Source organism: Oncorhynchus mykiss, chromosome 6 (assembly GCF_057628025.1).
Source record: "Oncorhynchus mykiss isolate SJ-2025 chromosome 6, ASM5762802v1, whole genome shotgun sequence".
NCBI lineage: Eukaryota > Metazoa > Chordata > Actinopteri > Salmoniformes > Salmonidae > Oncorhynchus > Oncorhynchus mykiss.
The window spans coordinates 56,568,217-56,856,574 of NC_143027.1; the positions used below are offsets into that span (position 1 = coordinate 56,568,217).

The window sequence follows — 288,358 nt, forward strand, 5'->3', positions numbered from 1 at the left end:
CATGCCGTTTAATCATCTTCTTTATATGCCACACCAGTCAGGTGGTTGGATTATCTTGGCAAAGGAGAAATGGTCACTAACAGGGATGCAAACAAATTTGAGAAATAGCTTTTTGTGTGTATGGAAAATGCCTGGGCTCTTTTACTTCAGCTCATGAAACATGGGACCAACACTTTACATGTTGCGTTTATATTTTTGTTCAGTATACTTTACATATAGTGTTTGTAGACCCCCTCAGGTTGCGTCTATTATAGTGCGCATATTGATCTATTTGTGTGTCATTGAAGCAAGAATTACATGCCTACATTATAATACAGCTCTGACTCAGTCTTGTTTTATTTAGTTGTGTTTATATGGCTACAAACACGACAAATTGGCGACGAGATTGAACCTGCGTTTTACCGTTGTGCCACCCCAGTCTGAGATTACAGCAAAATTTGGAGGAGAGGACAGAAAAATCGAGAGGAGTGAAAGGATGCGTGCAGAATGCGCCATCTATGTTAGTTAGAGGGATGCGTGAGTGAATTGAAAAGGCACAGAATGACTTTGCATGAAAGTTAGCTAAGGAATGTGAAAACACTTACATTAATACAAATGTTGGGATATATTGGAACTATTGGGTAACCTACATTGAAAGAGTGGAACTTAATGTGACGTTAACGATGTGGATGATGGGAAGAAAGTTTCCGTTGTGCTTTAACGTTAATTTTGCAAAGACATACTGCCTGCTACGCAGCTTGTTAACACCAGAAAAGCCAGCCGAAAGACATTGTTGACACATTACAAAACCAGTTAAGCCCAAAACCTTTTGTAATACAGTAGCAGAGAGATTCTTCTTCCATAAATGGAGCCAGTCAAAAAATGAGACCATATCAGAATGCATTGCAGAGCTGAGGAAATTATCAGAATATTGCCAATTTGGCGCAGGCCTGTCAGATGCATCGAGAGACACGCTTGTATGTGGCATGCAGCGGCTACCCGTCATTCAGGGCAGGTGGGGCAGATCCCCCTGTTTTGAGCCTCACAATATTAGCAAAAAAACCAACGGTTTTTGTGGGTGGGGGGGCTTGTCTGATTTGCATGTTGTTTTGGCATTAATACGTGTCACATATCAGTTTGCGAACAATGTAAAAAAAAATATATATATATATCTTTGAGTTAATAAAGCCACATACAAAAATGGTCTCTTTTTTGTTTTCTTGAGTAAAGCAGCTCCAAAATGCAGGTATTTCAGCCTAGCTCAGTGCTTTCTGTGGTGGTGGGGCAAGCCAGCAGAAAATAACTCTGAACTTTGAAAACTTGACTTCAGTATGTTCAAGACAACTGGGAAGTCGGGAATAAACGTGCTCCGACTGGGAAAATGTGCTTTGAGCGGTTATCCAACTCAGAATTGGATAACGACCTGAAGTTCAATGACGTCATGATTCAACCTTGTTTTTTTCTGAGATCCAAGTTGTTTTGAAGGCACCATAAATCCAGAGAATGCCAGACTTTGATGACAAAATTAGCCCAGGAAATACTGACACTTGAACCTTCCTGTTCAAGTGAGCACAGCACAACAAGGTGAGTCCAAAAATGTATTGTATGCTGCTGCATAAATTATGTAATATACCAGGGAGATATGTATACTGTAGCTAAGAAAGTAATACTAAGTGTATGTTGTGTAGTAAGATGTTAGTAGCCCATGTGCATCAACCTAATAATGTGGTCTATTTACCCCTCTTAATTTCGCCTACTGTTCTGACTTGGTGGTGCACATGTAGCCTATAACCTGTTTTAGAGAAATGTAATCATCAAATATTGTAAGCGCTTTCATTGTCTGCTTATATGCCCCCTTTATTTATCGTACGGTTCTGACTTGGTGTACAGGGAGAACACTGTAAGAACGGCCCATGTTCTGAATTCTGTCGCTGTACATTTCAAAAGTGCTAAACAAATAGTTATATTGACTACGTCCGTACTAGCTCGCTCATTAATATCTTAATCGAAATTACGGATGGCCTCTTATCCGCTTGTTGTCCTCTTATGTCATAGTTTGTACATCTCAATTGTCATTAAAAAACACATTTGTTTAAGCAAGTCAGTCATAACAGTTATGTTTTTTTTAAAGGCAGTAAATGAGGCTGAATGAACTGTTTCGCTGCCAAACAAGGCTCTGCTGATAGCCAGGTGTAGCAGTGGTAAGATTTTGGGACTACTGTTGGGACAGCTTTATGTAGGCCCTAACAGTTTGTGGGTACTGTTTGTCACCATTATAGAGCAATTAATGTATTGTTTAGTGTTGTGTAGTGGCTTTGCTGGCATGCATCCCAGTTTCATTATTTTTTACCCCACCAAGATTTACATGCTAAAATCGCCACTGGTGGCATGCATAGAGAAAGCACACAAAAGAGGTTGCTAACAGAAAAGGACATAGAACGTGCACTGATCATTACAATTTCAATGGCGAGTGCAGCAAACGATGCATCTGAATTGCAAAGAAAGTGATTGAATGTGCAAAAAATAAAATGTAATTTAAAATGTAAAGAGAGAAACATGTTTTCGCTGTGCCAATGTTTTCGCTGTTGGCTTAAAGCAGTGGTCAACAACCGGTAGATCGCACTCGACTGGTTGAACTCCAAGGCTTTCCTAGTTGATCGCCAAACATTCCTGTAAAAAGCGTTTTTTTGGAGCTGTTAGCAGTAGATGCACTCGATTTAGCTGCCCTGTGCCCTGGGTAGTCGAAGTTCCCCCATTTTTAACCATTTCATGTGTCTGAATGTACAAACTCCGCCTACCTGGTGGGCCCGGAGAGCAAATCAAGTGCATCTATTGGCCTACCGCTGACCAATCAGATAGCTTATTGCACCATGTCTGCAGCTTCCACGAGCCCACAGCAAAGTTAATAGTGGACTACTGTGTGACTAAAAATATGAATAGAGACGAATAGACTACAGCAAGGAGCTGCTGTTTTTATTAATTAGTTCATGTTTAAGATTTTATTCAGCACTGACAACACTTTATTCAACACTTATAAGCCATCATTTTAAACTGGTCTGAGAAGAACAACTGTGGCAGGGCAATTCAAGAATAACCAATATGCAGTGATAATGTATGTATTGAACTATAGCCTACCGCACAAACCTCATTGTTACAAAACTGGTTTAATAGGTTAATGTTGCATAGGCTTACATTTTTTTTAAAGTCACGTTTAATACAAAATCTGAGTTCTCTGCCTGCCTTTTGACTAAAAGTGATCTTGGTTGGTGACCACTGGTTTAAAGAAAAAGACTGTATCAAATGCCACAAGCAAGAGAGATTGCGTGAAGCAGACAAACAGCACACACATAGCAAACAGAAATCGCATAGAGAGAAACGCAAAACTACAAATGTACACAAAGTGACTGAGAGTCAGACATAACTGGAAACATCACAAACTCATAGAAATATGCTCGGTCATGCCTTGAACTGCATAGCATAGCATTACAGAAACAGACCGCGGAATAATATGGATTAGTCCAGAGAGCTGACATGAATCAACTTGAAAATGGAGTTAGACACCGGGTCAGCATTATCAGTAATGTCAGCAACAGATTACAACAGACTCTTTGCATAAATACCATTACGGAAGAGAACAGTGATGCTCAAAACACACACTGTGGAAAAGGTTTTTCATTTGGGCAAAATACATTTTAATTTTACAAAGGCAAAACACAGCAGCTAGACATGTATGTACTACAAAATGGAGGACCAGAACAGCTTGGATGTGAATGGCCATGAATGAAAAATTCAACAGGACTGGAACACTATCAAAGCACTGCACTGAATGTGTCATCACTAGGCAGCAGCAGCAGGGCCGCTGCTAAGAGACTATCCAACTGCTCACAAATTCCCGGGAAGTTTTAGAAAAGGGAATTAGAAAACAGAAAGGAATGAAGGCCAGGATTGAGATAGATTAAAAGGCTACTCCAAAATTTCACAAGGCCCGTCCTGTGCCATATACAATCCGACCTAAAGTGATTCTGGGATTCTGTCCAAGGTGGACTGGAGTGAGTGGGCGACGTCCATTGTTACTGTTTTAAAGAAAGGGAAAGCTGGAAACGTACGCATCTATGGGGACTTTAAAGTGACAGTCAACCCTGTACTCCACACTGTTCAGTATCCACTGTCTCGCTTTGAGGACATATTTGCTTCCCTATCAGGAGCGGGACGCTTCACGAAGATAGACCTAGTGCAAGCTTACTTACAAATGGAAATAGAGGAATCGTCAAAGTAGTTTTTGACAATCAACACACAAAGGCTTATTCTAGTACAACCATCTTGTTTTCGGGATAGCCTCGGTTCCAGCCATCTGACAAAGAGCAATGGGCCAAGTGCTTCGGGGGATACCAGGTACCCAGTACTACCTCGAAAACACAATAGTTACAGGAACAGATGACGAAGATCACCTAAACAACCTACAGAGGATGCTATGTGAGTATGGACCAAGGTTATTATAGTTTTGTGATTTTATTTGATATTCAGTTTAGATTCAGTTAGTTTTCAGATTTGATTTACTCGTTTTTATGTTCTTTCAGTTTCATAAAATTAATCCATAGAATTTTTATATGATATAGTTTCAGTTTTAATGTTAGGAACAGAACAGTGGAGGCTGCTGAGGGAATGACAGCTCATAATAATTGCTGGAACAGAGCGAATGAAATGGCATCTCCATATGTTTGATACTATTCCGCTCCAGCCATTACTGCAAGCTTGTCCTCCCCAATTAAGGTGCCACCAACCTCCTGTGGGACAGAAGGTAGTGTATGCGTGGGAGAATAGGAGCCGTTTATGTGTTGTAGGCTTATAGTTTGTGTTTTTTTGGGATGTCACTTCATGCCACTGGGGAAAAGTAATAAGGTGATCAAATCCAATCAAATTTTATTTGTCACATACACATGGTTAGCAGATGTTAATGTGAGTGTAGCGAAATGCTTGTGCTTCTAGTTCCGACAAAGCAGTAATAACCAACAAGTAATCTAGCTAACAATTCCAAAACTACTACCTTATAGACACAAGTGTAAGGGGATAAAGAATATGTACATAAAGATATATGAATGAGTGATGGTACAGAGCGGCATAGGCAAGATACAGTAGATGGTATTGAGTGCAGTATATACATATGAGATGAGTATGTAAACAAAGTGGCATAGTTAAAGTGGCTAGTGATACATGTATTACATAAAGATGCAGTAGATGATATAGAGTACAGTATATACGTATACATATGAGATGAATAATGTAGGGTATGTAAACATTATATTAGGTAGCATTGTTTAAAGTGGCTAGTGATATATTTTACATCATTTCACATCAATTCTCATTATTAAAGTGGCTGGAGTTGAGTCAGTGTGTTGGCAGCAGCCACTCAATGTTAGTGGTGGCTGTTTAACAGTCTGATGGCCTTGAGATAGAAGCTGTTTTTCAGTCTCTCGGTCCCAGCTTTGATGCACCTGTACTGACCTCGCCTTCTGGATGATAGTGGGGTGAACAGGCAGTGGCTCAGGTGGTTGTTGTCCTTGATGATCTTTATGGCCTTCCTGTGACATTGGGTGGTGTAGGTGTCCTGGAGGGCAGGTAGTTTGTCCCCGGTGATGCGTTGTGCAGACCTCACTACCCTCTGGAGAGCCTTACGGTTGTGGGCGGAGCAGTTGCCGTACCAGGCGGTGATACAGCCCGACAGGATGCTCTCGATTGTGCATCTGTAGAAGTTTGTGAGTGCTTTTGGTGACAAGCCACATTTCTTCAGCCTCTTGAGGTAGAAGAGGCGCTGCTGGGCCTTCTTCACGATGCTGTCTGTATTGGTGGACCAATTCAGTTTGTCTGTGATGTGTACGCCGAGGAACTTAAAACTTACTACCCTCTCCACTACTGTTCCATCGATGTGGATAGGGGGGTGTTCCCTCTGCTGTTTCCTGAAGTCCACAATCATCTCCTTAGTTTTGTTGACGTTGAGTGTGAGGTTATTTTCCTGACACCACACTCCGAGGGCTCTCACCTCCTTCCTGTAGGCCGTCTCGTCGTTGTTGGTAATCAAGCCTACCACTGTTGTGTCGTCCGCAAACTTGATGATTGAGTTGGAGGCGTGGTCATAGGTTTGGTTAGGTTTAAATTATAAATCAATCTCAGGCCGTGTTCCAGAGCTTGGGTGTTGCTGACGCCTTACAGATCTTACAATGCCTGGATAAGTAGTTTCAGTATCAGCTAACCACATATGTTATAACATTTTGTCAGTCTATGACACAGACGATGACGAGGCACGCAACCATTGGTTGTTGCGTGGCCTTACCTTATCTGTGGAACGCACCCATGTGACTTGGGGAGCATTCCTCTGCTCAGACTTTGTTGGCGCCTGACAGATCTTACAACGCCTAGATAAGTATTTTAAGTATCAGCTAACCACATCATATGTTTTAGCAATCTGTCAGTTGATGACACGGTCGATGACATGGCACGCAACCATTGGTTGATGCATGTAACGTCTGAGCAGGGGACCAGTGTTTGCTTATGGCTCCTGTCCCGCAGAGGGTGTGCCCCAGAGCGAAACATGCCAGTGAGATGTTTCGCTCTGGGGCACCCCCTCCGCGGCCAGTAAGCAGACCAGAGTGGCCCCACCCTGACCAGAAAGAAATTAAGGGGTGTCTCGGTTTCTCTACTGTCTCTAGATCGGATTTCTTCCCTGTTGTTTGCTAGCGATAGCAAAGATTATCTATTATATTGACAAGATATATTGACAATACATGTCCTCAGAGATTGAAGCCCAGGAAGGAGGAGACGAGATCAGGTGGGACTATTCTAACCAACGAGAGGGCAGATATGCGTGTGAACCACAGGCACAACTAAGTCGTTTTTCTCAAAGTTACCGAATGCCACGTGCATCCACATATATCAGTACATTTGTAACAACCTAGACATTACTTTATTTGGTCAAATAAACCTCATGTAATTTGACACACTCTCATAGACCTCCATGCAAAATGATCTGCTTATCTCGTGGGGACCGATTTTGGGTGGAGATAATCCTCTTGCTTGCCTCTTTGTCTCTGGTGGTAGCCAGTCATAGCGATGCACAAGCTAGGTCTATTTTAAACATTGCCATCTATAAAATGATGCCAGCTGATTTATGATTTAGACTGGCTGAGAAACGCTGTCTGTCTCGCCCCGACTCCCGACACGTTCATTGCTATGGCACAGCTGGAGATCGAATTTGAAACAACGTTGCAAATGTTAGAGAAACAGACCGCAAGGTTTATACAAAAAACTAAATGTCAGTCTAAAAGAAATGTGAGATAATGTCTAGATGCTTTTTATAGCGGAGATCAAGTTTATAAATGCCTGGCTTGGCTGATAAGACAGTGGATTGCGCAGTCAGATGGAGCAGAGTAAATAGGCATTTTAATGTCATAGATTTAGCCGATGGTAACTGTGGAATATACACTAGCTGGAATGCGGTTTTAACCAATCAGCATTCAGGATTAGACTTACCCATTGTATAAAAGGGTACAAACACAACGCCGCCATTTAAATCCCTGCGAGGATACTGACGAGTTCATTTTCATTTAGTTTTTGTTGCTGTTTAAATGTAATAAAAACGTGCGAATGGGTGAACTGTAGTCTTTGTAAACCTGTCAAATGTTTTGGACTAAACTACAGTATGATTCTCAAAGTACAATAACTATTCCTCTCTAGCAAAACACATGGAGAGAAAAAAATACAAATGGACAAATTGAAGGGAAAAGTTCTACATGCTTCAGTACCTTTCACAGCCTTTGTTTTGCCATGCCTAGGGCAATGGACAACACCAATCCACACACATACAATTTGAACTGCTGTTAATGTGAACAAGTGGGAGTTGATAGTGATTGTATGGTACACCCACCTAACTATCCCCCAATTGAATCACTTGCCCTCTCAGTGCATTAAGCTTAGCTTAAAAAAACGTGGATAAATAGTGGATGAAGTGGGCAATCTCAACACACTCTCCTGCACACTCTGTTTAAAGATTTTGCAATTGCTTATGCATGCCTAGTTTGAGTATCACTGTCAGCTGAAGTACAAAAAAAAGAAGCTGGGGGAAGCTGTGTAATTAATGTGAGTGTTTAATTAGGTTGTGTGTCTAGTGTACCAAATGCTATTCACATGGATAATGCCTCTGGCCTTCAATATCTAATGCGGGCATCCCTTCAATTTTATATTGTGTAAGGCTCTTGAAAACTTCGCAATTGGTCGATAGATTCTTTAACAGTGTTTGTCATTTTTACAGTTGGCTGTCTGTCAGCTAGAAGTGCCCTCAATACTGCCACACATTGTGGGGACTCTTATCTTGAAGTGGCACCGTAAAGCCTCCTTAATACAAATGTATTTAATTACAAAAGTAGTTATGGTGTAATTAGCACATAGCGCACACAACAGTCATACCTGTTTGCAGTTTGTTTAATTACACTTTGTATGAACATTTGCATTGCATTTCATTTATTATATCCTATGCATGAAAAGCGTTTTATTTGTTTTACAATTGTGTCTAAGCAACCTTCTAAAATGCAAAGCCTTGTTTATATGTCCTTTGTCCTGATCTTGCCCTCATTCTGATTGTACCCACAGTTTAAGAAATATGTCGACACGTGGCTCATATCCGTCCACTGGGTCTGTATTGTGACCACATTTCCTGTTCCCTCCCTGTATGCAAATTATTTGACATCTGTTCTTTCAAAATAATATTATTTATTAATTTGAAGACACATATTGATGCCATAAGGCAATGGTGCCACCTGTCAAAGATTTAAGCAGGTGGGATAAAGATGATTTTAAAAGGTTTCACTGTCCAGATCCGTCTACACTTGTAAAAGACACAATGCGTGCCTGACTTCCTCCGGGGGGTGGTCAAGACCTGATCACAATCAGACCACAAAGGGTCTTTTAATTGTCTACACCTGTCTGAAAATGTGGTCACAATCAGAATGTGGACAAAATCAGGACAAAATATGTTAGAACCAGAACGGGGCATTTTAGATCACTCAATGTTCAATCTCAATGGTGAGCTTTTTTGAAAATCACTCTTATTGTGGATGCTGGAAACAGGAACAACATGTACTATGGTACAGTATGTAACAATCTTATGTAACTACCACGTTAGTGCATAGGTATTGGACGACCCAAAAGTAAAATCTGAATGTGCTACTTTTGTTTAGCATCTCATTGCATGACGTATGGGTTGCAACTATTGTTTCCTTAGAAGCTACATAGTTACACCGGCACTGCCTTTGCCCTAAGCACTCATGGAATCCATCATTGTCCAATCAAATCATTGGGAAAGGACCTTGTTGCTTTGTTGGAAAGCTCTCCACTAGACTAGTAGGATATGCTATAACTTGCCACAAAGAAGGATTAGAGGGCCAAAAAGACACATGACACCTGTCATCCCATATTTTCCTCCTCGGACACCCTCAGATCCTGCTGACTGTACCAAATGTCACAGGGAAGGGATTAAAAAAACAAATATAAAAAAAGATATCCATGTCATACAGTAGGCCTACTGTGTCCAGTACCACAATTACTTACAACTAACTAACTATATACTTACTTACATACATACTATTACGAACTAACCAATAAGTTACTGATAACCAAAATGAAACAGGGGGTTCCGAAACAAATGGGTTCCGAAAGGTATTCGTGGGGGGGGGGGGGGGGGGGGTCTACTGAGTGCTGGCAAAGCAACTCCAGTTGGGTCTTAAAAGATCCACAGGTTAGGGCAGGGGGCCCTCCCTGGGTGTCTTGGGGCCCTCCCTGGGTGCACGTTTAGTTTTTCTGCACTAGCACTACACAGCTGATTCAAATAACTCATCATCAAGCTTTGATTATTTGAATCAGCTGTGTAGTGCTAGGGCAATACCGAGTTTGGGAAACCCTGGGTTAGGGAGTAAAAATAAACGTGAAACAAACCCAAGCAGGAGAAAACACAGAAGCAAAGGCTTTGTTCAATAACCTAAAGTGGAAGATCCAACGTGAAGTGATTGCTCTCCCAACATCTTTTGCCAATATATGCACTGGCCCAGCAGGTCTTAAATATCAGCTGGGCCAGCACATATGAAACACCTGACTAACGAGATGACAGGTGAACCATATCCTGACCAAAGAGGATAATTCTAATTAGTGCGCGCGCCACACCCAAACAGAACCAACCTCAAAATCAAGAAAAAAAAGCAAAGCCTGTAACACATACATACAGTGCCTTGCGAAAGTATTCGGCCCCCTTGAACTTTGCGACCTTTTGCCACATTTCAGGCATCAAACATAAAGATATAAAAGTGTATTTTTTTGTGAAGAATCAACAACAAGTGGGACACAATCATGAAGTGGAACGACATTTATTGGATATTTCAAACTTTTTTAACAAATCAAAAACTGAAAAATTGGGCGTGCAAAATTATTCAGCCCCTATACTTTCAGTGCAGCAAACTCTCTCCAGAAGTTCAGTGAGGATCTCTGAATGATCCAATGTTGACCTAAATGACTAATGATGATAAATACAATCCACCTGTGTGTAATCAAGTCTCCGTATAAATGCACCTGCACTGTGATAGACTCAGAGGTCCGTAAAAAGCGCAGAGAGCATCATGAAGAACAAGGAACACACCAGGCAGGTCCGAGATACTGTTGTGAAGAAGTTTAAAGCCGGATTTGGATACAAAAAGATTTCCCAAGCTTTAAACATCCCAAGGAGCACTGTGCAAGCGATAATATTGAAATGGAAGGAGTATCAGACCACTGCAAATCTACCAAGAGCTGGCCGTCCCTCTAAACTTTCAGCTCATACAAGGAGAAGACTGATCAGAGATGCAGCCAAGAGGCCCATGATCACTCTGGATGAACTGCAGAGATCTACAGCTGAGGTGGGAGACTCTGTCCATAGGACAACAATCAGTCGTATATTGCACAAATCTGGCCTTTATGGAAGAGTGGCAAGAAGAAAGCCATTTCTTAAAGATATCCATAAAAAGTGTTGTTTAAAGTTTGCCACAAGCCACCTGGGAGACACACCAAACATGTGGAAGAAGGTGCTCTGGTCAGATGAAACCAAAATTGAACTTTTTGGCAAAAATGCAAAACGTTATGTTTGGCGTAAAAGCAACACAGCTCATCACCCAGAACACACCATCCCCACTGTCAAACATGGTGGTGGCAGCATCATGGTTTGGGCCTGCTTTAATTCAGCAGGGACAGGGAAGATGGTTAAAATTGATGGGAAGATGGATGGGGCCAAATACAGGACCATTCTGGAAGAAAACCTGATGGAGACTGCAAAAGACCTGAGACTGGGACGGAGATTTGTCTTCCAACAAGACAATGATCCAAAACATAAAGCAAAATCTACAATGGAATGGTTCAAAAATAAACATATCCAGGTGTTAGAATGGCCAAGTCAAAGTCCAGACCTGAATCCAATCGAGAATCTGTGGAAAGAACTGAAAACTGCTGTTCACAAATGCTCTCCATCCAACCTCACTGAGCTCGAGCTGTTTTGCAAGGAGGAATGGGAAAACATTTCAGTCTCTCGATGTGCAAAACTGATAGAGACATACCCCAAGCGACTTACAGCTGTAATCGCAGCAAAAGGTGGCGCTACAAAGTATTAACTTAAGGGGGCTGAATAATTTTGCACGCCCAATTCTTCAGTTTTTGATTTGTTAAAAAAGTTTGAAATATCCAATAAATGTCGTTCCACTTCATGATTGTGTCCCACTTGTTGTTGATTCTTCACAAAAAAATACAGTTTTATATCTTTATGTTAGATGCCTGAAATGTGGCAAAAGGTCGCAAAGTTCAAGGGGGCCGAATACTTTCGCAAGGCACTGTACTTATGTATCATAATTGTTAATGTCATTGCCATTTGAATGATTCATATATTTTCTTTATTACCTTTGACAGTCCTCATCATCGTCAATTGACAGTCCTCATCAGCAGTAAGCCGATTTAAAATGTCTTCGGGACCCACCCCTAAATTACACAGTGGTTCATGACACCGATATTGAAATATATAGTTTGCTTTATAAAGGTGTGTAATATGAAAAAAGCTAAGCTTTGCTATCATTTAAAATTACACACCTTTTGACATTCGTAACACATCTGTTGTGTATCATTCTCCTTCTTTTAAAGTGACACACATACATTCATAACAGACTGTGACTGCTGTTGTATCATGTCAACAAGAGACTCCCCACAATTTGTTCACTTTGTTTTAAAATTAGCCCCCCAAAAGTATATGTAAATGGGTCCCTAATGATTAACAGCTCTAGATTCCTTGCTGTCTTGTTTGTATTAATTTGAGAAAGTAAAATAGGGTATCTGGCGCATGTTGTTGCTAATGCCATTGGTCATGGATATGCTAAAAAAGGCGATGATGGTAGCCCTATAATGGTAGCGGTATTAGCATATTATAAGCAATAATTTTATGAATCATTACGTTCCGGTTATATTAACCAGCCAAACATAGCCTTGCTAAAAAAATTAAAAAAAATCACCCCAAGACTGATTAAATACTTGACTTTTCTTTTTAACTCTGCTCGTTTATAAAGTCTGGAAGAATTATTTTCTATCCTCCTTTGAGATTTCTTCCATATTGAATTAGTATGCAATTGTCAATGTTGGAATGAACAAAACTTGAATAAATGGCATTTATTTGATGTTCAGCAACAAAAGAGTAAGTATTTGCTTTAATGGCTAAGGTTTTTTGTTTGTATGAACCTCACACAAAACACAAAAAAAATATCAGTTGCAGTATTTTCTTCAGGTCCTATTTTACATTTCATTGACCTTATGCCATAACATTATAAATACCATTGGCCTAAAAAACATGATATAGTAACTACTGTGATGGCTAGTTGAATTTTATGTAATTAACACATGTAATTTGTACACAATAGATTGGCTAGCAAACTGAAATATATTGCTTGATTCTCCCCTTACACTTCAGGCTACCTGCGCTGCAATTACATTGTACTCACAAGGGTGTGATACATTTTTACTTACGGTCTACATACGGTCTACATTTTGTAAATAGTTCTTCTTCCTTCTATAGGTTAAAAATAGACCAGTCGATTCATTTTCTCCACAAATATCCATTTAATCTTCACACATTTACTGAAAATCACAGTTTATTGAAAGAACACAGAAAGGTCAAATAACACAAGTAAATGTAGCTAGGAGTAACTACTCAGTGCATGGCACATTCTCAGGGAGACGACTCATTGTGAGTCTTTGGCTCTTCACCTCTAGCATGTTAAAGGCAGAAAGAGCTCTGAAATATTACATGTTGAAAGAAGTTGGCCAGCCAACTTGAGAGCCGATATAGTTCAAAATATGGAGGAGAGAGTAAATTAACCTTGCTACAATGACTGACAAACCATATTTGTAAGTTTGGTGTTACAGCAGTTTTTGATAATGGGAGTACTTATATACCAGAATATCATGACCTTACCAGTGCAAAGGGATTTATTTAGAAATAACACACATTTACTGTAGAAAGTAGTGTCCTCGCTCTGAAAAAAAAAACTATGAACAATCTTAAAACAAGTTACCAGTGCCATTGCTACCTTTAAAAGAAGTCTAGAATGCATGCCATTTTATTATGCAGGTTTTCAATCGAGAAAGTTCAAAATTTCACGGTTGAGAAGTTTGTTTTCATCCAACAATTCCTGTGTCTCGTCTGCAAACTGTGTGTGTGTGTGTGTGTGTGTGTGTGTGTGTGTGTGTGTGTATATATATATATATATATATATATATATATATATATATATATATGTGTGTGTGTGTGTGTGTGTGTGTGTGTATATATATGTGTGTGTGTGTGTGTGTGTGTGTGTGTGTGTGTGTGTGTGTGCGTGTGTGCGCGCGCACAAGTATGTGCTCTGAAAAAGATCTCCAGATTTTATGCATCTCCATTGATATCCCATCCATTCAGTTGTTTTTGTGTAGTTTTGTGTTTTTGCTGCCTCCCTCTACATCCTCCCTGTCATCGGAAGGCTTTGCATTAGATTTTCCAATCTGCGCTGCGGTCCTTTGCTGTTGACAATACAAAAGACAAGAATGTATAGCTTATTAACAACAGTGGCAGAGTAACAGTGAAACAACGGGCTACTGTGCAGAAACAATACAGGTTTAATGACAGCAGTACTAACAATACAGCAGTATTACTTAACAAATGCTGCAATCAATTTATTTATTTTTTTAACTTGAAGATGAAAAGCTGCTGTAAGTAAATTATTGTGTGATTTATAACTACGTTTCCATCCACAGTTTTTATGCAAGTAAAGTCAAACCATATAAAAAAAATCATGACAGCTGTGATAGAAACAGGATACAATTTTATAAATGCCGACCAATAATTTGTTAGTTTGACATGGTGGGATCTTTTTGCGTCGGTTCAATTAATTATGTGAGAAATGGTGTTGGAAACTCTTTAATTCGCAAATATTGATATAATGACTAGAGCTGAGCATTAACCAAAACGTATTTAAAAAAAAAAAACTAATTGACCAACATCAGTTCAATTATTTGAATTCCATTTCATTATGTTTTATTTCTGAGCTGAATGCGCAGTTTCTCTAGAGATTAATTAGATCAAGCCCAAAGTGTGCAATGTAGTAGGGGGTTGTAGTTTCCAACAGGCCTATATTCAACATAGTTTTAGCGTAGAAAATGTGGTAATTAACTACAATGACCATAATCTATTGCGCTCCTACTTGCCCGGTCTCTGTGGGCACGGAGACAGAGAGAAGAATGCATGATCTAGAGGGATAGAGAGCAGTTCCTTTGCGAGGTATCTGTACCTGAAAATACATTATCTAAGTATTCCTTATTTACTTTGGGAACTAATAACATTTTGATTTTGTCAGACCGCATAGGCAGAAGCTCTATAAAGATGATATGATGAATTGGAATGAAATAAAGTCAGCTAGCACCTGTTTAGTGTTAACCAATGTCACATTCCTGGATGCCTTGAGGCTTGCCGAGTTCTGCATGGCATTGGGCCAGTAACCGAAAGGTTGCTATATCGAATGCCCGAGCTGACAAGGTAAAAATCTGTCGTTCTGCCCCTGAACAAGGCAGTTAACCAACTGTTCCTAGGCCCTCATTGTAAAAATTATTTATTCTTAATTGACTTGCCTAGTTAAAGAAAGGTTAAAAGGTTAAATATCACACTGTCAGCGGCCTAGCCTTTCATTGCCTGAAGTAAAGCCAATACAAACAAACAACAGATACTAGTTAAAGGTTAAAATAAAAAATCACACTCTCTGTCATTGGCCAAGCCTTTCATTGCCTGAAGTAAAGCTGATTAAAAACAATCAACAGATACCTGTACAGATGTAGGATCTTAATTTGATCACCCTGTTGCAGTGTATTTGAGGTTTAAAAAGGGTTCTGAAGTTTGTAATTTACTATTTGAAATTTCAGGCTTGATTTTCCCTTACGAAACATGCATCAACCACTACAAAAATGTCCATTCCTTTTAATCCACACAATAATTCACGTTTCCTGTTGCTGCAGGATTATTTTCCTGCTGTAGCAAACTGGCTAAAATTAAATCAAATAAAATGCTATTTGTCACATGCTTTGTAAACAACAGGTGTAGACTAACAGTGAAATGTTTACTTAAGGGCCCTTCCCAACAATGCGAGAGAAAAATCTATAAAAATAGTAACACAAAGAATAAATAAGGAGTAAAGATAATTTAGCTATATACACAGGGTACCAGAACCGAGTCGATGTACATATGTATGTACATATAGGTAGGTGTAAAATGACTAGGCAACAGGATAGATAATAAACAGTAGCAGCAGCGTACTGTATGTGATGAGTCTAAAGAGTTAGTGCAAAGAGGGTCAATGTAGATATGGGTAGTCTGTGTAGCTATTTGGTTGACTATTTAGTAGTCTCATGGCTTGGGGGTAGAAACTGTTCAGGGTCCTGATGGTTCCATACTTGGCGATTCGGTACCGCTTGCTGTGCGGTAGCAGAGAGAACAGTCTGACTTGGGTGGCTGGAGTCTTTGACAATTTTTAGGGCTTTCCTCTGACTGCCTGGTATAGAGGTCCTGGATGGCAGGAAGCTCGGCCCCAGTGATGTACTGGGCCGTACGCGCTACCTTCTATAACACCTTGCGGTCGGATGCCAAGCAGCTGCCATACCAATCCGTGATACAGCCAGTCAAGATTCTCTTAATGGTGCACTGTAGAACCTTTTGAGGATCTGAAGGCCGATGACAAATCTTTTCAGCCTCCTGTGGGGGAAGAGGCATTTACATGCCTTCTTTACGACTGTGTTGGTGTGTGTGGACCATGTTAATTCCTTAGTGATGTGGACACCGAGGAACTTGAAGCTCTAAACCCACTCCACTACATCCTTGCTGATGTAGATGGGGGGGCGGGGGGGGGGGGGGGGGCGTGCTTGGACCTCCATTTCCTGTACTCCACGATCAGTTACTTTGTCTTGCTGACCACACTGCCAGGCCTCTGACCTCCTCTCTATAGGCGGTCTCATCGTTGTTGATGATCAGGCCTACCAACGTCATGCCATCAGCACCCCTGATGGGCCCCCATGTTAAGGATCAGCGTGGCGGATGTGTTGTTGCCTACACTACACCTGAGGTGTGGCCCGTCAGTATTCAGTCCCAGGGTCCTGAGCTTAGTGATGAGCTTAGAGGGCACTATGGTGTTGAACGCTGTGCTGTAGTCAATGAACAGCATTCTCACATAAATGTTCCTCTTGTTAAGGTTGGAGAGGGCAGTGTGGAGTGCAATAAAGATTGCGTCATCTGCGGATCTGTTGGGGCGGTATGCGAATTGGAGTGGGATGATGGTGTTGACGTGAGCTATGACCAGCCTTTCAAAGCATTTCATGACTACATATGTGAGTGCTACGGGTTACCTTGGCATTCTTGGGCACCTGGACTATGGTGTTCTGCTTGAAACATGTACTGTAGGTATTACAGAACTGGTCAGGGAGATGTTGAAAATGTCAGTGAAGACACCTGCCAGCTGGTCAGTGTATGCTCAGAGTACGTGTCCTGGTAATCTGTCTGGTCCCGCAGCCTTGGTGATTGTTAACCTGTTTAACACACATTGGCTACGGTGAGCGAGATCAGAGAGTCATCTGGAACTGCTGTTGCTCTCATGCATGGTTCAGTGTTGCTTACCTCAAAGCGAGCATAGAAGGCATTTTGCTCATCTGGTATGCTCAAGTCACTGGGCAGCTCATGGCTGGGTTTCTTTTTGTAATCTGTGGTAGTTTGCAAGCCCTGCCACATCCGATGAGCATCAGATCCGGCGTAGTGGAATTAGATCTTAGTCTTTTATTGACAATTTGCCTGTTTGATGGCTCGTCAGTGATTGTAGCAGGATTTCTTATAAGCGTCCTGATTAGTGTCCCGCTCCTTGAAAGTGGCAGCTCTAGCCTTTAGCTCAGTGAGGATGTTGCCTGTAATCCATGGCTTTTGGTTGGGATATGTACGTATGGTCACTGTGGGGACGAATTCGTCGATGCACTTATTAATGAAGCCGGTGACTGATGTGGTAAATTCCTCAATGTTATCGGATGAATCCCGGAACTGTCACGGCTGGCTGAAGGACTGGACCAAGGTGCAGCATGGTAAGCGTATATTTTTTCTTTATTCAAAAAATGACGCCGAAAAAACGAAGAACAAAAACCAAACCGTGAAGCTTTGGGCTATGTGCCCTGAACAAAGACAAAGTTAACTTCCCACAAAACAGGTGGGGGAAAAGGGTACCTAAGTATGGTTCTCAATCAGAGACAACAATAGACAGCTGTCCCTGACTGAGAACCATACCAGGCCAAGACAGAAATATAACATAGAACAAAAGAACATAGACTACCCACCCCAACTCACCAACCTAACACAAAGACATAAAAATAAACTAAGGTCAGAACGTGACAGTACCCCCCCCCCCCCCCCCCCCTCCCCCCAAAACCTAAACCTATGGGGGAGGGTCTGGGTGGGCGTCTGTCCGCGGTGGCGGCTCTGGTGCAGGACGAGGACCCCACTCCACCATAGTCTTGGCACACTTAAGTGGCGCCCTCGGCGCGGCGACCCTCACTGCCGACCTCGGACTGGGGACCCCTGCAGCGGGCCCCAAATGGACGGGAGATTCCGGCAGCACTGGACAGGCGGGAGACTCCGGCAGTGCCGGAGCGAAGGACAATTCCGGCAGCGCCGGAGTGAAGGGCGGCTCCTGACAGACAGGCGGCTCTGGCAGCTCCTGACTGACAGGCGGCTCTGGCAGCTCCTGACTGACGGGCGGCTCTGGCAGCGCCTGACTGACGGGCGGCTCTGGTAGCTCTTGACTGACGGCTCTTACAGCTCCTGACAGACGGGCGGCTCTGTCAGCTCAGGACAGACGGGCGGCTCTGGCAGCTCCGGACAGACGGGCGGCTCTGGCAGCTCAGGACAGACGGGCGGCTCTGGCAGCTCAGGACAGACGGGCGGCTCTGGCAGCTCAGACAGACGGGCGGCTCTGGCAGCTCAGGACAGACGGGTGGCTCTGGCCTGCCGAGGCGCACTGTAGGCCTGGTGCGTGGTGCCGGCACTGGTGGCACCGGGCTGGGGACACGCACCTCAGGGCGAGTGCGGGGAGGAGGCACAGGATACAATGGGCCATGGAGGTGCAGTGGCAGTCTCGAGCGCAGAGCAGGCCCCACCCGTTCTGGCTGGATGCCAGCTTCTCCCCGGCAAATGCGGGACGCTGGCACCGAGCATACCGTCCTGTGAATACTCAGCCTCGGTAACGTGCGCATCATCCCATAGCATGGGGCCTGACCAGTCCCATGCTCGTCATGGTAAGCACAGGGAGTTGGCTCAAGTCTGCTTCCTGACTCTGCCACACTCCCCGTGTGCCTCCCCAAAAATGTTTTTGGGGCTGCCTCTCGGGCTTCCTTGCCAGCCGTGTTCCCACATACCGCTGGTTCCTTTCTCCGGCTGCCTCTGCTGTCCTAGCTGCCTCCACCTGTTCCCATGGAAGGTGATCCTTCCCGCCAGGATCTCCTCCCATGTGTAGACTCCCTTGCCGTCCAAAACGTCCTCCCATGTTCAGGAGTCCACCTTACCATGCTGCTTGGTCCGTTGGTGGTGGGAAGTTCTGTCACGGCTGGGTGAAGGACTGGACCAAGGTGCAGCATGGTAAGCGTAAATTTTTTCTTTATTCAAAAATGAAGCCGACAAAACGAAGAACAAAAACCAAACCGTGAAGCTTTGGGCTATGTGCCCTGAACAAAGACAAAGTTAACTTCCTACAAAACAGGTGGGGGAAAAGGGTACCTAAGTATGGTTCTCAATCAGAGGCAACGATTGACAGTTGTCCCTGATTGAGAACCATACCAGGCCAAGACATATATAACATAGAAACATAGAAAAAAGAACATAGACTACCCACCCCAACTCACGCCCTGACCAGCCTAACACAAAGACATAAAAATAAACTCATGTCAGAACGTGACAGGAACATATTAAAGTTTGTGTGTGCGAAACAGTCCTGTAGCTTAGCATCCTCTTCATCGGACAACTTCCGTATTGAGCGTGCCACTGGTACTTCCGGTTACAGTTTTTGCTGGTAAGCAGGAATCAGGAGGATAGCTTTATCGTCAGATTTGCCAAAGGGAGGGCCTTTAGTGCGTTTCTGTGTGTGTAGTAAAGGTGATTTCGAGTTTTGTTGCCTCTAGTTGCACAGGTGACATGCTGGTAAAAAACTAGGTAAGACGGATTTCAGTTTCCCTGCATTAAAATCACTGGCCATGAGAAGCGCCGCCTCTGGATGTGTCCTTGTTCAGACACAACTCTGAGAAACATAGCATAGGATAGTCTTGAATGGAGCTCTTCCAGTTTGGTCTCTAGTGATTGTACATTGGCCAACAAAACAGGGGGCATGGCAGTCTAGATGCTCGCCGAGGTAGTTTAATTATGATGCCACCTCGCTTACCTCTCTTTCGCCTCCGCTTCCTCTTTTCAAGACCTGGATGATCAGGGCCTGGTCTGGGGTAAACATAACATCCAGAGCTGCTGACTTATTGAATTCGAGCAGGTTAGTAACTGCTGTTCTGTTTCCAGAAGCTGTTTTCAGTCATAGGAAATTATGGCAAAGAAATTTAAGATCAGCATTAAAAAACACATAAAATAGCAGAATTAGTCAGGAGCTCATAAGACGGCAGCTATCCACTGCAGCGCCATCTCAGCCATCTCAGCCAAATTAAGATCTTTAGGCTACATTTATCCTGTCAGCTTTAGTGACGAACAAACTAAAATCAGTCTATCAAGCAAAACACACCCTGAAAGAAATATACATTTAAGAAAAAAATACTAAATTGTTGTTATTCTCAGTCTTTTTGAATGGTGACTACCCATCATGGCAGTGGAATTTAGGGTGACTTAAGTCTCCTTTGTCTCCCTCAGTCAGGCTGTTTAGTATCACATGTTCTGGGTGGCTGGCTAACACATGGCCCTATCAGTGAGGGATCAGCCCCTTTGTGAGCACCTCTCCATTTGTATTAGTCAATCTGACAATGACCACAGGAGGGAGAAAGCACTGGGCCTTCGCTTTTCCAAAGCTTGCCTGTGACCTAATAATATTGTCACGTTCATTCTATTTAACCTTTTCCCGTCCCAGGTTAGTCTCTATTGTAACATAATCTCTTTTATCAGGGACCTTGGAAAGACGCATAAGGTTAAGAATGAGGTTAAGAATAAACACTAGTTTGAATGTGGGTGGTTTAACAGAGATCATACTGTAGGTAAGGTATAGGTATAGCCATTTCCTCTGAAAACGGTTACAGAATCGATGGTAGCAGATCCTATTTAAGCATGACAGGGATGGAGAAATCTTACTTAAAATGCATGGCAGCAGCTCAGTTACACAGTGTTACACTACATTGCAATGGGATCTGTGTCGCTATACCATCTGCCACATCCAAACAGGGTTGACACTGCTTCCTTATGATTGAGCGAGCCATGCTACGGATTAGTTTGGCAGAGTGCAATGCAATCAATATCAAGGTTCAGTAGATTGTGGTGGCATTTGCTGTAACCATATGTATGTACATGCAATGTATTAATTTCACCATAATATCCCACACAGTGCTATTGTCACAAGAGAAATTAGAAAATTCACATGGGGAGAAATGCAAGAGGCACCTTGTAGAATGGGTATTATGTTATGTACATAAACATTTAAACGCTAACCTGCTGTTCAAGCAGCTTTTTACTGTCGGGAGAGGATTCTGTCTCCGTCTGGTTTTGGAAGCAATCCCCGCCAATCTGTTGTGAGACAAAGAAACACAAACTTCAATGTATTTATTTATGTGACTGGGACAGTGCACATGAATTAAAATGTCAGTGTACATCTATGTAAATGTGCCAGTTAGCTAAACAGATCATTTTCATCCTAACTTCATAAGGCCTGAACAAACAAGCTGGTCTAATTGAAAATGCATGAGATGAAAATAACTATTTTGCTATAGATTAAAACAATTTTCACTGTGCGTGTCCATGCATTCATGCATCAAAGTCATACAAGGACAGCATTAGAGCCAGCGTGATCATTTCAAAGACAAATATCCAATATACAGAGGTGGGATCCAGGTCTCTCACAACTTGTATCCTTTCATTGTTGGATGAAAGTAGAATCCAACATTTCCCTTTGAACAGATCTACTTTACTTGTTACACCTACAGTGCTGTACTTTGGCTCAACTACCACAGATAATATAAAGACATACACCTCAATCTCTGTTTCTACCCTCCAGTGTGGGTCCTGGCAAATAGTATTTCATTTTGTTGTGACTGCCCCATTGTCTTTGCTTTCGTGGACAGGTATCACAGAGTTCATATAGCTCAGTGGCAGTTACAGTTGAAGACGGAAGTTTACATACACTTAGGTTGGAGTCATTAAAACTTGTTTTTCAACCACTCCACAAATTTCTTGTTAACAAACTATATTTTTGGCAAGCAGTTTAGGACATCTACTTTGTGCATGACACAAGAACATTTTCCAATAATTGTTTACAGACATATTATTTCACTTATAATTCAATGTATCCCAATTCCAGAAGTGTACATACACTAAGTTGACTGTGCCTTTAAACAGCTTGGAAAATTCCAGAAAATTATGTCATGGCTTTAGAAGCTTCTGATAGGCTAATTGACATCATTTGAGTCAATTGGAGGTGTGCCTGGGGATGTATTTCAAGGCCTACCTTCAAACTCAGTGCCTCTTTGCTTGACATAATGAGAAAATCTAAAGAAATCAGCCCTCAGACCTCAGAAATAAAATTGTAGACCTCCACAAGTCTAGTTCATCCTTGGGAGCAATTTCGAAATGCCTGAAGGTACCACGTACATCAGTACAAAAAATAGTACGCAAGTATAAACACCATTTGACCATGCGGCCGTCATACCGCTCAGGAAGGAGACGTGTTCTGTCTCCTAGAGATGAACGTACTTTGGTGCGAAAAGTGCAAATCAATCCCAGAACAACTGCAAAGAACCGTGTGAAGATACCGGATGAAAGAGGTACAAAAGTATCTGTATCCACAGTAAAATGAGTCCTATATCGACATAACCTGAAACAAGGAAGAAGCCACTGCTCCAAAACCGCCATAAAAAAGCCAGACTATCCCGATGTGCAGTTGCAAACCGTAAAGATCGTACTTTTTGGAGAAATGTCCTCTGGTCTGATGAAACAAAAATAGAACTGTTTGGCCATAATGACCATCATTATGTTTGGAGGAAAAAGGGGGAGGCTTGCCGAAGAACACCATCCCAACCGTGAATCACAGGGGTGGCAGCATCATGTTGTGGGGGTCCTTTGCTGCAGAAGGGACTGGTGCACTTATATGGCATCATGAGGGAGGAAAATTACGTGGATATATTGAAGCAACATCTCAAGACATCAGACAGGAAGTTAAAGCTTGGTCGCAAATGGTTTTCCAAATGGACAAAACGACTTAAGAACAACAAAGTCAAGGTATTGTAGTGGCCATAACAAAGCCCTGATCTCAATCCTATAGAACATTTGTGGAACTGAAAAAGCGTGGGCGAACAACGAGGCCTACAAACCTGACTCAGTTACACTAGTTCTGTCAGGACGAATGGGCCAAAATTCACCCAACTTATTGTGGGAAGCTTGTGGAAGGCTACCTGAAATGTTTGACCCAAGTTAAATCATTTAAACATTCTTAAAATAAAGTGGTGATCCTAACTGACCTAAGACAGGGAATTTTTACAAGGATTAAATGTCAAGAATTGTCAGGAGGAATTGTCAGGAGTTTAAATGTATTTGGCCAAGGTGTATGTAAACTTACGACTTCAACTGTACATTTCCTAAGAGTCACTCAGTTTACAAGCACAAATGTTTCAGCAACATTTAGCCAGGCCTCTATCATTTTGGGGGCCATAAGCGAGATTTGGTTGGGGGCCTCCTGACCTTGCAGGAGAAACATGTTAATGGCCTACCTCTTGGTGGTGGAGAGAAAAAAATTCAGTTTTAATGTTTATGTCCTGCAATTATTCACATTTTACCATGGGGCGTAGAGATAATGTTGCATTGTTACATGGGCCAGAGAGAATATTTAGTTGTTTTAAAATACATTTTTACATCCCTTTTGCAAAGGGGTGGAGAGAAAACATTGCAGTTTTAAGCAAATTTAATGCAGTTTTACACATTTGCCATGGGATGAAGATAGAATGTTACAGTTTTAAAGCAAATTTACTGCAATTCTACCCATTTTGCCATGACTTATGCCATGTTAATATGCTACACGTATCTGAGTATGCATGCCTTGCATGCCCAGTCAGTAATTTGGCCATGATTACTACAAGGTTTAGATACCTAGCTAGATTAATTTACCTAGCAATCTATAAAATGTTAGTTGACATGGGCTAATTGTTATGTCAGTCACTGACAGTGACAAACATAACAAGAGGAAAACTGTTGATGCACTACCAAATGTCAAAATTGCACCTTCTAGAACTTGGGACCAATGTTCCCTCAAATGTTTTCTGTCACTGAGCAAATTTCAGGTCTGCAGAGTGCAAAGTTGAACCTTGTGAAAGTTCCGTGCAACTTCCGGCGCGACTTTACTGTGAACACTGACGCTGTACCTGCTTTAATTTACTGTTTTAACAGCAGCCAAGTAGGCTACTCTGGCAAATTGATCATAAGGTAGGCCTACCAGAGTGGCCTACCATAAATAACTATGGAGAAAATGCATCACATAACATTTTATGTTATGAAAGATCAGCCTACAGCCAATGTGTGGTGTTCCATGAGACTTTTGAAACAAACATGCAGGGCTTGACATTAACCTGTTAATCCACAAGGAGGTGACTGAACATTTTGTTGTGTTGATAGATGCACTTTACAAAATCAAATTAATTATTATTCTCATATCATTATTCTAGAGAATTAGACAAATTATGCTACCCTCTGCCGATTGGCTACTTAGCTTATTCAAGCCTGTCTCAAAATACAACACTGCACCCTTTTATTTTTTTACTCTTCCCAATTTCAATCTTGTCTCATCGCTGCAACACCCCAACGGGCTCGGGAGAGGCAAAGGTCGAGTCATGCATCCTCCGAAACATGACCCACCAAACCGTGCTTCATAACACCCGCCCGCTTTACCCGGAAGCCAGCTTCACCAACGTGTCGGAGGAAACAATTGACGAACGTAGTCAGCCTGCAAGCGCCCGGCCCGCCACAAGGTGTCACTAGAGCGCAATGAGACAAGTAAAGCCCCCCCCCCCCCATGGCCAAACCCTCCCCTAACCCAGACGACGCCGGTGTCAATTGTGCGCCGCCCTATGTGACTCCTGGTCACATCCGGTTGTGACACAAATGTGCGCACGTGGCTACATGCAGCTCTCGCTTTAGGGGGGTGCATTTGCAGATACAGTACAACTTTATGACTCTGAAATGTCAATCTGGGTTCAGAATGTACAGATTATTTCAATTTCAATAGAAAAGTACAGACATTTATTATTACATAAAGATAATACTCTTCCTTCTTTCTAATCACATCATCAAATATGTTAATTAATGCTCATTACACATTTGTTAACGAGATAGTTCCCTAAAATGACAAATGCTCTATCTATATCCTATGGATGGATAACTGGCAACATTCCTAAAGCTTGTGTCCGTAAAATGTATATCGGTTCAGAACTTTTGTGATGCAGCGCAGTTCAAAATATATGGCAAATAAAAATCTAACTGGATCATCTTTAGAGATACCGTAGAGGGAGGGGTTGAGGGTAGCTGAAGGATGGGATTAAAAACAAAGAAAGGGGAGGGGTGGTAAGGTTAAGATAAAATAATAAAGGAAAACATATATTTTTTAAAATATACAGTGCCAGCCAAATGTTTGGACAGACCTACTCATTCCAGGGTTTGTGGAATTTATTTCTTAATGCATTTGAGCCAATCAGGTGTGTTGTGACAAGCTAGGGGTGGTATACAGAAGATATCCCTATTTTTTAACAGACAAGTCCATATTATGGCAAGAACAGCTCAAATAAGCAAAGGGAAACGAGCCAATCATTACTTTTAAGACATGAAGGTTAGTCAATCCGGATCATTTCAATAACTTTAAATGTTTCTTCAAGTGCAGTCGGAAAAACCATCAAGCGCTATAATGAAACTGGCTCTCATGAGGGCCGCCACAGGAAAGGAATACCTCTGCTGCATAAGATAAGTTCAGGAGAGTTACCAGCCTCAGAAATTGCAGCCCAAATAAATGCTTCAGAGTTCAAGTAACAGACCCATCTCAAAATCAACTGTGGCCTCCATCATTCTTAAATGGATGAAGTTTGGAACCACCAAGACTCTTTCTAGAGCTGGCCACCAGGACAAACTGAGCAATTGGTGGAGAAGGGCCTTGGTCAGGGAGGTGACCAAGAACCCGATGGTCACTCTGAAGGAGAGTTCCTTTATGGAGATGGGAGAATCTTCCAGAAGGACAACCATCTCTGCAGCACTCCACCAATCAGGTCTTTATACTAGAGTGGCCAGACGGAAGCCACTCCTCAGTAAAAGGCACATGACAGCCCGCTTGGAGTTTGCCAAAAGGCACCTAAAGACTCTCTGGTCTGATGAAACCAAGATTGAACTCTTTGGCCTGAATGCAAGCGTCACGTCTGGAGGAAACCTGGCACCATCCCTACGGTGAAGCATGGTGGTGGCAGCATCATGCTGTGAGGATGTTTATCAGTGGCAGGGACTGGCAGACCAGTCAAAATCGAGAGAAAGATGAACGGGAGAAAGTACAGAGAGATCCTTGATGAGAGCGCTCAGGACCTCAGACTGGGGCGAAGGTTGACATTCCAACAGGACAGTGACCCTTAGCTTACAGCCAAGACAACACAAGAGTGGCTTTGGGACAAGACTCTGAATGTCCTTGAGTGGCCCAGCCAGAGCCCAGACTTGAACCCAATCTAACATCTCTGGAGAGACCTGAAAATAGCTGTGCAGCATTGCTCCCCATCCAACCTGACAGAGCTTGAGAGGATCTGCAGAGAAGAATGGCAGAAACTCCCCAAATACAGTTGTGCCAAGCTTGTAGCGTCCTACCCAAGAAGACTGTAATCACTGCCAAAGGTGCTTCAACAAAGTACTGAGTAAATGGTATGAATATTTATGTAAATGTGATATTTCAGATTATTACTTTTAATAACATGTTTTTGTTTTGTCATGATGGGTTATTGTGTGCAGATTGATGAGAGATTTGTTTTTAATCCATTTTAGAATAAGGCTGTCACATAACAAAATTAATACTTTCCGAATGCACTTTAGGACCAAATCCAGGTGGTCGGTCACAAATGAGATCCCCAGAAAAGACACAAGGGGATAGAAGGTTATGTGACATTGAATTTCACATATACATATATATATATATATATATATATATATATATATATATATATATATATATATATATATATATATATATATATATATATATATATACAGTGCCGGCCCCCTTGAACTTTGCGACCTTTTGCCACATTTCAGGCTTCAAACATAAAGATATAAAACTGTATTTTTTTGTGAAGAATCAACAACAAGTGGGACACAATCATGAAGTGGAACGACATTTATTGGATATTTCAAACTTTTTTAACAAATCAAAAACTGAAAAATTGGGCGTGCAAAATTATTCAGCCCCTTTACTTTCAGTGCAGCAAACTCTCTCCAGAAGTTCAGTGTGGATCTCTGAATGATCTAATGTTGACCTAAATGACTAATGATGATAAATACAATCCACCTGTGTGTAATCAAGTCTCCGTATAAATGCAACTGCACTGTGATAGTCTCAGAGGTCCGTTAAAAGTGCAGAGAGCATCATGAAGAACAAGGAACACACCAGGCAGGTCCGAGATACTGTTGTGAAGAAGTTTAAAGCCGGATTTGGATACAAAAAGATTTCCCAAGCTTTAAACATCCCAAGGAGCACTGTGCAAGCGATAATATTGAAATGGAAGGAGTATCAGACCACTGCAAATCTACCAAGACTTGGCCATCCCTCTAAACTTTCAGCTCATACAAGGAGAAGACTGATCAGAGATGCAGCCAAGAGGCCCATGATCACTCTGGATGAACTGCAGAGATCTACATCTGAGGTGGGAGACTCTGTCCATAGGACAACAATCAGTCGTATATTGCACAAATCTGGCCTTTATGGAAGAGTGGCAAGAAGAAAGCCATTTCTTAAAGATATCCATAAAAAGTGTTGTTTAAAGTTTGCCACAAGCCACCTGGGAGACACACCAAACATGTGGAAGAAGGTGCTCTGGTCAGATGAAACCAAAATTGAACTTTTTGGCAACAATGCAAAACGTTATGTTTGGCGTAAAAGCAACACAGCTCATCACCCTGAACACACCATCCCCACTGTCAAACATGGTGGTGGCAGCATCATGGTTTGGGCCTGCTTTTCATCAGCAGGGACAGGGAAGATGGTTAAAATTGATGGGTAGATGGATGGAGCCAAATACAGGACCATTCTGGAAGAAAACCTGATGAAGTCTGCAAAAGACCTGAGACTGGGACGGAGATTTGTCTTCCAACAAGACAATGATCCAAAACATAAAGCAAAATCTACAATGGAATGGTTCAAAAATAAACATATCCAGGTGTTAGAATGGCCAAGTCAAAGTCCAGACCTGAATCCAGTCGAGAATTTGTGGAAAGAACTGAAAACTGCTGTTCACAAATGCTCTCCATCCAACCTCACTGAGCTCGAGCTGTTTTGCAAGGAGGAATGGGAAAAAATTTCAGTCTCTCGATGTGCAAAACTGATAGAGACATACCCCAAGCGACTTACAGCTGTAATCGCAGCAAAAGGTGGCACTACAAAGTATTAACTTAAGGGGGCTGAATAATTTTGCACGCCCACTTTTTCAGTTTTTGATTTGTTAAAAAAGTTTGAAATATCCAATAAATGTCGTTCCACTTCATGATTGTGTCCCACTTGTTGTTGATTCTTCACAAAAAAATACAGTTTTATATCTTTATGTTTGAAGCCTGAAATGTGGCAAAAGGTCGCAAAGTTCAAGGGGGCCGAATACTTTCGCAAGGCACTTTATAAATATATATATATATATATATATATATATATATATATACACACACCTCTAGGAACTAGTCTTCTGGTCTTTTTTTCAATTCTCAAATATCTGATATGTCTCTAACACTAGCCTGACCGACTATACCAGCCAACACAACTGTCCACTGAAGCTGATTAGGTTAGTACAAATACATCTTATGACATTACCTGTGTGCAGAGCTTTGAGCACTCTGGAAAGCAATTATCGCTTCACTGAAATCATCACATCATTTGGTGAATTAATTGTCTGTTTGGATAAACATGATGTGCAAAAATGTTTATTGCTCTAGGCATCTTTTGCTGTTAAACTATGTTGGAATGCATGTTCTTAAACTCAAACTTTGACTGGCTAGAAGGATCCTAAAAAGAGATCATAGTTGTTTCACAACATCATTTTGCAATCCCCAAGCTCATTAATTGTGTATGATACAGGACTATTAAAAGTGCTACGGGTGGTTGGTGAAGCTGCCTATAAAGAGGAGATTTAAGGATTGCAGTAAAACCATTTCTAAATGTGCACATTGTAAGAGAACACATGGTAACACTTTCTATGAGGCGCGCGCGCCCACACACGCACACGATGCCTTACGAATGCATTTATCATGCCTTGATGTGTACTTATAGCGCATTATAACAGTTGTTGTCAACTGTCATAACTCATTTCTAATCTCTCGCCATCTCATCTAATCATGCAGTGGAAGACACGTAGAACTTGACGGTGTCCTTGGGGGACACGTCTCTTTGCAGCAGGATTTCCCCTCTTACGGCGCTGCCAAAATGATATCATCAATAACACGACAGGAGCGAACATTGTTTTTGGCACGGATTCATTACGGGACTATCTTTTTGACACGTTTCTCCATAGAGGGTAATTTTCTGTCTGGAAAGGATCCCTCTGGACAGTGCACTGTCTCTCCCCTGCGTCCCCCCCGCCTCATTTCTGTCATGGTTATTGATAACCACAAGTCAAGAAGAACCTTCCTCCCTGGAACTGTCCCTTCCCCGCCGCCCAATTCAATGGAGTTGGGCAGTCATATTCGGCTTCCTTGTCCAGGCATCATAACCATACATACAATGCAGAGCGTGAGATCCCATTCGTCTAATAAAAGTGGCTTGAGTTTGTTTGTTTGTATCCTCAGCGAAACGTGCAAGTGGCCGGCAGTGTATTTCTGACTTCTTGAATATACAAAATGTTACAACATATGATTAGTCACAGGCTAGTCTTTGATTGATCCAGATCCTGTGATCTGAAATTAGCCGCAGTGGCGGTGTAACGCTGTGAAACGGAAAGACGTTTTGGCGTAAAAGACTGAAGGATTAAAATGAATTTAATGAACAGATGAAGCTGCTGGATTGGGGCCTGAGGGTCACAAATAGGCTATTACAATTTAATTAGTCCAAAGGCTCACCTTTTCCATCTGGCAGTCCTTGACTCCGGGATTACTTTCTCTCCTCATTACCCCAATGTTCGCAGGCGATTTACTGGCCATGATGATTCTCTGAACCTTCGGGATATCCTGCGAGAAAGAAGTGCGGGAGAGAAAAAGGAGTTGTTTAGGAATTCTAAATATGGAAGGTGGAACATGACAGGTATGGGTAAGGTTTGTGTAAGCCATGACACATAGTGCAGCTCTGTAGAAATAGACCATGACAAGAGATTTGGTCCTGAGGTGCAATTTATAGCGGTTTGTTTTTCATTGAACTGGACAGCCCGGTGTATTTTCATTTTGCTTATACCACAGCCACTGTCCATAGAGAAAATTACAGATTTTTCCAAATTAGATATGCGTTCACTTCATAAAAAGCTATGGGGGCCTGATGAAATGGCTTTCTGCACCCAACGGTCCTGCTACTCTAGGAACACAAGAGATGCTATGTCTTTCGAAATTCATGCACGGATGGTTCTGTTCTCTGAACAGGTCTCACAGCACAGAGATCTGACCTGAAATATGAACCAAAACAACGATAACATTTCAAATAGACAGAAATATGCAAATTGCAGAGATCCTACCCAAATCAACCAAAACTTTTGACATAGTTTTCTTGAATACTTCACTCTGTGCACACTTCCCTTTCAATCTGCATGAATTATTCCTGTCCATCTCATGGACTTCGTTAAAAGAGAGATTTAAACTCATTCAAATGAATGTTGCATATTTTTAGAGATCCAATGTGTTCTGGCCATAGCAATACTTCTCTACACTGTAAAAAAAAAAAATACCAAAAATAAACTCTGTTTACCCCTGCAACTGATTTCATCTGGAGAAGCCATCAACAAGTCAAAAGGGATGTTCAGAGAGGAAGCCAGCAAATAAAGATCCCGAATTTTCCTCCGGCAGTAAATTACTGCCCCAAGCATTCCACAGAATCCACATTCCACACATCATCTCCAATTACTTTGATGAAAATTGCATGCTATCACCACCACAAGACTTGGCTTCCTCCCTAGGCCTGTTAAATAGGAAGAGACTTCCACCCTGATCTTGCTGATCCCGGCAACCTCTCACTAATGAATCTTTCACCGGCAGGGGATTGTGTCTGCAGCCAAAGACTGGAGTCTTATCTAGTAATGGTTGTTTAGTGGAGCTTAAGGCCCATTATGTTTAGGAACTCAAATACCAAACATAATGCTGAGAGGGTAGCTGGTACACACAAATATCCCAGATCTTAACCACTTTGGAATCCAAAGACAGCAAGAGGGCGTTAGCATCAGAGTGCTTGCATAAGCGTTATATTTTGTGAAGCTGTAGAGGAAATAATGGTAGGCTTTTAAACCTTTCTCATTTCAATGATGTAACATTATATTGTTTTCTGTGCAAAATAATTGCCCTTTGATCACAGACAATAATGGCCCTCGTTGGGCTAGTCGGGCATACTAACAAACATCAGCATGTCCAACAGAATGTGTTTAGTAGCTATTCATTTATATTAAATACCTAATAGATAACCAAATATGCAACGGAGACTGGGCCATGAAAGGGCTGATGGAATACATTTGGTTACATTTGTAAGAGGCCCGGCTTGCCTTAGCATATCGAGTCCATTCGAGTTGTCCTCACAAGAAAAGGAGGAAACACCGCATGGCAAATCGACAAGCGAAATGTGGGGTGGTGTTACGGTTGTCAGTGGTCCCCATTTTTTGGCCATCTTTGACAGTGATTTATATTAGACGTGGGCCCCTTCACATTGAACAGACAGCGACAACAGATGGGGAGGACTAGTCATCTTTACAGGGAGGAGAACCATCTTTGATTCACGCCGCAGACAGTATCCGTGGATGTAGCAGTGGATGGCCAAAGGGGATGCACAGGATGGAGTGGAGCTACGTGGAAGCTAATCAAGTGAGAGGTAAAATCTTGATTTGCATAAGCAGGTCCCTGGCACCTCTACTTATGTTTTCACTCTGTCGTCTTTCCTTTTGTCAGACCCGCCACCCTCCTTCACACCCCACCCTCAACCCCTGCTTGGAATATGAGGCCCAGCACAATTCACTCACATCGGCTGTAATGGAGTCATCTTCTGCCGTTGTGAACATTGACTATAGTTTATATCTTTGGAAATAAAGTGGCCATTACATTTCTTGTTTTATGTGGTGCTTCCGTGTGGAGGGGTATTGGAGCGTTCTCTGAAAGAGCTGTAGAGTCCTCTGGGTGGCACATAGCTAATGTCAAGGCTCTTAGCTTGACACCCAACACACCGAGAGGCAGAATGACTTCTGACTGCATCAGGGAGAAAAGCCTCTTAGAAACAGGATCGCTCACTAGGATCAGGGCCGATAAGAAACTACAACACAGCTATGATTGACTTCGATATTCTGATTTTGATATGACTGCAGTGGTTGACTGATATAACCTGTGATTAGGTCCAACATGACTTTGCACAGCGTATAAATAAAGTGAATGAGGTGTAGTTCCGAACAGATTAATGTGATGGAAGAATTGAGCTCAATTTCGGGTTTCATGTGAAAAAGACACACATCTTTTTTTTATTTTTTTCTTCTCTTTAAAAAATAAATCAGTGCCCTCAAAGGGTTCATCCTCTTTGCAACGCTGCTGACAATCTTTGCTACATATGATTGGGCAGAGTATTTATTTATTTATATTCTTTATAAAGGTAAATCACTTTTCTATTTACTGTGGAAAGCTACTAATGATAAGCTACCAATGATCTAGAAACCTACTCCATTACAATTCATACTGTATTTATTTTTCGTATCATCCATTTTTGCGTGGGTGGAGGATGTTAGGCCTATCTCTTGTGACAATACTTACCCAACTAATCTTAGTGACAGCCAGGTGTCAGTATAACAAATCAGCTGTCAATCCTGTACGCTAGTTACTAATAGCGCCCCTCAAAGTAAATGCTTACCGCTCTCATCTATACAATCCCTCACAACATATCCAACCTTGAGTTATTGTGGCTAGTTGGTGTTTCACTGTGCACTCTATCATAGTGACCGTTTTTGTTAATGAAAACTTGCATATAGAGGTTCCCCAGGTTAGTCCTCCATAGTTCTAATCCTGTTTTCACTAGATAACTTTTCCCTTACCGCTGTCACCCTTGGTGTGCTCTCAGGGGATTAAGTCCTTGGCCTTTTGTTAACTGCTGTATGAAGAGGACTTTGAAAGACATTCAACAAAAGAAAGTGTCACATTTAATTATATTTTTTTTTATTGAAAACAAGAGCCCGATCGCACACCCTTACAGTGAAAAATAATTGGGTCTTATTTTCCTGGCAATAGAGTGTGAAGAGTAACATAAGTTACACAAATGCCTGTTGTATTTGGACATGTTATTATTTTGAGCAATTTCTGCAATCCTATTTGCCCGACTATTGTCTTTAGTTGTAATTATGTTCGGAACGTCTCCTCTCCAGGGAGTGTCACTAGGGGCATTTGGTTGAGAAATCGGTACTTGGCTCTGTGATTGTCACCCCGAAAATCTAAATTGATCATCTGCTGCAAAGTTTATGCCCATTGCTGTTCCTCTTAACTGGCGGGGAGTTGCATGGGGTCAGAGTGTGCATTACCTTGGCGTGTGGCTGCTGAAAGGTGACTCTGGAGCTGTTGACGAGTGAGGAGTATCTGAACAAGTGGGTGGGGGTGGCGGGGAACCTGTGGCTGCTGGTGTGCTGGTTGTGCAGAACAGCAGAGAAGCAGATGTGCACTGTGTCCTTCAGTGCCTTCAACTGAGACTCCTGTTCCAAGCAACAGAGGCAAACAGATATGAGTCTTTGACCATCCATCCATGGTAACAGTAAATAAAAATCACTGGGGCTTCCCTTTCTACATTCATTTGACAATTCCCTCAATTACACACCAATTATTGTATATCCACCCACTAATAAAATGTAACCGTTATCAAATCAAATTTTATTAGTAACATGCGCCGAATACAGCAGGTAAAGACTTCACCGTGAAATGTTTACTTACTTATTTACTTATTCCCAAAAATGTGGTTAAAGCAAGACAAATATTTGCTAAATAAAAAAGGAAATAGTAACACAATAAAATAACAATAACGAGGCTATATACAAGGAGTATGAGCACTGAGTCAATGTGCAGGGGTGCGGGGTAGTTGAGGTAATTGAGGTTATACAGTGTGTATATGTAGGTAGGGGTAAAAGTGACTAGACAAACAGGATAGAGCCTAAACAGAGTAGCAGCGGCGTATGTGAAGAGTGGGTAAGTGTGTCTATGTGTGAGTGTCTGGCTTCAATACGCATGTGTGTGTTAGCGTATGTAGTGTGCGTTTGGAGTGTCAGTGTAGTATGTGTGAGTAGAGTCTAGTGAGTGTGCATAGAGCCAGTGCAAGAGAGTCAGTGCAATAATAAAGGGGATCAATAGAAACATTGTCCAGGTAGCCATTTGATTAACTGTTCAGCAGTCTTAAGACTTGGGAGTAGAAGCTGTTCAGGAGCCTTTTGGTCACCAGCCATTCCACAATTATGCATCCATCCCTACACCTACGGTAGAATAGCACAATGAAGCTCCTTCTCCGAAGCATCCATAAATATAAATAAAGCCGAGAAAACTGTAGGGCATAAGTGTACTCTCCCTGGTCTAAGGCACAGCATCGAAGTGCTAGCTGTGCCACTAGAGATTCTGGGTTCAAGTCCAGGCTCTGTCGCAGCCGGCCGCGACCGGGAGACACACGAGGCGGCGTACAATTGGTTCTGCGTCGTCCAGGTTATGGGGAGGGTTTGGCTGGCAGGGATGCCCTTGTCCCATCGACTCCTGTGGCGGGCCGGCGCAGTGCACGCTGACTCGGTCGCCAGAAGTGTACCGTGTATCCTCAGACACATAGGTGCGGCTGGCTTCCGGGTTAAGCGGGCATTGTGTCAAGAAGCAGTGCGGCTCGGCTGGGTTGTGTTTCGGAGGACGCACGGCTCTTGACCTTCGCCTCTCCCGAGTCCGTGCGGGAGTTGCAGCAATGAGACAAGACTAACTACCAATTGGATATCACAAAATTGGGGAGAAAAGTGGGGTAAATAAATAAATAAAATGCAATAAATACATAAAAGCACCTCTCAAAATTGTTTGCCATCGCAAAGCACTTCAACAGGTCAGACCGAGAACATTACCCCCGAGAAGAAATGAAGAGGAGAAACACAATACAAAGCACTTCAACAGGTCAGACCGAGAACATTACCCCCGAGAAGAAATAAAGAGGAGAAACACAATACAAAGCACTTCAACAGGTCAGACCGAGAACATTACCCCCGAGAAGAAATGAAGAGGAGAAACACAATACAAAGCACTTCAACAGGTCAGACCGAGAACATTACCCCCGAGAAGAAATGAAGAGGAGAAACACAATACAAAGAAGAAACGGCAACATATCACAGTGAAAGACTAAAAAGTGATGGATTACGATGAAGTAAAAGTTTAATGACATCCACCTTGTCCAGTGCGGCCTTTTCCAACTCTTCTTTGGCAATGGTCAACTTGTGCTCCAGATCCATTAGCTGCTGTCCCTGTGGAAAGACAAGATACTTGAGCTGAAACAATTGAACTGTTGTACTCTTGCAAACACAGCAATTTCCTAACCTACCGTGTCTTGACTACTGAATATAGATTAGGCGGTCACTTCAGTCAGAGGCGCTTACTAAGGCTAAGTGTAAGACTTGCTCTGCGTGGGTCTTCACTTTTGGCTGAAATCGAAGTGATTGTGTTCTTCTCAAAGGTATTAACCCAAAAGCCTACATGAAAAACTGTTTGAGCAATAAGGTGAATTGGGATAATGAATGGTACTTTAATCGACTGATATATCACAAAACGACCTTTTTTACAATCCATGAAAAATATAGAATATTTGTGCAATTTCAAGTTCCAGTATTCCAGCAGTTTGAGTCCAACAGACTGAAGATGTAGCCTACAGTCTGGCTTTTAGGAATACCAATACCCTTCTGCGTTTAACTAAATATAAAACATATCCACCACTTAAATGTATGATGTGTGATGATGTATGATGTGGTAACTGTAAGCCAAGCTATAGACTGCTAGACACTTTATCCTCAAAAGCAGGTCAATGTGTAGACCAGTATGATGTGGTAACTGTAAGCCAAGCTATAGACTGCTAGACACTTTATCCTCAAAAGCAGGTCAATGTGTAGACCAGTATGATGTGGTAACTGTAAGCCAAGCTATAGACTGCTAGACACTTTATCCTCAAAAGCAGGTCAATGTGTAGACCAGTATGATGTGGTAACTGTAAGCCAAGCTATAGACTGCTAGACACTTTATCCTCAAAAGCAGGTCAATGTGTAGACCAGTATGATGTGGTAACTGTAAGCCAAGCTATAGACTGCTAGACACTTTATCCTCAAAAGCAGGTCAATGTGTAGACCAGTACATTTCACGGTGCAAACTTTAGGGTTACATGCTATAGGAGGATAAGGTGGAGTAAAGGGATCAGACCTGGATGTATTCAGGACCGTCTCGACTAAAACAAGATGGCTCCTCACCAACGGTTTGATCTTGTCAATGAAAGAAATGGCACCAGTAAAACCATCAAGCGTGGTTGAGAGCAGGATGAGGTCAACTCTATCTCAACTCAATTAAAATTCCATCCTTAAATTGGACATTTCAAAAAGGCTTGTTTTTATTCGCCCTGTGAACAAATGTAAGCTGATTCATTATGTGAATTGACTGAGTTCAAATGAATTGACTCGCGATTCTAGAAGGACTCATTACAATACTGAGGAACTCATCAGGGTGGGAGGACACGCTTAATAGGAGGGGATTTACAGAGAGGGTGTGTAAAACGGCCCGGGTGATGGACTTCACATTGTGAAAGTTTATGGTGCGCTTTTTATAGGGCTCTCCGAATGATATACTGTACAGGCATACGTTCGCAAATTACAAGGTCAACGTCTTCTGGCACGAACAGTGTCAAGACCCATGGAAAAAGCTCAGGTCTAAATGTTTGTTCATGAATATGTGTAGGAGACTATATGTGGGGGTGTCTGTTCACGTTAGACCTATGGCTATTATGGCGATGTGGAGTGTATTCTGGCTTATTGCTTGGTGTACATAATATACATGCTACATCAGACTACAATCGAAAATGTACTAAAATATGTCCAGGGGCGGCGTCAAGATTTTTTCATAGGGGTGCAGGATTTTAAAAAAGTCTACATAGATATGTTTCTTCTGATCATTTCAGAGATTTGGGAGGCTACTTATTACTCAATGTTTAGGGACCAGGGAGAAAATCATAGAACAGGGGAATTAATATTCCCATGCTAAAGGACATGATTTACTGATTTTAAGGAAATGAAGGCTGTGAAAACGATCCAACGTGTTTCTGATAAGATTGCAGTTTGTCTTGGATGCATAATGTTATGTGATGTATCTTCCCCTCCCCCTTCCCCTCAGGAGACTGAAAGATTTGGCATGGGTCCCCAGATCCTCAAAAAGTTCTACAGCTGCACCATCGAGAACATCCTGACCGGTCGCATCACCGCCTGGTATGTCAACTGCTCAGCATTGGACCGTAAGGCTCTACAGAGGGTAGTGCGTATGGCCCAGTACATCACTGGGGCCAAGCTTCCTGCCATCCAGGTCCTCTATACTAGGCGGTGTCAGAGGAAGGCCACAAACATTGTCAAAGACTCCAGTCACACAAGTCATAAACTGTTCTCTCTGCTACCGCACAGCAAGCGGTACCGGAGCGCCAAGTCTAGGTCCAAAAGGCTCCGATTCTACCCCCAATCCATAAGACTGCTGATTAATTGATCAAATGGCCACCCGGACTATTTGCATTGACTCCCCCCCCCCCCCTTTGTTTTTACACTGCTGCTACTTACTGTTTATAATCTTTACCCCTACCTACATGTAAAACTTACGTCAATTACCTCGACTAACCTGTACCCCCGCACATTTTCTCAGTAACGGTACCCCTTGTATATAGACTCGTTATTGTTATTTTATTGTTTTACTTTTTTTTTTTTTACACTTCAGTTTATTTCGTAAAATATATTCTTAACTCTATTTTCTTAAAACTGTATTGTTGGTTAAGGGCTTGTAAGCATTTCTACCTACACCTGTTGTATTCGATTTTATTAAATATGTCTCCACTCCTGTTCCCGAGACAAATTTAACATTTGCAAGAAATACTTAATTTTGCACAAGTTCATTTTATATTTGGCTACATGTGAGAGGTTGGCCTACAGTCATTGTACAGTTGAGTTACTATTCCATTTAAGCCATATTCCAGATATAACTCTTTTGGATTCCAACTCTATGTGGAAAAGGTTCTACATGGAAACGAAAAGAGTTCTACCTGGGACCAAAAATGTTATTTAAAGGGTTCTCCTATGGGGACAGCCAAAGAACTCTTTAAGGTTCCATATAGCACCTTTTTCTTCTAATAGTGTGTAACCTTTCTGAGTTGTCTAGTGTCTGAATGTATCCTGGAGTTTCCTGCTCTTGCCTAGATCATACAAGGATGCTTACACCTGATTTCATGTTTCAACTGTCATTGGCATTGTAAAGGCGCTTTGAACTGTCATAGTGGCTGGTTTTCATTTGAATAGGAATGCACCTGTGTTGTGCTGATTATGTAACAAGGTTGGTTTACACCCTCCTTTGTAGTACATTTACGTTGGGTGTTGCATTAGCAACATTGTGTAAATGTGAAATACTCAAATGCAGAGTGCTGCCGAGAACACTCAATTGATCCGATCAAATAGAAGAAATAGTCCTATTTTTTATTTGTCTTCACATGGTAAAAAAAAAAAACCAGAGGAAGTACACTCACAGAGACGTATAAAAAACACATACGCATTCCTCATTGTCCGATTCTGTTAGTCAAAATCTCAACTCAACTCAATTTTTTTTTAGTGCAAGTTGCAAACGTACAAAGGCAGACATCTTGGCCGTTTTTTTTGACAGGCAATCATCTCTGTTGTCCAGCATCCGTCAACAGAAAAACTATTGGCTAAATACATTTTGGTATAAAAGATAATCTCTATGTGGCTGTACTATTGTCAAATTGTTTCCAGGTGTCAGTGAGCGAGCAAGGTCATTAACTGCTGTTCCATCGAAGGCATCACTGAGATGTAGCAAGTCAGTCTTTTGAACGAGGCATTGCAGTAGTTTTGTTTTGTTATTGCAGTGGGCTGCTTTGCAGAGCACAGTCATGGACGGAACTGTAACTCAGAACGAACCGTTTGCACGGAAACCAAGGAATCAATTTACTCCGCTGAGGTATTTCTATATTATGGGGAAGTGAGACTATCCCACAAAGCCATTTGTAGCTGTCCGACTGTGTTTGAGAGGGAAACCAAAGTAATAAAACCTTCCGAAGCAGTTCTTTAATCACAGGTATAAAGGCTAGTATATCATTTCCCCATATCAAATGACGATTGAAAAGGCAGAGGTATTCATTGCTCCCTACACTAAATTGCTCTGAAGAAGATAGAGGAGAAAGTGGATACTGAAGTGCTTACAAATGGTTCAAAGCGGTCCTTTTCAAGGTAATTGGACAGAACATATGGAGGAATTCTAAAAGCTCTCATTTCAAATGGACAGTCTTATTATTATTAAACATCGCTGGTCAATATTCAGCCAGGGAAGAAATGGGGTTCTAAACACATCACCACAAACATACATGAGATGCTGGTAATGGTTCTTTCAGCAATGGTATGTAGCCTACAGTTAAATTACATGTGGGGTTATTGTACTGCTGTAAACATATCAGCTGTAGATGCAATGAAGGCTGTTTTCTTTTTACGTGGGCTATACAGACGCAATTTGAAAATGTCAATATACATTACCAGTCTAAAGTTTTAGAACACCTACTCATTCATGGGTTTTTCTTTATTTGACACATTGTAGAATAATAGTGAAGACATCGAAACTATGAATTAACTTTTTATGGCTGCAGGGGCAGTATTGAGTAGCTTGGATGAAAAGGTGCCCATTGTAAACGGCCAGCTCCCCAGTCTCAGTTGCTAATATATGCATGTTATTATTAGTATTGGATAGAAAACACTCTAAAGTTTTGAAAACTGTCAAAATATTGTCTGAGTATAACAGAACTGATATTGCAGGCGAAACCCTGAGGAAAATCAAAACAAGAAGTGGCTTCTATTTTGAAGACTCCATGTTCCATAGCCTCCCTTTGCTGGATTTAAAGGGATATGAACCAGATTCCTTTTCCTATCGCTTCCTCAAGGTGTCAACAGTCTTCAGACATAGTTTCAGGCTTTTATTTTGAAAAATGATACAGAACGATAACTTCGCATCAAGTGGTCACATGAGTTTTGCTCGCGCAACAGAATTTGGACAGCCATTGTTTTCCCCTCTCCTACTGTGAAAGACATTTGCGGTTGATATATTATCGATTATATATTTTTAAAACAACCTGAGGATTGATTATAAAAAATGTTTGACATGTTTCTGTGGACATTATGGAAACTATTTGGAATTTTCGTCTGCGTTGTCGTGACCGCTCTTTCCTGTGGATTTCTGAACATAACGCGACAATCAAATGGAGGTATTTTGGATCTAAAAATAATCTTTATGGAACAAAAGCAACATTTGTTGTGTAACTGGGAGTCTCGTGAGTGAAAACATCCGAAGATCATCAAAGGTAAACGATTAATTTGATTGCTTTTCTGATTTTCGTGACCGAGCTACCTGATGCTAAGTGTACTTAATGTTTTATCGTGCAATCGATAAACTTACACAAACGCTTGGATTGCTTTCGCTGTAAAGCATAATTTCAAAATCTGACACGACAGGTGGATTAACAAAAGGCTAAACTGTGTTTTCCTATATTGCACTTGTGATTTTATGAATATAAATATTTATAGTAATATTTATTGTATGTAGCGCTATGCTATTCAGCGGTTGTTGATGACACCTATCTCGATATCGGGATTGCAACACATATGGAATAATGTACTGTAGTAACCAAAAAAGTGTTAATTTTTTTAAAAATATATTTTATATTTGAGATTCTTCAAATAGCCACGCTTTGCCTTGATGACAGCTTTGCACACTCTTGGCATTCTCTCAACCAGCATCATGGAATGCATTTCAATTAACAGGTGTGCCTACATAAAAGTTCATTTGTGGCATTTTTTTCTCTCTTTATGCGTTTGAGCCAAACAGTTGTGTTGGGACAAGGTAGAGGGGTACACAGAAGATTGCCCTATTTGGTAAAAGACTAAGTCCATGTTATGGCAAGAACAGATCAAATAAGCAAAGAGAAACAACAGTCCAACATTACTTTAAGACATGAAGTTCAGTTAATTCGGAAATATTCTAAAACTTTGAAAGTTACTTCAAGTGCAGTCACAAAAACCATCAAGAGCTGATGATGAAACTGGCTCTCATGAGGACCACCACAGAAATGGAAGACCCAGTTCATTATAGTTACCAGAAATTGCAGCCCAAAATAAATGCTTCACAAAGTTCAAGTAACAGACACATCTCACCATCAACTGTTCAGAGGAGACTGTGAATCAGACCTTCATGGTCAATTTGCTGCAAAGACATCACTACTAAAGGACACCAATAAGAAGAAGAGACTTGCTTGGGCCAAGAAACACGACCTAAAGTATGTTCTGGGAACTTTCACAGAACCAATTTTGGTTTGCTGGGAAGGCTCTCCCATTGAAACCTGTCACGCCCTGATCTGTTTCACCTGTCCTTGTGATTGTCTCCATCCTCTCCAGGTGTCGCTTAATTTCCCCAGTGCATTTATCCCTGTGTTTCCTGTCTCTCTGTGCCAGTTCGTCTTATATGTTCCAGTCAACCAGTGTGTTTTCCGCCATGCGCCTGCTTTTCGTTTATCTTTTACTAGTGCTCCCGGTTTTGACCTTTGCCTGTTTTTCTGGACTCCATTCCTGCCTGCCATAACCTTGAGCCTGCCTGCCATTCTGTACCTCTGGAACTCTGAACTGGTTTTGACCTTTTGCCTGTCCATGACCATTCTCTTGCCTACCCCTTTTGGATTGTTAATAAACATCTTGGACTCTAACCATCTGCCTCCTGTGTCTGCATCTGGGTCTCGCCGTGTGCCCTTACAGAAACCCTGCAGGTATCATCAAATTAAAATTGTGTGTTCTGAAGATGCCAGGTTTTTTTATGCCTGGACATACTGTAACTTTTATTTTAATGCCTAGATAAATATGCACACTCTTCTAATCCTGGCAGGGAAGCCATGACCTTATAGCTCTCTATAATACACTCAGTTGTGGCATGTAGAAGATTCTCCCTTTTGTGACATCTTTAATATACACAACTCAACATGTATACAGTTGAAGTCGGAATTTTACATACACCTTAGCCAAATACATTTAAACTCAGTTTTTCACATTTCCTGACATTTAATCCGAGTAAAAATTCCCCGTCTTAGGTCAGTTAGGATCACCACTTTATTTTAAGAATGTGAAATGTCAGAATAATAGCAGAGAATATTTTATTTCTTTCATCACATTCCCAGTGGGTCAGAAGTTTACATACACTCAATTAGTATTTGGTAGCATTGCCTTTTAAATTGTTTATCTTGGGTCAAATGTTTAGGGTAGCCTTCCACAAGCTTCCCACAATAAATTGGGTGAATTTTGGCCCATTGCTCCTGACAGAGCTGGTGTAACTGAGTCAGGTTTGTAGGCCTCCTTGCTCGCACATGCTTTTTCAGTTCTGACCGCAAATGTTCTATAGGATTGAAGTCAGGGCTTTGTGATGCCACTCCAATACCTTGACTTTGTTGTCCTTAAGCCATTTTGCCACAACTTTGGAAGTATGTTGGGGTCATTGTCCATTTGGAATACCCATTTGCAACCAAGCTTTAACTTCCTGACTGATGTCTTGAGATGTTGCTTCAATATATCTACATATTTTCCTCCCTCATGACGCCATACATTTTGTGAATCGCACCCGTCCCTCCTGCAGGAAAGCACCCCCACAACATGATGCTGCCACCCCCGTGCTTCATGGTTGGGATGGTGTTCTTCGGCTTGCAAGCCTCCCCCTTTTTTCCTCCAAACATAACGATGGTCATTATGGCCAAACAGTTCTATTTTTGTTTCCTCAGACTAGAGGACATTTCTCCAAAAAGTACCATCTTAGTCCCCATGTGCAAACCGTAGTCTGGCTTTTTTGTGGTGGTTTTGGGGTAGTGGCTTCTTCCTTGCTGAGCGGCCTTTCAGGTTATGTCGATATAGGACTCATTTTACGATGGATATAGATACTTTTGTATCTCTTTCCTCCAGCATCTTAACAAGGTCCTTTGCTGTTGCTCTTGGATTATTTTTCACTTTTCGCACCAAAGTACGTTCATCTCTAGGATACAGAACGCGTCTCCTTCCTGAGAGGTATGACGGCGTGATCCCATGGTGTTTATGCTTGCGTATTATTGTTTGTACAGATGAACGTGGTACCTTCAGGCGTTTGGAAATTGCTCCCAAGGATCAACCAGACTTGTGGGTGTCTACAAAAAAAAATTCTGAGGTCTTGGCTGATTTCTTTAGATTTTCCCATGATGTCAAGCAAAGAGGCACTGAGTTTGAAGGTAGGCCTTGAAATACATCCACGGGTATACCTCCAATTGACTCAAATGATGTCAATTAGCCCATCTGAAGCTTCTAAAGCCATGATGACGTTTTCTGGAATTTTCCAAGCTGTTTAAAGGCACAGTCAACTTAGTGTATGTTAACTTCTGACCCACTGGAATTGTGATACAGTGAATGATAAGGGAAATAATATGCCTGTAAACAATTGTTGGACAAATTACTTGTCATGCACAAAGTAGATGTCCTAACTGACTTGCCAAAACTATAGTTTGTTAACAAGACATTTGTGGAGTGGTTGAAAAACAAGTTTTAATGACTCCAACCTAAGTGTATGTAAACTTCCGACTTCAACTGTATGATTTTATTTGTCAGTTAATAAAATGCTATCACTCAATCAATCCATACTGTACAGCGGCCCAAAAAGTTTCATGACATTCGGAGATTATCAAGTCAAGTCTTCAATACTGGGTAAGCCTAAAAGGTAGGGAAGGATGTATTTTTTAACAAGAAATTTGTGGAGTGGTTGAAAAACAAGTTTTAATGACTAAGTGTATGTAAACTTCCGACTTCAACTGTAGGTCACTTTGCCCGAATAGTCATCCGAGTGCTCTTGAATGTATGATCTCCATGTGTGGTTCTCACCGTGAAGCATGGAGGAGGAGTTGTGATGGCGTGGGGGTGCTTTACTGGTGATACTGTCTGTGATTTATTTAGAATTCAAGGCACAAGACTATCATTTGTTTTTCAACAGGACAATGACACAACACACCTCCAGGATGTGTAAGAGCTATTTGACCATGAAGGAGAGTGATGGAGTGCTGCATCAGATGACCTGGTCTCCACAATCACTTGACCTCAACCAAATTGAGATGGTTTGGCATGAGTTGGACCACAGAGTGAAAGAAAAGCAGCCAACAAGTGCTCAGCATATGTGGGAACTCCTTCAAGACTGTTGGAAAAGCATCCCAGGTGAAGCTGGTTGAGAGAATGCCAAGAGTGTGCAAAGCTGTCATCAAGGCAAATGGTGGCTATTTGAAGAATGTCACATATAAAATATATTTTGATTTGTTTACCACATTTTTGGTTACTACATGATTCCATATGTGTAATTTCATAGTTTTGATATCTTCACTATTACAACACTACTACAATGTAGAAAATCAAAAAAATAAAGAAAAAGCCTTTAATGAGTAGGTGTGTCCAAATTTTGTAATGGTACTGTATTTCAGAAGCACAGAATATGAGTTGGCCTACTGTATGTTATCTGGGTATGTGCCATGCCACACATTGGAGGCTTGACAAGATAATCTTATAAATCCCATCCCATTATTTTATATTATATGATATTTTAGTAAGAAGAATATAATTGAACTTAAGTGCATTAAATAGAAAGGATATTTTTCCCATCCTGGAGCGAGTGTGCATATCAAGTGGTTATGTTGGGTGTAACAGTAATCATTTGAAACAGGTCCTATATGCTAGATTTTGAATTATTTGGCCATTTTAATTGTGAATGATACAAACTTTAGAATGTCGTAGATATCAAAACATATATGGGCTGCATGATGCAACTAAAGGCTTTGATGATTTGAGAAAGTCACAAACAAAGCTTGCGCTCTGTTCCTTGCCTCAGACTGCACACGCTGTTCTCTCATCAAGTGATCATATTTTCACCCATCAGACTGTTCTCAATTTAATCTTGTCTTTAATATGTCAAATTCGTTTAGATTTCAAAATAGACCATTATCAAATCGGCAGAGGAAAAGACATGTCATCCATATGCACTCGAATAGCGAATGGAGACCATTTTCCGTGCCAGTATGTTTTTCATGGCATACTCAGATTATTTCACTCCACACATCAACCACTTTGAGGAGCATGCAGCCACTCATATGCCTTGGGTTCTCAAACCCTGTTCCTGCAGCTACCCAGGGCTTAATTTGGGTAGCCAAGTTAAATCTGTTTGGGAACATCAATAGTAACAGATTTTCACAACAAAACATATTTCATTAAACTGTTGACAGCCCCACTCTCTGGAAAGGAATTTAGGAGAAAGGGGAAGAGATGGAAATGCACGGTGGTGAGATATTCTGTAGCTAAAGGTAATGTGTCAGCCTATTAATTATGAAAATATAAAAAATTACCTATTACTAGGTTATTCAAAATCAAATACAAATTCACTATAATTGTAGGCAAACTCTGTAAGCCACCCTAAACAATCAATGAACCAACAGCATCGCCTAGGCTATACCTTCTCTTCCAGACTCATGGATAGAACCCAGACTCATAGAACGCTTGGAGCATAGCATAAGGTAACCAGTCCATAAGTATGCCTAATAATACAGTCAGCATTCAAAGTTGATTCCTAGAATATGTTTAATTTTGGAATATAGTCTAGACCAATTATGTAACAAAGACATCCTCAATCAGTTAAAACAAATAATAATTCTGCCATGCGTAATATAAGTAGGCTATGTATTGTATAAAGGCACCATCATCGGGCTTGGGCTCATATATAGGCCTATGTATGCACGAGGGTTTTTAATTAATCATCACCTTATAAAGCGCTGTCCATTTCAATAGGCTTTGAAACAACATCCACAACAATGTTTTCCACTGTTATTGAACTTCTTTCTTCAAAATCATCAAAGTGAAGTGAGTTTTAAAAGCACATACTGTTTTGATGATAAGTATTTGATGTGATTTTCGACTGCATTTTCATTGATGTCAGAGTGGTTAGAGGGACAATAGATCCCAGAGTATCAAGCCATTAGCGACCTGATGATCGTTAGTGAGTTGGGTACTACCAAAGCATGTCCAGAGTGCATAAGAGGAGATTACCGTTGTCAACGGTCATGTGGAATTTTACTGCAGTCATGACTCATGACTGCTGGTGTGGCGGTAATACAGTGACCCCAACAGCCCTAGCCACCACCATGCTTCACAGTAGGGATGGTGTTAGATGGGTGATGAGCTGTGCCTAGTTTTCTCCAGACATAGCGCTTTGCATTCAGGCCAAAGTGCTCATATTTTGTCTCATCAGACCACAGAATCTTTTGCCTTATGCTCTCAGAGTCTTTCACGTGCCTTTTTGCAAACTCCAGACGTGCTGTCATTTGCCTTTTTCTCAGTAGGGACTTCCGTCTGGCCACTCTCCCATAAAGCCCAGATTGGTGAAGTGCTGTAGAGACTGTTGTCCTTCTGGCAGGTTGTCCCATCTCAGCCAATGAACTCTGTCAGAGTGGTCATTGGGTTCTTGGTCACCTCACTGACCAAGGTCCTTCTTGCCTGGTTGCTCAGTTTGGTCGGATGGCCAGCCAGAGTCTGGGTACTTCCATATTTCTTTACCATTTCCCAATGACGGAGACCACTATGCTCTTGGAAACTTTCAACACTCTAGAAATGGTTTGATACCCATCCCCAGATATATATCTCAGAGATCTACGGATAGCTCCTTGAACTTCATGGTATAGTTTCTGCTCTAATGTGCACTGTCAACTGTGGGACCTTATATATATATACAGGTGTTTCTTTCTAAATCATGTAGACAGGTGGACTCCAATCAAGTTGTGGTAACATCTCAAGGATGATCAAAGGAAATTGGATGCATCCGAGCTCAATTCGGAGTGTCACAGCAAAGGGGAGTGAATACTTCTGTAAATTAGATAGTTCTGTATTTCATTTTCAATAAAATGTCCTAAAACATGTGTTCACTTTGTCATTATGGGGTATTGTGTGTAGATGGGTGAATTTTTTAAATATATTTAATCCATTTTTGAATTCAGGCTGGAATACAACAAAATGTGGAATAAGTCAAGGGGTATGAATGCTTTCAGAAGGCACTGTATGTGTCGGAACACGGGTAACAGCTTCTTTCTATAATGACAAAATAAAATATATACCCTGAACACCAAGACGCAGGGTCAGCAAGACGCAGGGTCAAATGATAAAAACATCAGTAGTGAAAATCATCACAAAAGCAATAATGGCATTATAATTCATATAAGTGTCAAAATGTCAATTATTGTCAACTCATAAAATAGTCAGTTATTGTCAGATCGTGTTTACATTGTATGCGTCTTCACACAATGGCATCAGTTGGATTTAATTTAGTTGTTATCCCTTTGTCCTAACAGTTGACAAATCTTCGTACCTTTCACTTGCTTAACACACTTTGACATACAGTACCTTTGTTTGGTTGTAGTGCGTAATAGTATCCGGTTCACTCTTTATTTTTTCCTGTCATATTGTCAATTTTCAGCACCGTTGCACAACGGCGGTGCAGGTGTCTTATATTGTGCAGAGTGAGGGAGCTCCCTAATCACTTTGTTCATGGTGCCGGCCAATGACAGTGAAGTGAAGAAATTGTCCATGGTGACATTTCGCCACTTGCTTATGTAAGGATCCACAAGCTTCATCACCACATTCTCCAAAAGTCGCTCACCTGCTGCCCGATGAGGATCTTTTCCCATATGTTGAAAGCCGTTCAGCATGTACAATTATGCACGCCCTTATTCCAAGTAGGCTAGAGTAGAGTGATAAGACTGTTTGGATTCGGTGGACTGATATAGGGTACATACCCCCCACCCCCCAAGTTGGCTGGATGTCCTTTGGGTGGTGGAGCATTCTTGATACACACAGGAAACTGTGGAAAAATCCAGCAGCGTTACGGTTCTTGACAAACCAGTTCGCCTGGCACCGACTACCATACCCCGTTCAAAGGCACTTAAATCTTTTGTCTTGCCCATTCACCCTCTTGCACAAATACACAATTCATGTCTCAATGTCTCAAGGCTTAAAAATCCTTCTTTAACCTGTCTCCTCTCCTTCATCTACACTGATTGAAGTGGATTTCACAAGTGACATCAATAAGCGATCACAGCTTTCACCTGGTCAGTCCGTCATTAAAAGAGCAGGTGTTCTTAATGTTTTGTATACTCAGTGTGCAGTGTGTGTAAAATTGGTTTTGTTTTAGGTTCAGTTTCGAGGCAAGTATCAGGGTGATTATCAGCTGGGCACTGCACTTTCAACTGTCGGGAGGAGAATTGGCAACGGGGGAAAACCATTCAAAAAAGAACATGCCCTCCTGAAGGTTATAACTCCAGTTCTGTTTGTGATAGTAAGATTTTTACACCTACAGTGTGTTAAATATACTTATTTAGGAAATGTCAAGAAAGGAGAGGGCATATAATGGAAGATTAATACATTTTTTGCATTAATGAGCAGTCACAATGACTGCCTTAGCAGTTCTTGTGTTAAAGAACAGATTAACTGTGTTCTGGAAATGCTATTGTAACAACAGGTGAACGTTTTTGCACCCTAAAAAAACACTGTAGAATCATCCGCACAACTGGAAAGTTTTTACGTTTTTGGAACATATCTTTTGTGATGTTCCCACAACCTAATGAAACATTCTAGGAACCTAATATAATAATAGAGAGAATGATTTATTTCAGCTTTTATTTCCTTCATCAGATTCCCAGTGGGTCAGAAGTTTACATACACTCAATTAGTATTTGGTAGCATTGTCTTTCAATTATTTAACTTGGGTCAAACGTTTCGGGTAGCCTTCCACAAGCTTCCCACAATAAGTTGGGTGAATTTTGGCCCATTCCTCCTGACATAGTTGGTGTAACTGAGTCAAGTTTGTAGGCCTCCTTGCTCGCACACGCTTTTTCTGTTCTGCCCACATGTTCTATAGGATTGAGGTCAGGGCTTTGTGATGGCCACTCCAATACCTTGACTTTGTTGTTCCTAAGCAATTTTGCCACAACTTTGGAAGTATGCTCGAGGTTATTGTCCAGTTGCAACCAAGCTTTAACTTCCTGACTGATGTCTTGAGATGTTGCTTCAATATGTCCACATCATTTTACTCCCTCATTTTGCCATCTATTTTGTGAAGTGCACCAGTCCCTCCTGCAGCAAAGCACCCCCACAACATGATGCTGCCACCCCCGTGCTTCATGGATGGGATGGTGTTCGTCGGCTTGCAAGCCTCCCCCTTTTTCCTCCAAACATAACGATGGTCATTGTGGCCAAACAGTTCAATTTTTATTTCATCAGACCAGAGGACATTTCTCCAAAAAGTACGATCTTTGTCCCCATGTGCAGTTGCAAACCGTAGTCTGGCTTTTTTATGGCGGTTTTGGAGCAGTGGCTTCTTCCTTGGTGAGCGGCCTTTCAGGTTATGTTGAAATAGGACTCGTTTTACTGTGGATATAGATACTTTTGTACCTGTTTCCTCCAGCATCTTCACAGGGTCGTTTGCTGTTGTTCTGGGATTGATTTGCACTTTTCGCACCAAAGTACGTTTATCTCTAGGAGACAGAACACGTCTCCTTCCTGAGCAGTATAATGGCTGTGTGGTCCCATGGTGTTTATGCTTGCATGCTATTGTTTTTACAGATGAATGTGGTACCTTCAGGCGTTTCGAAATTGCTCCCAAAGATCAACCAGACTTGTGGAGGTCTACAATACAAAAGGTCTTGGCTGATTTCTTTAGATTTTTCCATGATGTCAAGCAAAAAGGCACTGAGTTGGAAGGTAGGCATTTAAATACATCCACAGGTACACCTCCAATTGACTCAAATGATGTCAATTAGCCTATCAGAAGCTTCTAAAGCCATGACGGAATTTTCTGGAATTTTCCAAGCTGTTTAAAGGCACAGTCAACTTAGTGTATGTTAACTTCTGACCCACTGGAATTGTAATACAGTGAATTATAAGTGAAATAATCTGTCTGTAAACAATTGTTGGAAAAATTACTTGTGTCATGCACAAAGTAGATGTCCGAACCTACTTTCCAAAACTATAGTTTGTTAACAAGAAATTTGTGGAGTGGTGGAAAAATGAGTTTTAATGACTCCAATCTAAGTGTATGTAAACTTCCGACTTCAACTGTAGTTTGTTGATAGTATGACCATCTGCAGATGGAAAATCTGGACTATCCAAATAAAGTGTGTCCCGTTCTTGTAACATCAGGTGAATGTTTTTTGCACCCATATGAAACATTGTAGGATCATCCGCACAACTAGACAGTTTTGTATTTTGGGAACATATCTTTTGTGATGTCCCCACAATGTTCCCACCAGACTGTTCCCACAACCTAATGAAACGTCCTGGGAACCTTTAAAGAACAGGTTAAATGTCTTATAGGAATGTTCTTGCAACATCAGGCAAATGTTTTACACAAACATTCTATAAACATCACCACGAATGGACAATTTTTGTGTTATGAGAACATTTGCCACGACCCAACGAATGTTCTGGGAACTTTCACCGAACCAATTTTGGTACATTGTGTTATTACATTACTTGGAAACCTAATAAATGTTACTCTCTGAATGTTTTGAATTTATTTTTAGATGTTATCATCCTAATGTTAGATAAAACCCTAACTAGAACTTATGGGAATCTTAGCTAATGTTCAGGGAATGTTCCCGGTTTGTTGGGTTACTCTTGGAAGCAAACCCTGAAAATGAGCCACACAATCGGAATGGTGTCTTCTCATCAGTTAGAATAAAATGCTATCATATATGAATCAAGTGAAGTATTAGCAATAAAAGTATTTTTTAGATTTGTACATAAAAATGCCCAACACCTGTATCTTTGATTTTACGAGGTGGAAAATAATGGTTGGTCATGTTTGTTGAGAAGAAATAGAGGTTTATATGTTATGTTTACTGCAAAAATCGCTGCAGTTATATAACAGTCACATCCAGTAGCTTATTGGTAAAGTCATCCATACCTACATTGAATGATTATGACCAATAGCTGACCTCAGCATCACCACTGCAAAGCTGAAAAAATATAAAGTCCGTGTCTACCTCTTACTTTCCGTTGAAGTGAATACATTTGGTCAGGTCTTACACATTACTGCCAGTTCCGATTGCTCACTGTGCCTCATTTGACTAAACAGGAACTGAAAACGGGAATTAAATCAAATTAGCCTCTTTTGCCAACTATATCACCTGCATTTAATCTTCTAAAACCCATTTTTTAGGATGTAGAGTTGAAAAATTCAGGGAGCTTGAAAAATAAGGTTGTTCTGGATGAACAACCCTGAGAGATTTGGTGACAACAATTTACAACCTGTGACACGATCCGCAAAAAAAAGTCCATGCATCCTTGAGATTGAAATGTTGAGAGGCACAACTGGACAACATATTCAGACAATTTGCTATAGGAAGCATTAAACCCAGTGGGGAGGATTGAGCCCTTTTCTAGCCACTGTCATTATTCCATCTGACAGAGCTTAAAAAAATGACAGATCTGAGGGATCATATCTTGCATTTATTAAATGGTATTAGGAGGCACTGTGGCAGCACTGAGACACTGTGGCAGAAACTGACATTTCTCGACCCAGCCCTCTTAACAAGAACCGAAAGGTCAGTCTATGTCCCTGTATATATGCCAATGATTATTACATGAATTCTTAGATACAAAAAAAACAACACTTATTAAAAAGGTCAATTCTTCCAATTAGAATGGGATTATAATGTGTAGTTGTGTGTAACCATATAGTTTACTTTATGTGATAGACTTATGGATGTTCTTCACTGCTGGGGGTTACATTTTATTGTAGTTGGTTTATCGTCTTCATGGATTGCTTAAGGATTCAATTATATATTTAACACCATATATTGATTTATGCATAATACTTTCAAGGAATTTGTGGTAATTCAGCATAGATCTGACTTCACTTTCAACAATATCTCAGAAAAGGTTTGGCATTGGGTAATGTACTTATCGGTAATGGTTGTTGCAGCTATAACATCCTTCATGCTGCAAGTGTGGAAACAGATGCAACACATGACGAATTAGATGTATTTCTGGAAAGGGGCTTGTTCACTTTGGGATCTGACAACAGTGTAAGCAATGTGTGGCATGTCAGTGACCATAGGAGTTGACGAGACAGCACAAACAGATCTAGAAACTGCACGCTATCTGTCCAAAGCTGTAAATAATCATGAAACCAAAGGAAACCTTCCAGGGTGGTAATAGAATAATGCACGTTGCACTGACTACAGTATAAGAGGGAAAAGCAATGGTGCAAAAGCCTGTGAGCCCTCTGTGTACTGGCCATCCCTTCCAATGGGGACTTACTAATTAAGCCAAGTGCCCCCGGATAGGATCATCTTTTCAAGGTGGGCTGGAGCACCTGTTTACTCCTGGTCTGGAACCATAATAAAGCAGCCCCCTTCACTTTGCGCTTACCTTGAAAATTAAATCCTTTTTCCCGTACCGCAGCTCTTTCAGTTGAGCCTGGATTTTTTTGGACTGCAAGGAGAAGATAAGAAAATAAGTGTTAGCTTATTCAAATAGTGAAATTGGTTTTAGATCACGTAGCAGGATTTTGCCGGCTGCAGCAGAGCACTCCTTTGTGCGTGTTCTTTGGGCAAAGCTCCAGCTCAAAGGAGGGGCCTACAGAGAGCAAGAAAATGTAAAATCTCCCATTCAGTGAACTGCAAAGCCCACACAATGATTCAGTCCTGCACTGGCTACTTGCCCACTGTCTAAAGCCCTATTCTCACTCCCACTTCACTTCACTCCACACAACCACTACCACACATACAGTTCCCTGGTAGCACCCCTCTCGTCTCGATGGCCACACACACTCACACATACAGACACAAACACACAGAGCTCAGACAGTCTGCAAAATGCATGTCTTTCCCTGGCCTCAGATCATAACTGCAGCACACGTGTGCACAAACACACACAGTGACCAGCTCTCCCTGACATTACTATGGTTACACATCAGTAAGCTCATGGAAGCACATGGGGGTTGGCTCCCTGATGCTGGAGATACAGTCAGTCCTCTCAGTCCTCTTGGAACCTTTGCACCAATGAGAGTTTAACAGCTGTTTACATCCCCCCGGGGAAGTAACTTCTTTAAATAAAAGGTGGATAACATGAAAGGTAGAAATGCCTATTTTAAATTAATACATAAAAAGCCCAAGTTTAAAATAATACATAAAAAGGTGAGAGTGAAATTAGGTTATAGACAGATCAAAATTTACTAGGGGGAGGTGTGGTCCAAAATAGGGGAGAATTGTCAAACTTTTCTTTTTGCTTTAGGGAGTGTTGTGTGCTTTTTTGGGGTTCAGGGGGAGGGTAGTGTGTTTTTTCCCAGCTTTACTTTTGCTCTTCTGCTCATATTTTCCCTATAAACAATGGCTTGACTTACTTTCGATATTACCCTAATAAAGTTTAGAAACATTTGTGAAGGTTTGGTATGGTGTGGCTATTATTAAGCTTAAGCTACTGCAGGCCTATGATATGAAAGCAGTACGTCCCAGCGCTCCAACTGACAGAGGAACTGTTTCAGGACCATCAGAGTTACTCCGATAATCTAACAATATAATGCTTATCTTTTGACAAAATATTTGGATACAAAATGTACAAATTACCCTCTATCTATACGTCTATATCTGAATAGTAGCCATCTGACATAAAGAAATGCGTGTCGTTGTCGTAGCATGCCACCGGCATATCTCTATCTCTCCGGGGATAGGCTTAAGCTTCTCTTCCTTTATATAGGCCATATACATAGCAGTCAAACGTTTGGACACACCTACTCATTCAAATGTTTTTCTTAAAAAATAAAAATTAACTATTTTCTACATTGTAGAATAAGAGTGAAGACATCAAAATTATGAAATAACACATGGAATCATGGAGTAACCAAAAAAGTGTTAAACAAATAATAGATTTTAGCTTCTTCTTTTCTTCTTCGTCATCCTTGATGACAGCTTTGTACACTCTTGGCTTTCTCTCAACCATCTTCACTTGGAATGCTTTTACAACAGTCTTGAAGGAGTTCCCACATATGCTGAGCACTTGTTGGCTGCTTTTCCTTCACTCTGTGGTCCAACTCATCCCAAACCATCTCAATTGGGTTGAGGTCGGGTGATTGTAGAGGCCAGGTCATCTGATGCAGCACCTCATCACTCTCCATCTTGGTCAAATAGCTCTTACACAGCCTAGAGGTGTGTTTGGTCATTGTCCTGTTGAAAAACAAATGATAGTCCCACGAAGCGCAAATCAGAAGTGATAGCGTATTAAGGCAAAGGATGGCTACTTTGAAGAATCTTTGAAAAATGAAAGGAACGCTGCACACTCTAGGAGCTCAGATGCAATCATTTAATAAACTAATATCCAACGTTTCAACAGACAAGCTGTCTTCATCAGGGTATAATGACAAACACTGCAGGGTGACTAGTTTATATAGTGTCAAAGGACACACACAGGTGTCTGTAATCATGGCCGGGTGTGGCCTGATATCATTGGTTAATTCTCATATATTAAAATAGCATTCAAAAAACATAAATGGATAGCATACGATCATAGATACAATTTGGCTACATAGGCATACAAACATTTACAACAGCAAAATCACAATAATCACAAGAAAGGCTTCAGATCAAAGTCTACATTGAGACCGAAGGGAGCAAGTGTCGTTAAATTAAAGATCCAGGCAGCCTATCGTTTTAACAATAAATTGTCAAGGTCACCCCCTCCCCTAGGGAGGGTGACATGTTTGATGCCAATATAACGTAGGGACAAAATCGAGTGGTTTGCGTCCAAAAAGTGGGCCGCAACTGGGTAAGTCGAGTTTCTGCACCTAATGGTGCTACGATGCGCCGAGATTTGTACTTTTAATTCGCCCTTTGTTTTACCCAACATAATTTGTACTTTGAAGAATCTAAAATCTATTTAGATTTTTTCCCACACTTTTTTGGGTTCATACATGATTCCATATGTGTTATTTATTCCCAGTCACTTTTGTATATACTGTATGCATTCTTTTAACTGACAAATAAAATCAATCACTCAATCAATCCAAACTGTACAGTGGCCAGTTGATGAATGGAAAAATACATTGGTTACAAAACATCAGTTTTGTGCCCAAAATCGGTATGCTTTGTTTATTGGTTGTGTGGTGCGTTGGCACAGAAACCTGTTGGTGGAAAATTTGTTAACTGTATTTTATAGAATTATAAATAGGGCATCAAAATATTGAAAATCTGATTTCCCCCTAGCTGATCATTCTCTGCAGCCGGCTCTGATCATACTGTAATGAAACAGGCAGGGAGAGTGAGCTTGTCTGTGGTGGTCGGCAAACCTTCAACCTTCTGGCCAGTAGCCCTCCATAGCATTGACTGTGCCACAAAATATTGTGCCACAAAAAGTGGCAAACTCGATATCCCCTTTATTATCACAGGGTCGCTACAGCTACTGTTATTTGAGGTCATAAACATTATTTTGAGTTTATTCTATGAGGGGGGAGGGTGTTGCATGTATTTGACAGTACAAGGAGAGGGAAGTGTGAAAATATTAGAAAATAATATGTATATTTTTGATTGAGCACTGTTGAAATGGTAACCCAAGCACAGTTAACTTGTCACTGGTCTTAGATGTTATATCACGTGCGTGATCGTTATTAACAACCAATGTTGTTAATCCATTTTGTAACATGTCAAAGTGCATGAGCTCACTCAACCCATGGCAACGAAACAGCTATATGGTTTATGAGTACTATAAAACAAATTATGAGTTTCTTTATCTTATTATCCCTATTCCCACAGCAGTTGGGACATCCCAAGACAGCCATGTCGCATCCATTTAACGCTCATATATCCTGAGATCTCCCATAAAATATAGAGGTTAAATAAATATCTGAGCAACTTTCAAACAACTCCATTCTGGCAAGCTCTATTTCTATCACAGGTTGCTGTTTATTGTCATAAATCTTCCCCTGGAGGCAGAACTGAGCGATTTCTGCTAGATGGGCCAACTGCAAAGTCAAAATTGGCTATATCATAAAAATTCATGAAAACAAAAATGTAAGGTTAGGCTTAGGCATTAAGGTTAGCAGTGTGGTTCAGATTAGGGTTAGGTTTAGATTGTATGACTTTGTGGCTGTGCCAGCCAGTGACCACAATGCAGGGCTGCCTCCAGGACGACATTCATGGCAATAAATGCCCACCTGCATTTTCTATCAGGGTTCATTAAACTTGTTTAGGTGCGAGCTGATCATAAAGTTAAATGTGCCTGAAACGAATGAATTTGGATCAAGAAAGTGGAATGGAGCAATAAGTGGAGCAATATTAACTGGTGCATTTTGTTATCCTAACAAAATACTCAAGCGTTGGCTCACTAACCGCTGTATTCAAATCTAAAGTCAAGGTTGGGATTCACTTGCTTTGAGAGGGACAAGTAAGCTATGAATGGGTCATGCCAATATGCAGATGAGGAAATCATGACCACTACGGGTAAGCAAAGAGAGAATCAGAAGCACTTTTATTCGCCAAGTACATTTACACATACACAGAATTTGCCTTGGTGAGAAGGTGCTGCCGGCCATAGACAATTTACAAACAGAATAAAGACAACATAGACATTGTACAGAATATAGGATATTGGAACATTAACCATAAAACTCTGGGGTTTAGGCTGATTAGTGGGAATGTACCATTTACAGAGGGGATATATCTAAGGTATATTCAGAAAGTATTCAGACCCCATGACATTGTCCACATTTTGTTACGTTACAGCCTTTTTCTAAAACGGATATAATATTTTTTCCCCCTAATCAATCTACACACAATACCCATATTGTTATTATGGGATATTGAGTGTAGATTGATGAGGATTTTTTAAAATGTAATCTATTTTAGAATAAGGCTGTAACAAAATGTGGAAAAAGTCAATGGGGTCTGAATACTTTCCGAATGCACTGTAAATAAGCAGAGGAAAGGATGCTACCATGGTAAATATATACAGTGCATATACAGTGTTGTGCGGCGGTGTACATAGTGCAAATGCACTATAGTAGTATAGTGCAGAGTTCTATTTGAGGTCATTGATGACAAGGCGCAGTAATCGGCCCAATGCAAAGTCACTTAATCCCTATGAGCCCGATGGCTAGTTGATGAGGGCCACAGCATGGGGAAAGAAACTGTTCAGGTGGCAGGCGGTTTTGGTCTTGATTGACCTAAGCCGTCCGCCAGAGCGGAGTCTTTGAAATATGGGGTGTCCGGGGTGAGTGATGATCTTACCTGTACGCTTCCTTGTCCTGTAGGCAGTGGTGGAAAAAGTACCCAATTGTCATACTTGAGTAAAAGTATAGATACCTTAATAGAAAATGATTCAAGTAAAAGTGAAAGTCACCCAGTAAAATACTACTTGAGTAAAAGTATTTGGTTTTAAATGCAAATAGTCTGGGTGGCCATCTGATTCATTGTTCAGCAGTCTGGAGTAGAAGCTGTTAAAGAGACTTTTGGACCTAGAATTGGCGCTCCGGTACCGCTTGCCGTGCGGTAGCAGTGAGAACAGTCTATGACTTGGGTGGCTGGAGTCTTTGACCATTTTTGGGGCCTCCCATTGACACCTCCCAGTATAGAGGTCCTGGATGGCAGGAAGCTTGGCCTCAGTGATATACTGGGCCGTACGCACTAGCCTCTGTAGCGCCTTACGTTTGATGACGAGCATTTGCCATACCAGGTGGGGATGCAACCGGTCAGGATGCTCTCGATGGTGCAGCTGTGGAACGTTTTGATGATCTGGAGACCCATGCCAAATCTGTTCAGCCTCCTGAGGGGAATAGGCATTGTCGTTCCCTCTTCACAACTGTCTTTGTGTGTTTGGACCATGATAGTTCGTTGGTGATGTGGACACCAAGGAACTTGAAGCTCTCGACCTGCTCCACTACAGTCGCATCGAAGTGAAAGAGGGTGTGTTTGGCCCTCCTTTTCCTGTAGTCCAAGATCAGCTCCTTTGTCTTGCTCACGTTGAGCGAGAGGTTGTTGTCCTGGCACCACACTGCCAGGTCTCTGACCTCCTCTCTATGGGCTGTCTATTAATTGTCAGTGATCAGGCCTACCACCGTTGTGTCGTGCTTGGCCACACAGTCATGGTAGTACAGGGAGTACTGGAGGGAACTAAGCACGCACCCCTGAGGGGCCCCCGTGTTGAGGATCAGCGTGGCAGATGTGTTGATGCCTACCCATTCCAACTGGGGGCGGCCAGTCAGGAAGCCCAGTCAGGAAGTCCAGTTGCAGAGTCCCAGGGTCCTTAGCTTTGTGATGAGCTTTGTGGGCACTATGGTGTTGAACGCTGAGCTGCAGTCTATGAACAGAATTCTCACATAGGTGAGGTAAGTAAGGGCAGGGTGGAGTGCAATTGAGATTGTGTCATCTGTGGATCTGTTGGGGCGGTATGTGAATTGGAGTGGGTCTAGGGTTTCTGGGACAGTGTTGATGTCAGTGAAAGCACTTTCCAGTCAGTCTGCGCATGCTCTGAGTACACGTCCTGGTAATGCTCTCGTGCATGCTTCAGTGTTGCTTGCCTCGAAGCGAGAATAAAAAGCATTTAGCGTGTCTGGTAGGCTCACGTCACTGGTCAGCTCCTGGCTGTGTTTCCTTTTGTTGTCCGTAATAGTTTGCAAGCCCTGCCACATGTGAAGGAAATCTTAACGCTACAGCATACAATAACATTCTAGACAATTACGTGTTTCCAACTTTGTGGCAACAGTTTGGGGAAGGCCCTTTCCTGTTTAAGCATGACAATGCCCTTGTGCACAAAGCGAGGTACATTCAGAAATGGTTTGTCGAGATCAATGTGGAAGAACTTGACTGGCCTGCAAAGAGCCATGACCTCAACCCTATCAAACAGCTTAGGGATGAATTGGAACGCTGTGCCCAACCTCATTAATGCTCTTGTGGCTGAATGGACGTAAGTCCCTGAAGCAGTGTTCCAACGTCCAGTGGAAAGCTTTCCCAGAAAAGTGGAGGCTGTTATAGCAGCAAAGGGGGGACCAACTCCATACAAATGCTCATAATTTTGGAATGAGAAGTTCGAAAAAAGCAGGTGTCCACATACTTTTGGTCATGTAGTGTACGTTCAGCTGAGTGGCCATTGAAAGTGGCTAATGACCAGCAGGATCAAGATGATAGAACGTGTATTCGTCAAGCTCTGAAAGGTTTTGGTTTCTCTTCAGTGAACATGTCACTGAGGGAAAAGGTATTTGTGTTACACCTCCATCAAATGACTAGAGAAAGAGCTGCTGGTACTTGAAAAAACATTGCCTTTTTTTTCAATAGACAAAAATATACAAATTTAGAGCAGGGAAAAGCCAAATTGCACAGAACATAAAGTCTTGTGTTTTTCATCGTCAGCATCCTCGAAAAACCTTGTATGTCCATATTTGGCCATTTATTTCCTTTTTACATAGATTGAAATTAATAATTCCCCCTCCATGTACTGTGAAAACTATATGACTCTAGGACCAATCAAAGTCATTCAAAATATCTTGGAAACCTACATGACTACACCACTGCTTTTTAAAAAACTGTTTTGGAGTACAAAGTTATCCAAGGCACCAACAGTTGTTTTTGCTGGGTGAGTTGTTCTAAGGGGAGCTTGTGTGCAGGAGAAATTCAGCCACATGGGGTACAATTAAAGTTCAACAAAAAGTGATTATTTATTATTAAAGCCAACCGTTTTCGTCAGCCTTCATGACAAGCACTCTTATGAAGGCTGCAATGCCAAGATTGGTTTGAATAATAAATGCATGAGTAGAGCAACTTCATGTAAAGTGAGGCCCAGTCTAATCAATAAAGACTTGGGCCCCAATGCAATCCAACTGAATTATGACCATACCCCCCCCCCCCACCCCCCCAAGGCCCACTGTTCATCAGTGTGATTCGAAAAGGCTTACCTCTTCTGCATGGACATCACACAGCTTGTTGCCAGATAGCAGTTTATTTTTCAAGCTCTTGTTCTGCAAAAAAAAAATGAATAAAAAAAGGTGGTATTAGTTCAGCGTTGATATCGTGTAGTTATGAAGCTTGCACTGCTTTTCTGTTTAATCTGCAGGGACAAATGCAATTATATTAGACGATCATACAAGCCAGTTTCGACTCATCAGGCCTAAGTATTGACTCCAGAACACATTTTACAACAGTACATGAGTTAATCAATGATATAATTAGCTAATCCAAAGCCTATTATTCAACCACTCTCTGTTTAACACAAGCAGTATGAGAATAACACGACTAAGCATTGAATAATCACTAATGAACATGAATCAATAGAAACCGCTGATAGCATGACGTATACAGGTGCACCATAGTACATCTATAGCTTAATTGTTTCTTCACTCACGCAGATGCATCAAAACAACATGTGCAGGGACACAACACAGAGCAGTGGTGCCGACTGACTGGCATGCGGTAAGGTCTGAGAGGTGGCCTTACAAAGCACAGGTTTTCTGTACCAGCGAAGAGCCCTTTTCCTGAGAATTGCTACATTGGAGGCTTTCTATGTTGGTCATATAAATATAAAAAATGCTGGTTCCATGCACTTTATCATAACTGTTCCTATGCATAACTATGCATGTACATGGTACTGTAGTTACATAGGTAGCAACCTATTTGCATGTAATTACAGTGTAGGCAAGCACAGCTCAAGTGTAATTTAGTAAGGACCAATAGCATACCAAAAGACAGCATTCATTTTTTTTTTTTTTTTTTTTAACTCTCTCCCTCTTTTCTCTTTCGCTCTCACACACAGAGTTAATGAGGTGGAATGACAGCACTATGTGAGCTAGAATTGGCCGGGCATCCATTCCAGGCACTTAAGAAAGAAGAGAAATGGCAGCTGTCATACAAGGTGATGTGTGCCTGCCAGAGAACAGACCCACAGTGAAATTTAGATCCAGTAGAGCTCATATGTCATGGTGTATTATGCTAAATGAGATCCAGTGAACCGCAAATGTCATAATATGTTATGCACCAAGTGTTGCCATATTGGGAGGTTCTTATTTTTCAGAGTAAATAACTCACAGACACTAGAGAAGCTTAACCAAGTTTAATTCTGCCCAAAGGGTCTTTACAGCTGTAATTCAGACAGCCAAACATTTCTCACTGTCAAATGTATGTATATCCCACTTAAGACACTCCTCCTTCTCTCCAATCCTTACATCTTATGGTTTCACAGGAAGAGGGTCACCTCCTGACCTCAACCCCTCCTTTACCCTAGTCCACAGATGCCCATCTACCTCCCCTATAGCAATCATTTGATCTCCTCACGTCCACCTAGCACATTCCACAGCCACTCTGTCTTCCAACAGATCTCACTCCTTAATATACTACGCCTCTTATCTATCATATCTTTAATATCTCAATGTTCAACATTTCAAATCCAACAGAGCCATGCGAGAGCTTCATAATACAACAGTGTGTGAGACATTACTCATTATGATCATACTTTCCTCTATATTTATTGCTGCACTTACGCTGCTATATATAGGTCTGCACAGGACTGATTGCTCCCACAGCATTTCATAACGCTTCTGTCCGACTCCCGACCGCTACCGCAAGAACTGGTCCCAAACCCAACCGCAGTCCTGCAATGTTATTGTTCTCCCTGATTGAAAGTTACAGTCTTGTCCCATCGCTGCAACTCCCGTACGGACTTGGAAGAGGCAAAGGTCGAGAGCCGTGCGTCCTCCGAAACACGACCCTGCCAAGCCGCACTGCTTCTTGACACAATGCCCGCTTTACCCAAAAACCAGCTGCACCAATGTGTCAGAGGAAACACCATACACCTGGCAACTGTGTCAGCGTGCACGCCCAACCCTCCCCTAACCCGGACGACGCCGGGCCAATTGTGCGCCATGTCACTACACAGCAAGGAATTGAACCGGCATCTGTATTGACATAGCCAGGACAGTGATGCAGTGACGTACAAGCTGAGCCCCTCGGGAGGCCCCGAGATGTTATTTTTAGGAGTATAGTGCATTCATAATGTATTCAGACCCCTTCCCTTTTTTCACATTTGTTACGTTACAGCCGTATTCTAAAATGTAGTAAATACAACAACAAAATTCTCAAATGTATTAAAAAGGTAAAACAGAAAGACCTTATTTACATACAGTACCAGTCAAGGGATTTTCTTTATTTTCTACAATGTAGAATAATAGTGAAGACATAAAAACTATGAAATGACACATATGGAATCATGTAGCAACCAAAAGAAATCAAAATATATTTTATATTTGAGATTCTTCAAAGGAGCCACCCTTTACCTTGATGACAGCTTTGCACACTCTTGGCATTCTCTCAACCAGCTTCACTTGGAATGCTTTTCCAACAGTCTTGAAGGAGTCCCACATATGCTGAGCACTTGTTGGTTGCTTTCCTTCACTCTGTGGTACAACTCATCCCAAACCATCTAAATTGACTTGAGATCAAGTAATTGTGGAGGCTAGGTCACCTGATGCAGCACTCCATCACTGACCTTCTTGGTCAAATAGCCCTTACACAGCCTGGAGGTGTGTTGGGTCATTGTCCTGTTGAAAAACAATGACAGTCCCACTAAGCTCAAACCAGATGGGTCAGCGTATTGTAGCAGAATGCTGTGGTAGCCATGCTGGTTAAGTGTTCCTTGAATTCTAAATAAATCACATCTGTGTCACGAGCAAAGCACCCCCACACCATCACACGTCCTCCTTCATGCTTCACTGTGGGAACCACACATGCAGAGATCATCCGTTCACCTAGGCCGCGTCTCATAAAGACACGACGGTGGGAACCATAAATCTCAAATTTGGGCTCATCAGAAAAAAGAACAGATTTCTACCACTCTTTGTCCATTGGTCGTGTTTCTTGGCCCAAGCAAGTCTCTTCTTCTTATTGGTGTAGTGGTTTCTTTGCAGCAATTCGACTATGAAGGCCTGATTCATGCAGTCTCCTCTAAACAGTTTCTGTTGAGAAGTGTCAGTTTTATTTGGGCTGCGATTTCTGAGGCTGGTAACGAACTTCCCTCTGCAGCAGAGGTAACTCTGGGTCTTCATTTCTGTGGTGGTCCTCAGTTTCATCATAGCGGTTGATGGTTTTTGCGACTGCACTTGAAGAAACATAATATTGCCATAATATTGACTTATCCATTTACCAAATAGGGCTATCTTCTGTATACAACCCCTACCTTGTCACAACACAACTGATTGGCTCAAACGCATTAAGGAAAGAAATTCCACAAATAAACTTTTAACAAGGCATACCTGTTCATTGAAATGCATTCCAGGTGACTACCTCATGAAGCTGGTTGAGAGAATGCCAAGAGTGTACAAAGCTGCCATCAAGGCAAAGTGTGGCTACTTTGAAGAATCTCAAATATAAAATATATTTTGATTTGTTTAACACTTTTTTGGTTATTACATGATTCCATATGTGTTATTTCATGGTTTTGATGTCTTCACTGTTATTCATCTACCCAAAATGACATAGCAGTCAGACATCCTTTGTCCTCGTCTATATTTCCACCTTTCTTCGCATATCTTTTATATATTTTCATTTCCAAAAACTCAACTTCAAAACACTCTCCTGCAACCCGCCTCACCAATTAAAAAAAAAGTATTATTTACCTCAAATCTGAAATCCACAATAGAAGCTAGCCAGAAGCTAACCAGAAGCTAACAAGAAGCTAGCCAGAAGCTAACCAGAAGCTAAACACGGTTTGTGGTCATCAGCTATCCTTTAGCTCGAAATTCTATCGCCAGTTTTGTACAACGCAACCTATTTTTCTCTCCATATCCCCGGATTTCAACCGCAAGCTCTGGACATTTACACCTGGATCTCGCAGCTAGCTAGCTGCTATCCGTGTGACTATTGGCTTACGTCTATCCCGGAGCAAACATCAATTATTCCGGAGCTAGCCAGCTGAAGAGTTCCATCATCCACTCCTGGGCTAAAAATACCTATCCGGACCCGTTTTACTGCCAATGCAGAGCCCCACCTGGCCTTCACAACTGGACTACTGACGTTATCAGCCCGAGGGAGTTATCCAACTGGCCCCTCCGTCGCGACGTTACCTGAACGCCCACCTGCGGCCCGATAATCGTTAGCTGTCTTATCGGCTGCTTTCTGAATAGATCTATCGGACAATTTTTCTTGGGTCACTATAACTATATCGATTTTGCCAATTGGATTGATCCCCTCTACCACAAGGAACCCCACTAATCTACCGATGGAAACGCACGAGGTGGCTAAAAACAGACCTCCATCCTATGCTAGCTTGCTACCGATGGCCAGGCTAGCTGTCTGAATCGCTGTGACCCCAACCAACCTCACTACTCACTGGACCCTTATGATCACTCGACTAAGCATGCCTCTCCTTAATGTCAATATGCCTTGTCCATTGCTGTTCTGGTTAGTGTTTATTGGCTTATCTCACTGTAGAGCCTCTAGCCCTGCTCAATATTCCTTATCCAACCTTTCAGTTCCACCACCCACACATGCGATGACATCACCTGGTTTCAATGATGTTTCTAGAGACAATATCTCTCTCATCATCACTCAATACCTAGGTTTACCTCCACTGTATTCACATCCTACCATACCTTTGTCTGTACATTATACCTTGAAGCTATTTTCTCACCCCCAGAAACCTCCTTTTACTCTCTGTTCCAGACGGTCTAGACGACCAATTCTCATAGCTTTTAGCTGTACCCTTATCCTACTCCTCCTCTGTTCCTCTGGTGATGTAGAGGTGAATCCAGGCCCTGCAGTGCCTAGCTCCACTCCTATTCCCCAGGCGCTCTCTTTTGATGACTTCTGTAACCGTAATAGCCTTGGTTTCATGCATGTTAACATTAGAAGCCTCTTCCCTAAGTTTGTTTTATTCACTGCTTTAGCACACTCTACCAACCCGGATGTTCTAGCCGTATCTGAATCCTCGCTCAGGAAGACCACCAAAAATTTTGAAATTTTCATCCCTAACTACAACATTTTCAGACAAGATAGAATGTCCAAAGGGGGCGGTGTTGCAATCTACTGCAAAGATAGCCTGCAAAGCAAAGTTCTGTCCTACTATCCAGGTCTGTACCCAAACTATTTGAACTTCTACTTTTAAAAATCCACCTCTCTGAAAACAAGTCTCTCACCGTTTCCGCCTGCTATAGACAACCCTCTGCCCCCAGCTGTGCTCTGGACACCATATCTGAACTGATTGCCCCCCATCTATCTTCAGAGCTCGTGCTGCTAGGCGACCTAAACTGGAACATGCTTAACACCCCAGCCATCCTACAATCTAAGCTTGATGCCCTCAATCTCACACAAATTATCAATGAACCTACCAGGTACCACCCCAAGCCGTAAACATGGGCACCCTCATAGATATCATCCTAACCAACTTGCCCTCTAAATACACCTCTGCTGTTTTCAACCAAGATCTCAGCGATCACTGCCTCATTGCCTGCATCCGTAATGGGTCAGCGGTCAAACGACCTCCACTCACCACTGTCAAACGCTCCCTGAACACTTCAGCGAGCAGGCCTTTCTAATCGACCTGGCCGGGGTATCCTGGAAGGATATCGATCTCATCCCGTCAGTAGAGGATGCCTGTTTTTTTTTTTTTTAATGCTTTCCTCACCATCTGAAATAAGCATGGCCCATTCAATAAATGTAGAACCAGAAACAGATATAGCCCTTGGTTCTCTCCAGACTGCCCTTAACCAACACAAAAACATCCTGTGGCATTCTGCATTAGCATTGAACAGCCCCCGTGATTTGCAACTTTTCAGGGAAGCTAGAAACCAATATACACAGGCAGTTAGAAAAGCCAAGGCTAGCTTTTTCAAGCAGAAATGTGCTTCCTGCAACACAAACTCTAAAAAGTTATGGGACACTCTAAAGTCCATGTAGAATAAGAACACCTCTTCCCAGCTGCCCACTGCACTGAAGATAGGAAACACTGTCATCACCGATAAATCCACAAATCAGCCGGGCTAGACAATCTGGACCCTTTCTTTCTAAAGTTATCGGCCAAAATTGTTGCCACCCCTCTTACTAGCCTGTTCCCCCTCTCTTTCGTGTCGTCTGAGATTCCCAAAGATTGTAAAGCAGCTGTGGTCATCCCCCTCTTCAAAGGTGGGGACACTCTTGAACCAAAATGCTACAAACCTATATCTATCCTATACCGCCTTTCTAAGGTCTTCGAAAGCCAAGTCAACAAACAGATTACCGACCATTACGAATCCCACCATACCTTCTCCGCTATGCAATCTGGTTTCAAAGCTGGTTATGGGTGCACCTCAGCCACGCTCAAGGTCCTAAATGATATCTTAACCGCCATCGATAAGAAACAATACTGTGCAGCCGTATTCATTGACCTGGCCAAGGTTTTTGACTCTGTCAATCACCACCTCCTCATCGGCAGACTCGACAGCCTTGGTTTCTCAAATGATTGCCTCACCTGGTTCACCAACTACTTCTCTGATAGAGTTCAGTGTGTCAAATCCGAGGGTCTGTTGTCCGGGCCTCAGGCAGTCTCTATGGGGGTGCCACAGGATTCAATTCTTGGACCGACTCTCTTCTCTGTATACATCAATGATGTCGCTCTTGCTGCTGGTGAGTCTCTGATCCACCTCTACGCAAACGACACCATTCTGTATACTTCTGGCCCTTCTTTGGGCACTGTGTTAACAACACTCCAGGCGAGCTTCAATGCCATACAACTCTCCTTCCGTGGCCTCCAATTGCTCTTAAATACAAGTAAAACTAAATGCATGCTCTTCAACCGATCGCTGCCTGCACCTGCCCGCCTGTCCAACATCACTACTCAGGACGGCTCTGACTTAGAATATGTGGACAACTACAAATACCTAGGTCTGGTTAGACTGTAAACTCTCCTTCCAGACTCACATCAAACATCTCCAATCCAAAGTTAAATCTAGAATTGGCTTCCTATTTCGCAAACAAAGCATCCTTCACTCATGCTGCCAAACATACCCTTGTAAAACTGACCATCCTACCAATCCTCGACTTCAGAGATGTCATTTACAAAATAGCCCCCAATACCCTACTCAAATTAGATGCAGTCTATCACAGTGCCATCCATTTTGTTACCAAAGCCCCATATACTATCCACCACTGTGTCCTGTACGCTCTCGTTGGCTGGCCCTCGCTTCATACTCGTCGCCAAACCCACTGGATCATCTACAAGACCCTGCTAGGTAAAGTCCCCCCTTATCTCAGTGGTCACCATAGCAGCACCCACCTGTAGCACGCGCTCCAGCAGCCATAATTCTCTGGTCACCCCCAAAACCAATTCTTCCTTTGGCTGCCTCTCCTTCCAGTTCTCTGCTGCCAATGACTGGAACGAACAACAAAAATCTCTGAAACTGGAAACACTTATCTCCCTCACTAGCTTTAAGCACCAGCTGTCAGAGCAGCTCACAGATTACTGCACCTGTACATAGCCCATCTATAATTTAGCCCAAACAACTACCTCTTTCCCTACTGTATTTATTTATTTTGCCCCTTTGCACCCCATTATTTCTATCTCTACTTTGCACATTCTTCCACTGCAAATCAGCCATTCCAGTGTTTTACTTGCTATATTGTATTTACTTCGCCACCATGGCCTTTTTTTGCCTTTACCTCCCTTATCTCACCTCACTTGCTCACATTGTATATAGACTTATTTTCCTACTGCATTATTGACTGTATGTTTGTTTTACTCCATGTGTAACTCTGTGTTGTTGTATGTGTCAAACTGCTTTGCTTCATCTTGGCCAGGTCGCAATTGTAAATTAGAACTTGTTCTCAACTTGCCTACCTGGTTAAATAAAGGTGAAATCAAAAAATAAAACAAATTCTACAATGTAAAAAATAGTTAAAATAAAGAAAACCCTGAAATAAGTAGGTGTGTCCAAACTTTTGACGCGTACTGTAAGTATTCAGATTTTTTGTTATGAGTCTCAAAATTGAGCTCAGGTGCATCCTGTTTCCATTGATCATCCTTGAGATGTTTCTACAAATTGATTGGACATGATTTGGAAAAGGCACACCCTGTCTATACAAAGTTCCACAGTTGAAAGTGCATGTCAGAGCAAAAGCCAAGCCGTGATTTCGAAGGAATTGTCCAGACGAAAGCCACTCCTCGGTAAAAGGCACATGACAGCCCACTTGGAGTTTGCCAAAAGGCACCTAAAGGACTCTCAGAACATGAGAAACAAGATTCTCTGGTATGATGAAACCAAGATTGAACTATTTGGCCTGAATGCCTTCTTTGGAGGAAACCTGGAACCATCCCTATAGTGAAGCATGGCGGTGGCAGCATCATGCTGTGGGGATGTTTTTCAGAGGCAGGGACTGGGAGACGAGTCAGGATCGAGAGAAAGATGAATGGAGAAAGATACAGAGATCCTAGATGAAAACCTGCCCAGAGCACTCAGGACCTCAGACTGGGGCAAAGTTTCACCTTCCAACAGGACAACAACCCTAAGCACACAGCCAAGACAACACAGGAGTGGCTTCGGGACAAGTCTCTGAATGTCCTTGAGTGGCCCAGCCAAAGCCCGGACTTTAACCCGATCGAACATCTCTAGAGAGACCTGAAAATAACTGTGCAGTGACGCTCCCTATCCAACCTGACAGAGCTTGAGAGGATCTGCACAGAAAAATGGGAGAAACTCCCCAAAAAGCGTCAAACCAAAGAAGACTTTAGGCCGTAATCGCTGACAAATGTGTTTCAACAAAGTACTGAGTAAAGGGTCTGAATATTTATGTAAATGTGATATTTCCGTTTATTTTTTTTAATACATTTGCAGAAAATGTATAAAAAACTGTTTTTGCTTTGTCATTATGGGGTCTACACTAGCTTGATGAGGGAAAAAAACGATTTAATACATTTTAGAATAAAGCTGTAACGAAATAAAATTTGGAAAAAGTCAAGGGGTCTGAATACTTTCCGAATGCACTGTATGTGACGCAGCTAACTTTCCAGATGTGGTCCCAACAATTTTGCGCCCTATGGATAATATCAAAGTGCAAAAATGCAGGGCAGAAATAGGTTAAATTACCAGAGATTCTCACATGGCCCATTATATTAGGCTATCTGTATTACTGGGGTATATCAGCCAATATGATAGATGTAGTTTGAAGAGAGCAGAGTTGGAGACTTTTTTCTCTTGAGCTATTTTTATAGCCTACCTTTTAGAAGTGGGATGATTTTCAGACAGAGAAATATAGGTGATCAATACTTATTTCTAGGCAATGTAGTAAACTATAGCCTAATCATATTTAGGAAGTACATTTCCTTGGAAAGAATACTGCCCCGTGCTTTTCCGCCCATGCATAGGCTATAGCCCACTTTATTTAATTGAGAACACACCGCACCGGATCTCGCAGGAATGGCTACTGAACTTGAAGCTGCCAGAATGATGACAGCAACACTTGCTATGTTTTGCATTTAGGATGTAGCCTACCTTTTAGGAGGAAGATTTGCAGGCAGAGACAAATAAATGGGTAATCAATACAGGGCTTGAACACTATTATAGACTACAAAGGGAAGCACAGCCGAGAGCTTCCCAGTGACACGAGTCTACCAGACAAGTTAATTACTTCTATGCTTGCTTCGAGACAAGCAACACTGAAGCATGCATGAGAGCATCAGCTGTTCTGGACGACTGTGTGATCATGCTCTCCGTATCCAATGTGAGTAGTTACCTTTAAACAGGTCAACATTCACAATGCCACGGGCCCAGACGGATTACCTGGATGTGTAGTCCGAGCATGCGCTGACCAACTGGCAAGTGTCTTCACTGACATTTTCAACTTCTCCCTGTCAGAGTCTGTAATACCAACATGTTTCAAGCAGACCACCATAGGCCCTGTGCCCAATAACACTAAGGTAACCTGCATAAATGACTACCGACCCGTAGCACTCACTTCTGTAGCCATGAAGGCTGGTCATGGCTCACATCAACACCATTATCCCAGAAATTCTAGACCCACTCCAATTTGCATACTGCCTCAACAGATCTACAGATGATGTAATCTCCATTGCACTCCACACTGTCCTTACCCACCTGGACAAAAGGAACTATATGAGAATGCTATTCATCGACTACAGCTCAGCGTTCAACACCATAGTGCCCTCAAAAGCTCATCACTAAGCTAAGGACCCTGAGACTAAACACCTCCCTCTGCAACTGGATCCAGGACAACAACACATCTGCCACGCTGTTCCTCAACCCTCAAGGGTGCATGCTCAGTTCCCTCCTGTACTCCCTGTTCACCCATGACTGCATGGCCAGGCACGCCTCCAACACCATCATTAAGTTTGCCAACGACACAACATCGGTAGGCCTGATCACCGATAACGATGATAACAAAGACAGCCTATAGGGAGGTTGTCAGAGACCTGGCCATGTGGTGCCAAGATAACAAGCTCTCCCTCAAAGTGATCAAGACAAAGGAGCTGATTGTGGACTACAGGAAAAGGAGGACCGAGCGCGCCCTCATTCTTATCGACAGGGCTGTAGTGGAGCAGGTTGAGAGCTGCAAGTTCCTTGGTGACCACATCAACAACAAACTATCAAAGGTGTCCATGTATGCTGATGACTCAAGTTTTAAATTAAGCCTGCAAGCTTGACCCTGCAATGTCTCATTGAAGATATTTATGGAATCTCGGGACTAAATCCTAATTATGATAAGTGTACAATATTACGTATTGGATCTTTTAAAAAATACAACTTTTACATTACCCTGCAGTTTAACTATAAAATGGACTGACGGTAAAGTAGACATACAGTGCCTTGCGAAAGTATTCGGCCCCCTTGAACTTTGCGACCTTTTGCCACATTTCAGGCTTCAAACATAAATATATAAAACTGTATTTTTTTGTGAAGAATCAACAACAAGTGGGACACAATCATGAAGTGGAACGACATTTATTGGATATTTCAAACTTTTTTAACAAATCAAAAACTGAAAAATTGGGAGTGCAAAATTATTCAGCCCCCTTAAGTTAATACTTTGTAGCGCCACCTTTTTCTGCGATTACAGCTGTAAGTCGCTTGGGGTATGTCTCTATCAGTTTTGCACATCGAGAGACTGGCAGTTTTCAGTTCTTTCCACAGATTCTCGATTGGATTCAGGTCTGGACTTTGACTTGGCCATTCTAACACCTGGATATGTTTATTTTTTAACCATTCCATTGTAGATTTTGCTTTATGTTTTGGATCATTGTCTTGTTGGAAGACAAATCTCCGTCCCAGTCTCAGGTCTTTTGCAGACTCCATCAGGTTTTCTTCCAGAATGGTCCTGTATTTGGCTCCATCCATCTTCCCATCAATTTTAACCATCTTCCCTGTCCCTGCTAAAGAAAAGCAGGCCCAAACCATGATGCTGCCACCACCATGTTTGACAGTGGGGATGGTGTGTTCAGGCTGATGAGCTGTGTTTTTTTTTATGCCAAACATAACGTTTTGCATTGTTGCCAAAAAGTTCAATTTTGGTTTCATCTGACCAGAGCACCTTCTTCCACATGTTTGGTGTGTCTCCCAGGTGGCTTGTGGCAAACTTTAAACAACACTTTTTATGGATATCTTTAAGAAATGGCTTTCTTCTTGCCACTCTTCCATAAAGGCCAGATTTGTGCAATATACGAATGATTGTTGTCCTATGGACAGAGTCTCCCACCTCAGCTGTAGATCTCTGCAGTTCATCCAGAGTGATCATGGGCCTCTTGGCTGCATCTCTGATCAGTCTTCTCCTTGTATGAGCTGAAAGTTTAGAGGGACGGCCAGGTCTTGGTAGATTTGCAGTGGTCTGATACTCCTTCCATTTCAATATTATCGCTTGCACAGTGCTCCTTGGGATGTTTAAAGCTTGGGAAATCTTTTTGTATCCAAATCCGGCTTTAAACCTCTTCACAACAGTATCTCGGACCTGCCTGGTGTGTTCCTTGTTCTTCATGATGCTCTCTGCGCTTTTAACGGACCTCTGAGACTATCACAGTCAAGGTGCATTTATACGGAGACTTGATTACACACAGGTGGATTGTATTTATCATCATTAGTCATTTAGGTCAACATTGGATCATTCAGAGATCCTCACTGAACTTCTGGAGAGAGTTTGCTGCACTGAAAGTAAAGGGGCTGAATAATTTTTCAGTTTTTGATTTGTTAAAAAAGTTTGAAATATCCAATAAATGTCGTTCCACTTCATGATTGTGTCCCACTTGTTGTTGATTCTTCACAAAAAAATACAGTTTTATATCTTTATGTTTGAAGCCTGAAATGTGGCAAAAGGTCGCAAAGTTCAAAGGGGCCGAATACTTTCGCAAGGCACTGTACTTGGTATTCATATCACAAAAGATACAAATAAACTCTCCACAATGAATTTCAATAGAAAAAAAATCCTTAATCATATCTCAGTTTATTCACTAATTTATAGCACTGCCTACTCCTGATGATTCATTTTTCAAATCATATGAGCAAAAGTATTTTGCTTTATCTGGGACGCTAAACCAAACAAAATAAAGGGTGCCCATCTATATAATGAATAGGGTGGGTTGAGATGATTAAATATAAAATCACTAAACCTCTCTCTAAAGGTGTCACTTATTCAAAAGTTTTACTTGAACCCTAAATGGTTCTCAAGTAGATTATTAAGAAAAGCTCATCCATTGCTTAAAAATGGCCTCTTTGCCTTTGTGCAGATTGCCATGTCTCATTTTTGATTAATTGAAAATGACCCTTTTTTCAAAGTATCTCTCTTTTTCAAACAAGAATTTAGCAGCTGCCTACAATTTCAATTTCACCCCCTGAAAAAATAGAACAAATATTACAACAAATATTATGGCTATACTCAATTGTGCTGGTTGATAAAATACCTGTATTTATGGGAAAGATTTTTGAAAAGGGTACTTTGTTTTTAAATGATATTGTCAATTGGAATGGTAGGGTTATGTCTTTCATGGAGTTATCAGAATTGTACGAGAAGGTCTGCTCAATCCAAGATTACAGCATTACCCCAAAAATGGAGGCAGGTGGCAGCGGGAGGAGCTAGGGAACTGGTTTGTCTGCCCAATATAAAGGATCAAAACTGGCGGAGGAAAACAAAAGCATAAATAGGAAAGTATGCCAGTTTCATTTGAGGATCAGGATGTTGAAAGCTGTACCATACAGATTGCAAAATAGTTGGGAAGAGATTTTTGATGTACCGATCCCATGGTTGATATATATATATATATATAAAACAACACGGGATTAGACTGTGCTTTTCGGCTAAAATTATTAGATAGATTTCTTGCCACCAACAAAAATATATATATTTGGGGCGTACAATCATCGAAGCTCTGCAGATTGTGTTGCGAGGAAACAGAATCAATAGACCATTTATTTTGGTATTGCCCTCAAGTAGCCTGTTTCTGATCTCGGGTTCAGGAATGGCTGAAAATGCATAACATTGATTTAAAATTTACCCTAGAAATAGTACTGTTGGGAGATCTGGAGTGACCGTGTCAGTCAATTGCTAATATACTAATACTCTTAGTAAAAGTATTTATCTTCAACTCGCAATCTGTGGATTCTATTCGATTAGATAGATTGAAATTTTATGTTAAACTTCACAGCATAGTTAAAAGATATATGGTGCGTAGATATCCGAAGAGGGTGGCCATGTTGGGATGTGGAATTGGAGACGAGTGGGAGTGGAGTTGCTGGGCGGGGGATAGAATGACAGTCAAAGATAAAAGTAGAAAAATAAAGCCAAAATAAAACATAACACTCTTGGAGGGCTGGTGGCCTGGCAGCTGGGAGCTGGTGGCTGATGGATTGCTTGTTCGGTTCTGTCAACGTGCCCTTGAGAAGGGTGTTGACCCTGGTTGCTTCTGTGTGTCGCCCTGGATGGGAGTCCGTTAGATGACTAATGTGATGTAGTTGTTGCTTCACTGCAAGTATATTGCATGTTTTAAATATTCAATAAAAAATAAACTATAAAAAATGTAAAACTATCATGGTCCAAACACACCTAGACAGTCGTGTAGAGGACATGACAAAGCCTATTCCCCCTTAGGAGACTTGAAGATTCCAGAAAGATTTGGAATGGGTCCTCAGAACCTCAAAATGTTATACAGCTGAACCATCGAGAGCATTCTGACTGGTTGCATCACTGCTTGCTATGGCAACTGCTCGACCTCAGACCACAAGGTCTAAAGAGGGTAGTGCATACGTCCCAGTACATCACTAAGGCTAAACTTCCAGCCATCCAGGACCTGCATTGCCCCCCTCTTTTACACTGCTGCTACCCCTCTGGTTATTATCAATGCATAGTCACTTTAACTCCACCTACATGTACATATTACCTCAATTACCTTGACTAACCTGTGTCCCCGTACATTGACTCCGTACCGGTACCCCTGTATATAGCCTCGCTACTGTTATTTTACTGCTGCTCTCTAACGATTTGCTATTTTTATATTTACTTTTTACTTATCTATTTTTTTACTTCACTTATTTTTCTTAAAACTGCATTGTTGGTTAATGGCTTGTAAGTAAGCGTTTCACTGTAATACCTATTGTATTCGGTGCATGTGACAAATACAATTTTATTTGATTTGATAGTTATTTCCCCCGGATTCTACTCTCTTCTACTCTCCCCTCTGTAGGACAGGGACCCTCTAAAATCAGTACGTCTACTGAGAAGGGCTCAAGTTATTTTAACTGCCAGTTCATCGTTTTTCACTGTACACTTGGCATTTTAAATGATTTTCTCCCTGTATGAATAAATTAATACATTTTGGTTTGACCTTTTAAGCTGTTCAGTGTGCTTATGTACTGATCATCAAGCTAGCAATGCAGCATGAATATTGCAAAGCACAACTAAGACATGCCATTAGTAAGTGCTTAAGGGGTGTCTGTCCAAATTATTCTGACAATTTAGTGAATGGGAGGGTAGATAAAGGACCACATTATTTTCTACCTCTTCAGTGAATTAAAGGAATACTTACGGATTTTTGCAATAAAACCCTTTAGCTACTTCCCCAGAGTAAGATTAACTCACTGATACCATTTTTAGGTCTCTGCATGCAGTTTGAAGGAAGTTGCTTACTAGCGTTAGTGCAATGACTCGATGTCTATAGTAAATGCTAGCATGCTAGTAGATACCATAGACTTCCAGGAATTGCTAGTTAGCATTGGCTTGCAAAACTACCTGCAACTTCCTTCTGCAGAGACAGAAAAATTGTATCCATGAGTTCATCTGACTCTGGGGAGGTAGATAAAGGGCTTTATTGCCAAAATCCCTAAGTATCCCTTTAAGGTTTCATACACAATATGACAAATGACAAATCCTGGGATCAGATTTGACATTTGGTCCTTTCATTTTTATTTATTATCATTCGCTACAATGACAAGGGAATCCAGGCTAATCAGCAAAAGATGGCTGCTTAAATGCCTCATCATATCTCTCTTCAACTTGTTAAAGTTACAGGTGCAGATGTTCGCTAGAGGATGATTGGAAGAGACACGTGTCACCCTCATCTAAATGGTCACCAATGAAAGCATCATACAAAACTTCCATTGATCCTCAGAACTTTTCATACCCCATTTCCACCTGTCAGAGGGATCTCCTTCACACTCACTGCAAAGAGATTGAGTAGCTCATGGATCAGCTGTCTCCTACAGAAGTTCCCCTCTCATAGACTGTCATATCACAGCAGAAACGGTGTCTGTGTCGATCGCTCAATCCTTTTCTAGCTTTAATCCCTAAATGCACATCCTCAGCCTTAAAAGTAAATTATAGAAGATGAGTTTACAGCAAATTGCAGTCATAAAGATTTTCTGGTGACATGATCGGTTGAAACTGATACTTGGAAGGGCTGATGTGAAAGGAGCATGGTTTGTAAATGATTGTAACCAAGAGGTATCTGCACATGCAAATGACACATTCACACCCACCGACAACATATTTTAATTCTGTTTCAGTGAACAATCAATCCAAACTCGAGTCAAAGTCTTAAAAAGTTGTTCAAGTTGAAGAAGAAGACTAAGAAGAACAAGAATAAGATCAAGAACAAGACCTCTATGCGCTAATATTTTATTCAAAAAGGAAAAACATGTAGCTTAGCTAATGTCTGATTCTAATTGGAGAAGAAAGCTTCTATGTATGTAAAGGAATTGGCGGAGTCAAGGTCTTTACAAAGAGCTCATCAGAGCACCAGATCAAGTGGAAACCCAGAGGTCTGAGTGTCCTGTCTTCATGGCAGACATGGCAATAATCTTACCAGGTCACTTAACAAATCAGGCAGTTTCAGAGAGAAATATAAAATGGTCCCACTTTACACTAAGGGGTGGTTTCCCGGACACAGATCAAGCCTAATCCTCAACTAAAACGCACATTTATTGGAGAATCTGTTGACGGTTTTTAGTGCATGCTTAATCTGCATCCGGGTAACCACCTCCTTGTGTGCAAAAAAATATGTAAATACAGTGTAGTTACACAGGTAGGTGCAGTGTACCAATTACTATTACTATTACCAATTCAAATGTATATAGCGATACATAGTTTGCCACAAAAATCATTAGTAAAATGAAAAGCTGATGGCCTTCAATGCCAGACCTTTCTAGCTACAGTATCAACAGAGGCCCTGCCTACAAAGTTTAACTAAGGAAGTGTCCCTGATATTGAAGAAAAACGGTTCAATATGAATCAGCATCTGCAAGGCCCCATATTACTTATTAATGTGCCCAGGGAGATTCTATCCAGAATGGTTGGCAAACAGAATGGCGATGTAAACAGTTAATTCCATCCCCATTCAGATGTGTTTCATTGCGAGGGGTACTCTCTTTCAATAGTGATAACATGTTCTATGTGTAAGTTTATACAATGTGGACGAAGAGTTACTTGTCTAACAGAACACAGAAGGTGTTCTTTAATGGAAGCCTCTCAAATATAATCCAGTTAGAATCAGGAATTCCCCAGGGTAGCTGTTTAGGCCCCTTGCTTTTTAAAATGTTTACTAACGACATGCCACTAACTTTGAGTAAAGCCAGAGTGTCTATGTATGGGGATGACTCAACACTATACACGTCAGCAACTACACCGACTGAAATGACTGCAACACTCAACAAAGAGCTGCAGTTAGTTTCAGAGTGGGTGGCAAGGAATAATTTTGCCCTAAATATTTCTAAAACTAAAAGCATTGTGTTTGGAACAAAACACTCACTAAACCCCAAACCTCAACTAAATATTGTAGTAAATAATGTGGAAATTGAGCAAGTTGATATGACTAAACTGCTTGGAGTAACACTAGATTGTAAACTGTCATGGTCAAAACATATTGATGCAGTAGTAGCTAAGATGGGGAGAAGTCTGTCTATAATAAAGCGGTGCTCTGCCTTCTTAACAACACTATCAACAAGGCAGGTCCTATAGGCCCTAGTTTTGTCGCACCTTGACTACTGTTCAGTCATGTGGTCAGGTGCCACAAAAAAGGACAGGAAAATTGCAATTGGCTCAGAACAGGACCGCACGGCTGGCCCTTGGATGTACACAGAGAGCTAATATTAATAATATGCTTGTCAATCTCTGCTGGCTGAAAGTAAAGGAGAGATTGACTTCATCGCTACTTTTATTTATGAGAGGTATTGACAGGTTGAATGCACCGAGCTGTCTGTCTAAACTACTGGCACACCCAACTACTGGTAAACCCAGCTCGGACACCCATGCATACCCCCCAAGACATGCCACAAGAGTTCTCGTCACGGTCCCCAAGTCCAGACTATGGGAGGCACGCAGTACGCAGTACTACATAGAACCATGACTACATGGAACTCTATTCTCATATAGGCAGTAAAATTAGATTTAAAAAACAGATTAAAAAAAACGTATGGAACAGTGGGGATGGTGAAACAACACAAACATTGGCACACACACACACACAAATTTAGTACTGTAGATATGTGGTAGTGCTGGAGTAGGGGCCTGAGGGCACACAGTGTGATGTGAAATCGGTGAATGTATTGTAATGTTTTTAAAATGGTATAAACTGCCTTTATTTTGCTGGACCCCAGGAAGAGTATCTGCTGCTTTTGCAGCAGCTAATGGGGACCCATAATAAATACAAATATTGACTCCAGACTCAACTGAGAGGCCTTATTATATCTGCTGATGACATTGAATGGAAGTATTTACTTATTGCCTAGTGTCGCTTTGGGCTTTGTGATAACTTGAGTCCATTTGACATTCAAGTTATCTATCAATCGCTTCCAGGTGTAGGGTGTTAAATTAGTCCTGCTCCCCCTTTGGTAATAGGGACAGAAGCGCAAGCCAGGGTGGCCCACTATCTACTCTCCTATTTGCATATTTATCTCAAGCCCCTTACTGATTAAATAAGGTACTGCCGATAATAAGGGAATTTAAAATAGTAGCCACAATCCAGTTATCTATGCAGATGACATTTCATTAATTATAACAGGACTGGAAGGATATATCTCTGTTCTGTACTGTAATTGATAAAAAAATGGCAATTTCCCCAGACTTAAGACACGTCCTAATAAGACTGAGGAACTTCTGTTCTTATATGGTTATTTTAGACATACATTTGTTTAAGCCTTTAGAAAGTCAATGCCAATGGTTTGACACAGTGAGATTAGAACGCATCTGAAATCTAAGCAAACTACTTCCATCTAGCCTCAGTGACATTGCAGAGTGTAGTAAAAGCATGTCCATGTCCAATGACATACATTGTCTGATAGGATATGACAAAACTAGGATACCTCTCTGACCTACACAGTAGGAATGCACAACAGCTGAAACCTCTGTGTCTAGTGAAAAAAAGACACCCAAAGATATTTTTCATGATACATCTGGTGTAGGATATGGCCAAGACTCGAAATGCCAAAGCTACAGCCGCCAAAGTAGTTCTCAGACGCCACTATCTACTACTGATGACACCTCTGTATCAAGCTACAAAGACACTCACAACTGGAGAGATAGATCTGGCACAGGAAAAATCCAAGACTTATAATGTCAACGCTACAGCGACCAACTTATAGTGGAGCGCTGGCCCTACATAATGTACTTTCAAAGTGTTCACAGAGCCCATTTACAGTGCTTCTGACTGCCAGCAGAAATCTCAGAGGTTCTGCCCAAATACAACTTCAATGAACTGTGTAAAACATTTTCAATTGTAACTCTCCCAAATAACCAATGTTTATTTTCTGATTACAGTACAATTTGACTCACTCCTACATTGGTCAGACTACCGGAATCACTATTTAACAAGCCTTTATTTGGCATAGTGATTGGTGTGATTGTGTGCCTTGCAAGTATTTTTAAAGACGTGATCAAGGATTTATACTGAACAAAAATATAAATGCACATAAATGCACACATTTCATGAGCTGAAATAAACGATCCCAGAAATGTTCCATGCTTATTCCTCTCAAATTTTGGGCATACATTTGTTTACATCCCTGTAAGTGACAATTTTTTCTTTGCCAAGACAATCAATTCACCTGACAGGTGTGGCATATCAAGAAGCTGATTAAACAGCATGATCATTACACAGGTGTACCTTTTTCTGGGGACAATAAAATGGCACTCTAAAATGTCTCAAGTTTTGAGGGAGCGTGCAATTGACTTTTGGCATGCTGACTGCAGGAATGTCCACCAGAGCCGTTGCCAGATAATTTAATGTTAATTTCTCTACCATAAGCCGACTCCAACGTAGCTTTTGAGAATTTGGCAGTACGTCCAACCGGCCTCACAACTGCAGCCCACTTGTAACTACTCCAGCCCAGGAACTCCCCATCCGGCTTCTTCATCTGTGGGATCGTCTGAGAACAGCCACCCGGATAGCTGATGAAACTGAGGAGTATTTTTGTCTGTAATAAAGACCTTTTGTGGGGAAAAACTCCTTCTGACTGGCTAGGCCTGGCTCCCCAGTGGGTGGGCCTATGCCCTCCCAGGCCCACCAATGGCTGCCTGCCCATTCATGTGGAATCCATAGATTAGGGCCTAGTGAATTTGTTTCAACTGACTGATTTCCTTACATGAACTGTAACTCTGTAAAATCATTGAAATTGTTGCATGGTGCATTTCTATTTTTGCTCTTTTCTAAATTACCAGCTAATTATAGTTTTGCTTTTACTTAGAACTGTGGCACACAAAGGACTGTATCCTTTCATCTCCATGGTGACCACAGACAAGAATCGTGTATCTTCCCTCCTCTCATCTCCAAGCTGGCTCTCTCACCATAATGAACTTGGTGCTTGAGGTTTGAAGACCATCTAATTGGTCATTATGTAGTCCAATCATTGCCTCATTTACAGGTAATTTAGAGCAATCTGTTGTACAACATTACAGCCATGTCCAATGTTACTCTCTGATGTGAAAACATCAACATTGACTGGAGTACTCCTAGGTTTGCTGGGTTCGCTTATGTTGCCTCTAGAGTTTGTTCTGGAGTTTGGTGTGTAGTCACACACCCCTGCACAGTATTTCCCCCTTTTTGTTTTAGTAGAGCTAATAATGTCATAGAATGTTCCCTGACCTCCCTCGGGCAGTGTGAACTCTCTACCTCTCACCTGACTTTTTCAATGAATATTGTGGTAGCTTCTCATTTCTTTACCCAGGCTCTATCATGCTGGAAACCGTTGTGACTTCTGATTGATTACTTTCTTCTCCTCTGCCCTGGGGCATATGCCCTTAAACTATAGGATCTTGCGCCAGCCACGCTGCAGCCAGTAACTGCCCCCAGGTTGGCCAATTAGAAGGTCCCACGACACCAGCCCTGTTCAAGGCCCCGAGGCTCTGACGAATTCAGTGCATCCAGTGGTATTAGTGCTCATAATAGGCCTCTCCACCAATTACATCATTCAACACTGACAGAATAAGGCCCTCAGTTGCCAATGGCTATCTGTGACCTTCGCAATCCAAAATGACAGCATCATATAGATTTAGAAAAGGATATCAATACACATTACAAGTTCAAGTGATGTCGATGACCATATCATCTGACACGGTTACTAAGGCATTTCTCTGATGACTGACATTAACATAACATTTACAGGTCACGGTGATCATGAATTAGAAATGAGTCAGCCACGAGTCAGTAGGTGGGGAGAGCACAAGTACCTCCTGTTGCAGGTCCTTGATTATTTTGGTCTTTTTCTCCATCTCCATCTTGAGGAACTTGATCTGTAGGCGAAATAAATCAAATTAATGACATGTGTTTTCTGACAGACTGTCAACTACATCTAAAATGTTGTGACATTTACATGAAAGGTATCATGAAGGTAGTAACTATCATCAACCATGCCAGCTATTCCTGCCTGCACTGGATTTCATCCTACTGTATGTTGTTGATGTTCTTGCGCTATCTTCAAAACAGTTCTATACATCCCAAGGTCAAACAACTTAAAATGATTCTCTGCCTTTAAAGCAGACTTCCTGCTAATGCGCCAAGTACCTCCATATGGTCATATTACACCGTTTTTACTGCTTTTTTAGTTAGCTTCTAAAGATTTACAAAAACACGTATAGAACTATGTAAAATATTATGATTCACTGCTGGTTTTGACTACGATTTATCGGAAATGGGTGTATCTAGAGTAGGTGGATTGACTGTTGGTGGGGTTGCTGTTTCTCATATTGGAGGCATTTATGCCCACGGTGGGCGACTGATTATTTTCCACTGTGTGATTAATATAATAGCCCATATGCTCATTGTGTCAGAGTGATATCTTTGTTTATCGCAATCTTTTTATCGTAAGCTTGACATGTCTCTGTAGCGCAGCCATTCCTCGTGTCCTGTATCCTGTACTGCGGTGTCCTGTAGTGCAGCCATTCCTCGTGTCCAGCCTCAAACGGCTGATGCAGATGGCGGCCCACTGCAGCGCAGGACTACATCTAAAAGACTGGATTGCGGTGGGGGGGGGGGGGGGGGGGGGATTTCAAATCCGATTCTGCTTTCTGTTTCACCTCTGCGACGAAGGATTCTAAGGGAAATGTTGTCCTTCAATGAGGTCATTGAGATTGTCCCAGGGAGGAAGGGGAGAGAATTCAAGGCCCAGCTGACCTCAGCTCTGAAGGCACCCGGGGGACTTTAAACTATGGCTAGGTGGTTGACACACTAATAACATCACAGTTCATGTTGGTGCATCTGGAGTTCATGCCTCTGCCCATGGGTAGGTCGATAACACATCCCAGCACAACGTTCCCTTTGGGCTGCGGCACGACACAATGAAATGATGGATGTAAAATAGAAAACTGTAGCATGCTACATTGTTAACATTTGACATGTTCAATTGTGTTATTACAGTATAATTGATTCATATGACTTACTGATAAATCAGAGCAATAAGCCTGAGCAGTGTTGGAGAGTTTATTGTGTTTCCAGAGCTATTATACAATTAAACTGTTACAAGTATAATGCCACATTTGCTATGATAGTGATGAAATAACCAGGCCAATCTTTTTCATCATGTTGTAATACTTTTTTGGAATGGCATGCCTCCAACTGGGAAATTCAAATCATACATTTTTGTGTGTGGTTCATCTATTGGAGTTTGTGTACCTATTTTCTTGGCCTACCTAAAGTTGTTAATATTTTTGAAGTCTATTTACATGCAGCAGCACTCCTTAACTTTACTGATGTCCGTTTTGTAGACTAGTCATCCAGAGGTAATACAATTGGATCTGTGTTTTATTGACAAGCACCACAGAACGCTAAGACAGTTAGGGGTTTTGGGTCATCTAGTGTTGTTGCTACTGTCTCGTCTAGAGTAGCATTCATCCATGAATGGTTGTCATTTTTGGGGTGAAAATTCATGAAAGGTGGGCCGAATGTTCAATTATGCAGAGCAACTTACACACTAGCGTAGCAGAAATCAGCTCCGGGGGCCCATGTGCCCGCCATCTCACACCTAGAGTGCATTTGGAAAGACCCCTTGACTATTTCAGACCCCTTGACTTTTTTAAACATTTTGTTACGTTACAGCCTTATACAAAAATTTAATAAATTGTATTTTCCCTCATCAATCTACACGCAATACCCCAGAATTTCAAAGCAAAAACAGTTTCAGACATTTTTTAACATTTGTTAAAAATAAAAAACTTAAATATAACATTTACATAAGTATTCAGACCCTTTATTCAGTACTTTGGCACTTTCATCACCTTTGGCAGTGATAACAGAGTTGAGTCTTCTTGGGAATGACTCTACAAGCCTAGTACACCTGTATTTGGGGAGTTTCTCCCATTCTTCTCTGCAGGTCCTCTCAGCTCTGTCAGGTTGGATGGGGAGCGTCGCTGCACAGCTATTTTCAGGTCTCTCCAGAGATGTTCGATCGGGTTCAAGTCTGGGCTCTGGCTGGGCCACTCAAGGACATTCACAGACTTGTTCCCGAAGCCACTCCTGCGTTGTCTTGGCTGTGTGCTTAGGGTTGTTGTCCTGTTGGAAGGTGAACGGTCATGCCAGTCTGAGGTTCTGAGTGCTCTGGAGCAGGTTTTCATCAATGATCTCTCTCTACTTTGCTCCGTTCATTTTTCCCTCGATCCTGACTAGTCTCCCAATCCGTGTAGCTGCAAAACATCCCCACAGCATGATGCTGCCACCACCATGCTTCACCGCAGGGATGGTGCCAGGTTGCTTCCAGACTTGACACACTGCATTCATCCCAAAGAGTTCAATCTTGGTTTCATCAGACCAAAGAATCTTTGTTCCACATGGACTGAGAGTCCTTTAGGTGCCTTTTTCTGCAAACTCCAAGCGGGCTGTCACGTGCATTTTACTGAGTAGTGGCTTTCATCTGGCCACTCTACCATAAAGGCCTTATTGGTGGAGTCTTGCAGAGATGGTTGTCCTTCTGGAAGGTTCTCCCATCTCCACAGAGGAACACTGGAGCTCTGTCAGAGTGACCATCGGGTTCTTGGTCACCTCCCTGACCAAGGCCCTTCACCCCAGATTGCTCAGTATGGGCCAGTCTTGGTGGTTCCAAACTTCTTCCATTTAAAAATGATGGAGGACACTGTGTTCTTGGGGACCTTCAATGCTGCAGACATTTGTTGGTACCCTTCCCCAGATGTGTGCCTAGACACAATCCTCTCACGGAGCTCTATGGATAATTTCTTTGACCTCATGGTTTGATTTTTGTTCTGTGGGACCGTATATAGACAGGTATGTGCCTTTCCAAATCATGTCCAATTAATTGAATTTACCACAGGTGGACTCCAATCAAGTTGTAGAAACATTTCAAGGATGATTAATGGAAACAGGAGGCACCTGAGCTCAATTTTTTAGTCTTATAGGAAAGGGTCTTTCACTTTGTCATTATGGGGTATTGTGTGTAGATTGATGAGGGGAAAAAAATTATGTAATCAATTTTTGAATCAAGCTGTAATGTATGAATACTTTCCGAATGCACTGTATGTCTAAATTATATTAATTTTGTAAATACATAATTTTGACAGTAACCCTCCTTTTTAATTTCCACATGTAGCAAGCAAAGTGTTTCTGTTGTCCAATCTACATGGCAGTAGGTGAGTCAGAAAGACAATATAGTTTTCATGCATCTAGTTAGCCTATTCCTCCGCGGCGCCGGCAGCAGTCCGCTTCGACCTCCTCAACTAATTGGCTACCAAGTTAAAAAAAAGTTTGGTGAATCAGGTTAGACTCGGATGGAGAGTGATTGCGTTGTTCAAGATGAATAAATAAAAGTCAAGACCAAGTTGTGCACAAAAACACCCTAAAAAGCTTTATCTGATCAAGCTCGCGCCAAATTACCGAAGATAACCACGTCACCAAAGCTACCAACTCCTCGACTGATGAAAAACCGTTGAAGGTGGAAGCTAGTAGGCCTATTTATGCTGCAGCTAGCACTAGCAGTATCCCAGTCTCGACAGAGACCTCACTGCCCGGGCCCAGATATGACAGTGGCCTTGCTCGTCCTCATCTACCCTGCCAGCACTCTCACTAGAGGAAATGTCCCTATTCTCAAAATAGGGACATTTCCTCTAGTGAGAGTGCTGGCATTCCTTCTCCTCCTCCTCCTCCTCTCCCAGAAAACCAAGATGACAACTGCCAGAGACCCAGCGGTGCTCATGAGAGCGACCCCCCTTCTGTGAACACTGGTAAGCCCACGAGTGATGAAACGGATCGCCCTGACAGCGTGGAGTCCGAGTTCCAATGTGTAATATAAATAGGCTACTAGCTAAATACTGTATGTACCCTAAGGTAGGCCAGACCAGGGTTTCCTAAACATGGTCCTGGGACCCCCCCCCCCCCCCCCCCCCCCCCCCCCCCCCCCCCCCCCCAGCAAGGCCACTGTCATTTCTGGGCCTGGGCAGTGAGGTCTCTGTCAAGACTGGGATGCTGCTACTTTTATCACGGCAACTGGTTTGATACATTCACCTCTGAAAGTAAATAATGTACTTACATTCAGTAATCTTGCTCTGATTTGTCATCGTGAGGGTCCCAGAGATAAAATGTAGCATAGTTTAGTTTGATAAAATACAGTTTTATATTCAAATGTAGGAACTGGGTTCTAAAGTTTGAACCTCTGCTGTTTCCTTGCTTCAGGTCCTGAGCTACAGGCAATTAGATTTGGGTATGTCCTTTTAGACAAAAATTGAAAAAAATGGTCTGATCCTTTTAACATGATAAAATGACGACCAAATATAAATAAACATGTACCCATTAAAGCAAAGCTACCGGCTACTTCAAGCACTAGCACCACAAAGCCTACCGATAAGCAGCCGCGTAGACGTCGCAATTTCAGAACCATTGACAATGATCGGTAGGCTATACTGTGTGATTGGCTGACGCAGTCACATGTTTTAGGGGGGGGGGGGGGGGGGGGGACTTTAACTTTGCAGGGGGGTCCAGAGAAACTGTGCTACTCCAGGGAACTTACATTGAGTATGTGAACCCCAACAAGGTTTCTGCACCACACAATATGAACATTTGAATGAAATATAAATACCAGAAAATAACAAGGGATCTTTTGAGTGGAACCACAGCTTCACATTCATCAAATGCTCTACATGTTATAGGCATTTATGATGAGTATGTGTTACCCATCGCAAATGACTTCCTATTGTGCGTGTCAATTTCCAAGTACAGCTACAGCTGTTCGCTGTATGTGGTCCACTGGGGGTACTAATTTATAGTTTTCGCGTGTAGGGAAAAGGAAGATAAAGATTCAGCTCCTAATTGATTGAAATAATGTATTCCCTTTAACACCGTATTGATAATTGATTAGCAGTTGCACTAATTTCATCAATTCTAAATGAGCCAAGATGATGAAATGTTTGAAGTGAGAACATTGAAACATAAGTTTGTTTAGTGCTTATGGTTTAGTGGTTTAGTGCAGTATCGTCCCAAACCAAATTCATTTGACAGCGCTTGTTACTAACCCTGGTTTCCACTTTTTGCTGCTTAGTAGGTTTAGAGAAAACACACTATAGAGCTCCCTAGGGGCAGAGTGCAACACCAATCAAACAATGTTTTCTACCCAATGCCTCACATCAAATTCGCCCAGCTACGGAGAATAACCTCAACCTCACACTCTGTTTCTTCGCCTCGAGCTGTAGGAATGGTCTCAATTGAAAATAACACAACTCTACCTTATTACAAACAAGACAGGTATTCATATAGCATCAGCGTGCATTTTCCCAAAACTCCATTAGTACACTGAATAGTGGCAGTAGCAGAGTTATACTGTATATGATACAACCAAGAAACTCAACTTTACAACACTTTTTTTGTGCTTTTCCAGAAATGTAGTAACCGGCTGGTAACATCGTAAAAAAGTTCCCCTTGTGAAAAGACAGGCATTGGTTTGATGCATTGCAGTAGCCAATACACTTTCCATAAATATAGACCATCATTTCTCCCTACACCAGGGATTTGTCACTCATCTTAACATGAAAATGTCAACAACAACAGTTTGATTGTTGGCTAGCAACACCAGCCCCCCTTGTTATGCACTTTGAAAATAAGACAGACACCCATTGCAAGACGTCCACACTTGTTTCAGGCCACGTTGTTCTTATTAGCAAATATTGAATATCTCAAAAGCATTTCACGGTCTGATTGGGACATTAATTAGGCATCCCGTTGGTTTTCTGATCATTTGTTTTGAGGGGGAATTAGAGGTTCACCAGATAGCCATTAGAGATGCAGCAGTAAATATCTTTGGGAAGTGGGAATAAAAACAGCTGGGGTCTAATCTGTACAGTAGGTATGAAAAAGGCTCCACATGAGTATCATGTTAATTACTGATGTTATAACAGCTTTTGTAGCTGTTATAAAGAGCTGCTAGAAAGGCATTATGGGGGCCTACAGTAAATGCATACATAGGGGACCTACAGTAAAGTGAATGTATACATTGGGGGCCTACAGTAAACTGTTACCTATAGGTCCAATTCATACAGTAGGTATAACCATGACTGCATGTGTGGTATCGGAGTTCATTTGCAGCCTGCTATTCTCAGACGTCGGAATAGCTTGGCAATGTAATACAACTTGAGTAGAATATAATTTATAGCAGAATGACAGCCAAGTACAATAGAAAAAGGACTGAGTTGCATGATGGATAGAGGCCTGGAATACTTGGCGAATGAAAAGCAATGTTTATGACAGGATATCAAAAGGAAAAAAATATTAAAAAGGCACCTGGTCTATTAAGTGTTTCTTCTACTCGTACTCTACAGGTGTGTTTCATTGAAATTATTCATCACCATTATGGAAAAACATACTCCATCCTGTCAAGTTTAGCTTTTACAAAACAAATATTTTTTTTATCAGAAACCTATCCTTTAAGGAGAGAGTGGAGAGCAGAAGGACCTCCCTTACTATGCTTCCTATTTCTGGGTTACACCTAGCTCTCTCACTCTCCCAGACTGGTTATTAAGTGGTGGGAGGGAGGGGGCCAGTCAGGAGAGATGGCTGCTAGGTAATGAGATGGGTGACGGGCACGCACAGGCCTGGGTGACAGGTGACAAGGGGGAGGTTAGAGGAGTGAGGTGTACCGAGGGCTCCTACTCACTGTGGCCTGCTGTTTCTCGGCTTGTTCCGTTGCCTCGTCCAGCTGCTTCTGCAATGCAGTCTGGAGGGACTTCATCTCTTCCCTGTTGAGAGGAAAGGTGAGAAACACTCAGTTAGCACCTATCCTTCTCCTCTCCAACTCTTCTCTGACTTCTCGCAGTGGCGAGGCAGTAGTAATAGTATCTCAAGCACTGATTGACTGACTGAGCACTGAATAGGATAAAAATCATCAAATCAATTCATGCTTATTTTTTCTACCAAACATTTGTGATAGAATGCGTGACGAAATACCAAACTTAAATCCAGAATGCCGGTATACGATTACAGCAGCAAATAATTTTTCCCTTTGACTGGGCTTAGTGTAGGTTTAGAGTTTAACTACATATGACATGGTCATGGTCTATCAATTGTGCAGTCGAGGAGCAGCATCTGCAGTCAACAGCACTGTGTGTCAATCTCAGAAGGAAAAGTCTCTCTTCGCTACTGCGATGCCCTGTCGTATTTCACATGCCAATGGTTGTGTCTGTTGGCATGAGCCCAGTCAAGCAAACATTTTTCTTTTCCGTTACTTGGGATTTCATTTTTCTGATCTCACCCTAAAACCAGCACTATGACGTTTTAAGGGGAGACAGAACCATTTTTAAGAAGTTAGCGTGGAATGAATTTGAGGTTGACATTTAAGGAGGGCCCAACAACATTTGGTGCTGTAAATACGCTTCACCGATATTTAGAGACATTTGCCTATGGGCTACAAACAACCCAAAATTATTCTGAGTGACATTTTCCTCAGGCAACACAGCACTGGACTGTGTATAAAATAGTGCATAACCCATTATGGGTATTTGTGGGAAGGCAGTTATTTACTTTATTAACCAGAGCACAAAAGGACAGAATGTTTGACTTGTAGTACTGTCTTCCCCCACCCCTCTGTATATTTCATTGGCCCCTCAAGTTGTCTGTATATTTGCAGTTTAAATATAGTAATTGGTTATGTACACGATTAGGTCAAAGGTGGTGGTAAGGACGAGGGTTAACGTTTGTGTTTTTTCATGTTGCTGACTACAATATGTCTGTTTTCAGCTTTTATAAAGGCGACAGTGTCTTAATTAAATAACATTTCTAAACCTGGAATGACAGCATGTGGATGTGGCTACCATGGTTTCACATTAGAAGAGTTGCTAGTTATTACTCCCCCCAAAGCAATCAAAAACATGATTGAAAGGTGTCAAAAACAAATGATTTTCCATAACTCAGTTGCCTGGATATCTCGTGAGGAAGTCACTTGATAATCATTCTTGGCATTGGAACGAATCAAATGCAGGATTAATCGGATTTAAAGTGGAACGCAGGTGGCTGCACAAATTGTCTGTGGACCAGGAGCCATTGCTCCAATAAAACATTGTTTAATGGTTTGTTTATGATTGTCATGTGTTGTTGATATCTTTGCTATGTATAAAGCAGTAGGGTATAAGTATACACTGTGTATACCAAAGGCTGAATTGCAGGTAAAATCACGTTGTGCTTGCACCATAGAAGTCATTCAAAGTCATGTTGCTCTTCAAAATAATCCATGTGGTAGCAATGTGCAATAGCAAATGGTTAAGAAGGTTAGAGCTACCTCTGCTTGTGGCTGAGTTCCAGGATTCTCTGGACATCCTTCTTGGCCACGGAGTCATCATTTTTCAGTGTCTAGAAATGAGGAAGGAGAGCATTTCAGTCTCACAAGAGAAATTGGTTTATTATATGACCACTCACAGTCTCACTCCAACACTCCAAAGTGAAGGAGCTGATTCAAAGCCCTCATACAGTAGGAACGGAAAGAAAACAACAGTGCTCCTTTCGAGTGTAAATGCACATGTTGCTCCAAGCTGTCATACAGTCTATACTCAGGCAAAAAAAGATGCGAATAATGATTATTATTTTTCGTCCATGTTGTGTAACCACTCATAGATTGATGTGTATGCTTTTACGAGGGTAGTCGAAAATACTTATTGTGATGCAACAAGTTGTAGTTTATTTATAAGCTTGTAGGAACTCATATAGGTTATATTCAGGTTGGAGTGTAATTATGAATCTGACACTTTTTGGGGAAGAAAACTCTGGCAGAGAAACTTTTGAATACAATTATAGAAAATTCAAGTGGTACAGTATGTTGTTAATAATACATTTGATTCTCATTTCCATAAACACAATAATTGGAGTTCAATAATTGCAGCTCTGCGAGATTACAGAACAGTTTTTAAAAATGTGCTTCAGTATAATAATAAGAAGACACATTCAGAAAAAAAAAACATATTTCTGTATCACAAAAACTTTCATCTGGGTGCATCCCATCTGGATTCGATTTAGAGAGGTGCTGACACTACCATAACAAACCAGGGTACCTTCATAAGCAGTTGAGGTGCAAAGGAATGCCCCCCATTAAACCCTATACGTGCACACCACAGAGCAACTGCCAAGAATCAAAGCTCTATCAGACAAAGTTTAATTATGAAGGGTTGACCCAGCACCCAAGGGATGTCTAATTAAAATAATAAACACTTAGGTCAGTAAATCCCCACCAGAAAGGTTACTCAGTTACACATACATAATGGATTATTAGAAAAAGTTACGGTTGATTGTTTCCCCCCCCTTTTTAATAAGAGATCCATCCCCCCTCGCTTCTCCCTTCATCTCCCACCACCTGCTTTGCCCGGTACATTTGTACAAGGCACTGGGGACACTGCCATCCAAGTCTGCACATAATGTACAGTAGCTAACTGAAATCAAAGCCTGCCCCGAGGACAGTGGTAGCTTAGACAGACACACAGTGCCAGCCAGACCCGACCAAGGGACAATGGATGCCACCAAAAACTGTCAGGAGGACAACACCATGAACCCATGCTGGCCAGGGTGTAACGGGTACACTAGGAGTCGGGAAACAAGTACAGGGAGGGAATTTAATGATTAAAAGAAACATAGAACAAAACAAGAAACACAAGTAGTGTACAGACATATAACACAGGAACAGAATCAATAATGCCTGGGGAAAGAACCAAAGGGAGTGACAGATATAGGAGAGGTAATCAGGAAAGTGATGGAGTCCAGGTGAGTCTCATGAGGCGCAGGTGCGCATAACGATGGTGGCAGGTGTGCATAATAATGAGTAAACTGGCAACAACGAGTGCCACAGAGGGGGAGTGGGAGTAGACGTGACAGTACCCCCTCCCTGACACGCGGCTCCTGCCGCAGGACGCCGACCAGAGGGACGGTCCCGACTACCAGGAGCGGGCCAGACGCTTCTGCTGAGGCGCGGGAACCTGTAGAGTCAGCTGAGGCATGGAATCCTGACGAGACAGCTGAGACATGGAAGCCTGACGAGACAGCTGAGGCATCCCCTTTTGCCACGGCAGATTCCCTTGGACCCGGCGTCACCAGTAAAAACACACAAAAAAATCCCTGTTGTTTCCCTTGGTGATGCGTACCGGGTACGCAAAGGGAGAACCAAAGGGAGTGACAGATATAGGGGAGGTAATCAGGAAGGTGATGGAGTCCAGGTGAGTCTCATGAGGCACAGGTGCGTGTCACAATGGTGGCAGGTGTGCGTAATAATGAGTAAACTGGCGACAACAAGTGCCAGATAGGGGGAACGGGAGTAGACGTGACACCAGGTTACATGTCATACAAGTTCACAGGGTGTAATTGGGAAGTCATTGATTAAAACTGAAATGAAATTGACCCCCTGACTCTGACTGTTCCAGCCCTCCAAATCAGTCAGAGGGGCTACAGCCATCCAAGCCCACTAAAAAGAACACAGTGCCCCAGACAAACCCAAGGGACCACTGCCACCAAATTTGGCAAAAGAGATTCCATTCAAGACGGACTATGTGACAACGGTACCCTGGCTAACATCTGAGAGATATATGTGTCTGCTGGTTCTCTGTGGGACACAGGATGTTGAAAGTAGAATTTGGACTGAAAATACTCATACAACCTAATGTATTTTTCAATCTATTTGTTCAATTCATTCCCTACTTGTTTGATGAGAACTGAAATGGAATCGACTGCAGGCCCCGATCAGTGGCGATATACAGATATATCAGAGAAAAATGTATTGCCTTGCTGCAGTATACAATTTAACAACCAAATTACACTGGAATCTCAAGATCTAGGATTAGCTATGTTTACGTGGTCTTCCATCCAAGCTGTGCATTTACCAATTCTCATGAATTTATTTAACAGCATCCACCATGGGAGTGATGATCTTTATCATACATTTCCATCTTCTACCTCTCATCACCTGTCATTCCCCAATTCTGTCATTCCTATCTGTATGTCAAAAACAGATGACATCGAGCTGTGGTAGATGTCAAGGGTAGAAGCTTAGATACCCTTTAAAGTAGACCTGGGTCATTCAAATAATTTCAGTGTTTGCTTGAGTCTGCCTGGAGTTCCAGGTGGACTGGGTTAGCACCGTTTTAACTATTCCATTGGTTCCATTGAGCCAGGCCATGTCAATCAAGCACATCTAAAGTATTTGAAAGATGTCAAATACAGCAAAAAATAATGTAATATTAACATCCTCCATCAGCACCACACATGAACATTCCTGTCGCGAAAAGACACTTGATCATATCATTAAAAATCCTCTGCAAACTAGAACCTGAAAGGGTTCTTCGGCTGTCCCCATGGGGTAACCTGATGAGTAACATTTTTGGGGTTCCAGGTAGAAGCCTTTTAGTTCCATGTAGTACCCTTAAAGAGGGTTCTACATGGAACCAAAAAGGGTTCTCTTATGGGGACAGCTGAAGAACCCTTTTGGAACCCCCCCCCCCCCGAAGAGTGTAGAGCCAGATTTCTCAACACTTCCACCTTGGTGTAATTTTCGAGTTTTTACAACTGCACCTCAACTACAGGACTTCCACTTCCACTTCGTATTCATATCAGGTGGAGTGACGTTCCAAAAACGCAGAAGATATTGCTTATTTGCTTTTAATAAACGAGGCCCCAGGTATGGAGTGGCTCATTATACCCCAGGACAGCGGATGAGAAAAAGTGGATCGCAGGCTGAGCTGAATTTCTAAGCCATTTTTTAAGTTCTTAAACACAACCTTTCAGAAATAAACCCCATGGTTCCAAAGGCACTCAAAGGCCATCCACCTTTCTTTAACATCCCACTATAATCTGTCAGAAAAAGAAACAGTGGGGCTCTAACCTGAAGGTTGCCTTTTATGCTGTCCAGTTCCTTTGTAGTCTTGGAGAGTTGACGCAGGATGCCAGTCCGCTCTGTGAAGACCTCCTTCAGCTTCTGCTCCAGCCCCTCATAGCCTTGTCTGTCAAGGGAGAGAGAGAGAGAGAGAAGAGAGAGAGAGATTTCACTACTTTATGTCTGCCGCCTGAGGGAATCACTCTTTACTGGCACCCTTGGGAGTATGAGACGGCGTTAAAGCGGATTAAAAGTGTTGTGTCATTAGAGCAAAAGGGTAAAGAAGTACAAACACACTAATATCTACTCAATGCTCAGTCCTTGGTTTCGAGATTAGAAAAAAGCACTTCAATCACCTTATCAATTTGGGAAAGTGTTTTACTCCAATGTGTCATTTGACCAGAGGTCGGCCTCTGCATTTCTATTAAGTACAAATAATCCAACTGTCAAAAATACTGAAATATCTACACCACCCATTTGTCAAATGCCTTTTCTATTTCTTTATAAATCAAACTATTGAAATGTAAATGAGCACATTTTTTTATGGTGACCTTGCCAAGAGGCAAACATTACTTTTTGTGCAAATGTGCATCAAAATTTGGTCATTACATTCTTGTCTGAGTATTCTGAATGAATTCATTCCATATGATACAAACCGGGAACATTCCAGAACATTAGCTAAGATTCCCATTAAGTTATAGTTAGGGTTTTATCTAACATTGGGATAATAGCATCCCTAAAACACTCAAAAATTGTTTTGGAAAACGCTTATTTTTTTCCAGAAAACGTTCACATAACACATTTTAGTTTGCTGGGTATACTGATAAAAGATTCCGTTCGACTTTGTCCATACCCTTTGCGTACTATTTTAAGGGTTTGCGTCTCTTGCCTTACCTATTGTTATAACAGACATGTGGCTCTTGAACGACAAGCATACACATCAGCCAAGTGAAGTAGAGTTAAGGGACCCCGTGGTTGGAGGAGTAGGGAATAGAGAGTGAAAGCTCAGGAGTGGCAAATAAAGAGGCGAAGAAGAAACTGACAGCTCTGGCCTTTTGGGGCTACGGTTAGCCATGTGATGCTCTTCTTCTCTCCGCTCTCTCGTCATCCCTCCCTCTCTCTCATCTGTGGTCATAGATAAAGACATTGCAGCTTGCCTACGTCTTCCCTAGTGCCAACTGCCGATATCAGATTGGAAATCTATGTTTATTGAACGCAACACCCTCATTTACAAACAAAAAATAAATGAATCAATCTTTTGGAAACTTCCTCAAGATCAAGCTGGTCGGCCAGTGGTTTTCCACGCAACCGGTCGTCAATTTTATATCGACATGCTGTGCATCACTGATTGCTTTCAACTGTTTCAAATGTTGTGTTACAAAAACATTAAACATCTCACTTTAACCACTCCCCTAATTTGACATTAATTTAAGGTGGCAAATAGACAATAAAAGTGTGATCTCTACAAGTCACAAGAGCATCAAGGGCCCTCTACAATCAAAACCAGAAACCAGGAAGTGAAGGGGAAAAACAACATCCTTCCAACACTGCCGAAATGCCTGTAAGACAAACACCCAAATGGCATTGCTTTGTCTTACGCTAGAAGCTCCAGAGGAAAGAGTAGAGCCCCAAGTGCAAGAAAATGTTACTTAACGTCTGGAGAAAAACAACAACCCGCCATGCAGCTTAATGAGCTTTACTGTAAACCCCTCTGAGAGTGGATTTTGGGGACCAGGTGTGGAAAAATAAATATACTGTGTCATTTCCTTGTGCTTTTGAAATGCAACACTGCTGCCCACCATATTCGGCTGAATCCGGGAGGGCTCCCCACACGTTCGACCTGGGGCCTTGTTCCAAAAGTCTCATGCACCTCATGTCACAAATCCCATCACCGGATCAAGCACAATAACACATAAATCAGTAATAGAAAAGCAGCACCTAAGAAATAAATAAATAACATGCTGTAATGCATCCTGCGCATGAGTTGCCACCGTATGGCATCTGTGAAATCTATTGCAGGCTCACGCAACAGAGAGATGGGGAAATCACTCCCTGTCTGCCAGCTTATTCATTACCCAACGGAATTGGCCCATCCGTGGGAGGGAAATGAATAAGACTCGTAATTTGAGGCCCACTGAAACAGATCTAGCTATATCACATGAAGAGTCACAGATAACAGTGAAAAAAATGCTGCGCATGGTCCGACAAACTGTTAACTACTGCCAGAAATGGCGGCAGATTCATAATTATGTCATGACCTTTCCCCGACACCAGCGTCCGGGGAACCTCGCGGTTTCACGGATCTGTTGGACGAGAGAAAAGTGTGCTAATGAGAATCGGGTTGTCTGACAAACAGTCTTATGATCAGATACAAGGCCCCTGTCCTCAGAATTCTGCCGCCAGTGATCACATAATTAAATATGTTTTAGTTGGGCCTCTGCAATTTCCACATTCTTTTATATCCATCTTGATCTAGCATCTTAAGTCAAGACAGTAAAACACGACCGGCTCGAAATAATGAAAAGTGCCACAAGCAAAAAAAAAATGAAGAAAGATTTAGCATTCTCCTATATGAGGAGCATCATCATTTATTGGTGGATCCTGCGTTAACTTCTTGCGGACAAACATTTCTCTAGCCTTGAAATCACAGCAAGTTTCTGAGTTATATGAGGTTGACCCTGCCAAGTGCTGAGCCGTGGGCCTGGAGAGGGAAAAGTGCTGAGGTCTACAATCAACAGCAAAACAACAGCTCAATAAGGGGAAGGAATCAAGGCCCTTCCACTTTCCCTCTCTGCCTAGAGAGCAGCTGCAGAAGCAGCTTGGTCTTCAGTTCAGTTGACAGCACTGGCCTGTAAACGCTCTATCGTAGCACCGGTTACCAGCTATTGACCCGGGCCTTTTTTAATAACGGCTAATAGCTTATGAGATCATTCAGCCTATCTGGGCAACGCCACGGCGGTCAACGTGTGGAGATGATGTGAAGGAGGTGATGGAGCGAAGCCGTCTGTGAGTGTACATAAAAACAGTATGTAGGCCTGTCTCGCTTATGCACACTGGGGCGTGTAAAATCAAGAACGTGCACGCTTGTTGCGGGCACAGTTTTCAGTTGTGAATTCATACATGTGGCTGTGCACTTCTAGAGGGATTAAAGGAGGAACCAAAAATAGGCATAGCTTATTTGATGGGGATACTTCCATCCAGCTACCGTGCAATGCTTAATAAATCATTAACAAAGGCATCTCTAAATATTTATATCCGTTGTAGATTGTTGACAAAAAATGACAATTAAGTACATCCCTTTTAATCCAACTCTGTAACACAATACAATTTGAAGAACTACTTTTGCAAGACACTGTACTGTAGCTGGCAATATTTCATAAAAAAATAAATGACCTAATGACAATTCATAAATCTTTGTTTTAAAATAAACAAGGTATACATTGATATTAATGGATGTACTTGAAAGGATCCTACTCACACCAGACACACCAGTTGTAAGGATGTATGATAATACAAGGAATATGAATAATAAGGAATTCCCATTGTGGCCCATGTGAGGACAATCTGTAGATAGTATATAAACACAAAATGACACTGAGTGAACAAAACCTTAGGAACATCTTCCTAATATTGAGTTGCACCCCCTTTTGCCATCAGAACAACCTCAATTCGTCAGGGCATGGACTCGACAAGGTGTCAAAAGCGTTCCTCAGGAATGCGGGCCCATGTCGACTCCAATGCTTCCGACAATTGTGTCAAGTTGGCTGGATGTCCTTTGGGTGGTAGACTATTCTTGATACACATGGGAAACTGTTGAGCGTGAAAAAGCCAGCAGCATTGCAGTTCTTGACACAAACCAGTTCGCCTGGCACCTGCTACCATACCCTGTTCAAGGGCACTTAAATCTTTTGTCTTGCATATTCACCCTCTGAATGGCACACATACACAATCCAAGTCTCAATTGTCTGAAGCATTACAAATCCTTCTTTAAACTGTCTCCTCCCCTTCATCTACACTGATTGAAGTGGATTTAACAAGTGGCATCAATAAGGGGATCATAGCTTTCACCTGGTCAGTCTATGTCATGGAAAGAGCAGGTATTCCTAATCTTTTGTAAACTCAGTCTTACTAATCATAGACTACTTTTGCATTGTTTCTTAGTAAATGCCTTCCTTATGATTTATTAAGCGTTGCCCGGTAGCTGGATGGAAACATCCCCATAAGATAACACATATTTAAGAATGCACATCGAAACCAATATTGTGTGGCAAATAAACTGAAGGGGAACATATTTTACGACGAACAAGCTACAAAACCAACAGCAGGAGTTTATTTGTAAGTGCTAGCATTGAACCCGTCAAGTATAGGAGTTTATTTGTAAGTGCTAGCATTTAACCCGTCAAGTATAGGAGTTTATTTGTAAGTGCTAGCATTTAACCCGTCAAGTATAGGAGTTTATTTGTAAGTGCTAGCATTTAACCCGTCAAGTATAGGAGTTTATTTGTAAGTGCTAGCATTTAAACCGTCAAGTATAGAAGGAGTTTATTTGTAAGTGCTAGCATTTAACCCGTCAAGTATAGAAGGAGTTTATTTGTAAGTGCTAGCATTTAACCCGTCAAGTATAGGAGTTTATTTGTAAGTGCTAGCATTTAACCCGTCAAGTATAGGAGTTTATTTGTAAGTGCTAGCATTTAACCCGTCAAGTATAGGAGTTTATTTGTAAGTGCTAGCATTTAACCCATCAAGTATAGAAGGAGTTTATTTGTAAGTGCTAGCATTTAACCTGTCAAGAATAGGAGTTTATTTGTAAGTGCTAGCATTTATCCCGTCAAGTATAGGAGTTTATTTGTAAATGCTAGCATTTAACCTGTCAACTATAGAAGGAGTTTATTTGTAAGTGCTAGCATTTAACCCGTCAAGTATAGAAGGAGTTTATTTGTAAGTGCTAGCATTTAACCCGTCAAGTATAGGAGTTTATTTGTAAGTGCTAGCATTTAACCTGTCAAGTATAGGAGTTTATTTGTAATTGCTAGCAATTAACCCGTCAAGTATAGGAGTTTATTTGTAAGTGCTAGCATTTAACCTGTCAACTATAGAAGGAGTTTATTTGTAAGTGCTAGCATTTAACCCGTCAAGTATAGAAGGAGTTTATTTGTAAGTGCTAGCATTTAACCTGTCAACTATAGAAGGAGTTTATTTGTAAGTGCTAGCATTTAACCCGTCAAGTATAGGAGTTTATTTGTAAGTGCTAGCATTTAACCCGTCAAGTATAGGAGTTTATTTGTAAGTGCTAGCATTTAACCCGTCAAGTATAGGAGTTTATTTGTAAGTGCTAGCATTTAACCCGTCAAGTATAGAAGGAGTTTATTTGTAAGTGCTAGCATTTAACCTGTCAAGAATAGGAGTTTATTTGTAAGTGCTAGCATTTAACCTGTCAAGTATAAGAGTTTATTTGTAAGTGCTAGCATTTAACCCGTCAAATATAGGAGTTTATTTGTAAGTGCTAGCATTTATCCCGTCAAGTATAGGAGTTTATTTGTAAGTGCTAGCATTTAACCCGTCAAGTTTAGAGTTTATTTGCTGTCATGCAGATTATGAGGAGACAGCGGTTTATATAGTGCCTCCAAATTCAGGCTGGATTAATTGTGTCATTAAGAGGGTGCAAATAAATAGTTGTAATAAGGGGGACTGCCCGAGGCTTGTCGAAAAATTAATTTATTTCTCTACCCAAGCGTGACTACCACCCAACACCTGTGACAAAATCAATCCGTCATGTTTACTGACTCTTGTCTTGTATAAACATAGCAGACAGCAGGGAATATTAATTGCGTTGTCAGGCTATCTGGCACAAAATCTTCTTTAATTGTTTGGTTGATGGACATGGTAAAACAATGGGTTCAGAAGAAGCTAATTTGGCATCAAATGTTGGTAAGACGACGCCTAAGAATGGTGGACACAATGTGACGCAGACCAAAAGGGTAATATATCCCTGAAAAAGGATAGCTTGCTCATATTTTAAAGTATATTGATCCATGGCATATTCAGTGACAGTATCCAATGCCAGCTAACAGAGTTGTTTGATATGAAATAAAATATCCAATTGTATCTCCCTCCAAGGTCTTGCATGAGATGAATGTTCTCCATTTCATATTGATTTGTTTTTCTTTGTGATTTATATCTGAAATTAAAAGAGTGAGGGTTCTGAGACTAAACGAGACACTAAAATGTAAATGTGCCTGCCAATGAAAAAAAAACGAATCAGCTTTTTTAATTGATGAAAATTATTTAGGAACTTTCAAAGTGGCGTGTTATTTTGTGTGTGTGCGTTTTTTTGCGGGCCTGAAAACTTTTGATTAATTGATTAACGAATGGACTGATACATTTTTCACAGATACAGTCAACAGTATTCTGATGATATTCCGTAATTAAAACTGAATTAGCTGTTCCAAGAAATATGTTGAAAATGTTCAACTATCTTTACCAGGTAGAAATAAGCACATTTTACTTTAATTTGTGTTATTAACATTGCAGACTAGTTTTTAGAGCAGAGACTGAAATATTTGACCTTTCATTTGGAATGACAAGATTGTAGTGTCAGTTCCGTTGGTTGACTTGCCCCAAGTCTGCGGCCCCCATACAACCGTGACAAGACTAAACTAAACTTGAGCTAGATGGACTATTCTATTGAGTGAGTCCTAGATGACCTAGTTTTAAAAAATCATAGACTTTTCCCTTAAAGAGGCCACCCAAATAAGTTCCGAGGTAATTCTGTGTGTGTGTGTGTGTCTGTGAGTATTGTGTAAAATCCAGGCTGTATCACATCTGGCCGTGATTGGGAGTCCCATAGGGGACCCACAGCGTCGTCCAGGTTTGGCCGGAGTAGGCCGTCATTGTAAATAAGAATTTGCTCTTAACTGACTTGCCATTTTAAATAAAGGTTACATTTAAAAATGAAAAATCCCCTGGCTGAACTGACCTGGCCTGCATCTTCGATGATCAACCGGACCAAATGATCTTAGGGTGGATCTTTGGGGACCAGCACGACCCCAAAATGGCCCCTGATTATCCATGTGCAGGATAAAGATGCATTGTAGATATATGAGACCATTTTCAGTGTCACCCAACCCAAGCTGGTACACAGCAACTGATACAATGGACTTGATTGTGGAGAAGTTTTACAATAGTCTGAGCAAGGAAGTGAAAGCCCCATATTATCTGAAGTGAACAGGAATCTCTCGCAATATGCTTCTTCTTTCCCGTAGCAAGGCCAGCTAATTTGTTCATCACTTAAATTGCCTAATATTCTACAGTGTTCAAATTTGAAGACATTGAAATAGAAATACTTAGCATAATAAATTAATAATTCAATAATTTACTGCAGGCATTTTCATGCATAAATGTATGCCAATTACTTCCCTTGATGTTAAACACTCCATTCTGTTATTCCCTATGTGGAGACAGTATTATTTTTGGGGGCATTCATTTACATACTGTATATGAATAACACAATAGTTATAAATGGATGTAATGACATTTAAAGGAAAATTCCACCCCAAAAACGATATTTTGGCATTTGTTTCATTAGTCCATTGTTGATATAGTCACAAAATGTTTTGCATGTCAGCAATCAAGTTTTCAAGATATGTAACTTTCAATATACAGAAATACAGCCAGCAATTTCTCAAGCAAGAATTTTGCTAGGACTGTCTGGGTGTGGTCTGAGTGGGGAGGGGAAAACTAAAAACTACCCGTTATTGGCAGAGAGGTTTGAAACTCTCTTTCTTATTGGTCTATTAACTATTTTACCGCCTGGTGATGGCAACAGGCAGGCCAAAACTCCATTCCAACAAAAGAGCAGCCTTTTCAAACAGCTTTTACACTAAAATGGCATAATCATCATTTTTACAATTTCACAATATTATTCCAACCTCATAGTGTGGATGGATGTCGCTGTTTCACCATTAAGGATTCCAGGTTTAAGCCTATCTCAAGGTAAACCAAATGTACTTGCTTGGAGGTGAGAGCTTGTCAGCATTCTGTCTGCTCTCCCCTCTGTCATGCACACTCTGAATCATTTTCACAGTAGACGTTCAACATGAAACCATCCTCCCAGCTGTGGCCACGTCTCAAAACGGCATGCTTTATTTAATAACACTTGGCCCGAGCCGTCTAGACGTGCAGCCTGCATTAAAGTGTTATCCGGCGAAGGGAGAAAAAAAAAAACTAGGAGGAATCGCTTTTTCTGGCAAATGTAATATCCAAACTGTATTTGTGCGCACCATATCACTTCTGTGCCTTTAAGAAATACGCCCTAGAACACAAAGAGACAAGGAGCGTCTTGCTCCTTCCCGCCTGATTTACAGACGAGTTGTGACTCACTCTCCCTTCCTGTGGTAGCATGCAGAAACTCTTGACTGGGGCCTATTTTACAAAGAGGGTGTTAAAAAGATATCCCTAGATTTGACCAAGGTTGCCAGCTCCAATTAAATCTTTGATATGGAGTGTTTTGAATGCAGCGCCCACCAACATCCAGTTCCTGTAATGGTTTGTGTTGAGAAACCCCTGTGCAATTCTTGTGTTCCAATCAAGCGGAATGCCTTTACTCTTCTCTTTGAAAAGGCACACCTGCCAAACATCAAAAGCTACAAAGTATCTCTCTATTGAGGCTATAGATAATACACTTTCATTGTGTGGGAGAGAGAGAGAGAGAGAGAGAGAACACCACCTTTTCAGTCAAAGAAAATTTAGGCTGCTGAAAAGGCAGTACACACCTACCAACCAGGCAGAAATGTGTAGGAAGAAAAAGTCATAGTGCGAGTAACATTCAGCCCCGTTCAAAAAAAGAATTCAACATAACATCTTGTATTCGGTTGAAATCCACTGATACCGTTTACTCTTATTCATTTCGAATGCTGTTACGGCCTTGTAAAACATGCGCCATATAGAATAGACTGTGGGGTGGCAGGGTAGCCTAGTGGTTAGAGTGTTGGACTAGTAACTGAAAGGTTACGAGTTCAAAATCCTCTGACCTGACAAGGTACAAATCTGTCGTTCTGCCCCTGAACAGGCAGTTAACCCACTGTTCCTAGGCCGTCATTGAAAATAAGAATTTGTTCTTAACTGACTTGCTTGGTTAAGTAAATATAAACTGTGGTATGAATCTTTTATATGGTTGTATGATATCAATATCTCTCAGTGTGCCAATGTAGAAAGGAGGCTTGTACATGCGAGGCTTGCCAGAGCAAGAGTAAAATATTTGACTTTGCATGCCTTTCTTCTTTGCCTGCCTTTTTTAAAGCTCACATCTTTCACTCCTACTAATTAAAAAAAGGTTCCTGCTGTCGCAGAAAGAAGATAAGTGTGTCCATGAACCCAGATACACAATGGAAAACGGCATAATATGAAATACGTTATTTGAGAATGGTGGACTGAATGAATGATGGAATGAGTCAAGTCCTAATGTGATTCACTAAACGGGTTGGATAGAGCACTATAACAGAGCATCAGTGTAATAGGCTGTAGTGGTAAGATGGGATAAAAAGAGGATGATGCGAGCAACCAAAGCTTCTTGGTCAGACCACATGAGAATTTCTCGGTTAGTAAATAAGTAAAGACTGTATAATCGCCTTAGACACACACCACAATGAGCAGACGTGTTTGGAAGTAGCACTACATATAGAGAAAAAAAAAATCCCCTCCCATGAATTCTGCTCCATTGCAGAGAGAGTGGAATAGCCAGGAAAAATACAATGCATTGTGTTCCTGCCTAATCACATGTAAGTGTGGAATAATGACCGATCAAAGATGTGTTTTGAGATCTACTACATTGCACTGGGGTTCTACAGAATCACTGATCTACAAATCACAATTCTGCGCCTCACCTTGCTCAAACTGATCCCCTCAAGCACGCCGGTTATCTATGGCAGTGGTTCTCAAACATCTCCTCGGGGACCCGCAGCCATTCCATGTATTTGATCTATTCTATGTTTTTCAACGATAGCACACCTGATTCAACTTGTCAACTAATCATCAAGCCTTTGACTAGGTCAATCAGGTGAGCTAGTTCAGGGCTACAACAACATTGTGAAATGCCTGGGGGTCCCGGAGGACATGTTTGAAAAACAATTATCTATTGGAGCTTTAGTGGCTCTGTGGGTCCGATTCCCCCTCCTGACCAATAGTGAAGGAAGAAGTGAAGTTGGCAATAGGCAAGCACATGCACCTGATTCACATCAAGGGCAATCAGTGAAGCTTCTGCCCCACTTACAAGTGTAATTCTGAATTGAGAGAGAGAGAGAGAGAGAGAGAGAGAGAGAGAGAGAGAGAGAGAGAGAGAGAGAGAGAGAGAGAGAGAGAGAGAGAGAGAGAGAGAGAGAGAGAGAGAGAGAGAGAGAGAGAGAGAGAGAGAGAGAGAGAGAGAGAGAGAGAGAGAGAGAGAGAGAGAGAGAGAGAGAGAGAGAGAGAGAGAGAGAGAGAGAGAGAGAGAGAGAGAGAGAGAGAGAGAGAGAGAGAGAGAGAGAGAGAGAGAGAGAGAGAGAGAAAAAAAAAAAAAATTGGATGACGGATGTGACTTGATTACTGGTTAACTACCCTGCTGGTGCTCCATTCAGTTTTGGATGAGGAATCCTCTGGCGGTGGGATGATCAATTTAGAGTAGGCAAGACCCTGTTTGATTCCATTGTTTGGGCACAGGCGAGCTGTCAGTCGGGCCTGTCTCTGGGAGTGCTTAGAGTTTGTTTTCTGTCGCTTATTTGCTACAGTGATTTGCCACTTCACCAACTCCTCAATAAAATCCCCAATCAGGCTTTTCATTAAATTTGTTTGTGTTCTACTGGTCTACTGTGTAGAATACCATAGCAAGGTTAGATGTCTCTTCTCCACACTATCTTGTTACAAGGTTAGATGTCTCTTCTCCACACTATCTTGTTACAAGGTTAGATGTCTCTTCTCCACACTATCTTGGCAGAGTTGCAAGATTAACATTATGAAATGCAATGTCAAGCATGCAATATGGGGCTTTTCACAAATCGCAGCTTAACTAAGAGGAAATGCTCAGGATGATTGACACACTGAAATGAAACTCTTGACAGGTTTGAAATTGACATTCATACATCAACAACAAATGTGAAATATGAACATCAGGGAGTAGTGGGCTGCGACGAGACACCATACATTACTGTTATGAAGAAAATATGTGGTTATATTACATTGATATGTGATATAAATTTCTGTTCAGCAGTGACCCAACCCCTCAAACAAACCACATCTTCAAAAACCTGCCCTACTCATGTTTGTCTTACAATTTCAAATACTCCAAGAGATTGCTATCTTACATGCTCAGAATACGGCATATTTTGCCACCAGTTTTTAAGCAGCTGTGAGACTGTTGTGTAGTTTCACTTTTACATTGCATGGAATGTGAACTAACAGGAATTAAAGCCAAAAACAACAATAGATACAGTACCAGTCAAAAGTCTGGCCACACCAATTCATTCAAGGGTTTTTCTTTATTTTACTATTTTCTACATTGTAGAATAATAGTGAAGACATCAAAACTAAATTCAGCAAAAACAGAAACTCGCTGTCAACTGCGTTTATTTTCAGCAAACTTAACATGTGTAAATATTTGTATGTGTAATGAAACAGCAGGGAAACAGCATATGAACATAATAAGATTCAACAACTAAGACAAACAAGTTCCACAGACATGCGACTAACAGAAATTGAGTAATGTGTCTCTGAACAAAGCGGGGTCAAAATCAAAAGTAACAGTCAGTATCTGGTGTGGCCACCAGCTGCATTAAGTACTGCAGTGCATCTCCTCCTCATGGACTGCACCAGATTTGCCAGTTCTTGCTGTGAGATGTTACCACACTATTCCACCAAGGCACCTGCAAGTTCCCAGATATTTCTGGGATATTTCCCTAGCCCTCCGATCCAAAAGGTCCCAGACGTGCTCAATGGGATTGTGATCTGGGCTCTTTGCTGGCCATGGCAGAACACTGACATCCTGTCTTGCAGGAAATCACGCAGAGTATGAGCAGTATGGCTGGTGGCATTGTCATGCTGGAGGGTCATGTCAGGATGAGCCTGCAGGAAGAGTACCACATGATGGAGGAGAATGTCTTCCCTGTAACGCACAGCGTTGAGATTGCCTGCAATGACAACAAGCTCAGTCTGATGATGCTGTGACACACTGCCCTAGACCATGACGGATCCTCCACCTCCAAATTGATCCCGCTCCAGAGTACAGGCCTCGGTGTAACACTCATTCCTTTGACGATAAACACGAATCCGACCATCACCCCTGGTGAGACAGTGGGTTTGTGCCCATGGGCAATGTTGTTGCCAGTGATGTCTGGTGAGGACCTGTCTTACAACAGGCCTACAAGCCCTCAGTCCAACCTCTTTCAGCCTATTGCGGACAGTCTGAGCACTGATCGAGGGATTGTGCGTTCCTGGTGTAACTCGGGCAGTTGTTGTTGCCATTCTGTACTTGTCACGCAGGTGTGATGTTCGGATGTACCAATCCTGTGCAGGTGTTGTTACACGTGGTCTGCCACTGCGAGGACGATCAGCTGTCCGTCCTGTATCCCTGTAGCTCTGTCAAAGGCGTCTCACATTACGGACATGGCAATTTATTGCCCTAGTCACATCTGCAGTCCTCATGCCTCCTTGCAGCATGTTTAAGGCACGTGGTGTTTAGTCAGTAGAAAGAACTCTTTCGTGTTCTAAGTTTTCATAACTGTGACCTTAATTGCCCACCGTCTGTAAGCTGTTAGTGTCTTAACGACTGTTCCATAGGTGCATGTTCATTAATTGTTTATGGTTCATTGAACAAGCATGGGAAACAGTGTTTAAAACCTTTACAATTAAGATATGTGAAGTTATTTGGATTTTTACAAATTACCTTTGAAAGACAGGGTCCTGAAAAAGGGATGTTTCTTTTTTTGCTGAGTTTATGAAATAACACATAAGGAATCATGTAGTAGCAAGTCTCTTCTTATTATTGGTGTCCTTTAGTAGTGGTTTCTTTGCAGTAATTATACCATAAAGGCCTGATTCACTTAGTCTCCTCTGAACAGTTGATATTGAGATGTGTCTGTTACTTGAACTCTCTGAGGCTGGTAACTCTGATGAACTTATACTCTGCAGCAGAGGTAACTCTGGGTCTTCCTGTCCTGTGGCGTTCCTCGTGAGAGCCAGTTTCATCAAAGTGCTTGATTGCACTTGAAGAAACTTTCAAAGTTCTTCACATTATCCGCATTGACTGACCTTCATGTATGGTTGTGTTAGTAACAACCAGAGGATTGCAACGAAACCAACCATGATTGGATAAACGTTTGTTTAGTGTGTGTAATTACCACGAACGCATCTTCCAAAGTTGAATGAGATGGAAATCATGACGCAAGCGGTTTACAAATGTTCCTCACCAAAATGGATTTTATCAAACAAATCGAACGTTCACTGTGTAGTTAGGACACTTGGCATTGCCACCAGAGGAAGATCTTCAATGATAGGTGATTTATTTTATTGTTATTTCTGAATTTCATGGTGCTAATGCTTGGTTGGAAAATGCTAGTAATACTTGTGTGTGCGTCCTCAGAAAATAGCATGTTTGCTTTCGCAGTAACGGCTTTTTGAAATCAGACACAGCGGCTGGATTAATAAAACGTTCATCTTTTAAATGATGTAAGATACATGTATTTACAAGAATGTTTACTATAACAAATGGTGTATTTAGAATGTTAGCTCTCTGCAGTTTCACCGGATGTTGGCCTGGTGGGACGTTAGCGTCTCACCCACCCTAGAGAGGTTAAAGTTATGATGGACTGTCATTTCCCTTTGCTTATTTGAGCTGTTCTTGCCATAATATGGTCTTGGTATTTTACCAAATAGGGCTATCTTCTGTATACCACCCCTACCTTATCACAACACAACTGATTGGCTCAAATGCATTCACCTCTTGAAGCTAGGGGGCACTATTTTTATTTTTGGAAAAATAACGTTCCCAAAGTAAACGGCCTATTTCTCAGGACCAGATGCTAGAATATGCATATAATTGACAGCGTAGGATAGAAAACACTCTAAAGTTTCCAAAACTGTAAAAATATTGTCTGTGAGTATAACAGAACTGATATTGCAGGCGAAAGCCTGAGAAAAATCCAATCAGGAAGTGACTCTTATTTTGAAAGTTCTGTGTCGATTGCTTTGATTGCTTTTCTGATTTTCGTGGCCAAGCCTCCTGATGCTAAGTAGAAATAATGCTATGCTAGGCTATCGATAAACGTACACAAACGCTTGTATTACTTTCGCTGTAAAGCATAATTTCAAAATCTGAGACGACAGGGAGATTAACAAAAGGCTAAACTGTGTTTCGCTATATTTCACTTGTGATTTTATGAATATGAATATTTTTGAGTAATATTTTTTGACTGTTGCGCTATGCTATTCAGCGGATGCTTATGACAATTCTCCCAGAGCCGGTTAAGAAGGAAAAAAATCCCACAAATTAACTTTTAACAAGGCACACCTGTTAATTGAAACGCATTCCAGGTGACTACCTCATGAAGCTGGTTGAGAGAATGCCAAGAGTGTGCAAAGCTGTCATCAAGGCAAAGGGTGGCTACTTTGAATAATGTAAAATATATTTTGATTTGTTTAAAAACTTTTCTGGTTACTACATGATTCCATATGTGTTTTTTCATAGTTTTGATGTCTTCACCACTATTTTACAATGTAGAAAATAGCACAAATAAAGAAAAACCCTGCAATGAGTAGATGTGTTTTTTTTTATCTGTCAAATATTGACATTTTCACCAGGAATACGTCAATCCGAACCTCCAAAAGCCTTCTCCCTAAACCCATCCTTCACCTCAACAACCACAAACTTGAATTCATAATCATAAACCTTACAATGATGAAAATAAGATGAAATATGAGGGTTTGATGAAATTGTCAAATATGGCATACTCAGTGCTTTCAAAACGTCAATATGAGACGTTGGTCTGTCCAAATACTTCACATTTATCTGACCTTCGCCCAAAATGTCTGAATGTAATGAAATAGGTATCACACCAAAAAGCTATCTTATTTTTTTGCTCTATAGCCCATCAAAGTCAGTTCAGCCTGGAACATAAAACTAACCAAAATTCAAGAATTCACAACATTCTTGTTAAATAATTCCAATTGCTTAATTTTGAACGGCATAGAACCTCTGACTACACCTGCACATACCGTACCAGACATGCAGTCTGACATACATTTGATTACATTATTGGCTGATGCGTTGCTTTTTGTTTCACAACATTGATTCCTTGTTAACATGAATCCAACCACGTAACAGTGTAACAACACAGTCATTTTATTCTAACATCTAGTTAATGGATTTAATAAGAACCTGGACCACAGGAAAAAGTCACATCCTATCTGCATGACATGTTTATGACAAAAGACACAAACATGCTCTTCCAGCGCCACAAAACATCAAGCCCCAGGCGTGTTTTGATTTTACACCAGGCTGTAAACGTGCTTAATTAAATAGATGAAGGAATCCATACACCCATAGAGTGGAAGAGCCTATTATGTTTTCAAAGTCAAGGAAAGATATAACCCTTCATTTGAATTACAGTTCTACAAACTCCTCGCATCCTGAGAATCAACATTTATAAAATAAACAGTGGTATGCCATGTTGCAGAATTGCAAAAGCTTTCGATCTTGCTGAGAAACCTGATTTTGATGTCTCTCATGTATAGCTGGTGTATTATCACAATAAAGAGAGCCAACCATCTGGGAAGTTTACATTAGAGGAGATGTTTGCACTTGAGTGACTCACATTTTTTTGTTTACTTTTGCTGTCTGGGAATCATCTTGCCTTGGTGAGTCCTCCTTCTGGTGCAGCAGAAGCGCAGCGCACACATTTTATTTACGCCAGCTAGATTATCAATAACAAGAGTCTTTGTTTTCTTTCCAAGAGCAGCGAAACATTCAGAATCCATCAAAATGAATTACACTCGGGCACCTGCATTGACAACTGCATGGGGTCCTGGCTGACGAGAGAGATAACAACGGGCAGCAATCTGACAGAAGCATCCAAGTCAAAAGAATGACCTCTCGATTTAGCTGTGCGAGGCAGGCTAAAATGTAGCTGTAGGTCGCTCCACACCCCCTCACAAAGCAATTTTCCGAGGACCAAATCCACTTGCACCCAGTCAAGCGTTCATGAACACTGGCTAATGCGTTGTTACCTTGCGCCAACCTGGGCTAGCCTGTTTTTGATAATGGCAAAATTAATTGGATTTCCACATCGAGTTAAAGAAAGGCATTACCATTGGGGGAGTAGGGTATTGACAGGGATCAACATGCATGTTTGTTCTCTTGTCCGGGACAAGTAAAAAAGAAATGTTTGGCCAAGCAGAATATATATTTACTTTGATTAGAATTGGATCAGTGTCCTCTGGATGCAGAGTTTTGTGCACTGTTCTCCCAATGTATGCAGAGCGCATCGGAGTAGAATTGTATTGCATTAACAGGCATGGGAGGTCCTTTTCAATTACCTTCTGAGATCAAAGTGCAGAGCCATGTGAAGCCTCCATGTGCACATTTGCTGATATTCCTTGCTAGTTTGTGAATCGTTTGCCAAATTAAAGCACATTTTTGGTCCGCAAACAGGGTTTGTGCGGTCATGAAAACCCTGGAAAACTCATGTGTGAATCACATGCTTGTGGGCCTGAGGAGCGAGAGAGACATGGCAGCAGCAGGCAGCCTATAATAATGACAGACAACAGACAATTAGATAGCCAACTCAAAACACACTGTGTTGCCTGGTTAACTTTGAAGCTATTAGCATATGCACTGAATACAAATATAAATGCAACACGCAACAATTTCAAAGATTTTACTGAGTTACAGTTCATATAAGGAAATCAGAAAATTGAAATAAATTCATTAGGCCCTAATCTATGGACTGTTGGTCACAGATACTTAAAGAATGTTAGGGGTGCGGATCAGAAAACCAGCCAGTATCTGGTGCGAATACTATTTGCTCAGTGCTAAATTTGTGAATTGGGAAATGATCGAAATGGCAGGCTACTTTGACACTGACAAACTGAGAATCTGAGATCAAGAAAAATGACCTTGTCTTGAATCCATCAATGGCCTAGGTCTAGATGTGTGGAAAAATATGTTGTAGGCTATAATATGAGGAGTAAGTCATAGCCCTAAAAATGCTTTCCAGTTGCACTCACTCACCCAATGATGCGCAGCTCACTCACTGCCGATGGCCAATGCGCTTGTGCCAAAAGCCTCTCTCTCTCTCTCTCTCTCTCTCTCTCTCTCTCTCTCTCTCTCTCTCTCTCTCTCTCTCTCTCTCTCTCTCTCTCTCTCTCTCTCTCTCTCTCTCTCTCTCTCTCTCTCTCTCTCTTGTAAAACAATATTTGGAAGTTGATCAAATATTTTGGTAGCCTACAGCATAGTCTTCTCTTTTCAGCAGGACACATTTAAGAAAGTTTTTCTCTGCTTGCTGTTTTTGCACTGACAGATTTGCCACTCATTCCCGACTGTAGGCTATTCCTTGTTATTAGGCCATGATCCACAGCTCTGTCATTAAATTATAAGCCTTCTCATGGCGTAGTAGGCTATTCTGGATAATTTAATTTATTTCTGAACAGACAGCAGTAATTCTATTACTTTGGCAAATGTATTTAAATGTATCAGGGGTGCTGCAGTTCGTTCAGAACCCTTCACATGGCTATGATTCTACAAGTACATAAATGATGAAGCGCAACACTGGAGAGATGAGAGTTGCAGGCTCATGTCTATCAGAGCAGAGAGGGATCATAGGAAGTGAATCTCATTCTATGAACTTCGATCACTTTTAGCATACATTATATTTTATGCCAGGAGAGGTACCGGATCCGACCAAATAGATTCCGGAACAAAACATTCCAAAACAGAGAGGTGCAGGATCCTGTTCTGGCAGGAACACTTGCCTCATGTGACATGTCTCCATCGCATAGAGTTAATCAGGCGGTTGACTGTGGCCTGTGGAATGTTTATCAGCACGACAATGGGCCTCAGGATCGCGTCATGGTATCTCTATGTATTCAAATTGCCATCGATAAAATGCAGTTGTGTTCGTTGTCCGTAGCTTATGCCTGCCCATAACATAACCCCAGCGCCACCATTGGACACTCTGTTCACAACATTGACATCAGCAAACCGCTCGCCCACATGACACCATACATGCCATCTGCCTGGGACAGTTGAGCATTTACCCACTGAAGGCCTTTATGATGCCTGCAATCAAGTCAAGACCCTGGTGAGGACGACGAGCACGCAGACGAGCTTCTACGAGACGGTTTCTGATAGTCTGTGCAGAAATGATTTTGTTGTGCAAACAGTTCCATCAGCTGTCCAGGTGACTGGTCTTAGACGATCCCACTGATGAAGAAGCTGGATGTGGAGGTCCTGGGCTGGCATTGTTAAAACGTGGTCTGCGGTTGTGAGGCTGGTTGGACGTACTGCCAAATTCCCGTGAACGTTCAGTTCTCTGTCAACAGCTCTGGTGGACGTTCCTCCAGTCAGCATGCCAATTGCACACTCTCTCAAAACTTGAGACATCTGTGGTTTTATGTTGTGTGACAAAACTGCACATTTTAGAGTGGCCTTTTATTGTCCCCAGCACAAGGTGCATCTGTGTAATGATCATGCTGTTTAATCAGCTTTGTGACATGCCACACCTGTCAGGTGGAGGTGAGAAATAAATCTGACACTGTGGGAGAGCTGAGATTCCCCTCTATTCATCATTGACCGTGTCATTTTGATATTAAAAATATTCTTAAAATAGCAAATAACTCACATGCTGTCAATAGATCTCCCGGAAACCTCAACATTTTAGCCATACGAGGTTATGGATATTTTTAACCAGGCAAGGCAGTTAAGAACAAATTGTTATTTACAATGAAGGCCTGGCAAAAGGCCTCCAGCGGGGACGGGGGCTGGGACTAAAAATAAATAAAAATATAGAACAAAACACACATCACGACAAGAGAGACAACACTACATAAAGAGAGACCTAAGACAACAGCATAGCATGGCAGCAACACATGACAACACAACATTGTAGCAACACAACATGGCAGCAGCACAACATGGTACAAACATTATTGGGCACAGACAGCAGCACAAAGAGCAAGAAGGTAGAGACAATAATCCATCACGCAAAGCAGCCACAACTGTCAGTAAGTGTCCATGTTCGAGTCTTTGAATTAAGAAATTGAGATAAAACTGTCCAGTTTGAGTGTTTGTTGCAGCTCATTCCAGTCGCTAGCTGCAGCGAACTGAAAAGAGGAGCGACCCAGGGATGTGTGTACTTTGGGGACCTTTAACAGAATGTGACTGGCAGAACGGGTGTTGTATGTGGAGGATGAGAGGTATCTCAGATAGGGGGGAGTGAGGCCTAAGAGGGTTTTATAAATAAGCATCAACCAGTGGGTCTTGCAACGGTGATACAGAGATTACCAGTTTACAGAAGAGTATAGAGTGCAGTGATGTGTCCTATAGGGAGCATTGCTGGCAAATCTGATGGCAGAATGGTAAAGAACATCTATCTGTTCGAGAGCACCCTTACCCGCTGATCTATAAATTACGTCTCTATAATCTAGCATGGGTAGGATGGTCATCTGAATAAGGGTTAGTTTGGCAGCTGGGGTGAAAGAGGAGCAATGACGATAGAGGAAAACAAGTATAGTTTTAACTTCAGCCTCCAGCTTTGATATGTGCTAAGAGAAAGACAGTGTACCATCTAGCCATACTCCCGAGTACTTGTATGAGGTGATTACCTCAAGCTCTAAACCCTCAGAGGTAGTAATCACACCTGTGGGGAGAGAGGCATTCTTCTTACCAAACCACATGACCTTTTGTTTTCGAGGTGTTCAGAACAAGGTTAAGAATGCTTTGTTGTAGAGCGTTTAACACAAAATCAATCAATACACCAATACTCCTTACCCGGCCGACAAGAAAGGAATGGTCTACCGTATCAAAAGCTTTTGGCCAAGTCAATAAAAATAGCAGCACAACATTGCTTAGAATCATGGGCAATGGCAACATCATTGAGGACCTTTAAGGTTGCAGTGACACATCCATAACCTGAGTGGAAACCAGATTGCATACCAGAGAGAATACTATAGACGTCAAAAAAGCCAGTCAATTGATTATTGACAAGTTTTTTGACAACACTTTTGATAAACAGGGAAAAATAGAGATAACAGTTAGGATCAGCTTGATCTCCCCCTTTAAATAAAGGATGGATCGTGGCTGCCTTCCAAGCAATGGGAACCTCCCCAGAGAGAAGAGACGGGTTAAAAAGGTCAGAGATAGGCTTGGCGATTATAGGGGCAGCAACCTTAAAGAAGAAAGGGTCTAAACCCTTTCTTTGGGGGTCAAGTTTAAGGAGTTCCTTTAGCACCTCAGACTCAGGTGGAGGAGGAAGGACTGAGTCAAATAGGAATCCTGACTTAATGAAATGCTGATTAAAAAGCTCAGCCATGTGCTTCTTGTCAGTAACAACCACATCATCAACTTTAAGGGACATGGGCAGCTGTGAGGAGGAGGGCTTTAACTGTTTTCCAGAACTTCTTGGGGTTAGACCCAGAGAGAGAACTGCTCCTTAAAGTAACTAACTTTGGCCTTCCGGATTGCCTGAGTGCACTTATTTCTCATTTGCCTGAACAAGAGCCAGTCAGCCTGAGTATGCGTGTGCCGAGCCTTTCGCCAAATGCAATTATTGAGGTGGAGTAACTCTTCAAGATCACGGTCGAACCTGAACCTGAACCTGTTTTTAATTCTCATGTTCTTTATGGGGGTGTGTTTGTTAACAAAACCACTGAAAATATAAAAAAAAAAGGTCCAAGCATCTTTGACAGAGGGCATCAAGCTGATTCTACACCGATTTACAGAGGCCAGCTCATGAAGAAGGCTTGCTCATTCGTTTTTTAGCAGGAGTATATGACAAAATCAGGACAGGTCGTTTGACTGAGCAGCCATTACGAAAACAGGCTGTAAAACAGTGATCACTACAGAAAACACCAGACTGATACCTATCAGGATTATTTGTGAGGATAACATCGAGGAGACTATCCTTTTCCTGGTGTTTGAAGTCTATCCTTGTGGGATTGGTAATAATCTGATAAAGATTTAGGGAGTCCCTAAAGCAATGGTCAGGTGGTTTTAGCATGTCCCAGTTTAGGTCAACTAGCAGGACGAATTCAGACTTGGTACACCAAGGACCAGGAGAGAGAGACAACTGGAGACAACTGAGCACAGAAGGTGTTCCTTGGAAAAGATTGCCACTCCCCCACCTTTGGAAGATCTGTCTTGTCTTGACAAAAAAGGTTATAGCCAGAAAGGTTAACATCAGTATTCAAAACACTCTTTCTGAACCACGTCTCATTAATGACCAACACATCTGGATTGGAGCTGTGAACCCACACTTTCAATTGATCCATTTTAGGTAATAAGCTTCTAGTGTTAACGTGCATAAAACCCAGGCTTTTACGAGAGCATAAATCACTGAAACAGATATCAGAGCACAAATCAGAATTTGTGCTAGCAACAGTAGATGTGCCAGGGTGTACATGCACATTTCCAGATATCATCAACAGTAATACAATCAATGCACAGCAGAGGACAGGGAGAGCTCTGCAGTGTCGATTTCTGACATTTGAATGTGCATTAGATGGCAACAAGATCATATTAAACAGCAATTCCATCAGTTAACATGAATACAAAGCCGGCGAGAGGTGGTTAGCATAGGATGGGAGGCCAAGAGTCCGTGTAACCAATAGAGAGTCAGAGTTCCGAGTGTGGGAACAAACAGTCTGTCCCACGGTTGGGTAAACAACAGCCTGTGTGCTGAAGGCGAGCGAAAGCTCGGGGGAGAGGGGGGACTGTGGTGGGGTTACCTGTACCAGACAGGGGGAGACAACCAGGGCAGACGGTGAACAGATCGCCAGGTGAAATCCAAGCAGCAGTGCAGCAGGCAACGGGAGTAGGTGTCACACCCACTTGGGAAAAGCTTTTTTCTGGAGGCAGATTTCTTGTAGAAAATGCCAGTAGATGGTCTCTGAACAGCAAGAAGGGGCTTCAGGGCATCTGGATTTGGTTGGTGTAGCCTGCCATTTGTTGGGCTCAAAGGCTTCGACACCTCTCCCTTCACACGTCAGTGCTAATTAAAGTTGAATCTGGTGTGTCTGGTCTGTCTCAGTTCCAGGTTGGATGGTAGCTTTCAGGTGATTTTGTCCAAAACTAGGTTGTAGCTTTGGAGTTTTGGTCTGGAGTGAAGGTTATGCTGTGTAGGGTAGCATCCTGCAAATGTACTTGCCAAAACATCCAAGTTTCTCTAACTCCAAATCTATCTTTTTGTAAAAAACATGCAGAAAAATGTGAGAGCTCACATGCAGCTGTGTCTCTCTCTCTCTCCTTTTCCCTCTCAAACATGTCTTAGTTAGTTACCTTCCTTTGAAGTAGCCTAACTTAAACATTTGATCCAGAGTTAGCCATCCCTGTGACCGGGTGTGGTAATTCGTATCTATTCGTATCTATAAAGTTCAATGATGTTAGGTACAGTGGGATTTTTAGTCAAATGTCTTTATAAATGAAAACATAGCAATGTATCAACCTATGTGATATCCAAGAGGGCACACCACATTTCTGGTAGGGAATGGAACGATGAGTGCTAAAATTGTCACCTGTAATAAAGAGCAGGGCGCTATGATAAACTGCATCTAGCGGCTTTGATGAAGTGGCAGCTGCATTCATATAGACGATCTCGCCCTGGTCTAGAACATCGACCGAATAATCTGCTTTCTCCTATTTAGCGAGAGGCAGGAACTTTCTCTATGAAGACCATTTGTATTCTCAGCTTCTTTACTAAATCATCAATACGCTTTGAAAAAATACAGATTTTCATTTATCCAGATGCCGATATTTGTAAGCACAGCCACGATCAGTGTTGACACCATATACTTAAATCATCAGACTTATTTTTCTGCGCTCTAGAGAACAACATATACTTAGTTGTAGCTGCATTCAGTACTCAGGTCAATAACGTTTTACTGTAATACAATGAAGGCAGACTGTAGTTCAGATAGAGCTTTATCAACCGTGGGGGCGTTAGCATACACAACTATTTTTAACAGACAAGTTGTAATCGTTAATGTAAACAGTAAAAAATTACAGGACCCAGATTCGACCCCTGCAGGACACCTTTCGAAATATCCAGGAAACCTGATTTAACACCATCAGTAGCTTTACATTAACCTCTATCTGTCAAGTCATTTTTAAACCAGTTATATGCAGCCTGGTCTAGGCCAATTGAGGAAAGCCTCTGAATTAGACCAACAGTATCGAAAGCCTTTGACAGGTCAATGAAGAGGGCACAATGATGCCTTTTATCCCTACGGTTAACCACATAATGTATATCTAGGGACGCAGCAGAGATAGTGCTATGACCTGGTCTAAAATCCAACTGATGTACATTTAGAAAACATTTCAAAGATAACAAAGATCTTAGCTGAGAATTAACCAAGGATTCAAATATTTTAGGGAGGCAAGAAAGTTTAAAAATAGGCCGATAAATATTTAGGTCACAATGGTCACCACCTCTGTGAAGGGGGATTACATGGGCCGCCTTCCAAACCTTGGGGAGAGTACCAGATGTAATCATCAGGTTAAAAATATGGGTTAATGATTGAGAAATCAGGGGAGCAGATAGCTTCAGCAAAAATGGATCAAGCATATCAGCTCCAGTGGATTTTTTTTTTAGCAATCTTAAGCAAGGCATCTAGCACATCACAGATAGTAAATTGTTGAAATGAAAACAAAGATTCAATAGCAGTTGGTGGTTAAACTGTCGAGTCAACTAGAGGCTGGCAGAGGGAAGAACAGTCAATTGACTGTCCAGGGTCAACTACACCACTGTTTCAATCAAATAAAAATCTGAGATGATTCATGATGATTAAAAGCATAACTTATCCCATTCTTCTCAGTTATGATACCAGAGTCAGACAGAACTTTCTTAGGCAGGAAAAATATTAATTTGTACAATTCAGTGCATTTACTGTTTTCAAAATGTATGAGGATCACCAGCAGAGTAAGAAATAAAGCTTAAAAAGTAGCTTGATTTAGCATTCTTAATCGAGATAGATCTCTCTGTACTTTGCTCCGTTCATCTTTCTCTCGATCCTGACTAGTCTCCCAGTCCCTGCCGCCAAAAAACACCCCCACAGCATGATGCTGCCACCACCATTCTTCACCGTAGGGATGGTGGCAGGTTTATTATTTGTAATACATTTGCTAAAATGTCTAAAAACCTGTATTTGATTTGTAATTATGGGGCATTGTGTGTAGATTGATGATGTATGTAATCATTTTTAGAATAAGGCTGTAACGTAACAAAATGTGGAAAAGGAAAGGAGTCTGAATACTTTCCCGAATGCACTGTACTCTTAAATTGATAACCAATCTACATTCAAAAATGACCAACTCGGAGGACAGTAAAGGTGTTAATCCCTCATAACATCCACCATGGCTGCAGGGGGGGCGGTAAATCCCATAAATGTGTATTCTGGTTTATGGACACACCTACAGTACAACCAGGAGCTCAAATTTTTTGGGAACAGAAATGTTTAAAGATTGGGACACCATGAAATTAGATTTGACATACACTACCGTTCACTCAGAAATGTCCTTGTTTTTGAAAGAAAAGCAACATGTTTTGTCCATTAAAATAACATCAAATTGATCAGAAATACAATGTACACATTGTTAATGTTGTAAATGACTATTGTAGCTGGAAACGGCAGATTTTTAATGGAATATCAGCTATGCTAACATAATTGCTTCAAGGGTTTTCTAATGATCAATTAGCCTTTTAAAATGATAAACTTGGATTAGCTAACACAACGTGCCATTGGAACACGATGGTTGCTGATAATGGGCCTCTGTACGCCTATGTAGATGTCCATTAAAAATCTGTGGTTTCCAATAGTCACTTACAACATTAACAATGTCTACACAGTATTTCTGATCAATTTGATGTCATTTTAATGGACATAAAAATGTACTGTAAGTGACCCCAAACTTTTGAATGGTAGTGTATGTAGCCACTCCTCCCCCATTCTGTAATCTGTCACATCTAAATACATCTAAATACATTATAATAATTTACATCCATGTCTTTATCACAGAACCATTAACCGTGTTTCTGAGAGAACCAGAATGTCAGGACATGAGTCCTGTACCCAAATGTAAAAAAAATATGTGTTTAAGTCAGAGGGAGTATTAAGCTCATTTCTATGTGAGCTAACAGGCATATTAAACTATTATTACAAAAATTAGGCGCTCTCTTTGTTTTGAGTTATGTCATCACAATGTACAATTCTTGCCACAACCATTTTTACAAGTATGATTATAATTTTTATTGCAACCTGACCTGGAGTGTGCTCACAAAAGATTATAAGAAAACAACATCAAACCACCATCAAGTGTTTAGTCAGTGTACAGTGAGCAGGAAAGCTGTGTAGCAAATGCCAAGACTAGCTACTAAAACATATAATGTACTCAATGAAGGTGACTCAAATCCGCTCTTTTCAAGTGTATCACCACCTAAAGCTATTAGTATATGTGCTAATTGACTTGATCATTGTTGATCTGAAGTAATCTGAACACATGTTCAGATAGAGAAAGAACGGAAGAGATGTGGAAGAGTACCTGTTGCTGAACCTACTTCTGGACCCAGCCCCTAATTTCTGAAGAACGTTGAAGATACGTCTAAAACACAGAGACACCTCATTGAGTTGTTACATTTGGTTAACTTGGGGAAATGGATGGCCTGAGGAGAACCGAATGAGTGCAGATCCCCCAAAGGATTGGAATGACGGGGCTAATGTTGTCTCATGAGAGCTTCAATCAATGAGTAAATTGAAAATTCGATCTCACCTGCATGTACTGTCCAAGTGTGTACTCTGCATAGCTTACAGGAAGGGTTTCCAAAGATTTTTGGCCCGCAACCCCATTTTAATTTGATTTTTTTTTTCGTGGCCCCACCATGTAAAAAAAAAGGGATGTAATGAACGGCCAATGTTTACGTTTTTAATTGTGGCTATGAAAGTCTATTACAAATCAGTCTAACAGTACTTTTGACAATATTTCAATCTGAAAGAAGTATGGTTTGAAGTGACTGAAATGCATCAGAAAGCTATTGGGAAGTTCAGAAGATCATCAGGCAATAATTTTGTATGATCTTCTGTGTAGAAAATAACTAATTATGTCGTCCCCCCCCCCCCCCCCCCCCAGTCTGATTGCCTGGTCTTGTCCACTCTATTCTAATGAGTCCTGCGTGGCTTGTGGCATTGTAGAGGGAAGACAAATACATGTTCGTGGGAGTCTTATCTTTCAGTGATGGGATCATGCATTTTTTTAGCTTAAACCGTTCAAAAGACAGAGCCACATTTGTAGGAAGAAAACAGAAACCGATCTGTTTATTACAACCACATCTAGCAGCTACCGGAGGTTACTGACTTAACCCCGGTTCTATGAACCAAGCACAATTATAATTTTTTTTTCCCCCCAGAGTTTCTCGCACAACCCCATTTTCAAATCGTGACACCTAATTTGGGAAACGCTGGTTTAGACTGTAGGAATTCCAGAGAGTTTTTTTTACCTCCTTAGGGCTGAGTAATTCTCACCTCTCACAATGAGTTTTTTTTCTTCATTCAGAATAATAAATAGCGGTTTGAAAGACAGACGCTGCGCTCACTTTTCGACAAGCGGCATCCAAACATTTCCTTTCCTTTTGAGTTTTGAGAGCAAGACTGTGCACTTTTCCCATGTTCACTTGGTTCTATTTCCGCGTCGTGCAGTCTGAAGCGAAAGGTTAACTCTTACGTCTCTTCTTCTGGCTTTAGCATCAGCCTGTCTCCTACCATAGCCTCTGGAGCTTTGGAAGCATGCAAATGAAACAGGAGGGAAAGTTAACGCTCACTCATATAATTCTCAGCTCATGCATAATAACAGACTGTCTCAAAGGACCTTGCCGTAGCCTGACATGACTGTCTTCCCTGAGCTACATTGTAATTCACAAACACTGTTTCTTGGTTTGATCCCCCCAGGCATTTGGATGCCCTAGCTGTGCTCTCTACCAATCTACCAGTATTGGTACTAGGAACCAGGATCTCTTGCATGTCGTACCCGTTTCAAACTAGTTTCCATCATTTCACTGCTAAGACACATCTCACATTTCACACTCCACTTGCGTTGTTGTCTTGTTTGCTGTCTGTAGTTGCTCTAAAGTTGCTCTTAAATTGCTTGTCTGATGAATAAACCACTACTTGATTATGTTTGTTGAGGAAGGGCCATGCTCTTGCACTCCCTTTGCCCCGAGGCACAGGAAGGTTTTAAATGTGGTTCATCATTCATTTCACGGTCTCTCGCAAATACTTGTCAATGAATATTAATGGTATAAGCAAACATTCATATCTCTAAGCCAAATAAGGGTGAAGACGCTTTTGAAGTGACCATTTGCATAGTGGGGTGAGGTGAGGTTGGGGTGCCATGCACAATTCCTAATATAGTATAAAATATGATTATGCAGACAAACTTCTAGGCGTATGCTTTGTGGTCATGGCAATTTATGGGATTGCAAAGCCAGTATTTAAATCCACACTTATATGGTTATTGAGAGGGTTCATAAGTTTACGGGTAGCTATCCACTCCGGAGGACATAGGATTTCTGCAATGATGATCTGTCTGGCTCTAATTAAGCAATATGGCCTGGGGAGGTGTGGTATATGGCCAATATACCACGACTAAGGGCTGTTCTTATGCACAACGGCAACACGGAGTGCCTGGACACAGCCCTTAGCCGTGGTATATTGGCCATATATCACAAAACCCTGAGGTGCCTTATTGCTATTATAAACTGGTTACCAACGTAATTAGAGCAGTAAAAATACATGTTTTGTCCTACCCATGGTATACGATCTGATATTCCACAGCTGTCAGCCAATCAGCATTCAGGGCTCGAACCACCAACCACCAAGTTTATAAGAACAAAGATGACATTGACTCAAGACAAATAGGCATATGGACTTATCGTGAATGTATTGGTTTGGCAATTTAGTTAGAATCTCAATGTCATTTCACACATTTCCAATCAAAAAAATACTCCACAAGATGTCCATGTGCAGAAATAAACACAAACAGAATAACGAATGATGCATCCCAGCAGGCAAAATTTGGCTGAAATCCGATTTTCTGGCTAGATTTATGTCAATTAGCCAGATTACAACCAGGTAATGACGTCTTTGGGTTGTTATTTGGGTGTTGTTATTTGACCAGCCCATGACATCATAAAATATGTCAGCCTTACGTATTTTAAACCAGTTTTGCATAACAGGGCTTGATTGACAGGGCCCATGGAGTTTCTTATTATTAAAAAACAACCAGGATTTCTTTAGGGCTCAATTATGTTTCACAGTAGGCTATGATGTCAAGCTAATATCAATCTAGTACACTTCCATCACTTCCACACTTCCATCAAAAGTCTATTACCAAATGTTTAAACCCGGCAAATAGAAGAAACCCGAAGTCATTTTTATTAGGAAGGAGCCAGGTGTTTGAACTCTTAAGCCAATTAGTATGTTTAATGACTAAACTTACACTTTAATGTATCAATTAAGTGTCAGGGAGAAACGAAAAGCAGCACGACTGCAGAATCCAAGGGCCTGAGTTTTTTAATCCGTCTGATATAGACGGAATAAAAACATTTCAGAGTGTACTGTCCTTAGATTGATGTACAGTGAGGTAAAGACACATGGCACAGTCACACCAGTGTGAAACGCTGATCAAGCACAACTTTTATCACCTAGGAACAATTCCAAATGGAGTGCTCTTAAAATTCCAATATGGTGAACCTGCTGGTCCCTGATAATTCTGTTTTTATGCTGTTCTAGTATTATCAGGCCCAGGGACCATTGAGTGTTTAAATGGAGCATAGCAAAGACAAGATTCTGTTATGTTTGAGTTCGCCTCTACCCATCTCATCCTGCCTCCATCTTTTCTGATGCAACCAGCCTGTGGGGTTTATTCACAGACTAAAGTAACTTAACACGCACGTTGGTAACTTCATATCTACTTTTGTAATTACACTGTGATTGCACAGTAATTATTGTCCCACTTGCAACGAGAAGTGAACAACTTAATTTGATTCCATATTAACTGTAGATATAGTTACAATGCAGTCACAGGTCATTAATTAACAATGACTTACCTTGATCATAATAGATCATTCGATTGAGAACACATTCTCATTTAAAACAATGACATGGGGAAGAGTTGAAGTGGAGAGGATGGGATTCAATGAGCCAGTTGAAAGCCAGGGATGATTGACTGGCCAGGTAAGTACACCTTCACTCTAGTGAGACGTGCCATGGGATCTCCCAGAATTGCTGAATGGCAAGAGCTCAGTACATCTCATCTCAAAGACAGATCACCAAGGCACATGACATTCCATGTCACTGTTGGTATCATGGCAGCGTCACATAGAGGAAGATCAAAATAATGATATTGAAATATCCCTTTTATGTAGTCTCTCACATATCGTTGCTTTAATTACAAAAATACAAAATGGGTCAAACATAATGCCCACACATCCATTTACAGTATCAATACTGTGCCAATGTTTTCAAATAATGACTGATCCAGAGATTAAAACGCCATAAATACATTCTGAGACGGGTGGCAAAAATATGGGCACTAAACATTTGAACATACACCACCGTTCAAACGTTTGTGGTCACTTAGAAATGTCCTTGTTTTTAATGGAAAATACACATTTTTTGGTCCATTAAAATAACACCAAATTGATTCGAAATACATTGTAGACATTGTTAACGTTGTAAATGACTATTGTAGCTGGAAACGGCTGATTGTTAATGGAATATCTATATAGGCGCACAGAGAACCATTATCAGCAACCATCACTCCTGTATTCCAATGGCACGTTGTGTTAGCTAATCCAAGTTTATCATTTTAAAAGGCTAATTGATCATTAGAAAACCCTTTTGCAATTATGTTAGCACAACTGAAAACTGTTGTGCTGATTAAAGAACTCTGGGATGCTGGCCTTCAAGACAGAGTTGCAAATAAAAATCCATATCTCAGACTGGCCAATAAAAGAAAAGATTAAGATGGGCAAAATAACACAGACACTGGACAGAGGAACTCTGCCTAGAAGGCCAGCATCACGGAGTCGCCTCTTCAACTGTTGACATTGAGTCTGGTGTTTTCTGGGTGCTATTTAATGAAGCTGCCAGTTGAGGACTTGTGAGGTGTCTGTTTCTCACTGGGGCCTCCCACTCCTCTTTCTATTCTGGTTAGAGACTGTTTGCGCTGTTCTGTGAAGGGAGTAGTACACAGCGTTGTACGAGATCTTCAGTTTCTTGACAATTTCTCACATGGAATGGCCTTAATTTCTCAGAACAAGAATAGACCGACGAGTTTCAGAAGAAAGTTTTTGGTTTCTGGACATTTTGAGCCTGTAATCGAACCCACAAATGCTTATGCTCCTGATACTCAACTGGTCTAAAGAGGGCCAGTTGTATTGCTTCTTTAAGCAGAACAACGGTTTTCAGCTGTGCTAACATAATTGCAAAAGAGTTTTCTAGTCTTTTAAAATTCTAAACTTGGATTAGCTAACACAGCGTGCCATTGGAATACAGGAGTGATGGTTGCTGATAATGGTCCTCTGTACGCCTATGTAGATATTCCATTAAAAAACAGCCGTTTACAGCTACAATAGTAATTTACAACATTAACAATGTCTACACTGTAATTCTGATCAATTTACTACTGATCAATTTATTATGTTATTTTAATGGACAAAAAATGAGCTTTTCTTTCAAAAAGAAGGACATTTCTAAGTGACCCCATACTTTTGAACTGTAGTGTATACTTGAATATACAGTGTATCAAAATGAAAAAGCACTGCATGGGATCAGTATGTGCATCAGCACTCCAGTGTAAATTAGATCCCGTACCCTTTAATGGTGGTGCATATGTTAATTCTGACACAAACACATGCATATAACATGAGGAATCCACGGCAGGTAAATGTGTGACTGAATTTTAATTCACAAACTGTATGAGGTGTCATACTTGAGTTCTCTAAAACAAAAACAAAAAACTGCACAATGAATGATGTCTGTTGTCTGGCTGCCTTGAATATAACAGGGCAGAGTAGACGGTTGCACTGAGCTGTGTAGTCACACATAAACAGAAGTGGCGCTACCCTTTTGAGCTAATAAACATCACCAACATATAAAAGTTACAAGTTGCTATGTAGTATATGTAAACAACAGCCGGAATTCAATCAGGTGGTTTCTGTACTACTTCTAGAGTATAGGCTACAGCGTGTGTAAATCTCATACCGAGACCTTGCAGGATTCCTTGGATCAAAACATTGTCTCTTGCTGTCTTGTCACATGGCTAGGGTTGACAGGGAGGCATTATCACGCTGTCTTGGCCAGCCTCCACCGAGAGCTGTGCTCCATGCCCTCCACCTAAATAGATGTGATGGCTGCTTGACCAGGAACATTCGCTGAACCAAATTGGCAAAAATTCAAGGAGAATAGCGAGTTGCCCATGGGAGACAATTTCATCAAAGGCCACTCTTAAATTATATTTCATCTGCATATTTTCAATTTGAGCCGAGCGCAAAATAGATCACCAATCGACTCAGTTGATACGAGTCATATTAAATGAATGGGGAGAGTTGTGAGCACTCATTTGGGTCTCTCACACCTTCTTCAAAACGCTGTCACTTTGTCTATTAATTCATATTACAGTTTATCGCAAGTTCTTGTTAAACCAAAAGGGAACGAGTGAGCGTAGTAACCTGGGGTTTTCTATTTCTCTGTGGACTTGAGATAAAAGTGTTTAGTTTAGTAGGGGGGGGGGGGCAGAGACTTTGTCGTCGTCTGGAAGGCAAGAAGAGGCAAAGATGAAAAACAAAACATGGAATGTACTTTTTCTAACAATCTGTTTGCTATGACTTTTTGGGGGGACAATAATTTTAGCTTTTTCCAAGCACCCGTAAGCAAGGCACATTACATATCCCATTTAAATCCTCTTTTACAGCTCTGTTGATTTTGATTATTGATGGCTCAACAGCTAACTGCAAAGACCATAACACTCCAATGAGCTCCAAATCATACCATGCAAAGAGCAACAGGGTTATGAGCCTCTTGGCCTGTGTTGTAGTATTCGAGTCCAGGACTCTTGACTCAAGTCACGATTTTCTGAATACAGCTATATCTACAGTATCTCAATATCCAAGTCCCTACCAAAATAGGGCTTCTGGGGCAGTTTAGGGTTAAGTGTAAGGGCACAATGGTGGTGGCACTAGCCCCTGAGATGCTAATGAGGTTCCCAGCTCACATCCTGCCAGATATCTCCAATCAGACCTGGGATTTAAACCAGCAACTTCTAACCTCTAAGCTGCCTGCCACTCCAGGAAAAGTGGCTCACACCACACATATACAAATTGGAGACATTGTGAAATCCACATTTAAACTGTTGCTATACAATGCCTTTCATAAAGTCATGTGGGTTTTTATCATACATCTTTAATTATTGCAAAACGCTTCAGTCATTACGTTGTCAATTGCAATAATTAAACGCAACACAAAACATTTGTTAAGACACATTCATCTAGCTTGATTAACCCAAGCAAAAACCCCCAGGTCGTAGAACATGTAGGTCCCTGCTTATTGCTGACAAGCCGTGTGTATATTATCGTTGCATAAAACATGTCTCCTTGTTGTTTGTACATGTGAATTAGTAAAGTGTTTGAATTTGATTATGCTGCATATCGGGCAATATGCAGTCACAATAATTAACATACTGTATACCTAAGCAATCTTTACATAAGTGCAGTAATCATAGTCAGTCTGCTTGATAAGCTAATAAATGTAAGCTTGACCCTACCTAGACTTCTGGAAATTGGCCCGGCCAATGACAACACAGGAGCATCACTGTCGCTGCCCATCCGACCTTATAAAGCTTGGATAAACTCTGCTTTTAGACTGGAGGCTTCAGCGGCATAAAATGCGGCCTCTGATGAGACGAGACAGAAACTGGTTTAAAATCACGCTTGCTTAGGTGCAGGAGTGTTACATTTGTCTCTCTGCATTTACGTGCACTTCTTCTCTCTGCAACGACGGCATGCTGAAGGCACTGGGTCCCAACCACCCCCTTCTCCTCCTCCCACCCTCCCTGATATGGAAATGTAGAAAGCATGGGCCCTTCTCTCTCCCTTCTCTCTCCCCGTCACCCCCGCTATCCCGTCTCTTTGTATGAGATGTCAAAGTCAGGAGGATCCCTTATTCCGGCTGCTCTGGGCCTCAGTTCATTCATGACCTTTTCAGATTAAAGATGAGCGACAAACTCTAATCTTCGATTCAACCCTCTTTTTTTTTTTGCACAGGTGGTTTTGATGAAATATTTAGAATGGCATTTGAAGGTGCTTAAAAGTGGGACAATGTGCCAATTAACCATTATATTCTGATTAATAGCACTGGGTGTGAAGGAGCTGACTCAAAAAGCTGGGAACTTTTTGTTATAAAAAAAAGTGGGGATGGCATATTCCCCTTATTCACAGAAAAAAAATATGAAAAACTCTTGCTCATTTAAGGCTGCACACCTAGTTATATGAGTGGACCAGTGACTTAAAAATCAAAGTGTAGCAAACATTTTCAGATTTCAATAGAGGTCAAATGCCAAGATGAGTCCGATGCCAACTTTTGGTGCAGCTATACAGTTATACAGTAGGACTCAATGGGAAAGATAGAAACCATTTGAAAGACGAAACTAGATGGGGGCCATTTTTCCCATTGTTATGGAATGTAGGCATGACTGGATTTACACCAAATACTGTATGATAGGAGAAGTGGACCGATCTCAACACTACACCACTCTTGAAAGAGCTTTAACTTTGCAGTGAACTATCCCTTTAAACTGTAGTTTTCTCTACAACAAACTGAGTAAACTACAGTTTTATCTTGTTAATAAATGGAAATCTTTTAAATGGTATTCATAGGGAGTAGACTATACTATTCAGCACTGCAAAATACATTTGTCGTGTTGTGTGTTTCTATACAGTAGCTTGTAACATCTATATTGTGTGTTTGCAAAGAAAACAAGCTCAGTGATGTACTAAAGCATTCCTGGAAAAGTCAAATTATATTATTTCCAGATGAAGAGTCGTTTTAGTCATTGTAAGGTAAATGCATTGTGTTATTCATCACATTGTTAGCATAGCCTTTGAGTGCAGGCAGGCAGCTCGCTCAGACAGTAAGTCTAAGATTCTAAACGTCAACAAGAGAGTATACTGGCAAAGTAGATTGTTAAATGAACATGACTCATGTTTCAAACTTAACCTTTCAGAGCGTTGGTTAGTTTGCTACACAAGTTGTTGACATTTGGTCAAGTGTTTGTAAGCTCAGTAAGATAGTGAGCTAGTTTGGTTTGTTTATATTTCCACTCGTGTTTTGAGTTTACACACAAAATGCTAACAAGCTAGCTTGCAACACAAGACATTCAATCTTTTTTGCAATATACTTTATTTGATTTACTACCTTAAAATGAAAGGAAATGGACCCCACGTATTGTTGTGACTCATGGGCAATGGAGATATGGCCTCCCATTGTAATTGATGAAGTCATTTAACCACATCACCCTGATTGCATAGACATAAGCACTGTTGCACATTCAAGGTCTCATAACCATTATGAATTTCTACCAGCATTATATAGTCAGTCATACGGCAGCCAAAGCATGAAGAATGTCACATTTCCTCAGCAAACAAATGACACTGAATGTACAATTCCAGAACAAAGATTTACCAAACTGAAACTGCTATGCATGCAATTCTGAGCTGACAGGTCTGAGCTCTAGCAATTGTTAAGCTAACACATCCGCTGTTTAATCGTCGAAACGGTGATAAGTGTTCGGTCAATTACTCGCTGTATACCCAGACACAACCCCGTGTGTTGTTTCACCTTGACCGTGAATTCCATCTTGACCTGGTCTATCTCTCCAGCTCATCTGCCTAATAGTGCGTTTCAACTCCACTTCCACATTAATTTCCAAACGGCCATTTGCTGAAATATGCACCACTTCTTATTTTTTGCATGAGTAGCAAGTAGCATACGGAATAGATCCTAATGAAAGACAATGGCATTCAAAAAAATAATTGAGCTTTTAATAGGAGTTTTGAATTTGGAATGGAATCATGTTCAAAATGTGTCTCAGGGGTTATAATTGCACAGCCTAAGGATGTCAGATAGATTTGAAGTCGAAAAGTTCTTGGAAAAGTGGAACAGTAGTAGTAAAATAAAGCCCCCACAAACCGATATATTTCACTTGATCATTATGGCATGTGAGGTAAAGAGGGGCGCCATGTAAGGGTATCCAGCTCTAGGGAACTTACTTTTTATCAAATCAAATAAAAATTGCCATAATGAGAAATTCCTCTACTACTGCCTCAAATTACATGAATATGGGCCAAAGATTGCGTGGGTGTACTCACATTAGAGGCTGCTCATTGTTCTGGGGGGGGGGCGGCACTCAACATTACATTTTGAGAGTTCACACCAGACAGTAAATCGTCAATGTCAAGAGAAGAGCACTCAGGAGCAGCATTAATGAGTGTGCCCCAGTCAGTCTCCCCCTGTGCACTGCAGTCAGTCCGCCCCTCTGCTGCAATGCTATGACAACACCGCCGGCCGACTGAGATTGGCAGACAGCGCCTGTATAATTACACGTTGTCATATCATCACTTTCTTGTCTAAAGCCTGATCTCTTAAACAATGCCCCACAGCAGCGTTTCCCAAGCTCGGGACCCAAAGAGCTGCACGTTTTGGTTTTTGCCCTAGCACTACACAGCTGATTCAAATAATCAACTGATCATCAAGCTTAGTTTGGGAAACGCTGCCCTACAGTATCCCTCCACAACATAATCAATGCAACTACAAGATGGGTCCTCAACACTGGCTCACCAGCACACCCACATTTTTCATGCATTTTGTAATTGGAACATCACTGAAACGACACTAAGCCCTAGGTAGCGTATACTGTCATACACAACCAGTACTGTTATATACACCCACCCTTTATATCAGTGCCCACATGGTTACAAATGAGCGAGAACACATGGAGCCGAGCAGAATTCCCTTATTTCTCCAGGCCATTAATACACTGTAATAAATGGACTGCGCATCTCACATGTTGTTTATCATGTGTGTGTGTGTGTGTGTGTGTGTGTGTGTGTGTGTGTGTGTGTGTGTGTGTGTGTGTGTGTGTGTGTGCGTGTGTGTGCGTGCGTGCGTGAGTGAGTGTGCATGCGTATTTGTGGGTGTCTGTGTGGTGGGGGGGCTAGGTGAACATCAGAGAGCTGAGTGACACAAGGATCACCTCCTTATGGGGTGACTGGTGAGAGTCTGCACTGTGCATTTCAGACCCCCTTCCATCCACCAGCAGCTCTAAGCTAAACATATTATGTAAAACTGCACAGCATGTGAGTCAAGACGCTTTGCCCAAACTCGCATTGAGGATGCTCTTCATGCTTAGAAAACCCTATTTTAAGCTCAGTGTGTCTGGCTTTCTCCTTTGAGGACAAGCTCCAGGAACAGAATCGTCTTTGACATTGAGTCTCTTCCTCAAACTGCCATGTCGCATAACATAGCACAGGTAGCGCGCATCTAACTGCCTTCTCTGGGGGAGGAGAGAGAGACAGAGAAGGAAGAATACATTGCACAGTCCCAAACATTGAATACATTACACTCATGTCTAAAATTATAGCAGAAATAATGATGGCTGGGAACCTCGAGGCACAGATGGCTCAACCTAAAATGGGGGGGCGGGTGCATTTGCTGTAAAATAACTTCCGTTGCAATACAAGTAGAAAAGTAGAAAACACAGCCCAGTATGAATTAATGTTTTGATAATTGAACATGCTAATTTACTGCAACGATGCTTTAGTTAAGACTTATGTTTCCATTGTTCATGGTTATTATAATGCCAGTGAAGGAACCACCTAACAATCCACAACAGAGTAGGAGAAACATCTGTGTATCACAGTTGATTGTGTACAGTCAATGTACGACTTGCCAAACATGGTAAATACACAGCATAGCACCACCACACATTCAGCCAATGACCACATTCTGATTGGTCAACGAGAGGTCATCTCCACATCTACTGTACAACATATCGATTTATCCAAACCCAATCTTTCAATGCCACTGAACCTATTCCTGTCAGGAAATTGCTGAATGATTTCTGACATTACCTCTGAAAGTTAAGATTGACCATTGCTTTTGCAGAACTCAACCCCAAATGTGTGAGTACTGAATACTGTTTGGGGGAGGTCTAGCGCTGGTTAAAATGGATCACAATGACAAAACGTACCTAGGACCTTCAGCTAAATGAAGCCTAGAGATAGTTTGATCTTTGAAAACCTCACATGGATTGACACTGATGCCCACACAGATCAAGGCCTCATGAGCTGAATCTGTGTGAGTGTTTGCTGGAACCTCTGCCTTTAACGTTTGTTGTCTCTAGACAGTAATCGTCCATCACAGCTGGTGTGACGCTGCATGAATCCCATGCCCTAACTCCAAAATCCCTCAAAGCGATTCGCCATTAACCTTGCAATGGTGACAGATTTTTAGTAGCTCGCAGGGTAAGCTGGGCCATTTCTCCTGCTTGCTGTTTGATGAAAAAGTAACGGTCGGGATTTCACATGTAATCCATCACTGTACAAGACGAATTGTGAGATCGTAAGGATGTATAACTCAAAAATTGGCTGAGGACATTGGCAACACTTAAGCACAGTTCCATTACTGCACCTCAGACTGAGTCAGGAGGACTCGAGATGTTGTGATGATACGAGCGAGATTGAACCGTAAAATGCGGGTGCCAACCTTTGGCGAACTTCGGGGTCAAGGTCTGCACATTCGAGCAGGATCATTTTGGGATGTGTAATACACGTGCTACGCAATAATACTTCATGTCACATTCGAAAAAGGACACCTGGAGATCAAACAAGCAATAATCTGTTTTAAATCAATGCTCTGCTGCCTGTTGGAGAGTTCCCCTGAAGGTCAACTTCACTAAGTCCAGGAATCTGAATAGTCTGACCTTCTCAGCTGCAGCAGAATCAATGGAAAATTCAATCAGGTGGTGTCTGCCTGGAACTCAAAACCAAATGATGTCCAAATCAAGTAGCTAGAGATCCCTGGTCAACATATATGATGGATACAGAGTGCTAAGTACAATCTCATTAATTGGCCAAAGCTTTCATGTTTGTCTGCTCTCCCCTTACCACGCGTCTTGTTCAAATTATATGACTGAATAACCAACAAGCATAAATGCTAATTAAAGGCCCAATTCAGACATTGTTATATTTATATAAAATAATTTCTGCTTAACACCTTACTGCAATAGATTTCTATTAAAATGGGCAAAAATAGCAAAAACTACTTGTCAAGCACGGCTTTTGCTAGGACTGTCTGTGAGTGGTCTGAGTGGAGAGGGGAAAAATTACAACAAACTGTCAGTTTGCAAAGAGTTTGAAACTCTTCTTTGATATTGGTCAATTAACCAATTTATCGCATGGTGATGTCACCATGGAAAACCGAAACTCCAACCCATGCAAACCTGCTGATTAGAAGGTTCTGCATAGATTGTATTTTCAACCAGCAACTATCATGAAATAACACTGCTACATTGTTTTCAGACTTCTAGTTTCATCGGCTGTTGTACAATATAATATAAAATACAGGAGAAACTGAATTTTGACTGCACAGTGCCTTTAATGTAGGATTACACTTTCCGAGAACCCAAAGCTCTTTTCCAAGCAATCCTATTCAATACTTGTAATTGTCAGAGGATTCTTATTTAACAGAAGTAAGTTAGTAAAACATCTAATAATTGATTGCTATACTTAAAAATGGCATAGTTTACTTTGTGAATCATACAGCCAAAGTCATTCTACAATTCTCTCATGTTTAATAACATGTTATAACATGCACTAAATTGTTGTTCATGAGTTTACTCCAATGAGGGGAGGGATGGTAGGGTTAGTGGAAAATAATAAAGGAAAATATATTTCAAAAGGATGTGTATGTATATATGTATTTTATACATATAAACAGTACCAGTCAAAAGTTTGGACAGGCCTACTCATTCAAGGGTTTTTCTATATTTTTACTATTTTCTACATTGTAGAATAATAGTGAAGACATCAAAACTATGAAATAACACATATGGAATCAAGTAGTAACCAAAAGAACAAATTAAAATATATTTTATATTGGAGATTCTTCAAAGTAGCAACTCTCTCCCTTGATGACAGCTTTGCGCACTCTTGCCATTCTCTCAACCAACTTCATGAGGTAGTGACCTGGAATGCGTTTCAATTAACAGGTGTGCCTTGTTAATTTGTGGAATTTTGTTTCATCTTAATGTGTTTGAGCCAATCAGTTGTTGTGACAAGGTAGGGGTAGTATACAGAAGATAGCCCTATTTGGTAAAAGACCAAGTCCATATTATGGCAAGAACAGCTCAAATAAGAAAAGAGAAATGACAGTCCATCATTACTTTAAGACATGTAGATCAGTCAACGCGGAACATTTCAAGAACTTTGAAAGTTCCTTCTAGTGCAGTCGCAAAAACAATCAAGCGCTATGATGAAACTGGCTCTCATGAGGAACGCCACAGGAAAGGAAGACCCAGAGTTACCTCTGCTGCAGAGGATAAGTTCATTAGAGTTACCAGCCTCCGATTGCAGCCCAAATAAATGCATCACAGAGTTCAAGTAACAGACATATCTCAACATCAACTGTTCAGAGAAGACAGCGTGAATCAGGCCTTCATGGTCAAATTGCTGCAAAGAAACCACGACTAAAGGACACCAATCAGAAGAAGAGACTTGCTTCGGTCAAGAAACACGAGCAATGGACATTAGAATGGTGGAAATCTGTCCTTTGGTCTGATGAGTCCGAATTTTAGATTTTGGTTCCACCCGCTGTGTCTTTGTGATACGCAGAGTGGGTGACCGGGTGACCTCTGCATGTTAGGAACCCACCGTGAAGCATGGAGGAGGAGGTGTGATGGTGCTTTGCTGGTGACACTGTCTGTGATTTATTTAAAATTCAAGGCACACTTATCCAGCATGGCTACCACAGCATTCTGTAGCGATACGCCTTACCATCTGATTTGCGCTTAGTGGGACTATCTGTCACACCCTGATCTGTTTCACCTGTCTTTGTGCTTGTCTCCACCCCTCTCCAGGTGTCGCCCATCTTCCCCATTATCCCCAGTGTATTTATAACTGTGTTTTCTGTTTGTCTGTTGCCAGTTTGTTTTGTTCGTCGAGCCTACCAGCGTTTTTCTCCTTGCCCCTGTCTTTTTCTGTTTCCTGTTTTCTAGTTTTCCCGGTTTTGACCATTTCTGCCTGCCCTGACCCTGCTGTTCTGCACCTTGTCACACCTCTGCCTGCCCTTGACCTGTCATTTTGCCTGCCCCATGTTCTAGTAACAAACTTTTGTTACTTCGGCACTGTCTGCATCTGGGTCTTCTCCTGAAACATGATACTATAATTTGTTTTTCAACAGGACAATGACCCAAAACACAACTCAAGGCTGAGTAAGGGCTAAGGGAGTAAGCGGGCTGGCATGTGCCTTTTACTGAGCAGTGGCTTCCGTCTGGCGGCTCTACCATAAATGCACCTGAGCTCAATTTTGAGTCTCATAGCAAAGAGCCTGAATATTTATGTAAATAAGGTATTTCTGTTTAAAATTTTAATACATTTGGAAAGATTTCAAAAAACCTGTTCTCGCAATGTAATTATGGGGTATTGTGAGTAGATTGAGGATGAAACATATTTATTTAATCCATTTTAGAATAAGGTTGCAATGTAATAAAATGAAGAAAAAGTAAAGGGGTCTGGATACTTTCCGAATACACTGTACAGTCGTGGCCAAAATTTTGAGAATGACACAAATATTAATTTTCAAAGTCTGCTGCCTCAGTTTGTATGATGGCAATTTGCATATACTCCAGAATGTTATGAAGAGTGATCAGATGAAGATGAATTGCAAAGTCCCTCTTTGCCATGCAAATTAACTCAATCCCCCCCCCAAAAAAACATTTCCACTGCATTTCAGCCCTGCCACAAAAGGGCCAGTGATTCTCTCGTTAACACAGGTGTGAGTGTTGACGAGGACAAGGCTGGAGATCACCCTGTCATGCTGAGTTCGAAAAACAGCCTGGAAGCTTCAAAAGGAGGGTGGTGCTTGGAATCATTGTTCTTCCTCTGTCAACCATGGTTACTTGCAAGGAAACACGTGCCGTCATCATTGCTTTGCACAAAAAGGGCTTCACGGACAAGGATATTGCTGCCAGTGAGATTGCACCTCAATCAACCATTTATCGGATCATCAAGAACTTCAAGGAGAACGGTTCAATTGTTGTGAAGAAGGCTTCAGGGCGCCCAAGAAAGTCCAGCAAGCGCCAGGACTGTCTCCTAAAGTTGATTCAGCGGCGGGATCGGGGCACCACCAGTACAGAGCTTGCTCAGGAATGGCAGCAGGTAGGTGTGAGTGCATCTGCACGCACAGTGAGGCGAAGACTTTTGGAGGACGGCCTGGTGTCAAAGAAGGGCAGCAAAGAAGCCACTTCTCTCAAGGAAAAACATCAGGGACAGACTGATCTTCTGCAAAAGGTACAGGGATTGTACTGCTGAGGACTGGGGTAAAGTCATTTTCTCTGATGAATCCCATTTCCGATTGTTTGGGGGATTGTTTGGGGGAAAAAGCTTGTCCGGAGAAGACAAGGTGAGAGCTACCATCAGTCCTGTGTCATGTCAACAGTAAAGCATCCTGAGACCATTCATGTGTGGGGTTGCTTCTCAGCCAAGGGAGTGGGCTCACTCACAATTTTGCCTAGGAACACAGCCATGAATAAAGAATGGTACCAACACATTCTCAGAGAGCAACTTCTCCCAACCATCCAGGAACAGTTTGGTGACGAACAATGCCTTTTCCAGCATGATGGAGCACCTTGCCATAAGGCAAAAGTGATAACTAAGTGGCTCGGGGAACAAAACATCAATATTTTGGGTCCATGGCCAGGAAACTCCCCAGACCTTAATCCCATTGAGAACTTGTGGTCAATCGTCAAAAGGCGGGGGGACAAACAAAACCCCACAAATTCTGACAAACTCCAAGCATTAATTCTGCAAGAATGTGCTGCCATCAGTCAAGATGTGGCCCAGAAGTTAATTGACATTGCAGAGGTCTTAAAAAAGAAGGGTCAACACTGCAAATATTGAATCTTTGCATCAACTTCATGTAATTGTCAATAAAACCCTTTGACACTAGTAACATCTGACTAAAATATCTAAAGACACTGAAGCAGCAGACTTTGTGAAAGTTAATGTTTGTGTTATTCTCAAAACTTTTGGCCACAACTGTATATATACAGTACCAGTCCAAAAGTTTGGACACACCTACTCATTCCAGCGTATTTTTCTTTATTTTTCTATGTTCTACATTGCAGAATAATAGTGAAGACATCAAAACTATAAAATAGCACGTATGGAATCATGTATTAAGTTTGGTGTGTCCAAACTTTTGACTGGTACTGTATGTGTATTTATATATGTATGTAAGTACAGTGGCTTGCGAAAGTATTCTCCCCCCTTGGCATTTTTCCTATTTTGTTGACTTACAACCTGGAATTAAAATTTATTTTTTGGGGGGGTTGTATCATTTGATTTACACAACATGCCTACAACTTTGAAGATGGAAATTGTTTTTGTGTGAAACAAAGAAGAAATAATACAAAAAAAACGGAACTTGAGCGTGCATAACTATTCACCCCCCCCCCCCCCACCACCTTTTGCAGCGATTACAGCTGCAAGTCTCTTGGGGTACGTCTCCATAAACTTGGCACATCTAGCCACTGGGATGTCTGCCCATTCTTCAAGGCAAAACTGCTCCAGCTCCTTCAAATTGGATGGGTTCCACTGGTGTACAGCAATCATTAACCTTTCTTGGGTAGGGGGCAGTATTTTCACCTCCAGATGAAAAGCGTGCCCAAAATAAACTGCCTGTTACTCAGGTCCAGAAGCTAGGATATGCATATAATTGGTATGTTTGGATAGAAAACACCCTGACGTTTCTAAAACTGTTAAAATAATGTCTGTGAGTATAACATAACTGATATGGCAGGCGAAACCTCGATGACAAAACATCCAGGGGGAAAAAAATTGAGGTCATAGGATTTTCCAATTGTTTTCTATGGGATACCCTTATTATTAGGAACCTGGTTGCAGTTACTATGTCTTTCACTAGATGTCAACAGTCTTTAGAAATTGTTCGATGTTTTTCTTTTGAGAAATTAAGAAGTAGTCCTATTCATTGTAAGTGTCACTCTAGGTGGACTGTTTTGGTGCGCGTGAACTGGAGCGCGCTTCACATTGTTTTTATCCGGTATTAGAAACAGTTTATTCCGTCTTAAATTTGATCGGTTATTTACGTTTAGGGTACCTGAGGTTGGATTAGGAACGTTGTTTGAAATGTTTGGACCAAGTTTACAGGTAACTTATTAGATACGTTGTAGGCATGTTGGGCGGGTTGAAACAGATGTATTTCTGAATCAAACGCGCCAAATAAATGGACATTTCTGGGACATAACGAAGGACATTATCGAACAAAGGGACCATTTGTGATGTTTCTGGGACATTTTGGAGTGCCAACAGAAGAAGATCTTCAAAGGTAAGGCATTAGTTATATCGCTATTTCTGACTTTTGTGGCGCACCTGCCTGGTTGAAATATGATTTCATGTGTTTGTATGCGAGGCGCTGTCCTCAGATAATCACATGGCTTGCTTTCGTGGTAAAGCCATTTTGAATTCTGACACAGTGGCTGGATTAACAAGAAGTTAAGATTTATTTTGATGCATAACACATATATTTTCAAGAATGTTACATCATTGAATTTGCTATTTTTGAATTTCGCGTTCTGCAATTTCACCGGATGTTGGCCAGTTAACTTCCTTGGGATAGGGGGAGGCATTTTCACTTTTGGATGAATAGCGTGCCCTCCTACTCAGTCCCAGATGCTAATATATGCATATTATTATTAGTATTGGATAGAAAACACTCTGTTTGGATGATGTCTGTGAGTATAACAGAACTCCTATGGCAGGCAAAAACCTGAGAAAAAATCAAAACAGGAAGTGGGAAATCTGAGGTTTGTAGTTTTTGAACTCACCCCTATTGAATACACAGTGGGGTATTGGTTATGTTGCACTTCCTAAGGCTTCCACTAGATGTCAACCGTCTTTAGAACATTGTTTCAGGCTTCTACTGTGATGTGGGACCGGATGAGAGCTCTTTGAGTCAGTGGTCTGCCTACAGCCTCGTTCTCAGTCATGCGCTTTCACTTGAGAGGTAGCTCTCGTTCCATTGAATTTCTACAGACAATGTAATTCTCCGTTTGGAACATTTTTGAACTTTTATGATAAAAACATCCCAAAGATTGATTCTATACTTAGTTTGACAAGTTTCTTCGACCTGTAATATAACTTTTTGAACGTTTCGTCTGAATGGACCAGATCGCACATTTGCAGATATATATATATTATATTTCCATGTCTAACAATTGTATTTTCATCAACATATATAATGAGTATTTCTGTGAATTCATGTGGCTCTCTGCAATATCACTGCATGTTTTGGAACTACTGAACATAACACGCCAATGTAAAATAAGATTTTTGGATATAAATATGAACTGTACCGAACAAAACATACATGTATTGTGTAACATGAGTGTCATGAGTGTCATCTGCTTTTTGTGACTCCTCTCTTCGGCTGGAAAAATGGCTGGGTTTTTCTGTGAGTTGGTGGTGACCTAACATAATCGTTTGTGGAGCTTTCGCTGTAAAGCATTTTTGAAATCAGACACTGTGGCTGGATTAACGAGAATACCTTTAAAATGATACCTCATACTTGTATGTTTGAGAAATTTGATTTATGAGATTTCTGTTTATTTGTATTTGGCGCCCTGCAATTTCATTGGCTGTTGGCGAGGTTCCTAGACAGGTTAAGGTCATTGTCCTGTTGGAAGATGCACCTCCTTTCACAACTCTGTTGAAGACTGAAACAGGTTTCCCTCAAGAATGTCCCTGTATTTAGCGCCATCCATCATTCCTTCAATTCTGACCAGTTTCCCTGTCCCTGCTGATGAAAAACATCCCCACAACTTTGTGGAGTGTAGGACTTAAAGTGGTCCTAGGGACAGATACTCCAATCTCCGCTGTGGAGCTTTACAGCTCCTTCGGGGTTATCTTTGGTATCTTTGTTGCCTCTCTGATTAATGCCCTCCTTGCCTGGTCCGTGAGTTTTGGTGGGCGCCCCTCTCTTGGCAGGTTTGTTGAGGTGCCATATTCTTTCAATTTTTTATAATGGATTTAATGGTGCACCGTGGGATGTTAAAAGTTTCTGATATTTTTTTATAACCCAATCCTGATCTGTACTTCTCCACAACTTTGTCCCTGACCTGTTTGGAGAGCTCCTTGGTCTTCATGGTGCCGCTTGCTTGGTAGTGCCCCTTGCTTAGTGGTGTTGCAGACTCTGGGGCCTTTCAGAACGGGTGTATATCTACTGAGATCATGTGATAGATCATGTGAAACTTAGATTGCACGCAGGTGGACTTTATTTAACTAATTATGTGACTTCTGAAGGTAATTGGTTGCACCATATCTTATTTAGGGGCTTCATAGCAAAGGGATGAATACATACACACGCACCACTTTCCATTTTTAATTTTTTTGTTGTTGATTTTTTAAATATTTTTTACATTTCACTTCACCTATTTGGACTATTTTTTGTAAGTCCATTACATGAAGTCCAAGTACAAATCAATTTAAATTACAGGTTGTAATGCAACAAAATAGGAAAAATGCCAAGGTGGGTGAATACTTTTGCAAGGCACTGTATGTAAAAAAAAATATTATAAATGATGCAGACAATTACATTGATGGAAGCTACAATCTATCTGTAATAGTAAAGCTGATCTACCCCCCCAAAACAATAAAACATGCATTATATGCCAAAGAATTTCCTCAAAATTAGAAATGATTAAGTACTGAGTTATAATTCAGAGTTACATTACCTGCACAGTGTGGCAGTTAATACATCAAAAGTTTTACCATCAGTGCCTTAATTATAACTTAATTAAAGTACTTTTGAGAGTCAAATCAGAATTTGAGTGGTTTTCCAGGTTTATCTTTCAGAGGAAGGGAGAAACGACAGACAGTAATTACTCCCACAGAGTTGTACATTGGCGATCAGACAGACACCACATTCAGTCAATTACTTTCTCAATTAAAGTGTCACCTGTTGAGAGGATACATCTGTGAATCATCTGTGCCGACAGTTGTTAAATTAAAAAATGTAATTTTGACTTTCCGTCAGAAATAGAAATTCTGCTCCCTGGAATTGAGCAACACCTAGATGTGTTGCATTTCAGATGTAAAACTGAAATCAGATCAATCCATTCATCTGGGATTATAAAACACACAGGATAGGTTAAAAAAAACACCTCTGTAAATCCAAGATGGAAGGAGGATTGTCTCTCCCAAATTGTATATTTTACTATTGGGCCGCAAACCTCCGCGCAGTTAACTTTTTGCTGGATGGCGCATTTCAGTCATCCAGCTGGCTTAGTATGGAGCGTGAGGTGTCACCCCTTCTCTATTGGCGCTGTGATTTTGTCGCCTGTCAATCTGGAGATGTCACTTTATAGTAACAATCCTATTATACATAGCACAGTCCGAATCTGGAGGCAAATTAAAGTCCATTTTGATCTTAGACCAATACTATTCATGCTCCCTGTTGCGAGGAATCCCTCCTTTGCCCCCTCTAACCTTGATAACACCTTAGAGCAATGGGGTGAGCTAGGGATAAATACTTATAGGGGATCTATACAGTGGGGCAAAAAAGTATTTAGTCTGCCACCGATTGTGCAAGTTTTCCCACTTAAAAAGATGAGAGAGGCCTGTACTTTTCATCATAGGTACACTTCTACTATGACAGACAAAATGAGAAAAAAAGTCCTGAAAATCACATTTTAGGATTTTTAATGAAATAATTTGCAAATTATGGTGGAAAATAAGTATTTGGTCACCTACAAACAAGCAAGATTTCTGGTTCTCACAGACCTGTAACTTCTTCTTTAAGAGGCTCCTCTGTCCTCCACTCGTTACCTGTATTAATGGCACCTGTTTGAACTTGTTATCAGTATAAAAGACACCTGTCCACAACCTCAAACAGTCACACTCCAAACTCCACTATGGCCAAGACCAAAGCGCTGTCAAAGGACACCAGAAACAAAATTGTAGACCTGCACCAGGCTGGGAAGACTGAATCTGCAATAGGAAAGCAGCTTGGTTTGAAGAAATCAACTGTGGGAGCAATTATTAGGAATTGTAAGATATACAAGACCACTGATAATCTCCCTCGATCTGGGGCTCCATGCATGATCTCACCCCGTGGGGTCAAAATTATCACAAGAACGGTGAGCAAAAATCCCAGAACCACACGGGGGGACCTAGTGAATGACCTGCAGAGAGCTGGGACCAAAGTAACAAAGCCTACCATCAGTAACACACTACGCCGCCAGGGACTCAAATCCTGCAGTGCCAGACATGTCCCCCTGCTTAAGCCAGTACATGTCCAGGCCCGTCTGAAGTTTGCTGGATGATCCAGAAGAAGATTGGGAGAATGTCATATGGTCAGATGAAACCAAAATATAACTTTTTGGTAAAAACTCAACTCGTCGTGTTTGGAGGACAAAGAATGCTGAGTTGCATCCAAAGAACACCATACCTACTGTGAAGCATGGGGGTGGAAACATCATGCTTTGGGGCTGTTTTTCTGCAAAGGGACCAGGACGACTGATCCGTGTAAAGGAAAGAATGAATGGGGCCATGTATCGTGAGATTTTGAGTGAAAACCTCCTTCCATCAGCAAGGGCATTGAAGATGAAACGTGGCTGGGTCTTTCAGCATGACAATGATCCCAAACACACCGCCCGGGCAATGAAGGAGTGGCTTCGTAAGAAGCATTTCAAGGTCCTGGAGTGGCCTAGCCAGTCTCCAGATCTCAACCGCATAGAAAATCTTTGGAGGGAGTTGAAAGTCCGTGTTGCCCAGCAACAGCCCCAAAACATCACTGCTCTAGAGGAGATCTGCATGGAGGAATGGGCCAAAATATCAGCAACAGTGTGTGAAAAACTTGTGAAGACTTACAGAAAACATTTGACCTCTGTTATTGCCAACAAAGGGTATATAACAAAGTATTGAGATAAACTTTTGTTATTGACCAAGTACTTATTTTCCACCATAATTTGCAAACAAATTCATAAAAAATCCTACAATGTTATTTTCTGGATTTGTTTTTCTCATTTTGTCTGTCATAGTTGAAGTGTACCTATGATGAAAAGTACAGGCCTCTCTCATCTTTTTAAGTGGGAGAACTTGCACAATTGGTGGCAGACTAAATACTTTTTTGCCCCACTGTATATATTTGAGTTGCTGAGGGAAACTTATAATCTTCCCAGAAGTCACTTTTTCAGATACCTACAAATTAGAGACTATGTTAGAAAACACCTCCCGGCATTTGGGAATGCTAAACCTTCCATGTTTAACGGATGCATAAAAATATGCCCCACCTCAGACAAACTGATATCTCGTCTATATGACGCTTTCAATGTGTTAGCATACCTTCTCCAGATGCCATTAAGGCAAAATGGGAGGAAGAACTAGGGACTGACATTTCTGTGGCAGACTGGGAAGATAGCTTGGAGTATATCCACACCTTCTCCATTAACTCCAGACATCGTCTCATATAATTCAAGGTATTACAGAGATTAAACTATTCCAAAACTAAACTGCATAGGATATTTCCTGATACATCCCCTATGTGTGATAAATGTCAGGCTGCGCAGGGTACACTACTCCACTGCTTTGCCCTATGCTCTAACTAACACATTTGTAGGATCCTCTCTGAAGTTCTGGAGACTTCAATAGACGCAGACCCGCTTCTGATAATCCTGGGTGTGTCTGATTCCCTAAACGGATTAACCAACCCCCCAAAACAACTCATCTCTTACAGTCTCATTTCGGCAAAAAAAATGTATCTTGTTGTTTTGGAAAAGGAGGAAAGCTTCTGTACACTGTACATTTAGAAAGAATTAGATATATTCTGAACAATACATTATCAACATTTGATCAAATCTGGCAGCCTTTCCTCTCTTACTTGGACCAGTTGGTGCTGTGAATTTGTACATTTTAACGCACTCTCATTTGTAATATTTTAATCTACCTTTGGGCAGCATATGCTTGCCCTGGCACCTGAGCAGTTGGGGGGGATAAGGGGGGGGGGGGGGGGGGTGACATCTACCCTCTTTCTTTTTACCTGTCCTTGTTCTGTTTGTCTTGTTATGTATTATTTGTTTTGTACCTAGAACTCTGTGTCTTGTTGTTTCTGTCTGCTCTTTTAAGTTTACATAAGAATGACACACTTCTCTTTTATATACCTATACACCATTCTTGTGTGTGTTCAATAAAAAAATATTGAACATAAAAGAAACTAGAAAAAAAAAATGAAATCAGATTCAAAGACTGGTAAAACAATATACTTAGGTACTGAAATATCAATGCCACCAGGGATTAAACATGCCATGGTAGCAAGGGTTGGGAAATGCTTAAATAAAATATTTTTTTCATTTTCTCAAAGCTTTCTCCAGAGAAGATGAGAGAGACACTGCATGTGAAACTAGAGATGGATTTAGGAGAAAGTACAGTGCAATTTGAATGATTAGATACGTTGATTCCACGTAGTAAGACTGTATGGCCATACAGCTCGATTCATGGGAACAAACTCCCTCAGCCTCGAGTTAGCCTACCTCCCAACCTGGTCTCAGAACAGTTTGTATTATTCTGTATGTAACCCGGAGACACTCCATTTAGTATGACATGTTGGAACTGCTAAGCATGTTAGCTAACCCTTCCCCTAACCCTAACCTTAACCCTTTTAGCTAACCGTTCACCCAACCCTAACCTTAACCCTTTATCCTAACTCCTAAACTTAATCCTGACCTTAACCTTAACCCTAACCCCTAAACCTTAGCCTAGCTAACATTAGCCACCTAGCCACCTAGCTAGAATTCGTAACATATCATACGTTTTGCGAATTCTCCCAAGTGTTACCTTTGCTATAGCTCTCAAGGGTTCTCTCTTAAGCAATGTTTACAGCCTGGACCTTAGCCTGAAACATTTCATTTTGGAGGAGACAGAGGGAGTAGGCAGTAAGAGAATACAAAGACACTTGTAAATGCACTGAACATATAGGAAATTAAGACGTTAGGGCTTCTCAATGGCCCGTCCTCAATTTAAATCAAATCAAATTTTATTGGTCACATACACATGGTTATCAGATAATAATGTAACTGTAGGGAAATGCTTGTGCTTCTAGTTCCGACAGTGCAGTAATATCTAACAAGTAATCTAACAATTCCACAACAACTACCTACTACACACAAATCTAAAGGGGTGAATGAGAATATGTACATATAAATACATGGATGAGCAACGACAGAGCGGCATAGGCAAGGTGCAATATATTATATAAAATAAAGTATATACATATGAGATGAGTAATGTAAGATATGTAAACATTATTAAAGTGGCATTATTTACAGTGGCATTGTTTAAAGTGACGAGTGATCCATTTATTAAAGTGGCCAATGATTGGGTGTCAATGTAGGCAGCAGCCACTCTGAGTTAGTGATTGCTGTTTAGCACTCTGATGGCCTTGAGATAGAAGCTGTTTTTTAGTCTCTCGTTCCCCGCTTTCATGCACCTGTACTGACCTCGCCTTCTGGATAATAGCGGTGTGAACAGGCAGTGGCTCGGATGGTTGTTGTCCTTGATGATCTTTTTGGCCTTCCTGTGACATCGGGTGCTGTAGGTGTCAAGGAGGGCAGGTAGTTTGCCCCCGTTGACGCGTTGTGCAGACCGCACCACCCTCTGAAGAGCCTTGCGGTTGAGGGTGGTACAGTTGCCATACCAGGTGGTGATACAGCCCAACAGGATGCTCTCGATTGTGCATCTGTAAAAGTTTGTCATGGTTTTGGATGACAAGCCAAATTTCTTCAGCCTCCTGAGGTTGAAGAAGTCGCTGAAGGCACTGTTGCGCCTTCTTCACCACACTGTCTGTGTGGGTGGACCATTTCAGTTTGTCTGTGATGTGTATGCCGAGGAACTTAAAACTTTCCATCTTCTCCACTGCTGTCCCTTCAATGAGGATAGGGGGGTGCTCCCTCTGCTGTTTCCTGAAGTCCACGATCATCTCCTTTGTTTTGTTGACATTGAGTGAGAGGTTGTTTTCCTGACACCACACTCCGAGTGCCCTCACCTCCTCCCTGTAGGCTGTCTCGTCGTTGCTGGTAATCAAGCCCACTACTGTAGTGTCGTTTGCAAACTTGATGATTGAGTTGGAGGCGTGCATGGCCACGCAGTCATAGGTGAACAGCGAGTACAGGAGGGGGTTGAGCACGTACCCTTGTGGGGCCCCAGTGTTAAGGGTCAGCGAAGTGGAGATGTTGTTTCCTACCTTCACCACCTGGGGGCGGCCCGTCAGAAAGTCTAGGACCCAATTGCACAGGGCGGGGTTGAAACCCAAGGCCTCCAGCTTGATGATGAGCTTGGAGGGTACTATGTCCAGATGGGATAGTGCAGTGTGCAGTGTGTTGGCGATTGCATCGTCTGTGGACCTGTTGGGGCGGTATGCAAACTAAAGTGGATCTAGGGTGGCCGGTAAGGTGGAGGTGAAATGATCCTTGCCTAGTCTCTCAAAGCACTTCATGATGACAGAAGTGAGTGCTACTCATTTAGTTCAGTTTATCTTTGCCTGACCGAGCTGGTCATCCTGCGTCTCTCTGGGAATCACCAGGAAAGGATCAGTCTCCACATAATCGACTGCCTTCACTCTCCCCTGGTACTTGGCCATCCTTGGTTAAAGCAGCACAATCCACAGATCGACTGGACCGCTGGAAGGGTCACCACTTGGAGTTAATTTTGTCTCTCTAATTGTCTACAGTCTGCCCTTGCCTCTGCCTTGTCTGTGCCCCAGTCCATTCCAGAACCTCCGGACCTGTCATCAGTTCCTCCTGAGTATCATGATCTATCTCCTGTGTTCGGCAAGCACCACGCCCTGTCGCTTCCGCCTCATCGGCCGTACGACTGTGCTATTGACCTCCAGCCTGGAGCTCCTCTTCCCTGTAGCCGGTTGTATAACCTCTCTCGCCCCGAGCAAGAGGCTATGGAGGGGTACATCCAGGATTCCCTGGCTGCAGGACATGGCAGGCCTTCTTCCTCTCCGGTAGGGGCTGATTTGATCCTTTTTCAAGAAAAGGGATGTGTCAGTGAGGCCATGCATAGACTTCCGTGGGCTGAATGGTATCACTGTTAGGAACAAGTATCCCTTGCCACTCATCAGTTCTGCTTCTGCCACCCTCCATGGTGCCACGGTGTTCACTAAACTCGACCTCCGGAATGCCTACCACCTTGTCCGCATCAGAAAGGGGGATGAGTAGAAAATGGCGTTCAACACAACACTTGGAGACTTTGAGTATTTGGTCATGCCGTTTTCCAGAGCCTGGTTAATGACGTTCTGAGGGATGTGATTAGATGCTTCATTTTTGTCTCTGTGGATGACATTCTTATTTTTTCTAAGGGCCCTGAGAGACACCAGCAACACATTCGTCAAGTTCTTCAACGGCTGTTGGAGAACAAGCTTTTTCTTAAGGCTGAGAAATGTGAGTTTCATGCTTACTCTGTGTCCTTCCTGGGTTACATTATTGCACAAGGACAGTTACAGATGGACCCTGCCAAGGTCAGGGCAGTCACAGAGTTGCCTGTGCCCTCGAATCTGAAGCAGATACAGCATTTCCTGGGGTTTGTCAATTTTTACAGACGTTTCATCCGTAACTACAGCTGTTTGGCAGCCCCTCTCACAACTCTCCAGCTCCACTCCGTTCCACTGGAACCCTGAGGCAGAGTCAGCATTCTGGGAACTCAAGCATCACTTCACTTCCGCTCCGATTCTCACCCAGACAGACCCAGAACTCCAGTTTGTTGCTGAGGTGGACTGCTCCGACATCAGGGTAGGTGCTGTTCTGTCTCAACATTCCCCCTCTGATCAGAAGCTCCACCCACGTGCTTTCTTTTCCCGCAAAGCTCTCACCTGCAGAAAGAAATGTTGACATTGGTAACCAGGAATTTCTGGCAGTGAAGCTAGCTCTTGAGGAATGGCGTCACTGGTTGGAGGGCTCGGTTCTCCCCTTCATTGTGTGGACGGACCACAAAAACCTGTCCTACATCCAGATCGCCAAAAGTCTGAACTCCCGGCAGGCCAGGTGGGCATTGTTCTTTGGGAGATTCAACTTCACACTCACTTATTGCCCCTGCTCTAAGAATACCCTCTCCCGTCAGTTCACCACTGACAACACAGGCACCGAGCCAGAGACCATTATGCCATCCACCTGCATCATTGCCGCTGTCTCCTGGGGGATCGAGTCCAGTATTCGCCAGGCTCAGCAGAACCAGCCTGACCCAGGAAACGGTCCTAGAAAGGCTCTGTTTGTTCCAGATTCAGTTTGCACTGAAGTTCTTCAGATGGCCCATTCTACTCACCTCACCTGTCACCCTGGTATGAACCGGCTGTTGCCTTCCTGCGTCAGTGCTTTTGGTAGCCCACTATGGAGAGCGATGTCCGGGTGTTCGTCTCAGCCTGCTCGGTCTATACACGGAACAAAACCTCCAACAAACCCACTTCCAGTCTGCTTCGTCATCTTCCCATACCCAGTCCCTCCTGGTCACACATAGCTTTGGGCTTCGTCACTGGCCTTCCCCCATCTAACGGTAACTCAGTTATCCTCACCATTATCAAGATTTTTCAAAGTGGCTCACTTAATTCCCCTCTCCAAGCTTCCATCCTCCAGGGAGACTGCGGATCTGCTGGTATCCCATGTGTTTCGGCTGCATGGCATTCGCACTGACATCGTTTCCGACTGGGGACCCCAGTACAAGTATGGAGATCCTTCTGTTCGGCACTTAGTATTAATGTTAGTCTTTAATCTGGATATCACCCCCAGACCAACGGCCAGACCAAATGGGCCAACCAGGAGATGGAGACTGCCCTACGCTGTGTGACTACGGCTAAACCTTACTCCTGGAGTGCTCAGCTACCCTGCGTGGAATATGCCCACAACACCCTCATCAATGCCTCGTCAGGTATGTCACTCTTCGAGTGTGCTCTGGGTTATCAACACCCCTTGTTCCCTGCCCAAGAGGTTGAGGTGTCGGTGCCCTCAGTACATGAGCACATGCGCCGTTGTCATCGCACCTGAAGGAGGGCCCGGGATGCCCTTCACCGTGCCTCCGCCAGAACCCAATCCCAAGCTAACCGTCACCATGCCTCAGCTCCAGTCTACACTCCAGGCCAAAATGTATGGCTCTCGTCGAAGGACTTGCCTTTGAAAGTGGCTTCCAAGAAACTTGACCCCCCAATTCATTGGTCCCTTTGAGATTAATAGTGTCATTAACCCCTCTGCTGTGCACCTGAAACTCCCAGACTCTCTAAAGATCCACCCTACCTTCCATGTGTCCCTGATTGAACCTGTCAGCTCCAGTCCCCAAGCTTCCCCTGGCCTACACTCCATCTTCCCACAGTGTTTCAATAAATACCTTGGTTACTTCATCCCAGTCTCCTCGTTTGAGTCTGCTCTTGGGTTTCCCTGTTCCACTCCGCGCAGTGTCGAGGCCCAGATCTGGGGAAGGGTACCAAAACTTGTCTGCAGCATTGAAGGTCCCCAAGAACACAGTGGCCGCCATCATTCTCAAATGGAAGAAGTTGGGAAAAGGGCCAAACTGAGCAAACGGGGGAGAAGGGCCTTGGTCTGGGTGGTGTTCAACAATCCAATGGTCTCTCTGACAGAGCTCCAGAGTTCCTCTTTGGAGTTGGCAGAACCTTCCAGAAGGACAACCATCTCTGAAGCACTCCACCAATCAGGCCTTTACAGCAGAGTGGCCAGACGGAAGCCACTGCTCAGTAAAAAGCACGTGACGGCCCGCTTGGAGTTTGCCAAAAGGTACCTAAAGGACTCTCAGAACATGAAACACATGATTCTCTGGTCTGATAAAACCAAGATTGAACTCTTTGGCCTGAACGCCAAGTGTCACGTCTGGAGGAAACCTGGCACCATCCCTACAGTGAAGCATGGTGGTGGCAGCATCATTGAGGGAAAGATGAACAGAGCAAAGTAGAGAGAGATCCTTGATGACAACCTGCTCCAGAGTGCTCAGGACATCAGAATGGTGTGAAAGTTGACCTTCAAACAGGACAATGATCCTAAGCACACAGCCAAGACAATGCAGGAGTGGCTTTGAGACAAGTCTCTGAATGTCCTTGAGTGGCCCAGCCAGAGCCCGGACTTGAACCCAATCCAACATCACTGGAGAGACCTAAAAATAGCTGTGCAGCGACGCTCCCCATCCAACCTGACAGAGCTTGAGAGGATCTGTATAGAAGTATGGGAGAAACTCCCCAAATACAGGTGTGCCAAGCTTGTAGCGCCATACCCAAGAAGACTCGACCCGTAATCGCTGCCATAGGTGCTTCAACAAAGTACTGAGTAAAGGTAAACCTGTTTTTACTTCGTCATTATGGGGTATTGTGTGTAGATTGTTGAGGGGGAAAAGCATTTAATCAATTTTAGAATAAGGCTGTAAAGTAACAAAATGTGGATAAAGTCAAGGGGTCTGAATACACTGTACATTGATTTTCAGAATGTGTCACTGATGTCTCTATTAATAGGCCTACCTACTCTACTAAACTACAGTAATCTTACTGTATTTCTACAATGCCATCTTTTTTGCAACTAAACTGTCGATGTTTGAAAATAATTTAATCTGAGATGTCATACTTTCAGAAGTTGTTTATCCACCCCAGACATGATGCCTGAGTTGAACGCAGAAATGAGGTAGGCCTATTTAAGGAATCCATGGTGACAGTATAGAGGAAATAATTATACCGACATATATATAGATAACATAATTGTGTGTGTCAAACAGGTAAGCCCACCTCTTATTTCTTAAATAGTGCTCCAACAAAGCCCTCTTAAATTTGCTTCCTTAACTTTCAGCATCGGGCGATGTCCATATTGATTTTAAAAACAGATTTCCACGCACTAGTGGTGGCTGCATCTTAACTAATATTTGTTTCCTAATTTATCCAATTATATTCCATTCTCTTGTTTTTGTCATGGACATATTCCCACTAATATTTCTTTATGTAATCAAGCTTTAACATGTGTGCTTTAAACTTTTTATCAAGCTGTTGGCATTCAAATGTTTTTCCGCATTTAACCCCTCTGAATCAGAGAGGTGCGGGGGGCTGCCTTAATCGACATCCACGTCTTCGGTGCCCGGGGAACAGTGGGTTAACTGCCTTGCTCAGGGGCAGAACTGCAGGTTTTTACCTTGTCAGCTCGGGGATTTGATCAAGCACTAGAGAAGACCCTACCCATCACATCCCACATTATGTTAATGAAGTCACCATATGTGTGTAACTCAAATGTGTGTTTGGGTCTGCATTGGGAAGGTGTGAAATATCAAAGAGAGAAATAAGCTAATCAATCTTATCGTAGAAGTTCTCTCCAGTTCATAGCTATTGCACTCATCACGCAATGAAAGAGAAAATAATTCCAGAATTACATTTTGATACATTGATTGAATTAAACTATGTCAATGCATTTGAATCATAATGGTCATATGATGGAAAAGTGAAAACAATTCAGATTCAGATTCCCGTTTGCCCTACAAGAAGAAATCTTAGCAAATCTCACACATCACATACAGTTCAGAAGTTCACATACACCTTAGCCAAATATATTTAATCTCAGTTTTTCACAATTTATGACATTTAATCCAAGTAAAAATTCTGTTCCACAAATGTTCTATGGGATTGAGGTCAGGGCTTTGTGATGGCCACTCCAATACTTTGACTTTGTTGTCCTTAAGCCATTTTACCATTTTGTCCTTAAGCCATTTTGCCACAACTTTGGAAGTATGCTTGGGCTTTAACTTCCTGACTGATGTCTGAAAAGTTGCTTCAATATATCTACATAATTTTTCATCCTCATTATGCCATCTATTTTGTGAAGTGCACCAGTCCCTCCTGCTGCAAAGCACCCCCACAACATGATGCTGCCACCCCCGTGCTTCACGCTTGGGATGGTGTTCTTTGACTTGCAAGCCTCCCCCTTTAACTCCTAACATAACGATGATCATTATGGCCAAACAGTTCTATTTTTGTTTCATCAGACCAGAGGACATTTCTCCAAAAGGTACGATCTTTGTCCCCATGTGCAGTTGCAAACCGCAGTCTGACTTTTTTATGGCGGTTTTGGAGCAGTGGCTTCTTCCTTGCTGAGCGGCCAGTCAGTATGTTGATATAGGACTCGTTTTACTGTGGATATAGATACTTTTGTAACTGTTTCCTTCAGAATCTTCACAAGGTCCTTTGCTGTTGTTCTGGGATTGAATTGCACTTTTCGCATCCTCTCTTGGAGACAGAACGCGTCTCCTTCCTGATGGGTATGACGGCTGAGTGGTCCCATGGTGTTTATACTTGTGTACTATTGTTTGTACAGATGAATGTGGTAACTTCAGGCGTTTGGAAATTGCTCCCAAGGATGAACCAGACTTGTGGAGCTCTACAATTCTTATTCTGAGGTCTTAGTTGATTTATTTTGATTTTACCATGATGTCAAGCAAAGCGTTTGAAGGTAGGCCTTGAAATACATCCACAGGTACACCTCCAATTGACTCAAATGATGTCAATTAGCCTATCAGAAACTTTTAAAGCCATGACATAATTTTCTGGAATTTTCCAAGCTGTTTAAAGGCACAGTCAACTTAGTGTATATAAACTTCTGACCCACTGGAATTGTGATACAGTGAATTATAGGTTAAATAATCTGTCTGTAAACAATTGTTGGAAAAAATGACTTGTGTCATGCACAAAGTAGATGTCCTAACCGAGTTGCCAAAACTATAGTTTGTTAACAAGAAATGTGTGAAGTGGTTGAAAAACGAGTTTTAATGACCCCAACCTAAGTGTATGTAAACCTCTGACTTCAACTGTAGGTCTAAACAAAACATAAAGAAAACACAGCAGGAAACAAACAAGATAGGAACAGTCAGACAAATACCTTTCCTACCCTGCCATTCCATCCCACCCATAATAGTGACAGCCACTGAGATGAAACTCCTCCCTAAGAGCAGCAGTGCGCACCATTTTTCCAACCGAGATCAAAGCAGTGGTAGAGTGGGTGGTCTGGACTGGAGATCATGTCACTCACTGCCTTTGCGCTGGATAGCGCGTTCGTTCAGTAGGAGAGGAGGATCCAATCAATTTAGATGCGGTGATTCTTTTAAAATAGTAGGCCTATAGCCTACTCCAGTGACTTGTATACACTTTATTTGTATATAAACCTTCAGTACAAACAATGGGAAACTTGAAGGAACTCGTGGTTCGCATGGTCAAGCAAAATGATACAATGTATTAGTTGTGCACCAGTGCACTCTGAAGAGGAAACAATGACACAATGTAGAATAACATCACTCGCAAACCGCACAGATGTGGGATTTTTTCCCAAATTGCACATTAAAATATTTAGGGTCATATGACTGCTCTGCTCAGTCTGCTCTGCCATTCCTCTACTTCACACCAGGGCTTCCAATAAAATAGGGTTGCTATATAAGATGTAAATGGGAATATAATGGACCTCCCCACTGCCATGAGATGTATATATTTAATGGATTAATTGAATGGTGACCACAGCCCTTTCAAAAATACATTTAAATTGTCCTTTAATGCAATTTTTCAACTTGCTCCATGTAGGCCTATATAATGTAGGCCTACTGCATTTCAAATTTGGCTCCCAGTGCGACCTTTCTTCCAGCCTATTATGACGAGATGTGGCAGTTCCTTCTCTGTATGTTCCTAGACCACAAGTAAGCCATAAATTGCATCTGAGGTTGCTACTGATCTTGACATAATAGATGGCTATGATGATATTAATAATACATCATTAACACACACCGAAAAAAAAGTGTTATTTTAATAAAAACCTATTGCTCAAAACCACCATAAAACCACTTTAAAGTCTGTTATTGCAGATTTATGAGCAGTGAAAGATACAAAAAAGGATAGTAGCCTTCGTAAATGGAAAACAGGTTGGGTCTCTTAGGACACTATTAAATTGTGATAATGTACAGATATCGTTCACTTCTTAATAAATAAAAAATGGCCTTTCATTATTACCCTATCAAAAAAATCAAACAGAGAATGAGTGCGGGTGTAATGTCTTAGAGCTGTGTTTTTGTATAGTTTTGTCGACCCACATAAGCCTCGTGGGTGTCGCTTCCGTTTCTATCATTTATAATGTAAGATGTAAAATGTTACTACTTATAATGTTTTACTGTTAAATTGAACATGAGGCCCCATGAGAGAATGTGCCACTATCAATCAGATGATTCTTTCCTCTGACTGGTGTACTCCTTTTCCTTGGATATTAAGTTATTTAGTCATGTAAATAGCCCACTCAGTAAAAGCCAATGAGGTTAGAGTGTGCCTTTACAATCACTTCAGAACTCTCTGCAGGAACTGATGGCCAAACAAAATCAAAGTCACTTCTCCTGTTGTCACATCTTGCAGATGAATCACACTTGTTTTGAAGAAAACACGCACACAGACACAGACACAGGCATTGCACGCGCGCGCACACACACACACACACACACACACACACACACACACACACACACACACACACACACACACACACACACACGCACACACACAGATCATTCCTGTGGTGGCACCCTGTGTTACAAAAGCAAGGAGACACAGGGAACATTCGAAGCAAAAGCTCTCAAAATACCACAGCCCTTAGGAGACGGATATTCCACGGGAATTCATTGTTTTAATTAATGTGAGATTACCAACAGGAACTTTTTGCAAGGCTACCAAAACATGTAAAAAAATAAATAAAGACAGCAACATGCTGTGACTCTGCAAATTCAAAAGAGAGAGCCAGGAACAAACAATATGCATTGAACAAGTAAGTAAGACATAAAAAAGAGCCAGTGAAACAGCAACCAAACCATCGTTGAAATATGACACTAACCATTTCAGTAAACAATGCTAAACGTTGCACGAAACATGGTTGTCCAGTATTTGCAGCACAATCCATATAAATCGATTACGTGCCCTTATTCTGTCCGTCAACACTCAGGGTTCCATTTCGTACCCTGAATTCGTTTCTTCAGGATTATGAGGCAGACCTAACCTCTAGCGAGGCTTCGATGGTGTGCCAAGTACAGGCTAGGGGATAATTAACTCTGCTTCACAATTAGGACCAAGCAGTCCATTGAGAAGACAACAAGTGGACAGAAATAAATACCCAGCAATCAGTAAGGCAGAGGAAGAAGGATAGGATAATCAGAGAATAAGTATACAAAGGGCAAGGTTAAAGATATGTGGTCAAATGCCAAAGTCGGAGATTGACGTCATTTTGGTATAGTAAAATATTGTGCTATTTTGAATGCATCAACAGCTCAATCATCTTGAATGTTCTTTCATTCTTTTGAGATTCTTCACTTGGGCTCCATATCTGATGTAGTAATGTATGTCATTAGGTGACGTGTTGCAAAGTTTCACTAAAGGCTCAACGTGATTTTCCTGTGTTTAATATACAGGTAACTGCCAAAATAAAGGAAACACCAATAGCCAGAACTGCTTCAATGCACCTTGGCATAGATTCTAAAAGTGTCTGGAGCTCTATTGGAGGGATTCACATCGTTTTCAAGCTCATCAAACCATTAAGTGACCACTCGTGCCCTGTGGATGGGGGCATTGTTATCCTATGGGGTCAAAGCCATGGTAGCCAAAATAACGATTTTATAATAAGACAATGGGCTCTCACCTGATAGCCAACTATGGGAAATTAAGAAATTGCAGTATTTTATATTTGCAGTATTTGTCTGGATTATTTGCCCTATTATGTGGCAAACAAGTGCATCATTAACATCAAGGGGATGTCCCAAGTGGTACATTGACAAATTCACAAATTGGAGACTATTACATGTGCCTAACACTCAATGAAAGAGTTGACATCCAATCATCCTTGCATTTCAGATAGTACCACATGAAAGCAGAAGCACATTTAAAGATGCACTATACAGAAATCCCTCCTCCCTTTCCTGGTTGCTAAAATTCAAGTACTTCATTTCTGTTTATGTGACAAAACAAGCAAGTATAGTGTAGAGAATCATTATACCATCTAAATCTCTGTGAAATATGTTTTCCATAACCAATGTTATGAGAGTTTGAAGCTGGTACACAAAGCCAAAAGTGAAAGACAAAAAAACTAAACTTAAGAACAGAAAGCATAGAAATAGGGCAGATAAAACAGATCTATCGCTTCTTAGATGGGCTTTCAATGGGAATTATTGATCTTGCTACTTTGAAACGTCTTCCACCACATTCAATATCACACGTAATCACACGTACAGTTAAAGTTGGAAGTTTACATACACTTAGGTTGGAGTCATTAAAACTAGTTTTTCAACTACTCCACAAAATTCTTGTTAACAAACTATAGTTTTGGTAAGTCGGTTAGGACATCTACTTTGGGCATGACACAAGTAATTATTCCAACAATTGTTTGTCATTGGAGTCAATTGGAGGTGTACCTGTGGATGTATTTCAAGGCCTACCTTCAAACACAGTGCCTCTTTGCTTGATATCATGGGAAAATCAAAAGAAATCAGCCAAGACCTCAGAAAAAAGGTCTACAAGTCTGGTTCATCCTTGGGAGCAATTTCCAAACACCTGAAGATACCATGTTCATCTGTACAAACAATAATACGCAAGTATAAACACCATGGGACCACGCAGCCTTCATACCGCTCAGGAAGGAGACGCGCTCTGTCTCCTAGAAATGAAAGTACTTTGGTGTAAAAAGTGCAAATCAAACCCAAAACAACAGCAAAGGAACTTGTGAAGATGCTGGAAGAAACAGGTACTAAAGTATCTATATCCACAGTAAAACGAGTCCTATATCGACATAACCTGAAACGCCACTCAGCAAGGAAGAAGCCACTGCTCCAAAACCATCATAAAAAAGCCAGACTACAGTTTGCAACTGCACATGTGGACAAATATGGTACTTTTTAGAGAAATGTCCTCTGGTCTGATGAAACAAAAATAGAACTGTTTGGCCATAATGACCATTATGTTTGGAGGAAAAAGGGGGAGGCTTGCAAGCCGAAGAACACCATCCCAACCATGAATCACAGGGATGGCAGCATCATGTTGTGGGGGTGCTTTGCTGCAGGAGGGACTGGTGCACTCACAAAATACATGGCATCACGAGGGAGGAAAAGTTCGTGGATATATTGAAGCAATATCTCAAGACATCAGTCAGGAAGTTAAGGCTTGGTTGCAATTGAGTCTTCCAAATGGACAATGACCCCGAGCATACTTCCAAAGTTGTGGCAAAATGGCTTAAGGACAACAAAAGTCAAGGTATTGGAGTGGCCATCACAAAGCCCTGACCTCAATCCTATAGAACATTTGTGGGCAGAACTGAAAAAGCGTGTGCGGGCAAGGAGGCCTACAAACCTGACTCAGTTACACCAGCTCTGTCAGGAGGAATGGGACAAAATTTGACTTATTGTGGGAAGCTTGTGAAAATCTACCCGAAACTTTTGACCCAGGTTAAACAATTTAAAGGCGATGCTACCAAAAACTAATTGAATGTATGGAAACTTCTGACCCACTGGGTATGTGATGAAAGAAATAAAAGCTGAAATAAATCATTCTCTCTACTATTATTCTGACATTTCACGTTCTTAAAATAAAGTGGTGACCCTAACTGACCTAAGACAGGGAATTTTCTACTAGGATTAAATGTCAGGAATTGTGAAAAACTGAGTTTAAATGTATTTGGCTAAGGTGTATGTAAAATTCCAACTTCAACTGTAATCACTCGACTACAGAATCAAGTACAGCTGAAACGCCACTTCTAAAACCAAGAACTGTTGAACGGTAAGTGTAACGTGTTGAACGCATACAGAGAAATGTATTCACTACGAACAAACCTCCCAAGGACATCAAACATAATATCAATTACATTTTTTTCCCCCATCTCACACAAAATGGGTTCTTAGAGTCCACAGAACCTGAAAAGTCTTAGAAATACCACATGGCTTTGGTGGGCTTCATTGAGGAAGCAAGGTCATTGAGGATTACTCATGCTGTACTTCTCTTACAGACAACACTGTATTACAGACCTGAATGAAAGCAATACATAAGGCTTCTATTTTGATACACGTGTGTCAGGGCCGAAGAACTGCAATAACTCTTCATAAGGTTTCCAGGTTGAGATGAAACCATTTCTGGCCTGGCAATGCCATGAAATAATGTTTGTGTTCAAAGAGTCTCTGTTGGGTTGACTCTGTAAGCTTTGCCTTATTAATTGCATGATTAAAACTCAAACATGTATTCTTGCAGTATATTGTGTTTTTCTGTTTTGTTACTCCAAAATCCTGATTACCTGAGCTGTCTGAATTTGCAAACAAATGAAGTAGCCTAAATTACATTTTTAGCCAGTCATCATTGTCTACAACATCTCCCTTTACAGATCTGATTCTCCAATTCTCACATATGGAACACATGCAAGTGGGTATAGTAGATAACAACTTCTACAGGTACAGAATACACTGAGTGTACAAAATATTAAGCACACCTTCCTAATATTGAGTTGTTCCCCACTCTTTTGCCATCAGAACAGCCTCAATACATCGTGGCATAGACTCTACAAGGTCTCGAAAGCGTTCCGCTGGGATGCTGGCCCATGTCGACTCCAATGCTTCCCACAATTGTGTCAAGTTGGCTGGATGTCCTTTGGGTGGTGAACCATTCTTGACACACAGGAAACTATAGAGCATGAAAAACCCAGCAGCATTGCAGTTCTTGACACAAACCAGTTTGCCTGGCACCTACCATAACCTGTTTAAAGGCACCTAAATATTTTGTCTTGCCCATTCACCCTCTGAATGGCACACATACACAAGCCATGTCTCAATTGTCTCAAGACTTAGAAATCCTTCTTTAATCTGTCTCCTCCCCTTCATCTACACTAATTGAAGTGGATTTAACAAGTGACATCAATAAGGGATCATAGTTTTTACCTGGATTTACCTGGTCAATCTGTGTCATGGAAAGAGCAGGTGACCTTAAACAACTTCTTTGGGCTGCAATCCCGTTAACGGGATGATATGACAACAGCCAGTGAAAGTGCAGGGCGCCAAATTCAAAACCACATAATTAAAATTCCTCAAACATGCATGTATTTTATACCATTAAAGGTAATCTTGTTGTTAATCCCACCACAGTGTCGGATTTCAAATAGGCTTTATAGCGAAAGCACCACAAACGAGTATGTTAGGTCACCACCAAAGAAAAACTCTGCCATTTTTCCAGCCAGAGAGGAGTCACAAAAAGCACAAATAGAGATACAATTAATCACTAACCTTTGATGATCTTCATCAGATGACACTCCTAGGACTTCATGTTACACAATACATGTATGTTTTGTTTGATAAAGTTCATATTTATATCAGAAAATCTGAGTTTACATTGGCGCATTACGTTCACTAGTTTCAAATCATCCAGTGATTTTGCATAGCCACATCAATTCAACAGAAATACTCATCACAAATGTAGATGATAATACAAGTTATACACATGGAATTATAGATTTACGCCTCTTTAATGCAACTGCTGTGTCAGATTTCATAAAAACTTTACAGAAAAAGCAAACCATGCAATAATCTGTGACGGTGCTCAGAAAAAATTATCAAATTAGCCACCATGTTGGAGTCAACAGAAACCAGAAGTCACATTATAAATATTCCCTTACCTTTGATGATCTTCATCAGAATGCACTCCCAGGAATTGCAGTTCCACAATAAATGCTTGATTCGTTCGATAATGTCCGTTATTTATGTCTAAGTAACTACTTTTGTTAGCGTTAGGTACACATATCCAAACGCTCGTGCATTACTTCAGACAAAAACTTTAAAAGGTTATATTACAGGTCGAAGAAACATTTCAAACTAAGTATAGAATCAATCATTAGGGTGTTTTTATCATAAATCTTCAATAAAGTTCCAACCGGAGAATTCCTTTGTGTCTAGAGGAGCAACTGAACGCAAGTCGATATCATGTGGAATGCGCGTGACCAGGAAATGTCTCTCTGCCAGTAACCTGACTCATTCAGCTCTTGTTCCACAATGCAGTAGAAGCCTTATTCAAGTTTCTAAAGACGGATGACATCTAGTAGAAGCCATAGGAAGTGCAACTTCATTCATATCCTAATGTGAATTCAATAGGGCCTGGGTTGAAAATATACCAACCTCAGATTTCTCACTTCCTGTTTGGATTTCTTCTCAGGTTTTTGCTTGCCATTTGAGTTCTGTTATACTCACAGACATTATTCAAACGGTTTTAGAAACTTCAGAGTGTTTTCTATCCAATACTAATAATAATATGCATGTATTAGCAACTGAGACTGAGGAGCAGGCTGTTTACTCTGGGCACCTCTGGGCACCTTTCATCCAAGCTACTCAATACTGCCCCTGCAGCCATAAGAAGTTAACGTTTTGTACACTCAGTGTATATTTCCCGTTACATTATGTGAATCTCTTAAGTATCATGCAACACTTTTAAACCTGAAAGGGTCCTAAAATACTGAAAGACTTTGGCAGAAATTAGAATCCTACCCAACACCCCATTAGATGCTGCCAAGACAGCTGCTACTCTTCCTGGGGTCCAAACACATTAATGCACTTACATTACACATCAAACAAAATATAAAACAGTACATAATTTAACATTATTAAACCACTACATATCTACTATACAAAATGTATAATACCATCATACAACAATATTACAATATACGTGTCTGTAGAGTGTGAGTGCTAGTGTTTGTGTGCGTATGCGTGTGTCTGTACCTATGTGGTGTGTCTTCACAGTCCCCGCTGTTCCATAAGGTGTATTGGTATCTGTTTTTTTATCTGATTCTACTGCTTGAATCAGTTACCTGATGTGGAATAGAGTTCCATGTAGTCATGGCTCTATGTAGTACTGTGCACCTCCCATAGTCTGTTCTGGACTTGGGGTTTGTGAAGAGACCTCTGATGGCATGTCTTGTGGGGTATGCACCCCCCATCTTATCTACTTTTGTATCAACATGTTTAGACTATGACAGTTTACAATCCAGGATTACTCCAAGCAGTTTAGTCACCTCAACTTGTTCAATTTCCACATTATTCATTACAAGATTAATGTTTGGGTTTTAGGATTTATTTGTCCTAAGTACAATGTTTTCTGTTTTGAAATATTTGGGACTAACTTATTCCTTGCCACCCATTCTGAAACTGACTGCAGTTCTTTGTTAAGTGTTGCTGTCCTTTCAGTTGTTATAGTAGCTGACGTGTATAGTGTTGAGTCTAGAGGTCGACCGATAAAGATTTTTCAACGCAGATACCGGTACCGATTATTGGAGGACCAAAAAAAGCCGAAACCGATTAATCGGACGGTTTTTATTTATTTATTTGTAATAATGACAATTACTACAATACTGACTGAACACTTATTTTAACTTAATATAATACATCAATAAAATCAATTTAGCCTCAAGTAAATAATGAAACATGTTCAATTTGGTTTAAATAATGCAAAAACAAGTGTTGGAGAAGAAAGTAAAAGTGCAATATGTGCTATGTAAGAAAGCTAACATTTCAGTTCCTTGCTCAGAACATGTGAACATATGAAAGCTGGTGGTTCCTTTTAACATGAGTCTTCAATATTCCCAGGTAAGAAGTTTTAGGTTGTAGTTATTATAGGAATTATAGGACTATTTCTCTCTATATCATTTGTATTTCACATACCTTTGAATATTGGATGTTCTTATAGGCACTTTAATATTGCCAGTGTAACAGTATAGCTTCCATCCCTCTCCTCGCTCCTCCCTGGGCTCGAACCAGCAATACAACAACAACAGCCACCATCGAAGCATCATTACCCATGCAGAGCAAGGGGAACAACTACTAGAAGGCTCAGAGCGAGTGACGTTTGAAACGCTATTAGCTAGCCATATCACTTTGGTTACACCAGCCTCATCTCGGGAGTTGATAGGCTTGAAGTCATAAACAGCGCAATGCTTGACGCACAATGAAGAGCTGCTGGCAAAACACACGAAAGTGCTGTTTGAATGAATGTTTACGCGCCTGCTTCTGCCTACCACCGCTCAGTCAGATACTTAGATACGTGTATGCTTGTATGCTCAGTCAGATTATATGCAACGCAGGAAACGCTAGATAATATCTAGTAATATCACCAACCATGTGTAGTTAACTAGTGATTATGATTGATTGTTTTTTATAAGATAAGTTTAATGCTGGCTAGCAACTTACCTTGGCTTACTGCATTCGCGTAACAGGCAGTCTCCTTGTGGAGTGCAACGAGAGAGAGGCAGGTCGTTATTGCGTTGGACTAGTTAACTGTAAGGTTGCAAGATTGGATCCCCCGAGCTGACAAGGTGAAAATCTGTCGTTCTGCCTCTGAACGAGGCAGTTAACCCACCGTTCCTAGGCCGTCATTGAAAATAAGAATGTGTTCTTAACTGACTTGCCTAGTTAAATAAAAGTATAAAAAAATAAAATAAAAAAATAAAAAATTAGAAACAGCAAATCGGCGCCCAGAAATACCGATTTCCGATTGTTATGAAAACTTGAAATCGGCCCTAATTAATCGGCCATTCCGATTAATCGGTCGACCTCTAGTTGAGTCATCCGCATACATTTACACACTGGCAGCATGTCATTAGTAAAAATTGAAAAAAGTAAGGGACCTAGACAGCTTCTATTGAAAAACAACCTCTGTGTTCTGTTAGACAGGTAACTCTTTATCCAAAATATAACAGGGGGTGTAAAGCCATAACATATATGTTTTTCCAGCAGCAGACTATAATCAATAATGTCAAAAGCCGCCTAGAAAAACATCCCCACAATCTTTTTATCATCAATTTTTCTCAGCCAATCATCAGTCATCATCAGTAAGTGCTGTGCTTGTAGAATATCATTCCATATAAGCGTGCTGAAAGTCTGTTGTCAATTTGTTTACTGTAAAATAGCATTGTATCTGGTCAAACACAATTTTTTCCAAAAGTTTACTAAGGGTTAGTAACAGGCTGACTGGTCGGCTATTTGTGCCAGTAATTAGGGCTTTACTATTCTTAGGTAGCGGAATGACTTTTGCTTCCCTCCAGGCCTGAGGGCACACACTTTCTAGTTGGCTTAAATTGAAGATATGGAAAATAGGAGTGATAATATTGTCCGCTATTATCCTCAGTAATTTTCCATCCAATTTGTCAGACACCGATGGCTTGTCATTGTTGATAGACAATAATACTTTTTTCACCTCTTCCATACTCACTTTGCAGAATTCAAAATAATTGTATTTTATAATTTGGTCAGTTATTTGTGTAGTGTCGACGTTTGTTGCTGGCATGTCATACCTAAGTTTGCTAAGGTTTTGTGACGAATGAGCCATCTGATTCAATGAATGATGGAGCTGAGTTTGCCTTTTTGCCCAAAATTTCATTTAAGGTGATCCAAAGCTTTATACTATCATTCTTTATATAATTTATCTTTGTTTTATAGTATAGTTTCTTCTTATTTTTATTCAGTTTAGTTATCTTAGCTGATACAGGATAGTTCCTTTTTAAACCCACCACCAGTATGCTATAACTCTCTGTGATCACTCCATTCCCACCCTTCTTGAAATGAAAATCCCCATGCACTGTAAATGCCTTGTATGGATTAACATATTATTACCTGCCTCCTCGGAGATTAAATAATTTTACTTTTGATCACAGCATCTTTTGTAAACCCATTACCAAGTTGACACAAAGCTGGGCACTTTGAAGCAGTACTATTTTGGTAAATTGTACCACAACAGGAAGTCACTATCTGAGCAGCTACTCTAGAGAGAGGTGGGAAGTGGAGGTCAGAGATAGCAGGAGTGACATGACAGACAGCAAGACAGAGGGAGAAAATGGAGGTTCAATCTCGCAGCCCAAGGGTTTGTGCGGTGTGACAAACTGTCAAGGGTCTATTGTTACACCTATTAGTTGACAGTGCCAAGCGGCCATCGTCATTTAGAGCATGTCATCCGTGACTTTGCAAATGTAAAGTGTCTAATTCTTAAATGTTGAGCACACAACCACGATGTTGTGACAGAAGAAGGAAAGCATCAGACTTGAGAAAGCATTAGCATTGAGCATTAGACTTGAGAAATGTCACAGGACAGTGATCAATGATGGGGGAGGCATTTTCATGTTGTCATCTTCACACCTAATCATTAAGTGTTACCCAATCCTGGAATATTTATTAGAAGCGCTTAACAGTGAACAAAACATGCTAATTATCGAGTCACAAGCATTTATTAAAACATTCAAATAAAAATGTGTTTATTTTTTACTTTCAGTTGCTCATGCGTTGGTCTATACTTTCCTCAGACATGGCTGCAATTGTATCTATCATCCAGTGACCTTATAGTCAAGGGCGTAGGCACGCCCATGCCCATCCACTTGGGAGCCAGGCCCACCCAATCAGATTATTTGACAGTGTCCTAAACAGGACATTATTTGTCTTTTCACCTAAACATGCAAACACCACCCACTTAGTATTCATAGCGAGCAGGACACAGGGATAGTCAGATTTGATTAAATATAACAGAACAGTTTAACTAGAATGACATTCACTCTCACGGAATGGCTCTGACAAAAATAACTAACTGAAGGTCACACCCCCAATAAGCCAAGCATATGACTGCATTGAGGCAGGGTGTGTCACACCCTGACCATAGTTTGCTTTGTATGTTTCTATGTTTTGTTTGGTCAGGGTGTGATCTGAGTGGGCATTCTATGTTGGATGTCTAGTTTGTCTGTTTCTGTGTTTGGGCCTGATATGGTTCTCAATCAGAGGCAGGTGTTAGTCATTGTCTCTGATTGGGAACCATATTTAGGTAGCCTGTTTTGTGGGTGATTGTCTATGTTGATTGCTTGTGTCAGCACAGTTCTCATTAGCGTCACGGTCGTTATTTCGTTTATTGTTTTTGTATAGTGTGTTTCAGTGTTTTCTTTATTAAATTTCATCATGAACACATACCACCCCGCATTTTGGTCCTCCGATCCTTCTCGTCAGATGAAGAGGAGGAAGACCGTGACACTGTGCTTCTATTTCTTTATTATAATTTGTTAACATTACACAATCAATTCATGTTTTATCGCGGAATGTAATTGTCTCTTGTAGAATTGACTTACCACAGCGGAACTTGATATGCACCAGATTCATTCTTGTAGAGTAAAATTGACCAAATGTAGTTTTTAACAGCATTTGGTGGGAAATGGGCTGCTGTTTTACCAATTCCGTGTGCCTCAAACCGGAAAGATGCCACAAACCGAGAGTCAATCTTCGAAGGAGATTATTCACCATCTTTATTGGAGGCATCAAATTAGATCGTCATCCGTTAAAATGTGAAAGGAGTAATGTGTGCAAATGTTCTTATACCTTTGTTTTAGAACATATTTTATTGCAGACATTGATTATTGATGTGTTGCTAATGTTACTTGTCTTTCATTGCGTTAGCTAGCATTAGCTAGCTAGCTAGCTAGCTGCTAGTACTCCGGTGAGACTTGCGTAAGAACTCAAACGCAACAATCGTGCTTTTACAGTTTTCACAGTACACTTTACTGAAGAGCATGTGTATCGCTGTGTACACTCATTGAACTGTCTTTAAATGTTTAGCTAGTTCATTTAACAGCATTTTTGAACGTGCATATCAAAGTGTGTGTGTGTGTGGCTCATGTTAGAGAGCGGAGGGAAGAGAAACACGAGGTTAGCTAGCTAGCAAAGTGCAGCTGGTTATATGCTACCTAGTAGGAAAGTTGTTCATATGCTGAAGTGTAGTTGTTACTGCTGTAGCCTATCTTGTATTTGGTACCTAGCTAGCTAACGTCATCCTTGGATATTCAGTGATGACATGATTGCTAATCATATCACACCCAGCCAGTCAGCATGCTTTGTTTTCCAGATACATGTAGCTAGCTAGGCATAAGATAATACTGCTTTTATGCATTGTGACGGTTTTGTCAAGAAAGAATATCACATAGCAGTTTCCTGTTACCTAGGGATAGTCTGCAATTAAAATCAAATCAGAGCAATTGGAGTTGGCTGAACTAACCCCTTTTGTCCTGTTACCATTTTAACTAGACATTGGAGGGACAGACCACCCCAAATTTAACATTTGTTTTCAGACCTCAAAACTGAGTGTGGTGTTAAAGTAGTTGAAATGCTACCTTCTATGGCAGCATTTTTTACGTCACCGGGTCACGTGTGTCAACAATATTACATCCACCATCCTCCCCTGAACCTGAATATACCACCGAGTCAATGCCGCCACACATTCAACATGTAAAAGCATTTCTACTATACCAAAGCAAGCACCTCATAGCTCCATGAAGAATGGTGGTTGTGGAACTGTGGATATCTACTGTATATAGGTCAGCGAGAGACTATGGGAATTCCCATGGTGATGAAGCTGTGTAAATCTTTGTGGCTTTCACACTGCCAAGCCACACAGAGTAGTCCCCAGGGGACAGAAGCCCTGAGAGCAAACCAGAGACTAAGACATGAGAGCAAACCAGACTTAACCAGAACAAGACTTAAAAGCACAACTTGGAAGATATGCTCTGTTCAATGTTAATTTAAATGAATGATATATGAAAGTGAAATTAAGATTTTGATAATACAATATACGGTATGTTATGATAGGTGTGCGGTATAGGCCTACTTTGAAATTAATTATATGCCAATTAATTCTTGAAGAATATAACTAATATGCCTTATGAGTATTGTACAACAGCCTTACCATGATCCTAACCCCCAAAATCTACATGGGTTTGATGCATATTTGGACATTCATATTAGTGTGTATGAATATTATTTCCCTTTGCTGATTTTACTAACCACTGTTTCCAATGTGTTGGAATTCTGTTTTTATACTGTTTCACGGGGTATTCTCACCCCTTCCTCGGCAGTAAGTCTGTGTGAGACCAAGTGGTTGCTCCAGGACATCAACATTGTCGGGGTGCCGACACAATAGGTGTTTATTGCTTCCAGGCCAAAGCACTCAGCGGGGTTTTGACATATCCCGGCAGTCCTTTTATTGAGCTCAATATTAAAAGTCTGGCTAGCAAAACACTCTCAACCTTGCCTGGGTGAGTGAACTGACTGAGTAGACATGCCAGTCAAGGTTATGTAACATTTAGTTATTGTACAAAGTAGTGAAAGAGTAGGGATTCTGGTATATCCAAGAACTTTATTTATCCCCTCAGTGGCAATTAACTAAAACGTCAGTTCTACGTCAACCCCTAGCCACTTCGTGTAGATCTGAGTTGAATGAATACACTATTTTCATGGTGAAACCATGACCATATTGCTTAAGAATTAAAAGTTAAAGGTTAAAAATTACAAGAACATACATACTACCTTTTAAACAAATGGCTTTATGTGCAATGGTAAAGTGCCGTAGCTTATTGTATAGTTCTGAAGTAGAACAATTGAAAGGCGTTAAGCCCTGGGTATAGAAGTGTAATATTATGGTGATGTGGATGGAGTTATATGCATGAGGGAATTGGCTGAGTGTTGTTACATGTTGCCGGTTGGCCTTAGGGATACCTTGAGCAACATCATTTTGAGTTTGATTGACAGAATATGGGTGTCACTGAATGGGAGTCAATCAAATAGCATTTTGATGAGAATGTTGCATATTAATAGGAGTGAGATGTGATTTACAGAAACAAATGTTTGTCCAGCAGCTGTTGCTAAGTATAACATACATTAACGTAAGGTCAGTTACATTGTTTTGTATACAGCCTTTTATATGTCATATATTTTTTATGATAAAGTGGCGTTGTTAATATTGCTTTATGCAAATGTGTCCCTCTCTAGATAGTAGTTTTGCATGTAGTACAATGTAAATGTGTGACATTTCCACTTATCCCTGTAGCATTATGGTATGTTGAAGTAAGGTGATTTAAATCCCAGGCCAATGTGGAATAATTATTTCCAGTAAACGTTTAGGCATATTATTGGGATAATTCCGACTTTCAATCCTTGAAAGTAGTCTATGGACAAATAAATACTGCAATCCTAATAATAGTATTTTGTAACCAAAAAAGGTTAGCATGCTTTAAATACCATACCCTGAAACTTTAATTTCACTACATTCCTCAACAAAATGATGCACCTTTTACTCCATACATTTTCCCTGACACCCAAAAGTACCCGTTACATTTTGAATGCTTAGCAGGTCAGGAAAATGGTCAAATTCACACACTTATCAAGAGAACATACCTGGTCATCCCTACTGCCTCTGATCTGGAGGACTCACTATACACAAATACTTTGTTTGCTTGGTTTGTATATGATATCTGAGTGTTGGAGTGTGCCTCTGGAATTGTGCCATCTGGTTTGCTTAATATAAGGGATTTGAAATGATTTATACTTTCACTTTTAATACTTAAGTATATTTAAGCAATTACATTGACTTTAGAAGCTTGAGTATATTTAACACCAAACAGCTTTAGACTTACTCAAGTAGAATTTTACTGGGTGACATTCACTTTTACTTGAGTCATTTTCTGTTAAAGTATCTTTACTCTTACTCAAGTATGACAACTGGGTACTTTTTCCACCCCCGAGGTCAAGCTTATCAACTAATTCAAGGTGAATGTAGATTTTGAATACAAGAAAACCTGATGATGTGGGCAGTTTAGAAGCCTCTTTTGGGAAGGCCACTCTTCACTGTCAAGCCCTCTCACCGGCCCTCTTCATGACAATATTCTTAAGGACAGCTGTCCACTGCAAAATAAATATGCATCCTAGCTCCCTTAGGGGTCAATGTAATCAATGTCTCCATGTGAAGTTGGCTGTCACATTAGATATAGGGGTGAAACACATACTTAAATAAATAGAGTGGAGTGGTTGGAGTAGCTCACAGGGGGCTCAGCAGGATTTCTTTCTCCTGAGGGATGAGAAGAATGCCAGCCATGCAGTCAATGGTTGGTTGGGAAATGTCAATCAAGCCATGCACATGGCACGCCAACGTAATTTTCACGGAATCACAGTTATCCTTGAGAGATAACCAAGCAAAACTCACCCTCAGCAACGTGACCAACCACGACTGCTCTGTCTACTCCGTGCACTTCAAATATACTGTCAGATAACCGAAAAACAACGCAGCTCGGCACGGAGCGTATGAACTCTGTGTACACTCTGAAAATAGAGCTGTGTTGCGTGAAAGGCAGGAAAGGGAGCGAGGCGCCATATGCGCCTGCTGAAATCGGAAGAGGGCAATGTACCCCCTATACGCGCATCTGAGCTGAGTATTGGCCGCTGTGCTTCCAGATCATTTCTTCATTGGGTTGGCGGTGTCGGAACACTCTCCCGCCGTGTGTGCTCCTGTGAAGAGTTTGGACCCTGTCGGGTAGGAAACTGGCTCAGAGAAACCTTTTCCGCATCCCTGGAAGGTACACATATGTCTACCTGTCTGGTGTGGCCACAGCAGCAGCAGGCATTGGTTCATTGGGGTCCCGCTATTTCACATGGGCATTGTTCCAGCAATTGAGGCACTAGATAATGCTAAAGGTCCTGTTTGCATGATACACAGCTCATTTCTTACTGCTCGCACGACTCCCACCAAATCCAATTAGCTGAAATGACAGCGTCTCATACACATTCTCATATCTAATCTTATGCCCAATAAACTAAAGAAGCAGTTCCCTCGTGCACTGGGTATTTCATACCTCAGTGAAGTTTCCCTAACATTAACCTCGTTAGCCATTGTCTGGTGACAAGTTATCTCCAACAGGGATAATTACCGAGGTGTGGAGTTAAGGAAAAATAATAGAATGTGGTCAACTCTAACAACACGTTATAGTACTATCCATTTCATATCCGGAGGAACTAGCCATCTCATGTCAGTAGGAACTAGCCATCTCATGTCAGTAGGAACTAGCCATTTCATGTCAGTAGGAACTAGCCATCTCATGTCAGTAGGAACTAGCCATCTCATGTCAGTAGGAACTAGCCATCTCATGTCAGTAGGAACTAGCCATCTCATGTCAGTAGGAACTAGCCATCTCATGTCAGTAGGAACTAGCCATCTCATGTCAGTAGGAACTAGCCATTTTATAGCAGTAGGAACTACCCATTTTATGTCAGTAGGAACTAGCCATTTCATATCAGTAGGAACTAGCCATTTTATTTCAGTAGGAACTAACCATTTCAGTAGGAACTACCCATTTTATGTCGGTAGGAACTACCCATTTTATGTCGGTAGGAACTACCCATTTTATGTCGGTAGGAACTACCCATTTTATGTCGGTAGGAACTACCCATTTTATGTCAGTAGGAACTACCCATTTTATGTCAGTAGGAACTACCCATTTTATGTCAGTAGGAATTAGCCATTTCATATCAGTAGGAACTAGCTATTTTACTTCAGTAGGCCAGATTACTGTGTACCTAGAGTTAGGCGATATGGATTTATATTGTGATACATTTTTAGATAACAGTAAATCAGTGATAAATGATGATAAACCATTTGGGGGGAGGTGCTAATGCTGGGCGATATGGACAAAAAGTCATATCGCGATAAATGTAACTATTTTGCGAGATAATATCAATAACACAAAAAAAAGATAGAATGGACAGTTACTTTACATTAGCAGCAGGGCTCTAGACCAGTGGTAAGTAAGCCAATTTAGATGGTAGCCTATGACTAAAAAAGTAAGCTATTTCATCTAATCCATCCAGGAAATGCATGATTGATATTTTGATGTGCAACCTGTCATAAATAGGATCCAGAAATTATCCTAATTATTTTTGTCTCTTCAGAGAATTTGCTGACATCTATAGGCTATATTATTCACCACCTTTGGAAGTCAAAACACTAGCTAGATTGCTAACTCTAAATACAATAGTTGCTAGATAGCCAAGTAGGCTAATTGATTCATCTAATAGTAAATGTAGTGTCATACAAAAACTTTCCAGAGCTAGACCTAGGCTACTTGATGTAGGTGCCGGAAATTACACCAGCAGCATTCAAATTTACCAGACATTTGATACATTTACTGGAAATGTACTATATGCATTGGGTGCGTAACCTGATCAGGGCGTCCACCCACAGTGCTCCGAATGACCAAATCACATTTAGAATATGGTAAATATTCTTAACAGAACATGCAACTCAAGGATGCAATGGCTCGAGTCCTTCTTATCGAATTCCAATGCACACTTTGAAGATGTTAGAATAACTGCCCACATTTACTTTTCCTCAGTCAACAAGACAAATAACAAACAGCAAAATCACTAGCCTATGTCAATCTACTATCCCCCATAGTAGAAAAGTTGACCTATTCTATTAGTCAGCTTGTCTTCTGTGCGAGAAAAGATAAAGAAAGCATCACCGGTCAAATGATTTTCCATCGACTAGAATTTCCATCAATGAATAGGCTAAAAAGCATCTTTTTGCAATGGGATTTTTTTTTCTTTTCCCAGACTATTGGCCAGTGCCAATTTTATTTATCTGATTTTCTTTTTTGTTACCAGCCAAAAGCTGGGCTAATGAAAACCCTGAACTGCAGCCTACGCCGTTTGCAAAGTGGTACCAATGGTACCAAGTAGAACTCAATATGAAGAGGTGAGATATACGTTATATACTCACAGAAAGCTATGACTTTCCTCTACTATACTACAATAACAGTAGTTGCTTTGAAAACTGTATTTTTCACTCAATAGCATTTTGAGCAATGGTCATATGTTTGTGCTTCTCAGAATGCATCTCTCCCTCTGCGCACAGTCGGGAGAGGGAGTGAGTCAGCAGCCAACAGTGAAACTGGGACAGGCAGATACTTTCATAGCATGAATCAACATTATGCATAGGCTATTACTCTTTACAAAATAATGTTTTTAGAACAATCTACAGGAATGTTGTGTAGCAAAATAACAGAAAACTACCAAAGTAAGTAAAATCGTCCGAGCTCTAAGTGCTAGGGAGCTCCAATTATGACGTTGAACAACACCATTTTTCACATCCCCAGCAATGGTCCATAAGCCTCGGAGGCCCTTTGATGTGGCTTGTTCCTCATTCAAGGCTCCCCAACAACATAGTTTGACTTTTTTTTTTGTCAGCATGATAGGTACGTACGTAGTAGCTGAATTTCAATCAGCTATTTGGGTGTGACACATTGGATTCATCCAGTGTTATGTTTGGGGTAAATCCAATGCTACGCATTACTGAGTACCACTCTCCATATTTTCAAGCATAGTGTTGGCTGCATTATGTTATGTGTATGTTTGTAATCATTAAGGACTGGGGAGTTTTTCCGGATAAAAAAAGAAACAGAATGGACTAAGCAAAGGCAAAATCCTAGAGGAAAACCTGGTTCAGTCTGCTTTCCACCAGACACTGGGAGATGAATTCCCCTTACAGCAGGAGAATAACCTAAAACACAAGGCCAAATCTACACTGTAGTTGCTTACGAAGAAGATAGAGAATGTTCCTGAGTGGCCGAGATACAGTTTTGACCTAAATCTGCTTGAAGATCTATGGCAAGAAGTGAAGAGGGTTGTCTAGCAATGATCAACAACCAATTTGACAGAGCTTGAAGAATTTTGAAGAACATGGGCAAATGTTGCACAATCCAAGTGTTGAAAGCTCTTAGAGAATTACCTAGAAAACAGCTGAATTTGCTGCCAAAGGTGATTCTAACATGTATTTACTCAGAGGGTTGAATATTTATATTAGTGTTTTATTATTCTTCCACTTTGAGTATTTTGTGTAGATTGTTGACAAGAAAATACAATTAAATCCATTTTAATCCCACTTTGTAACACCAAAAAAATGTGGAATTAAGTCAAGGGGTGTGAATACTTTCTGAAGGCACAGTAGAAACATAAAAAAATATATATGAACATCCTGTATTCATACATTGATTGGGTGGTTGAAATTATGTTGAACTGTAGATTTGATTCAAAATATTTTTATTTTACCTGGTTTCAATGTCAATAGTAAAATGCTATGTTTGAATCAACATCATCATTTAAACGCTGTGCCATCAACCTAAATGAAGAGGTATTTTGAAGTCCCAACAATTTCTGCCTGATCAATGACTCCTACTGGTATATGAGGGGTAAAGTTTTAGAAACATCTTAAGGATGATGAATAGCAACAGGATGCACCTGAGCTCAATTTCGAGTCTCATAGAAAAGGTACTGAATAATTATGTAAATAAGGTATTTATTTTTATTATTATACATTTTGCAAAATATTCTAAAAAAACGTTTTTTACTTTGTCATTATGGGGTATTGTGATTCAATTGATGAGACATTTTTTAATAAATTAAAAAATAAGGCTGTAACGTAACACAATGTGGAAAAAGTCAAGGGGTCTGAACACTTTCCGAATGCACCTCCCGAGTACCGCAGCGGTCTAAGGCACTGCATCGCAGTTTGTCCACAAACTTATGGTCATGTATTGTATCATCACGTTACTCTAAGTTTACTTCGATATGATGGTTATTATATCAATATTTGCTCATACAGGTATTTCCACCACCATTTCTAGCATAATTAACTTTACCAACACAAAAAGATCCCACCTTGTCAAGTTTACCAACAAATTTGCTGTTTCCATCAGGCCTGTCGTAACATTTTTTATCCAACATGTACTTTACTCGCATAAAAAGGTTGGAGGGAAACCAGGGGCTTCCTTTATAAAACGGACTCATGATCAATTTTGATATATTGTCACCAGCACAAGGTGCCACTGTATAATGATCATGCTGTTTAATCAGCTTCTTGTTCCGCCACAACTGTCTACTGGATGGATTATGTTGAGAAAGAGAAATGCTCACTAACAGGGATGTAAACAAATTTGTGCAATTTTTTTTTGATAAATAAGCTTTTTGTGCTAATGGGATCTTTTATTTCTGCTCATGAAACATCAGACCAACACTTTACATGTTGCATTTATATTTTTGTTCAGTATACATCACAGAATACTGCAATATATCAAAACCGTGACATAGATTTTCAGTTTTAAAAAATTATATTGTTGATTATGAAATATTAATAATGTAACAAATTGAGATGGTTTAGGATGAGTTGGACTGCAGAGTGAAGGAAAAGCAGCCAACAAGTGCTCAGCATATGTCGGAACTCCTTCAAGATAAAAAAAAAGCATGGAAAAGCATTCCAGGTGAAGCTGGTTGAGAGAATGCCAAGAGTGTGCAAAGCTGTCATCAAGGCAAAGGGTGGCTACTAAATATATATATATTTTTTTACACTTTTTGGGTTACTACATGATTCCATGAGTTGTTTCATAGTTTCGATGTCTTCATTATTATTCTACGATGTAGAAAATACAAACAAATAAAGAAAACCCCTTGAATGTTCTAAAACTTTTTGACCAGTAGTGTAAATGTGCATCTTGCTGAGTGCTGCTTCCATTCCAAACTATTAGGTTGATGAAAAACTGTGGCTGACATGTCTATGTGTGTAATTGCAATAAGAACCATAGTTATGGGTCAATTAGACCTTAAAGGGTCTCAGTTTACCGGTAAACATGTCTTCTGCTGTCACCAAGTTTGCTTGGGTGTCGCAATGCATTTGGTGCACTTCTGGTCTCTATTGGTTAAGGTGCTGGTGTTAACACATATCAACAGCCAAAGCCTCCTTTTTAAAGCATACTATTTTCTTTCACCCTATCTGTCCGGTGTGCGTAATTCGCCCTCTGTACACAATGCGGCAAAGTGAACGCGAGTTGCTTAAAGGCTTTGTACATAAAAGGCATTTATGTAGAGAGGCAGCTCAACAGATCCCTAAGAGCACATGATCATTACTAATCCGGTTGGGTTCGAAGTAATGTTTTATTATTAGTCCTATCCATTTAGATAATGGGATTCCCTTCACCATGCTACCAGGCTCTATATTCAGAATGCTGTTGTTGTCAGGTCGACTTGGTAGTTGGATTAATGGAAGTTGTATAACGCGTTACACAACCTTTCAGTCACTTAACGAAATGAACGTTCAGGGGATGGAACACGAAATTCTGATGAACAAGCTATAATGAAAATCCTTTTCAAAGAACCATGAAAGCAATATTCAACTGAACTGTTGATATTAAATAATATATTTGGGAACGTAATGCTATTGATTACCAAATGTTATTATATTTTATTGAATGTGAATTAACCCCACACAAGATGATAACTTCCTAAAGCCCTTTTTCTGAAGTTGAATGACTAAAGTTGTCAATCAAATATAGTTGGCTTATTGTTAATTTACATATGCAGGATCTGTCATGATGCAAGTCAATAGTGGGTAAAGATTCTCTCACATTCAAGGACAGGGAGGAAACCAGGAAGAACTGGCCAGCTACAGAGTGTGAATTCAATGCCCATGACAAGTGTCATGGGGGACCCTTTTGTCTGAATGGTGCCTTATAAGGCACATGTGAGACAACCACTGTTGCGTTGCAAAATACCTCAGCTCCACACATCAGCGTTTCACAGACTGCTCAGGGTTTTATTTTCTGGCCTTACATTTATTTTATATCTTGCATTTGAGTAGTTTATGGCCTTAACATATGGTATGGACTTTCATGGTCATGCTGCTCTTCTGTGGGCACGATGGCCTTTCTGAATACCACCCGTTGTCAGAGGAAGGCCATAAAAATTGCAAGCGGTACCGGAGCGCCAAGTCTAGGTCCAAGAGGCTCCTAAATACCTTCTACCGCCAAGCCATAAGACTCATGAACAGCTAATCAAATGTCTACCCAGACTATTTGCATCCCCCCTCTCTTTTACGATGCTGCTACTCTGTTTATTATCTATCCATAGTCACTTTAACTCTACCTACATGTACATATTACCTACATTTCCTTGACTAACCGGTGCCCGTACCACCTGTATATGGCCTCACTTTTGTCATTTTACTGCTGCTCTTTAATTATTTGTTACTGTTATTTTGATTTGTTTACTTATCTAATCTTTTTTTCACTTATTTTTTCTTAAAACTGCATTGTTAGTTAAGGGCTTGTAAGTAAGCATTTCACTGTTAGGTCTACCTACACCTGTTGTATTCGGCACATGTGACAAATACAATTTGATAGAAAGAGGAGTGGGAGGCCCATACTATTTGTGGGTACTATTTAATGAAGCTGCCAGTTGAGGACTAAGGAGGCGTCTGTTTCTCAAATTGGACAGTCTAATGTACTTGTCCTCTTGCTCAGTTGTGCACCGGGGCCTCCCACTCCTCTTTCTATTCTGGTTAGAGACAGTTTGCACTGTTCTGTGAAGGGAGTAGTTCACAGCGTTGTACGAGATCTTCAGTTGTTTGGAAATTCCTTGCATGGTATAGCCTTAATTTCTCAGAACAAGAATAGACTGACGAGTTTCAGTAGAAATGTATTTGTTTCTGGGCATTTTGAGCCTGTAATCGAACCCACAAATGCTGACGCTCCAGATACTCAACTAGTCTAAAGAAGTCCAGTTTTATTGCTTCTTTAATCAGGACAACAATATTCAGCTGTGCTAACATATTTGCAAAAGGGTTTTCTAATGATCAATTAGCCTTTTAAAATTATAAACTTGGCTTAGCTAACACATCGTGTCATTGGAACACAGGAGTGATGGTTGCTGATAATGGGCCTCTGTACGCCTATGTAGATATTCCATTAAAAATCTGCCGTTTACAGCTACAATAGTCATTTACAACATTAACAATGTCTACACTGTATTTCTGATCAATTTGATGCTATTTTAATGGACAAAAAAATTATATTTTCTTTCAAAAACAAGGACATTTCTAAGTGACCCCAAACTTTTGAACGGCAGTGTATGTATGGATATTGGGATGGAACCAGAACAGAACCCAAGTATCCAAAATGTTGCTCTACCTCCACCCTACCGGGGCATTTGTCAAACTTTCAAATCCACACTCCTGTAAGCAAAACGGCTACTTAGCTAACCAGGATACTCAAGCAGATTGTGTGGTGACTCGAAAGACAAACATTTAAGAACAAGCTCTGTTAAACCAACTCCATCCACTTAAAGTGATTGCATTCAGGATTTAGGCTGATCTAGTTCTTCGATGATCTAGTTCTTTACTTGTCATTCTACCCGGTAACCTCAACAGTCTCCGATTCCAACAACATTTACTCATAAAAAACATCCATATTCATAATGTGCCCCCTATTATAAAGATTATAAGATTATAAACACATTAGAAAGCTTCGCTAATCCTCCGTGTCAAATCAGAACATTCGACTAGGCTACCTCTCGAAGATGTTTTATAGGAAGCTGCAGAATCCCAAAGTGCTGTGTCAAGAGTTAATAACATGGACCACTTTCCTTGGTAAGCCCTATTTTTTATTCCTGATATTGTTGTTGAGGACCCGTCCTACGTTCCTTTGTTTGCTGAACTGTGGAGGCCTAGCTGAGCTAACAACAATTCTGTCACAATTGTAAAATGTTTTAGTGTTTGTATCAGTGCATTCAATCTTCAGAATCACTGCAAATTAAACAGCTAATCATTTGAGAATGTGATCCTCTGTGTGTGTGTGTGTGTGTGTGTGTGTGTGTGTGTGTGTGTGTGTGTGTGTGTGTGTGTGTGTGTGTGTGTGTGTGTGTGTGTGTGTGTGTGTGTGTGTGTGTGTGTGTGTGTGTGTGTGTGTGTGTGTGTGTGTGTGCGCCCCACAGCTCCACAGAGCCTGCAGCCTGCATTGCTCTCTCTACACATAGCATCACTGCAGGTCTGGCAGAGTAGGGAGCCTCTATGCTCCCTGGGAAACAGTGCTTGCATGCCAAATTGACATTCACTGGAGTATGCTCCCTCCTGTCATTTTGTCAACACCGTCACTGTGTGGAGCGCGGCCAAGCAAGCCTTCTGACAGACAGGCAAATGGGAGGAGGTGGACCTCAGCAACATAACACCCTCTCACCACCCCTCAGCCCAGTGGCAGGGTTCAGTGCACACGCACACAAACACCCGAGCATGCGTGTCCACACATGGCTTTCTTGCCCGCCAACATCCAACGCTTTTCTTGGACACATCACAAATGATCTCTAAAGTACTATTACCAAGCTATGATTCACCTCAATGACTTCCCATTAGTCCAGATTTAGGTAAACTTGCATGTAGAATTCAAGGATGCCACAAATGTGTGGCAAATACCAATGGCCTCTGTTTTTTACCCCCTTCTGTGGCATTCCCGGACGTACTTAGCTTGAACCTATTCAGTTTGCCTAAATGAAGATTGTACAATCGATAAGGTATTCGAAAGGTCACCATGACAATGTTGTTGTGTAGGAAGTAGAATCTTGAGGCTGGGCCTTGCATAATCAAGAAACATTGCTGCCTCTTCACCATTCCATTAATCCAATACTCAATTTGCAGGGAATATAATAGGCATGGTATCTGAAGCGCCAGCATATTGCTGAATTCTCCGCCGGGCATGAAGGCACATTGAAATAAAGATTAAAAAAACATGGCCACCGCCAAAGATAAACTACCTCCACAGCCTCATTGAATGGTTTATCCATTTCATTTGTGCAGGTATCCCATGCAAAACACTCCCTCTCCAAACACACAGGAGGATACACTTATCAGGAGTCAGGTGTCATGGCAAAACACCGGCGAAACACGGGAGATAGGGACTCAAATGGAACCCGCACTTGTCAGCCAAGATGGATCCCAGACACCGAATAAGCTTAGGGAGGAGAGATTAGATAAAAATAACAGAATCCATCCAAACGTTGGCAGAGGTGTGCAGGTGGCTGATAAAGGATTCAAATGTATGTAGCCCTACCAGAGGAAAAGAGCAAATATAATGTTGCCTGAAAATGAAGGCTGGGCACTGGCAGCGTGTATGCTCAGTGGAGTAGAGAGCGAGAGAGAGGAGCGAGAGAGAGAATAGCGAGGGGTTAATAACAGGCAGGAAATGAAAAAGGAGCTGTCTGTTGTGACTAAATGTGACCCATAAAATCTATTCTGTTATTTGAGTTTTCGCTCTAGCATGGAGTGAGACAGTTTTGGTTTGTCCTTAAACATTAACAATACATCTCCCACTGAGCTTGCCACCTGCCTTTGTTCCCAGATATAGATCTCATGATACGTCCCCCCTAGTGGTACCAAATCCATCTGGGGTGTGGTCTGGATGGGAAACAACTGTTATTTCCCCCCCTGTCATTCAGAGACGAATAGTCAGAATCAGAGATGCGTAGCTGGCGAAAATAAATGAATAAATAAAGGATGAGGGGGGGAAAAACGACACTATAAAAACACTCTGCTTTAATTCTAAACTGTATTATTTATGATTCCGCTCTTTTGTTCATGCCCAGACCCATCTCTCTCCACACACTCCGATCTCTCTAATCATTTGTGAGTAATGCCTCTGAGCACTTTGGTTTGCCCATAGGGTACCAATCATGGGCCATTAGAAAGCCAAAAGAGAAAAAGGGAGAATGAATAGATGCAGAACCCAGGGAGTGGGAGACAAGATCATCCTTCAGATAAGTCAGATACGATACTGTAGGATGCTGCCGACCTGTCATGATTATAGGGTAGATAAAAACCAGTGCAGTAGTGGTTACTGAAATATCCATCGTTGTATGTTGTATGATATTTGATCGGGACCATCGTGTAACCTGTGGGCTATATTTGAACTATTCCCAAATGTGTAACATTCCAATAATGATAAGAATAGTAATTATAGGGGTGGCATAGAGTTGATCAGACCATGTCATGCATTATATTGGGATTCCATCTCTCGTCATTTCTCTGCCGTTTCTGCATATTGACGCTTGACACAGCTACTCAGATCTTTGAGGTCTACAAAAAAAATTTAGGCGGTGCTCCTTTGAATTGACTGTCTTTTTCAGCTACTGCCAACTCAAAAAATGTTTACTTAATAAAGCAGTTTTTCTATTTGATATATAAACATATGCAAAACACACAGTCTCCATAACACAGCTTTGCCCTTCAGGATTCGACACACTGGAATGACATTAAGCGTCACGCCGAATGTCAGAAAGTGCATTCACCCTCGCGGGGCCTCGGGAGTGACACTGATGGGTTGATTGATGTTTGACTAAAAACAACCAACGACCTGCCTGTGTAGCCACTCGCCCCTGTGGTCTTTGTACGCTGCCATGAGACCTGAGCGATCGGAGCGACGTACTCCAACAGACAAAGACATGTAACAGTGTCTTGAAGGAGTCAAGGCTGTCTGAATTCTCCCGCCGTGTCACAACTTTCCTTCCCTGGCAATAGATAACAGTAGAACTCCAGCCAACATGTTTCAAATGAATCATTCCCCTCTTTTGCGTAGCTTTGTTTTTTGCCAGGATTTAATTTGAAGCAAAGCTTGACATCAGCAATATTCTCCTTGAGCAGGGCTCTTCAACATTACATTTTGAATGCACCATTCACTAACTTCGAAGAATAGCTCCCTGCATATTCTTTCCTCCCTTTTTGCCTGCTTGCTTCCATCTCTCCCAATAGAAAATCCTCTGACTTATTTATTTATTTGACCCTTAGAATCCCATTACTATGTTATTACACTCAGCAGCAGCATGAAGAGGACAATCCTGCTCTATAATGTGTATTGATCTTTGTTTATACCTTCAGCAATAAAGCCTGCTTGGCACGTCTGTATAGTTCACATCCATTCCTCAACATCGAGCTCACAAGAAAACATCATTAAGGATATCTTAGACACAAAAGCAAATGCAGATAACATTTGACGGGAAAACTTCTCGTTTCCAAAGGCCAAAGACCAAAGGACCAAAGGAGTTATTCACTGTAACTTTATTTGAGTAACAAAGAAGCGGTCATATCAAATGTCTTGCAAGAAGATTGGGCGCAAACAAACTTGGTGTGTTACGTCACGTATGGCCTTGAATACCAAATGACAGTATCATGGTGTCCTCTAATTAATTTCTCATTGGACGGGAGCTACCAAAGGTTCTATTTATTGTGGCCCACTTCATTACTGTCATGTGGCCAATGTGGTTGCCATGGCACACCAATTACCCCGTGTCTTTGAATTTCAATTATCATTCACATCTTGCCTCACACTATAAGGACATTACCGTCTTACACAAATGTCATTTTTCTCATCTCGGGGCTCGAGACCTACCCTGCCTCTGCATTTATGAAATCATATGACGACAAGAAAAGAAATCAGGCCGGCCGTCTCGAGCTGTGGCATTGGGGTTAAAAGCTCTCGGGCTTTGTTTACAATGGTAATGCGCATTAAAAAAATCTAATCATAGAGGCAATCTTCAATCGAATTAACCCTCTACTGCATGCATTATAATAGAACCATGCAAAAAAGTTTTCCTCATTAAATTACATTTTTGAGGGGGAAAAAATGTAAGTGTAATTTTGGGATTTTTGCAATCTCCAATCACTAAAAACATAAGAAATGTGTTTTTCTTATGGAAATGTGCTGTTTGAGTTATAATTTTATTGTTTTTATTCATTCACACTCTCTGAAATTGTGTTTTCTTGTAAAAGATCAAAATAAAATATTTACTCTGGATATTCTTTTCTTTTTTCATAAATAATATGATCATTATTATAATGTTATGAATATTAAACATAACGGTTTAATCCACGCATATATAACAAATATTGTTATGATTATGATTTCACTGTAATTTTCCTATGACCAGGCCCCTCCCACTTGAAATGCAGTCACTATCATCTGCCTATGCCCCCCACCCCCCACCCCCAACACACACACACACACACACACACACACTTCTGTAAAAAGTTATTGTGTTTGTATTTATTTATTTATTTATTTTTGCCATATTGCAACACCATGCAGTAAAGGGTTAAAAAAAAGATCTCCCCATTTAACAACTTATCAATTACAACAGGTGACATCCAACACCGAACAGTTCCCTGCCAAGCTGCTACTTAACGGTAGTCTTTCCTTCAGCGCGTAAACCCTAGTCTATTGACACACCGGTGTGTCAGTCTTAGAAAAGAAAGGTGGAGGATTCTACCTGGAACCAAAAAGGGTTATCCTATGGGGACAACTGAAGAAACCATGTGTAAGTAACATAATAAAAAAATCCCCGTGAAATTCCGTAAATTTAAGCAAACTGTTTTTATTTTTTTTGCATCTGCGTCTCAATCCACCGCATCCGCCTCTGTCGCCCTTCTAGATCTGCGATGGAAAGTGGCAGAGCTACAACGCTGTTTGTCAGACCAGGAGACATCCCAAAAATCAGTCTTCTCACGTAAAGTTCTGTAGCATCTGAACGGCCTATAGAAAGTGGAGACTCACGATGGTGCTCTCCATTTTACTCTATGACCCCCACAAGTGTCACGGTACTCGTCTAAAGGTAACCCATACAAATGAATGGAAGTATGCAGGTAAATTTGTGCCAAATAAAGGGGGTTAAATATGTGAGCTAGATATAGGACAGAAACGTCAAAACCTTATTTCTTATGATACATTTTTGACTGTCTTTTTTTGCCATTTATTAATGTGTTATTCAATGTATTTATAAGGCCAAATTCAATATATTATCAAATCATTAGAAATATACTTTTTTTCTACCTAAAGAGGTCCTAAAATGCCAAACCAAATAGCAAAATTATCCATGGTATGAGATTAAAACAATTAATTATGTCAACTAAGACCCCCCCCCCCCCCCCCTCAACGGCTAAAACGTCCACTATTGTCCCGAATTGCTACTGTGCAAAATATATGAGTATTTGAGCAAGATGTCAATCCAACAAACCAGTCTCCCAAATGCTTGTGTTATAAATCAAGCAGAGCATTTCATTAAAATAATGATGGACCCTTCACTCCGTAATCACAAAGAGACAACTTAAAACTACTTGGCAGAGGAGCCAAAGCCGCTTCCTGATGATAGACAAAGTGAAGGCTAGCAAGCACCACTACACTCACATTTACCTTTCAATACCTCAGGTGCTGAACAATAGCGGTCGATGAGACGAGGTGATCTCTTTGGTCATTACCCCCGGCCAAGCATGCACAGTCCATCAATGCATATAATTATTATCGTTACCATCTTGCCGCTGTCAATAGTTCAGTCTAATTCACAGGATGCCCTGGACTTCACCCTCTGGTCTAGTCAATCACTGCTTTTCTTCTCTGTCAAACATTGCTTAGAACTACACAAAAGGGCCAATTCGATCAAGGGCCCAATTTGAACAAAACCCATACACAAGAGTTAAGGGGGTGGGAAACATTTAAAGAAACAAAATAACATTCTTGGGGTTGATTTTTTTACCATGTTGCAAGAAGGGATTGTTTCTTTTAAGTAAAATGTGATTGTTTTATAAAATTACTTAATAGGTAATACAATTGACTATCTATAGCACAATTCCAGCTAGCTGGGGGTAGGTGGTGGGGGGGGGGGGGGGGGGGAATAGGTTTTGGAAACACTGCTTTAGAGAGTAAATGCTTGCTGTTAGCCATGAACATGACGTATGCACAATTAGTTATGAAATAAGTTGTAAACCAAAGACAAGCAGGCCTAAACATAATATTATAGTCAAACGTTTTTGTTAAATAAGATTTATCTCCGTTATATGATCTCAATAAGTATGACGCATTCCACAAATATGGAGGAATCTGTCATGGTTAGACGGCCATCGAGGGCTTTGGGGATTAATGACGGGCAAATTGGGGTTACTCTCGGGAAAGATTAAAAATTTTCAGAGATACAGAAAGATTACATTTCTTAGCCACAGAAAATACTGTATCTTGGCAAATTAGAAATGTAGTCCGTCATTTCAATGGGAAGCTTCTGATACCCATCAGGTGAGTAGCCACCGACTGTCATTTATAGCTGCTAGGTCATTATGCTCTCATTGCAAAAGGACCTATTCGATTCCCCATCACCTTTCAGCAAGATGACCTACTGGATATTAGCATGTATTATCAGGCTATTACAGCTACTGCCAGGCTCCCATTGTTAATCTCAGTCATAAACCGCGTTCCTCTTTATTGCCCCACCCTATCCAACATCAAAGAAATAACTTAAAATGCAATAGGTTTAGTGTTTACAGCCAGATGTGAAGAGACTAAGCAATGCAGGCCCTGTCTTTGTGACATGTAGAGTATAATCCAAGGATGTCGGCAGTCTTTAATTGCGGGCCAGTAGCTAGATATTTAATGTTATGGAGGTCCCAATGGACACCGGCATTTACCAGACATGGTTGCCTAGGTAGGAAACATCAAAGTTAGTGTCAATAATTAAGAACTTTTGTGTAAATACCATAAAAGAGACTTTGCAAAGACATGAATGGCGAATTGGCTAGACTGCATTGTAGTGAGTAGTGAGCAGCCACAGGCGCTCATGCGTAAATATATACTCACACACACACACAAATACACACACACGCACACACACACACTCAGGAACAGCCACAGTACTCTCAGCCAAATCAGATACAATGAGGAAGTGTGGCAAAAGTGGGTTGAATTTCCCCTAATCAATTCTATACAGTTACTTTCTCCCTGGTCAACTATGTGCCAATTTTGACATCAACCAACAATTCTGCTCCATAAAATCGTTGAGATATCCAAAGTACTATCAAATAATTCTATCTAGAAAAAAATATTATGTTATAGGTGTTTGGCCACCAGAATCTTAAAGCTACATTCTGGGAGGGAAGCCTTTAGAATTTTCAGTGGTCATTTAAATTCTTGATACCAATTCATTATAATTAGAACTTGTTTTTTTCTAAAACAAGTGTGTAAAGCTTCAAAATATGGTTAAACCTCTTTATTGGGTGTCATGGACTGTCAGTTCTTCCATCAAGACCACTGCTTGTGAAATTGAGAGGGGTTACATTTCCCTAGCCCCATCCCTCAGCTGTATAACAAAACAACTGGTGGGGTGGCCGCTTTGTTGTTTTTAAATCTGAGAATGTGAACACAGCAAAAAAAGAAACGCCCTCTCACTGTCAACTGCGTTTATTTTCAGCAAACTTAACGTAAATATTTGTATGAACATAACAAGATTCAACGACTGAGACATAAACTGAACAAGTTCCACAGACCTGTGACTAACAGAAATTGAATAATGTGTCCCTGAACAAAGGGGGGGTCAAAATCAAAAGTCACAGTCAGTATCTGGTGTGGCCACCAGCTGCATTAAGTATTGCAGTGCATCTCCTCCTCATGGACTGCACCAGATTTGCCAGTTCTTGCTGTGAGATGTTACCACACTCTTCCACCAAGGCACCTGCAAGTTCCCGGACATTTCTGGGAGGGATTGAGATCCAGGCACACTGACATTCCTGTCAACACTGACATTCCTGTCTGGCAGGAAATCACGCACAGAACAAGCAGTATGGCTGGTGAAATTGTCATGCTGGAGGGTCATGTCAGGATGAACCTGCAGGAAGGGTACCACATGAGGGAGGATGTCTTCCCTGTAATGCACAGCATTGAGATTGCCTGCAATGACAACAAGCTCAGTCCGATGATGCTGTGACACATCGCCCCAGACCATGACAGACCCTCCACCTCTAAATCGATCCCTCTCCAGAGTACAGGCCTCGGTGTAACGCTCATTCCTTCGACAATAAACGCGAATCCGACTATCAACCCTGGTGAGACAAAACCGCGACTCGTCAGTAAAGAGCACTTTTTGCCAGTCCTGTCTGGTCCAGCAACGGTGGGTTTGTGCCCATAGGCAACGTTGTTGCCGGTGATGTCTGGTGAGGACCTGCCTTACAACAGGCTTACAAGCCCTCAGTCCAGCCTCTCTCAGCCTATTGCATGCAGACAGTCTGAGCACTGATGGAGGGATTGTGCGTTCTTGGTGTAACTCGGTCAGTTGTTGTTGCCATCCTGTACCTGTCCCGGATGTACCGATCCTGTGCAGGTGTTATTACAGGTGGTCTGCCACTGCGAGAACAATCAGCTGTCTGTCCTGTCTCCCTGTAGCACTGTCTTAGGCGTCTCACAGTACGGACATTGCAATTTATTGCCCTGGCCACATCTGCAGTCCTCATGCCTCCTTGCAGCATGCCTAAGGCACGTTCACGCAGATGAGCAGGGACCCTGGGCATCTTTCTTTTGGTGTTTTTCAGAGTCAGTAGAAAGGCCTTTAGTGTCCTATGTTTTCATAACTGTGACCTTAATTGCCTACCGTCTGTAAGCTGTTAGTGTCTTAACGACCGTTCCACAGGTGCATGTTCATTATTTTTTATGGTTCAGTGAACAAGCATGGGAAACAGTGTTTAAACCCTTTACAATTAAGATCTGTGAAGTTATTTGGATTTTTACGAATTATCTTTGAAAGACAGGGTCCTGAAAAAGGAACGTTTCTTTTTTTGCTAAGTTTCGCAAAATAAAAAAATTTAAAATAAGAAGCTCAAGACCTACTCTTCATAATTATCCAACACACATTGTGGGCCACTTGGACCAGGTTTGGGGCTAAAGACTAAACACATTGTGTATGTTACTGACACACATACAAACTGTAGTCCTGATCAGGATGTTATTAACCCTATGGTGTCCATATTAGGATAGCCTCAATCTCAGCAGGACACTACTGTAAGTGGGGAACACTTGTATGAACCACATCCTCTCAAGCAGCAGTAATGTGCTGCTTGGTAAAATAATCAATTAGAGGTCAGTAAAGCTGCATAAGCAACTGGTCTGGATGTATTTGATCATAAGAAAACCGCTAGTGTTGTTTGTTTGTGGGGAGGTTTAGCAGTAAGAACCTTCATGAAAACACATTTACGATTTTTGCGTTTGTTTACACTATAATAGAATGCTACAATATAATACTTCATGCACACATCAATGTACTTCAATTCATTTCGTAAACCAAAAAGTCAACATGACACCTTTTTTGTCAATTAGCAACCGGAATATAATTCCTCTGGTACCATTACTCAGCATATTGAGATCAGTTTATTCAGAGGTTGTGTCCACATTTGACACTTACGTTTGACTTCTGCTTTCAGAATACGAAGATAGCGTTGAAAAGATGGGTCTAGACTCACAAAAGTCGCTTTGTGGTCTGATTGTGTTCAGATCTGGCAGGCCACTTCAGGAGGTGGTCTGAGAAGCATTTTTTTGCAGAGTTCTCCTCAGTCTGGTCGCAATCAGGCTACCGAAAGCGCATTCAGTGGCTGACGTCATCAACACTCCTACCACAAGTCTCCAGAAAACGTGTGTTTTGGGACCGAGAGGTGTCTTTTCATTATACCATTTGAAGGAAATACATTCCTAGAGTGTGAGGAACATGCTGACTGGCCTCAAATATTTACCAAAACTATTATGCTAACCCGTTTGTAATCCCTTTAGCGTTGCTTGCTAGCTTGCTGGCTTGCTACAGAGGTTAGCTGGCTAGTTGGCTACAGTAGTTAGCTGGTGCCATCAGTTGTTATTGTGTTATTATTGTTGTGCACCTATTCCACCATTTGTAGAATGCATACTGTAAACTGAATATAGCGTGGGAAAAGGGAATTTGGACGCACACCGTAGGTGTAGATAGATGCGTTCAGAATTCCATGATCAGAACTCTATGATCAAAATACTAAAGCTGCATGAACTGTCAAGTCTAGACACGGCCAGATTTGTCTAGTAGTGATACCTGCTTAGGGACCACTGAATTAGTCTAGGTCAGAGCCATATACAGAAATGGACTGGCCATAGGGTAGTTCTGGCAAATCCCAAATGGGCAGAGTGTGCCTGTCAAAATTGGGGTTTTTGCACAAAATGGTCATTATTTGGCCAATTATGGAGGACTCTCAAGGGAAGAAAATGGTGTCAGGGCCGTATATAGGCACAGTTGAATTCGGGAAGTTTACCTACACTTAGGTTTGAGTCATTAAAACTAGTTTTTCAACCACTCCACAAATGTCTTGTTAACAAACTATAGTTTCTGAAAGTCGGTTAGGACAACGACTTTGTGCATGACACAAATCATTTTTCGAACAATTGTTTACAGACAGATTGTTTCACTTATATTTCACTGTATCGCAATTCCAGTGGGTCAGATGTTTACATGAATAAATTGACTGTGCCATTAAACAGCTCGCAAAATTCCAGAGAATTATGTCATGGCTTTAGAAGTTTCTGATAAGCTTCTGATAATTTCACTCAATTGGAGGTGTACCTGTGGATCTATTACAAGGCCCACTTTCAAACTCAGTGCCTCTTTTCTTGAGATCATGGGAAAATCAAAAGAAATCAGCCAAGACCCCAGAAAAAAATGTGTAGACCTTCACAAGTCTGGTTCATCCTGGTTCCAAATGGCTAAAGGTACCACGTTCATCTGTACAAACAATAGTTCGCAAGTATAAACACCATGGGACAACGCAGCCGTCATACCGCTCCGGAAGGAGACGCGTTCTGTCTCCTAGAGATGAACGTACTTTGGTGCGAAAAGTGCAAATAAATCCCAGAACAACAGCAAAGGACCTTGTGAAAATGCTGGAGGAAACAGGTACAAAATGTATCTATATCCACAGTAAAACGAGTCCTATATCGACATAACCTGACAAGCCGCTCAGCAAGGAAGACGCCACTGCTCCAAAACCGCCATAAAAATTCAAGACTGCAGTTTGCAACTGCACATGGGGACTCTGGTCTGGTGAAACAAAAATAGAACTGTTTGGCCATAATGACCATCGTTATGTTTGGAGGAAAAAGGGGGAGGCTTGCAAGCCGAAGAACACCATCCCGACCCTGAAGCACAGGGGTGGCAGCATCGTGAGGATGGAAAATTATGTGGCTATATTGAAGCAACATCTCAAGACATCAGTCAGGAAGTTAAAGCTTGGTCGCAAATGGTTCTTCCAAATGGCCAATGGCCCCCAGTATACTTCCAAAGTTGTGGCAAAATGGCTTAAGGACAACAAAATGAAGGTATTGGAGTGGCCATCATAAAGCCCTGACCTCAATCCTATAGAACATTTGTGGGCATAACTGAAAAAGCATGTGCAAGCAAGGAGGCCTACAAACCTGACTCAGTTACACGAGTTCTGTCAGGAGGAATGGGCCAAAATTCACCCAACTTATTGTGGGAAGCTTGTGGAAGGCTACCTGAAACGTTTGACCCAGGTTAAACAATTTAAAGGCAATGCTACCAAATACTAATTGAGTGTATGTAAACTTCTGACCCACTGGGAATGTGATGAAAGAAATCAAATCTGAAACAAGTCATTATCTCTACTATTATTCTGACATTTCACATTCTTAAAATAAAGTGGTGATCCTAACTGACCTAAGACAGGGTATTTTTACTAGGATTAAATGTCAGGAACTGTGAAAAATGGAGTTTAAATGTTTTTGGCTAAGGTGTATTTAAACTTCAGACTTCAACTGTATATCTTTATAAATATCTTTATAAGCTTAACACATCCATTGAGCCTCTGACACATTAATGCCACTTGTTACATATAAGTTATTAGCTAATCTGTCAATCAAGCAGCCAGTCAGTCAGTCACTTAATCATGACTTCAAGTGTCTCATTGGGGTCATTTACACATTTACACTATATGTCACTATATATACAAAAGTATGTGGATACCCCTTCAAATTAGTGGATTCAGCTATTTCAGCTACACCCATTTCTGACAGGGGTATAAAATCGAGCACACAGCCATGTGATCTCCATAGACAAAAATTTGCAGTAGAATGGCCTTACTGAAGACCTTAGTGACTTTCAACGTGGCACTGTCATAGGAGACTCTTTTCAACAAGGAGAACGCTAAATACCCCAATGGATAGTGCCAACTGTAAAGTTTGGCGGAGGAGGAATAATGGTTTGGGGCTGTTTTTCACGGTTCGGGCTAGGCCCCTTAGTTCAAGTGAAGGGAAATCTTAACGCTACAGTATACAATGATATTATAGACGATTCTGTGCTTCCAGGCAACAGTTTGGGGAAGACCCTTTCCTGTTTCAGTATGGCTATTTAAAAAAAAAAAAATATTTAACCTTTATTTAACTAGGCAAATCAGTGCCCCCATGCACAAAGCGAGGTCCATACAGAAATGGTTTGTCGAGATCAGAGTGGAAGAAACTTGACTGGCCTGCACAGAGCCCTGACCTCAATCCCATCAATCAACTTTGGGATGAATTGGAACGCCGACTGTGAGCCAGAGCTAATCGCCCAACATCAGTGCCCGACCTCTTGTGGCTGAACAGAAGCAAGTCCCTGCAGCAATGTTCCAACATCTAGTGGAAAGCCTTCCCATAAGAGTGGAGGGACCAACTCCATATTAATGCCCATGATTTTGGAATGAGATATTCGAAGTACAGGTGTCCACATACTTTTGGTCATGTAGTGTATCTCATTCAACTTCGTAAAACACAATCCAAACTTCGAACATTCATCAACATATTCATAATCCAATATAAGCTGTGCTTTCAACGGAATCTCCAGCATCACCAAATTAGCTTATTCAAATCTCTCAGGGCTCTGCAAAATGTGCCGATGCATTGATTGTCTATGTGTCTATGTCTCTGTTCCACGTATCTTCTGCCACTACATTCATCACTTAGGAGCACACTTGTAGAGAGGTCTACCAACCCAAGCTAAAATTCCATCAGGTCAAAGTAGACAAAACTGCAATGAGAGGAGTGCAAGTTTTATAATGTGTATCTGTCTTTAAGCCATATTTAAGACTCTCTGACAACCTTGGCTTATCGTTCACAAAGACCCCAGTAATGGGAGTAGTGTTCAGGCACTCGTTTGAAAGAGGAATGATTTTATCAATGGTTTAATTAATCATTAAAACCTCCCTCCTCACTGCACGTCGACTCATCTCTCCATTTCTCTCGCCTCTCCTCCTCCTCTATCCCCTCCTCCTCCTTCTATTCCCCCCAATGCATTATTCTGCACACACACACACACACACACACACACACACACACACACACACACACACACACACACACACACACACACACACACACACACACTCTCACTCTCTCTCTCTCTCTTTCTCTCTCTCTCTCTTTCTCTCCCTCTCTCTCTCTTTCTCTCTCTCTCTCTCTCTCTCTCTTTCTCTCCCCCTCTCTCTCTCGCTCTCAAGAAATTGCAATATTCTGAGCAGCCCAGTTCCTTCTTTAGTTCCTTCTCTGACTTAACTTGCTCCTTTCCAGCAAGCCGGAGACAAGAACTGCTGCAAATCCCAGTAAGCGATGCATACACAATTCCAAAGCATTTTTAGCCAGTGAATTTCACCACCAAAGACATATCTCTTTCAGTTTAACACAGAGAATAGTTCAACAGATAAAGCTTTATTTTGCCTTCAGTCTACTGCCTCAGAACATCATGATCAGCACAGATGCATCTCCCGCCAGAACCCAGGCTGCCTAACCTATTTCGCAGGACTGGCCGGAGCTAAAGATTAGTATCTTCTATGATTAGCCATTCTGCATTCACCATCCCCCTTTCTTTCAGAATCATTGAAGGTGAAGTAAGAATAATAGACCATTCATATTTTAGACTTACCTAGTGTTGAGGCTCAAAGCTGGACAAAGAAGCAGGAGGCATATAGCTCGGATTAATTTCATAGCTTTGTCTTGCACTCGCACTCCGATTCGCTCTCTCCCTCTCGATTGCTTTCTTTTTCCCTTTCTCTCTCTCTCGCTTGCTCACTCACTGGCTCGATCGCTTGCCTGCGCGTACTCACTCAGGCACGCACACACGCACACGACGCACACGCACACACACACACAGAGAGAGCGAAGCAGACAGATGCAACCCAGTGGCTCTAACAGAGCAAGGGAGGATCTCTGGCTTTAAATAACACAGTGACACAGACAGACTTATTAATGAGGAAATGAATGGGGATGGGTCGGGGGGGGGGGGGGGGGGTAATACTGGCAGAATCAGACTGAAGAGATGAGAGCAGCTCCCACTGAGCATAGCAGGGGCGTAGGCATGGGTGGGCCTCGGTGGACGCTGGCCCACCCACTAGGGAGCCTCCAATACCCTACTCAACAAATTGGATGCAGTCTATCACAGTGCAATCCGTTTTGTCACCAAAGCCCCATATACTACCCACCATTGCGACCTGTACGCTCTCGTTGGCTGGCCCTCGCTTCATACTCGTCGCCAAACCCACTGGCTCCATGTCATCTACAAGACCCTGCTAGGTAAAGTCCCCCCTTATCTCAGCTCGCTGGTCACCATAGCATCTCCCATCTGTAGCACACGCTCCAGCATGTATATCTCTCTAGTCACCCCCAAAACCAATTCTTTCTTTGGCCGCCTCTCCTTCCAGTTCTCTGCTGCCAATGACTGGAACCAACTACAAAAATCTCTGAAACTGGAAACACTTATCTCCCTCACTAGCTTTAAGCACCAACTGTCAGAGCAGCTCACAGATTACTGCACCTGTACATAGCCCACCTATAATTTAGCCCAAACAACTACCTCTTTCCCAACTGTATTTAATTTATTTATTTGTTTTGCTCCTTTGCACCCCATTATTTTTATTTCTACTTTGCACATTCTTCCATTGCAAAACTACCATTCCAGTGTTTTACTTGCTATATTGTATTTACTTTCCCGCCATGGCCTTTTTTGCCTTTACCTCCCTTATCTCACCTCATTTGCTCACATTGTATATAGACTTGTTTATACTGTATTATTGACTGTATGTTTGTTTTACTCCATGTGTAACTCTGTGTCGTTGTATCTGTCGAACTGCTTTGCTTTATCTTGGCCAGGTCGCAATTGTAAATGAGAACTTGTTCTCAACTTGCCTACCTGGTTAAATAAAGGTAAAATAAATAAATAAATAAAAAGGGAGCCAGGCCCTGCCAGGCCCACCCAATTAGATTTAGCAAAAACAAAACAAAAATACTCCTCAGTATTTCTGGCTACACAGACTTCAGTTCAATGTCTATTTTTGATTTACATTTGGCTGAGTTCACTATAGGGGAATTCAACGTGAAATCAACAAATAAATATCCCCATGACTTTGGATTTAGTTTTAAAGTTGGTAGAAAAAATTACGGAATTCCCTTACGTTGAGGACTTTTTGCAAATCCAGTCAGTTTCCTACGTTGATTCAACGTCATCACATTTTTTGTTGTTGTTGAAATTACGTGGAAACAACATTGATTCAACCAGTTTTTGCCCAGTGGGCTGCCACTGGTGGCGAGAGCTGAGAGGCATTCTTCCTCATTGTGGCAAATGCAGCTCCCCCGCCTTTCACTCAGCACCTATTATTGCCTGCACTCTAAGGGACTACAGGAGCAATTATGCGAGGATGGGAGCAACAGGGTCACCAGCATAACAAACACAGGGTTCACCGGCAGCGTCTGTGATTCATCCATAATGGGATGTATTCTATTTATTAAGCATGCTGAATATTACACCTGTAAATGCTACAAACAAATGGTCTAGAGTTTAAGTGTCTTTTTGATAGAAAGGGGGATGGAAATATCAAGTGATAAATGTATCATTCCTTCAACCCTGTTTCACACCATCCTTTCTTCAGATTTTCTGGGTGTCTGCTTGACCTCATCAAAGATTTAGTGAGATGGGTGCTCTTCAACATGATGTAGAGGATTTTGTGCATGTTTTAAATTAGGCATTGAGCGGTGTGAAATACGGGCAGAATATTCAACATGACAACACAAAAGGGTGGAGGTCATACGCCATAGGCATGATAAATGATTTCCATTAAGGATTTAAAAGAGTTTGGAGTCCATTGTGCACGGGGTAGTAACCTACACCTCGTTTTGTAGGACTTCCGCCCATTCATTGGGGTCTAATTAGTCCAAACCCCATGCATGGAAACACACAGTGACCAGTTCTCAATGAGAGCTTTGGACCTCGGCATGCTTTGGTGACCGGAGAGTGACCTAAAAGAGGCACCGTAATCCGTCTCAATTATGTAGCTTATCAGCCAGAAAGCTGACGTCCCAATAGCAGTGAGAGTGAACCTGTTTCAGGCATTATTATGGGAAAATGAATGCAATGCCCAAGAGTTAATTGTATGTTATTTATAATTACTTCATTACTGTCATTGTAAATGTCACACCCTGATGTGTATCGCCTGTCTTTGTGCTTGTCTCTACCCCCCACCAGGTGTCTCCCATCTCCCCTCATTATCCCCTGTGTATTTATACACGTGTTCTCTGTTTGTCTGTTGCCAGTTCGTTTTGTTAGTCAAGCCAACCAGTGTTTTCCCCCTTGCTCCTGTCTTTTCTATAGTTCCCATTTTCTAGTATTCCCGGTTCTGCCTGCCCTGACCCATGCTTGTGTTTCGAGCTCCAACAGTGCAGTAATATCGAACAAGTCATATCTAACCATACACACAATCTAAAGTAAAGGAATGGAATTAAGAATATATAAATATCTGGATGAGCAATGTCAGAGCGGCATCGACTATGATGCAGTAGAATAGGATAGAATACAGTATATACTGTACATATGAGATGAGTAATGCAAAATATGTAAACATTATTCATGTGACTAGTGTTCCATTATCAAAGTGGCCAGTGATTTCAAGTCTATGTATATAAGGCAGCAGCCTCTAATGTACTAGGAATTGCTATTTAACAGTCTGATGGCCTTGAGATAGAAGCTGTTTTTCCGTCTCTAGCAGATACTCCCAGCTTTGATGCACCTGTCCTGACCTTGCCTTCTGGATGATAGCGGGGTGAACAGGCAGTGGCTCAGGTGTTTGTTGTCCTTGATGCTCCTTTTGGCCTTCCTGTAACATCGGATGCTGTAAGTGTCCTGGAGGGCAGGTAGTTTGCCCCAGTAATGCGTCGGGCAGACTGCACAACCCTCTGGAGAGCCCTGCAGTTGCAGACGGTGCAGTTGCTGTACCAGGCGATGATACAGCCTGACAGGATGATCTCAATTGTGCATCTGTAAAATTTTGTCAGGGTTTTAGGTGCCGAGCCAAATAGAGTTAAAGTGACTATGCATAGATAATAAACAGAGTAGCAGCATCATAAAAGGGGGGGGGGGGGCAATGCAAATAGTCTGGGTAGCCATTTGATTAGCTGTTCAGGAGTCTTATGGCTTGGGGGTAGAAGCTGTTAAGAAGTATTTTGGACCTAGACATGGCACTCCAAAACCGCTTGCCGTGCGGTTGCAGAGAGAACAGTCTATGACTAGGGTGGCTGGAGTCTTTGACAAATTTTAGGGCCTTCCTCTGACATCGCCTGGTATAGAGGTCCTGGATTGCAGGAAGCCCCAATGATGTACTGGACTGTACGCACTACCCTCTCATAGAGCCTTGCGGTTGGAGGCCGAGCAGTTGCCATACCAGGCAGTGATGCAACCAGGATGCACTCGATGGTGCAGCTGTAGAACTTTTTGAGGATGTGAGGACCCATGCCAAATCCTTTGTCTCCTGAGGGGAATAGACTTTGTCATGCCCTCTTCACGACTGTCTTGGTGTGTTTGGACCATGATAGTCTGATGGTGATGTGGACACCAAGGAACTTGAAGCTCTCAACCTGCTCCACTACCACCTCGTCGATGAGAATCTCGGTCCTCCTTTTCCTGTAATCCACAATCATCTCCCTTGTCTTGATCACGTTGAGGGAGAGGTTGTTGTCCTGGCACCACACGGCCAGGTCTCTGACCTCCTCCCTATAGGCTGTCTCATCGTTGTCACTGATCGGCAATTAAAATATATATATATATATTTTTTTTTTTTGTGTGAATTTTACCCCTGTAGGCCCTGTTATTTATTTATTTATTTTTTGAATTTGTACCCCTTTTTCTCCCCAATTTCGTGGTATCCAATTGTTTTTTAGTAGCTACTATCTTGTCTCATCGCTACAACTCCCGTACGGGCTCGGGAGAGACGAAGGTTGAAAGTCATGCGTCCTCCGATACACAACCCAACCAAGCCGCACTGCTTCTTAACAAAGCGCCATCCAACCCGAAAGCCAGCCGCACCAATGTGTCGGAGGAAACACTGTGCACCTGGCAACCTTGGTTAACGCGCACTGTGCCCGGCCCGCCACAGGAGTCGCTGGTGCGCGATGAGACAAGGATTTCCCTACCGGCCAAACCTGGTCACGGCCGGTTACGACAGAGCCTGGGCGCGAACCCAGAGTCTCTGGTGGCGCAGCTGGCGCCCTTAACCACTGCGCCACCCGGGAGGCCCTTCATCGGCAAATTTAATGACGGTGTTGGAATCTTGCCAAGCCATGCAGTCATGAGTGAACAGGGAGTGCAGGAGGGGACTGAGCACGCACCCCTGAGAGGCCCCCGTGTTGAGGATCAGCATGGCAGATGTGTTGTTACCTACCCTGGGGGCGGCTCATCAGGAAGTCCAGGATCCAGTTGCAGAGTGAGTTTAGTGTTTAGTCTCAAAGTCCTTAGCTTAGTGATGAGCTTTGAGGGAACTATGGTGTTGAACGCTGATCTGTAATCAATGAATGGCATTCTCACATAGGTGTTCCTTTTGTCCAGGTGGGAAAGGGCAGTGTGGAGTGCAATAGAGTTTGCATCATCTGTGGATCTGTTGGGGTGGTATGCAAATTGGAGTGGGTCTAGGGTTTATGGGATAACGGTGTTGATGTGAGCCATAACCAGACTTTCAAAGCACTTCATGGTTACAGACGTGAGTCCTACGGGTCGGCAGTCATTTAGGCAGATTACCTTAGTGTTCTTGGGCACAGAGACTATGGTGGTCTGCTTAAAACATGTTGGTATTACAGACTCAGCCTAAGGTTGAAAATGTCGGTGAAGAAACTTGCCAGTTGATCAGCGCAAGTTAGGGGTACACATCAGTGATGTGTACGCTGAGGAATGTGAAGGTGTCTACCTTCTCCACTGCGGTCCTGTCGATATGGATAGGGAGGTGCTCCCTCTGCTGTTTTCTGAAGTCCACAATCAGCTCATTTGTTTGTTGACGTTGAGTGAGAGGTTATTTTCCTTGCACCACACTTCCAAGGCCCTCACCTTCTCCCTATAGGCTGTCTCATCATTGTCGGTGATCAGGCCTATCACTGTTGTGTCATCGGCAAATTTAATGATGGTGTTGTAGTCGTGCCAGGCCATGCAACCATGGGTGAACAGGGAGTACAGGAGGGGGCTGAGCACGCATCCTTGTGGGGCCCCAGTGTTGTGGATAAGTGACGTGGAGGTGTTGTTTCCTACCTTCAACACCTAGGGGCAGCCCGTCAGGAAGTCCAGGACCCAGTTGCACAGGGCGGGGTTCAGACCCAGGGCTTCGAGCTTAATGATGAGCTTGGAGGGTACTCTGGTGTTGAAAGCTGAGCTATAGTAATTTAATTACAAAGACCATTCAATTACACGTAGGTCAAATAAATATACACTGTGACTATTTTATTTTACAAGCGCAACATAGGTTTCCTATGGCCTTCACACAGTGTTATATTCATATCAACCTCCAGTTGAGTTTCTGTATTACATTTCTCAGATATCTTGAAATGACTCAGAGCTCTGAATACTACACACTAAAAATAATTGTTCTAAAAGGTACCAGATAGGGGTTACTTGACTTGTAACCATAGCTACAGTGGGGCAAAAAAGTATTTAGTCAGCCACCAATTGTGCAAGTTCTCCCACTTAAAAAGATGAGAGAGGCCTGTAATTTTCATCATAGGTACACTTAAACTATGACAGACAAAATGAAAAAAAAATCCAGAAAATCACATTGTAGGATTTTTTTATGAATTTATTTGCAAATAAGTATTCTTTAAGAGGCTCCTCTGTCCTCCACTAGTTACCTGTATTAATGGCACCTGTTTGAACTTGTTATCAGTATAAAAGACACCTGTCCACAACCTCAAACAGTCACACTCCAAACCCCACTATGGCCAAGACCAAAGAGCTGTCAAAGGATACCAGAAACAAAATTGTAGACCTGCTGTTACGGTGAGTGAATGAGGACCCAAAAGTGAATTAACTTAAACAGAGCTTCTTTAATAACCAAACATAGGTAGGCTCAGATAGACCGGCAGATTCCGACAGGACAGGACAAGGTTACAGCAAACATGAGGATAGTCTGGTTCAGGCATGAAACACAACAAACAAGAATCCGACAAAGACAGGAGCAGAAACAGAGAGAGATATAGGGACCTAATCAGAGGGAAAAAGGGAACAGGTGGGAAAAGGGGTGGATGAGGTAGTCAGAGGAGACAAGGAACAGCTGGGGGAAAGCGGGGGAGAAAAGGTAACCTAATACGACCAGCAGAGGGAGACAGGGTGAAAGGAAAGGACAGAAAGACACAACATGACAATACATGACAGTACCCCCCCACTCACCGAGCGCCTCCTGGCGCACTCGAGGAGGAAACCTGGCGGCAACGGAGGAAATCCTCGATCAGCGCACGGTCCAGCACGTCCCGAGAGGGAACCCAACTCCTCTCCTCAGGACCGTACCCCTCCCAATCTACGAGGTACTGGTGACCACGGCCCCGAGGACGCATGTCCAAAATCCTGCGGACCCTGTAGATGGGTGCGCCCTCGACAAGGATGGGGGGGGGGGGGGGAAGACGAGCGGGGGCGCGAAGAACGGGCTTGATACAGGAGACATGGAAGACCGGGTGGACGCGACGAAGGTATCGCGGAAGAAGAAGTCGAATTGCGACAGGATTAATGACCCGAGAAATACGGAACGGACCAATGAACCGCGGGGTCAACTTGCGAGAAGCCGTCTTAAGGGGAAGGTTCTGAGTGGAGAGCCAAACTCTCTGACCGCGACAATATCTAGGACTCTTAGTTCTACGCTTATTAGCAGCCCTCACAGTCTGCGTCCTATAACGGCAAAGTGCAGACCTGACCCTCTTCCAGGTGCGCTCGCAACGTTGGACAAAAGCCTGAGCGGAGGGGACGCTGGACTCGGCGAACTGAGATGAGAACAGCGGAGGCTGGTACCCGAGGCTACTCTGAAAAGGAGATAGCCCGGTCGCAGACGAAGGAAGCGAGTTGTGGGCGTATTCTGCCCAGGGGAGCTGTTCTGACCAAGACGCAGGGTTGCGAAAAGAAAGACTGCGTAAGATGCGACCAATAGTCTGATTGGCCCGTTCTGCTTGACCGTTAGACTGGGGGTGAAAGCCGGAAGAGAGACTGACGGAAGCCCCAATCAAACGGCAAAACTCCCTCCAAAATTGAGACGTGAATTGCGGACCTCTGTCCGAAACGACGTCTGACGGAAGGCCATGAATTCTGAAAACATTCTCGATGATGATTTGTGCCGTCTCTTTAGCAGAAGGAAGCTTAGCAAGGGGAATGAAATGAGCCGCCTTAGAGAACCTATCGACAACCGTAAGAATAACAGTCTTCCCCGCTGACGAAGGCAGTCCGGTGACAAAATCTAAGGCGATGTGAGACCACGGTCGAGAGGGAATGGGAAGCGGCCTGAGACGGCCGGCAGGAGGAGAGTTACCGGACTTAGTCTGCGCGCAGACCGAACAAGCAGCCACGAAACGACGCGTGTCATGCTCCCGGGTGGGCCACCAAAAACGCTGGCGAATGGAAGCAAGCGTACCCCGAACGCCAGGGTGGCCGGCTAACTTGGCAGAGTGAGCCCACTGAAGAACGGCCAGACGAGTAGGAACGGGAACGAAAAGAAGGTTCCTAGGACAAGCGCGCGGCGACGGAGTGTGAGTGAGCGCTTGCTTTACCTGCCTCTCAATTCCCCAGACAGTCAACCCGACAACACGCCCCTCAGGGAGAATCCCCTCGGGGTCAGTGGAGGCTACTGAAGAACTGAAGAGACGAGATAAAGCATCAGGCTTGGTGTTCTTAGAGCCCGGACGATAAGAAATCACGAACTCGAAACGAGCGAAAAACAGCGCCCAACGCGCCTGACGCGCATTAAGTCGTTTGGCAGAACGGATGTACTCAAGGTTCCTATGGTCAGTCCAAACGACAAAAGGAACGGTCGCCCCCTCCAACCACTGTCGCCATTCGCCTAGGGCTAACCGGATGGCGAGCAGTTCGCGGTTTCCCACATCATAGTTACGTTCCGACGGCGACAGGCGATGAGAAAAATACGCGCATGGGTGGACCTTGTCGTCAGAGAGGGAGCGCTGAGAAAGAATGGCTCCCACGCCCACCTCTGACGCGTCAACCTCGACAACGAACTGTCTAGAGACGTCAGGTGTAACAAGGATAGGAGCGGATGTAAAACGATTCTTGAGGAGATCAAAAGCTCCCTGGGCGGAAACGGACCACTTAAAGCACGTCTTGACAGAAGTAAGGGCTGTGAGAGGAGCTGCCACCTGACCGAAATTACGGATGAAACGACGATAGAAGTTCGCGAAGCCGAGAAAGCGCTGCAGCTCGATGCGTGACTTAGGGGCGGGCCAATCAATGACAGCTTGGACCTTAGCGGGATCCATCTTAATGCCTTCAGCGGAAATAACAGAACCGAGAAATGTGACGGAGGAGGCATGAAAAGTGCACTTCTCAGCCTTCACAAAAAGACAATTCTCTAAAAGGCGCTGGAGGACACGTCGAACGTGCTGAACATGAATCTGGAGTGACGGTGAAAAAATCAGGATATCGTCAAGGTAAACGAAAACAAAGATGTTCAGCATGTCTCTCAGGACATCATTGACTAATGCCTGAAAGACAGCTGGAGCGTTAGCGAGGCCGAAAGGAAGAACCCGGTATTCAAAGTGCCCTAACGGAGTGTTAAACGCCGTCTTCCACTCGTCCCCCTCCCTGATGCGCACGAGATGGTAAGCGTTACGAAGGTCCAACTTAGTGAAAAACCTGGCTCCCTGCAGGATCTCGAAGGCTGAAGACATAAGAGGAAGCGGATAACGATTCTTCACTGTTATGTCATTCAGCCCTCGATAATCTATGCAGGGGCGCAGAGACCCGTCCTTCTTCTTGACAAAAAAAACCCCCGCTCCGGCGGGAGAGGAGGAGGGGACTATGGTACCGGCGTCAAGAGCTACAGACAAATAATCCTCGAGAGCCTTACGTTCGGGAGCCGACAGAGAGTATAGTCTACCCCGGGGGGGAGTGGTTCCCGGAAGGAGATCAATACTACAATCATACGACCGGTGTGGAGGAAGAGAGGTGGCCCTGGACCGACTGAACACCGTGCGCAGATCGTGATATTCCTCCGGCACCCCTGTCAAATCACCAGGCTCCTCCTGTGAAGAAGAGACAGAGGAAACAGGAGGGATAGCAGACATTAAACATTTCACATGACAAGAGACGTTCCAGGAGAGGATAGAATTACTAGACCAATTAATGGAAGGATTATGACAAACTAGCCAGGGATGGCCCAAAACAACAGGTGTAAAAGGTGAACGAAAAATTAAAAAAGAAATGGTTTCGCTATGATTACCAGAAACAGTGAGGGTTAAAGGTAGCGTCTCACGCTGAATCCTGGGGAGAGGACTACCATCCAGGGCGAACAAGGCCGTGGACTCCCTTAACTGTCTGAGAGGAATGTCATGTTCCCGAGCCCAGGTCTCGTCCATAAAACAGCCCTCCGCCCCAGAGTCTATTAAGGCACTGCAGGAAGCTGACGAACCGGTCCAGCGTAGATGGACCGACAAGGTAGTGCAGGATCTTGAAGGAGAGACAGGAGTAGTAGCGCTCACCAGTAGCCCTCCGCTTACTGATGAGCTCTGGCTTTTACTGGACATGAAGTGACAAAATGACCAGCAGAACCGCAATAGAGACAGAGGCGGTTGGTGATTCTCCGTTCCCTCTCCTTAGTCGAGATGCGGATACCTCCCAGCTGCATAGGCTCAGCTCCCGAGCCGGCAGAGGAAGATGGTAGTGATGCGGAGAGGGGGGCAACGGAGAGCGCGAGCTCCTTTCCACGAGCTCGGTGACGAAGATCAACCCGTCGCTCAATGCGAATAGCGAGTTCAATCAAGGAATCCACGCTGGAAGGAACCTCCCGGGAGAGAATCTCATCCTTTACCTCTGCGCGGAGACCCTCCAGAAGACGAGCGAGCAAGGCCGGCTCGTTCCAGCCACTGGAGGCAGCAAGAGTGCGAAACTCAATAGAGTAGTCTGTTATGGATCGATTGCCTTGACATAGGGAAGACAGGGCCCTGGAAGCCTCCTCCCCAAAAACAGATCGATCAAAAACCCGTATCATCTCCTCCTTAAAGTCCTGATACTGGTTAGTACACTCAGCCCTTGCCTCCCAGATTGCCGTGCCCCACTCACGAGCCCGTCCAGTGAGGAGAGATATGACGTAGGCGACACGAGCAGTGCTCCTGGCGTAAGTGTTGGGCTGGAGAGAAAACACAATATCACACTGGGTGAGGAACGAGCGGCATTCAGTGGGCTCCCCAGAGTAACACGGCGGGTTATTGATTCTGGGCTCCGGAGATTCGAAAGCCCTGGAAGTGGCCGGTGGATCGAGGCGGAGATGGTGAACCTGTTCTGTGAGGTTGGAGACTTGGGTGGCCAGGGTCTCAACGGCATGTCGAGCAGCAGACAATTCCTGCTCGTGTCTGCCTAGCATCGCTCCCTGGATCCCGACGGCTGAGTGGAGAGGATCCGAAGTCGCTGGGTCCATTCTTGGTCGGATTCTTCTGTTACGGTGAGTGAATGAGGACCCAAAAGCGAATTAACTTAAACAGAGCTTCTTTAATAACCAAACATAGGTAGGCTCAGATAGACCGGCAGATTCCGACAGGACAGGACAAGGTTACAGCAAACATGAGGATAGTCTGGTTCAGGCATGAAACACAACAAACAAGAATCCGACAAAGACAGGAGCAGAAACAGAGAGAGATATAGGGACCTAATCAGAGGGAAAAAGGGAACAGGTGGGAAAAGGGGTGGATGAGGTAGTCAGAGGAGACAAGGAACAGCTGGGGGAAAGCGGGGGAGAAAAGGTAACCTAATACGACCAGCAGAGGGAGACAGGGTGAAAGGAAAGGACAGAAAGACACAACATGACAATACATGACACCTGCACCAGGCTGGGAAGACTGAATCTGCAATAGGTAAGCAGCTTGGTTTGAAGAAATCAACTGTGGGAGTAATTATTAGGAAATGGAAGACATACAAGACCACTGATAATCTCCCTCCATGCAGGATCTCACCCCGTGGGGTCAAAATGATCACAAGAATGGTGAGCATAAATCCCAGAACCACACAGGGGGACCTAGTGAATGACCTGCAGAGAGCTGGGACCAAAGTAACAAAGCCTACCATCAGTAACACACTACGCCGCCAGGGACTCAAATCCTGCAGTGCCAGACGTGTCCCCCTTAAGCCAGTACATGTCCAGGCCCTGTTATTTATTTATTTATTTTTTGAATTTGTACCCCTTTTTCTCCCCAATTTCGTGGTATCCAATTGTTGTAGTAGCTACTATCTTGTCTCATCGCTACAACACCCGTACGGGCTCGGGAGAGACGAAGGTTGAAAGTCATGCGTCCTCCGATACACAACCCAACCAGCCGCACTGCTTCTTAACACTTCCAACCCGGAAGCCAGCCGCACCAATGTGTCGGAGGCTACACCGTGCACCTGGCAACCTTGGTTAGCGCGCACTGCGCCCGGCCCGCCACAGGAGTCACTGGTGCGCGATGAGACAAGGACATCCCTACAGACCAAGCCCTCCCTAACCCGGACGACGCTAGGCCAATTGTGCGTCGCCTCACGGACCTCCCGGTCAGGGCCGGTTACGAGAGAGCCTGGGCGCGAACCCAGGGACTCTGATGGCACAGCTGGCGCTGCAGTACAGCGCCCTTAACCACTGCGCCACACGGGAGGCCCAGGCCCTGTTATTGACCAAATACTTATTTTCCACCATAATTAAAATAACCATTCAGAATTTTTTTATTCTTGTCAGCAATATTATATTGTTAAAATGCCATAGGTGTTATTATTGTGTTGATTGACAAGTTGATCAAGTTAGCTACCTCTGGAACAGCTGGCGGTTCCTGCGGTGAGATTTGAGAAGCACTGACTGATTTAGTCAAGTGTTCTCAATTGACCCAATGCCATAAGTGAGTCTTTAACAAGACACCCTCAATGTCCGTAGCCATATATAACATGTAATGGAACAACACAACACATTAGATAAACTGGAATGACACACCACTCATGGTTTCTGTGCGCAAACGACGCTCCAAAATATTCTGAGCTCCTCTACATTGATATGGTCACGAAAAAAGCAAATAAACCTTTTGTGAACTGTAATGAACCATTGAAGAACTCAAAGGGTTCTTTGAGTCATTATGGTTCCTTCCACATAGAACCATCATCCTTACAAAAGAACCCTTGAGGAACCCAAATTTGTGTGTGTAGTTTATCTCCTCACATCCTCACACATTACTGTGTGTCAGTGAGTCAATGTCATAGCCTCTAAGTGGCTGGGGAAACAGACATCTTACACATATTTTTTTAACCTCTACGGGATGGGTGTCCCTTAACCAGGACAGTTGTTGCTAACGTGCGCTAATGTGACTAGAATTATGTTGTATACAACAGCCAACTTTCCGGGACATAGACATGTCTTATGTGGGCAGAAAGCTTAAATTCGTATTAATCTAACTGCAGTGTCCAATTAACAGTAGCTATTATAGTGAAAAAATGCCATGCTATTGTTTGGGAAGAGTGCACAACAACAACAAAAAATGTATCACGGCAACTGGTTTGATACATTCACCTCTGAAGGTAAATAATGTACTTACATTCGGTAATCTTGCTCTGATTTGTCACCGTGAGGGTCCCAGAGATAAAATGTAGCATAGTTTTGTTTGATACAATCCATTTTTATGTTCAAATGTAGGAACTGAGGTCTTCAGTTTGACCCCACTGCTGTCTCTGGCTCCACACCCACCCCGCCCGGCCATCTAGATGTGTGAAAGTTAGTGTAAAAGCTAATGATCCATCATGTATGAAATTCCTGGGAGTGTGTAAACTTACATTTTTTATTACCTTATAATTTTTGTATGTTCTCTATAGTTACAGTGGCAAGAGAAAGTATGTGAAAACTTTGGAATTACCTGGATATCTGCATAAATTGGTCATAAAATTTGATCTGATCTTCATCGAAGTCACAGCAATAGACAAACACAGTCTGTTTAAACTAATAACACACAAAAAAGTATACGTTTTCATGTCCTTATTGAACACACCGTGTAAACATTCACAGTGTTGAGTGGAAAAAGAATGTGAGCCAACCAAAGAATGTGAGCCAACCAAATGTTTTCTGTAGTTGCGGATCAGACCTGCATAACGGCCAGGAGGAATTTTGAACTGTTCATCTTTACAAAACTGTTTTAGTTCAGCAAAATTCTTAGGATGTCTGGTGTGAACCACTCTTGAGGTCATGCCACAGCATTTTAAATCGGGTTGAGGTCAGGACTCTGACTGGGCCACTCCAGAAGGCGTATTTTCTTCTGTTGAAGCCATTCTGTTGTTGATTTACTTCTGTGTTTTGGGTCGTTGTCCTGTTGCATCACCCAAATTCTGTTGAGCTTCAATTGATGGACAGATAGCCTTACATTCTCCTGCAAAATGTCTTGATTCATTTTCCCGTCGATGAAAGCAAGCTGTCCAGGCCGTGAGGCAGCAAAGCAGCTCTAAACCAGGATGCTCCCTCCACCATACTTTACATTTGGGATGAGGTTTTGATGTTGGTGTGCTGTGCCTTTACTTCTCCACACATAGTGTTGTGTGTTCCTTCCAAACAAATCAACTTTAGTTTAATCTGTCCAAAGAATATTTTTCCAGAAGCGGTGTAGAACATCCAGGTGCACTTTTGCGAACTTCAAACGTGCAGCAATGTTTTTTTGGACAGCAGTGGCTTCTCCCGTGATGTCCTCCAATGAACACCATTCTTGTTTTGTGTTTTACATATTGTAGACTCGTCAACAGAGATGTTAGCATGTTCCAGAGATTTCTGTAAGTCTTTAGCTGACACTCTAGGATTCTTCTTAACCTCGTTGAGCTTTCTGCACTGTGCTCTTGCAGCCACTTTGCAGGATGGCCACTCCATGGACTGATGAACATCAAGGCTTTTCTTAACCTTAGGTCTTCTGAGATCTCTTTTGTTCGAGGCATGGTTCACATAAGGCAATGCTTCCTGTTAATAGCAGACTCAAATTTTGAGTTTGTTTTTTATAGGGCAGTTCAAACCATCATCTCCAATCTCATCTCATTGATTGGACTCCAAGTTAGCTGACTCCTGACTCCAATTAGCCTAGGGGTTCACATACCTTTTCCAACCTACAATGTGAATGTTTAAATTATGCATTCAATATAGACCAAAAAAAATACAATAATTTGTGTGTTATTAGTTTAAGCACACTGTGATTGTCTATTGTTGTGACTTGGATGAAGATCATATCAAATTGTTTGACTGATTTATGCAGAAATCCAGGTCATTTCAAAGAGTTCACATACTTTTTCTTGCCACTGTATGTACTTGAAAATGTATCAATTGAACAAGTCGGCACATTTGGGCAAACTCCTGGCAGACTTGATACAAAATATTGTGCAGTAATGTAATTCTTCACTGGATCAGTCTGAAACTTTGCACACACACTGCTGCCATCGGGTGGCCAAAATCAAAATAACTCCTAGACTCCTATCTTAAAGTATAGCCTTTCTCTTGCATTTCAAAGATGATGTTCATTCTTTTATCAGATCTAATGTGTTATATTCTCCGACATTAATTTCACATTTCCATAACCTTCAAAGTGTTTCCTTTCAAGTGGTATTAAGAATATGCTTCAGGTCCTGAGCTGCAGGGAGTAAGATTTGGGTATGTCATTTTAGGCGAAAATTGAAAAAAAAGGGTATGATCCTTAAGAGGTTTTTAACATAGAGTTCTAAAGTAAAAAAGTATGAGCTCTTTCTTTTTTGTTGCCATTTCTTCATAACCGTTTAGTATCTGCTCGGATACTTTAGGACATAATCTGATTCAGTCAGGGTGCAACAGCATCAAAACAATGCTGATAGATGCACAATAATGTTAGCTTTCACTCAAAATGTGTTTTTAGCTTTCAGACGTTGCTAGTTGTTTGTTTGAGGAAACGTAAACAACCCCAAAACCCAATCAGCTTGAGATCCACTCGAAATTCATCACCGAACCTTGTGGGGGAAAACATGGTAAACATTGTCGGAATGATGGACCCGGTGTGATCAAAGCACCATAGTTCCATCTGAGGATTCTACCTCTGCAACCTCCTCTACAGCAGCAGCAGGAGCTACAGCCTCTACTGTAACTGCTTCTACATCTCTCACTGACCCTACAGCATTGGTCCTCACTATCCTAACCCCTACCTCTCCTGCCCCACAATCCCTCCAGGCTTCAGTACCCCTACAACCATAAATGTATACAACTCCCACTGCTGTTGTCATTATACCCCTACGGCACTAATGATGACACACACACACACACACACACACACACACACACACACACACACACACACACACACACACACACACACACACACACACACACACACAGCAGGGGGTGCTGAAGAGCAGCCTATAGTCCCTCGGGTGCAAAGTGGGTAGATGTGATAAAACTTCTCAAAAGTGAGTCCCAGAGGATTTAGAATGAAGGACCAAACAACATGTAACTTCTTCAATTCAACACATAACTCCCACCCTCCCCCTAATAAATATGTATTCTTTAAAGGGAAAAGAGTTGGGGACTAAAATAATTCAACTGAAATCTGAAGTGTCAGAATATTCTCACATTTGAATGAAAGCATAAATCATGAATGTGTGAATAAACTAATGATCATGGTTTTGGTTTTGTAACAAGTAGGTGCCAGTGCACACACACAGAGGGAATCTACAGTACATTATGTGCTATGTTTCCAGTATGTATAGAGTAATATCTGAGATATTACTTGACAACCAAAAATGCAACTTTGTAAAAAATCAATACTGTATTGCATGTTTAATTAAGTTGAGCCTGTTCTCTGATTACCAAAGTGTAAACATAGCAGGAGCTTCAGTCCTCACTTTAATCAGTTTTATTCTGACCTTTTTTGTAAGAAATGGACAGAATCACCAGACTGCACAGTAAAAGCCCACTATAAACTGGAAGTTGGCAAGAGTGTTGAGGCCCAAGGCAGTTTTCAATCCTGGCAATATGAAAGCATATGGTTGAGCAAGGCGCACACTGCAAACGCTGCAAGTGTCTTCCATCATAGTGTGGGCTGATAGAATACAGTGTGGGAGAACTTGATGAGAGACCTCAAAACACTGGCAATGGACTGCCTCACAGAGCCACAGCGCAGATGGTTAGCACTATGCCTTACACAAGTGATAGAACCTACTGGGAAGGTACAATTGTCATGTTAATAGATGGGTGTATTGACTATAATTTTGCGATATAGTGAGTACATGGCAAACATCAACACAAAATAATCAACCAATACAAAATTGTTTTGGTCCAAGTCCAAGTTATAATGCCTGTATCCTCTAATAAACAGATACAGCAAGGAATCAATAGACACACTCCTAAAAATGCACAATCAAATCAGAAGACAAAAGTAAATAAAAAGGATTATCATATATTGCTTTTGTTCACAAAGACTCACAGAAAAATAAGACATAAGGAAGGACAGTATTTCTGTGACATGTATTTGAAGAAAACCTGATTTGTTACAAGATACATCAAAGAAAGTTTTTTTTGTATCTTCAAAACACTCAAGATATATATAGTGGAAGCCTGGAAAATAGAAATGTTTATAAAACATATGTAAAGGCATTTTCAAGAAGTTCAGAATATAGCTGTAGATTTGCTTCTTTCATGGATGCCACTCTGGTACAGACATAGGATCTTAATTTGATCACCCTGTTGCAGGAGAACCTTCCTGCAATGCAGGTTTAAAATGTAGGTTTAAAAAGACTTCTGAAGTTCGTAATTTCCACTTTGAAATTTTAGAAACATTTTTCAACCCCAACAAAAATGTCCATCAATTATAATTCATTTAAATATTCCCATTTCCTGTTGCTGCAGGATGATTTTTGTGTCGCAAATTGGCTCAAATCAAAGATCCTACAAATCTGTGCCACGACCAGTAGACAAATCTTTGATGTGAATTGCCAACAAAATCCAAATAATCGGGTCAGGTAAGGAAAGGCAGCTTCATCTTTTAATAATTGATTTTGTGGGTTAGACTTCCTGTCTAGACCCCGTACAAGGGATCTATTGATTAGAAGCCATTGATAGAGACGTCTCCCCCCTGGGCACGTACGTGCCTTGCGTGCCCGGTCAGTAATTTACCCGTAGTTACTACAAGGTTTAGACAGCTGACTAGCAGTTGCCTGACGACTGAATTCTTCCGCTGCTCTATCGGCCGCTACATACTTAATTGCGGAGAAAAAACGAATGTTCGTCTGCGTGGAGTTGCAATTGGTCGGAGCAAGAAGGCTGGGTAGCCAGGCAAGGCTAGCGGCTAGACTAATGTATCTATAAAATCTTAGCTGACTTTGGCTAATTGAGTGACTGTCAGTGACTGACATAACAAGAGGGATAAACTGCTGATGCACTACCAAATGTTGATATTGCACGGTGTGTATTCTGCTATTCTAACCAACAGTAAATTGAGACCCCGACTGACATCCTGGTTGGTGCCCCATAGCGGCCTCTTATATCGCTTATGACTAGAAATGGCGCTTATCAGTTGTGTGTATCCAGCTATATGCCTTAACGCCAAATAAATGGAAGACATCTGGAAAAGACATGACGATTATCTTTTCCATTCATTTTGGATTGTGGTATATAGTTAGATATACACACCTGGTGGTGTGGTGAATGGATTAATCCTGACATTACTTTTGACATCTGAAACCATCCAAAAAAAATTGATTTTGGAGTGTAATGTCCATTTAATGGTCAACATTTTGTCAGTCTGTCAAATAATGTCTGTTAGTCTGTATCAATTCAGTTTCATACATAGGTTACCTTTGTCCAAGCGTTCTTTACTTCAACCTGCCTGCTGTAAAGGAACCTTTGTTATTAGTTGGCCTATGCTGCCATCTAAGGATATATATATTTTACATATTTTTTTTCAAAACTAGAATACAAATCCTAAAGCCCGCAATTGAGGCATTACAACACACACGCTCGCGCACACGCACGAACACGCACACACGTCTGTTGAAAGTCTACTTGTCATCTGCTGCCATCAGGTGGATTTCCCCTCCCAGTACTATCCAATTTGAGGTACTAGTTGTGTCAAAAGGCACCCGATAAAGATAAACAGATCTGAGCGTCCAAACCGAGGTCTCATATGGATTTGCTGTTTATATGTTAGGGGAAAGATCAGATATGTATCAGATATTCCAAATAATTGGCAAAAGACTGTGAATGCACCCAAATTGTACAAAAACAGCACCCTGATTAAAATGTAATATAGTGGTGCAGCGGTCTAAGGCACTGCATCGCAGTATTGCGGCATCACTACAGCCTGGGGTTCGATCCCAGGCTGTGCCATTACTGGCTGTGCCATTAGTGACCGGGAGTCCCATAGGGACTTAACCCGGAAGCCAGTGTCGTCCGGGTTAGGGGAGGGTTTGGACGGGGGGACTTTACTTGGCTCATCACGCTCTAGCAACTCCTTGTGGCGGGCCGGGTGCCTGCAGGCTGGTGCAGCTGACTTCCGGTTTAAGAGAGAGGATGTTAAGAAGTGCGTTTTGGTGGGTCATGATTCGGAGGACGCATGACTCGACCTTCGCCTCTCCCGAGTCCGTTGGGGAGTTGCAGTGATTAGACAAGATCGTAATCACCAAATTGGAGAGAAAAAGGGGGTAAATAAATGGTTACGGTGAGGGTTAGGGTTTCAGTGAAACTCTCATGTTTAATGAGTGGGATTTCTTTGAATTGCACTGAATTCAATTCTACTTCCTGTCACTCAAATTCTCAAATTGTACAAAAACAGCACCCTGATTAAAATGTAATATAGTGGTGCAGCGGTCTAAGGCACTGCATCGCAGTATTGCGGCATCACTGCAGCCAATTCAATTCAAATTTCAATTAATGAATTGAATCGGAGTCAATTACAAAATGTTGAATTAAGCCTAAGGCTGGTTTATGTTACTGTAGGGTATCGTCTGCTGCTAGTACATGGAGCAGCTTTATTCTTGGAAAAGTTATATTTTTAAATAAAACTAATCTTTTCAATTCAAGATATTTGGCAAAGGTAAGTGTTTGGAAACCTCAGAATCTGCTTTTTTTGATACTACACTGACCAAAAATATAAACGCAGCATGTTGATCCCATGTTTCATGAGCTAAAATAAAAGATGGTAGAAATGTTACATACGCACAAAAAGCTTCTCTCAATTGTTGTGCACAAAGTTGTTTACATCCCTGTAATGTGAGCATTTGTCCTTTGCCAAGATAATCCATCCAGCTGACAGATGTGGCATTTCATGAAGCTAATTAAACAGCATGGTCATTACACAATTGCACCTTGTGCTGGTGACAGTAAAAGGCCACTCTAAAATGTGCAGTTTTGTCACAACACAATGCCATAGATATCTCAAGTTTACAGGGAGTTTACAATTGGCAAGCTGACTGCAGGAATGTCCACCAGAGCTGTTGCCAGAAAATCTCATTTTAATTTCTCTACCTTAAGCCACCTCTAACGCTGTTTGAGACAATTTGGCAGTACGTCCAACCAGCCTCACAATCGAAGAAAACGTTTATCCACGCTAGCCCAGGATCCAAATCTGGCGTCTTCACCTGTGGAATTGTCTGAGACCAGCCACCCAGACAACTGATGACACAATGGGTTTGCACAACCGAAGAATTTCTGCAAAAACTGTCAGAAGCCGTGCCCCATGGTGGCAGTGGGGTTATTGGATGGGTAGGCATAAGCTACGGAGAGCAAACACTACTGCATTTTATTGATGGCAATTTGAATGCACAGAGATTGCGTGACGAGATCCTGAGGCCCATTGTCGTGCCATTCATCAGCCGCCACCACCTCATGTTTCAGCATGATAATGGACAGGCCCATGTCACAAGGATCTGTACACAATTCCTGGAAGCTGGAAATGTCCCAGTTCTTTCATGGCCTCATACTCACCAGACAAGTCACCCATTGAGTATGTTTGGGATGCTCTGGATCGATGTGTACGACCGCGTGTTCCAGTTCACGGCAATATCCAGCAACTTCACACAGACATTGAAGAAGAGTGGGACAACATTCCACAGGCCACAATCAACATCCTGATTAACTCTATGCAAAGAAGATGTGTCATGCTGCATGAGGCAAATGGTGGTCACACCAGATACTGTTTTCTGATCCACACCCCTACCTCTCTTTTTTAAAGGTATCTGTGACCAACAGATGCATATCTGTATGCATATCTGAAATCCATAGATTAGGGCCTAATTTATTTATTTAAACTGACTAATTTCCTTATATGAACTGTAACTCAGTAAAATCTGTGAAATTGTTGCATGTTGCATATATATTTTTTGTTCAATAGCACCCATAAGCTTGGTTTAGTCATCTTCTCCCTGGTGTTCACAACTATCCATCCTTCCATGTGTATAAACATCAAATTAGTATAGCCAATATACAATACATTCCTTGCACCCCCTCACATCAAAGCAACTATAGAAGTATTTTCTATTGCAGGTGCCCCTAATCGTAAAGGCTCGTATCAGGTTTCAGAAATAGGATCCTTTTAAATGTCCTTTTTACTCAAAAGCCCTAAACTGTGCTGAGTATATGGTTAACATGAATATTTGATGGGGCCACTTTAAGTTCCATGTTATCTTTTGTGTATATACAGTACCTCAGATAGTAGGTGTAGTTTGTGGCTTTCAAAGAATATACTTAAGCATAAACATCTAACCTGGTAATGCTTTCTACTGCCTTAAATATCGATCTTGAGGAAAGATCAAATATACCTGCCTCTTCTACTTTCGAAAATATACTCTCTGTGCACATCTGCAGAATGTTCATTTCATTCTCATGATACTGCAACAAATATTGACATTTTATTACTAGATGTTTTTGATATTTAGTTTGTTGTTCATGTCTCATCAAAATACAAACAGAATTGTAATACTCTGATTACGCTTGATTTTAATCTTATCCCCACAAATATTTATAGAATTACATTCTACAGTAGTTGCTAGGTCCATCTTCCGATCGAATGTGTCCAAGTCTCTTATCCAGGTATCCAGGTGTCCAAGTGTATCACTTTCCATAGAGCACTAACACAGCTATTCTAGAGAGGCACGCTGCCAAAACAACATGTTTCACTTTCCCCCTGTGAATACCCAAATCACAGACGCTGTTCAGAGCCCCAACCCATCCGGCTCAGTCAGGCAGGAAGTCCCTGAATGAGCTGAAGCTGAAGCTGCGGCCAGAGGGGCCAGGAGGATTGGAGTTGATCCTGGGGATCTTCTCCATCAGCTTGGAGACTGCTCTCCTGCGAAATGAGGCTGGGGAAGTGTCAAGTTGCTGGATCACATCTCCATAAAGAACACTAAAGACGGCCGCTGTCTCTTCCCATCCGTCACGCACTGAAATCTCGTGGAAGGGCAGTTTTAGGCCCTGTGACAGGCCTTCTCCATCCTCAGTACTCACCATTCGGTCAAACTCAAGGTCCTTCTTATTGGCCACAATAACTATGGGAGGAGGCTCAGGGCTGCACTTGCGGGCGCCTGAAGAGGAGTGGATGTGATTGACGAGGAAACAGAGGCGCATGACCTCGTCAAAGCTACACCTGTCTGTTACAGAGTACACAATCACAAATCCATCTCCCCACTTTATCTTCTCTTCGATCAGCAGGGCATCTTCCTCCTTACAATAAATGTAGATTTAGATATAGAACTGCAACAACAACACAAAAATCATATATCAATAAAAAAACTATACACTGAGTACACCAAACATTAGGAACACCTTCCTTAATATAGAGTTGCACCCGCCCTCTCCCTTTTGCCCTCAGAACAGACTCAACTCGTTGGGGTATGGACTCTACAAGGTGTTAAAAGAGTTCCACAGGGATGCTTCCCACAGTTGTGTCAAGTTTGCTGGATGTCCTTTGGATGGTGCACCATTCTTGATACACACAAAACTGTTGAGTATGAAAAACCCAGCAGTATTGATGTTCTTGACACAAACAGGCGCGCCTGGCACCTACTACCATACTCCGTTCAAAGGCACTTAAATCTTTTGTCTTGCCCATTCACCCTCTGGCACAAATACACAATCCATGTCTCAAGACTTTAAAATCATCTGGTCAGCCTATGTCATGGAGCAGGTGTTCTTAATGTTTTGTATACTCAGTGTATATGATTGAGTGGAATGTATTTGCGGAAATAATATGGCCAATTGACTGGTAACACATAGGTCTTCAAACTGCTGACCATGGTTGCATTATAATGAATACTCGGGATTCTGAATCTGGACAGAAACATGAGTGGTCAATGATGATTAGATAGCCTACAATTCTATGTTAAAACAATTTAGATTGTTTCATAGGATGATTGCATAACTGTTAGGTCAAGCCAAGCACGCTCACCTGCCCTGCTGTGTCCAGTATTTCAAAGTGTACCACATCACCACCAATAGACATCTCATGTCTGTATATGGTCTCTGCAGAAAGACATGCCAATTGTTTGTCAAACTTGATAGAGTGATCCATATTTATATTATATTCATTCTAATTATTTATTAATCCTTATTAATGCACTAGGCTACACTGCGTCTTTACGCATGGCATGACATATCGGATTAAAGTCGACGCAATCCCTCTCCCTCTGAATACCTACCGAGCGTTGGGTCATACTCGCCAATGAATCTTCTAGTGATAAAGCGCACAGCCATTGCTGTAAAATACGAAATGAAATATGAGTTTTATGAAAATTACTTTTGATAGATATTACACGTGTGAAACTGAAGCAAGTCTGGAACTAGAGCACAAATCAGGATAATCTGATGATAACACATAACCTATGCTATAATATTTTCTACATCAATTATTGTTTCTATGCTAAAGTGGCTCTGTGCTTACCAGTTTTGCCAACAGCCGCTTGGCCCAATATCACTATCCTGACCGTTCTCGAAGGCAAACTGCCTGTCCTTTTCAAAGTTCTTGATAGACCAAAATTGGTGGACATGGTTTCTTTATCCATTGGATGTTGTTAAATTAGCCATCAAATTCAACATGCAACCATAAAAAGTTTCCAATTCATATTCGATGCGTTCCCCGAGCTCTACGAGATTGTACCAGCACCCACACTCCTGAATAGCAACCTGGACTCAGGGGGTAGACGTAACATAGTAAAGAAAAAGCCTGGCCCTCAAATTAGTATGATAAGTTATGTATGGTATGTATTCATTTGTGGATGTCCATTATCCATTTATTATATGTTAGGTATTAGAATTCGTATGGTTAGCTAACCTTAACAATTTAACCTAACATACTAAGTAGTTGCAAAGTTGCTAATTAGCTAAAATGCTAATGTTGCTCGTGATGACATTCAGACACGCAACATTTTTTTTTTTTGTCCACTCTGCCCAATCACCCTCCGAAGACAGTAACAACCGACCTTTCAATGAGGACTCAAATCTTTTGCCAGTTCACGTCACCTATTTGTGGGCCAAGTCCTCTTTGTATTCACATTGCTATGTTTAGAAAGGAACCAAGATCTTTTTCCAACATGCACTCTGAGTTTTTACAAAGTGCAGGACAAGCCATTTTATCCAAATGTGTTCCCGGACAGCTAGATATAACTACTTACATTTTAGAAGCTAATAGATTGCATTTAGTTAAAAAATGAGACATTAATTATAATCAGAAGATACTATTAACATTTTATTGGTAATTAAATTTAAATTTTATTGGTAACATAATACATAGCAATAGAGTAACTACAGAATAATGCTGTCATTGAAAATTGTACACCCAAGGTGGGCTACTGCCCTTTTAAGAGCTAGAATAGATTGCCTACCCTATGGTGTGATTTTCACTAAATATGTTGTCTCCTCACATTATTCAATCTCCAAAATCATTAAACAGCTTATGAAGCTCTCTTAGCCTATAGATCACCTATGGAGAAAAAAAAGTCCTTGACAATCGCTAGTCAATATACAAAAACAGCAGTTTTTCCCCACGAACATGCACATCCTCATCTTCTCTTTTGTGACACCAACGTGAGGGTTTATGGCAGGGAAAACAGTGTTGCAGTAGTCTAGTGTGTGGTGCGGGAATAATGACAAGCGAATTTGGGGAGCTTGGCGTTCAATGTCCTAAAAAAATGGAACCAGACCCAAAATTCAAGCAAAGCGAAGTCAGACCACCTCTCGAGATGGTCTCAGTTCGGATCGCTTCGGGGCTCTTTTGAGGGGTCTGAGTTCTTTTGGAGTGTTCACACTGCACAAAACAAAATTAAACAAACCACATTGAGTTCACAAAAACTGTCTGAAAAGGACCAAGTGTGAAAACGTTGTCTCAGATTTCCGTTTACTATATTATGTCTAGTCTATGAGACCAGGCTGGAATACCTCAAGTTTTCCTTCTTTTCTGTCTTCAAGCTAGGTTTCTCAACTCCGCAACATATCATATGGCTATTTGTCATATAGGCGAGAAACTGTGCCTGAATTTCACCAATTTCATAACAGATTCATAAATAATTGACCTATGACAGATTGTTGTAGATGTACAATATAAGCACATCTGCTTACATAAAAAAGGTAAATTTACAAAGAGTAACTTTAAAGTTACCAAATGTTGTGTATAAATAAGTTTTCCCATTATATTTTCATACGGAGCACGTGTTCTCAATTTCAGTGCCACATTCACTGACGTTTATTTACAATTCAAAACATATAGCATCATGTCAATCTGGGAGCAACTTCGATTGTGTTGATCCGAAGCACTGTCTGTGGTTGTACAATAACTGAAAAAGGAAAAGACAATAGTTAGTCTTGCAGCAGCCACACTTATGTAGCATTATTCTGAAAAACACACTGTCAGGTTATTCATATTGCTTTCACAGAATTTACTTCAGAGGATGAAAATCCTTTAGAATATTTGAACATATAATTCATGAAAAATGCAAGGCCTCAAGTGTGCCTCTCTTTTCTGTTGTGATATCCTGGGTCATTTCCGCTCTCTGGAGAAATTTAATGTTCCTGTTTACTCCAAGAAAACAATATCAAATTATACTTGACCAGTAATTGGCATGTGTGGACAGAGGAATTTAGGTCATTCATTGAATCTAAAAAAAAAAAATGATTATGATCCAGTGATCACCCAACTATGTATCCCTTAATTAAAAAGTGTGTAGTGTACCCATTCATACAGTGGTTTCCCACTTTCCTTTTCTACTAGCTACCCTGGAATGTGTCACTTTCCCACACTAAAACTCTTGCAGCTTTTACACAGTTGTTCATGATGACAATTCTCCCTGGGAAATTATATTTGACGTTTACATTAGTGTTCTTGTTTAGATTGTTTCCCAATTAAATTAAAATACCCTTCATAGGAATATTAAGGGAATAAAGGAATAACGTTGTGCTAGCTTAGATTTGTACACTACACAGTTTAAGATATTATTTTAACCTCATTGCTAAAATATCAAGAAAAACAATCAACATGTAAAAAAAAAAAAAATATATATATATATATATATATATATATATATATATATTTTTTTTTTTTTTTTTTTTTTCTGGTATCTGTGTCTTTTCCAGAACCGCATGTGACCTTTGGGCCATGTTTGGGTTTTGAATGTATGCAGTAAGGCATAGAATATACTGCACTTTTTTTGTTGTTGTCATATTCGTGTCATATTCATATTCTAACAGCCATTTCCCCTCCTCTATTCACATGTAGTCGTGATTTGGTCAGAGTAGAGGCAACTGTCATTGAGAAGTTGAGTGTCCATTTTGCAAGTCGACAATGGAAAGTGACAAATGAGGACCTGATCCTCATTGAAAACCACATTGATGCTGAATGTGGTGACCAGATTAGACTTGAGAAGGTCTGTGTGCTTTATATTCTGAGTGTTATTACTATTTGGAAAGGACGTCTGTGGTACATAACTGCTGGGGAACATGAGTCGAAATTGCGTTATTTTGATTCTATCATATTTTGGGTGGGTGAAGGTGTTCTCTTTAAATAACTTGAAATCAGACATCACACAGTAAGAATTGTAATCTAGAATCAATATGGAGTATGAAGTAATAATTTTACATTATGAAGTTGAGTGGATATACTGTACCTTGATGGTAATTTCATGATCTGAGAACTTTGATGACGTGCTAGGGCAGGACACAGAAGTCCTGAACGACAGCTCTTCAATTAGTTATTTCCCTCAGAGAGATTGATCCTATTCATTCATCTCTGAAATACACGCTTGTTGTGTAACTACTCACTGGCTATAAATTACTTACACACCAAGATTATGCTCAATACATTCAAGCGACCAATTTTATACAGATGAGACGCATTAATGACAGCTGCTGATTTCCTTTTGCCTTTTGATTTCAACACAACAGTCATCAAGCTTATCATATGTAATGGTTAGCTAATGTGCAAATTTAGCTTGCTCTATTTCAGAGATAATACACTGCACGAATAATTCGACCAGTTTAGATTTGTGGACATACGGGTAAACGACCTACCCATTTGATTAAGAACAATAATTTTCATATGTGCTTGTAATCTCCAACACGCTCTCAGCATCTCCAGATATCCATTCCTCAAAGTCAGCGCCATATTGCCAGTGAACGGTGGGCGTTACAGTCATAACATTCCCCGTATAACTGTCAAGTAAAATAAGTTCCATAAAAAACTATTGCTATTAGGAAATTAAAGATGCATTATACATAAATCCCTTCGCCATTTGCTGGTTGCTAAAATTCTAATAGTCGCTAAATTTCATGTTGTGACAAAACAAGCAAGAGTAGTATGGAGATGTTTTGTACGGTCTAAACCGCTGTGAAATATATTTTCCATAACCAAAAATATTTGTATTTTTAGCTGTTTGAAGCTGGTGTACAAAACCGAAAGAAAAATACCAAAAAATGATTGTAAGAATAGGAAGCATTTCAATAGCGCACATAGAACAGAGCTACTGGTTTCAATGAGATATATAACGCACATTTCTATGTGCATTTGGTCTGTCGCCCAAAAACATATTGCAGCTTTAAGAACCAACATTTCACTTTTTTGTTGTTGCAAAACAAGTATTTAATACATAAATGCAGTGGAAGGCAGAAATAGGTGTGAATGAATGAGAAATATGCTGCCACATACCTAAAAAATAACATATATCATTAATAAGACGCCAGCCACTCAAGTCATAGACTGTTCTCTCTACTACCGCACAGCAAACGGTACAGATGCACCAAGTCTGGAACCAACAGGAACCTGAACAGCTTCTACCACCAAGCTATGACTGCTAAATAGTTAACCAATCGCTAACTGGCCCTTTTTGCTCTAATCTCTTTAAACTCATCACATACGCTGCTGTTACAGTCTTATAGGTACTTTATCTCTACCTATATGTACATATCTACCTCAATGAACTTGTACCCCTGCACATCTACTCTGTACTGGTACGCTGTGTATATATAGCAAAGTTATCATTTAATTGTTTACCATTTCTATTTTTCTTTCATTGTTGGGAAGGTCCTGTAAGTAAGCATTTCACTGTTAGTCTCTCCTATTGTTTACAAAGCATGTGACAAATATTTGATTTGATGAAGACTTTTTATTCCAAAATAAATACATTTAAAAAACTATATTTTTGAAGGTTCCCATGAGGACTTTTCCCAGCCTCAACACTTTGGCAAAAGCAAACAGAACAGCGTCTGTAGACACCTCTGTGGCAAAGCAACAGCTCCGTTTTTTTAGGGGGGGAATACCAGTACTGTAGGTCAAAATAAGGAAAGTCACAGTGGACTGCCAAAACACAGAGTTGGCTGGGAATTGTGTATTTAGGGTTTAACATTACTGTATTGAATGACCATTTCCTTGTCAAGATTGTGGGATATCTTTTTAAAAATTTTTTATATGCATTGGCAGAGAAATGTATAACTAACAGAAGCAGACTCCAGTGCTGCCTGCAACCTTTGAAATACAGGTCTAGTCTTCGTTTTGCTTGCTCCAACCTGTCCCTTAACGTTTGTGGGTTGGTGAGAAAGACAAACATGTCTGGTCATTTTCAGCACCAGAGCCCATGCTTCCCAAATTGTCTAGTCAGGCCTCTCTCTTGTCCAATGGTAATCATAATGGAGGCTATACTCATGCCACATAAGGCCGTCAGACTCCCAGCAGGAGAATGGGCCTATCCTAGGCCTAAATTGAAAAGGTTTCCTGCTTTTACAAATTGCAGTAAATCAAGACACCAGTAGGAGTCCTCATGTAAAGAAATTAGCTAAACTTGCAGTTCAGGCTCTCAACAGAGATCTGTAAACTGTGTTCCCCTACCATGAAATGTACTTTGACGCAAGCAAAAATATGTTCAGGAAATGTACCTTTTTTAGTTGACTCGGATATTTCAACACATTATGCCTTCATATTTTCTTCAGAGAAAAGGGCAAATAGTCAGAGACAATTTTAATATGAATTTTTAAAATGTTTAATTGTACATAAACAAACCAACCAACCAACCAAATAGGGATCACAATTTTGGCTCACAAAATGACTGCTTATTGAGTGTGCACTTAGCTTCACGCCTGTGGAGACCGTGTTATCCTTAATCCAAAACATTTAAGACAATATCGAAATGAAATTATTTTAAAAACCAACTGTTTTGGCCATGTAATAAATTCAGCAATGTCTATGCCTCACAGCAAAATCACAACATTGTAAAACAAAACAAATATAAAGAAAACCATTTAATTGAATTCAACTAAAGGAGTCTTCACAGAAATGCATTATTTTATCAATTAATATTACAGCTGTACAGACTAAGGTTTGGTCATGTGGCAAGTAAGCTCTACATGGTTGAACTTCTTTGAATTTCAATGTCACATTGTGAAATATAATAACTTTGTTCAAGTAGAAAAGGCAAAAACTGTACAAACCAAATTTTAAATAGAAAATTAGTCACTTTGTACCAATAATAATGCTAAAAATATCCAACAGGTTTCTTTTTTAGGATCACATTTAAACTCAGACCTAGCAGCTGACAAATCTGGAAATACAAATCTATCACAATGTTAAAATGAAATGAGCCCAGTCAATCCAATTACAATTTGTCTATTTTTTCTGCAGGTCAATTAATTTTAGGAGATTCCATCCAACACATTTTTTGTTGAACAATGGGAGATCAATAACCCAGAGAAGTGGTTTTTAACGGTGAAAATAATTAAAGGGTAGTTCCGAGTACAGAACACCTGACAGTTCTATGATGTGGGAAGAGGTTCCATTTCTAAGACCCAACCCTGGTTTGAGAAGAGGGCCCTGACGTTAACCAACAGGGATGGAGCCATGTTTTAACAACTGCAAAGACAATGGTTTGTATAGATGTGGACCACTTAAATGATGACAGTAGAAGGGATTCATTTTGCCCAAGTAAAGCAAATTGACAAGGTTAATGCACAACGACACACACTTAACACGGCAAAAGTTATCAGACAAAATCATAAGGTCAGATAAAGCATCACTTCACACGCTACAGACTGTGCCAATGCAATACATCTATATTAAAAGACAAGGTATGCTAATAAAACCTGTGCTCTCTGGGAGTAAAATACAAAGTTTATCAGGACCTGCATGAAAAGGTAGTGTTTAGCCTTTATTATGAGACAAAAACAAATCACTGAAAACACTCCCAACCCAACATAATCCTGAAGTAGCTACAAATAAACCTTTAAGGGCACATGCTTTATAACCTGGTTTTAATGCATGAGATCTTTGATTTTGTTGTTTGACCTAGTTTGGGGACTACTTGTACAGAAAAATCTAAATCTTTTCAACACCTAACTTCACCTCAAATCCTAATGTAAAATATGGGTCCCTAAAATGAGACTAAACACACACATGAAAACCTACGAGGTACAACCCACCACATTAACGTTGAAAAAGAAACCAACACCTACTTTTTGTTGCCCAGATCATAACTTCAGTGGGTAACGTGTAAGAGATAAATGTGTCCAACAGTATCATTTGGCACTCGTTTATTCATCTTTTTTTCTTTCTATAAACAAAACTCAATCACATTTTGCTGAGGATTACAGTGCAGTTACAAAAAACGTGCATGCTAAATATATATTTAACTGTGAAAAGAAAATAAATTCTGCTAATTTAGTATATTTTATTATTCAGACTAAGGATGATTTCCACACAAAAGGAAATTAAAACATTATGTGCCTGTGATGACTTCACACACTGAAAGACAAAAACGGTGATTCAAGTGTATATCGTTGTCACTCCCAAAAAATTTACCATCATGCCAACTAGCCTAGCACAAAATTACAAAGTCATCCCCAGTTCAGCAAAATGTGACCAAAGACATCCTAAAAAAAAGTGTATAACTTACAAGAGAAAAAACACCCAAACACAGAAGTCGTTTCTATAAATTGATTGGTTGTTTTCAGACACAAAACAAAAACGTAGGTTGGGGGGCGCTAGGAAGACCGCTCAAAACATAATGAAAAAAAGAAATGAGTTTACTATCAAGGTAAAAATTTAACAAAACAAAATTAAACAGATTTGGAAAAATCGAGTGGTTATGTCAGTAAGTTCTAGAAAAATAGATTCTCTTTTTTGCTTAAAACAATACTCATGTAGCTTTATACATTGATTTTCTTGGCAGTCTTTCTAGCGCACCCTACTGGGAGAGAGAGAAACACGGAACCCCCCCCCCCCCAATAAATGCCAAAAGGTCAAAAAGGTGAACATTTCAAGCGTCAGAGAGGTGCAGAGGACAACGAACTGGACGATGAACTTTTGACGTCACATCAACATGCTAGGCAAACGATGAACAAACGGGCACGAAGATATCTAGAATAAAACAAAACAGGGAGACAAACCTAGGTTAAAGCAACAACAGAAAAAGGGGAGGGGAGAAAAAAGAAAATCATGAATGATTATCTTTGCATGGGGAAGGGAGGAGGTCACTACCAGATACACAATCTAAACACAGAACATTTAATGTGAGACAGAAGAGGTGAAAGGGTGAGAGGACGGAGGGGGAACACAAGCAACATGCGAACAGAGAATTGAGGTGAGAACTTACAGGACACAACACGAGACACCACACTGACTGCCTACTACTGTACAGTCAACATTTGTGACTTAGTATTACGTTTGAGGATTTTTAATACTGTAGTCAAAAATAAAAATGAAAATAAATAAATGATCAGAAAATAATCCTCCCAAGGGGTTTAGTGCCGTCTGTCCCAATGTGCTTTTATAATTTCCTAACTGATTGTAAAAATTTTAAAAAAAATGATATTCATTGCTTGTAATGAGTCACCTGGGTTATGAGCCAGCAATATTAGATGAAGTGTGCTTTGATATAATGATCTATGAGAGCTGATTGTCAACTAATCTCAATTGACATTTCTCTTTGGATTTTGTGCTTTATCTGTTCATAATTCCATCATATGCAATGCAACTTACATCCACAGCAAAACAGTGAAGTACAGTATCTGGCAAGGAGGTACCTTTTTAAATAAGAGTCAGTTTGTCAATACAATACAGAAAGGGTAAGTAAAGACAGCGCAAACAAACTTCAGACATTTTATATAACAAATTAGTAAAAAAGTTTAACCTATAAAACTTTAAGACTACATTAGTCTGTTTCACTTTGTAAACAAAACAGCTTTTCTGTGAGTGTTTGGCATCTTCTCATGTTACCTCTACCATAATCTGCTGCTATTCTTAAGGATTCGTCTTCTGTACGCTTACTCAAAATTATGCCTTTCATACGAAACAAAATGTATGAGATGTACAGCAAAGTTTACAGTGATGGTTTAGTTCATATACAACAACTATGAACAACTATGTGCTCCCATCAGTTGAGATTCAGTCTTTGGACTTATTTTAATGGCAGCAAATACCCTTGACTTAACCCTGCTTAAGCCTATTTTCTCAGTTGGTATTGTTATGCACATGGAAATAATAGTTAAATAGGCACACATCTATTCTTAAAATGTAAGGGGACAACTGTTTCGAAATCTTTAGCAGCTCTGGCAAATCCTACTCATTGACAGTTGTATACAAAATTGCCACTTGTTGCACATTAACAATAAACACTTGAATAGGGCTACACAGGTCAGTAGTTTAACCCTCACATATTTAAATGTAGTAACCAACGTCACATTAGGATTCTACAAAATACTGTTGAAGATTCTTGAAAACGATCATTTAAATTCAGAGAAATAATGTAGGCAATAAATAGTTCCCGACACTCCGGAGAAGTATAAAACCCCTATAAAAATAGAAAAGGCATAATAGTTTTGTAATATACATCTGGACAATTGTTTATTTTCCATTTCCATAAAAACACTTCATAAGATAATGGAAGTCTAAGAAACTGATTACTGCGTTTGTTGTAGTGATAAACATTTATTTAACGTCGCCAAATCATGAAATGCTAGCGTTTTTAGTCAATAATAAATACACACAAGGGAATAAAAATCTGCAGGGAAGCCAGTATTTTGAGTGAGTAGTCTCATCTAACCAGCTCGGAGGTAGAGCAGACTACTTAAAACTGCGGATGACGAATAATGACAAAACATTTGGGTTAACACCGAGGATAAATAATAATCAAATAAATTAGAATGTCTACTTCGAGCATTATTTTTGCATCAGTAATTAGTAGAGACGGTTGGATCATTTAGGATGAATCTGTCAAAATGGTCCGACGTTGCACTTTTTTTTTGAACATCTTTTCTAGAACACTCACTATTGCTGCAAGCCTAAAATGCCAAGTGATATTCCATTTAGTGTTAGAAGTAGGACTGAAATCGATTGAATGTGAAGTTTCTAAATGGGGCGGAATGCTCGTTTGAAGTTAAAAGATCGTGACAGAATAGAGACTAAGTTATTGCCACTCTTAAAATCCCTGTGAAGGGCAGCATTAAGACAGAAGGCCAAATTTACACATCTGACAGGTGGGGAATAAAATGACTTAAGCCAGATGACACCATAGTGGCTGTGTTCCTTCAAACTTAAAAGTAGGACCCAATTATACCTCCCTTCATATACATTCAGCACAGTATCTGTTAAATGATGCAGGACCCCATATTCTCTATCAGATATCCAATTGAAAAAAAAGGGTGAAGTATTTCAGATAAACTACACTACATGCCTGAAGCAAGGGAGTGGCGTTGTGACATTGTCTTGAGACAAATCAAGAGGTTGGCAAGTTAAATATCTCACAAAACCATCCAAGGCAATACTGATGACGTCTTACAAATCAATTCATTCAGAGCTGTAAAAAAGTATATTTTGCGCCAAAATATAATGTTGAGGAAAGAAATTCAAGCTTCTTGTTGGTTGTTGAATAAATAAACAAACAAACAAAAATATAAATAATAAGTAAAAGCCTACAGTATGCATTGTATTCCTGGTAGAGCATCACAAAGAGACTTCAGGCAACTTATACAAAATAAAAAATAGAAAAGGTCTCGTCTGCTGGAGTGAAGTACATGTAGATACGTACATGTAGATAATTGATCATTTCAGTTGGCAAACAGCTATTGTTTTCTTGCCATTATCCGGTGCATGGTCTGTCCATCCTCATTTCAAAAAGGCAGTTTTCTGGAAGGCTCCGCATCACGCTCAGTGTCCTAATGTACTGTATCAGTTTACGAATGTGGATGGTTTGGTTATGATGGGATTCATTTAAAAGTGGGGCCAGGAGGCATGGGGCAGGATAAGGTGGTGGTGGATGCAGGAGTAAAAAATTAAGGGGATATTTTGGCAACTGGCTGTCATTCTGCAACATCATTATGACTTAAAACTTTTACACAGAAAACTAATGACCACCTTAACTTAAAAAAATACTATTATGTTTAAAAACAAACTACTTCAAAAACCAAAACAGAATGTAAGTGTCCAGTTTCAGTTGAGCAAAATATACGTATCATTTCGCATGTTTTTTTGTTTTTTTTCTGCTTGCGTTTGTTAATACAGAGAATAAAAAGGATTGACCCCAGCAAAGTGGTCATCTTGTCATGCGTAAAGGGAGAGGGAAGAATGAGGAGAGGGGTAGGGGTTTGCAGCAGCGTTTTAGTTTCTTATTTCACACACTCCACTTACCAGAAAAAAACATTTCCTAACCAAGTCCAATTGAGAGATAAAGCGCTCAGTATGGCTTGCTGTCATTTTTGGATCGCTTCAGCTGCACCTTTAGTCGCTTCATACCAATTTGGAAACCGTTCATCGACTGAATGGCGGCCTGAGATGAGACTGGATTGTCGTAACTCACAAAGCCTGTAAGAGAATCCAGATAAAAGTCACATGCAAGATACAAATCAATCCTTGCCTTCATAATAAGAACACACTATATTCACAGCCTTACTAGTGATGTGCTGTTTCCCCCATCCTCCAGCTTACCAAAACACTTGCTGAGGTTGGTCTGCTTGTCAATGAACACCTTAGCGGAAATAACGTTGCCAAAGGGCATGAACATCTGGAGCAGGTCCTGGTCTCCAAACTCCTGGGGGAGGTGGTATATGAACAAGTTGGCTCCCTCAGGGCCTTAAGAGAGCAGGAAATAATTTATTAAAACATCTGACACCACAAGATGACAATGGATACAACTAAGCCAGAGGCAACCATTTTATTTTTGACAGATTAATAGCATTTCAAAATGTTAGCCGAGGAGCCTTTTGATACGGATTTCTGCTCATTTTAAAATGACATTTTCAACAACTAGTACTGTGAAAACATTTCAGAGTGTTGCAATTAATTCTTACCCGTGCTCCGACTGTCGCTTGCTGTAGCAGCATATTTAAAACAAGACAGAACCCTCAGCAGGTGACAATACATATTTTCACCAATATGCCACATGAAGGTCACATCACAAATGATTGAACCTAAACTCTTAATATCCCTTGCACTAGTACTACATTCAAACATCAATCACAGCGTAGCATGAGATCCCTGTAGAGCAGACATTTGAGTTAACACAAATCTCCCCATCCCCACTCCAACAAATCTAATTTATTTATATAGCCCTCCGTACATCAGCTGATATCTCAAAGTGCTGTGCAGAAACCCAGCTTAAAACCCCAAACAGCAAGCAATGCAGGTGTAGAAGCACGGCGGCTAGGAAAAACTCCCTAGAAAGGCCAAAACCTAGGAAGAAACCTAGAGAGGAACCAGGCTATGTGGGGTGGCCAGTCCTCTTCTAGCTGTGCCGGGTGGAGATTATAACAGAACATGGCCAAGATGTTCAAATGTAACCCTTTTATGCCCCATCTTCATCCCCCTACTTGCCTTCCTTCTGGCTCCCTGCAGCACTGACACTCTGTTGGGAGAGCAGGCTCTGGTTGTAGAGGCTGGGGAGGGCAGCAGCAGCGTACTGCTGGATCCCGGAGTAGGCCTGGGTAAGGGCTTCCATGGTGCTACCAGTTCCGTTCGACATGCCGCCGCTGCCTAGACCACCGTTCAGGGCTGCCATCCCTAGACACAGGAGCTCTGTTACAAGATTAGGGCTAGAATACCTTGAATATGTATCATGCACTATTCACATTTGAGATAATATATTTGTTGTAAATTAATTCATACAAATAGATGTTTGAGTCTGCTAACCTGCAAGTGAGCCCATGTTGAGGCCAGCTCCAGCCCCTGCGGCCAACGACTGCAGCGCCCCTAAAGAGGCCATGGGGTTCACTGAGTTGTTGTTACAGGAGGTGGGTGACGATCCTGCTGTGGAGATGAGTCAACCCCAAAACAATTAATCACCTAGCGGAAAACTCTGCTAGTAGGACTTCAAAGTCTTAATTCACAGACCAGGGAACAGAATGAACGCAGAGACAAGGGATGGGGAAGGCAACAGGAGGAAAAGTTCACGAGAAACAACAGTGTTTACAGAGGCAAGTCCGTGGAACGAGGTTAAAGATGCATACAGGTGAGGGGGTGAGAGATAAGAAGTGTGACCAACCCTTGTAGGTGTCCCATGATGAGTGTGCTTGCTGTCCAGTACCCGTACCTGAGCTGGTGAGCACACTGAGGGGACTGCTAGAGGTGGTGAGAGCGCTGCTGCCCGTGGCCTGTGTGGCGCTGGCTGCCGCTGCCAGAGCAGCCAGGTTCTGCATGGCATTCAGCCCTGAGACACATGCATAATCGGCACTCAATACGGGCCATGGAACCTAGATCTCGCTTAGGTCAATATATAGGCTACACCGAGTCGAAACTAGGATCATGCAATCACTGTTTTTGTTTTACAGCATGTGAAGCTTAAAGCAGAGAGTTGCGGGTACCTTTCCAACACAATCTGAAAATGGGTGCGATGGGAGGCAAAAGTACAAACTTAGCAGCCCACACAATCAACACAACAAGAGCACTGGCCAAAACACACAGAAAGCAGATACCCCACAGATCACTGCATTGTTGTAAGTCAAGAAGGGGATAATGAGCTAACTTTGGTAAACATTTTGAACCAACTCGGATGAAGTTTAAATATGAAGTTAAAGCAGGCTTTGTAAAATATTGAATAATTGTAGCTTGCCCCATGACATACCCCGTGGTTATCATATTGGAATGAAAAACATTAAATAGCTCAGTTTTTGCCTTGATGAATTCGATCAGTAGCCACTCACTGCAGCAGACACACTGCTAGAAACCAGATAAAAAAAAACACCAGTTTGTGTGTTCGTGTTTACGTCTGGAGTTTCCTGGTGGCAGCGCGTTTCAACTCAAAATGTGATTAATATATGAGAAGCAGGATTTTAACATGTTCCCTCACCACTGCTTGACACAAACACACCACACTGAACAGATTACTTGGGAGTTCAGGCATGCAGGGAATGATGCACGTAGCAGTATCAATAACGCACATCTTCACCAGGCACATTACTGATGGCAGTTGGATGAGGAGGAAAATACATTTAGCATGCGGGTGTAAGAATGGAAAGCGGGGAGAAGGAAGAGAGGTAGGAAATGTCTTTGTTTTTACCTGACATACCAGACATGGGGTGAAGGTTGTTGAGGGTATTCCCAGAGGTGGCAGACTGCTGGAGGAGCTGTAAATAAAGCTAGACATTACACCAAAACAGAGAACACAAAGGGTCAGGACTGCATCCAGGACTGTGCTTTCAGGAAAGAAATAGGAGAGACAGAGTGGGGGAAAAAAGGTAAAGTGGGTCAGGAGGACAGATGAAGCGTAAAAGGACAGGAAAGAGCAGAGGTGTCAATGTTGGTGATGAAGAGAGAAAGAATCACAGAGAAAAGAGGTGAAAAAAACATGACGCTGAGAAACACTGAGTGGGATGAAATGGGAATTAAGAGGAAGGCAAGACAGTGAAGAAAAAGAAGAGGTTGGAAGATATTCACAGCACACCCATGGAGCAGCACTAACAGCATTGTAGAAAGCTCTGCCGTCTATATTGGAATGGCCACATAATTGGAGGGTCAGAATTAGAGAAGCCAATTGAAAACATATCAGGTCTTTAAATGAGACTAGATGGCCATCCAACATAGATTTATATTTGCATCGTTGCCAGTTATCTAACATCCTTCAAGAAACACAGCAAACCAAATATAAGCAAGGAGGGGAGGGAGGGATGGAGCTGGCTGGTTGCAGAAAATGGGTCTTCATCTAACCTGTCAGATTAAGGAAATGGCCCAAAAACTTATACAAAAGCATAAGATAAATGTGTCTACTCCCTAAGGTCATGGGGAATACTTACGAGGACAAACTAACAACGTTCAATCCATGGAAACCATATGTCAAATTAAGTCCTATAACAAATTGACAACCTCCAGTTGGCACTGTACGGTCAATGCTCTAGAGCAGGGGTGTCAAAACATATGGCCTGGCCCGCGAGGTGGTCCAATCTGGCCCGCAGGTGGTTTGTAAAAAATTAAAATAAGGAATCAAATCACGTTATTTGCCACATGCTTCGTAAACAACAGGTGTAGACTAAAAGTGAAATGCTTACTTACGGGACCTTCCCAAAAATGCAGGGATACAAATAGAGAAATAATAGACAACTAACACAAGGAATAAATACACAATGAGTAACTATAATTTGCCTACATACACGGTGCACCAGTACAGAGTCGATGTGCAGGGGTACGAGTTAATTGAGGTAGATACAGTTGAAGTCGGAAGTTCACGTACACTTAGGTTGGAGTCATTAAAACTTGTTTTTCAGCCACTCCACAAATTTCTTGTTAACAAACTATAGTTTTGGAAAGTCGGTTAGGACATCTACTTTGTGCATGACACAAGTAATTTTTCCAACAATTGTTTACAGACGGTTTATTTCACTTATAATTCACTGTATCACAATTCCAGTGGGTCAGATGTTTACATACACTAAGTTGACTGTGCCTTTAAACAGCTTGGAAAATTCCAGAAAATGATGTCATGGCTTTAGAGGCTTCTGATAGGCTAATTGACATCATTTGAGTCAATTGGAGGTGTCCCTGTGGATGTATTTCAAGGCCTACCTTCAAACTCAGCGCCTCTTTTTTTGACATCATGGGAAAATCAAAAGAACTCAGCCAAGACCTCAGAAAAATAATTATAGACCTTCACAAGTCTGGTTCATCCTTGGGAGCAATTTCCAAACGCCTGAAGGTACCGCGTTCATCTGTACAAACAATAGTACGCAAGTATAAACACCATGGGACCATGAAGCCGTCATACCGCTCAGGAAGGAGACATGTTCTGTGTCCTAGAGATGAACGTACTTTGGTGCGAAATGTGCAAATCAATCCCAGAACAACAGTAAAGGACCTTGTGAAGATGCTGGAGGAAACAGGTACAAAAGTATCTATATCCACAGTAAAATGAGTCCTATAATCGACATAACCTGAAAGGCCGCTCAGCAACGAAGCAACATCTCAAGACATCAGTCAGGAAGTTGAAGCTTAGTCACAAATGGGTCTTCCAAATGGACAATGACCCCAAGCGAACTTTCATAGTTGTGCCAAAATGGCTTAAGGACAACAAAGTCAAGGTATTGGAGCGGCCATCACAAAGCCCTGACCTCAATCTTATAGAAAATTTGTGGGCAGAACTGAAAAAGCGTGTGCGAGCAAGGAGGCCTACAATCCTGACGCAGTTACACCAGCTCTGTCAGGAGGAATGGGCCAAAATTCACCCAACTTATTGTGGGAAGCTTGTGGAAGGCTACCCAAAACGTTTGACCCAAGTTAAACAATTTAAAGGCAATGCTACCAAATACTAATTGAGTGTATGTAAACTTCTGACCCACTGGGAATGTGATGAAAGAAATACAAGCTGAAATTAATCATTCTCTCTATTATTATTCTGACTTTGCACATTCTTAAAATAAAGTGTTGAACCTAACTGATCTAAGACAGGGAATTGTGGAAAAAAAACTTCCAACTTCAACTGTATGTACATATAGGTAAGGATAAAGTGACTAGTTAACAGGGTATATGATAAACAGTAGCAGCAGCACATGTGATTCAAAAGAGTTAGGGCAAGAAGGGCCATTGCAGATAGTTAAATATTTAACCAAATAGCTACCCGGACAAACTACTTAGCAGTCTTATGGCTTGGGGGTAGAAGCTGTTCAGGGTCCTGTTGGTTCCAGACTTGCATCGGTACTATCATCAAGGACATCAACCACCCGAGCCACGGCCTGTTCACCCCGCTATCATCCAAAAAGCGAGGTCAGTACATGTGCATCAAAGCTGGGACCGAGAGACTAAAAAACAGCTTCTATCTCAAGGCCATCAAATTGTTAAATAGTCATCACTAGCCAGCTACCACCCAGTTACTCAACCCTGCAGCCCTATATACATAGAATCACTGGCCACTTCAATAATGGAACACTAGTCACTTTAATAATGTTAACATACTGCTTTCTCATATGTATATACTGAGATGGGCTGTATGTTCCCAACATAAGCTTTGATGATTGATACCGCAGAGAAGCAAGATTTAGACATTGCATATAATTTAACAGTTCCATTTCACGTCATGCTGTTTCTATAAATCATGTATTATAATTTACCGGTTTCTTGCAGTTATTTTTCCCAGGAAAGGGGAGTGGTTTTGAACAGTAAATCTCAGTAACCGGGTTTCCGCCATTCAACCCTAATCGATACCGCTTGCCGTGCTGTAGCAGAGAGAACAGTCTGACTTGGGTGGCTGGAGTCTGACAATTTCTAGGGCCTTCCTCTGACACCGCCAAGTATAAATGTCCTGGATGGCAGGGAGCTCGGCCGCAGTGATGTACTGGGCAGTACGCACTATCCCTGTAGAGCTTTGCGGTCAGATGCCAAGCAGTTGCCATACCAAGCCGTGCTGCAGGCAGTCAAGATGCTCAATGGTGCAGCTGTAGAACTTTTTGAGGACTTGAGGGCCCATGCCGAATCTTTTCAGCCTCCTGAGGGTGAAGAGGCGTTGTCGTGACTTCTTCACGACTGTGTTGGGTGTGTGTGGACCATGACAATTCCTTAGTGATGTGGACACCCAAGGAACTTGAAGCTCTCCACTACAGCCCTGTCAATGTGGATGGGGGCGTGTTCGGCCCTCTGTTTCCTGTAGTCCATAATCAGCTCCTTTGTCTTGCCGACATTGAGGGAGAGGTTGTTTACCTGGCACCACACTGCGAACTCAATATACTTTTAAATCAGTAAAACCACATTAAAACTGTAGAAATTATAATGGATCTACATTCAATTTTGACGGCGATTAAATATAGCACATTTTCAGTGCGTCCCTCCGGACCTCTATGTAGACCGAATGCGCCCCCCCGGGGCAAAATTTGTTTGACACCCCTGATCTAGAGACTGTCTAAACCAGTCTGCCAAACAGCAGTGCATTTTAATGTGTCCCAGCTGTAACCCCTCATCTTTCTAGAACAAACCTGCGATTGTAGCTAATTGCAGCCCAAACCTTAATTTGCTTGCAAACACAAACAACAAGCTAAGCGTTGTCCTGAATAACTACCTCGGGAAATTTGAACCAAAAAAAAGTGTGTCAATTTCTAAACTGGAACATTAACAAGGGCTTCAAGCCAAGCCACGGGTCTTTCCAAAGCTCTGCTGGGGATGGTGCAAGAGGAGGTGGTCACTTACTGCCAGATACTGTGGGCCCAGAGAGTTGAGCCCGGTCAGATTCCCCCACATTGAGGCAGCGTTGAGCTGCTGCATCTGCTGCTGAAGCTGCTGGGCGATGCGCTTCTGCTCTTTGTCCTTCTGCGTGTCGGCAAATTTCACGACGATGGGAGACGAACAGCCCTAAAAATTCGGTAGACAGCAATTGGTGTCATTTGAAAACAATCTTCGATATTCCTCCAGCACAATAACAGCAATTTCAAAGTAGCATTACTTGAGCAATGGGCCCTTTAGCGAGCCAATCATATAAGGGAAAGAGGAAAACAACAGGTTATTATGTTATACTAAACAAAAATATAAAAACGCAACATGCAACAATTTCAAAGATTTAACTGAGTTACAGTTAAAGGAAATGAGCAATTGAAATAAATGTATTAGGCCCTAATCTATGGATTTCAAATGACTGGGAATACAGACATTCATCTGTTAGTCACAGATACCTTTCAAAAAATGTAGGGGCTTAGATCAGAAAACAAGTCAGTATCGGGTGTGACCACCATTTACCTCATGCAGCGCAACATCTCCTTCGTATAGAGTTGATCAGGCTGTTGATTGTGGCCTGTGGAATGTTGTCCCACACCTCTTCAATGGCGGTGCGAAGTTGCTGGATATTGGCGGGAAGATCCCGTCGATCCAGAGCATCCCAAACACACTCAATGGGTTACTTCTGGTGAGTATTCAGGCCATTGAATAACTGGGCCTTTTTCATCTTCCAGGAATTGTGTACAGATCCTTGTGACATGGGGCCGTGCATTATTATGCTGAAATATTAGGTGATGGCGGCGGATAAACGACACGACAATGGGCCTCAGGATCTCATCACGGTAACTCTGTGCATTCAAATTGACATTAATAAAATGCCATTTTGTTCATTGTCCGTAACTAATGCCTGCCCATACCATATCCCCACCACGGGGCACACTGTTGACAGCGTTGACGCCGTACACGTGGTCTGCGGTTGTGAGATCGGTTGGACGTACTGCCAAATTCTCTAAAACAATGTTGGAGGTAGCTTATGGTAGAGAAATTAACATTCAATTATCTGGCAACAGGTCTGGTGGACATTCCTGCAGTCTGCATGCCAATTGCATGCTCCCTTGAGAATCTGTGGCATTGTGCTGTGAGACAAAACTGCACATTTTAGAGTGGCCTTTTATTGTCCCCAGTACAAGGTACATCTGTGTAACGATCATGCTGTTTAATCAGCTTCTTGATATGCCACAACTGTCAAGTGGATGGATTATCTTGGCAAAGGAGAAACACCAACTAACAGGGATGTAAACAAACTTGGGCACACATTTTGAGAAATAAGCTTTATATGCATATGGAACATTTCTGGAGTATTTTATTTCAGCTCATGAAACATGGGATCTACACTTTACTTGTTCCGTTTATATTTTTGTTCAGTGTAGAGTCTCGGTTTCTGAGGGATGGGAGGTGTTCAGGTTCAATGCTTACCTCCATAGTTTGTGATTGGTGCATGGATTTGATTGTTGACTGTGCCATCTGTCTTGCTGTAAAAGTGATAAACGCACAACCTGCAGAAGGGGAACATCTCGTAAATGGTTGACATACATGGTCCTGACTCCTGACAGCATTTAGAAACAGATAACAGAAAGCATACAGCCCAGATTGCAGCATGCTATGGAGTCTGGTAAGTTGTTTTAAGTCTTGTTTTAGTTGAACAGCCCCCAAAAAACACACTTGGAACAGTGTTAAACAGATATTTGGATCATCAATTACTAGAACTTAGTCAATATGCTACATCTAGAATTTGCAAGTAATGACCTTGAGAGTGGCACATTTTCTGTGAGGATTTTGTATGGAAGATGTGTGGGATTTGTCAACGAGAGGACAAATGAGTGCAATTACTTATCACTCATCTGTTTGCAACTATTTTAGAGTGAGTGTGTATGTACCGCATGTAGAGAGATTAATGTTAAAACAACAACAAGTCCTTACAGTATAACTGATAGAGTAAATGTGTTTGGGTGCGTCTTGAAGGTGTGTGTGTGTGTGTGTGTGTGTGTGTGGATGACGATGAGGATGAAAGGTGAACTGAATCTGCCTCACCACGGCTCAGTCCATCCGGCCCACGTAGTATTCTACATTCCTCGATCTGTCCGTACGGCGAGAACATAAGTCTGATGTCATTCTCATTACACTTTTTCGATATCATCCCTATGAACAACTTCCTGTCTTCCACCGCTGAAAGAGACAATGAGGAAGAAAAGGTTGTTTCATCAAACAATGACCAACTGCATTAGAGACAACATACAACAACAAGGGCAGCTTCTAAGAGGTAGGGCTTCAACGTAAAAACAAATTACCACACCATCCAACAGTCTCCACTGCCTGCAGAGATGTAGCTATACTCACCATTATTCTTCTCACTGTCAGCTGGCTTCATCTGAACGGGGTGATGCATCTGTTGAGGAAAGACATTGAATTTAAAGGAAGCAAGAAGTGCTGACAGAGACTGCCTTGATAGGTATGAATGGATATGTGTGGAAGGCATCCCTATAAAAATCTGCGATGTGGAGAAGGCAGACGGAATCGCAGAATCCAGACATTAAAACGGAATTCAACAATATTCAAAAATGTATTGGACTTAGTAGGGAATCAACTAAATGTATTGCAAATGATTTAAATTTGCCCAAGTTTATCATAAAACATGAACAGAGTGCATCAGTGATGGGTATTTCCTGCAACTTTCTGAAGAAGCAACGAGAATTTCCCCTGACTGTATGTGTGGCGCGCGCATCTACCACTTTGTTAGGCATTAACAATGATGCAAATAGGTATTCCGGTAGATGGAAAGGCTTTCCCAAAAACCTTCTCAATTAAATGTCAACTACAAAGTAGCCTATGCTTACCTGGCAGAATGAGATTATTTGCATCAATCCAGTATTTATTTTGCAAACTCTATCATCACATCTGCTCTACAAAAACAGCCTCTTGCTAGGTGCCATTGAAAATAAAGGGTAAATACACACCAAAATCTAAATAAAATGTAGAAGATCTAGACCTCAAAAGCAGTCTCCTGATGTTGTTTAACCATTGTTGTCAACTTATAAAATAACTAAATGGGATGCTCTATTTAAACTGTGATTTTGAGAGGGAAAACCTGAAAAAAAGGGGGAAATGGAAACCTGTAAAAACTAAATGGAGAAAAGGGAATTTGGGACAAAAAAATATTTTATAGAGCCCTACATTGAGATAAAAGCTGAACAGCAGCACTGACTGTTGTACTAGAACCTGGCAAGCTACCCAATACTTTGCCTATTCGATTTACTGATGAAGTTAAAACTTCCACCAATTCTACTCACCCCAGGGAGAATTTTCATGTTGTGAAGGGCATTTTGTGCTTCCAATGCTGATTTGCGAGCGTAATATGTTATGAAACAACAACCTGTTTGGAATGGGATATAGACAGTTGTTAGACAACAAAGTAAATGACACTCAATTTTAAAATGACATTGATAGAGAATTGGTGGGCGACCGAAAGTAACCACCACAGTCCCCCCCCCTGGAAGCCTCTTCCCCGGAGCTAAAAAACATTCTGTACATGCGCTACTTCACACACACATCCCCCTCCCTTCACGTTTCTCTCCCTCCTATCAACCAATTTGATCGACATGATGTAGGCTAGCCTACATCTGAGTCTCATTTCTGAACAGCTGATATAAAAACCTGGGATTTGAACAAACATCCCCAAAATATATATACACAATACCAGTCAGAAGTTTGGACATCCACTCATTCCAGGGTTTTTCTTTATTTTGACTATTTTCTACATTGTAGAATAATAGTGAAGACAAAACTATGAAATAACACATACAGAATCCCATAGTAACCAAAGAAGTGTTAAACATAAAAATATTTTATATTTGAGGTTCTTCAAACTTTCCACACTTTGCCTTGATGACAGCTTTGCACACTCTAGGCCAGGCCTGGGCAAAGGCCGGCCCGGGGGTCGTATGCGGCCCACTACCTGATTTAATATGGCCCGCGGAATTATGCTCAGATCACAAACGTATTTGTTATTTAAATTAAAAGCCCAATGAATACCTCGCCTTTCTGTAATGATTTAACTCACATTGCTTGCGGGACATTTAATTTGAAGGCACGTATAAATAACTGCATGAGGACAGACAGTGACTGACAGGCTGACACACACACACACACAGTTACAAATAGTAGCTAGCTAGAAATTGCGCAAAAATTTGTTTTTCAAAGATTTAAAAGAAAAGGAAAGCAGACACTCGCTGTTCCAGCGAGTGGGCATAAAAATATTTCTTCATTGAGGTATCAGGGAAAGCTGTGTGCAAACAGAGCATCGCTGTCTTGAAAGACTACAACTTGTCCTGACACTTCCAAACGAAACACGCAGAGAAATATAGGAATGTCTTCTGAGCAGAGGGCAAGGGCATCGAAAGAGTAGCTTTCTCAGTAGCAAAAGCAGCAAGGACTTCTCACAAAACTGAATTCAGCAAATGACGGAATTGCGAGAGCTAGCTATGCATCTTTAATTATTATTATTTTGTATTTTTTATCTTACTTCCAGGTATTGTTGGTTAAGGGCTTGTAAGTAATTATTTCACTTTAGGGTCTACACCAGTTGTATTCGGTGCATGTGACAAATACATTTGATTTGAACTGTCCCACAAAATTGCCAAACACGGCAAGCCATTCGCTGAGGGCGAATTCATTAAAGAATGTTTAATTGACTCTCCAGCAAAACTTTGCCCCGACAAGAAAGAGCTGTTTGAAAATGTTTCCCCGTCAAGACGAACAGTGACAGTGTGTTGAGGACATCACAGAGAATATGGAACAACAGTTGAAAGACAAGGTAAAGGATTTCACCTATTTCTCATTGGCCCTGGATAAGAGCACTGATGCACGTGACACGGCGCAGTTGTTGATATTCTTACGAGGCATAACCCCAGACTTTGAAATTACAGAGGAGCTTGCTTCAGTGCAGTCAATGAAGAGCACAGCCACAGGGAAAGATTTATTGGAGGAGGTTAATAAGTGTGTGAGTTTTAAAAAGTTAGTGTGACCACTGACGGGTGCCCAAACTTCACAGGAAAAAATGTTGACCTTTAGAAAAGGATACAAGATCAAGTAGCTGAGCTGAACCCAGATCAGAAAATTATTTTCCTGCATTGCATTATTCATCAGGTGCTCTATAAATGTGTTCTGAAAATGAGCCATGTTTTATATAGCCACTAAAGTGGTAAACTTCATAAGAGCAAAATCTTTAAACCACAGGCAGTTTGTCTCACTGTTGGAAGAGAGAGTTGGGTCATGCAGATACCACAAACGTGAGATGGATGAGTTTGGGGAGGGTGCTTAAAAGAGTGTGGGACCAAAAGTCGGAGCTGGCTGAGTTTTTGCAAATGAAAGGAAAATGTGGATTTCCCTCAACTGCAAGATAAAGAATGGTTGGCTGATGTTGCCTTCACCGTGGACATCATGGCCCTCATGAATGAACTGAATTCCAAACTACAAGGGAAGGGCCTTTTTGCACATCAGATGTACAGCCTTGTCAAAGCCTTCCAAGGGAAAATGACTCCTCCTGACCCGCCAAGTAGAAGCCAACAATCTCCCCCACCTTCCGACACTACTAGTCTGTTCCTATCAGATGACCAGTGGGTAAACATCGCCGTTGCGTGCTTGAACGGTGAGTTCTCATTGTTTTGAGGATTTCAAAGTGCTGAAAAATGACACGGTTGGTTTCCTCTCATTTCACCTTCAAAGTGGATAACGCTCCCACTGACCTGCAATCTCTCGATGAACAAAAAACTTCCCAAAGATTAGGAGTCATGCTCAGAAGATGTTTGTACTGTTTGGGGTAACCTATGTATGTGAACAGACATTTTCAGTGAGGAAATATAAGATAGCTCATCTCTTACTGACTCTCACCTCTCAGAAATCCTGCGCATAGCAACATCAGAAACTATATCTGACTTCACTGCTCTAGTCAATGCCCATCAGAGACTTCACTCCTCACACTGAGTAGTTTAAATGTAATGTTGAGCTCTCTCTTTCTTTTTCTTGTGCATACCCGTTAACAAGAGTTTTGTCTGTGGTGCTGAATGCACAGTGTACTTTTCCCTTTGTGTAGTTCATTGCATGTTTAATAATGAAAATACCTACCAAAAAGAGAACATGGATGTGGTTTATTTCTGTGCATGTTAAAAAAAGACATAAGTAGCATATCTGATTGTGATTTACAGTAGATATATCTGTCAACACAGCCATACACATGATGCATAATTCTGTAATATGATTCTGGCCCACGACGGCAAAAATATATTCTAATGTGGCCCTCCATGGAAAACAATTTCCCAGGCCTGCTCTAGGCATTCTCTCAACCAGCATCATAAGGTAGTCACCTGGAATACATTTCAAATAACAGGTCTGCCTTGTTAAAAGTAAATTTGTGGAAATGATTTCCTTCTTAATGCGTTTTGAGACAATCGGTTGTGTGACTAGATGGGGGTGGTATTCAGAAGATAGCCCTATTTGGTAAAAGACCAAGTCCATATTATAGCAAGAACAGCTCAAATAAGCAAAGAGAAACGACAGCCCATCATAACTTTAAGACATTCATTTTGGTCAATCTGTAAAATTTCAAGAACTTTGAACGTTTCTTCAAGTGCAGTCGCAAAAACCATCAAGCACTATAATGAAACTGGCTCTCATGAGGACCGTCACAGGAAAGGAAGACCCAGAGTCACCTCTGCTTCAGAGGATAAGTTCATTAGAGTTACCGGCCTCAAATTGCAGCCCAAATAAATACTTCAGAGTTAAAGTAAGTGATATCTCAACATCAACTGTTCAGAGACTGCGCGAATCAGGACTTCATGGTCAAATTGCTGATAAGAAACCACTACTAAAGGACACCAATAATAAGAAGAGACTTGCTTGGGCCAAGAAACACGAGCAATGGACATTAGACCGGTGGAAATCTCTACTTTGGTCTGAAGAGTCCAAATTTGAGATTTTTGGTATCAACCGCCGTGTCTTTGTGAGATGCAGAGTAGGTGAACGGATGATCTGCATGTGTGGTTCCCACCGTGAAGCATGGAGGTGGTGGTGTGACGGTGCTTTGCTGGTGACACTGTGTGATTTATTCAGAATTCAAGGGACACTTATCCAGCATGGCCACTACAGCATTCTGCAGTGATATGCCATCCCATCTGGTTTCATTTGTTTGTCAACAGGACATTGATCCAACAGACCTCCAGGCTTTGTAAGAGCTATTTGACCAAGAAGGAGAGTGATGGAGTGCTGCATCAGATGACCTGGCCTTTACAATCACCCGACCTCAATCCAATTGAGAAGGTTTGGGATGAGTTGGACCGCAGAGTGAAGGAAAAGCAGCCAACAAGTGCTCAGCATATGTGGAAATTTCTTCAAGACTGTTGGAAAAGTATTCCAGGTGAAGCTGGTTGAGAGAATGCCAAGAGTGAGCAAAGCTGTCATCAAGGAAAAGGGTGGCTACTTTCAAGAATCTCGAATATAAAATACATTTTGATTTGTTTAACACTTGTTTGGTTACTACATGATTCCATATATGCTATTTCATAGTTTTGATGTCTTCACTATTATTCTACAATGTGGAAAATAGTCAAAATAAAGAAAAATCCTTGAATGAGTAGGTGTGCCCAAAACTTTGACTGGTACTGTATATATATTTTGTAGGCTCATTTAGGATGTAGGGTAAAACTCTCGGTCTGTTGTAACTAAGGATATTGCAGTTGCACAAGTAGGGCGCAGTTTAAAACTTTGTATTGGAGCAAAACCAATCTGCGTTTTAACCCATTAACATACATCTGTTAAACTGAAAAAAATATCATATTTTGACTGGCAATCGTCCTCCAGCTCAGACAATGTTGCAAAAAAACAACATTAAATCGCAATTTTGACTGCCTGTCTGAGTCCTGCTTGTTTGATATGCTGTGGTAGCCGAGGAAGTAGTAAAGTAGAGAATATCGCAAATAGGCAGAAGCTTAGATTGTTTAGCTATCGGAAAGAGGATTCCAGAGAATTCAGCAACACAGCCAATACATATAAAAAAGGCAGGGAATTCTGGATAGGGTGAGGAAGTGTAATGGACACCTCTTGTGAAGAACTCAAGACAGCACTGTCACCTTTGCTCTGTGGGGGGTTTTGACTCCTGTCACGCAACACATTGATTTCGTAGACGGCGCCGTAAGGCTCAAAAAGCTCCCGCAGCTGTTCCTCTGCCCAGGACCGTGGGATCTGACCAACGAACATCTTGATAGCATCGATGTCGGGCTGGTCTGGGTGGTCCAGGGACCCATTCATCTTCTTTGCCCTGAGAGAGAAAGAACGGTTGTTATAATATGGCTACATGACGTGAACTAGGGCAAAATAAGCTACATTTAAAAGCAGTCTTCCCCAGTGGCACACTAAATATGTCCCTGCTGGAAATAACAATTGCATAATACACTAGGCAACTGGAAGCTTCACAAAATGGTGTCTTCTGAGCAAGGGCTGTTTTGCAGAAAGGTACAATCAAGTGTAGACTATTTCAGTAGCACTGCATAACTTATAGTCAAGTAAAGTTGTAAAGTGTCAGTTGAAAGAGGTGACGTGACTGAGGAAACATTCTAAAATGCATACAAAAACATACGGCACCAAATGCATACTGCCAGCAGAGAAATTACCTATGCAACTAAGACCAATAGTTCTAAAGAGATCTTGAATGTGACATTTGTTTTGAGAGATCTGATCTTTCATAACCAAACAATGATTTATTTCAGGTAATATTGAAGGCTGCACAGAACAAAAGAACATCAAGACCATCCTTGTCAAATCCATAATGTGAATGAATGAATAGATGATAATATATATATGAATTTGTGCAAGCACAAACCAACTAGGTTTTCAGTTGACAAACACCTACCTCCATATCATCGGATAAATCTAATCAAGACCGTCTAACCTAATAAAGTAGTCAAATTCTGACTAGGCTAATTCTATTTTTATGCATTCAGACACCATATTCATTGTTAAGGCCAATATCGCATTTCAAACACAAATGTAAGACGGATTTATTGAGATTGCACAAAAGATTTCAAATAGGACAGGAATATTTCAAGTAGAGGTCGACCGATTATGATTTTTCAACGCCGATACCGATTATTGGAGGACCAAAAAAAGCCAATACCGATCGATTTTTGGGGGGAATAATGACAATTACAAAAATACTGAATGAACACTTATTTTATCTTAATATAATACATCAATAAAATCAAATTTAGCCTCAAATAAATAATGAAACATGTTCAATTTGGTTTAAATAATGCAAAAACAAAGTGTTGGAGAAGAAAGTAAAAGTGCCATGTAAAAAAAGCTAACGTTTAAGTTCCTTGCTCAGAACATGAAAACATATGAAAGCTGGTGGTTCCTTTTAACATGAGTCTTCAATATTCCCAAGTAAGAAGTTTTAGGTTGTGGTTATTATAGGACAATCTCTCTCTATACCATTTGTATTTCATATACCTTTGACTATTGGATGTTCTTATAGGCACTTTAGTATTGCCAGTGTAACAGTATAAGTTCCGTCCCTCTCCTCGCCCCTACCTGGGCTCGAACCAGGAACACATCGACAACAGCCACCCTCGAAGCAGCATTACCCATCGCTCCACAAAAGCCGCGGACCTTGCAAAGCAAGGGGAACAACTACTCCAAGTCTCAGAGCGAGTGACGTTTGAAACGCTATTAGCGCACACCCCGCTAACTAGCTAGCCATTTCACATCGGTTACACCAGCCTAATCTCGGGAGTTGATAGACTTGAAGTCATAAACAGCTCAATTGCTTGAAGCACAGCAACGAGCTGCTGGCAAAACGCACGAAAGTGCTGTTTGAAAGAATGCTTATGAGCCTGCTGCTGCCTACCAACACTCAGTCAGACTGCTCTATCAAATCATAGACTTAATTATAACATAATAATACACAGAAATACGAGCCTTAGGTCATTAGGGCGACAGGGTAGCCTAGTGGTTAGAGCGTTGGACTAGTAACCGGAAGGTTGCGAGTTCAAACCCCCGAGCTGACAAGGTACAAATCTGTCGTTCTGCCCCTGAACAGGCAGTTAACCCACTGTTCCCAGGCCGTCATTGAAAATAAGAATTTGTTCTTAACTGACTTGCCTGGTTAAATAAAGGTAAAATAAATAAAATAAAAATTAATATGGTCTAATCCGGAAACTATCATCTCGAAAACAAGACGTTTATTCTTTCAGTGAAATACAGAACCGTTCTGTATTTTATCTAACGGGTGGCATCCATAAGTCTAAATATTCTTGTTAGAGTTCACAACCTTCAATGTTATGTCATAATTACGTAAAACTCTGGCAAATTAGGCAGCCCAAACTGTTGCATATACACAGACTCTGCGTGCAATGAACGCAAGAGAACGGTCTTCAGAAATAGTCTTCACAGAGTTTGCAACGAGCCAGGTAATATTAGCAGGCAATATTAACTAAATATGCAGGTTTAAAAATATATACGTGTGCATTGATTTTAAGAAAGGCATTGAAGTTTATGGTTAGGTACACATTGGAGTAAGACAGTCCTTTTTCGCGAATACGCACCGCATCGATTATATGAAACGCAGGACACGCTTGATAAACTAGTAATATCATCGACGATGTGTAGTTCACTAGTGATTATGATTGATTGATTGTTTTTTTATAAGAAGTTTAAATGCTAGCTAGCAACTTACCTTGGCTTCGTACTGCATTCGCGTAACAGGCAGTCTCCTCGTGGAGTGCAATGTAATCAGGTGGTTAGAGCGTTGGACTAGTTACCTGTAAGGTTGCAAGATTGAATCCCCGAGCTGACAAGGTAAAAATATGTCATTCTGCCCCTGAACAAGGCAGTTCACCCACCGTTCATAGGCCGTCATTGAAAATAAGAATGTGTTCTTAACTGACTTGCCTAGTTAAATAAAGATTATTATTTTTTATTTTATTTTTTAAATCGGCCAAATCGGTGTCCAAAAATTACGGAAATATTCAGACCCTTTACTCAGTACTTTGTTGAAGCACCTTTGGCAGAAATAACAGCCTTGCGTCTTCTTGGGTATGACGCTACAAGCTTGGCACAACTGTATTTGGGGAGTTTCTCCCATTCTTCTCTGCAGATCCTCTCAAGCTCTATCAGGTTGGATGGGGAGCGTTGTTGCACAGCTATTTTCAGATCTCTCCAGAGATGTTGGATTGGGTTTACAGTGCCTTGCAAAGTATTCGGCCCCCTTGAACTTTGCGACCTTTTGCCACATTTCAGGCTTCAAACATAAAGATATAAAACTGTATTTTTTTGTGAAGAATCAACAACAAGTGGGACACAATCATGAAGTGGAACGACTTTTATTGGATATTTCAAACTTTTTTAACAAATCAAAAACTGAAAAATTGGGCGTGCAAAATTATTCAGCCCCTTTACTTTCAGTGCAGCAAACTCTCTCCAGAAGTTCAGTGAGGATCTCTGAATGATCCAATGTTGACCTAAATGACTAATGATGATAAATACAATCCACCTGTGTGTAATCAGGTCTCCGTATAAATGCACCTGCACTGTGATAGTCTCAGAGGTCCGTTAAAAGCGCAGAGAGCATCATGAAGAACAAGGAACACACCAGGCAGGTCCGAGATACTGTTGTGAAGAAGTTTAAAGCCGGATTTGGATACAATAAGATTTCCCAAGCTTTAAACATACCAAGGAGCACTGTGCAAGCGATAATATTGAAATGGAAGGAGTATCAGACCACTGCAAATCTACCAAGACCTGGCCATCCCTCTAAACTTTCAGCTCATACAAGGAGAAGACTGATCAGAGATGCAGCCAAGAAGCCCATGATCACTCTGGATGAACTGCAGAGATCTACAGCTGAGGTGGGAGACTCTGTTCATAGGACAACAATCAGTCGTAAATTGCACAAATCTGGCCTTTATGGAAGAGTGGCAAGAAGAAAGCCATTTCTTAAAGATATCCATAAAAAGTGTTGTTTAAAGTTTGCCACAAGCCACCTGGGAGACACACCAAACATGTGCAAGAAGGTGCTCTGGTCAGATGAAACCAAAATTGAACTTTTTGGCAACAATGCAAAACGTTATGTTTGGCGTAAAAGCAACACAGCTGAACAGCTGAATCTGCAGACAGCTGAGTCTGCAAAAGACCTGAGACTGGGATGGAGATTTGTCTTCCAACAAGACAATGATCCAAAACATAAAGCAAAATCTACAATGGAATGGTTAAAAAATAAACATATCCAGGTGTTAGAATGGCCAAGTCAAAGTCCAGACCTGAATCCAATCTAGAATCTGTGGAAAGAACTGAAAACTGCTGTTCACAAATGCTCTCCATCCAACCTCACTGAGCTCGAGCTGTTTTGCAAGGAGGAATGGGAAAAAATGTCAGTCTCTCGATGTGCAAAACTGATAGAGACATACCCCAAGCGACTTACAGCTGTAATCGCAGCAAAAGGTGGCGCTACAAAGTATTAACTTAAGGGGGCTGAATAATTTTGCACGCCCAATTTTTCAGTTTTTGATTTGTTAAAAAAGTTTGAAATATCCAATAAATGTCGTTCCACTTCATGATTGTGTCCCACTTGTTGTTGATTCTTCACAAAAAAATACAGTTTTATATCTTTATGTTTGAAGCCTGAAATGTGGCAAAAGGTCGCAAAGTTCAAGGGGGCCGAATACTTTCGCAAGGCACTAAGTCCGGGCTCGAACTGGGCCACTCAAGGACATTCAGAGACTTGTCCCGAAGCCACTCCTGCGTTGTCTAGGCTGCGTGCTTAGGGTCGTCGTTGTCCTGTTGGAAGGTGAACCTTCACCCCAGTCTAAGGTCCTGAGCTCTCTGTAGCAGGTTTTCATCAAGTATATGGGTGTACTTTGCTCCATTTCCCTCGATCTTGACCAGTCTCCAAGACTCTGCTGCTGAAAAACATCCCCAGAGCATGATGATGCCACCACCATGCTTCACCGTAGGGATGGTATTGGCCAGGTCATGAGCGGTGCCTGGTTTACTCCAGATGTGACACTTAGCATTCAGGCCAAAGAGTTCAATCTTGGTTTCATCAGACCAGAGAATCATGTTTCTCATGGTCAGAGTCCTTTAGGTGCCTTTTGGCAAACTCCTCTACCATAAAGGCCTGGTTGGTGGAATGCTGCAGAGATGGTTGTCCTTCTGGAAGGTTCTCCCATCTCTACACAGGAACTCTGTCAGAGTGACCATCAGGTTCTTGTTCACCTCCCTAACCAAGGCCCATTTCCCCTGATTGCTCACTTTGGCTGGGCAGCCAGCTCTAGAAATCTAGGAGGTTCCAAACTACTTCCGTTTAACAATGATGGAGGCCACTGTGTTCTTGGGGACCTTCAAATTCTGCAGAAATATTTTGGTACCCTTCCCCAGAACGCAGGAGTGGCTTCGGGACAAGTCTCTGAATGTCTTTGAGTGGCCCAGCTCGAGCCTGGACTTGAACCCAATCCAACATCTCTGGAGAGATCTCAAAATAGCTGTGCAATGACGCTCCCCATCCAACCAGAGTGGCGCAGCGGTTTAATGCACTGCATCTCAATGCTAGAGGCGTCACTACAGACCCTGGTACGATCCCAGGCTGTATCACAACTGGCTGTGATTGGTAGTCCCATAGGGCAGCACACAATTGGCCCAGCGTCGTCCGGGTTATGCCGTTATTATAAAATAAGAACTTGTTCTTAACTGACTTGCCTAGTAAAAAATAAAAATCTGTGCCTCAACACAATTGTGTCTCAGAGCACTACGGACAATTCCTTCGACCTCAAGCTTGGTTTTTGCTCTGACAGACACTGTCAACCGTGAGACCTTAAATAGACAGATGTGCGCCTTTCCAAATCATGCCCAATCAATTTAATTTACTACAGGGCAACTCCAATCAAGTTGTAGAAACAGCTCAAGGATGATCAATGGAAAGGGGATGAACCTGAGCTCAATTTGGAGTCTCATAGCAAACGGTCTGAATACTCAGATGTGTTTTACATTTTTTATAAATTAGCAAAAAAATGTCTAAAAACCTGTTTTTGCTTTGTCATTATGGGGTATTGTGTGTAGAGTGATGAGGACTATTTATTTAATCCATTATAGAATAATTCTGTAACGTAACAAAATGTTCAAAAAGTGAAGGGGTCGGAACACTTTCCGAGTGCACTGTACATTGAGAAAGACCGAGAGAGTACGGAACACGTTCCGAGAAAAACGTAAAGCGATAGATCTAAGGACACCATCTTATGAGCACATGAAGGGTACTTCGGGATTTTGGCAATGATGCCCTTTATCATCTTCATCCCCAAATTCATATTAACTCATGGATACCATTTTATGTCTATGTATCCAGTATGAAGGAAGTTAAGAGGTAGTTTCCATACTTTCCAAACATTGCGCTAATGCTAGTTAGCAACTTCCGTCAAACTGCACGCAGATGTAAGAATTATACCCACGTGTTCATCGGACTCGAATTGCCAAAATCATTTATCACTTTAAGGATACCAGGAAATATAATCTCAACGGACACAAAACTGCCTATTGAAATGTCATGACAAGAGTTCACTTTTTAGTAATTGAAGGACATTCTGGTCCAAGGTAAATCTATGCCCTTCAATTAAGCACGATTTGTGAAAATCGTTCAACCTGGTTCTATTTCTGTGGTATTGATAACCCAAACTACCTTTAGATCACTGAATAATATGTAAAAATATTCTAGATCCAAATGGCCTCATTTAGGCAAACCAACCATAAGCTTTAATGGGGTTGGGCGGTATACTGTGGCATTTTGAAATACACACGGTATGATTTTCAATTCCATGGAAAATATTTTTGTTATCAATGTTTCAATTTTATAAAATGCAGTCAACGTGTGCACTAGGTTAATAGATAAAAGATTGCGTTCTTCATTTCACCTGATTATTTTTCATTATGAAGTTTACCAAACAGCTGATTGAGCCGGTCAGGTGTTTGGTTACAAAAATGTACAAATGAGCAAATGGGAGCTTTGTGAGGGGAGGCACTCCTGTGCAGTGCGGTGAGGTGATGAAGTTACACTTAGTTCTATGACATTCACAACTGTTTGCCAGCTATATGTTATAGCTATTAAGTTAACTTTCTAAAATGTGCCAAATTAATTCTCTCCAGCTGTTTATTTGGTTAGCTAACTTGCTAGCCAATTGGCTATTGCAAGATCAAGCATCTGAGTCTTGGTAACAGCAGAGGCAATCCCCTGCTTGATTAAGATATACAGTTGAAGTTTACATACACCTTAGCCAAATACATTTAAACTCAGTTTCACAATTCTTGACATTTAATCCTAGTAAAAAATCCTTGTCTTAGGTCAGTTAGGATCACCACTTTATTTTAAGAATGTGAAATGTCAGAATAATAGGAGAGAGAATTATTTTTCAGCTTTTATTTCTTTCATCACATTCCCAGTGGGTCAGAAGTTTACATACACTCAATTAGTATTTGGTAGCATTGCCTTTAAATTGTTTAACTTGGGTCAAACGTTTTGGGTAGCCTTCCACAAGCTTCCCACAATAAGTTGGGTGAATTTTGGCCCATTCCTCCTTGCTCGCACACGCTTTTTCAGTTCTGCCCACAAATTTTCTATATGATTGAGGTCAGGGCTTTGTGATGGCCGCTCCAATACCTTGACTTTGTTGTCCTAAAGCCATTTTGGCACAACTATGAAAGTTCGCTTGGGGTCATTGTCCATTTGGAAGACCCATTTGTGACTAAGCTTCAACTTCCTGACTGATGTCTTGAGATGTTGCTTCAATATATCCACGTAACTTTCCTTCCTCGTGATGCTAGCTACAGTGCCTTGCGAAAGTATTCGGCCCCCTTGAACTTTGCGACCTTTTGCCACATTTCAGGCTTCAAACATAAAGATATAAAACTGTATTTTTTTGTGAAGAATCAACAACAAGTGGGACACAATCATGAAGTGGAACAACATTTATTGGATATTTCAAACTTTTTTAACAAATCAAAAACGGAAAAATTGGGCGTGCAAAATTATTCAGCCCCTTTACTTTCAGTGCAGCAAACTCTCTCCAGAAGTTCAGTGAGGATCTCTGAATGATCCAATGTTGACCTAAATGACTAATGAGGATAAATACAATCCACCTGTGTGTAATCAAGTCTCCGTATAAATGCACCTGCACTGTGATAGTCTCAGAGGTCCGTTAAAAGCGCAGAGAGCATCATGAAGAACAAGGAACACACCAGGCAGGTCCGAGATACTGTTGTGAAGAAGTTTAAAGCCGGATTTGGATACAAAAAGATTTCCCAAGCTTTAAACATCCCAAGGAGCACTGTGCAAGCGATAATATTGAAATGGAAGGAGTATCAGACCACTGCAAATCTACCAAGACCTGGCCGTCCCTCTAAACTTTCAGCTCATACAAGGAGAAGACTGATCAGAGATGCAGCCAAGAGGCCCATGATCACTCTGGATGAACTGCAGAGATCTACAGCTGAGGTGGGAGACTCTGTCCATAGGACAACAATCAGTCGTATATTGCACAAATCTGGCCTTTATGGAAGAGTGGCAAGAAGAAAGCCATTTCTTAAAGATATCCATAAAAAGTGTTGTTTAAAGTTTGCCACACGCCACCTGGGAGACACACCAAACATGTGGAAGAAGGTGCTCTGGTCAGATGAAACCAAAATTTAACTTTTTGCAACAATGCAAAACGTTATGTTTGGAGTAAAAGCAACACAGCTGAACACACCATCCCCACTGTCAAACATGGTGGTGGCAGCATCATGGTTTGGGCCTGCTTTTCTTCAGCAGGGACAGGGAAGATGGTTAAAATTGATGGGAAGATGGATGGAGCCAAATACAGGACCATTCTGGAAGAAAACCTGATGGAGTATGCAAAAGACCTGAGACTGGGATGGAGATTTGTCTTCCAACAAGACAATGATCCAAAACATAAAGCAAAATCTACAATGGAATGGTTCAAAAATAAACATATCCAGGTGTTAGAATGGCCAAGTCAAAGTCCAGACCTGAATCCAATCGAGAATCTGTGGAAAGAACTGAAAACTGCTGTTCACAAATGCTCTCCATCCAACCTCACTGAGCTCGAGCTGTTTTGCAAGGAGGAATGGGAAAACATTTCAGTCTCTCGATGTGCAAAACTGATAGAGACATACCCCAAGCGACTTACAGCTGTAATCGCAGCAAAAGGTGGCGCTACAAAATATTAACTTAAGGGGGCTGAATCATTTTGCACGCCCAATTTTTCAGTTTTTGATTTGTTAAAAAAGTTTGAAATATCCAATAAATGTCGTTCCACTTCATGATTGTGTCCCACTTGTTGTTGATTATTCACAAAAAATACAGTTTTATATCTTTATGTTTGAAGCCTGAAATGTGGCAAAAGGTCGCAAAGTTCAAGGGGGCCGAATACTTTCGCAAGGCACTGTATTTTGTGAGGTACACCAGTCCCTCCTGCAGCAAAGCACCCCCACAACATGATGCTGCCACCCCCGTGCTTCACGCTTGGGATGGTGTTCTTCAGCTACAAACGGTGGTCATTATGGTCAAACAGTTCTATTTTTGTTTCATCAGACCAGAGGACATTTCTCAAAAAAGTATGTTCTTTGTCCCCATGTGCAGTTGCAAACCGTTGTCTGGCTTTTTTATAGCGGTGTTGGAGCAGTGGCTTCTTCCTAACTGAGCGGCTTTTCAGGTTATGTCGATATAGAACTCGTTTTACTGTGGATATAGATACTTTGTACCTGTTTCCTCCAGCATCTTCACAAGGTCCTTTGCTGTTGTTCTGGGATTGATTTGCACATTTTGCACCAAAGTACGTTCATCTTTAGGAGACAGAACACGTCTCCTTCCTGAGCGGTATGACGGCTGCGTGGTCCCATGGTGTTCATACTTGCTTGCTATTGTTTGTACAGATGAACGTGGTACCTTCAGCCATTTGTAAATTGCTCCCAAGGATGAACCGGACTTGTGAAGGTCTACAATCCTTTTTTCGAGGTCTTGGCTGATTTCTTTTCATTTTCCCATGACGTCAAACAACGAGGCACAGAGTTTGAAGGTAGGCCTTGAAATACATCCACAGGTACACCTCCAATTGACTCAAATGATGTCAATTAGCCTATCAGAAGCTTCTAAAGCCATGACATAATTTTCTGGAATTTTCCAAGCTGTTTAAAGGCACAGTCTACCTACACTACGTTAACTTCTGACCGATTGGAATTGTGATACAGTGAATTCTAAGTGAAATAATCTGTCTGTAAACAATTGTTGGAAAAAATTACTTGTGTCCTAAACGACTTGCCAAAACTATAGTTTGTTAACAAGAAATTTGTGGAGTGGTTGAAAAACGAGTTTTAATGACTCCAACCTAAGTGTAAGTAAACTTCCGACTTCAACTGTATCCTGTCTAATATTAGTTTATTCTGTGCAGAAAACTGTGAGTAGCCTTTTAACATTACCTAGTGTTTAAAGCGTTGGGCAAGTTTGCTAACAGTCGCTGGTTTGAATACCCGAGCTGTCAAAGTGAAAAATCTGTCGATGTGCCCTTGAGCAAGGCACTTAACCGTCATTTGCTCTAGGGGTACCGTACTATTATGGCTGACCGTGTAAAACAACACATTTCACTGCACCTGTATGTGACCCCTCAAAAAATATTTTTTTTTGCCTGTCCTTGCAATTAGTTTATGTTCGCATGTGTTCGTTAGCACTTACCTAGCATATTTGGAATGCTTTAGTACTTGTTAACTATTTGTTAGCAAATAGCCTGCGGCTATGGAACCCTGACCTGTTCACCGGACGTGCTACCTGTCCCAGACCTGCTGTTTTCAACTCTCTAGAGACAACAGGAGCGGTAGAGATACTCTCAATGATCGACTATGAAAAGCCAACTGACATTTACTCCTGAGGAGCTGACCTGTTGCACCCTCGACAACTACTGTGATTATTATTATTTGACCATGCTGGTCATTTATGAACATTTACACATCTTGGCCATGTTCTGTTATAATCTCCACCCAGCACAGCCAGAGGAGGACTGGCCACCCCTCATAGCTTGGTTCCTTTCTAGGGAGTTTTTCCTAGCCACCGTGCTTCTACACCTGCATTGCTTGCTGTTTGGGGTTTTAGGCTGAGTTTCTGTACAGCACTTTGAGATATCAGCTGATGTAATAAGGGCTATATAAATACATTTGATAACACATTTTTGGGGGCTTTTTTTTTTTTACCTTTGAAAAAAATAATTGCACCCCATGTGTGCACCACTGGTAAACCATGTATGGTACTGGTAAGGTAGTAAGGTATGAAAATATGCTCTATAAGCTCTAACCTGCTTTAGTTTGGAATGTATGACAATAACTGGTAGTAGCCTATTTATTCACTTCACATTAACCCACTAAAGCCTTAAATGTGTATGTTACATCTAAGCAAGGCTAAAATGAAAAGATAATTAGAAGTAAAAAAACAAACAAGATCAACAAAGAATAAGCAACAAACTTTCCTAACGATTTCCCTGTAGCGAAATTGGCAATGACATGGGTTAGACCACAAAATATGTAGTCTACAGTATGCATAAACTTCAAAACATACTTGTTTTAAAGCCTCTGACATGTACAATAACTACTGATTGTAAGTCGATCTAGAAAAAAAGCAGCAGCTAAATTAATAAAAATCCAACTACACTGCATACAGAATACAGACTCTGAACCATTATGGGGGACACTTGGGGAGTATGCACCTGTTGAAAACTCGCTCTTCTACCGTTTTCCCATTCGACATCTACATATCAAATTTAAAGTACCAAGTTTTGGAATGGAACATTATGACAAGCACAAAAAATGTCAAGTCACAAGCTGGGACCAAACTACAGTTTAAGAAATTGAGTATCAGTATAGACTGATGCTGAAAACTCATGACTAATAAATACGAGGTGGATCCAATATATCAAACAAGTAACATTATAACCTACCCCCACCAACATGACACCAAAACTAATGTAAAAAAACTAAACCTCAAATTCATTTCTGAAAAGCACTTTAGCAATAGGCTATTAACCCATTGCTAGAAAGAAGAAAAACTACTTACACGGGACTAGAATTCAAAGAGCAATGGTCCACCATCATCTCAGGCAAGAAATCCAGTTTAAAAGAGGCCATGTTTGTGTGTTTCTCCCCTTTTCCAAAGTAAAAAAAAAATGGAAAGATATCTCACTTTTTCACACCAGAAAATAAGTCAAGATACATACACTGCAAACTACTAGAGCCTACTCAGAAACTTTTCTTCAAGAGTGTGAACTTGTGGAAAGAAGCATAGGAGAGGCTGTTGTGGAAAAACTATGGCGAAACTACATGGAGGCTGATGCAAAACTACGAGAAGTAACAAAAAATGGTAAAGAACCAACAAATTCAATTAATTGGACAACGGTTAAACCTTGAACCAGAGTAGAACACACAACAAATCCTCACTGTCCAACAAACTGGGTCTAGATTAACAGAAGAGTAGGCAGGCCACTGAAAGCTGTGGCCCTGGGTCCCACAAAAAAAAGTGCTGATGGGCTGGGGCTTTTTGTGAGCATTTCTCTTAGCCAAGCAGAACTGGGTGCAGCGTCAGATAAATAGAGTGTCAGATTGATGCTGATAAGGGCGAGTGACTGTCCGGAATGAATGGGGAACGGGAGCGAGCTGGTAATCCCTGCACTAATATGAGGCTGGGAGACAATCAGGTTCCGGCACTGGGACTCGGTCACCCTGTTGTTCTGTGGCAGTGGGTGGGTGGGAGGGGGGCTGGGTCATATGACATTGGTCGCATTAACTCCCCACCCTAACCTCCTGACCTTAGGAAACCCACAGGCATGGCAGAGAACACATAAACATGGATGGCAACCTGTGTTAACAACCTGGGCAGTGGATGGCTCTATAACCTTTCCTTTTCTTTTGTTTGCGCCATCACAACAACCAGAGTGGTTTCAAAACCACTATTACGATTTAATAAGCCCACTTAAATGATAGAAAACATTGCTTTCAAGCTTTCTTGACCATTTCTATAAAATGTTTCCCTTGGGCCAACTGAGACATTCCGTGTGACTAACACATTTCCGATAATTACTATAGCTCCTGCCTTGGGCCAATCAGTGTCATTTTGTAAATGCCAGATCTCTATGGCAAGACGCATCATTCACCCAAGTTTAGTCAAAATCCGACCAGTGTGGTCTGAGTTATAGCATGTGGGAATATTCCTGGTTTGGTTGGAAGCATGCACGCACACAAGCGTTTGATGAAAGCAATGTCTATGTGGGAACATTATGGGGAACATGAGATACATCTAAACTGAACAAAAATATAAAAACGCAAAATGCAACAATTTCAAAGATTTTACTGAGGTACAGTTCATATAAGGAAATCACTCAATTTAAATAAATTCAATAGGCCCTAATACATGGATTTCACGACTAGTAAAATGGAAAAATGGCGCCGGAGGAGATGGCCGCCGTTTTATGGTCTCCTAACCAATTGTGCAATTATGTGGGTTTTTTTGCGATATTTGTAAATTAATTTGTACATAATGTTTCTGCAACCATCTCTTACGGCAGAAAAGAGATTCTGGATATCAGGACAGCGATCACTCACCTCGGATTAGACAAAGATTTTTAACAACAACAACGACAAGCAGGACTCAAACGATATTCTCCAAACACCCCGCAGGGCAGACATCCCAATTATTCGCATAAGGAAGCGACGCAGAGGAAGTAGAGCCGGATGGCTCGTCCGGATCTGCAGAAGGCGAGTAGGAAAGCTGTCGTTACCGACAATATTACTCGCCAACGTGCAATCATTGGACAATAAACTAGACGAGGTACGATCACGAATATCCTACCAATGGGACATCAAAAACTGTAATATTCTATGTTTCACGGAATCGTGGCTGAATGACAACATCGATATTCAGCTAGCGGGATACACGCTGCACCGGCAAGATAGAACAGCACACTCCGGTAAAACGAGGGTGGGCGGTCTGTGCATATTTGTAAACAACAGCTGGTGCACGAAATCTAAAGAAGTCTCTAGATTTTGCTCGCCTGGAGTATTGTGATAAATTGCAGGCCACACTACTTGCCTAGAGAGTTCTCAGCTTACTTTTTGTGGCTGTTTATTTATCACCACAATCAGATGCGGGCACTAAGAATGCACTCAATCAGCTGTATAAGGAAATAAGCAAACAGAAAACTACTCACCCAGAGGCGGCGCTCCTAGTGGCCGGAATCTTTAACGCAGGGAAACTTAAATCGGTTCTACCAAATCTCTATCAACATGTTAAATGTGCAACCAGAGGGAAAAAAATTCTAGATCACCTGTACTGCACACACTGAGACGTGTACAAAGCTCTCCCTCGCCCTCCATTTGGTAAATCCGACCACAACTCTATCCTCCTGATTCCTGCTTACAAGTAAAAATTAAAGCAGGAAGCACCAGTGACTCGGTCTATAAAAAAATGGTCAGATGAAGCAGATGCTAAACTATAGGACTGTTTTACTATCACAGACTGGAACATGTTCCGGGATTCTTCTGATGACATTGAGAAATACACCACATCAGTCACTGGCTTTATCAATAAGTGCATTGAGGACGTTGTCCCCACAGTGAATGTACGTACATACCCCAACCAGAAGCCATGGATTACAGGCAACATTCATACTGAAGGGTAGAGCTGCCGCTTTCAAGGTGCAGGACTAACCCGGAAGCTTACAAGAAATCCCGCAATGCCCTGCGACGAACCATCAAACAGGCAAAGCGTCAATACAGGGCTAAGATTGAATCATACTACACCGGTTCCGACGCACGTCGGATGTGGCAGGGCTTGGAAACTATTACAGACTACAAAGGGAAGCAGAGCCGCGAGCTGCCCGGTGACACAAGCCTACCAGACGAGCTAAATCACTTCTATACTCGCTTCGAGGCAAGCAACACTGAGGCATGCATGAGAGCATCAGCTGTTACGGACGACTGTGTGATCACGCTCTCCGTAGCCGGCGTGAGTAAGACGTTTAAACAGGTCAACATACACAAGGCTGCGGGGCCAGACGGAATACCAGGATGTGTGCTCCAGGCATGTGCTGACCAACTGGCAGGTGTCTTCACTGGCATTTTCAACATGTCCCTGATTGAGTCTGTAATACCAACATGCTTCAAGCAGACCACCATAGTCCCTGTGCCCAAGAACACAAAGGCAACCTGCCTAAATGACTACAGACCCGTAACACTCACGTCTGTAGCCATGAAGTGCTTTGAAAGGCTGGTAATGGCTCATATCAACACAATTATCCCAGAAACCTGGCACCCACTCCAATTTGCATACCGCCCAAACAGATCCACAGATGATGCAATCTCTATTGCACTCCACACTGCCCTTTCCCACCTGGACAAAAGGAACACGTGTGAGAATGCTATTCATTGACTACAGCTCAGCGTTCAACACCATAGTACCCTCAAAGCTCATCACTAAGCTAAGGAACCTGGGACTAAACACCTCCCTCTGCAACTGGATCCTGGACTTCTTGACGGGTCAGCCCCAGGTGGTGAGGGTAGGTAGCAACACATCTGCCACACTGATCCTCAACACTGGAGCTCCCCAGGGGTGCGTGCTGAGTCCCCTCCTGTACTCCCTGTTCACCCATAACTGCATGGCCAGGCACGAGTCCAACACCATCATTAAGTTTGCAGACGAAACAACAGTGGTAGGCCTGATCACCGACAACGATGAGACAGCCTATAGGGAGGAGGTCAGAGACCTGGCCGGGTGGTGCCAGAATAACAACCTATCCCTCAATGTAACCAAGACTAAGGAGATGATTGAGGACTACAGGAAAAGGAGCACAGAGCACATCCCCATACTCATCAACGTGGCTGTCGTGGAGCAGGTTGAGAGCTTCAAATTCCTTGGTGTCCACATCAACAACAAACTAGAATGGTCCAAACACACCAAGACAGTCGACACGACAAAGCCTATTCCCCCTCAGGAAACTAAAAAGATTTGGCATGGGTCCGAGATCCTCAAAAGGTTCTACAGCTACAACATCGAGAGCATCCTGACCGGTTGCATCACTGCATGGTACGGCAATTGCTCGGCCTCTGACCGCAAGGCACTTCAGAGGGTAGTGCGTACGGCCCAGTACATCACTGGGGCAAAGCTGCCTGCCATCCAGGACCTCTACACCAGGCGGTGTCAGAGGAAGGCCCTAAAAATTGTCAAAGACCCCAGCCACCCCAGTCATAGACTGTTCTCTCTACTACCGCATGGCAAGCGGAACCGGAGTGCCAAGTCTAAGACAAAAAGGCTTCTCAACAGTTTTTCCCCCCAAGCCATAAGACTTCTGGACAGGTAACCAATGGTTACCCGGACTATTTACATTGTGTGCCTCCTCCCAAACCCTCTTTTACACCGCTGCTACTCTGTGTTTATCTTATATGCACAGTCACCTTAACCATACATCCATGTACATACTACCTCAATTGACCCGACCAACCAGTGCTCCCGCACATTGGCTAACTGGGCTATCTGCATTGTGTCCCACCTCCCGCCAACCCCTCCTTTTACGCTACTGCTACTCTGTTCATCATATATGCATAGTCACTTTAACCGTACATACTACCTCAATAAGCCTGACTAACCGGTGTCTTTATATAGCCTTGCTACTCTTATTTTCAAATGTATTTTTACTGTTTTATCCTTTACTTATCTACACACACACACACCTTTTTTTCGCACTATTGGTTAGATCCTGTAAGCAAGCATTTCACTGTAACCTGTAGTATTCGGCACACGTGACAAATAAACTTTGATTGGATTATACAGATTTGCATCTGTCGGTCACAGATACTTTTTTTAAGGTAAGGGCGTGAATCAGAAAATCAGTCAGTATCTGGTGTGACCACCATTTTCCTCACGCAGCGCAAGAGATCTCCTTTACATATAGTTACTTGATCAGGCTGTTGATTGTGGCCTGTGGAATATTGTCCCACTCCTCTTCAATGGCTGTGCGAAGTTGCTGGATATTGGCGGGAACTGGAACACGCTGTCATACACGTAGATCCAGAGCGTCCCAAACATGCTCAACGGGTGACATGTCTGGTGAGTTTATAAGCCATTGAAGAACTGGGATATTTTCAGCTTCCAGGAATTGTTTACAGATCCTTGCGATATGGGACCGTGCATTATCATGCTCAAACATGAGGTGATGGCGGCGGACGAATGCCACAACAATGGGCCTCAGGGTCTCGTCACAGTATCTCTGCTGCATTCAAATTGCCATTAATAAAATGCAATGGTGTTAGTTTTCTGTAGCTTATGCCTGCCCATATCATAACCCTGTCTCATGGTCTGACAAATACCGCTCCATCTATCACCTTTCACCGCAGATGCGGAAGTTCGACATTGGCGGATTGAGACAGATCCAATGCAAAAGAAAATCCCTAATTTAAAACGGACAGATTTTTATGGGGATTTTTTTATATGCTAATTACATTTCCACTGTGGCTCGGACATCGACTTGTGGGTTAAAATCGGCCCAGTGCTGTCAGAGATATCACGTACGAACAAACTAATGTACGAAAGCACTAACGGACGGAGACAGATCCACAGTCCCCTTCCCGATTTCATCATGGGGGACAACAAGTAGACTACACAGACAGACATGATATGGGGAATAGGAGATATTCGCCTAACTTATGAATGCATACTGATTAATGGCATATAGTGGTGTAGAACTAGGCTATTGTCACCATGTGTCTAAGTGTTGTCACGATACCAGAATTTTGACTTCGATACCAAGTTCAGTATCACGACAGTGTTTCCGCAGCAGTCATTTTACTGTGGTGCTGTGCCACGCCAAAATCATTGCCACCAGACCAAAACAATAACTCTGAGCACTTTGAAGATGCTAGAACTGTCCACATTTACTTTTCCTCTGCAAACAAAACAAGTAATGAATAGGAAAATCAGATGGCCCCATATGATATTTTATCCATTTACCTAGTTGACTGTGTTGACTGTTCACTGTGTCTATGAAAAACATTTTTAGACATAAAATTCATCAATAGGATGCTAACTAGTTAAATATCACATTTGGGACCTATTTATTTATAGTTTATTTATGCTGCATCAGTCGGCCTATAGGTGACAATGCTTATTGCTAACGGCATACCTCTTAATATGGACAAAGCATAGGCTATATGCATGGTACAATATGTACAAATACATTTTACATTTACATTTTAAGAAATCATTTCACCAATATGTTATTGGGCTCATTTCCGTAAGTGGAAATTGTATTTTAGATGGTGTCAGCATAATTTAATTGTAATTTATTTTGGAGTAAAATATCCTTTTAAAAAGTCACCTGAGCTTCTCAAGTCCTTCTACATAAAAATATCTGCGGGGCACACCGGACCCCCCAAAACAAGAGTGGGAGGAACCCGCACTTCAACAGTTTATAGTGGAAATCAGCATGTTTTGCGTTATTTATATTATCAATTGATGTTATCTTCAGCTGTAAGCTAGCAAGACAAGTTAGCTTACAAAGCTGAAAGCCACTGGTATATTTTCGCATTGTAAAGTGTTCTAGCCATCATGGACATTGTTTGGCAAACAGTATTAACAGTTTCAACATTTCTACATGCAGTGTCGCATTATTCAAGTGTGTCAATTTCTGTGCGGCCTTGAGTTGGGAGCAAACATGATGCAGCCCAGACTCCTAGTGCAGGCTAGCAATGAGTAAGTGGAGCAGGCACAGTGCGTGCCTCGCACTATAAGGGGGACATTGGCTGTGCAGATAGAGTTGATCCGAGACACACATTTGACACAATTACCGAAATAAAAATTCCAGGACCAAACTGTTTGTCATGTTCTAGTATTGGAAAGGTACAGAAGTTTCAGTATACAGCGCAACACTAGTGTCTACATTATAGAATAGCAGATGCGGGAGTCATTTTCTAAAATATCTGCTCGAAACATCCTGAGGCCTTTCAACTTTAGAATCTTGATACACTACCATTCTTCACATGCAATTCTTAACCACTACTTGTAGGCCCAACTAGTATCTACTACTATAGTGTCCTTGTGAATTAGCCCTTGTGTGGCATGTCAAACCAAAGCATACCATTGTAGGCAGAGGTTCCATTGAAGGGGAAAAAGCAAGGGAGAAAGTGTTCTTACCCTCCCATGGTGGGTACCTCCAGGGCAGTGTGGGGAAGCACACATTGTGGCTGCCCATGCTGCTCCGTGGACAGGTACAAGACTTCAGCGTCGATGCTATCCATCCAGTGCCTTTCACAATCACTACAGAAATACAACAAACAGCACAGGACAAACATGATAATCATGAGTCACAAGAAAAACAAACAGTAGATGGAAAGGACTTACAGTGACTGAGACAAAGACAGTTTGACAGAGGAAAAATTGTGACATGCATGTGGAAGATAGGAGAGAAATCAAAATGTACTTGACAAAATTGGACACACAAGAATGATTTTAAAAACTAATTATTTACAGGCACTGCATGTAGACTAGCCTGTGCATAGACGTTCTTTCTGGATGCAAACAAGGGCAGGCAACCTAGAAAAGGTTACATAGAATGCACAGCTACTAAAGTAGAGTGATTTGTCTTATTGCTTTAAAGACTATATGAAATGAGTGGACCTAAAAATACTGCTATCTCCTTGGCCTACATTTAAAAAACGAATTGCTATTCTGAGTTACTTTGTGCTTCTCTGAATTATTTGCACAACAAACTCAAGGGATGAGAGAAGCAAGGTCAAGGCATTTGGTTAGATTACAACTACCCTGGGGTGTAAAGGTGAAAAACTGCTTTCTGACACGAAGTACACCGACATATACACTTATATAATTAGCTAGCTGTGTTGTTGAAAGGCCCCAAGATTCAGGACTGTTCATAAGGCAGATGTCCATAGCTACTCCATCATGCCAAAAAGTGTTTAAAGGATGCACGATATAAAATTGGTAAGCATATCGGAATCGGCCAGTTTAACGCCGATGTGCAAAACCGATGTCAAATCTGACGTGCATACCTATATAAACGTAGGTAGATGACGTAATGACGCCACAAAAAAGTATAGCGCTACACGTGCAACAAAGCATTCCTAAACTAGCCCATAATGTCTGCTGTGTGGATCGAGCAGTCAACAAGTCGACCAGTCATTTGAAAGAGTAAGAACATTTCTGCGAGACAACTCGAAGGCGAAATTCCTTAACACCAAGATAATGGAATTCATTGCCCTTGACAATCAACCGTTCTCTGTCGTGGATGATGTTGGCTTTCGCTGACCGGTCGAGCACTGGTACACACTACCAAGTAAGCGCTATTTTTTAGATGTTGCCCTATCGGAGTTACACAGTATTGTTGAAACTTACATCCATGAGCTACTTGCTATGGGCATCACTGCTATTAACATCACAATTGACACTTGGACCAGCGATGTCAGCCCCATGAGCATTGAGTTTGACAGCACAGTGGGTCAACAAGGATTTCGTACTGAGGAAAGCCATATTGCATGCTCAAGAATGTGCTGGTTCTCATACCGCTGCTGCCATTTCAATGGCATTTGAGAACAAGAACTAGCACCATTCCAACAACTTTATCGAGAAATAAGCTCAACTGCGTCTGCAGCAGACCTGATACACTGTCATGGCATTGAAATGCCTGCTCAACAAAAATGGGGTTTACTTGGGAAAGTGCTCTAGTAGAGGCAGTGAACAAGCAATTCAGTGGCACTCTCTCTGAGCCTCTACTGTGTTACCACCATGCTCGATGCTACGTACAAGCACCGCTACTTCGATGTAGACAATAAAAACAGGGCTTACGTGAAATGTTAGAAACAGCTGGACAAGATGGAAACAAACGCAGTGGCAGTGCACACCAAGGAAGAGAGGCCACAGACAGAGCTGAAACTTGACTGCTTGACATGTTTTTTATTTGACCTTTATTTAACCAGGCAAGTCAGTTAAGAACAAATTCTTATTTTCAATGACGGCCTAGGAACAGTGGGGTAACTGCCTGTTTAGGGGCAGAACAACAGAACAGAACAGAACAACAGACTACCTTGTCGGCTCGGGATTTGAACTTGCAACCTTCCGGTTACTAGTCCAACGCTCTAACCACTAGGCTACCCTGCCGCCATCACACCATTCTTGATTTAATATTATCTTTACATATACTAAATAATGTGGGAAACTTGTTTTGATTCAGAACGGACTATTATCATGCAAATGTCTCAAAACAGGGGCAGCGGGGGAAAAAATATGTCATCTATGCACTTCAATAGTTAATGGTGGTTCATTTTCATGGCAGCCTGGTAGGCTAAACTCCTGTTGTAAAGAGAAGCAATATGCTTCATATTAGGAAAGTTGAGAAATAAATAGTAGGCCTAGCCTATAGAAAGCTGATGGGAGGGGAGCACATGATGCAGGGGAGCACGTGATGCCGCGGAGCTGAGCAGACGTTGACAAACCGAGCTCTTCAAAGTTATTCTATTGTTACCTAAATAACGTTGAAACAATATTCTAACATCGGGTGATAAATTGTCAAGTACTTACCTTCCCAAAGGAGCCATGGACCTCCGACCGAGAGGCAAGAAGGACGACCAAAACGTTGTTGATTCCCAAGATAACAATAACACTACAGCTAGCAAGATTAGCATTAGCCATCATAATTCAGACGACAGTTCCAAACTGTTGCTCTCAGCAGTCTCTTGCAAGCCTGCCGACATGCTGGCTACTCTCCTCCGGGAAATTCAGGATGGTAACAAAGGTCTTTCTATGAAAATTTATAAGAAATCGCCTGAACTCCATTCTTCCATTGACTACCTGAAATCCTCCATGAATGATCTCATTTTGAGAACGACTGAGGCAGAGTTGTGCATTAGCACAGGTGAAGATACCATCACTCGACATGACCAGGTCTTGATACAACTGCAAAAGGACAAAGCCTACCTCAAAAACAAGGTAGATCAGATGGAGAACCAGAGAAGACGTAGTAATATCCGTATGGTGGGATTGAAAGAGGACAGCGAGGGCCATGACCCGGTCCGTTTCTTCACTCAATGGATCCCGGAGGTCCTAGGCATAATCAACTTCACCAAGCGGCTGGAAATCGAACGTGCCCACAGAACATCAGCGCCGAAACCCCGGCCAGATGAGCACCAATGGGCCGTCCTGATCAGGTTCCTCCGTTTCCAAGACAGAGAGAAGATACTGCAACTCGCAAGAGCCAAAGGGGACATCACCATCGATGGCAAGAGGGCCAGCCTTTTCCCGGATATGAGAGCGGATCTCGCCAGACATCGCAAGCAGTTCAGACCTGCCGCCAAAGCACTGAAGGAGAAGAACATCACCGGCTGCTTTCCCCCTCATTTATGTTAATCTTTCGAAAAGAGACTCAAGCAGCCCTTACCGTGGGCAGTAAATATTCAGCCATAAATATCTATTCACAACGTTTGTTTTCAACTTAGAGAGCTCGCAGGTTTTAGTTTACGCCAAGGTTTAGCTAGTAAGAGCAAGATGGAAAGCAAGAAGCAACGTATCTCTACAAGTGTATTCATGTTTGATTGTTGGGATTGTTGTTTTAGTCTGACAATCAGGGTGGGTGACATTTTTTTTCTGTGTTTATTGTTTCCTTCCTAAAGAGACACATAGGTCACTTCTGTGTTCAAACCAAAGTTGAAACATTTCCTAACTATCTACATATGATATATGTAACTGAATAGAAATATTTGAAACCCAACCTATGCTTAATCCACTAAAATATGTCACATTCAATGTAAAAGTTCTTAACAGCCCAATTAAAAGGAAAATAATATATTACATACCTTAAGAAATTAAAGGCTGACATTGTGTTTTTACAAGAAACACATCTTAGCCAGTGAACACAAGAAATTGAAGAGGGAATGGGTAGGACAAGTTATTGCGTCCTCTTAACTCCAAAGCAAGAGGAACTGCAATTTTGATAAGTAGACATCCCCTTCTGCATCAACAACACCATCTCTGATCCCTCTGGCAGGTTTGTTTTGGTGCAGGGGCATATGTTTTCAGAGTCTTGGACCCTATTGAATATTTATGCTCCTAACTTCGATGACCATATGTTTATTCAAAATGTCTTTCTTCAGGTCGCTCAAGCACCACCAGGATGGCTACTGGTTGGAGGAGATTTACATTTTTGTTTAGATACAGTTCTTGATAGGTCCTCTGATAAACCCTCACTTCTTACCAAAGTCGGCAAGCTCACCATGTCATTCATGAAATATCTCAATTTACTAGACATCTGGAGACAGTTGCACCCACAGGATAGGGACTACTCTTTTTATTCACACCCACACGCATAGATAACTTTTTACTTTCGACACAACTGTTTCATAGAGTGTTAGATGTTGAGTATCTCCCCAGATTGCTTAGTGACCATTCTCCTCTGTTATTATTAATCTCCATTCCTACCAAGGTAAATGGAGCATATAGATGGAGACTAAATTCTACACTCCTAAAGCAACCTGAATTTTGTGCATTCATCAAAGAGCAGATCAATATTTTTACTTTGACGAACAAACCCTCCGCTCCTGACAGTTTCATTCTTTGGCACACATTGAAGGCCTATCTGAGGGGACAGATAATTTCCTATACTAAAGGGCTGAAGAGAAAACACGGTGCGGAACTGAGTGCCCTTGATTCTGAAATCTCAGAGCTAGAGAAAACCTACCAAAGAGACCCGACTAAAGATCTATACAGGCTTTTGGTAAATAAAAAAACTGAAATATAATATTCTGAGAGAAAGCTCACAAAGCATTGGCATGGCAACTGAAAGCAGAGGAAAGTAAGAGGACAATTAATGCTATAGAAACTCTTACTAATGAGATATTTCGACCCTACTGAAATTAATAATACTTTTAAGAAATACTATGAAGACCTCTACACTTCCCAATCAAGCGATGATCTATCAGAGATCGACTCCTCTCTCTCCTCTCTCAACCTCCCATGCCTGTCAGGGGAAGATAGCGAGCGCCTGAGTGAACACTTCTAAGTTCCTGAATTGTTGGAGGCCATTAAATCCTTACCTTCTAATAAATGGCTTCACTCCAGAGTTCTATAAAGAATTTAGGGAACTGTTGGTCCCCTACCTTATGGAGGTACTTAAAAAAGCCAGGGAAGACAACTGCTTTCCAGAGTCTCTCTCTCAAGCAGTGATTACTGTAATCCACAAGAAAGGGAAAAACCCGCTAAAGTGCGCCTCCTATATACCAATCTCTCTCCTTAACACAGATTGTAAACTGGTCACCAAGATGCTATCTAAGAGACTGGAGTCATGTCTTCCCCTGTTGGTCAACCCAGATCAGACTGGCTTCATAATTAATAGATTGTCCTCCAATAATCTCAGAAGGTTCTTTGATATAATTCACCTTGCTAACAAAAACAAAATACCTAGTGTCGCAGTCTCCCTCGACGCTGAAAAGGCCTTTGATAGGGTTGAATGGCCATACCTCTTTCGCGTCTTGGAAAAGTTCAGTTTAGGTACTGTGTTTGTAAATTTGATAAAATCACTCTACAAATCTCCTAAAGCTAGGATTGCTACCTCCTCTTTCCCTCTTTATAGGGGGAACAGACAAGGTTGCCCAATTAGCCCCAACCTCTTTGCCCTCGCCATCGAACCGTTGGCTGAGGCTATTAGAACGTGCCCTGACATACATGGCTTTGAGGTGGGCCCCCATAGCCATAAATTATCACTCTTTGCGGACGACCTTATCTTATTTCTAACAAACCCAGAACACTCCCTCTCTCACTTGCAGATTCTACTACAGTGTTATAGTTCTTTCTCTGGATATAAGGTCAATTTTGATAAAAGCGAAATCTTACCGTTGTCTGTCTTTGCCCATCATACCATCAAGCACAAGTTTCCTTTTAGATGGTCGCCTATGGGCTTCACATATTTGGACATAGTGGTGGATGGTAATCTGAACAACCTCTATAAACTCAATCTGGCCAATTTGTTGCAAAAGGTGGAGGGTGACTTTGTAAATGGAAGGACTTACCTCTCACTCTACTGGGTAGAATCAATGTAATTAAAATGAATGTCCTGCCCAGATTTCTATATCTGTTTCAATCTTTTCCTATCCCTGTTCCCGCAGCACTCTTTTCCTCTCTCGACAAGCTGACCAGACGGTTTATCTGGCACGGCAAAACCCCTAGGGTTGTCCTGGATAAACTGACCCTTGATTAGAGTCAAGGGGGCTTAAACCTCCCCAATTTTAGAATGTACTACTGGGCTGCACAGTCTAGGTCTCTGGCTCAGAGGTTTGACAATGGTCCCTCTCCCTCATGGTTGAACATTGAAAAGCTTGAGGTAAATGATGACACTGGGGCAGAATTGTTTTACAAATGGGACAGAAAATCTATAAAAACCATCACAGACAACCCTTTAATCATACATTCTGTCCTGGCATGGTGCAAACTGCATGAGCTGTTCAGACGAGGGGGATTCCTTTCCCCTAAAACTCCTTTATGGAACAATAGATTGATTCCTATGTTTTTCCAGAATAGTAACTTTAGACCATGGTCTGATAAGGGGATCACTCTTCTGGAACATTGTTACGAGGAGGGAGATCTTATGTCTTTTGATCAGCTGAAACAGAAATACCACTTGCCAAACATGGACTTCTTTAGCTACCTACAACTACGAAACTTTATTAGGGTGACTCTCAAGGGACAATGGAACCTACCTAAGATGTCACCTATTGAACAACTCTGCCACGCAGACCAACCACTGTTCAAGACCATTTCCAGTGTTTACGATGCTCTTATGTCAGGACTAACACTGCCTGAGCTAGATAAACCCCGACTTAGATGGGAAAAAGATCTGGGTATTGATCTTGATGAGGGTCTATGGAGTGACCTATGCAGGGATGGTGTTACATCCACATTGAACTCCAGATACAGACTGATGCAGTTTAATTTCCTCCATCAGCTCTATATCACCCAATCTAGACTGCACAAGTTCAACTCTGATATCTCCTCCCTATGTTTTAGATGTGGCTCAGATGAAGGAACATTCCTCCATTCCACTTGGCAGTGTTTAAAACTACACGGTTTCTGGCAGGGGGTATGCGATACCATATCCTCAATTCACGGGGTTGCATTCCCTTTAGAACAACAATCTTAGGCAAAGCCATACTATAAAGCTAACAGAAATATTGCTAGTGATTGCCAAGAAATGTATTGCCTTGAAATGGATATTGGATTCCTCCCTGCCAGTTGCAATGTGGAAGTTAATAATTGTATCCCACTGGAGAAAATCACTTTCTGCTTGAGGAATAAGTTAAAGACATTTTACAGAATTTGGCAACCTTTTGACTATATAGAGAATCTCCCCCCCACGTCACATTGATTGAATCTCTATATAATCCTCACATAATGTTTCACACGTAATGCATAATATGTAGCCTACGGCAGGTGACCATATGATCCAAAGACTCATTATTTTTATTTTATGTTTGTATACATAATTATAATTATTTTTATTACGCTCGTCTGTTACTGTCACTTTGTCCTATCATTGTCTAAAATCTTTTCACTTTTGTTTTGAATGTTCTTAATTGGAAAATGCAAAAATAAAATATTCAACAAAAAAAAGAAAGCTGATGGGATCATCTTTTTAATAGAGACCATCACTCGGTTTTCTCACTCAATTGCATAGCCTATAGAAATGTTGCACAACATGAGCTCATTCTATCATGAAGTGTTTGATTAGACTTTTGATGACATTTGCATTGATGTCAGAGTGATTAGAGGGACAATCTAGTGCCGAGTATCAGGCAGTTAGCAAGTTTGGAAAGCTACCAATGACCATCAGCAGCATCAGAGTTTTGAGAAGCCTAATTACCTTGACTAAACGGTCACGTGGAAATTGACTGCTGTCATGACTCGTGACCACCGGTGTGGTAGTAATATGGTCACTGTAACAGCCCTAACTGGGGCAAGGTTCATCTTCCAACAGGACAAAAACCCTCTTCACACAGCCAAGACAATGCAAGAGTGCCTTCGGGATAAGTCTCTGAATGTCATTGAGAGGCCCAGCCAGAGGCTGGACTTGAAGCCGATCTAACATCTCTGGGGAGACCTGAAAATACCTGTGCAGCGACGCTCCCCATCCAACCTAACAGACCTCCCAAAATATACAGTGGGGCAAAAAACTATTTAGTCAGCCACCAATTGTGCAAGTTCTCCCACTTAAAAAGATGAGAGAGGCCTGTAATTTGTCATAGGTACACTTCAACTATGGCATACAAAATGAGATTTTTTTTCTCCAGAAAATCACATTGTAGGATTTTTTATGAATTTATTTGCAAATTATGGTGGAAAATAAGTATTTGGTCAATAACAAAAGTTACTCAATACTTTGTTATATACCCTTTGCTGGCAATGACAGAGGTCAAACCTTTTCTGTAAGTCTTCACAAGGTTTTCACACACTGTTGCTGGTATTTTGGCCCATTCCTCCATGCAGATCTCCTCTAGAGTAATAATATTTTGGGGCTGTTGCTGGGCAACACGGACTTTCAACTCCCTCCAAAGATGTTCTATGGGGTTGAGATCTGGAGACTGGCTAGGCCACTCCAGGACCTTGAAATGCATCTTACGAAGCCACTCCTTCGTTGCCCAGGCGGTGTGTTTGGGATCATTGTCATGCTGAAAGACCCAGCCACGTTTCATCTTCAATGCCCTTGCTGATGGAAGAAAAATCTCACGATACATGGCCCCATTCATTCTTTCCTTTACACAGATCAGTCGCCCTGGTCCCTTTGCAGAAAAACAGCCCCAAAGCATGATGTTTCCACCCCCATGCTTCACAGTAGGTATGGTGTTCTTTGGATGCAACTCAGCATTCTTTGTCCTCCAAACACGATGCTCTCTAGCAAACTTCAGACGGGCCTGGACATGTACTGGCTTAAGCAGGGGGACACGTCTGGCACTGCAGGATTTGAGTGCCTGGAGGCGTAGTGTGTTACTGATGGTAGGCTTTGTTACTTTGGTCCCAGCTCTCTGCAGGTCATTCACTAGGTCCCCCCGTGTGGTTCTGGGATTTTTGCTCACCGTTCTTGTGATCATTTTGACCCCACGGGGTGAGATCTTGCGTGGAGCCCCAGATCGAGGGAGATTATCAGTGGTCTTGTATGTCTTCCATTTCCTAATAATTGCTCCCACAGTTGATTTCTTCAAACCAAGCTGCTTACCTATTGCAGATTCAGTCTTCCCAGCCTGGTGCAGGTCTACAATTTTGTTTCTGGTGTCCTTTGACAGCTCTTTGGTCTTGGCCATAGTGGAGTTTGGAGTGTGACTGTTTGAGGTTGTGGACAGGTGTCTTTTATACTGATAACAAGTTCAAACAGGTGCCATTAATGCAGGTAACGAGTGGAGGACAGAGGAGCCTCTTAAAGAAGAAGTTACAGGTCTGTGAGAGCCAGAAATCTTGCTTGTTTGTAGGTGACCAACTACATATTTTCCAGCATAATTTGCAAATAAATTCATTAAAAATCCTACAATGTGATTTTCTGGATTTTTTTTCTCATTTTGTCTGTCATAGTTGAAGTGTACCTATGATGAAAATTAAGCCAACAGGAGTCATCTCCCCTCACTTAATCTTTGTATTACTCCATAGCATTCCACAACATCTTTGTGTCTTTCTTACAAAATTGCATCTAAAAGCCTGTTGACAAATCATGATGCAATAAAAGGAAATACAGCACTCAGAGGCTAAATCTAAGGCCTCATACACAACCCTTTATTTAAACGACACTGTAGGCTATTATTATAATATATAATGTTATCCTCATTACCGTTATAAATGTGGACATCACAGTTATAGGAACAAAGCATTTATTAAAACAACATAAGCACAAGTGTGTAGAATCCAAATTAGTGACACATATGGAAACTGTCCAACTTCACCTATGTTGCTGGCTAGTTACCTCCCAAATAACAACAGGCACCACACCTCTGCAACTAGTAACCACAAGACCTCATGGCAAAAAAAAATTTTAAAAAAAATAAAAATACTGATTAAATCAACAGTAAGTCAATAGGTTTAACTTAAGTGATAGTGCAAAATGTCAAACGAAAAAAAGAGTGCATTCAAGTGTGTGGTCTGCGGCCAATTATTTTTTGTTGTTTGTATCCCAGTCTTATTGTGCAACATAATGCAGGTACGTTAACTATAAGGCTGGGATATAAGCGACCCAGAAGAATTGGCCGCAGAACGCACACTAAAGCAAAAAAAAATACAAAGTACGAATACATACAGAGAAATTATATTGATAACAGGATTTTGTAATAATAAAGTTGGTATGTAAAGAAAGGAGACCACCCCCACAGAAACCATGTTTTCCACCTCTTCCCACCCCACATAGCAACACAGGTTGGTTTGCAGTACCGTGAATGTGTACCTAATAAACTGGCAACTGAGTGTATATTTTGTTTGTATGTATGTGTTAGGCTTTACCTGAGATTATTCTTTACAATTTTAAATGTATAAATTGATGGTTCGGATTACGGGACACCAAGGTAATATTTTCAATATTCTGTTTTTTTTTGTGTTTTTTTTCACCTTTATTTAACCAGGTAGGCTAGTTGAGAACAAGTTCTCATTTGCAACTGCGACCTGGCCAAGATAAAGCATAGCAGTGTGAACAGACAACACAGAGTTAAAGGGTTGTTCAGATTCCCTTAGATCTGTGGACCATACTTTTTGAATGACTAGCTCAGAATATTTAGGGTACGGATTCCACATTTGGACCAATGTAAAGCATCATTATGAAATAATGGAGTATGTGCGTGCCATTTAGATTCCCAGTTACAAGCACTTGAATGAACTCATGACTCAATTATATATGCACCAAAATGACAATCTGTTTGTCTTCAGTGCCTTGTGAAAGCCTAACACTAAGATCAAATTTTATAACTTAGCAAAACATTTTGGCAATAGAATAAGCTTTCAAATGATGCCCACCTGACCCAGATTGAACATTTTTGGATTGCATAAACAACAAGTTATTTTGTGATGGGCTGGGCTCCAAACAAACTACAAGTGTGCATGCTTCAGTTCCTCAATCGCAAACCTAGGAGATCTTAATTGTTTGTTATTGTTGTACCTACCCCAACATTTCAATGGATATTCTTAATTTGTTACTGAATGTATCCAGATTACTTTCAGATTTCATTACTGGCAAATGCTGTGAAAAGTACAGTAAATGTAAAATGCACATCCAATTAAAAATGTAATGTTTGGATTCAGGTGAACTGTTGTGTCTCCACCTTTGGTGTTGACAATGTCCCCATAATCTCCAAAGTGTTCTCATGCATTTGCTTTTTATATTTCTTATGTTAGAAACATTTCAATTCAGCCATAAGAAGGCTACGATGGCAATCATGTTTAGAACCTCGTGCTTTTTCTGCCCATGTGATGAAAATGAATCTTTGGCCATGACTTAAATAGCCTACTTGCCCTGCATCAAGGCATTGAAATAGCCATATTGTTTCAGTGACCCAACAGGCTACTACTACTACAGCTCTCTGAATACCATTTTAAGCCAGCTGAGACCATTGCTTAAAAGGACTTTATGGGGATGTAGTCTACCTCTAAGCAGTAGATTCTAATCAGAGAGAAGGGGGGCTGAGAATGCCTAGCCTGATGACTTACCCTGGGGGTTTGCTTGTCACGTAGGTAATGGTTCTTCCCCCTTTATCCTGTTAACAAATAGATACATATAATGACCAAATCTGTGCGATTGACATTTAACAGCCACTGATTCTCACTTTCGCATTTTAAGCAATAAGACAAGAGTCAGGGCTGATAATCTGCTTCCGAGATCTAAACCTGCTAACATAAATAGTCAAGTTCTCCAGTTTGGAGGACTCCATGGTTCCATGACAACTCAACTGCATTGAACTGCATAACTAAAACAAGCCATCTTCAACTTGTCATGCATACCACCCCCATCCAGTGTAGCACACTACCAGTGCTATAGGTCAAATTGTAATGCACCAGTGACATGACTGAATTATTTGTATGCACTCAGTTTCTATAAATGTGTCAATACTTCAAACATTGCTTATGCTGCATCTTGTATGCATAATGAAAAATGTATGTCATGTGAGGTTATGACCACTGGTCTGTTCAACTAAACTCCATCTCATAAAATTAGTCATTACTCCAAACGAACTTGTAGAGAACCAGTTATCATACATCAGCAATTCTCTAGACACATAACAGTTGCATTTGACAGCTACATTCTTATGTATGAAAACGCTAGATTCGAAAATAGGTTACATTGAATATGGATACAGCGAACTGTAGGCATGTGACTTGCCGGTGCACTGCAGAGATCCATCGAAGTCACACTTATGAAGACACCAGTCAGAATAATTTTTGTTTTGTCGTGATATCTAACAACAATTACTGCATACTGGCAACTTAAATAGTTGCCCATGAAGAACACAAGCCTCAACCACTGTTTTTGAACTGCCACTGTTGCAGCTCACTCATATGTGGCCTGAGAACAGACGTTCGAGGGAAGTAGACTGACCTCAACCCTCATTTAGTTAGTTTACGAACGTTACTAGCTAACTATTATATTGATTGATGCAAGGGTTTTAAAAATTGGAAATGTTCAACAGATCGTCTCAATTCAACATTTAGACATTTTTTTTCAAACGTTAGGCGAGTAGAAATAAAGATGCTTTGCGTGTTTGTTTTTAGTGTATTGAGCATCAAATCCAATATATTAGCAGATGTGGCAGCTAACAGTAACTGTTCTATGAAACAGCAAGTGTTGTTGCTAGCTAGCCAACTCGTAGTGCGAGGCTGACAGTTATCTGTTTAGAACCAGGCTCGGTGGTACTAGTAACGTTAGCTTGTTGATTAGCACACCTACTGGCTATTTCAGTCTTCTGTTAGCTAAATGCAAACATTATCAAAAGAAGAATCATGCGTATTTGGGAACATTAGCTAGCAGTTATGTTTTTGTTGTTGTAAGAATGGTTCCATTTAGCAAACAGGTAGCTAGTTTTCTGGAAAGCAGTTTAATGACGCATGTTGTTTGTGACTCTCTTTGCTGAGCCAGCTGACTGATCCATAAACAAGCCGAATGTGCGCCGCTATCTAGCGTCGGATAACACATTTATTTGATAGCTAGATAAATTAGCTGGCGAATAATTTTACTTTTACCCTACTTACCTGTGTGATGTCTTAACTTTAAATGCGACTACCTACGTGTTTAGCCAACACAGTGTGTTATCACTATGCTAGGTGTATGTTTGGTAGTTTAATAATTGTTTCGATTATTTTCTTGTCCAGCTCACTTTTAGACTTGTACTTCTATCTTGCAAAATGGCGGTCTTTCCTGCATTTACCATCAAACTCTCGGAAACAGGGGATTGGGGGTGTGACCGTCGGGGATGTTTTTTTAATTGGAGTGAATGTTGGACCAAACAACGTTAGCTAAATATTTCTTTAAAGCTTTTTCTAAATGTGCGTTATATTTAACCATTTTTCTTGAGTTTTCGGGGCGCCTTTAGACCCAATGTGCCATTTAGAATAACAAGTGTCCCCTCTGTCAAAACATTGTCAGTTCTATATCCTTTCTCATGGGAGGATGTCATGTAGTCATTCTGTTATTTTATAGCTCGATGGTCACCTGCAAAGTTATTGCGTTGCCATTCAATATATATCAGTGCATTTTGATGTAAGCTGCCTCTTCATCAGGTGCAAGGGAAAACATATATTTTGGGCAGCACGTGAAACGAATTCTGAAAAGTCTGTTTTAAAACACCGTTTGAAACAAGCATTACACAGATGGTCATGTTTTTCAGCTGCTAGTTCTCAGGTTTTGACAGCTGGCTGATCCTGCCCTTGTATCAGCTTTTAGAGAAGTTGATAGTGTGTAGGACATCCCTCCAAGGCCCAGGAATCTCCGATTCAAACTAGACAGCTCTGCAATCGTTATGTCGAAATACGTGTGTTTACTCACCAGATATGGAGTCGCTGAGCAACTGTCTTAATTTAGTCCCATTGAGGCCGATATTCAAATAAAGGTTTAAATATAAATGTACACGCAATCGAAAGAATGCCTATTCACTCACATCCCAATGATCCCGGATAGCACTAACCTTATTGCCATGCACAGGTCGGAAGTCTACAACAGCTCAATACATTGTAGGTGCCTATAGTGTTTTTTTCCCCCTGATGCATGTAAGACATTTTTTCATCCTTTTTTGGGGGTACATACCGGCCGTCACGGGAGTAAATGAAGATAGTTGCTCATTGAAACCCCACATTTGGTGAATACCGAACGTATTTTTACATAACGCTTGCATATCTGTCTAGAGTTTGAATCGGAGCTTCGCGTTAGAGACGAGACACTCATCCTGACTTCTCTAAAGCACAGACACTGGGTATGTGTTTCAAGTTTTATTAGAGGATATGCATACATCGTCCAACGAAATGCTTACTTACAGGTTCCTTCTCAACAATACAAAATAGTAAAAAAATAAGAATACGAACAAAGTAAATGGCAGTAGAATAGAATAAACATTTTAGCATAAGTATAATACAGGAAGGCAATTTATAGTACAATATTTACACGTGTATTGGGGACAACGGTACAATAAGAGTCTGGTAGCAGCAGTTGTGATATGTGCTAACGTGCGGGGAATCAGGGCAGGTGGTCAGTCCAGTTCACGTGTTCAGCAGTCTGATGGCTTGTAGATAGATATAAACTCTCGAAACGATCCTATGGCAAATATATTAACGTATCTGGTTATTTTTCTTCAACCTAACAATTTACTCTGTGTAATAAGTCCTCCGGGCCACAAGGCGAAGTAGCCTGTTAGGTTGAATAGTACCTTTAGAACAACAAGTTTTCGTCCCATTCATTTAGATCTTGTTGGTTTGTGGTGGGCCATGCATGTATGTCGGATTTGGAATTTGCCTTAACATTAGAGGTGCTGACTACGCTGTGGTGTGATCATGTCTGGGGCGTTAGCAAGGGTACTGTTTTATCCCACATTAGCGTATAATGTTGTCATGGAAAAAGTATCCTCAAGACGGTGGTTCAATCGCGTGGATCAGACTGTCATTCTAGGAGCCCTGCCTTTCAAATCAATGACTAATGAGGTAACGTTAGCTAGCTAATTATTTTTGTTTTTGTGAACTCGTCCAGTCTTCTACTTGTAGCTGGCATGCACGAGCTACTGATTTTCTAATGGGAAAAAACATTGCCATCAACATTATTTTCTACTTCCAGCTGGTGCAGACAGAAAATGTCAGGGGGGTAATAACCATGAACGAGGAATATGAAACAAAGTACTTCTGCAACTCAGCTGAGGTGAGCTGATGATTTACTTCCTATGAAATTCAATGGCCGTCCTCTTGGAGAGAGGTGTGGAATATTATTTGCTCATCATCAGGACCTTGATAAACTGATTCAGGTGTGGTAGAGCAGTTAGGACACAAGCCTGTCTAGGCGGGATGGCCCTTCTCTATCCATTGGTACTAGAGGTCGACAGATTATGATTTTTCAACGTCGATACCGATTATTGGAGGACCAGAAAAAACGTTTTATTTTAATTTATTTGTAATAATGACAATTACAACAATACTGAATATACACTTATTTTAACTTAACATCATACATCAATAAAATCAATTTAGCCTCAAATAAATAATGAAACATGTTCAATTTGGTTTAAATAATGCAAAAACAAAAGTGTTGAAGAAAGTAAAAGTGCAATGTGTATCATGTAAGAAAGCTAACGTTTAAGTTCCTTGCTCAGAACATGAGAACATATGAAAGCTGGTGGTTCCTTCAATATTCCCAGGTAAGAAGTTTTAGGGTGTAATTATTATAGGAATTATAGGACAATTTCTCTCTATACCATTTGTATTTCATATACCTTTGACTATTGGATGTTCTTATAGGCACTTTAGTATTGCCAGTGTAACAGTATAGCTTCCGTCCCTCTCCTCGCTCCTACCTGGGCTCGTACCAGGAACACATCGACAACAGCCACCCTCGAAGCAGCGTTTCCCATCGCTCCACAAAAGTTGCAGCCCTTGCAGAGCAAGGGGAACAACTACTCCAAGTCTCAGAGCGAGTGACGTTTGAAACGCTATTAGCGCGCACCCCACTAACTAGCTAGCCATTTCACATCGGTTACACCAGCCTAATCTCGGGAGTTGATAGGCTTGAAGTCATAAACAGCTGCTGTTATACGCACGAAAGTGCTGTTTGAATGAATGCTTATGAGCCTGCTGCTGCCTACCATCGCTCAGTCAGACTGCTCTATCAAATCATAGACTTAGTTATAACATGATAACACAGAGAAATACGAGCCTTTGGTCATTAATATGGTTGAATCCGGAAACTATCATCTCGAAAACAAGACGTTTATTCTTTCAGGGAAATACGGAACCGTTCCGTATTCTAACGGGTGGCATCCATAAGTCTAAATATTCCTGTTACATTGCACAACCTTCAATGTTATGTCATAATTACGTAAAATTCTGGCAAATTAGGCGGCCCAAACTGTTGCATATACACTGACTCTGCGTGCAATGAACGCAAGAGAAGTGACACAATTTCACCTGGTTAATATTGTCTGCTAACCTGGATTTCTTTTAGCTAAATATGCAGGTTTAAAATACTTCTGCGTATTGATTTTAAGAAAGGCATTGATGTTTATGGTTTGGTACACATTGGAGCAACAATACACACCGCATCGATTATATGCAACGCAGGACACGCTAGATAAACTAGTAATATCATCAACCATATGTAGTTAACTAGTGATTATGATTGATTGTTTTTTATAAGAAGTTTAATGCTAGCTAGCAACTTACCTTGGCTTACTGCATTCGCGTAACAGGCAGTCTCCTCGTGGAGTGCAATGTATTCAGGTGGTTAGAGCGTTGGACTAGTTAACTGTAAGGTTGCAAGATTGAATCCCCCGAGCTGACAAGGTAAAAATCTGTCGTTCTGCCCCTGAATGAGGCAGTTAACCCACCATTCCAAGGCCGTTATTGAAAATAAGAATGTGTTCTTAACTGACTTGCCTAGTTAAATAAAGATTAAAGAAAGAAAAAAATCGGTGTCCAAAAATACCGATTTCCAATTGTTATGAAAACTTGAAATCGGCCCTAATTAATCGGCCATTCCGATTAATCGGCCGACCTCTAATTGGTACAGTAGTTTAATTGCCACAAATAGATACAGAACCTCGAATTTAAAAAGTAGCTTCGTGGTGCTCTTGTACGCAAGGTCCGGGGAATGTCCTGTATGTCAAACATTGTTTGTTGTGAGTTTTATAATAGCAAATGTGAATTTGTATTAGAAACGGCTTTGTTTGTTCTGAAACAGGAGTGGAAAGCCGAGGGGGTGGAGCAGCTGCGACTCAGCACAGTGGACCTGACCGGTGTGCCCAGTCTAGAGAACCTGCACAGAGGAGTGGAGTTTGCACTTAGTCACCGGGAAAAGGGCTCCAGTGTGTATGTCCACTGTAAGGCTGGACGCTGTCGCAGTGCTACACTAGCTGCTGCATACATCATAAGGGTGAGCCGAGGGCTTTGGCCAGCAAACGACAGTCTTTGCTATCCATCGATTGCCACTGCTGGCTATCCTGATCATCACTAGTACTGAATTAGTTGTATTTACCTAACTTGTACATCGGTTTGTTGGTCTGTTTACAGATACACTGCTGGAGTCCAGAGGAAGCATGTCAGATGTTGGCCTCTGTCCGACCACATGTAATAATTCGTTCATCACAGCTGGAGATGCTTCGGCGGTACCATCAGCAAGTCTGTGGCGGAGGTTCCATTTAAGAGTGAGGCTGCCAGCATACTTATTGCACTTATACAGAAACTGTAAATTTAGCATTGTCAAGACGAACAATATGCTGCTTGAAGGGATTTTTGACCTTTAGCTCATTCTTTTACATAGTTTTGTTACTCAACTGGATCAAGTGTATATTGTATAATTCTCAAATGTTGTATAATTCAAGTGTCATCACAGCTCATCAGAACATGGGGTATAATAAATTGCTATCCCAATCAAAGTACTGACAGGTGGGTGAAGGGGGTGTATTTAAAAGCATGTTTCTACAGATTTTTTTTCTTCCTTAATTAGGACATTTGATTACAATTTCTATGTTAAGAAAATTTGTGATATTTTCATTGGTACTAATTTCACTGATCGTTTGATAGTATTCTATATGGGTTGTAAAAACATATTGGAAAATAAATATATTATTATAAAAGGATAGCTATTGAAACTTAATCCATTGAAACATAACCGGAGTGAACACGGGGCCTAATTGTCTGGAAAGCCCAGGTTGAAATGAGCGTTTGAATCAGGAAAGGTTACTCTCACGACCTCTACACACCATGTTGAATAAAGTGATATGTTAACGTACTTTAGCGGTTGTCTGTGCAGTTGGTCCTTTTGGCAGTAGGAATGTGAGACAATATCCACAGGAAAGTATATAATTATGCAGAACAAAAATATAAAATGCAACTTAAAACTTAAACTTAAAATATTGGTTCCATTTTTCATGAGCTGAAATGAAAGCCCAGAAATGTTCCATATGCACAGAGCTTATTTCTATAAAATTGTGTGCACAAAATGGTTTACATTCTTGTTTGTGAGCATTTCTCCTTTGCCAAGATAATCCTGTGGCATATCAAAAAGCTGACTAAACTGTGTGATCATTACACAGGTGCACCTTGTGCTGAGGACAGTTGTCACAACACAATGCCACAGATGTCTCAAGTTAAGGGAGCATACAATTGGCATGCTGACTGCAGGAATGTCCATCAGAGCTGTTACAAGATAGAGAAATTACCATAAGCTGCCTCCAACATTTTAGAGAATTTGGCAGTACATCTAACTGGCCACAACTGCAGACAACACCAGCCCTGGATATCGGTCTCTTAACATTCCACAAGGAGTTGAATGAACCTGAACAGAGTGGCAACTAAACTAGGCCAAGATACATTTTGGATTAAAAATAGTACAGAAACAGATAGCTGATGAGATCTATCCAGTGTTAAATTACCTGTCTGAAATTCGCATTAAAAGTAAATGGTAAAACAAAGATCCATCAACAGTTGGTTCTACTTCATCACAGTTAGATGGGGTGATGCAAAACCTTTTAACAAATATTTATGTAATTAAACCAAGATAGACCATTGCCTGTCATTTCCAATGTGAACAAATGACTCATAGTGGGCAAGGAGAGCAGAGCCAAGCACGAGCTAGCGTTCTAGCACGCATCTGCATTTTTCCGTTAGGGAACGCCTACTCTAAAATGCGCGTATGCAATAACTCAATTCGCCTTTGCGCTGCTAAACGCGATTTAAAAAAACTTTTGATCGTCTTCTTCTGTGAGTATTATGGCGGGCTACACCCAAAAAGTTGTATTGCCGCCACCAACTGGACGGTTTAAAACCAAACAATTGTATTAATACATACGTAATAGTACAACTAACGTAATCCAACCTAATAAATAGTTACATTGCCAAAACAAACAAAACTCCCACTTCCTTTTAGTTCTCCATATCTCCCTTCTCAGCCTCTAGGACCTGAGAGGGTGGTACGGCTTGTGCCAATATTGCATGTAATTATTTTGCTGACAAATATTTCAGCCCCGGGAACTGCTTCGCTGCAATCACTATGATTTTTATCTTTCCGGGCCTTCTCTCCACCTTGGCAGTGCCATTAATTACCATAGCTATAAATGCCACACAGTCCACCTTCTTAACCTTTAAAATGTCAGGATCTGCTGGTGAAAGGCAACCCATGCATTCTGAAGTGTAGGCCTATCCACTACTCTTCTGGTGCACCATTCAAACCCTCAACCCTTTGTCACAACTGCTGCATATGAAATGCTCTGTACAACCCTGACTTTGGCCGCCTCATTCCCTTTCATCCTTGAGTGGCATTCAGGAAGACATGGCTTCATGGTTCCCATCGCAATTGCAACGTCACATATTCATCACTTTTATAACACATATGATCATTTCCACAACTTGAACATCTCGGCTTCTCCCTTCTGCAAACACTTGCTACACTCTGCAAAAATCACTGAAGCTGGATACTCCTATCTCCCTCACTAGCTTTAAGCACCAGCTGTCAGAGCAGCTCACAGATCACTGGACCTGTAAATAGCCCATCCAACTACTGTTTTTGTTTTATCTTGCTCCTTTGCACCCCATTATCTCTACTTGCACATTCATCTTCTATCACTCCAGTGTTTAATTTGTATATTGTAATTACCTCACCACCATGGCCTATTTATTGCCTTTACCTCCCTTATCTTACCTCATTTGCACACAATGTATATACTTGTTCTACTGTATTATTGATTGTGTGTTTATTCCATGTGTAACTCTGTGTTGTTGTATGTGTCAAACTGCTTTGCTTTATCTTGGCCAGGTTGCAGTTGTAAATGAGAACTTGTTCTCAACTAGCCTACCTGGTTAAATAAAGGTGAAATAAAGAAACATGACCAAAACCTTTACAATGATCACACTGCATTGGTCTTGGGATAAATGCTCTGACTCTGTAGTTAATATACCATAACGGCACTTGAGTAGGGAGAGACTGCATATCAAAAAAACAAAAGAACAGACTTCACTTTTCACCACACGATTCATCCGACGTGCTTCAAATCACTCCATGGAATATTTTTAATCACTTCAAAATCTACTTCCCACGAAACGCCAGATAAAACCTCCTTGAGAGGTGGCCTGCTCAGAAGAAATACACACGACACTTCAAATGTATTAAATCAGTTAAGACACAACACACGTTCCTTCTGCTCCACAGAACAAACAATCAAAACAAGCCCGCCTCTCGTGATCTTTACATCCTTCACTTTACCCAGCACTCTCCAACAGTTTGGATAACTCATGGTTTATTCAAAATCGGTACTCTTTTCAGCAGCTCCTCATTAACAAACCGTAATCCTACTAGATACGAAGGGTCATTATCATCACTGTACACTACCTTGGTCCGTTTTCCATTATTTTGGACAATACTCAAATTCTCCTTGATTCTACCGCCATTTTATTCAGAATGTACTTCATCATCCGCTTCCGCTATCTTTCATTCGCCTATTTTCGAGTGGAAACGTCAAGCGGATGCCTTACATTTACATCCGGTGAAATATCTGTCTCGTTCTATCTGTGCGTTTAAACTACCCAGCATTATAAAAAAAAACAGAAGAAGAACATTGCCAACGTCATTGAAAAAACATGGCGGCATCGTTAGTGCGTTTTGTTCGCGGAGGTTTTAGCAGGACTTTGAATCGTAAGTACATTTCGAGCATTAACTGTGCACTAACATGCTGTCTTCATTTATAGTTAATGCGCGTGATAACGCATTTATATTGTTGTTAAGATCGCGCTATCTGTAGTCAGACAGTTCTCACTTGACCTTCCGTCAAATTGGCTAGCAAGTCAGTGGTTATGTTCCAGGTCGGGATTTTAGTTGTCACACTGCGCATCTAGAGGCTTGCTAAACGCAAGTCAGATGTTGATCATCTGTGCTGTACGACTTAAACAGACGACCTGGAACGCACATTGCCATGTCAATTTATAACTTGTCTCTAACAGGCATGTATGCTTATAATACACTATATATACAAAGGTATGTGGACACCCCTTCAAATTTGTGGATTTGGCTATTTCGGCCACAGCTGATGCTGACAGGTGTATCAAATCGAACACACAGCGATGCAATCATCATAGAAAAACATTGACAGTAGGATGGCCTTATTGAAGAGCTCAGTGACTTTCAACGTGGCACTGTTGTCAGTCCATCAAATGTCTGCCCTGTTAGAGCTGCTCTGGTCAAATGGAAGTGCTGTTATTGTGAAGTGGAAACTTCTAGGAGCAACAACGGCTCAGCCGTGAAGTGGAAGGCCACACAAGCTCACATAACTGGAACACTGAGTGCTCTAGTGTGTAAAAATTGTCTGTCCAACTGCCTCTGGAGGTAATGTCAGCACAATAACTGTTCGTCTGGAGCTTAATGAAATTGGCCTAAGATCACCTTGCGCAATGCCAAACGTTGACTGGAGTGGTGTAAAGCTCATCGCCATTGGACTCTAGAATAGTGGAAACGCGTTCTCTGGCGTGATGAATCACGCTTTACCATCTGGCAGTCCAACAGACGAATCTGGGTTTGGTGGATGCCAGGAGAACACTACCTACCCGAATGCATAGTGCCAACTGTAAAGTTTGGTGGAGGAGGAATAATTGTCTGGGGCTGTTTTTCATGGTTCAGGATAGGCCCCTTAATTCCAGTGAAGGGGAAATGTTAACGCTACAGCATACAATGACATTCTAGACGATTCGGTACTCCCAACTTTGTGACAACAACTTTGGGAAGGTCCTTTCCTGTTTCAGCATGACAATGCCCAAGGGACCAAAGTGAGGTCCATAAATAAATGGTTTGTCGAGATCGGTGTGGAAGTACTTGACTGGCAGTCTGCACAGTGCCCTGACCTCAACCCTATCGAACACCTTTGGGCTGAATTGGAACGCTGGCTGCGAGCCATGCCCAATCGCCCAACATCAATGGCCGACCTCACTAATGCTCTTGTGGCAGAATGAAAGCAAGTCCCCACAGAAATGTTCCAACATCTTGTGGAAAGCCTTCCCAGAAGAGTGGAAGCTGTTATAGCAGAAAATGGGAGACCAATTTCATATTAATGCCTATTATTTTGGAATGAGATGTTCGACGAGCAGGTGTCCAGAAACTTTTGGTCATGCAGTGTATCTATTAGCTAGCTATATCCTTGTTATGACAGTGTTATGTAGCCATAACTGAGGCAAGTAATGTAAAAGTGTTAGTCGCTTAGCCGCTAGTTAACGAGCAGTCAGAGGAGAGGACCATGCTGGTAATCCAACCCGTTTTAACGTTAGTTAGCCATTTAGTACGTAATGTTATTTTATGTAATATGTTACAGTTGCCAATCGAAGCCCATGTCTCATGCAAGCGAGATCCGAGACTACTGAAACAAAACGTGAGTATACCAGTGTCTAGTAGAATTCACCCAGCCTGTGGCATTTGTCTTTATGGTGCACATTGTAGATAATCATCCTCAGTATGTTGACCCCGCGAAGTCCTAGTCCATCCCCAATGTAGTACAATTCTTTAACCATTTAGTTTTAAATGCAGTCAGTGATCTTTGCAACACTGAATACAATAGATGATTGAGTGCAACAATAATTGTATTGCCTCATCCTTTAAAAAAAAAAAAATCAATTTCATGTGCCTTATCTCTGTGTAGCCACTGTTAGACCCAAGGATGCGGTCACCCATAACCAACTTGCAGCTTTTGGAGAATATGTGGCTGAAATGCTTCCTAAATATGTGCAGCAAGTCCAGGTAAGATAATGTAATTGCACCAACTGCTATAATGAATATTCAGCTTTAACACAGACAACCACACAATCATACAATGTTGAGCAACCCTTAAGGGAAACTGTACTGTAAATCCAAAATGCTTATGGTGCATCTCAAACATGGGGAACATACACATAAGGTTAGAAAGGAGCCCACACTTGGGAATTAAGCTGGCAACCGGAAGGTGTCTTGTATCAAATCCTAGTGTACAATTGACCATTAAAGTCATTTTAATCTTTATTTACCTTCTTAAAAAGCTTGCTGTTTGGTATAGCTAATTGAATGTCATTTTGAAGCCATATGAGCTTCACAAGGATGCATGTTATATCTTCAGGTGACATGTTACAATGAGTTGGAGGTGATGATCCATCCTGACGGGGTCATCCCTGTGTTGACCTTTCTGAGAGACCACAGCAACGCTCAGTTCCGAAACATGATTGACCTTACTGCAGTTGACATTCCCACCCGCCAGAATCGCTTTGAGGTACTATTCCGTCCAGACCCCCAGGCTGTTGTTCCAATAGTATACCTCTCTCTTCATGACAGTGCTTTGTTATTTTTGTGGTTATGAACGTGTGTTCAGACACAAACATAGAATTTAACCAGATTACTTTGATGAACCCTGATCTAATCAGAGGTGACGTTTTTATGTCATAAGTCTGTTTTCTTTGGCGAATAGATTGTGTACAACCTGCTCTCCCTGCGCTACAACTCCCGGATCCGTTTGAAGACCTACACCGACGAGCTCACCCCAGTAGACTCCTCTGTGTCTGTCCACAACGCTGCCAACTGGTACGAGAGGGAGGTAAGTGACCGTTACATCGTAAGAATGCTTTACTTGAAGGATTCTAAGATTTCAAAGTAACATTTTTGTGTTGGCAGCTCAGAATTTATATTTTGCCTGCCACAATGCAAATTCTAATGAAAGGATAGCTTTGCCAAGCTAGAAGTCATTTACCAAAGTTACTGGTAATTAACAGGTAATCTATGGCAATCTATTGTGACTTTGGTCATTTATACATAAAAAAATATATATTAATATAGGATACATTTTTTACATCTGTCTATGTTCTCCAAGATTTCCTAGTGGAGACACCATATGGTTCAAGAGAAAATATCCTAATTAATGATCAACAAAGGCATTATTTTCAATTTAACTCTGCAACTTTTCCAATTATTGACTTTTTTCACAACTGCCACCAGTTTGGCGACAAAATATTAATAACATTGACATAGTAAAATAAGTGTGTGTGGAGGGGGGATATAAAGGATAATTCATGCCACTTGTTCACAAACTATAGTTTTGGAAAGTCGGTTAGGACATCTACTTTGTGCATGACACAAGTCATTTTTCCAACAATTGTTTACAGACAGATTATTTCACATATTATTCACTGTACCACAATTCCAGTGGGTCAGAAGTTTACATACACTAAGTTGACTGTGCCTGAAAATTCCAGAAAATGATGTCGTGGCTTTAGAGGCTTCTGATAGGCTAATTGACATCATTGGAGTCATTTGGAGGTGTACCTGTGGATTTATTTCAAGGCCTACCTTCAAACTCAGTGCCTCTTTGGTTGACATCATGGGAAAATCAAAAGAAATCAGCCAACACCTCAGAATAGAAATTGTAGACCTCCACAAGTCCGGTTCATCCTTGAGAGCAATTTACAAATGCCTGAAGGTACCTCGTTCATCTGTACAAACAATAGTACGCAAGTATAAACACCATGGGACCACGCAGCCGTCACACCGCTCAGGAAGGAGACGTGTTCTGTCTCCTAGAAATGAACGTACTTTGGTGCGAAATGTGCAAATCAATCCCAGAACAACAGCAAAGGACCTTGTGAAGATGCTGGAGGAAACCGGTACAAAAGTATCTGTATCCACAGTAAAACAAGTCCTAAATCAACATAACCTGAAAGGCCGCTCAGCAAGGAAGAAGCCACTGCTCCAAAACCGCCATAAGAAAGCCAGACTATGGTTTGCAACCTCACATGGGGACAAACATCATACTTTTTGGAGAAATGTCCTCTGGTCTGATGAAACAAAAATGTAACTGTTTGGCCATAATGATCATCGTTATGTTAGGAGTTAAAGGGGGAGGCTTGCAAGTCAAAGAACACCATCCCAAGCGTGAAGCACGGGGGTGGCAGCATCATGTTGTGGGGGTGCTTTCCAGCAGGAGGGACTGGTGCACTTCACAAAATAGAAGATATCATGAGGAAGGAAAATTATGTGGATATATTGAAGCAACATCTCAAGACATCAGTCAGGAAGTTAAAGCTCGGTCGCAAATGGGTCTTCCAACTGGACAATGACCCCAAGCATACTTCCAAAGTTGTGGCAAAATGGCTTAAGAATAACAAAGTCAAGGTATTGGAGTGGCCTTCACAAAGCTCTGACCTCAATCCTATAGAACATTTGTGGGCAGAACTGAAAAATCGTGTGCAAGCAAGGAGGCCTACAAACCTGACTGTTACACCAGCTGTCAGGAGGAATGGGCCAAAATTCACCCAAATTATTGTGGGAAGCTTGCGGAAGGCTACCCGAAATGTTTGACCCAAGTTAAACAATTTAAAGGCAATGCTACCAAAATACTAATTGAGTGTATGTAAACTTCTGACCCACTGGGAGTGGTGATCCTAACTGACCTAAAACGGGGAATATTTACTAGGATTAAATGTCAGTAATTGTGAAACTGAGTTTAAATGTATTTAAACTTCCGACTTCAACTATATATTAAACAACAATGATATTCACTAAATTGATGGTTAATATTTAGGATAATGTTTTACAGCTTTGTCATTCAATTTTTTTTATTTAACATGTTATAAGGCCACACAGGGCCAGAGAACTACAGACGCCTGGATAATCTGAAGTACCCTAAAAGGCCATTAGAAGTCACAAAAATAAAAACTTGACTGTTACCAAAATTCTGGTAGTTTTACTGGTAAACTTAGGTTTTTGGTAACACTCCCTTTCCAATACTATGAAAGTATATGTTTTGTGCTTGTGTTATTAGGTGTGGGACATGTATGGAGTTTTCTTCGCCAACCACCCTGACCTGAGACGTATTCTGACAGATTATGGGTTTGAGGGGCATCCGTTTAGGAAGGACTTCCCACTGTCAGGATTTGTGGAGGTAAGGTCAGATAAGAATGCTGAGAAATGTCCCATGTCGTGCACATGCATTAAAGGCCAAATTATAACCTAATCCTATCCTAAAATCTGTACATGCGACTTCACAATACAAAAGTATTGTATCTACCACAAGAGGTTGGTGGCACCTTAATTTGGGAGGACGGGCTCGTGCTAATGGCTGAATGAATGGAATGGTATCAAACGTATGGATTCCGTAGGTTTGATGCAATTTCCATTCGCTCCGTTCCAGCTATTATTATGAGACGTCCTCCCCTCATCAGCCTCCGCTGGTATCTACCATGTTGTTCATTCTGTCCATCTGGTACATCTCAGGTGCGTTATGATGATGAGGTGAAGCGCGTGGTGGCAGAGCCTGTGGAGCTCTCACAGGAGTTTCGTAAGTTTGACCTGAACAGTCCGTGGGAGGTGTTCCCAGCCCACCGTGAGGCCAAGGCACCTGAGCTACCAGCTGGGGATAAGCCAGCTGACAAGTAACCATCTACCGAGAGATAAAATCCCCGTATTTAATATTTCCGTACTGTTGATGGACTCATGTCCCACTTGAGTCCACTCAAGTATTTATGTAAATAAAAACAAAAGCTAAACCGTTTGTTTGTGTTGATATTTTTTTCATTAGCTGGATGTGCTGAATAGTGATTACATTTTGACGGTGTATGTTTAAACTATAGCACTAGTACAAGCATATTTTTTTTGGGTCACACACACGTGATGAGCAGATGTTATTGCGGGTGTAGTGAAATGCTTGTGCTTTTAGCTCCGACAGTGCAATAATATCTAACAAATTACACACATACACACCTAAGTAGGAATAAATTAAGACTGTATATATGGACGAGCGATGTCAGAGCAGAAGTGACTAAGATACAGTAGAATCATGGATGGAAACCCAGACCTTACCTGCCTTACCATAACAAACCAAAAGAGGGCACTGTGTGCATGTTAAAAAGCAGATCCGTAGAAGTGTGATACCATGGTGCAGGTTATATTGTGACATTTTTAGACTTCTATTCAAGACCACGTATGCTTTACGTGTTTAAATATTATTATTGGATCCAATTGATTTGTATATTTGAATATTATTGATGTCGATCTATGTCTCGAGTCGATTAGCATCATGCTGATATAAGCTCTCCCTATGGGCATGGTGAAGTTCACTGACATGGATGTGCCTTCTACCAATAAGAGCACAGGAAAAATAAACATGAACTTTTATTTATTCTGCTTCACATGTTCCAAAGCATCCATTGTATAAGAAATATTTTGAACATCTCAAGGAGCCAACAAGAAGCTGACTGTACTAACACATGGGTTGAATGTACCCAGGGCAAAATGTTATTTAGTTTACAATCATTCCTTTGTAAGGACAAAGATATAAGCACAAGTCACCAACATACCACTTACAACAAAGTTATTTACCAAAAATCACATATGGATAGAAATACGGTATCATTACAAATATCTGCAAAGCTGTTAAACGATTATTCTCCATGACAGCATGCATGAAATTATAAGTCAAAATATTCTGTAAGACTCAATTCCAAAAAATCATAATGCTTGTTATCTCTCTGGAAATTGATCTCACTGAACTCTAAGAAATAATACTTTTGGTGGGTTCCTTACTCCCTCACAAGTTATCATGCTAGTGGTTTTTAAATATAATTAAAGCTGTTATACAAATTTGGTCCACTCAACTCAAGAGGACTATTTCCTATTGCAGCCCATGCACAGAATGATTGAAATTGAACTACAAAGCAAATGCTAAACTATCATTTTCGCATACAAATTGAAAAATTATACTCAGTTTCAAATATTTTTCAAATCGCTGTATCGAAAAAGTCATTTCACCCTCAAAGTACAAAAGTTGCCACAATTAGGGAGTCAAGAGTGTGACGAAGGATGCTCTCCAAAAGTAGGTTGTGTAAGGGCAGCACCACAGGAGTGAGTATGTGCCTGACTCAACGCCGTCACGGGCAGGTTAGTGGTTTTTCTTCATGAATCTTGTTCTGGAGGCAGCTATGCAGAATGGTCACTAGTCCAAAAATCTGATTATAAACATAACCTTAACTACACAGCTAACCATAATGCCTAGCCCTAACCTTAAATTAAGACCAAAAATACAGTTTTGACTTTGCAGCTGGCCCATCTAGGGCAAATGGCTCAGTTCTGCCT

At 41.5% G+C, this 288,358-nt stretch overlaps 6 protein-coding genes and 1 long non-coding RNA gene across 58 annotated transcripts in view; 2 read left to right on the plus strand and 5 right to left on the minus strand.

The window, feature by feature from the left end:
- Window positions 1-13,120: 13,120 nt before the first annotated feature.
- Window positions 13,121-191,028, minus strand: LOC110526185 (leucine zipper protein 2). Of its 2 annotated transcripts, XM_021606898.3 has the most exons (12): window positions 190,756-191,028; window positions 93,758-93,875; window positions 90,182-90,252; window positions 88,565-88,646; window positions 81,651-81,713; window positions 60,437-60,499; window positions 52,930-52,992; window positions 35,584-35,658; window positions 33,712-33,879; window positions 30,092-30,199; window positions 21,263-21,337; window positions 13,121-14,079 (listed from the first exon to the last, which is right to left on the minus strand). In XM_021606898.3, the coding sequence occupies exons 1-12, from the start codon at window positions 190,815-190,817 to the stop codon at window positions 13,975-13,977; spliced, it is 1,053 nt and encodes a 350-aa protein (XP_021462573.2). In that variant the 5' UTR covers window positions 190,818-191,028; the 3' UTR covers window positions 13,121-13,974. The 2 variants fall into 2 exon arrangements, with proteins under 2 accessions (XP_021462573.2, XP_090094421.1); XM_090238295.1 differs by lacking the exons at window positions 81,651-81,713; window positions 88,565-88,646; window positions 90,182-90,252; window positions 93,758-93,875; window positions 190,756-191,028 and adding an exon at window positions 62,015-62,174.
- Window positions 191,029-212,255: 21,227 nt separating this feature from the next.
- On the minus strand, window positions 212,256-214,458 carry LOC110526186 (ras-related and estrogen-regulated growth inhibitor). The gene is made up of 4 exons (XM_021606902.3): window positions 214,212-214,458; window positions 213,970-214,026; window positions 213,720-213,793; window positions 212,256-212,995 (listed from the first exon to the last, which is right to left on the minus strand). Exons 1-4 carry the CDS (start codon window positions 214,330-214,332, stop codon window positions 212,510-212,512), a joined length of 738 nt encoding a protein of 245 aa, XP_021462577.1. The 5' UTR covers window positions 214,333-214,458; the 3' UTR covers window positions 212,256-212,509.
- Window positions 214,459-215,005: 547 nt separating this feature from the next.
- LOC149982933 (uncharacterized) lies at window positions 215,006-217,942 on the minus strand. Its single transcript, XR_016496770.1, has 3 exons — window positions 217,829-217,942; window positions 217,426-217,547; window positions 215,006-216,099 (listed from the first exon to the last, which is right to left on the minus strand). It is a non-coding gene; the product is annotated as an uncharacterized LOC149982933 (long non-coding RNA).
- A 1,823-nt stretch (window positions 217,943-219,765) lies between these two features.
- On the minus strand, window positions 219,766-272,933 carry LOC110526187 (CUGBP Elav-like family member 1). 50 transcript variants are annotated; one of them, XM_090238312.1, is made up of 16 exons: window positions 272,794-272,933; window positions 271,258-271,304; window positions 259,723-259,845; window positions 240,596-240,783; window positions 235,763-235,845; window positions 234,813-234,861; window positions 234,510-234,641; window positions 233,892-233,971; window positions 232,395-232,556; window positions 228,298-228,355; window positions 227,275-227,439; window positions 226,923-227,039; window positions 226,608-226,808; window positions 225,723-225,866; window positions 225,426-225,599; window positions 219,766-222,158 (listed from the first exon to the last, which is right to left on the minus strand). In XM_090238312.1, the coding sequence occupies exons 3-15, from the start codon at window positions 259,824-259,826 to the stop codon at window positions 225,472-225,474; spliced, it is 1,611 nt and encodes a 536-aa protein (XP_090094438.1). In that variant the 5' UTR covers window positions 259,827-259,845; window positions 271,258-271,304; window positions 272,794-272,933; the 3' UTR covers window positions 219,766-222,158; window positions 225,426-225,471. The 50 variants fall into 50 exon arrangements, with proteins under 50 accessions (XP_090094438.1, XP_090094461.1, XP_090094453.1 ...); XM_090238335.1 differs by having other exon boundaries at window positions 226,608-226,793; window positions 226,923-227,036; window positions 227,323-227,439; window positions 228,289-228,355; XM_090238327.1 differs by having other exon boundaries at window positions 226,923-227,036; window positions 227,323-227,439; window positions 228,289-228,355.
- A 13-nt stretch (window positions 272,934-272,946) lies between these two features.
- On the plus strand, window positions 272,947-278,023 carry ptpmt1 (protein tyrosine phosphatase mitochondrial 1). 2 transcript variants are annotated; one of them, XM_021606939.3, is made up of 4 exons: window positions 272,947-273,182; window positions 274,862-274,942; window positions 276,974-277,165; window positions 277,303-278,023. In XM_021606939.3, the coding sequence occupies exons 2-4, from the start codon at window positions 274,898-274,900 to the stop codon at window positions 277,432-277,434; spliced, it is 369 nt and encodes a 122-aa protein (XP_021462614.2). In that variant the 5' UTR covers window positions 272,947-273,182; window positions 274,862-274,897; the 3' UTR covers window positions 277,435-278,023. The 2 variants fall into 2 exon arrangements, with proteins under 2 accessions (XP_021462614.2, XP_021462613.1); XM_021606938.3 differs by lacking the exon at window positions 272,947-273,182 and adding an exon at window positions 273,732-274,731.
- Window positions 278,024-280,712: 2,689 nt separating this feature from the next.
- On the plus strand, window positions 280,713-286,778 carry ndufs3 (NADH:ubiquinone oxidoreductase core subunit S3). The gene is made up of 7 exons (XM_021606942.3): window positions 280,713-280,921; window positions 282,585-282,641; window positions 282,909-283,006; window positions 283,359-283,508; window positions 283,704-283,829; window positions 286,050-286,169; window positions 286,502-286,778. The coding sequence occupies exons 1-7, from the start codon at window positions 280,867-280,869 to the stop codon at window positions 286,661-286,663; spliced, it is 768 nt and encodes a 255-aa protein (XP_021462617.1). The 5' UTR covers window positions 280,713-280,866; the 3' UTR covers window positions 286,664-286,778.
- Window positions 286,779-287,385: 607 nt separating this feature from the next.
- Window positions 287,386-288,358, minus strand: part of LOC110526190 (complement C1q tumor necrosis factor-related protein 4) — an 11,485-nt gene continuing 10,512 nt past the window's right edge. The window contains exon 2 of the mRNA XM_021606941.3: window positions 287,386-288,358. This exon is cut by the window's right edge and continues 2,061 nt beyond it. The gene's annotated coding sequence lies outside the window, so the exon portion shown is untranslated.

Bases quoted from the DNA above. Each gene is read 5' to 3' on its own strand.
- LOC110526185 (XM_021606898.3), bottom strand. From the start codon at position 190,817: ATGAAATTAATCCGAGCTATATGCCTCCTGCTTCTTTGTCCAGCTTTG. The intron at 21,338-30,091 runs GTGAGCCTTTGG...GTCTCACAACAG, and splicing joins AGGACTGCCAGATGGAAAAG to ATTGGCGGGGATTGCTTCCA. The intron at 14,080-21,262 runs GTTAGCGTTTAA...TATTGTCAACAG, and splicing joins AAAAGCTGCTTGAACAGCAG to CAAAGGACCGCAGCGCAGAT.
- ndufs3 (XM_021606942.3), top strand. From the start codon at position 280,867: ATGGCGGCATCGTTAGTGCGTTTTGTTCGCGGAGGTTTTAGCAGGACT. The intron at 283,509-283,703 runs GTACTATTCCGT...TTTGGCGAATAG, and splicing joins CCCGCCAGAATCGCTTTGAG to ATTGTGTACAACCTGCTCTC. The intron at 286,170-286,501 runs GTAAGGTCAGAT...GGTACATCTCAG, and splicing joins CACTGTCAGGATTTGTGGAG to GTGCGTTATGATGATGAGGT.
- ptpmt1 (XM_021606938.3), top strand. From the start codon at position 274,585: ATGTCTGGGGCGTTAGCAAGGGTACTGTTTTATCCCACATTAGCGTAT. The intron at 274,732-274,861 runs GTAACGTTAGCT...TTCTACTTCCAG, and splicing joins TCAAATCAATGACTAATGAG to CTGGTGCAGACAGAAAATGT. The intron at 277,166-277,302 runs GTGAGCCGAGGG...GTCTGTTTACAG, and splicing joins CTGCTGCATACATCATAAGG to ATACACTGCTGGAGTCCAGA.
- LOC110526186 (XM_021606902.3), bottom strand. From the start codon at position 214,332: ATGGATAAAGAAACCATGTCCACCAATTTTGGTCTATCAAGAACTTTG. The intron at 214,027-214,211 runs GTAAGCACAGAG...CGTATTTTACAG, and splicing joins AGCGGCTGTTGGCAAAACTG to CAATGGCTGTGCGCTTTATC. The intron at 212,996-213,719 runs GTGAGCGTGCTT...ATTTATTGTAAG, and splicing joins TACTGGACACAGCAGGGCAG to GAGGAAGATGCCCTGCTGAT.
- LOC110526187 (XM_090238296.1), bottom strand. From the start codon at position 259,826: ATGGATAGCATCGACGCTGAAGTCTTGTACCTGTCCACGGAGCAGCAT. The intron at 240,784-259,722 runs GTAAGAACACTT...TTTCTCTCTCAG, and splicing joins GAGGTACCCACCATGGGAGG to GGCAAAGAAGATGAATGGGT. The intron at 227,440-228,288 runs GTAAAAACAAAG...CATGTGTCTCAG, and splicing joins CCCCATGTCTGGTATGTCAG to GGCTGAATGCCATGCAGAAC.